Here is a 229,468-nt window from a genome sequence, read left to right on the forward strand (position 1 = left end):
TGAAGATTGCAAGAGGGCGCTATAACCTATTTTATTGGTGTACTGTGAGTGAGCACTTGCACTGTGCACCCACACAGATTTATTTAGTTTTCAAAAGTCCCTCGCCCCCTCTTCAAAACAAGTTAATGTTTTGTACAACATTTTTTGGACATCTGAACTAAGATTATTTTGATTATTTTTTTTTTTTTTTGGGGGGGGGGGAGTTTATTCTTTTTGGAATGTTTTTTCGTCAACAAATCGTTTTAAATCTGTTATAATGTTTGAATGTTTTAAATGTTATGTTTGAATGTAATTGCACCGCCTTATCTGTCAAAGTTCTTTTTCGCCAAACCCACCGTCACGGACTCCGTTCTTCTTCCGATAAATAATAAGCTTAACACTCATGAATCTAGATTAACTTTTGCAATCACGCCTTCTCACACTCTGCTACTGAACTTTGGAACTTATCTGTTTCCTATAGTAATCATAATATAGATTAAAGTGTTTCTTGCAATAATATTATCCCTTTTTTTGCAGTGCGCTTTCATTATGTTTTGGGAGAGCGTAAAATAATTCCGTTTATAATTATTATTTATTACCCCGGAACAAGAAGAAACTATAAATAATAGTGAGCTTGCGGGTACAACATGTGTAAATCTCTTAAAGGAACACGTTGCCCTGGATCGGACGAGTTGGTCTATAAAAAAAGCGTTTGAAACCGTTTGTTATGAAATGTATATGGTTGGAAAGATGTTTTAAAAGTAGAATATAATGATCCACACAAGTATCACTCAAAACTGCACGGTTTTCATTTTACGTCGCGAACTATCACGGTCGGCCATTTATGGGAGTCAACTTTCTGACTCCCATAATGGCCGACCGTGATAGTTCGCGACGTAAAATGAAAACCGATACTTGTGTGGATCATTATATTCTACTTTTAAAATATCTTTCTAATCATATGCATTTTATAAAAACTGGTTACAAACGCTTTTCAAAAACCAACTCGACCGATCCAAGGCAACGTGTTCCTTTGAAGGCAGGGTGTTCGTTTGGCAATTACTCCATCCACAAGTTGATGCAAAACCGACTTGGCAAAGAGCACTGGAGAGAGAGCTGTTACAAAGTATTGTTATGAAGTAGTGTAGTTTTAGAGAAAGATGTTACATTTCAACCAAACAAACATTTGAACTTGAGAAAGGCTGCATGCTTGCAGCTTTTCTCAGTCATCTGAAGTCACATAATTCTATGCAACAATGGTGTTTTTCTTTCAGTATTTTCTAGTAACTTCGATGACCAATTTAGCCCAAATTATATTCTACTTTTAAAACATCTTTCCAACCATATACGTTTCATAACAAACGGTTACAAACGCTTTTCAAAGACCAACTCGACCGATCCAAGGCAACGTGTTCCTTTAATTTAGGGTGAGTGTTGGCTGCTGACCGATGTTTCCCATAGAGTGATTTGTTGCCGAGGCACTCCTCAAAATCTAGACCAAAATTATAACAGGACTAACTTTTTTTGCCTAAACAAACGTTTAAGCAGGTATAGACCCCCCCCCCAAGGCTTGGATAGTTTGGATAGTTTGTTATATTGTCCGAAACGGCGACTTCGGCTAGAGCTACGGCTAGATCGCGCGCGTCTGCCTATTCTTCAACACTGGCATGGTAGACGCGCTGATCTAGACGTAGCTGTAGCCGAAGTCGTCGTTTCGGACACGGCCTTATATTCTTCAGTTTTATCCTAAAGAGAGGGGGAGGCCGGAACAAAATGGGACTGGCTGTAGGGGGGGGGGGGGTTGAATAAAATTGAATGACGACGGGGAACTTAAAAATGAGCGGCTGGGGAATTACGGGAGAGGAAACTCGTAATGATACGCACCGTAGCGCGTATAATAATATAAGCGAAATAATAATATAAGCGAAATAATAATATAAGCGAAATAATCATATATAAGGGAAATAATAATATAAGCGAAACGCAATAAACGGGATGCGTAGCGGAAAAGAGCCACGGGCATGCGGCAGAAGACCCGCGCGAAACTGGAAAACATGGATGGGCCCGATAAAGGAATACAGCAACAGATTGAACATGAGGACGGGAAGAACTAGCCCACCTTGTTGAGCTGTGGCTCTGCTTTTAACATCGGTCTCATCACAGTGATGAGACCGATGATGTTAAAAGCGGAGCCATTTACAGCTCAACAAGGTGGGCTAGGGAAGAACTTGAACCGGCGGCTGGGGGAAATATTATATTACAGGGAGGGCCAATGGGAGAAGGAACTCAAGGACACGGGACACAGGGCAACTAAATGGAAACAAAAACGGAAACAAAACTGAACGGAAACAAAATAAACGAACGGACGGGGGCGGCCGCCCAGTTTGCGAACTGAAAAACATGGATGTGACCATTCCGCAAAAAGCAAAGGAAAAACGGACCGGTCAGGGACGACAAAGCCTGGGTTGGTTGCCACATGTTTTTGTATCACACCGTTGCCTAGAACAAAAAAGAGACTGATAATACAAGGTCAATCTTAGTGCTTTGTGAAATCTGCAGAGTGGAACCTCTTGTTTATTTCCCGCTCCCCCACAATCTGACACGGTTACGTCCTCAATTCAATTTTGGAAAAGATCTCGGCTTACATACAAGTTAGACCTGTTTTTGACACCGTGGAGGTGTCTTGGCCGAACGGTTAAGAGCACCACATGTTAAACTCTGGTGCCGTTTGATCAGCAGAGTGTGGGTTCGAATTCTGGTCACAAGTGGGTGGTAGACCCTTGTAATTGCTTCGGATGGGACCTAAAGACCGAGTGTAAAAGAACCCCGGTGCACTTATCGTCCATCGAGGAAAAGAGAAGTGGGTTCGCCCGGTGTTTCCGGCTGTGGCTGCTAAATGCGCCTTAAAACCCTACCTCACACTAATTATACGGTATACTACCTCAGAACTTCATCAACTGCAAAAAATCTACTCTGAAAACTTGTATACTCTATGCACCTTGAGTAGACTTACCTTGGTCGGTTATGCGCTACTATAAGACTTCGATATTATAAAGGCTTCGATTATTATTTGCGTCGGAGTGTGCCGCATGAGACGGGCAGCAATTAGTCACGATAATAATTATTGGAAAAAGTGCCGGGTTTTTGTTTTTATCCTGCGGTAGTTAGCAAAAAAAATACACAACCATTTTATTATAAATCTAATGAATTATTATAATAAATCTAATAACAGTTTAGTAGTCTGAAGATATTTGATAGGTTTTCAAAGAGGCTGAGAGACCGTAAAATAATATTTGTTTGTGAGTGACTATTAATTTTTTCTTCTTCTGGTGCACCCGCAAAAAAAGAAACAATAAGAGGTTAAACAGCGCCCTCTTTCGATCTTCAGAGTGCTTGGCCCAATAGAAAAGCTATAAAGCAAAATTAATGCTAACTAGAATAAGGTTACCTGCCAAAAACATCATGTCATGTGTACAATTTGTGACTGGTATCCTGCTAGTTATTGCTAAGCAGGGATTTGTATGCAGTATTTTCTGTTGGGCCCAATATACAGTCCTCCATGCGGAAGTGCCTATAAAAGTTTGTTGACCCGCAACACGCACGTCCGTCTGAAAAAGTTTGTTGATCCCTTCACGCGCTGGCCTGAGATCCAGTCTGGCACACCGACTCGAATATTCACTCAAAAAGACATTATAGTCTGGATACCAGCCCCTCACATCACACAAACGTGACGTACACACGGATTGCACGGTTCATGTAATGTTTTGTGAATGTTTTTTTGTGACCGTAAAATTGATACAGTTATTTCCAAAGAGCGTAAAGGCTGGAGATGTTAGAGTTCTAGGCCAAAATAAATGAGATATAAACAGCAATGTTGACGTTAAAGGTAAGGATAAAATGTGGTTCTTGAGTTAAGAAGTGAAACTATGTGTTCATGTTAATGGGGAAGAGGCATAAATATGCCAAACTAGAGTGAAAATAAATGCAGTGTGTCGGGGAAACAACATAATGACATTTTTGACAATGGAATGGAATGGCACGAAGATAAATGGAAGTGTGGCAGCAGTGTGTTGCGTCTGACGAAAACAGGAAAATCCCGTTGCGCCATTCCTTCGTGTTTACAGCAATGACGGTATTAATTATATTGTTCAAACGGAAGTATTACACATGTTTGGACTGATTAATAATTATTAATTAATCAAGTAAATGAGATAAAATTCTGCATCACCATCAAGGCATCATCAGTAGGCAGTTTCAGTCAAATTGAATGCAGGTGATTTTTTCTCTGACAAGATGTGGTCTGTTAAGGTGTATTCTTAGAAGTAAAAATCAATTTAAAATTTTGAAATCGGATGTTTGGTTGCAGAGATATACCGTTTTTAATGAGCGTGGATCGTGAAAAAAACGTACCCGTGTTCAAGTTCAATTCTTATGTTTTTCTTCATATCAGCCACGGCCAAGTTTAATGCACAGCCTATGGCAATAGAGGGCGCACACTAGGCGAGCGCCCTCTATCTGTTACAAACTGCTTTGAGGCGCTAGTATGATTTTTTATGAACGGCAAAAAGTGATATTTTGTGAATCAAACTGAGGAGCGGCATCGTGGGGGAAATTGTTAACTATAAAAATTAAATATGTGTTAAGTTTTGCAGGTGTTTGTGTAAATATTCTTTATTAATTATGTCAACAAATAGCATTATTAAATTAACCAGAATGGAATAAAATTAAAGAGTTTATGAATGGTGTTTCCTTTAATTTAAGATCAGTTGATCCTTTGATTTAAAATTGTAGCATTAACACAGTAAAAATTTAGAACAATCTTTAAAAAACTTGAGGATGAAGGCATTGGTATACATCGATTATTTTTGTTATATTTACAAAGACAATTTCTAAAAACCAATGGCTATAATTATACAATCAATTTTTTTTGTTCAACTTTCGTTTCAATTAGTAAAGGCCTTTAAAAGTATATAACAATACGAGTTTCTTTTGACTCAAGATGAGAAGTCTGTTATTATCAATTCAGAACGTAGAAATTATCAAAGAAACAAGATCGGGCAGCTTTCCAGCTTTCTATTATTAGAGCCCCGGCCTATCAAACTTATTGTAACACACGCCCTCTTGTGGTGGCACATCACGGAAACACGAAGATGTACGAGTACGACGTACATTTACAATCGTGCGTATTTAGGACAACTTTGCAAGAAATGGTCTAACAAAACCTTTCTGCGGGAGAAGAAAACATCATCAAATTACACCAAATTTTCACAAGTTAAACGCCTTCGTTGCCTCCTTGAAGTATCAGGCCTGTGAGTTTTTTTTAATGACTTATTAATTTGTGAACCAATGAGTTGTATTAAATCAAGTGACGTCAAAGTTTGGATTAGAGGATTGTTTGTATCCTTTGAGTCCAAGCAGGCCTGTGATCTTTTGGAATTTTATCCTCAATTCAAGCCATGTGGACAAAATAAAAATAATGACCATAGCCATACCTTTTTTAACGACTTTATAGACTTATTGTAAATAATTAAAAATTTTAAATATACGGCCAGAAATATTGGAATTGAAGGCCTTCGAGCTACAGTTTTTGGGTAAACTTTTTAAAGCCCAGGCATATGTCCCTGGCTTTTGTTTTGTTTAATTTTGGATTTTGAATGTTTTTTTTATGCCAAATAAATAATATTAGTTTCAAGAATAACAATAATAATAATAATAATGGTAATAACAATAATAATAATAACTAGGCCTGGGCGAATTATTCGAATATCCGGTTAATGGCGAATAGGTTTTCCTATCCGTAATCGCGAATGCCTTTTTTTTCTTAACCGGATATCCGCATAGGGCGCGAATACCTATTTACAAACCGGATAATTCTGTAATTACAACCGAGTAACCGGATATTCTTTAATATCCGAATATCCCCGGACGTCGGGCGACAACTGATATGAATGTTTTGTCTGAATCCTTATGAAACTTCTATTAAGACAGCATAAAACAGCATAAATTAAGTATTTAACTATGCTCACCTCCGTGAAGAGTTAAAACAATGACATTTCTGACATAATTTGTTCAAAGATTACAAAAGTTTTCCTTCACGTAGAGTCAATCACGATCAAAAGAAAAAGCAAATCGCCATCTTTAAATTAGATCCGGTCATTTTTGAATGAACCGAGTGACACTGTTTAAAACTAATATCAATCCGCCCATAAAATCAAATTCACAAACGAACAGTGCCCTCTAGCGGCAAAAAAAAATAAAATAAAATTTTTTAAATTGTTTTATTTATTTTTTAAATAGCGCCCTCTAGCGGCGAAAAAACTATTCGAATATCCGGTTATTTTCGGATAGTTGGCCAGCGGTATCCGAATAACAAAATTTCACTATTCGCCCAGCATTAATAATAACCCAACCTTCTTGCTTATTTCTATTTGCTCCCAGATCAGTTGATGTCATATCACCATAGTTTTCCCAAGAGGCTGAATATAATGGGTTGTGCAATTGAACTTGCCGTGTTCTTTCCACTATTGCTAGCGGTGGTAGCTGCTACATCAAGTCAACTGTCAGGTGAGTTGCAAGTTGTGGAAGTGTCGTGGCCAAACTGTTAAGAGCATCTAATTCAAACTCTTGTGTTTCTGATCAGCAGAGTGTGGGTTCGAATCCCCCAGTCCTGACGTCAAGTCGACAATCGGGTGAATTGCAAATCTCTTTTATTTTAACCCTTTGGTGCACAGATTAATTTTTAAAAACGTAAAAAAGAACATGTGCAAATGTGTTTTTCTCAAAATTAGTCAATAGCACCCCCTGTTGAACATCACACCAAACGAAAGCTCAACAATGGCTCTTAACAATGTATCGGGGAGGTAGTTTTATAAAAGTACAATTTGACATGTTTTTGGTGGTCGCTAGTGACCGCCTTGTGCACCATAGGGTTAAGGGAAGGAAGTGCATCTTTGAAGCACCAAGGCCATTTTCAGGCCTGATATTTCACGGAGGCAAAGGAGGCGATTGCCTACATGCCCCCTGGTCATTGCCTTGTTGCCCTTGAAATGCTCAAGTAGAAACTGATACTTCATGGAGGCAAAGGAGGCGATTGGCTATATGCCCCCTAGTCATTGCCTTGTTGCCCTTGAAATACTAAGTAGAAACTTACAAGTTCCACATAGAGTGCTCTTTACCAAAGAGAAAATGCCTTGGTGCCCTTGCCCTTTCAAAAATGAAGCATTCATGCCTGGTATTATAGGGGATCGCTTCCGGCCCCGTTGATCTTTTCAAAATGGAAAATGAACAATCTAAAATTTCAAGTTGATTGTGAACTGGTCTGCATTGGTTGCATTTGGCAACCAATAAATGTTTATAAATGTTTAAACTGGACACAAAATGTACTGACGTTCACCAAACCCTTCCTAACTTATCATTAATCTATAAGTTCAATAATCATAGACTTTAGGAAGCATTGAACCATCCTAAATTAGGACGAGTTACTCTTCCTACAGTATATTAAGAGGCATTTGTAGAGCGCCACTACGTCAAGAACACAGCGCATTAGATAGGGTATAGATAATGTTTGATATACTTCTTGAATGTTCAAAGAGAGTCAGATTCCCTGATTGAGGTGGTGAGTATATTCCAGGTGTGTGGAGCAAAATGAGAGAATGTGCGGCTTGAAGCAGACTTAAGAAGCTTGATTGAGTTTGGTTCCATTAGGCGAGTAGTGTCGGATGCTGAGCGTAGATTTGAGCGGCCAGGCCGATGGAGAGACAGGCAAGAGGATAAATAGCAAGGATGTTGAGGCATTATTATTATTATTAGCATTCTTTATTTGGCCAATAAACAATTACAAATACAAGCAGACAGTATGTCAAATAGATAATTATAAGTACATGTACAAAAGTAAATACAAAGCAAGAAAAACAATAAGGGCACAGGAAATTATAAAACAACCCTAATGTGATGGCCAGGATCAACAAAAGTATAATTAAACACTGTAGCTCGAAAGCCTGTTAATCCAGTCACATAGGGAAGCAAACACACTATATTAAATACTCTCTTTGGAAAATAATAATAATTTGAAATAAATATTAATATAAATAATCTGTTTACACAAAGCACAAATTAAAATAACAAAACCAAAAACAGAAATTGTTCTGTATAAACCATACAATATGATGATAATGGAGCAGTCAACTCATACATGTCCATTCTCTATGATGTACAGACTAAGCTTGGGCGATATCGATTTATTTTATTCACGATATATCCCTGACAATATATCGCGATATTCGATTTAATCGCGATTAATGAAATTTGACATCATCAGTCTTAAAACTCCAAGTGAAAGTTGTAGAAGAGACAGTCCTAGCATAAGAGAGGTGTTCTAATGACCTATTCTTCTGGTTTTACTCCAAACCTTTGGGGTGAAAGATGTATCAGCTAGCAAATACATCGCGATATTTAATCGATATATCGATATATCGCGATATATCGCGATATATCGATATTTCGATTAAAACCAAATCCATCCGATATCGAAATCGTGTCCAAATTAATACCGCGATATTCGATAATATCGTGATATCGCCCAAGCTTAGTACAGACTAGAGTGCAATGTACTATGTACCTTCACTATGGTTGAATAGAAGTCAGTAGAGCATGTCACATCCTGTTTCCCTCAGACCATAGAGGAAGGACGCTCAGACTTTGAACACAATGTCATTGTGGAGTAACTCTGTCTTTACAAATCCCATTATGAAGTACTTTTTGTATCCATTTTTTATTTTTGTTATGGTCTGTTCTTGACACCCATCATCAGCAACAAGGGTGGTTTTTCATTATTCTCTCGCAACTTCTTTTAAAATAGGATTTTCCTCATGTACAAGCTAGCGTATCTAGCCAATAATGCATGATTTGTGTGTTGATATTAATTTCCCTATTCTCCCTTAAAAATTGTAACTAATTTTTTGTACAGGCCTACATTGTACTCAACGTAGAATACTTATCAGAAATTAAATGTAGGCTCACAGTTTATGTTGATATGGATCGATCAAACAGATTTGAAGATTAAAGATTGAACTGACAACGTCTTCAGTTTGTTTTCTAGTTCTACATGTACTAGTAGCCCTTTTGTGTATTGAACATAATAATAATAATAACAAGTTCTTATATAGCGCATTTCACAATAAACTGTATCAATGCGCTTTACATTAGTCCCCTGGTCATTGGGCCAATAAACATCCCTTTAATCTTTCTCAGCTCCCATTAGGGAGTATACAGCCCCGAGCTGCCGTGGCGCTCCGAAAGCTTTTCATTCACAATATCAACCTCTACCCTCGAAGGTACCCATTTATACCCCTGGGTGAAGAGAAGCAATTATAGTAAAGTATCTTGCTCAAGGACACAAGTGTCACGACCGGGATTCGAACCCACACTCCGGTGAAAACGCACCAGAACTTAAATTCGATGCTCTTAACCACTCGGCCATGACACTCTACATACATGGTGGTTCTCTGTTGATATTAAATTTTTGTTAATTTTTTGTGTGAAATTATAAAGCAAATGCATTACAAAATATAAATAAATCTTTTGAAGGATAAATCTGTGAAGGCCCAATGGCCAAATACAGGCTTGATAAATCACGGAGGCAACATTAAACGCCTCATATTTTTAAAACTTCTTATTGCGCATTTATCACAGGCCTGATACTTCACGGAGGCAACGAAGGCGATTGCCTCCATGTCCCCTGGCCTTGGTGCTAAGCTTGGGCGATATCGATTTATTTTATTCACGATATATCGCCGACAATATATCGCGATATTCGATATAATCGCGATTAATTAAATTTGACATCATCAGTCTTCAAACTCCCAGTGAAAGTTGTAGAAGAGACAGTCATAGCATAAGAGAGGTGTTCTAATGACCTACTCTTCTGGTTTTACTCCCAACCTATGGGGTGCAAGATGTCTCAGCTAATAAATAATAATAAATAATAATAATAACAAGACTTGTAATGCGCACATATCCACCCTGCTGGGTGTTCAAGGCGCAGGAAATACATCGCGAGCAAATACATCGCGATATTTAATCGATATCGCGATATATTGCGATTATCGCGATTATCGCGATATATCGCGATATATCTATATTTTGATTAAAACCAAATCCATCCGATATCGAAATCGTTTCCAAATTAATATCGCGATATTCGATAATATCGTAATATCGCCCAAGCTTACTTGGTGCCCTTGAAATGCCACGCAGCAATTTAAAAATGGGGTGCCCTGTACCAAGGAGAAAATGCCTCGGTGCCCTTGTCCTTTCAAAAACGAAGCATACAAGCCTGGTTTTTGTGAAGTAAATTCATAATCACACACGCGCTCGCAGAACACAGTAAATTATAGTGAGTGTGGGCCTCCCCCTCATTCCCCCACTCACTCACTCGGTCGTCCACCCTTTTTTTCATGAAGACTCTACTTTTTTTTGGAAAATGAGTTCATCATGACTGAATCGACCATGGATTCATTCATTAATGACCGTTCTAACCTGAGTACTAGGAGCTGTTCAGTGAAATAACATTTCTGCTTAACGGTTTATGATTGACTCCAAACCGGATGTCCGCTACCAGCACATCTTGATTATATTGAGACTTGATAGTACTCGGGTTTTGTACCTGGCATTGAGCCGACTGACTACCCTTATAATAATAATAACAATAATAATAATAATAATAATAGTTGTAATAATATTGAATCTTTTATAGCGCACGTTTCCACCAAACAAGGTACTCAAGGCGCTGAGTATTTATACTAACTTTCAGAAAGATAGGTTATTGCAGTGATGAATTCTGAGACTTAATTATGTAGCACCTTATAAGGTTCTACATGGTGCTCGGCGCATACAGCAGCCGTAGCCAGGAACACCGGGGCAAACCCCATCTTTTGTGGATAAGTGCTGGGTTCTTTTACATGCGTTACACAACACATGGGACCAACGGCTTAACGTTCCATCCGAAGGGGTGGGCAGACAGGGAGGTTTAGATTGCGAGCACCAGTTAAGAGCACCGAATTCAAACTCTGGTGTTTCTGATCAGCAGAGTGTGGGTTTGAATCCCCAGTCCTGACACTTGTGTCCTTAAGCCAGACACTTAAAGGATCTATGTAACTTTTGTAGGACAAAAAACACAATGTCCACAGATTTACACTAAACTTACACAGTTTGAAGACAATGATAATAGAAAGCTTCCCTGAAAATATTATGTGCTGAGGTGCTGTAGTTTTGGGGAAATGAGTAAAACAATGTCATGAAAATAATTTTCGTCTCATGAGACGAAAATTATTTTAATATTTTACAAACGTATTTTCATGGCATTGTTTCACTCATTTCTCAAAAACTACAGCACCTCAGTAAGTAATATTTGAAGGGAAGCTTTCCACTATCATTATCTTCAAACCCTGTAAGTTTGATGTAAATCTATGGACATTTTGAAAAAGTATCCAAATCCTTTAACCATTGCTTCGTCCTTCGGATGGGACGTACAGTGTGTAAAGCCGTTGGTCCCATGTGTTGTGTTAACGCATGTAAAAGAACCCAGTGCACTTATCGTAAAGAGAAGGGGTTCCCCCCGGTGTTCCTTGTAAACCATTACATGCTGCTAAGGACTAGGCCTTACTCAAACTTCGTCCCACTCCTTGCAGTAATAATACCTGGCGCTTTGTATCCTTTGGCAAAAGGCGCGTTATAAATACGGTTATTATTATTATAACACCTCTTGCAAGTATTCTGCCTGCTCATTGGTTTAGAGCGCGTCACATGACATGTCTTAGTTTTGCTAGACGATGGCCGTGTGATAGTGCGTCGGTTTGCCATGCGCTAGTCCGAAGACTAGCACACGGCGCCGTGCGCTAGTCCGACAGACTAGCACATGGCGTGCAGTACCCAGACGTCCGTTGCGTGTACGAGGATGATAAATTAATAGTGTGTAACCATTTCGGATTGCACGACACTACATGCAACACAGTAAGTAAAAGTGTTTGCAATCTGTATTCGCGTCGTCCGTGGATTGTAGCATTCAGGTCTGTAACTTAATAATAATAGTAAAGTATTTAGAAATATTTGGGGTGTTATAAAACAAATATTGACTGCTTTTACTCGTGCAATGGTTAAAAACTATGACTCCCTCGGTGATCCCCGGAGCGTTCTATTTTCCCTCGGCTTTGCCTCAGGAAAATAGAACGCTCCTCGGGAGTCATAGTTTTAACCATAGCACTCGAAGCAGTCAATATTTGTATATTATTACTACTACTATAATACAAGCATGGAATTTGGCGCTTACACAGTCAGAGTTTGTCATGAGAAAAATTTTTGCTGGACTGTATGCTTCATTTTTGAAAGAATAAGAAGTTTAAAAGCAAACTACGATTAATAATTTTGGGGGGCTAATCATCCTTACTCGCAGCTAAGAGCGGAATTGCAAAGGACGCGGCTACAACGTGTTCGAGAAGCTGATATTCAAGGGCGCCTTTGGCTGCCAGCCACATCAACCCATTATGACCACGGAGCACAGCCAGCCAGAGACAGAAAATGTTTGCTTAGTTGGAATGGGCTGATCAAGGATTTGTCATTAACTTTTATGGTGGTTGTTTTTTAGGCAGAAATACAACATACTGGTATGTTGGCGTAGTAGTTTTTGTAACACAGCCTTCTTCGTTCAGAATGACTAATCTGTTACAAAATATTTAACTTGTTTTTATTAAAACTTGTTGTAGTACTAACATGCCAGCTTCCCCGCCCCCGGTTTATATTTGATAAGTTTTTAAAAATACATATTGGACTTGAATAAGAAGATACGTGCTGGTAGTGGCAGAGCTCAAATTTGGCGTAAAATTACAAAATTCTAAAATCTTTACTGGACCAGAATTTCCTGTCACAAACAGTGTGAACAAAAATCAGAATTTTTTATGAATAAGGAAATAAAAGGGTAGTGACGAGTTCTTAATGGGCCGTTTAAAACCGGCAGGGCCTTTGCCATGTGATACACACAGCGCGGCCAACTCACTGACAGCGCCCGCATTGCCCATAACAAGAAACGTCTTGCACCAAGACTAGCGAATCGTATCCGAAAAAACAACCGGTTATAAACGGAGCCCTAGCTGGTCATAACCGTTTAAACACCCCCACATGACGCGTTCGGCCTCGATTTTGGCGGCCGCACTGATTTTTTTGTGTTATTTGTTATTTAAAAAATTGCTATTTCAATTGTACCCTTCATTTTTATTGAGCAATTTCATCATCTTTCTTACATTCTCTACAAAAAATGCTATCACAACGCATAATGAGAAACTTGTTACTTTGAAACGTTTTGTCCTTCACGTTTGCATGCCACAGTTCTATGCACCAGGGCGTGATGCCACACACACATAATAACATTGGAGCAAAAGCAAGAATAACTCTTTGGAAAGAATAAAATTGTATCAAAATAGACACAGAAACACACACATAATTTGAGGACATACAGAACATACTCATAAAACCATAAAACCATCTTCAAATACGATATGGTGGCCATCTTAAACATGGTGGCCATCTTGAAAAAAATAACAAAAAATTCGAAAATAACAAATAACAAGGACCTCCCTCACCAACTTTTTCAAAAAGTCCGGACGAGCAACATGTTATTTATTTTACTTTGCCTAAAGGGAATGTATTATTCTTGGTATACAAATGAAATAAAACTTTTCGTAAGAAGCCAACATTGTACGTAGTACAACCGCTTTCGATCTAGTTGTTATTGTTATGAATGTTATATTCTTGTTTTATTTCTGCAGTTCGTCTTGCCGGCAGTCCCCCCAACGTCACAGGTATTAATGAGGGACGTATTGAAGTATTAGATAATGGAGAATGGAAAGATGTATGCCACAGGAACTGGGATCAGAGGGATACAGGAGTGGTCTGTAGGCAACTAGGTAGGTATGGTTAATAGTTTGGGTGATGGGTGCTGGGATAAATGGGTACTGGGTGCTGGGTGGGTTTAGAATGGAAGGTTGTATGCCACAGGAACTGGGATCAGATAGATACAGGAGTAGCAACTAGGTAGGTATGGTTAATAGTTTGGGTGATGGGTGCTGGGATAAATGGGTACTGGGTGCTGGGTGGGTTTAAAATGGAAGGATGTATGCCACAGGAACTGGGATCAGAGGGATACAGGAGTAGCAACTAGGTAGGTATGGTTAATAGTTTGGGTGATGGGTGCTGGGATAAATGGGTACTGGGTGTTGGGTGGGTTTAGAATGGAAGGATGTATGCCACAGGAACTGGGATCAGAGGGATACAGGAGTAGCAACTAGGTAGGTATGGTTAATAGTTTGGGTGATGGGTGCTGGGATAAATGGGTTCTGGGTGTTGGGTGGGTTTAGAACGGAAGGATGTATGCCACATAGATTGGGATCACTGGGATTAGTGGTTTGTAGACAATTAGATGGTTAATAGTTTGGGTACTGGGTGCTTGGGAAAGTGGGTGCTAGGTGGGTTTAGAATGGAAGGATGTCATGCCAGTAGAAGTTTTGTTGACTTGCCAAATATGAAATTAAGAATAAAGAAATCATCACAATCACTATAAAACAGAGGGTTTGTGTGTTTTTGATGTTTTCAATAGTTTTGTCAAACAAATTTAACTTCTAGATGACATTTTCTGTAACCTTTTTTAAACAACTAAGCACAGTGTAGCCCAAGTAAATATTTGAAGAATTGTTCTTGCTTTGCCAACATGAGTAAAAACCTTCTTTAAACATCTTTTCAAACCTGTACATTTTGAAAAAAATATCGGCTGAAAAGGTTGTTTTTTATGAAAAAAAAAAAAAAGGGGGTCGGGGGGTGTTTTGAACGGTCGGGTAGGGACGATCAACAATTATTTTTATGTGGCCTTATGACTGAACGATGGGCAGTGTTCTGATTCACCAGTCAATGTTTCCAATATCTTTATACTACAGGACTCCCTGGTGCAGCGTTTGCGATGGTAGAAGCTTACTACGGTAGCGGAACTAACAACAAATCAATACAGAAGTTTGACTGTAATGGAGGTATGTGTTGCTGTTTGTTTTCCCCTTGTAGCAGTTGATCGAGTTCCTTGTCAGGAAGATCATCCTATAAAAAAATTTAAAAAAATAAAAAAGACATCGAAATTGCACTTCAGGCAGTATGAAGGCCTACTCGCGTGAAGAAAACGTCCCCTGTACAAATACTATTCCTAGAGTATCACTGGCAAGGTATTCACAGCGTTCCCCTTAAAGGCAGTTGACACTATTGGTAATTGTCAAAGACTAGCCTTCACACTTGGTGTATCCCAACGTATGCATAAAATAACAACCCAGTGAAAATTTGAGCTCAATTAGTCATCGAAGTTGCGAGACAATAATGAAAGAAAAACACCCATGTCACGCGAAGTAGTGTGCTTTCTGATGCTTGATTTCGGGACCTCAAATTCTAAACTTGAGGTCTCGAAATCAAATTTGTTGAAAATTACTTCTTTCTCAAAAACTATGTCACTTCAGAGGGAGCTGTTTCTCACAATGTTTTATACCATCAACCTCTCACCAAGTAAGGTTTTATGCTAATAGTTATTTTGAGTAATTACCAATAGTGTCCACTGCCTTTAACAGTGTTCCGCTTGCCAAATGGCAATTAAACAGCCGAGGACCAGTCAAAATTCTATCCAACTTGTCCGGCTGGCTAGTGGATTGCTTGCCATGACTGCTCTACACGTAAACCGTTAACCACTGATTGTTCAAATCACATAGTCCCTTTTTGACTGGGAATTCCAAAGTAGGAACCAGTGAACAAGCTGGCAGAAACAAGGAAAATGATAACAACTGGGGTCGATTTCACAAGGCGCTAAGATTGATCTACATATTTACTTGAAATCGACACTGGATCGCAAGGCCCAACGCTGCGTTTTTAGCATCGGGCCAGTATGACTGGACAAGTCCAGCAGCCGATTTCATGAAACGCTAGGATTGAGTTAGGAATGAGTAACTCGTCCTAACTTAATATGGGTCCAATACGTCCTAACGTCCATGAACACGGAACTTAACTCGTCCTAAGTCCTAAGATTAACCCTAAGTTAGGAATAGCTTGGTGAAATTGATGGAAACAGTCTTGTGGGATTTAATAGTAACACCTCACTTCATCTTTACATGTATTTAAAAGAAATGCGAAAGCTTTCCTTAATTATAACTAGGCCTGGGCGAATTATTCAAATATCCGGTTAATGGCAAATAGGTTTTCCTATCCGTAACCGCGAATGCCTTTTTTTTTTAACCGGATATCCGCATAGGGCGCGAATACCTATTTACAAACCAAATAATTCTGTAATTACAACCGAGTAACCGGATATTCTTTAATATCTGGATATCCGCGAAAGTCGGGCGACAACTGATATGAATGTTTTGTCTGAATCCTTATGAAACTTCTATTAAGACAGCATAAAACAGTATAAATTAAGTATTAAACTATGCTCACCTCCGTGAAGAATTAAAACAATGACATTTCTGACGTAAATTGTTCAAAGATAACAAAAGTTTTCCTTCACGTAGAGTCAATCACGATCAAAAGAAAAAGTAAATCGCCATCTTTAAATTAGATCCGGTCATTTTTATGAATGAACCGAGTGACACTGTCTAAAACTAATATCAATCGATCTAATTCACAAACGAACAGCGCCCTCTAGCGGCAAAATATTTTAAATTTTTAAATTTTCTTTTTTTTAAATAGCGCCCTCTAGCGGCGAAAAAACTATTCGAATATCCGGTTAATTTTGGATAGTTGGCCAGCGGTATCCGAATAACAAAATTTCACTATTCGCCCAGCACTAATTATAACCATTGTTGTACTTGTTTCTTTTCTCATAGATGAAGCCACTCTACAAGAATGCAAATTTAAGGTAGCTGATAAAACTTGTAGAGAGGGAGAAACGGCTGGAGCGAGCTGCTTCCGTAAGTCATCTTAAGATTATTAATATTTTTTAGTTATTTTAAAACCTTATCACCAATCCTGTATGCTTCGATTTTGAAAGAGCAAGGGCACCAAGGCATTTTGTTTTTGGTAAATCGGGGGCATCGAGGCAATATGTGCGTAGTAGTATGCATCTCAACATGTCCAAAAACAATCGGTTATAAACAGCTCCAGCTGGTCTTTATCAACTGTTTAGACATTGTCACCCGGGCCCAATTTCATGGCTCTGCTTACCGCCGTATTTTGCACTTACGTGCAAGCGCCGAATTTCTGTGCTAGCCTTGTAAGCCTAGAATGCCTAGTATAAACTGTTGCCCAGGTTGTATACTCCCAAGGGAGCTGAGAAACATTAAAAAGGGATGTTATTGGCCCTATGACCAGGGCACTAATGTAAAGCGCTTAGAGAATTAAGTGTTAGTTATTAGGCGCTATATAAAACGAAAGTTATTATTATTATTATTATTATTATAGTAACGGGGAGTACGCATGCACCGAAGCAAAAATTTGCCGCTGAAATACCCATGAAATACGCTTGCCGTAAGCACAGAATTCCCTGCTTCCGTAAGCGCCAATTCTGTGCTTACGGTATAAAGCAAAGCCATGAAATTGGGCCCTGGCGCACTGTCCACCAATCGAAATAGCGAACTGTCTGAGATATTTATGAATAGAGGTTATTTAAACTAACCTAGTTCATAGGTACCAGTGTCCTGTCGGTCTTCGGCCCGAGTGTGAGTTAACGTGACTTCCAATCTTTTTTTTCTTCTTTCTTGCCGTTAGAGTACCAGGTTATGTAGGGGTCAAGACCTTTGGTGTTATGGAATCGTTAGATTGTTTTAATCCATATAATAAAGGTTTTCAATAAAACTAATCAAGCCATTGTCATAGGTTCTGTCGGTCCTCGGCCCGAGTGTGAGTTAACTTGACTTCCAATCTTGTTTTTCTTCTTTCTTGCCGTTAGAGTACCAGGTTATCTAGGGGTCAAGACCTTTGGTGTTATGGAATCGTTAGATTGTTTTAATCCATATAATAAAGGTTTTCAATAAAACTAATCAGGCCATTGTCATAGGTTCTGTCGGTCCTCGGCCCGAGTGGGAGTTAACTTGACTTCCAATCTTTTTTTTCCGTTCTTGCCGTTACAGTGCCAGGTTATCTAGGGTGCTACCTTGATAGGACAGTAGGGAGTGTCCTCACTGATGCATCATTGACTAGCGATGACATGACCATTCGCAAATGTCTTCAATTCTGCTACGATAAAGGCATGAGGTGAGTTGAATGAAGCGGTCTTGTATGTCGGACATCGGGGCCCGATTTTCGTGGTTCTGGTTACCGCCTAAGTCTGGGCTTACTATCACCATTCTCTGCTTACTGTGCAAGCGCTGAATATCTTGGCTAGCTGTGTAAGCGAAAACTGTTTGTTTGTTTGTTTGTTTGTTTTATTTCCATTTGTACAACAAAAAAATACAACAATGATGATTTCAAGTATATAAATACTGTTATAAATTTAAATTAAGTACAAATGGGGGTTGCAGCCAGAGGAGGTAAGACCCTCCTGTAGTGGAGCACCCGAACTGCTATAAAAAATAAAAAATGAAATGCTGCACTGGTTTCACAAATGACAAGTGTAATATGAAAGTAAATTATAGTAACCCTTAAATAAAATAAAGCACATCTTTGAAGAACATATGTAAAGCAAAATAAAGATATTAGGCCTAAAAGATATGAACTTGTACACATATTTAAATATAAATATTTATTTTTCTTTCAATGTCCTGCTCTAATGACATGTGTGACAACTCAAATTAGTACATAGAAAATCTTTATGCTTAATTAAATAAAAGTTTTTCAGTTGTTTAATCAAGCGCTTTTTCGGAACATTAATAAAACATTCCCTAAGTTCATTAGGAAAAGAATTATAAATTTGTGGAAGGGTAAAGCGATAATTGGATGAAGCAACGTCAACTCTACAAATACAAAAGGCGTGAAGTAGACTGTCTTGTCTTGTGGAGAAAGCATGAAAATCTCGATTCAATGAAAAGAAAATGGGATTACTTAGATTTTCTGGAAGTGAATTATTCCGATAATCAAAATAATGAGTAGCTATTTGCACATTATAAATATCTTCCAATTTGAGAATATTGTGTTTATAACAGAGAGGTGTAGTGTGTGCATTATACTTGACATAACATGCATTGCGAATACATTTCTTTTGTAAAGTAATAAGCCTTCTATAAAATGAGGGGTAAACTTTAATCAAGCCACCCCATGCCAAGATACCATAATTTAAATGAGAGTTAACCAATGTATTATAAATTGCCGAACTATCTCTCAGCCTCAAATTATTTTTAGTCCTATTGATAATATAGTTAGCTTTAGAAATTTTATTACAGACCCTGTTAACTTGATCCTTCCAGAGCATATTTTTATCGGTTTCAAGTCCAAGAAACACAATGGAAGGGACTTTTCTAAGAACGACATTTTCTAAACTAAGAGAAACATCAGGTAAAAAGCGTTCTTTTTGTTTCAAGGAGTAACAAATATAAAATGTCTTATCCGGATGAACTTTTAATTTATTTGCTCTATACCAGTCTTGCAGAGTCAAAAGTTCAGAATTAACAGTGCCAGCTAAGATCTTTAAATCCTGCCCAGAGGCGATCAAAGTAGTATCGTCGGCATAAAGGATAGGTTTAAGCAAGGTACAACACATAGGCATGTCGTTAACATACAACAAAAATAACAATGGCCCCAGATTTGACCCTTGCGGTACGCCACAATTGATTTCTTGACAGCTGGATTTAGCTCCATCAAAAACTACATACTGTTTACAGTCTGTTAAATAACTAGCAAACCAATCATGTGCCAAACCTCGAATACCATAGTACTTCAATTTACTCAATAAAATAGGATGATTGACAGTGTCAAAAGCTTTCTTAATGTCTAAAAAGACACTTAAAGAAATTTCCGAGGGATCTTTATTAACAGAGTCAGAGAGATTGTTATAAAAATCTAACATAGCATGCACAGTTGATCTACCAGAACGAAATCCATACTGATTGGGAGTAAGAATTTTTTTGGAATCAAGAAAATTATAAATTCTGCAATGCATTAACTATTCTAAGATCTTGGAAAAGGTATTTAATAACGAAATAGGACGTTGCCTAGTAACCTTGGCCCAATTTCATAGAGCTGCTTAAGCACTAAATTTTGCTTTAAGAGCAAAATCATCCTTCAGAGGGAGCTGTTTCTCACAATGTTTTACACCATCAACCTCTCCCCATTACTCGTCACCAAGTAATTTTTATGCTAACAATTATTTTGAGTAATTACCAATCGTGTCCAGTTCCTAAATAAAAGCATCAAATGTGTCCACTCTTTTTGTCTCAGATACGCCGGGTTAAGGGAAAACACCGGCTGCTACTGCGGGAGAAATGGAACGGATTACTCTTCCTGGGGTAAAGTAAGCGACACCAACTGTATGTTGCACTGCGGTGGCAACCAGGCTGAAGTTTGTGGTGGCAAGACAACATGGTTCTGGACATCCTCTATTTACGACAGTGAGTACAGTGTAGTTGATGTTATTCATAGAGCTGACGATTTTACCAGAGAAGTTTTGTGGTTTTCCTTTTACTTCTTGAACTAAACATGGGCAGGTTTTATACAGAGCTGAGATTGATTTTAACTGCAAATCAATCGAGTTGCTAAGTTAAGTGTGATGTCACAATACAAATTACTATATAACGCATCTCTTGCTTGTTCTGTATTCTGGTTGGCTGAAACACGGTCACGTGGGATTAACTAATATAGTCTAGTGATCGTGCGCGCGTGCTTTGCGGGAACTAGTGTAGTACCCGAGCGGGCACTAGTCTTTGAAAATAGTGCCCGGTTACAGCGCCCTCTCTTGACTTGAACCGTGAACAGCAACTACAAAACTTCCTTTCTTTTCCAGATTTCCGTTCTTATTTGACAATTAAGACCGAGCTGTGTTATAAAACACATACTGACTGGCATAATTCGGTAACTAGTGTATGTCTATTCCCCCTCGGGCCTATGAGTGACCAGAAGAGGGGCCTATTTCTTCCCTCTTCTGGTCACTCAAAGTCCCTCAGGGGAATAGACGTACACTAGTTACCTCATTGCCAGTCAATATGTGTATAATGGTAATTGACAATTTGTCTTGCGATGGATTTATTGCTTTTTGGAATTGGCCCCAGGTCCACTATTTTGTGCAACTGAATGGTTGACCAGGGCTGTATGCTTCGTTTTTGAAAGGGGAAGGGCACCAAGGCATTTTCTTCTTGGTAAAGGGCACCCTATGATGAAATTGCAAATTTGTACTGGAGCATTTCAAGGGCACCAAGGCAATGACCAGGGGACACGGAGGCAATCGCCTTCGTTGCCTCCGTGAAGTATCTGGCCTGGTTGACTCTACCAAATGAAGGACCGTGATAGTTGACAAAGTAAAACCGCATACTTTTGAGAAGTGTTTGTGTGAACCATTATTTCCTACTTTGAAAAATATCTTCTGAACCATATTATATCATGACAATAAGACACTTGTTGTGGTCCAAATCACCTAATCAAAAGGCACTGTTCACCATTTGCGAAGGGCAAAGGTCACCATGGTCCAGTGATTAGACTGCAGGACTTGCAGTTACAAGGTTGTGGGTTCAAATCCTACACGCTAAACACTGATTAAAAAAAAATAAAATGAGAATAATAATAAATAATTAAATAAACAATGTTAAATATTTCGCATGAAAATGATCAGGACTACCTTAAGAATTAAATTAATTTCAAATCAATGCATTTCAATATTTGATTAATCATGCTAAAAAGAACATAAAAATAATTTTCCTGGTGTGACAAGTATTTATAAAAATTTATAAAAAATACGTAAAACCTTGTACATCTCATTCAGTTCATTTTTTTCTCCCCCCGGCTTTCCTCAGTTGATCTTGCCCGCTGTGCCAAACCTAAAGATCCGTCTTATGGGTTTGTGAAGGATCGAGGAGCTCTGTGGTACGGTATCGAGACGACGTTTGGATGCTTAGATGGTTACAGGCTGGACAGGGAAGAAACGCTGACGTGTGTCTTGGGAAAGGAAAACAGCGAGTTGGTTCTGGAGGGTGAACACCCAACATGCTTGGGTAAGTGTCAATAATAATAATAGATCGTTTTTATATAGTGCTTTTCACGCCCAAGGGGTGTCTCAAAGAGCTTCCGACATTACGCCTGGTTACTGGGCCTTTAATCATTCCTTAAACCATCTCAGCTCCCTGGGGAATATACAGCCTGTGCGCAATATATGCACTATTCGGCTAAACCAATCACAAGAACCATCTCTGCCCTCACAGGTACCCATTTACCCCTGGGTGGAGAGAAGCAATTATAGTTAAGTGTCTTGCTCAGGGACACAAGTGTTCTGACTGAGATCAAACCCACACTCTGCTGAACAGAAGCATCAGAGCTTGAGTCGGGTGCTCTTATCCACTCGGCCACAATACCCCACAGAAATAAAACACAGCATTTGTAAGGCACCCACTTTCTCTGTGTAAACATTCAAAGGCGCCGGTCCAGGTCAATTAAAGAAATCTCAGATGTGTTCAAAGGCCAGTATGGAAAGATGTGTTTTAAGGGAGTTGTGGAAGTGAGAAATGTCATGTGTATCTCTTAGACTTTGAGGCAGAGAGTTCCAGAGGCTGGGGGGGGGGGGGGGTGGGGCAAGATTAGAGAAGGCCCTATCACCATAAGAGTCAAGGCGTGTCTAGGGAACAATAAGCATGCTGCCTGATGACCTCACCTGGCCTGGCAAGTGTTTGTGGAAGTGTCGTGGCCGAGCGGTTAAGAGCACCGAATTCACACTCTGGTGTTTCTGATATATGACTGTCTGTACAAATATAAGACTTTAATATCATTATATTATCATTATGAAGCAATGGCGGAGTGCGGAGTGAAAAAAAAAGAAAAAGAAAGAAGTGCCGACACATTTCTAACCATTTCATTGACTAATGTGGTTGTGAAGACATGGACTATCATTACCAAAAAGTGAACTTGTTGACCTCTGCTGTTGTGTACAATACAATACAATACAATACAATACAATAACCTTTATTAGATCCCAAACATGGTAATTTGTTGCTCCATTTAGGCAAGAATCACACTTACATTCCTTGACAATGAATGATTTTGTTTCTTGCAGAAATTCCCGATCCATCGAGTCGGAATAAGTTGGATGAATCCGACCGAATCGAAGCTCATGCTGTTTTCCTTAAAGGTGCAAAAGGAACTTCAAAAGCTGAAGAAGCTTCCTTTATGAGTAAGTCTAGTCAAAGAAACCAAAGATACAATGAAACAAATAGCTAACATTAAACAAATAGTGAATTTTTATGAGTGCAATGGTGCGAACATGTTCATAAGTTGAAAGATGGAATGTTCTATTCAACGAGGCGGAGCCGAGTTGAATGGATCATTTCATCTTTCAACGAATGACGCTATTTGCACTATTGCACGAATGAAAAACATTCATTATTTGTTTTATATAACATCCAAGTAGATATATATTTGGTTTGCGGTAACACCATGTGTGTATCTACTTGCCAGGTAGAGTTGTTCTGAACTGTCTTGCTTGAACTGCTTGCTTTATTTTACTGTCTTGCTTTATCTACTCCGCTGCAGTAGATTAAAGCAAGACAGTTCTCTAAGAACAACTCTACCTGGCAAGTAGATACACACATGGTGTTACTGCAAACCAAACATATATTGATACCTCACCATGCAATGCCTCAAATCCTATATCCAAGTAGATCTTTGTCATTTTGATTGGAGGATACAACTTTCAAAATAAACAAAGCGTAGGCCTACAATTTCTAATTGTGAAATAACACCCGTTTCTTTTGGGTCTGCCTGTTTGACAATGATTGTCTGTACAGCTATTTTGAGTTACGCAGTTGATGAATGCTATTTGCCTTGTAGTAACACTGCTGCTGCTGCTCAGCGTGCAATAGTACTTTTCGGATGGAACAAAAAATGCACGCTGAGTGACGTAGCGTGCAATAGTACTTTTATTTACTAACACACTTTCTCCAAAACTATGTTACTTCAGAGGGAGTCGTTTCCCACAATGTTTTATACTATCAACAGCTCTCCAATGCCTGTTACCAAGTCAGTTTTTAAGTTATTTGAGTAATTACCAAACGTGTACCTTCCCATTAAGCACTGTTTACTCAGTACTTTCCATGAGTAGGCGCGTTAAAGGCAGTGGACACTATTGGTAATTACTCAAAATAATTATTAGCATAAAACCTTTCTTGGTGACAAGTAATGGGGAGAGGTTGGTAGTATAAAACATTGTGAGAAACAGCTCCCTCTGAAGTGCCATAGTTTTGGAGAAAGAAGTAATTGTCCACGAATTTGATTTCGAGACCTCAAGTTTAGAACTTGAGGTCTCTAAATCAACCATCTAAATGCACACAACTTCGTGTGACAAGGGTGTTTTTTCTTTCATTATTATTTCGCAACTTTGATGACCGATTGAGCTCAAATTTTCACAGGTTTGTTATTTTATGCATATGTTGAGATACACTAACTGTGAAGGCTAGTCTTTGACAATTACCAATAGTGTCCACTGCCTTTAAGCCGAGTTCTGTTGAAATAGCTTACAGGCAAATACTTCAGTAAACAGTGCTGAATACACATCGGTAAAAGGGAAGAAAAAAAAACAATTCTTAATCACCGATGCAAAACTTACATAATATTAAAACTATTGTCCCGCTGTTTTTTTAATTGTACAAAAAATTTACTTGAATTGAATTGAATTGAATTGGAATTATTACTGGTCGTGTTTTTTAACAACGTTTTCGCTGTTGTTTTTTTGTTCACTATAGGAATAATCATGGGAACTGTGGTTGGATTATGCGTCTGTCTTGTGATTTTTATCACCATTGTCGTCATCTATAAAAAAGAAAGGTAACATACTGTAACTCAAACTTTGCCTGTCGCTGCTTCTTAAAATAAAAACTAATGACAATGCATTGCCAAGTCGTGTGTGTGCAAAAAAACGCAATCTACAATGTTTGCACTCAATCTTCAGATTGCCCGCATTTTTTTCAGAATTATCAACTTGAGCTGCCGAACAAACAGAGTGCAAATTTGTAGATTGCGCACGTGTTTGCTCTTCCAGCAGGTTCAGCTAAAATTCGGGAGGGAGGGGGGGGGGTGGTTGAGCTTTGAAAAATCTAACGCATAGCTGGCCTCTGGACTTGGCATCTCTGTTAACACTATGGTTTTTTAATTTTTTTTTTATTTCTTTGTGTTTTTGCAGCCTATGTTTTAAATTTGTATTGTCCTAAAGGAAATTTTGGGAACAAGACAACTTCTATAGCTGCTCAGTGTTTGTTGATTTGTTTTACCACTGCGGAAACGTCTATTTCTTTAAGCATTTAGACATCTCCCCTGAAAATGCATTTAATGTACTCTAGCTTTTTCTCGCTCATTGTAATTGCATTTTTATTTTCCATGTATGTATTTGTAACGGAATTTTTTATTATATTCTTGATGAGCATCCATGTATATATGTTTTTCCTTTTACCATGTTGAATTGAACATGTATATCTTGATGCACATGTAATTTTTCTTTTCAGCTTTGTTATGGTGCAAAATTATTGCAACTCATTTCTTTGTGCTGTGATGACTATTGTTTTAATGATCACCTTTTGTGGATTTTTGTTGTTGTTGACCTTTTCATGGTTTTATCTTTTGTGGTTAAATGTTTTAGTTTTTCTTAGGATAAAGGGATATTTGGCATTTTTTCTAATAGCATATAGGCCTACCTTAACTTGTTAAATGTTCTGTTGCACTCTCATAGGGATACATTGTATTTAGGCATTTTGTCTAGTAGCATACATTAAGCTTGGGCGATACCGATTTATTTTACTCACGATATATCGCTGACAATATATCACGATATTCGATATAATCACGATTAATTAAATTTGACATCATCAGTCTTCTAACTCCCATTGAAAGTTGTAGAAGAGACAGTCCTAGCATAAGAGAGGTGTTCTAATGACCTATTCTTCTGGTTATACTCAAAACCTATGGGGTGCAAGATCTCTCAGCTAGGAAATACATCGCGATATTACGATACTTGATCGATATTGCGATATATCGCAATATATCGCGATATATCGCGATATATCGATATTTCGATTAAAACCAAATCGAGCCGATATCGAAATCGTTTCCAAATTAATATCGCGATATTCGATAATATCGTGGTATCGCCCAAGCTTAGCATACATATATAGGCCTATACCTTAAATTGTAAAATTTTCCGTTACCACTTTTTTAGGGGTATTTTAGATTTGTTATAATATATAGGCCCATACCTTAAATTCTCCACCTGAGCTTTTCAATTACTAATTTAATTTCTCCTGGGGTGGATTTCATCTCGAGAACTTATGACTAGCCATTCGTTTATATCTCCTAGGACTAGTCCTAACTCTTCGTGAAATCGGCCCCTGCTCTTTTTTCCCCATCTCACCTCTCTTTGTTTTTTTTTCTAACGACTTCAGGAAAATGAAGGGTTCTCCCAAGATCAAGCAGCAGGAGGAAGGAAACGGCAATGCGACTGGGTACCAGTTAGCCAATGGTACACCGTCAGCAGCTGATACTAAGCTTTAAAGGGTTGTGGGGTGTCAAGGGTTTGGTGAGAAATAAACAGAGGCTTTCATCTCACTGAGGTATTTTTAAAACCCCTCTAATGTCCATATTACATGAAAGCTACATTAAAGGCAGTGGACACTATTTGTAATTACTCAGAATAATTATTAGCAGAAAACCTTTCTTGATCACGAGTAATGGGGAGAGGTTGGTAGTATAAAACAATGTGAGAAATGGCTCCCTCTGAAGTGACATAGTTTTCAAGAAAGAAGTAATTTTCCATAAATTTGATTTTGAGACCTCAGAATTAGATTTTCTCGAAATCAAGCATCTGAAAGCACACAACTTCGTGTGACAAGGGTGTTTTTTCTTTCATTATTATCTCGCAACTTTGACGACCAATTGAGTTCAAATTTTCACAGGTTTGTTATTTAATGGATATGTTGAGATACAACCAAGTAAGAAGATTGGTCTTTGACAATTACCAATAGTGTCCGGTGTCTTTAATGGAAGCAGTGAATCTGCCGCCTTGGGTAGTTAGTATACAAATATTGAGTGGCTTTAATTCGTGGAATGGGAGGAATATTATCGCAAGGTAAAATTTGGACTGTTCCATTTCACGAGGTGAAGCAGCGGCGCGGCGGCGCTGTTCTGCTCAAAAACATTGGGAACAAGGATGATCCTAACTGTTGAATGGGAAATGCTATTCCCCATGGGCGAATAGGTCTTTTTGATCGCCGGTGCGGATGGGAGTAATAGTGAATGTCACGTGAAGTAAGTTCCACCAATCAAATGACAAGGATCTGTATGTCAGTTATAAAAAAACAAAAACCTAATAATGTATACCCACTATGAGTCTCTTGAAATCAATTGCCGATTATTTATGAATATTTAAGTAGATTGATTGCAATGGGAGACTGTTGGGCTGCTTGGTGGCAGCAGACTTACCAGGTAAAAACCATTGTTCTCAGTAATGTGCGCACGCTGAGAACTACGTAAACAATGGAAATTTACCTGGTAAGTCTGCTGCCACCTAGTGTCCCAAAGTCTCCCATTGTAGTAATTTATGCCTCTTGAGTTCTTCTTTTGAAGAACTACTTTTTAGTGTGAAGTAGTTTTAGAGATTTGTTGATTTTAAATGTGAACCTTGCCATAGAATGGTTGAATCTAGCAATCCACTATGCTATAGATATTTTATTGTGGATTTAGTTGATAATTTCTTGAAGATTTAAGAAAATTTAAAACTACATCTTGCAGTTTTAATACCTCAAAGAATGACTTGTTAATGATCAACCAATTTAAAGCGTCAAAAGTTAACAAACTACATCTTGCAGTTTGATCTCAAAGAATGACCAGAAAATGTCAACAAGTTCAAGCATTGATAACTTTTAGTGGAATTTGTTGATAACTTGTTGAAGTTGTCAAAAGTTAACAAACTACATCTTGCAGTTTGATCTCAAAGATTGACTTGAAAATGTCAACAAATTCAAGCATTGATAACTTTTAGTGGAGTTTGTTGATAACTTGTTGAATGTCAAAAGTTAACAAACTACATCTTGCAGTTTGATCTCAAAGAATGGCTAGAAAAACAACAACAAATCCAGGCATTGTTTGTGGATTCTGTTGATAAATTGTTGAAGTTGTCAAAAGTTAACAAACTACATCTTGCAGTTTGATGTCAAAGAATGACTAAAAAAACAAACAATCCAGGCATTGTTTGTGGATTCTGTGGATAACTGGTTGAAGTGTCAAAAGATGTCTAACTACAAATTGCTGGTTTTGTGCATTTAGTTGATAACTTGTTGACATGTCAGAAATGTCCAAACTGTGCCATTTTTTACTTTGAGAATAACTTTTAGACATTCAATATCAAAATACATGGACAACTAGAATTTTCTTGTGGATGTAGTTGTTGACACGTTTTGTGCGTGGTTCAGCAGTTGACTAACTTGTGGCTTAAATTAAGAAAATCACGTGGGAATCTTATACAGACGCAGATTGGGTTAATACTTTTATTGGTACGTTGCTACTTCTTAAGTAGAAGAAGTAAATCTTGCAGCTTTGTCAATTTCTTTTTTTTTCACGTGATGTAGGCCCTGTCGGCTGATCACACATGTGCAGATACATGCTAACATTGAAGTTAATTTTAGTAGTTTGCACGGCAAATTTATAAATATATTTAACAGGAGCAAGGCTATGCAGGAATAGTTTATGATTATAACATTTTTATATAATAAATACATTTGTATTATTGATAGACATATAAATATATTTCCTTAAACTGACTTTGTGATATTTGAATGATTAGCAATTTCCGAGGGGTAGCAGGTTTCGTTTTAAATGTTGCACTAGTACTACAGACCATGGACCAGTTTCACAAGGCTAGTAAGCAGAACATACTGGATACTGCTTAGCAAATTTGTATGCTATGCAAAATATGTATGGGGCATTAGTCAGTGTTAACTTCATGGATTTTTTTGCTGATTGAGTTTCTGCTAAGCAAATGGTCAATAATAATAATAATAAATAATATTATCTTCAAGTACGCGCTAATCCTTCAATCAGATTGGCAGAATGGAGTGGTGATAAAAACCTATATTGCACGGCTAATATCACTACCATACGTCTTGTGTGTTCTATGTCACGCGCCAAGTTTGCTTGAAGATAAATACGTTATCACGTGCGCTCGTGGAAATACGGAAAATATAGCGCGTCTGCGTCCCATATCAAACTCGGCCTTCGGCCTCGTTGGATATGGGACGCAGAAGCGCTATATTTTTCCGTATTCCACTCGCGCTTGTGTGATAACTTATAATAGTGGCTTCTTACATACATGTAGTGCGCATATCCGTCACTCAGTGACGCTCAAGGCGCTTTAATATACAGTATTTCCTGCAAGGTTTGGGACTATGTTTGAATTATGAAACGTAATCCTTAAAGATACTGGACACTATTGGTAATTGTCAAAGACTAGCCTTCACAGTTGGTGTATCTCAACATATGCATAAAATGACAAACCTGTGAAAATTTGAGCTCAATCGATCTTCGAAGTTGCGAGATATTAATGAAAAGAAAAAACACCCTTGTCACACGAAGTTGTGTGCTTTCAGATGGTTGATTTCGAGACCTCAAATTCTCAATCTGAGGTCTCGAAATCAAATTCGTGGAAAATTACTTCTTTCTCGAAAACTATGGCACTTCAGAGGGAGCCGTTTCTCACAATGTTTTATACTATCAACCTCTCCCCATTACTCGTAATCAAGAAAGGTTTTATGCTAATAATTACATTGAGTAATTACCAATAGTGTCCACAGCCTTTAAGCACCATGTAATGGTTTATAAGGTGCTGTGGCGCAATATGCTGCCAATCCAGCCAGGAACACCTTTTTTGGCTAGGAAACAGAACAACACACTTTAAGAACGGGTCAATTTTTTCTTTAAATTTGCGCTGTCTGTTAAATAAGTCTTCAATGACTTTCTTGTCCCACTGCTTACATACATACTGGGTTACATAATGCCTTATGTTGCCTTTAATAGTAATAATAATGATAACTACATACATGTATAACAGATGTTTAATTTGCATAGGGGATACAGAATATTAATTATGGTTTTTACCCATACACCGATGTGTGTTAGCATTGTGTAATGTACATTATGTAGACTACATATACATTACATAAATTACTTACGTGTAGTTCTAAATATGCACATTTTACAATAACGTACATCAATGCACTTTACATTAGTTCCCTGCAGCCGATTTCACCAAACGCTAGGATTAATCCTAACTCAGGTTAGGACGAGTAACTCGTCCTAACTTAGGATGGGTCCTAAGATTAATCCTAAGTTAGGAAGAGTTTGGTGAAATGGACGGCTGGTCATTTGACAAATAACATCCCTGTAATCTTTCTCAGCTCCCTGGGGAGTATACAGCCCTGAGCTGCCATAGCGATGAAAAGGCTTTTCCATACATAACATCAACCTCTATCCTCAAAGGTATCCATTTTTACCCCTGGGTGAAGAGAAGCAATTATACATGTGTCATGACTGCCATAACATCCTTTTTATTTAAGGTAATTTTTTTTCCCAATTAGTACCCATTGGTAGGGGTAATTTGAAACAAAACAATATAACAAGAAGAAAAATAGATAAACCGAGTAGATTTTCATTTTTTTTTTAAACCACTCGGCCAGGACATAAGAGATAAAGAATAATTATGCATCGGGGATAAAGAATATCAAGTTTGGTTTTTACCCATACACGTTATAGCATTGTGGTAGCAACTGCCAAAGCATAGGATTTGAACTGCCTCTAGCTACCGGGCAACCTTGGTAGTCTAGTTGGTAAGACACTGCTCTAGAATTGCAAGGGTCGTGGGTTCGAATCCCACCCGAGTAACATGCCTGTGATATTTTTTCACAGGACTCTGGAAAGTACTGAGTATACAGTGCTAACACACATCGGTGTATGGGTAAAAACCAAAATTAATATTCTTTATCCCCGATGCAAATTTAACATCTCTTATAAGTAAACTTTATTTCCCGTTAGTATCAACTGGTTAGGGTAATTTGGCACAAAACAGTAATAGCAAAAGCCCTGTTCGCATTGGACTTAACTTGGGTAAACTAACCGAGCCAATGGGTAACTTACCCATTTTAAGTCCAATGCGAACAGCCCAGGAAGTTTTCCTCCCAGGTAACTTACCAGACCCGAGTGGGTAGTCTAATAACAGAGCCAAAGGTGCCCAGGAAGATTGACCAGGTCAGTTTAACCGAGCCAGAAAGTCCAATGCGGACCCGAGGACTCGTTTAAATCTCCCATCCGCCCGAGACCGAAGAAGCTGACATGTTTTGTCATTGAAGAATAAGATTTTTGTGATTATCGAACTTCTCAATGTTACGCAGGGGGCCAGCTCGGTTACTTAACCCACGGTCTCGGTAAGTTTAGCCGAGTCAAATGAATCCAAGTGCGGACGGTGGGAAAGTTAACCCTTCGGAATGTTACCCAGCGTCATGGTTAAGTTACCCAAAATATTAGTCCAGTGCGAACACGGCTAAAGAGAAAAAGTAGAAAGACCGAGAAGGTCTTCAATTTTTTTCTCCATTTACAGACCAATTTTAGGAGTCTTTCAATTTGTCTTTATTTGATGAAATAATAGTGTACATTAGAAATTTTTATAACTTTAGTATTCAGTTTTCAAATAGACTGTTATTACTGTGATTTTATGTTGTTAAGTGTTTTTTGTTTATGTACATATTGTCTGACTATTCAGAATCATCCACTGTGATTTTAAATGATAGATAGTCAACCCTCCTACTGTTAGACCACTCAATATCATCCACTTTGGTTTTGGCTTGATAGATAATCAACCCTCCTCGTCTGTATAAAGACCATTCAATATAATTCACTTTGGTTAATGGTTGATTAATAGACCATGACATAAGTATCGTTTGAAGCTTTGTATGGCGTTGATAAATAGTTGCGGGTACAACCATGTGTAAATCTATTTTGTGGGAGTGTCGGTTCTGAATGGATTTGGTTTGGTTTCGACGTTTCAACCAGGATACTGTCTTGAAGACGAGCAGAGTCGTCGAGACCACACTGACTCTTTTCTGAGCCAATACTCCCTTAAAGCCATTGGACACTATAAGCTATTTTTCACTCTATGTAAGTAGTTTATAAATGAGTAAGGGATTGGGGGGGGGGGGTGATATTATTTCATTATTAAAAGTCGATAAAGGGTATATGTACTTTTTCCTAACAAAAAACACAATGTCCAAAGATTTACATTAAACTTACACATTTGAAGATTATGATAGTAGAAAGCTTCCCTTGAAATTTTACTTACTGAGGTGCTGTAGTTTTTGAGAAATGAGTAAAAGTAATAATTTTCGTCTCAGTTTTAGCATGTAAAAACATATTCACCAGTTATTCTATGGTTTTGGTATAAAATCTGGTTAAGGGGATTTTACATGCTCAAATAGTTTTGGCCTCATGAGACCAAAATTATTTTGTGACTTGTTTTACTCATTTCTCAAAAACTACACAACCTTTGTAATATTTGAAGGGAAGCTTTCCACTATCATTATCTTCAAACCCTGTAAGTTTAATGTAACTCTATGGACATTTTGAAAAAGTATCTAAATCCTTTAATATGAGCCATATTATTCATTCGTTGATAGTATGGTTGTAAAGGCCCCTTTAATAGGTTTTCAATCGAGATAAAAATGTATATTCCAAATAATTGGAATAAAACTTCCCAGTTGGGATAGTATAGGTAGGAAGGACCTTTGAAGTGGTTTTCAATTGGAACAAAATCTACATTCCCAATTGGGTGGACTTATCACATTATTGGTGAGAAGCACCCCTTAGAACTGGTTCTCAATTGGGATAAAGTTTACATTCCCAATTGGGATAGTATAGCATCACTCTTGAACTGGGTTTAAAAATAAAGGACAGGGTATAAGTCGGGGTAGAAAATATACATTCCAAGTTTGATTAAGAAATGTACCCCAGTTTGGGTTGGTCAGGAAGACCAAGATATCTGGGTATTTAAAACAGAAATATACCACAGTTTGGGGTAGTATCATTTGAAAAACCCCCGATATGGGTTTTTGTGATAGAAAAATACCCTGTTTGGGTCTTGAGGTAAATATGGCCCCAATGAAGTTTCTATTTGGTTATCAATATATTTATGAATATAATTAGCATAATCAATGCATTTATGTACTCATATGAGGCTTTTTGAAGTGTGTCATTGTATGTGTATTTACGGTTTCACTTTATTCACATTTTAAATATTTATAAGAGATTTATGAACTTTATACGATAACTATAACGAATTTCACATATTTAAACCATTTTGAAATGTTGAGGGTACAATTGTAGGATTTGACTAATTTGTTTAGCGCCATGTACGGGAAATCTCTTTTTGATTGTAATTCTGAAAAATACTTGTAGTTTCCTGAAGACAGTCGGAGCATACTGATTGAAATGTTGGGTTGTTACTGCCAGGGTTTGCAGAAAACTGGTGCATATTGGCAATTGGGCTACTGAACATGGTGCCAAGGGCCTATGGTACTTGGTGCCAAGGGCCTATGGTACACTGGTACACGTACAATGGTGCCTAGGGCAAATGGTACATCTGGTACCTTGGGCATACCGTACATTGGTGCATGCCTATGGCCTATGGTACACTGGTACCTAGGGCCTATGGTACACTGGTACCTAGGGCCTATGGTACACTGGTACCTAGGGCCAATGGTACACTGGTACCTAGGGCCTATGGTACACTGGTACCTAGGGCCTATGGTACACTGGTACCTAGGGCCTATCCTAAGAAACACAGTGCCTATGGCCTACATATGAAACACTGGTACCTAACCTATGGCCTATGGTACACTGGTACCTAGGGCCTATGGTACACTGGTACCTAGGGCTTATGGTACACTGGTACCTAGGGCTTATGGTACACTGGCACCTAGGGCCTATGGTACACTGGTACCTAGGGCCTATGGTACACTGGTACCTAGGGCCTATCCTAAGAAACACAGTGCCTATGGCTTACATATGAAACACTGGTACCTAACCTATGGCCTATGGTACACTGGTACCTAGGGCCTATGGTACACATTACCTAGGGCCTATGAAACACTGGTACCTAGGGCCTATGAAACACTGATGCCTAGGGCCTACGGTACACAGTACCTATGAAACACATTGCCTATGGCCTATGTAACACTGGTACCTAGAGCCTATAAAACACTGGTACCTAGGGCCTATGGTACACTGGTACCTACACTGGTAAAACCTGAGCCATTCATACACACTGGTATAAAGAGAAAGATATTTAATTGAAATAAAAACCAATGCATTTGTGATCTTAACTTGCCATTATATTGGTTATGCGGTTGGTGTTGGCTAATAAAAATAATGTTAAAATTATTCACTGTAATATATAACACAGTAATATTTGTGTTAAATTGAAATTTAATTGTATTTTTCTTTAACGTTGATTAAAATCATGAAATAGTCTGAATATTCAAGATTGTTTATGGGTTTTTCATCATAAACCCCCCCCCCCCCCCCTGCCCCCACCTCTTAAAAAATTTTTATTTTATTTTTGTGACAATAGTTCTAGTCCTTGTTAGTGGATATTAGACTTGATTTCAATTGGTTTTGAAATCGGGGGTTATGTCAGGCTGGTAGCCTGGTTTCGTGTAGTCTTGAAGTCAAGACAGTAATTGTTAAGCGCCGTGTGTAGTTACAGCGCGGTGTAGCTACGGGAACGATACACACAGCCTAGATCCCAGTATGTGTGTGTGAGCATGGAGGACCTCCATGGTGTGAGTCGGTCACAATACTCGTGCTACCTACGACTGTTGCATGTGTAACATCGCACTGTGACTGTTGCATGAAAGGCAAACAAATAGGCAGTGCCTAAGGGCTTGTCATCAAGTCTAGGTTTCATTTCGAAAGCCCCACAGGAGCAGTCTGGAGCATCGTTTTTCTCAGTTTCTTATTTGTAAATATCGTCCAAACTTTGTGCATATCAGAACACTAGCTTTGCATGCTATTTAAAGGCAGAGGTCTCGAATTTATGCATCTGAAAGCACACATAAAACAACTTTGTGTAACGAGGGTGTTTTTTTTCTTCCCTTATTATCTCGCAACTTCGATGTCCAATCGAGTTCAAACTTTCACAAGTTTGTTATTTTGTGCATGTAAAAAAGAAACGTTGAGATCAAGTGATAAGACTGGTCTTTGACAATAACCAAAGGTGTCCAGTGTCTTTAAAGCCATTGGACACTTTCGGTAAACAGTATTGTCCAAGGCTCACAACTTCTATATAAAATAACAAACTTGTGAAAATGTAGGCTCAATAACGGGGAAACCCACCCTTGTTTCCGCACATTTCGCCGTGTCATGACATGTGTTTAAAATAAATCTGTAATTCGTGATTGTTTGAATGTTTTCTCAACAAGTAAAGCATTTCATGGAATAATATTTAAAGAGAAGTCTTTCACCGTTACCTTCTGTAAACCCTGCAAGTTATTTGTAAACCTGTGAACTTTTAATTTTTGTTCTGTACCGAAAGTCGAATGGCTTTAATACACTAAAAAGACGTGTGTCCTAGTGACAAGGTAGCTGGTCCCTCTGGCCAGTGGCCAGAAGCTTTTTCATTGACTGGCCGGCCACTGGTCAGTCATAGAAAAAGTTAAATGCAAAAACCTGACATACATGTATTGTACACGAGCATTGATTGATTTACAGCCTGTCATTTATTAATGCCAATATCTTGTTAATTCTCTTTAATTAAATATTAACTAAATTCAAATAATATTTCATTGCTGAAAGACAATCATTCTTGACGTCATCAATTTAATATTTAGGCCTATTACAGAAATATTTTGTACTAGTTTACAACAAAAACAAGTTTGTCAAAGATAACAATTATATTACTCTCTAGAGACTAATCTTGACAAACAATTTTGAATTGCAATGAGTTATTATCTCATTTTCTAATATAAGCAAATTTATAGTCCGTGTTGGACTCGACAATGTGTTAATTGCAGTGGACACTATGAGTAATTTTTTTCAAAAATATTGTAGCATAAAACCTTACTTTATTGGTAACGAGTATAGGGGAGCTGTTGATATAGTTTAATACATTTTGAGAAAGAAGACTTAATTTTTTACAAATTTAATTTTGAGGTCCCGAAATGAAGCATCTGAAAGGACACTTCATTTGACAAGGTTTTTTTAATTATTTTTTATTAACTTTGACAACCAACGTGTGTTATTTTATGCATAAGTTGAGATACAGAGTTTAGAGTCAAAGTAAGCGGAGTTTAAACTGTGCAAACAAACCTCAATCTGATTTCTTCTAAGACTGTGTACTCCATTACTTAAAGCATTGCCAATATAATACTTTCGGCCTTAAAGGAACACGTTGCCTTGGATCGGTCGAGTTGGTCTTTGAAAAGCGTTTGTAACCGTTTTTTATAAAATGCATATGGGTAGAAAGATATGGGTAGTAGAATACAATGATCCACACAAACATGCCTCGAAATTGCGTGGTTTTCCATTTACCTCGTCGACTAGCACGTCGGCCATTTATGGGGGTCAAAATTTTGACTCCCATAAATGGCCGACCGTGTTAGTTCGCACAGTAGAAGGAAAACCACGCAATTTCGAAGCAAACTTGTGTGGATCATTGTATTCTACTTTTAAAACATCTTTCCAACCATATGCATTATATAAAAAACGGTTACAAACGCTTTTGTTTTGACCAACTCGTCCGATCCAAGGCAACGTGTTCCTTTAAACAGCTTAGTGCCGTGGAATTAGTGCAAAAAATAAGCAAAAGGGAAAAACTATGCATACAAAACAAATTATTTTTTTTCAGTTTGATTCTATTTTCTTCGATGAACTCCATTATCTGTGTTCGTGTTAACTTGTTGATTTTTACCTCCATTACTTAAAACAGTACCATTACTAATATCCGACTTAACCGGTTTAGCGCCAGCGGTTTTAGCGCCAAAATAAGCCTTGTGGAAAAACTGAGCGAACAGAATGAGATAGCTGAAGTACAGGCTGACGGATAAGACCAAGACACCACTGTCGATTTCGCACGGCACCCCAACGTAGTGCATGACGGCTGCGTAGAGCACGACAACAGTCCCCATAATCATCTGGACAATCTGCAACGATGTTATCGACATTGCAGCAACGCGGGGTAGCTTGAAGCCAGCTGCTCGCAGACCGAAATATGGGTACATCAAGCCATGCACGACGTAATTCATGGCGGTGAACCACATCCCGGGGGCGGCACGGTCGCTGTAGACAGCGAAGACGAAGAGAGGGACGGTTGCGTGATGGTACCAGTGAAGCAACATCAACTTCTGCTTGCGGACGACGATAAAGAAGGTATCGCCAAGCTCAGGGACTTTGGACAAGGTGAACAAGAGACCCCAAATACCCACAAAATCTTTGTGGTAGTAATATCCATTACACACCGATGACCGCCAGCCGTTTTCCATCACGCCCTTCGTCAGGACAGGAACGGTCCGCCACGCCCCGAAGATGCTAAACCCACCCAGGAGCACATTCCATAGGATAAGGAGCCCCTTAAGACGATAGGCGGGGCGGTTCTCCATCCATCGACGACCAGAGAAGACTAGCAAGATGTAGAGGGCCGAGATTGGGATGCTCCAGAGCTTATACTGGGTTGTCCACGCCAGCCACCATTCAATGTCAAAGTTCTCTTCAAATGTGAAGCGGTCTTCTGGCTTGGTGCCCTTGTATACCATCGTTTCAGCCATCGTTTTAGGTATGTCTGCCTGAGTGATAAGGAAAGGAAAAAGAAAAAGTACATTATTAATCTATCAAACAGGCAGTAGTGATAGTATAGCCCCACTTGTGGCAAACTGAGTTGATGAATAAAAAAGCAGGGCGGACTAAACACACTGCTGACACCGACATCTGTAAATATTCAATGCATTTAGGTTTATCGCGAATAGCAAATTATCAAGAATGGGCGCTGTTCCGCCGAGCATGCTGAGTAATGAAAGGGGGCATCCAGGAAAGGGGGCATCGGTAGCCCGGGTGCATCGCATGACATGCCCACGTCGTGAAAGACAACCTTACAACCCACCGCGGACGACGAATGCCCCCTCTGCCTAACCGTGACGCATTGGGGTTCTGAATCACGATAAACCTAACGGAGGAAACAAACATTATCTATAGGGCCCTATGATTTAATAATATTATGAGCAAGAGTTACCTCTGTATCTCTTTTCTGATACATGTAGTTGAGTCGGCAAATGTCTAATCTAAAGACACATCACACCAACGCCTTTGCGCAATGGCCGCGGATTCAATGTGTTAGCAAATGGTTAGTGTTACTTATAAAATTATCATTAACTCGAGTACCTAATACTTTTTAATAGTAATGTTTTTTATTTATAAAGCACTGAGCAGTAACCCCCAAAAATCGAGTTATCTCCCATTATAGGTACCAAGCTCATCGATCAACCAAAGTCATTTTGGTCATATGTTAAATTAATGAGAACAGACAACCTAGGAATTCCAACATTGAGGACCAAAACCAAACTTTGTACAACTAATGTGGACAAAGCCGAAGCACTCAACTCGCACTTCAAATCTGTCTTCACAGAAGAACCATGCTCCAACATCCCTAACAAAGGACAATCACCATAACCATCCATACCACAGCTCACCATAGGCATTGCAGGAGTGGAGAAACAACTAGCATTTCTTAATCCAGCTAAAGCTTGTGGTCCTGATGAGTTGCCACCCAAGCTCCTGAAGACAGTCGCACATGAACTGGCACCTGCACTTGCATTTCCTTTACATCAATCCTACACATCGGGAACTGTACCAACCCAGTGGAAGCAAGCTCTTGTAACCAGCATTTATAAAAAAAGGTCCTAAATCTGACCCAGCAAACTATCGTCCAATTTCCCTCACCTGCGTCTGCTGTAAAGTGATGGAACATCTGAGTGCACACAACATACTTCTAGACTCACAACATGGGTTCAGGGAAAAGCTCTCAACTGTAACTCAACTAATATCATCATGCCAAGGCTGGGCGCATACTCTCCAAACTCGTGGACAAGTTGGCGTAGTACTTCTAGACTTCAGCAAGGCGTTCGACAAAGTGCCCCACCAACGACTATCAGCCAAGCTAGGTTACTACGGCATTCAAGGTCCAACCCTGGATTGGATTAACTCTTTCTTGCATAGCAGAGTACAGGCAGTTCACACTCCTCGTGGGAAAATGTCTCATCGGGTGTTCCTCAGGGCTCGGTCCTTGGCCCCGCCTTATTCCTACTATACATAACTGACATCCAAGATAACATCCAGTCATGCATGCTGTTGTTCGCCGACGATAGTATTGTTTACAGGGAGATAGAGAACCAAAATGATCACCTTATCCTTCAGAGAGATCTTGAAGCCCTCGCAGATTGGTCCTCAACCTGGTTGATGCACTTCAACGTTAAAAAGTGTGCCATCCTTTCTATATAACGAAGTAGCGCAACCCAAGTACCTTCCATTACAACATCTTTGGACAGACGCTCGAGCGAGTTGACCAACACGAGTATCTCGGAGTCACCATACTCTGTATCCCTGTACCAAGGAAGTCAAGGCAAGAGCATACCAGGCCCTAGTACGCCCCCAATTAGAATATGCTTCGGAAGCCTGGAACCCGTACACAATCAACACAGTAAACCGCCTTGAACAAGTCCAGCGGGCTTCTGCACGGTTTGTCTTCAGCGACTTTCGGAGAACAACATCTGTGACTAGCTTGATTAATACTCTTGGCTGGGAGCAACTCCACACTAGACGACTTGTCTCCCAACTAACCATGTTCTACAAGATTCATCACGGACTAGTAAACATACAGTTCCCATCCATCGTCCAAACAGCACCATTTCTTGGAAGACATGACCATCAGTTTAAGTTTACCATACCAGTCACATCCATAGATCCGTACAAATACTCCTTCTACCCTCGATCCATCCGACTATGGAACCAACTCCCATCAGCCACTGTAATGTCTCCTTCAATAGCAGCCTTCAAGGAAACTGCCCTACCAGCTATTAGAGGGATGAGGCTACCAGTGGGCTCACATCTCCTCTAAATCATCCGTCAGTTTTTACGCACCCTAAGTTATCGTCTTTTGTTATCAGTCTTTTTGTCTTCTCGACACTTTAACTTCACCTTATTTCTTATGCACTTTGCCTGTGACGTCACTTCTGCACCATCCTAGTATAGCTATAGATAGCTGAATAAGGATTCCACCATTGAAGATTGAAGATTAGGCATTACAAATGCAAATTCCTACACCATGCACCCACCCGGTTAAATCGCTAAGTGCTAGAGCGGGGAGCTCCGAAAGTGATAAACAGTAACTACGAGCCCCATAAATCGGTCCAATCCACTCTCTATATCCTTAGAGTGGATTGGACCGATTTATGGGGCTCCTCTCCATGCCATGCATGACCAGGTGTAACATTGATTACTAGTTACCGTACACAAAACATAATACATCCGGCATTTGTGAAAATTGTTAAACATTATAACTTTATCATATCGTAGCGTCATACGATATCGACCCTCATATGTTTTCGAACCCCAACTTTGATTACCGTTTACCGCGAGATTGTGCAAGCTGCACCGGTTGCAGAAGCTATGCAGTTTACTCACGGTCTGTATTTTTATCAGGCTTAATCATGCTGAGAATAAAGTTTCCTGACGTTGGTTATGCTCAAATATTTAATAAAATGATTGATTTTTGGTACAAATCACTAGTGCATTATTATGACAACATTCAAATGAGTCAAAGAAACATCATCCAACCTCGAAAGTATTGAGTTTCATTCTGTTTTAGTCACTAGATGGATCACGTGAGGTGGTTACTATTTGGGATTCTGTGGTGTGCCAACTGCCAATATGAGGACAAAATTTAAAAAAATTAAGTGAAAAAGACAAAACAATTTTTTTTTGAATAACTGCATACTGTATATTTTGATTAAGCGTAACAAATATTCTGTCTATATTACATTAAAGAGAATCATAGATTGGTTTCTTATCTCCTGAAACAAAACATTACTGGTCTAAAATGGGGGAAAACGGATTGTTATGAAGTGTGTGTGTTTTAAAGGGGGTCGGGGGTGTTACTACCATGCCTTATGTCTGATATCTATCAATTCTAATATAGTAGCCATTATGCCGTGGGACAAAAATGTAACTATATTTGTTAAGTAGTAATTGAATAATATTTTTTATTTATTTTGCAAGCCATACTAGCTTCGGAATATTCAATAAAATACCAACCAATGAAAGGTGTGAAAACGTATATATGACGTTGCTCCAACCAATGTCGTGCATGCATTTAAGCACTGTTAATTGCGGACTGTCTCCAGGGCTGTATGCTTCGTTTTTGAAAGGGCAAGGGCACGAAGGCATTTTCTTCTTGGTAAAGGGCACCCTATGATAAAATTGCAAATTACAGGAGCATTTCAAGGGCACCAAGGCAATGACCAGGGGACACGAAGGCAATCGCCCTTGTTGCTTCCGTGAAGTATCGGCCCTGTGTCTCTCTCGCAACGTAAAACCAAAACTTTAAAAATTTCAACACACCATGAAGTGTAAGTGTTATTGTTAAAAAAATGGATAGATGATTTGAAAAAAAAAACACATTCAATTTTTGATTGTGAACAATGTTCCTGGTACCTACTAAAAACACATGACCACCAGGATAAATTCATTAAAGTCACCTGGAAATAGAATTTTTTTCCTTTCAAACATAAGAGTATATTGCTTACGAACAATAAAACAATTTTTTTAGTAAGTGTTTGTCACGATTTATATGTTTAAAAAATATATAAAGTTGTTTGGGGGGCTGACTCCGCCTACCCCTTTTGTGACGTCAATCGAGGCAGACTTTGCCTGCAATGCGTATAGTAAACACACGTGCAAAGTACATGTACGTCCAAGTCGTGAGTTGGTACGTTTCAAAAAGTGTTTTTCTGCATTCAGCAGCAATACACCTGGTCGGCATTGCCGGAAAAAACCCAAAAAAATCTTTTTTTGAAACGTACAAACTCACGACTTGGTCCGTACATGTACTTTGCAATTGTGTTTACTCTACGCATTACAGGCAAAGTCTGCCTCGATTGACGTCACGAACAGTGCCCTCTCGGGTCGGGGTCTACTCTTAAATTTGTAAATAACATGAGAACTGATTTTTTAAAACCTTAGTTAACTGTTTATTCACATTCCACTCATCAAAACACATATATTAGTGACAAAAGCTTTATTTGAAAAAATACCACTTCCAGGTGACTTTAATAATTAATACCATAGACTAGAGAATATCCTGGTGTCATGTGTTTTCAGTAGGATAACAGAAGTAATCAAAAACTATTTTTTTTTTTTTTTCAAATCATCTGTGTAATTTTCAAGTTTTGGTTTTACGTTGCGAGAGACAGTCCGCCATTAAGTGCTTGTGCTTGCACGACGTTGGAGCAACGTCACATGTTTTCACACCTTTAATTACATTTTTGTCCTAAGGCATTTTGGCTACTATATTAGAATCCAGAGATATCATAAGGCATGAAAGTAAAACACCCCAACCCCCTTGAAACACACACACTAGCTTCTTTCAGGAGATAAGAAACCAATCTATAAGATTTTCTCTTTAATGTAGACTTAATATTTATTACGCTTATCGGAATTTATTACAGTATTCAGTAAAGCAAAACAAGATTTTTTTGGTCATTTTCACTTAAAATAATTTAATATTTTCCCCATATTGACACACCATAGAATCCCAAATAGTATCCTGGTGTCATGTGTTTTCAGTAGGATAACAGGAAAATTGTTCACAATCAAAAACTAAATATTTTTTTTTCAAATCATCTATCCAATTTTTGAACAATAACACTTTCACTTCATGGTGTGTTGAAATTTTTAAAGTTTTGGTTTTACCTTGCGAGAGACAGTCCGCCATTAACAGTGCTTGTGCATGCACGACATTGGAGCAACGTCATATGTTTTCACACCTTTCATTGGTTGGTATTTTATTGAATATTCAGAAGCTAGTATGGCGGGCAAAGTAAATCAAAAATATTATTCAATTAGTACTTAACAAATTTAATTACATTTTTGTCCTAAGGCATTATGGCTACTATATTAGAATCCAGAGATATCATAAGGCATGAAAGTAAAACACCAACCCCCTTGATGCACTCACACTTCATAACAATCCGTTTTCCACCATTTCAGACCAGTAATGTTTGGTTTCAGGAGATAAGAAACCAATCTATGATATTTTCTCTTAAATGTAGACTTAATATTTATTACGCTTATCGGAATTTATAACAGTTATGCAGTAAATAAATAAAAAAAATTGTTGTAATTTTCACTTAAAATATTTTAATATTTTCCCACATTTGCGCACCATCCCCATAGAATCCCAAATAGTAACCACCTCACGTGATCCATCTAGTGACTAAAGCAGAATGAAACTCAATCTAGCAGATAGTAATTTTGTTTTGAACTTTTGAGGTTGGATGATATTTCTTCGACTCATTTGAATGTTGGCATAATCATATTAATAATGCACTGGTGATTAGTACCAAAAATCAATCATTTTATAAATGTTTGAGCATAACCAACGACAGGAAACTTTATTCTCAGCATGATTAAGCCTGATGAAAATACAGACTGTGAGTAAACTGCATAGCTTCTGTCACCGGTGCAGCTTGCACAATCTCGCGGTAAACGGGAATCAAAGTTGGGGACCGAAAACATATGAGGGTCGATAACGTATGACGCTACGATACCATAGACTAGAGAATACACTTACCTTCTCTGCTAATTTTATAGACCTACGGCAAGAGTTTGTGCTACTACCAATGCACGGAGCTTTCCAGATGTACTTTGAGGCAAATTTTTAGAGTAAACATGTAAAGAAAACCTGAGAAAACGCAGCCCTAAATTGCACGATCTTGGAGCGTGGAAACTCCTTGAGGTTTTAAAAGATCGTCATCAGCCGATAATAAAAACATCATACGATCCGACGACCGCACACACGCGCTTCTACAGTCTCAATTTCAAGTCTTACGTCACGATATTTGTCCAGAAGGGGCGCTATTTCACGCAATTGGCTATCTCACGTAGACAAAACTCACATTTGAAGACTTGAAACTAAGTCTAACACGCGCATGGAATGGATGGCGTCTCTCGAACAAGCCGGCACAAATAAAAACTTGTTACTCAACTCTTTTTGACATACATTTTCTATTTTATAAATATAATGTTTTCTTTAATAGGACTTCATGGTTCTAAAATGCCAGTTCATTCTCTAACTCATTTAATCTTACAATGCACTATGTATAATAACTAATGTTTTGAAATGGGGCGAACCATGACAAAAAAAATCTAAAAAGAGCACTGGATAAAGTCATCAAGTCGAAGTAGTAACAAAACATTTTTTAAGGTCGACTTTTGAAATCTGAACATGTCATTTGACATTGATATAAAGATTAGTGTAATAATGTAATTCTGATAAGACAAGTGTTTACCCTTGTCTATATTCATGGAGGGCTATTGTTCTTTCTGATTATTACAACATCATCCGATCATTCCAACTGCACTGGAATATGTTGTGTTTGTTCCCCAATGACATGACATAATGTACCATTTTTTATTTATTTATTTATTTATTTATTTTTTTGTGGGGGGGGGGGGGGGGGGGGAGTTAGTGGAGCCATGAGCTCTTTTAGTGGGCAAAAATTAAAATCAACACTTTTGGGGCAGGTCAAAATGCCAGTTGAACCCAGCTGGTTTCAGGGTGAATTTAAGCAGGTGCTTGCACAAAGAGCCTTGTGAGTGTTTAGGGCCGAGTGGTTAAGAGCACAATTCAAACTCTGGCGCTTCCGATCAGCAGTGGACGTGGGTTCGAATCCCCAGCCGTGGCATTTGTATCCTTAAGCAAGGCACTTACTTCGGATGGGACGTTAAGCCGTTGGTCCCATCCCATGCGTTGTGTAACACATGTTATCGAAAAGAGAAGCGTGGGTTCACCCCCGTGTTCCTGGCTGTGGCTGCTAAATACGCCACAGCACCTTTGTAACCTTGTGAGTTGCTACATAATTGGGTCTCAGAATTCATAACTTTCAATAACCTATCTTTCGGTATAAATGTATATTAGGGGTGGCACGGTTGGCTTGTGCGTAAAGCGCTCGCCTCTCACCAAGGTGACCTTGGTTCGATTCCCGGTCGGGGCCATATGTGAGCTGAGTTGTTCGTTGGTTCTCTGCTGTGCCACAAGGGTTTTCCAGACTATCCGGTTTTCCTCCCTCAGGAAAAAATCAAACACTTTCGATCTTGGCTGCGCTCCGTGGTCATAATGGGTTGATGTGGCTGGCAGCTGAATGCGCCCTTTCATGCCTGCTTCTCGAACACGTTGTAGCCGCGTCCTTCGCAATTCAGCTCTTAGCTGCGAGTAAGGATGATTAGCCCCCAAATTATTATTATTATTATTATATACTCAGCGCCTTGAGTTTCTTGTTAGTAGATATATAAGACTTTGATATTAATATCATATATTTATAGCTATCGGACAATGTCAGAGGTTTTGTGGTTTTAAGACATCTGCTCTAGAGTGGCAAAAGTTTTGGTCGGGTTCAAATCCCATCTATGCCTTTTTGCGCGGTTTTCCTTTAACTTTGCAAACTAACACGGTTGGCCATTTATGAGAGTCAAAAACAAAACCAGAAAGAAATCCTCAAAATTTACATTTTTATATTGACATAAATACAATAACTCTTTTTTATTATCACTAATTGTTTAGTAAGTACCATATACACTTTCAATTCACATTACATAAAACATCTATACATATATTTAGGCTCGGTGAAAAAAATAACAAACACTCCCCCCCTCCCGCAAATTTTGGATCACCGACACTCATATAGGTCCAAGCATGGTATCTTCCTTCCACCAAAAACTATCCCAAACGAAGGAACATCAAGTACGCCGCAAAAACATAATTTGGAAATGCCCATAATAAAAACATGAACCATTATCCCACTTTGGGTAAATACAAAAATGAATACCCAAGTTAAAAAAAACACACCTAGTTTCACCCGCTCACTCAGCTCGACGCCCAAATTTTGTTGTTACTTTTAATCTAAAAGTGCAGCACAACTCATTTGTACCCAGATTATCCCATATTTTAAGATACTTTACATGATCACGTATTAATCAAATGGGATGCCTCTTGCTGCTACACCATTTGGTTCTTCTGAGAAAATTGACACTTTCTACCGTGATTTGATCAAGTTTAAAAGGCAGTGGACACTATTGGTAATTACTCAAAATAATAATCATCATAAAACCTTTCTTGATTACAAGTAATGGGGAGAGGTTGATGGTGTAAAACATTGTGAGAAACAGCTCCCTCTGAAGTGATGTACTTTTCGAGAAGTAATTTTCCACGAATTTGATTTCGTGACCTCAAGTTTGGAATTTGAGGTCTCGAAGTCAAGCATCACTATGCACACAACTTCGTGTGACAAGGGTGTTTTTTCTTTCATTATTATCTTGCAAATTTGATGACTGATTGAGCTCAAATTTTCACAGGTTTGTTATTTTATGCATATGTTGAGATACACCAAGTGAGAAGACTGATCTTTGACAATTACCAATAGTGTCCACTGTCTTTAAAAATCTTACAAGTTTTAAAATTTGAATTTCTTCAGCATGGTTTGTTGTTTGGTTGTTTGTGATCCATCTGCCCGTCAATGGAAGCTCCCACAAGGGGTTATAAACACCAAGCTGGCCAAAGCCAATCTCTCTCATATAAACTTTGGTTTACATCTATGGTTATGAACTGATATGGAAAGGTTTGCGGTAACACCATGAAATGACTAATGAGTTCGAATGGTTCTGAAAATGCAACATTCGTAAAAGTACGGTACAAAGTTTTTATACTAACACAACGAGATGTGTGTAAGGTGGTGCAACATTTGTGTCTGGAGTTGAAACTCGAGCCTTCTGTAACAAGTGCTATTAATGGGATCTTAAATTTTGGCACACATGTAGAAGCGAGATAATTTATGATGTTTTGACAATTGAAACTCAAGCCCTCTGTAAAAAAGTGCTTAATGCGATCCGATGTTTTGGAATAGTAACTACATGTAGGTATAATAAATGTAGAAAGAAACACAAGCAAGAAGATGTTGTACATGTTACTTGTTTTAGAAACAAAAGTACAGAGTCAGACCGGTTGAACTTTGAACCCATTATCAGTGGTGTGATTTATGAGTTAATAATTTTTAGTCCAGGTAAACAAGTCTGACCTTATCGCCCTTCAACCTAGTTGCCCATTTCCATTCTACTTTGTTGTGCTTTGTGCAAGGCATCCCAGCCTACAAGCTCTTGCTTTTAAAGGAACACGTTGCCTTGGATCGGTCGAGTTGGTCTTTGAAAAGCATTTGTAACCGTTTGTTATAAAATGCATATGGTTAGAAAGATATTGTAAAAGTAGAATACAATGATCTACACAAATTATGCCTCGAAATTGCACGGTTTTCCTTTTACCTCGTTGACTAACACGGTCGGCCATTTATGGGAGTCAAATTTTTGACTCCCATAAATGGCCGACCGTGTTAGTTCGCACAGTAAAAGAAAAACCACGCAATTTCGAGGCAAACTTGTGTGGAACATTGTATTCTACTTTAAAAACACCTTTCCAACCACATGCATTTAAAAAACAAAAAAAACGGTTACAAACGCTTTTTATAGACCAACTCGTCCGACCCAAGGCAACGTGTTCCTTTAACAGGTCATGCTTCGTACAGTTAAAGTTTTGTAAAATCATATTGTTTATGTAAAATTTGTTTGTATGGAAATAATTGTTGATTGATTGAATGATTGATTGAGGAGAGACAATAACAATAATGGTAATAATATAGAGCGCACAGTATCTGACAAGGAAAAATGCCATTCAAGGGCGCAAGTATGAGTGCTGAAACTGCACAGCTTGTCTGCTACAAAACTGCAATTTTTGAATTTTTGCAATTCAAAAACACCTACTACTGGAAGTAAAAAGCGTGTATTGGAGCATAGGGAAATGGAATCAATACACAGAGGGCTTTAGTGCCCAAACAAAAGTTGCCCACAGACTTTTCAGCTTTTCCCAATTGAAATTGCCCTTTACAAAGTGTAAATGGCCTTGCCCTCTCAAAGATGAAATTCCATGGCATGCCTTGGTGACCATTTAAACACAGTTTCTATAAATAAAAATATTAAAGGCAGTGGACTGTTTTGGTAATTACTCAAAATAATTATTTGCATAAAACCTTTCTTGGTGACGAGTAATGGGGAGAGGTTGATGGTAACAAACATTGTGAGAAACGGCTCCCTCTCAAGTGCCGTAGTTTTCGAGAAAGAAGTAATTTTCCACGAATTTTATTTCGAGACCTCAGGTTTAGAACTTGAGGTCTCAAAATCAACAATCTAAATGCACACAACTTCGTGTGACAATGGTGTTTTCTTCTTTCATTATTATCTCGCAACTTTGATGACTGATTGAGCTCAAACTTTCACAGGTATGTTATTTTATGCATATGTTGAGATACACCAACTGTGAAGGCTAGTCTTACAATTACCAATAGTGTCCACTGCCTTTAATATTATTATAAAGTCTGCTAAGTGCACAAAGCATTAGTTTGTAAAAACTGGAATCATAATTATTCATAATTATGATTGTAAGTAAGCACAAAACCTGGATGAAGTCCCAACCATACACTTCCACTAAACCACTTAAGTAAAACAATTTATGTGATGGTCACTTTTTGAAAGAGACACTCTAGCGATAACGGAAACGATCACAACGCAAAGAGCACGCAATCTATTGGTTGAATGAGCGTGTGCATATTCTGCGTGGAGCAACTCAACCAATACAATGCGTTCTCTTTGCGTCGTGATTGATATCATTTTTGATATCGCTGCAGTGTGACTCGACTTTGACTCTACATGGAAGAAGATTCAGCAGAACGGAGAAGCGGTTGGGTCTTTAATTTTAAACATATCCTTCAGAGATAAATCATCAGGAGGTAAAACAGCTAGATTAGGAGGCTCCCCAATTTCAGAGTCTACTTTTTGCGGATTTCCAGTCGGAGGTGGAGCCGGACCACCTTCGTTTGGAATTGTTCTTGTGTTTGCAGGAGTCTGGTTAGTAATGCCCGGCGGCCGTGCAATGGTTTGGTTGAATGAACTGGTAACCTGTGGCATGCGATGGTGCGCACTCGGAACTTGTCGATGCTCCATCTTAACGCCAGACACAGCTGGCTTACTGCTGTCGTCCGACGACGTATCCACGTCCGTTTTATCCGTTCTCTTGGGAATCTTTGGTATTGAGAACCCAGCGAGGGCGCTTTTAGGGGGTCGCTTGCGAGATTCCGGTAGACCCACTGAGTGATCGGAATCACTACCACTGGCTTTGGTCCTCTTCGATCGTCTGATCATTAATTCTGAATCTGAGCCGGAGTCTGAGATGGGTCGAGTGATTTCCGGTTTATCGTTCTCACCTCTTAGTTTGATTCTCAAGATCAGAGGGGGCTCTTTTGGGTTGCTGGTTGGTTTGGGCGTGGTAGGGCTTGCTGGTGTCAGCTCTTCTTTAGGGAAAGGCTTCATGTCTTTTTCATCTGGACTAGGGGATGCAGCAGGGGCAGAGTTCTGACGGAGCAGAGACCCCGGCTCCGTTTTGATTTCAATTTTGGGTTGACTCAGCTGCCTGATGAGCCTTGAGTCCGACGCCTTACCAGTCGGTGGCTTCACGTCTTCAGATTCAGGCATTGTCTGTGGTAAGCGTTGCCCGGTAGTATTCAGACCTTGGGACGGCAAACTCAACAACGGTCTAATAAGCGGCTGCGACGATTCTGAGGTATCGCTGCCCACGATATTTGAATCCTGATGCGGACTTTGGTTTCCTTGTTTCTGAGTTTGCCTCGCTACTCGAGGATCTTTCAGAGCGGTAGAGTTCATAGGTCCCCTTGGGGGAGAATCAGAGTTCCTAGGATCAGTTGATGGCATTCTTTGTCCGATATTTGGAGCACCTCTAAGTGAAGCTGGTCCTCTTATTTGCAGGGAACCTCTGACTGGTGGCCCTCTGGGGCGTGGGGGTCCGTGCATCATTGGATGCCCCATGTTCTGTGGCGGACCACGGTTAGGTCCGAACATTCTGTTGTTCGGCGGCAGGGGTATGCGATTTGGGTTCTCGTTAAACATTGATCCTCCTCGATGCGAGAATCGAGGTCTCATATTCCTCATGGGAGGGCCTGGTGGGCCACGCGGTGGAAACCTCGGTCCCTGGTTCATGTTGCCCTGCGGGCCACCTGGAGGGAACCTTGGGAACCTTCCATTGGGAAATGGGGGGAAATTTGCATTGGGAGGACACATGCCTTGCATGCGTGGACCAGGCGGCCCGGGTCCAGGAGGACCAAATGGACCCCCTTGAGGAAATGGATGAATCCCAGGTGGTGGTGGAATCCCAACTTGAGGTGTCGGGAGAAGTCCTCCTTGCTTCCCTGGAATTTCAGGACCCTCTTGTCCTTGAGGTTGGTTTGTGGACGCCGCCGCATTCAACCTCGGATCCCGGTTGGCCAATCTGGGATCTCTCTGCTGAGGAGGAGGAGCTAGTTCGTTCGTCGGGGCTGAATTATTTTCAACACTTTGAGTTCTTGGATCACGAGGTCTCTGAATCCTTGGATCTGCTGGTCTAGCAGGTCTAGGGTCAGTCTGGGGGGCAGTGGGGGCAGCAGCTGTAGTGGTCGGGACACCCACAAAATCCGGATGCGATTTCAGTTCAGTTGGCGTGAGAAGCTCAATTGGCGCAAGAGTTGGTCTGCTGTCGGTGTCATTGATCGTGTACTCGTTGTCCTTCCAAAGGAGCTTCCGCAGCCTCAGATCAGACTTATCTTTCTTTTCACGGTCCGCACGAGGATCTTTGAGTTTATCACTGTGCGTCACCTCCAGCAAGATGAACTCAGTCACCAATTTAGAGTTCGGTCCGCTGTCTCCACCTGCGCCGGGAAGCACCTGCTGGTTCGCGAGAGCTGGCGGTTTCTGTCCGATCAAAAGTTTTGGAATCGGTTGTTGAGTCGGCGAACCACCCTTACCGACAAGTCCCAGAATGCTGCTCAGGGCATTCTGCTGTGCGAGTACCCTCGGATCGGACCCCTGTCCGACCGTTGGAGGTTTTGCTGAAAACAAGCTGGCGAGGGCGTTCGGGAGGAGGGTCTGTGACCCCGGTTGGAACAGCAGGGAGTCGGGTAACACTTGCTGCTGCTGCTTTGTGCCTGGTTGTTCGCTTTCGAGGGCGTCAGGATGGGATTTGTTTTTCTTGATGACGTTTGTCAGTGTGTCGTTGCCTGCCTCATCTTCGTCACTGGAGTACCAGTTGTCGTCATCCCGAGCTGATAGTTGCAAAAAAAAAAAGAAATGGACACAGTTATTAATTATAAACCACAAGGGAAACTGACTGGGTAAGTTTCAAATAGTTTGCCATTCATTCTAGAGCAGAATTCTTATCAACTAGACCACTGAGATTTCCCGGTAGCTAAAGGCAGGCAGTTTGAATCTGATATTGTAGCAACGGGTACGATTTAATGAAAAATGGTTGGTCAGGTGCCTTTGGTTATAGCGGCCTCACTTATGGAACTAACTCCATCCAGAAATTAATTTGTTTATTGTTGATTCTTTATTTGTTCAGCGCATTGATCTAGTGTCTAGGATATGTTTGTTTAAAAGAACTTTGTATCATTACTATTATTATTTTCATGTCGTGAATTTTGCTCTTAAAGGGGCACAGCATTTTTTTATGTGGCCTTATAGAACGGGTATCGCATCAATTAAATAGATCTTGGTGGTCGGCCTTGAGCTAACCTATGCCACCCACGACAATTGCTGTGGCACCCTGTGCTTTTGCTGTAGCAAATGTCCAATACAAATAAATATGTAGAATAGATGTTAACTTTGCACCTTCAAAAATAACTCTAGATTGAAAGAAGCATTGAAACTTACCAGCATCTTTCTCCTTGCCATCACTGCTCGGTTTCTTCTCCTCTTCCTTCTTATCGACCTCTGGCAGTTTCTCTCCATCCTCCCCCTCCTCAGACGACTCCGCCTGCTTTTGTTGTATCCGCATAAACAGCGCCCTCTGTTTGGCCGGCATGTTTTTTGTCACACTCGCAAGGCCCGTCTTCCGGCCGTCTGCGTCTTGTTGTAGAGCCGACGGTTTGCCTTGGCCTTGGTCTGAAGAAAAATTCTCCGAGTCATCACCTGAAAAAAGACAAACAAATACTTCATGAAAAAAATTGAACTGGCTGTTTACCAACCCCCAAAAATCGCTCTGAATATTAAATGTGGTCGAATGAATGTACTATAAAAGTATAGCATCCTGACTATTGCCGCTTCTGAATGATTTGGGGTTGAAAAAATAAAAGTTGACGAGAGCGGGATTTTAATGAACGACCTCTGTGTTGGAGCTCAACCAACTATGTCTTTTCTGTATGACATACCTTCAGACAACTTTCCGATTTCTGTTTCCATGAGTAACTTGAGCCTCGCATCATCCTCAGAGAACCTATCGTCCTTGTCAAGTTTCCCAATAACTTCATGGAATCTCTCCGTAGGTGTTTCGGGCGTATCAATAACCAGTCCATCCGTCTCGGAGTTGTGCTTCACTCTAGGTCGTCTCATGTCAATATCGCCGTGGTCGTAATCCTCAGATGAGTCTTCAACCGGTCGGAGATGAAGCGGGGCTGGGTCTGTCGACCGTTGTTGAGTGTAGAGCTTGAGTTTGGGTCGACCTGGGGGCTCTTGAGTCGATTCTTGAGGGTAGGATGGTGATTTCTGAAGCTGCTGAGGCGGGGACTGCTGCGGATGTTGGGGCGACACCTGTTGGTGCTGAGGCGACACCTGCGGGTTCAACCTCTGTAACTGCGGCGGCAGGGTGGGCTGCTGTTGCTGTTGGCGCACCGGGGATTCCATACTGTCTGCGGAATCTTGTAATTGTTCTTGCGGACGGTGAGCCGGATGCGGCATGGACTCCGTCTGAGGAGGCCCTCTTGGGAAGGGGGGGTTATTATTGTCTCTATGAAATGGTTGCTGGTTGGGATGTTGCTGTTGCTGCTGCTGATGTTGCTGCTGCTGCTGTTGCTGTTGCTGATGTTGCTGCTGCTGCTGTTGATGTTGCTGATGTTGCGGATGCTGCTGTTGATGTTGGTGTTGCTGTTGGGCGTAGAGGTGCTCCTCACCCTTGTCTTGAGAGCCTTGGAAGTCCTCATCTTCTTCTTGTTCATTTTGGGGGTCAAAGGGACCGGGATGGGGCATGGACTGTGGATCCTCGTCATAGGGCCTCTGCATCCCTCTTGGAATACCTGACCCATAGAAACTCATTCTGAAATATAGAAAGAAAAAGAATGGCTTACTGGTCAAAATTGGCATTAAAGGCAGTGGACACTATTAGTGATTAGTCAAAATAATTATTAGCATAAAACCTCACTTGGTAACAAGTAATGGGGAGAGGTTGATAGTATAAAACATTGTGTCGAAAGTCAGGATATAACGCCAAGGAAACAAACTAAATGTGCATGCTTGAATCAGACATTATCACATGCAAACTTGATGGGTAAAAACATTGTTTCCTTTCCATAACTTGTTAAGTTTCTGAGGGTACATACTTCTGCATCATGAGCTCTTTCTCCCTTTCCTTCTCCAGTTCTGCAATCCTCCGCCCCTCCTCCCCGACGAGTTGCGTCTTGATCTCAAAGAGTGATGGTATTTTCTTGTTGGGATTAACGGCTGGTCCAACGGGATGAGGAAGCAAGCCTCTAGTCTGGTGGGGTTGGCGCTGAATCTCGGGTCCATAGACGTCTTGAAGACCACCTTTTAAGACCTACCAAATTGAAAAAAATCTTGTGATTTCTGCTGTTGATTTCACAAAGAGTTAGGACTCGTCTTATCTCGAGTTAGGACAAGCAACTCTTCCTAACTTGGGATTAATCTTAAGGTCTGCATGCTACAGTGAAGGGTTGGGACTTGTCCTTAGTCCTAAGATTAATCTTAAGGTTAGGAAGAGTTTTGTGAAATCGACGGCAGACTTTCTATAAAAACTTATACTTAAAGGGACGCGTTCAGTAGAGTTGGTTCATGAAAAGCGTTTGAAAACCTTTGGTTAAAACATGCATATTATATAGAAAGATGTTTTGAAATCAGAATATTATGTAGTTATGTATACTATGTGTATTATGAAGTTGCATGGTTTTCCTTATATGACGTGAGCTAACACGGCACGCCATTTTGTGGAGTTAAGCTTTTGAAAACAAAAGAACCAAATAATACGTTATTGCGAAGACAAGGGGATTGCTCTGGCGTTTCTGGCAGTGGCTGCTGAATTGCTGCAGCATTTTGTATATCTTAACAGTGAAACAGTCTGACCCCTCTCATGTTATAAGAAATTGCAGTCATTCTGTGGGTGCAAGGGAATTTATAGTTTTCTAGTCATTGTGTAATCAGCGCTTAGCTTGGGGATTCATCCCACAACCTTGTAACTGTAAGTCCAGGGCCCAATTTCATAGAGCTGCTAAGCACAAAAATTTGCTTAGCATGAAACTTCTTCCTTGATAAAAACATGATTACGAACCAAATTTCCATTTATTGCATACTGCTTGTTTACTGGTACTCAGCTGTTGTTTGCTTATACTGAAAATCATGTGGACATTTGGTTGGTAATCCTGTATTTATCAAGGAAGAAATTTCATGCTAAGCAAATGTTTGTGCTTAGCAGCTCTATGAAATTGGGCCCTGAAGGCTAACCGCTTCACCAAGGTGACTTCTCCACAAAGTTAAATTTCTGCCAGCCCCCAACCTCCGCCCTCTGCAAACCCCGCCCTCAGCAAGCCCTGCCCTCTCCAATCCCAGAGGTGGCAACTCTTACCTTGCCAAGAAGTAACCTCGTGTGTTCTGTGAGAGGCTTATGTGAGAATTTACAGCCCTCGCCCTGGTAGCAAACAGCACCAGTGTGGAAATACTTGCACGGCATATCACCTAGAAATTGGGTCAAAGAGATACAGATACTAAATTCAGACATAGAACATAGTATTTTCGAAATAGAGTAGACGGTTTGTTGTCATCTTCTAATAGCCTATGGTGCGTTCGTTTAGCTTCCCTGGGTCTACCCCGCGGTGCTCACTCGGGTAAGCCCCTGACAAGAGCTAACCAAACGATCACACTCGCCCTCTCGTAGTGACAGCATGCAATTCAGGTCACCCCCAAGTGACTCACTCCACAAGCAGGGCAGCGGGGGCTGACGCGAATGAGCCCCGTCAAAGCTATTCGAAGGTACCGGGGCAGACCGAGGTGACCCAGGGAAGCTAAACGAATGCACACATAGTTGATAGAGTGCTGGCACGTTCAATCAGTAGCTGTCATGACGTAATCAACAACATTAACACAAAGGTCATTGGTTCCAGTCTCACTCTAGTCAATTTACCTTTGCAGATACCATTTTAAAATATTAAGATGTGTGATTTTTACTTTATGGACGGATATCATTTTATACTACGAACTACAATTCCTTAAACAAAGGGATAAACCATAACAAAAATTATTCAAAAAAACAATTCTTCATGTTCATGTAAACAAAAATATGAAATTATCTCAGAATAAAAATTGGACCCGATGTCTGGGTCTTAAACCATTGTGGAATGTTGCACATACCATGAATAAAGAGGCAGTCATCTCCTTTTTGACATTGTCCCTGGATGTAGAATTTACACTGCTCCATCTTCTTGTTCTGCGACACGGCGTGGCTGAACGTACAATTTGCTCCCTGAAAAAAAAAAAAAAAAAAACTAAATAAATAAATATATAACAGATTCATCCAATCGAGTGAACTCGAGACAACGACTCTCCACAGGGATGCAGGGCCAAATTTCATAAAGTCTGTGAGCACAAAAACTTGCTTGGCCACATGGCACAAAAGAAATTCAAATGTTTTTTGTAGTGAGAAATTACTTCTTTCTCAAAAATTACATTACCTCAGAGGGAGCTGTTTCTCACATCGTTTTATACTATCAAATCAGCTCTCCAATGCTCGTAATACCAAGTAAGGTTTTTTGCTAAAAATTATTTCGAGTAATCACCAATAGTGTGCAATGCCTATTAAAATGCACTAAAATGCTATATTTAGGAGCCTTGTGTTCACACATTTATAAGACCACAAACCTTGGTATTCCAGCACACTATCTCTCTTTCAGAAATTTTCAGAAATTTTCAAAGTTTCCAAAATCCAATCTGTCTCACCTTGTTGCATTTGCCTTCCAAATAGAATTTGCAGATCGGCCGTTGCATAGCCTGACTATCCATCCCCTTGCCACGCCCTTTCCCTCCTCTAGCTTTTCCACCACGCCCTCTGGCCCCACCCTTTCCTCGGCCCACAGGGGCGTTGATCTCTTCCATGTTCTCGTCTCCCTCATGGTTTTGGTTGCCAGGTCCTTTCATCGAAGGCACACCCCCATGACCCTGCCCGCCTCTTCCTTTGCCTCTTCCCCTGCCCCTGCCACGCCCTGGCATATTGAACCGCCCTGGGCCGCCACGCCCACGGGTGTGGCCTTCTGAGTGATTCAGCATGTCTTGCCCACGGGTGTGGCCTTCTGAGTGACTCAGCATGTCTTGGTATTTCTCTTCCTCTTCGGAGTCATAACTGAAGAGGAAATTATAACAAATAATGCAAATAAATATTAGTATGTTTATTGTGTTTTTTTAGGAATTGAATTGTGAGGTAGTGTGCATTTGGTTTACCACAGCACCATTTTCTACTGTCCTGTGTAGATTATGTTCATTTGAGAACTTTTTTCTACTAATTTGCGGAGTAGATTTTTTGGAATTTGAGAGTCTTTCCAGTTCTGAAAAGAATTATCATACTTAAAAGTTGGAGGAACAAAATCCTCCAACAACTGGCATCTAACAATCTCTTTAAAGATGGATTTGAGATGTTTCGTTCAGTATGCACTGTTCATAACTTCAATAACCTATCTTTTTGAAAGTTTTCTCAGCGTCTTGAGTTTCTTGTTGGTAGATATGTGCGCTTTGAAAAGAAAAAAAACCTCACTAATTCGGATCCTACTCTTAACAAAACCCCCCAAAAAACCTCACTAATTCCGCTCTTACTCTTGAAAAAATAAACCTCACCAGTTCCGCTCGTCCTCCTCTTGTTGTTGGTCATTCCGTCTCCGCATCCGAGCCGCATTTTCCTCTTCGTCTTCTTCTTCCCAGTAGTCCTCGGGAACGAAGTATCCTTGGTTTCTGTCTCTGGACTTCTGGGGCATGCCGAACTCTTCCTCACCGGGCGTATCGTAGTCCGGCGGGGAATCGTACCGGGACACCTTCCGACGTGGCGGGTAACTCCGGTCCAGGAAATTCTCATCTTGTGTTGGGCTGCCAGGTGGAGTGACATCCTTTGGTAAAAAATAAAAATAAATGGGTTAAAGACCCTGGACACTATTGGTAATTGTCAATTAGACAAGTTTTCTCAACATGTGCATAAAATAACAAACCTGTGAAAATTCGAGCTCAATTGGTCGTCGAAGAAACAAAAGCTTTCTGCCAAGAAGTTGTGTGCTTTCAGATGCTTGATTTCGAGACCTCAGGCATTTTTAGGCCTTGACTTTTGTAATTTTGGGGCTGGGAGTTGGGACTAGGGTCTAAATCAGTCTCGTACTTCCTCAACGCTGCCTGAACGAAAATGGTCAAACAAAGCTGCCTTTGCCAACAGCAATAGACCAATCCAGTAGGCTTCGCCTGAACGCATGTGCGAGCAAGAACACGTGGGTCTCTCCAATGCCTTTCTGCACAACTCTGCTGTGCACGCCAAGTTACCCGCACGCATGTCGGACCTTAGTGTCAGACCTTCGTTGCGTTGTGATTGGTCAATATGCAATGGGGCGGAGTTTAATGGATCGGTCTATTGTAAATTGGTATGTAAATGTTATTGAGATAACTGCTATCAGTGGTCTTCAAACTGTTGTTCACAAAGAGGGTCAGGATTGTTGGGGTCAGGGTTAGGGTTTAGGGCCAGGGTCAAGAGTTGGGGTAAGGGTCTTAATCAGTCTCTTACTTCCTCAACGCTCCCTGAACGATGTCTCCGTCTCCTCTTGGCCTTCTCCCTCCGGTGTTTCCTCTTCCGTTTCTTCCGATGTGACGATCTGTGATGATGCTCCGAGGTCTCTACCATCGTCTCGTTCTCTTCACCTTGCGGGGCTTCCTCGTTCCCGTATGACCCCTGACCTCCAGCCTGCTGGTAGTCTCCATCTTCAGACTGAACATTTTCTTCCGCAGGGAGCTCTTCTGAACCCTCCGCGGGAGGAGTGTCCTCCTCTCCGTTCAAGCTGTTCTGACCCTCTCCGTCAGACTCTGGTAATTCTCCGTCTTCCAGAATTTCACCCTCTTCGGCATCATCTTCCTCCCTATAATTAGAGTGGTTTGGTCCAGTTAAAAATCGATACTTAAATACAAAACAAACATTGTGATGTTTACATTCATGTGATGACGTGTTTAAAATAAACCCTTAATTCTCGCTAACGAAAATTTATATTGTTTTACTGTTTTCTCAAAAAGTAAAGCATTTCATGGAATAATATTTCAAGAGAAGTCTTTCACCACTACCTTCTGTAAACCCTGTAAGTTATTTGTAAATCTGTGAACTTTCATTTTTTTTTCTGTACCGAAAGTGTACAATGGCTTTAATTACAAAGAGGGCGTGGTTGCTTTATATTAAAAAGTGTTACATATTAGAAATTTACGATGTGCTTACTTTGCATAGAGTAGGGCATTTTGAATAAAAAAATATTAATGAGGTTTTTGAAGTATTTTGATTTTATTTTAGACCCTGTTTTAGTAAACATTTGAAAGATTAAAATGTGATGTGGTTTCAATAATTTGTATAAATGCACACTTCCTTCAAAGAAACCCCCCCAGTGATTGTGTTGCTTCTGTGAATAATGTTAATTTTGTTGTAATTAATGTGTTGAGGCTATAAAGATCTACATATTGGCAGCAGGTTTAAAAATAGCAAAAAAAATAATAATGTCTTTCCATACTTAACAAGACAACAAAATTGGGTTCCTGCTAATCAGAAGTGAGTAGGATACCACTCACAGATGATACACGGTGATATGGTATTTTAGCCGGTAACCCTATTCTGGTAAGCATACTTTTGATGTGCTTAGCTACTTGAAATGGGCCCTTAAAGCCATTATACACTTTCGGAACAGAAAAAGAAAAAAAATTAACAGATTTACAAATAACTTACAGGGTTTACAGAAGGTAATGGTTGAAGACTTCTCTTGAAATATTATTCAATGAAATGCTTTATATTTTGAGAAAACATTAATACAATTATCAATTCTCAATAGCGAGAATAACGGATTTATTTTAAACACATCTCATGACACGGCGAAACGTGCGGGAACAAGGGTGGGTTTTCACGTTATTTTCTCCCGACCCTGATGACTGATTGAGCCTAAATTTGCACAGGTTTGTTATTTTATGTAAGTTGTGATACACGAAGTGTGGGCCTTTTGGACAATAGTTTTACCTTAAGTGTCCAATGGCTTTTAACTGCTCGAGGGTTCATACTCGGTCACATATTTGCCTCAACATTGCTAAAAATGATTATCCCCCTGAATGTCACCAGACTATTTTTTTTCTCAGCCTCCATTTAGTTATTATCAATATTTTTTTAGTTTCAAAACGATGAGAAAAACAGCATATTGTAGAAAGCTTGCTTTTTTTTCTTTTGCCTTGTAATTGCAACTTTTTCCATATTGAATCAGATTTATATCTAGTTAGGGTCTAATATGTTAAATTAATCATAATACATTTTGTTTGAAAAGAGTTGGCTAGAATGAATTTGTATAAAATTGGAAAATTTTAAGATATAGGAAAGGAGAAAGGACAGTCAAAGTATTTAGAGAGATTATTGGAATTTGATTGCAACTTCACTGAATAGCTATATTGAATTAAATTAATTAATTTATAACTTATTAAACAAGAGACAATTCTGACATTGAGCTCTGTAAATTTCAATTAAAAGAAAAAAAAAGTAGAGGCGTTACATACAAATCTTGAAACAATGGTCGAGGACAAGACGCAAACAAGTTCAGAATTGATAACCCCCAACTTTGGGTCATATGTCATACGTGATTACACAGGTCATTTCTAAGGTCGTGTGGTGTGTCAGCCAATAGGAAAGCATTATCAACTGGGCCAGTATAACCAGCACTGCCAAACACAGTCCCTATATTGGGCTGATAGGGCGTGGATGTTTTCTAGAATTAGGAAGCGAGGATTTCTGGAGCAGTACTTTAGTCGAGATTCTTTCCTTTTTTGTTCCTGTTTGCATTTTCGCAAAGGAACCCTTTTTTAACTCCTTGGTTTTGTTGTTGTTTTTTTTTTTTTTTGGGGGGGGGGTTTATGTTTTATGAACCTGTTTTTTGTGTACTTTGTTTTCCTCTTGGGACCTTTCTGTACTTAAAAAATAATAAAAACAAAATGGAGAGGGGGGGGGGGGTGATGTCAATTGTTGGTTTTGGTTTCTCTGATAGGAACATGTTTTGCTTTTCCTTTTATCTTTAGGTCTTAAAGTAGCATTTACTTTTACTACTTCAAATTGGTCTCGTATTAAAGGTACTTTTTGTAGGACACAAACCACAATGTCTACAGATTTACACTAACTTAAGGCCCGGTCACACAGGCCCCGATAAAGAGAATGAAAACGAGAGCGTGGGCGTAATCTGCGTGGAGCAATTCAACCAATCGAGGCATGCATTTTTATCGTTCTCATTTTCCTTCTCGGGGCCTTTACAAAGTTTGAAGATAATGATAGTAGAAAGCTTCCCTGAAAATATTACTTGCTGAAGTGCATAACACAATGTCATGGTAATAATTTTTGTCTCAGTGATTACAAGGCAAAAATTATTTTAAAGCATGTAAAAACATACTTTCATGACATCGTTTTACTCATTTCTCAAAAACTACAGCACCTCAGCAACGTCTTAAGATACGCTTTCTACTATCATTATCTTTGAACAAAAGTTTCATGTAAATCTGTTGACAATGTGTTTTGTGTTAGAAAAAGTACCAAAATCCTCTGGCACAGTATTGTTCAATGGATTCTATTCTTTATTTTCTCTTTTGCTTTTTTGTAATTGGGATGCAGGGCTATATAGGTCAGTTTCTCTTGTTAGGTTTTGTATTGTTTTTTTTCGGGGCTTGCAGATCAGGGTTATAGTAAGCATATTCCAGAATGAAACAGCAGTTTGTTTGAAAAGAGGAAAGCGCCAGGCAAGGCAAAAAAGGGCACAAGGACATCATGGGATCTTGTTGCCCCTGGACTTAGCCTTGGTGCCCTTAAAAATGTCCCATAATACAGTCAATAAAAAAAAAATCAGAACAAAATAATAAATTTATGTTAAAAAAACAATAAAAAATACTTTTTTTAAATAATTGTCTGCGCCTAGGTCATGTTAATTAAAAAATAAATGAATAAACACAAACAAAAACCCCAAAGCATAAAGATTAGATGACCTTTGACCTCAACGCCCCCCCCCCCTTCCAAACAAAACCAGCTCAAACTATTGACCACAAGATTAATTTCAATGCCATATCAAAAGCACACACTATCTGGTCACAAACAGTTTGTCAATTATGCTGTCACTTAGTTCATGTTTGTTAGTCTTCAGTTTCCGTTAGAAATGAAAGTGAATTAAAGGTACACACAGTGGCATGGCTGATTGAAAATAGCCGAAGTGTAGAAGTGTTTTATGTGATCAGCAACCATATTATAGACCACAATAGTGTGAGCCAGAGGGGGGTGTCTGGGCATCTTTTATTCACCCAGTTTTAAAGGGAGGGTACACGTTTGGTAATTGTCAAAGACCAGTCTTCTCACTTGGTGTATCCCATCATAACCATAAAAACAACAAGCCTGTGAACATTTGGGCTCAATTGATCATCGAAGTTGCGAGAAAATCGTGAAAGAAAAAACACCCTTGTTGGACGAATTTGTGTGCTATCAGATAAGAATAAAAGTCTTTTATTTTTTTAGTGAATAATTACATCTCAAAAACTACGTTACCTCAGAGAGAGTCGTTTCTCACAATGTTTTATATTATCAAAAGCTCTCCAATGCTCGTTACCAAGTCAGTTTTCAAGTTAATATTTGTTTTGAGTAATTACCAAACGTGTACCTTCCCTTTAAATTTTGACACACTGATCTTTCATTTTACATGTAATGTATTTCAAGTGGACAATTTTGACCCCAGTTTTTAAAATTCACAGCAAATTTGGGCACCCTTTTACCAAATCCTGGCTTAATAAACCCTCGTCTACAACAAACCTGTATAAATTTGGGATTAATCCATTGTGTGAGTCAGTCAGGAGAAATCAGTGGGAAGAAATATGCACAATTTTCAGCATGTTAAACACATTGTACGCGTGTGTGCCTTCTGTATGGTTGTGCCAACCCATAACAGCTGTTGCTTTTGTTGTGGTGTTAAGATATGGTATGCTTTGAATATAACTTCATTTAAAGCAGAAAGTAATCCCCAGAAAAAATTATTTAACTGTATAATCAGTAAGAACTCACTTAATTAAAACTATGATTTTGTATTTACCATTACCAATCATGTATAACAAATTAAGGCTTTTTTATAGTCATTCGCCCCCCCCCAAAAAAAAAAATAATAATAATAATGGGGGGGGGGGGGAATACTCTTTTTTCTCCTTTTTTTTCTACATAATAAACACAACATACATTATGAGTTATTCCTTGTTCATTTGCCCCCTTGATAGATTGTAATGACACAGTGGGAAAAAACCTGGTATAATATTTGAGTCACCCTATTGTATAGTGAAGTTGCATTTTAAATTCAGTCCCGTCCCAATCTTGCTTACTCAAGCCATGTATGAATAGAAAATTTGTATGAATGTTTTAATCTGCCATCTTACATACATGTACATAAACCCCTGCAAACATAGGCAGTTTTGTAAAAAAAAAATTCAAAGTTTTTCTTCTTCTATGAATTCCGATTGTTAAAAAAAGAAATATATAAAATTTGTGTTCTGTTTTATTTGAAGAAAAACCGTGACTAGAAAGGAGTGCTGCTTTGGTGACTTGTGGAAGTTTCTTGAAAAAATAATATCACCAAGGGTTGAAAATGTGATGGGATCAGAAAACAGTTGTCACTGGCATTAGGTTTCCACTACAGTACATCCATCACACAGAGAAAAAAAGAGGCTCTATGCTGGGTAAAAGTCTAATTCTACCTTCATGGTAATAATCTACCATGGAGGTTGTTAAGTAATACATAAATGTGGTGTACTTTCGTGAACAGTGTATTTTTCTACTTATGAATTACACTGAACGGTAAACGTGTGTACACCACGGTTGTATGTACATAATGCACATAAAGTATACATGTCGTACAAAACCTATTGCTCATTCATGATGATGTGTTCACACACACTAAACAGACAATATGGACACACTGATTAGTCATGTACACGTGTACTTATCCCTGATTGGCTGCTTGGATATGAATAATAATATCACTATGCATATTCAGTAGCTGGAGCTGGAGGAGATTAACATAAGGGCTAGACTGGCGTAAGTCTTCTCCTTTGTAAACCCACATAAAACAACCATTGTTAAATTCATTAAAACCTACCAAAGAGCAATTTTGAGAATGAAAAGCTTTGAAAAGGTCTTTATATTTTATGGATTTGGATTAACATGTAGACAGGCACTTAACAAAAGACACAACAGAACACTTGGTTTACCAAACAAGAGACGACTTCTTTACAAATGAAAACAAAGAAGAATAAAAAGAAGTGAAAAATAATGTCAATTGGTGGTTGAGATAAACAAATAAATTACTGTGCATTGTTTAAAGCTAATTTCTAGTTAATTAAATATTAATATAATAGAATAATTTTGTTTTTTGCTTGTCTTGCAATAAACAGGCTAGGAATGTAGGGGTATTTATCGCGAGGTCATTTGATGTTTAAATGAGACAGGACAAAATCCCCAAACAAATTGTGTAGCCTAATGGACCCAATTTTGCATGATTTCTCTTCAGTGACAAAACAAATCAATAAAGTTGGTTATTACTTTGTTTGAGGTTGTGTGTGGAAACCCCAAGGCCCAATTTCATAGAGCTGCTTAAGCAAAAAATATTGCTTACCAACCAATATGAGCAGGGTACCAGCCACAAATTGTGAATGTCATGGTAGTTTGGCACAATTTCGCTGTGCTTGCCTAGTTCTTGTGTAAAGCAGCTATATGAAATTGGCCCAGGACTAATAAAGCAGAACATTTTTCTGCTTCGCAAAATTTGCAGGATACCAGTCAAAACAATGTGGTTTGACATGGCAAGCAAAAATTTAGTGGGGTAGTCCACCCAGTACCTATCGCAGCATTGTAGACTGTATTGCATTTTGACTGGTAACCTATTTCTGCAATGTTTTTTGTGCTCAGCAAGTCTTTATGTTTGCATGCATGCTTGAATGTGGGTCTAGATCTTTTTTAGCGAGAACATTTTTGTTGATTTATAAACCCAAGAATTTGCAGTTAATACTTTGGCTCTCCAAACTTTAAAAAAATATGTCTCAGGTTAAAAAAAAAAAAAAAATAAAAACCATTCAATTATCTTTTTATTTCACTATTAGGGATTTGGTGCGACCATTAATAGTTACCAAAAATAGTTTATCAGCTTCGAAAATTTCAGAAAAAAATTGTAACTTAAATTCAGATGATTTTTTTTTTATCTTAACATTTCTTACAAACAACACCCATATACCAGCTGTACTGAAAAATGAAAAAAAAAATCATAATAGAAAACTTAACTGACCAACCAGTTTTCATTCATTGTAACTACATGAACAGTTTTTCTTTAAAAACTTACTATTTCCTGTGTGTTTTCAAGAATGCAGAATTTTTTTTGCTCTAACAAATAAAAAGTGCATGCTTCACACGACTCCAAAAAAATTATCATCAACACATAATTACTCAATTCACATAGTTACCCATGCAATAATGGTACGGTCCACAGGATACAAGTCACGTGGCAGGGAAACATCAATTATGCAAAGTAGGCTATGAATAATGCATTGCTGCCGCGCCCGACCTTTTCGTCATTTTTCTTTTTTCATTTTCTTACCTGATTTTGAGAAAATTCCCCACATAAGAAACGATGAATTACCCCGTGTTATCGCATTTATTAATATAGAGAAGGCAAAACTGTAAATTACGGGAAGACAGTGAAACTAGGAACAATTACTTGACCTTTCATCATACTCAGACTTGCCACCCTTCGAAAGTGTTTCATTGGAACAGTTCACGAGAGGTGGGGGTGAAACAAACAGACTTTCGAGAGCCATTTTCGGTCATTTAACGACCAGTTCTCCGGGTAAAGATGTTTCACGGGTGTTCTCTACACCGTAACGGTTATGCTTGTTGGTTATTCCTTCGTACTTCTCAGCATTTTGAGCAAATATCGGCGATTTTTGTTGGGGCCGACAATCTACATCTCGCAATTTTCGACGTCATGGCGGACTGAATTGCTCGTTAATGCGCATGCTCTATTAGCGTCACCACGCGACGGAGGCCTCGACATGACATCGAACACGTGATTTGAGCTCTAGCTTAATTTTAATAAGACTCTAGTTACATGTTTTGAAAATGCTTTACTTGCATAAAACTAACTAAATGTTCTTCCAGATACTCTTTTATTAACTACCTACAAAACATAATTAAAAGTAGAGCTTGTATAATTTATAGCAAATTGCTTGTTTGAAAAACACAAGCCACTGTAGATTTGTGCATGCTAGTTTATTTGCATAAAGAGCGGCGAGGTTTTCCCCCCAATCCTAACGTAGAGGGCGCTACAATTTGTGTTCTTTTGACAAAATCTACATGCACATTGGGTGTACGTACACATGGACAATGAGTGTACACACACTTTTCATTCATGTACACATAAAAACGCTGCACTGCATTTATATGCTGAAAACATCATCAGCAGAGTGACCGAGAAGTGAAATAATAACTACACGTTGTGCGTGTGGTGGACTTAATTAAGAAGTAAGCAGGTAAATTGACCTTTATAGTAATCATTTAGAAATCGTATCGAGCTAGTTTATAATTAATGATTGTAGTAGTCGACCAATAACTAAGCACAACTCGCCCCCTCTCTAATAAAAAATGTGCATTTATTTATTTATTAAATAAATAAATAAAATAAACAGGCTAGGCTGCCAGGCGAGAACAACCAGCTCAGCCTCAGGACAGGGCCCAATTTCATGGCTCTGCTTACCGTAAAGGGTAAGCACAGAATTGGCGCTTACTAACTTACGGAAGCAGGGAATTCTGTGCTATCGGCAAGCGTATTTCACGGGTTGGCGTCGAATTTGGGCTTCTGCGCATGGGTATTCTCAGTTACACTAGGGGAGGGCTAGGCATTCTTCGCTTACATTTTTTTACAAGGCTAGCGTAGAAATTCGGCGCTTGCACGTAAGCGGGGAATCGCGATCGTAAGCCGGGCCCAATTTCATGGCTCTGCTTACCGTAAGCACAGAATCGACGCTTACGGAAGCACTGCAGGGAATTCTGTGCTTACTGCAAGGGTATTTAACGTGTTAGCTGCGAATTTGGGCTTCTGCGCGTGCGTACTTCACGTTACTAGGCATTCTACGCCTACGGATACACAAGGCTGGCGCAGAAATTTGGCTTAGAACTTCAATTTCATCTTTACAAATGACAAAGGGCATGGCCATTTTCATTGTGTAAATGGCACTTCCATTGGAAAATGTATAATCAGTCAATGGTAACTGTTTTTTCCTTGCAGTTTAAGAGTAACAACCTTGATTCCGTTAGTCCTGAAGGAGTGCCAGATCACAGTACCACTCATGTCTGACAGTGATGCCAGTGCGTTCTCGGACGGCGATAGCGATGGGAGCTACCAAGCCAAGAGTGATGGAGAGGTGAGATATATTATAACACCCCTTACCAATATTTCTGCCTCTTCATTGGTTGAGAGCGTGTCACATGAGCGTGTCACTAAGCGTCCAAAAAGTCTCCCATTGAAGCCGCCTTTCTTAGTAAACTAAATCACAGCGCTTACAATAATGATCGGGTTGGTGACTGGCCGTTGTTAATGGATCTGGCTTTCAGTCCATTAACAGCAGCCAGCCACCAACCTGGTCAAAACCACTCAGTGAAGACTAGCTCCTCACACTGTTACTCTAGTTTACAATGTTTTTTTTTTTTTCAATATCCCATCTGTTGACCCCTTGCACGCACGTTACAGGCGGCAACTTCGTACGCTCACCATATTGGTGGGCAATTAGGTTTACTTGTAAACGCCGCCTCGCCTAAAGTACGCACTTCACTGAATAGCGCACAGAGACATTGCCCACCGATATGGTGCATCCAAGATTATTCTGATGGTAACGTCAGGAGAATTGGGTCAATTGTTCTGTAACTTTACGTTTTCTTGAAACCCAAAAACCTCCCCCAGGATGAAAGCCCAGTAGCGAGTGAAGCGGAAGAAGCTCTGAGTGATGAGGGCAGCGAGGCGGGTAGCGTCGTCGAGGGCAATGAAGAAGAAGAAGTGTTTTTTAAATATCCAAAACAATGGTTTCGTAACTTTACGTTTTCTTGAAACCCCAAAAACTCCCCCAGGATGAAAGCCCAGTAGCGAGTGAAGCGGAAGAAGCTCCCAGTGATGAGGGCAGCGAGGCGGGTAGCGTCGTCGGGGGCAATGAAGAAGAAGAAGAAGAAGGAGAGGACTTAATGCCCGAAGAGGACGAAGAATACGATTCTGAAGAGGATGATCCCGTGGCCAATCGGAAGAAGGCGAGATTCAGGGAGTTCATCCTGGACGAAGCTGGTCAGTGAAAAATAGTTTTTGCTTTTCTAGTTTCATTTTATTTTCGTGTACTTTTGGCGTGTTTCGAGCCTGAGTGGTTAAGAGCACTGGACTCAAGCTCTGGACTCAAGCTGGGGTCTTTCTGATCAACAGAGTGTGGGTTTGAGTCCTAGTTGTTGTCACTTGTTTCAAGAGCAAGATACTTTCCCAATTTTGCTTTGTCCTGTAGCAGCCCTTACAGTTATATAAGTTCTTTTGTCCCGTAAAACACGCCCAGGCGGTCCGCGATCATTATTTTCTTTACGTCACGCCATGTGCGGTTCATTGTATATAGCACTTCCACTCCCTCTCGCACTCCGCATTTTAACCTGTGAGCAAGCAACAGCAACCAACCTACACATTGTACATGTGTATGTAATATTATTTCTTAAAGGAACACGTTGCCTTGGATCGGACGAGTTGGTCAAAACAAAAGCGTTTGTAACCGTTTTTTATATAATGCATATGGTGGAAAGATGTTTTAAAAGTAGAATACAATGATCCACACAAGTTTGCCTCGAAATTGTGTGGTTTTTCTTCTACTGTGCGAACTAACACGGTCGGCCATTTATGGGAGTCAAAATTTTGACTTCCTTAAATGGCCGACGTGTTAGTCGACGAGGTAAAAGGAAAACCACGCAATTTTGAGGCATGTTTGTGTGGATCATTGTATTCTACTTTTACAACATCTTTCTACCCATATGCATTTTATAAAAAACGGTTACAAACGCTTTTCAAAGACCAACTCGACCGATCCAAGGCAATGTGTTCCTTTAAACCGTTATCGCCTTTTTATTATCAACCATCAGTTTCCATTTGACTCTTATTTCTCATTACTAACCCTAAGACGCTTGTTGCTGCGGTGTGCTATCTTGGCAGTAGTACACAGCTAATAGGCACACTGCAGCTGCAAGCCTGGTAGTTTATTACTACGAGTTACCTTATTATTTTCGGCACAAGTGTTGCCCCATTTTTGTTTATAATATAAGCAGGCGAAGCAGCCAACTCATAATACTTTCCTTAATTTCATTTACTATAAAAACTTACCAGCGAAGAACACGCTACCAAAGTCCTACATAGTATGTCTTTGAAACTTGGAAATGGTGAAGTGCCCTCTTTTTCCCCCAGAAGTGATCTCATATAATAACAAAACTTTGTCCTTTTATGTTTTAAAGGCCTGGAACTATTTCATCTTTGAAAAGGCACTTCCATTGTAAAATCTCAAAGTCTATTGGAAGCCTTTGAAAGTGCACCAAGGCCAAGACCAGGCCCCAAGTCCATTGAGCTGCTAAGCACAAAAATTTGCTTAGCATGGATTTTGTGCCGTGATAAAAACAGGACTACCAACCAAATTTCCATGTGATTTTCAGGATATAAGCAAACAACAGCTGAATACCTGTAACAAGCAATATGCAACAAATGGAAATTTGGTTGGTAATCCTGTTTTTGTCAAGGAAGAAATTTCATGCTAAGCAAATTTTTGTGCTAAGCAGCGCTATGAAATTGGGCCCAGGTGCACCGAAGGCCATGGCTTCCGTGTAATTTCAGGCCGTTTTTTTAAGAGTTAATGTGATCTTCTTACAGATGTTGACAATGACTACGAGGATGATGAAGAAGGTGATTGGGAGGAAGGGGCTAAGGATCTGATCGATATGAAGAGTAATCGAGTAGAGCAGGATGAGACAGAGAGACACGGAGCTAGAAGGCTGCAACAGCTACTCAGGTACTTTGCTACTTCACGTCATATTGAAACAAAAATAACAAGAATAATATTCATAAATACCCCAGACAGTTTCTCTACTCCTATTGGTGGAGAGTGCGTCACTTGGGGGTGTTTAAACGGTTCATAATGACCAGCTGGAACTGTTTATAACCGGCTGGCTTCCGTGTGTCGGGGGGGGGGCGCAATATAAGCACGCGGAATGCAATTCATAGCTATTAGTAAGAGTGCGTTATCAATTTCTAAGGGCGCACGTGCGCATACACACAACCCACGTGCATCAAACAGATTCTTCACATAGTTTAAAACAAATATATTTCAAACCTTGAATTTTCAATTGTCAAAGTATCTATACTTTTTTAACAAAAGGGCATTTATGAATGGAAATAAAAGAGTAGTGAATAGTTCTTAAACGTCCGTTTTAAACCTTGCAGGGTTGTTGCCCTGCGATAAAGGCCTTTGGCTCGAGCCTTTATCACATGGCAGCGACCATACCGTTATTAAACGGCCGTTTAAGAACTCATCGCTACCCTTTTATTTTCTTAATACTAACCAGTTTTTATATAGCACTTTTCACACCCGGAGGACGTCTCAAATCGCTTCCAACATTCTTACCCGTGGTCACTGGGCCGCATTCATTCCTTAAACCATCTCAGCTCCCTGGTGGGGAGTATGCAGCCTGTGCAACATTAATATGCGCTACTCGGCTAAATCAATCACAAGAACTATCTCTGCCCTCACAGGTACCCATTTACCCCTGGTTGGAGAGAAACAATTTTAGTTGAGTGTTTTGCTCAGGGACACAAGTGTCATGACCTGGATTTGAACAAAATCTGTGCAGGAAATGTTTTGGTATTATTTGTCCATACTCTTTGGAGCTTCTTGAGTGACGTTTTTCTTGTGAAAATATTGTTGCCACAATTAAACCCAGGGGTGCGTTCCACTCGCGCAAACGACTCACAACTGTTCGTGCAAACGTTTTTTGTCTTTGGAACGATTAGTACGTATTACGTGATGTCAATATGGCGACGCCCGGAAATGAAGATGGCGCGCACCATACATAGTTATTTTTTAAACTTTGTGTTTGCTGTAATAGTCCTCTTTTTGACATCATTACATCAACTAATTAACTTTGTTATATCAAATCTGCATTATCATCCACCGAAAATACAATGTTATTATGTTTGTGACAATGAAATAATACTGTATGCCTGCCGCCATTTTAAAAACCACTCCCCAACACCTCAGAAGTATGTTCGCGTTAAGTTGCCAATGTTCCCCAATGGTGGCGGCACACAACTCGTTCCACTTGAAATTGTTGGCGAATGTGCGCAACTGTTGGCAACATTTGGCGAGTGGAATGCACCCCAGGATTCGATGTTGTGATGTGCAGAACTTTGCTGTGAGCCATGGCCCAAAATATGCCATTGAGCTTACTATCAGGACAAACAACAAAACAAAGGTCTGGAATTTGTGGGGGGGGGGGGTTCACAATAATCCGTTCAGCTTGAGTTGGTCTACCAAAATAAGTTGGCAGAAGGGCGTCAGACATATCACAAATTTGTTTGTGGAATACCATCCAAACATTTATTTATTAATTTTTTTTCAAAAGTACATTTTAATGGAGTTCAAAATTTTATTTCTCTTACCGACATTTTCCCTTTTGTTCTTTCTCGCAGTCACCAAAAGGAAGACGAAATTGCTGAGTACTACAAACGCAAATATGCCGAAACATCAGCAAGGAGCTATGCTGATGAAGACGAGGTACCAGACCAGATCACACAACAGGGACTTCTACCCGGAGTGAAGTAAGCTATAGACGGGCACCCTGTCTCAGTAAACATCTCAGAAAACTTTAATAGACTTTGCAAGTTTACCCTTAAACCCTACCCTGGCTGTGGCTGCTGTATGCGCCGTACCACCTTGTAAACCCTTAGAAGGTGCTGATTAATTGGGTCTCAGAATTCATCACTGCAATTACCTATCTTCCTGAAAGTTTGTATAACACTCAGCGCCTAGAGTACCTTGTTTGGTTGATACGTGCGCTATACAAGACTTTGATATTATTATTAGACTGTGTGCTTTTGTTTCATTAACAAGCTTTATGGCATCTAACTGGCACAGAGAACAAAGATATTGACAAATAGGGAGACTTCCAACATAGGGCTAGATACATGTAGCTCGGTTGGTAGAGTGCCAGAACGTTAATTATTCCTGTCATTGGTTCAAAGCTCACCCTTTGGTAAATTTTTCTTCAATCAACCCCAAAACCATTAAAGGGTCTATGTAACTTTTGTAGGACAAAAAAACACAATGTCCACAGATTTACACTAAACTCACACAGTTTGAAGATAATGATAGTAGAAAGCTTCCCTGAAAGTATTACATGCTGAGGTGCTGTAGTTTTTTGGAAATGAGTAGAACAATGTCACAAAAATAAGTTTCGTCTCATGAGACGAAAATTATTTTAATCATTTACAAACGTATTTTCTCAAAAACTACAGCACCTCAGTAAGTAATATTTGAAGGGAAGCTTTCCACTATCATTATCTTCAAACCCTGTAAGTTTAATGTAAATCTATGGACATTTTGAAAAGGTACCCAAATCCATTAAGAAAATTCTGATATTTGTTTCCGATTCTAGGGATCCCAATCTATGGATGGTGAAGTGTAAGATCGGAGAGGAGAAGGCAACTGCCTTCCAGATGATGAGGAAATTTATTGCCTACCAGTATCAGGATGAGGTAGGTCCAGAACCCTGCTCACAATCTTGAATTTGGGATAAAATTTACACAAAGCTGCTTGGCTTCTGACTAATAAAAAAATTCTGAGCCAGAATTGATTTCACAAGAGCCGAACAAAAATAAAGAATAAAAAACTGTCCAAAAAGTTTCTATCATGTAAATTGTTTAAAGTTTAACAATCACTAATAAGAGAAGATGCATCTCCAGTACTCTTTCATTTTCTTTAGTTTTGATGGTTGTTAAGTTTTGGAGTAAATAATCAAAGATATGCCATTCCTTTAAAGGCACTGTACACATTTGGTAATTGTCAAAGACCAGTGTTCTCACTTGGTGTATCCCATCATAAGCATAAAATAACAACCCTGTGAAAGTTTGGGCTCAATTGGTCATCGAAGTTGCACAAAAATTATGAAAGAAAAAACACCCTTGTTGGACGACTTTGTGTGCTTTCAGATAGGACAGACTTCTAGCTAGAAGTATTTTAATGTTTTAGCTGGAAGTAACCTCTTTTTTAAAGACTAGGTTACTTCAGAGGGAGTCGTTTTTCACAATGTTTTATACTATCAACAGCTCTCCAATGCTCGTTACCAAGTCAGTTTTGAATTTAATATTTGTTTTGAGTAACTACCAAAATTTTACCTTTCCTTTTAAATACAAAATCCTCCTGTATGTTCACAAAATAATGTCTTCATGGTCAAGCACCAAAATACCTCACAGAAAACTTCATCCTCTACAATACTGGTCATTCTGAAGACCGTAGAAGGCTCCGCTCTGCTCTCGCTCCTATAAAAAGGCTGGAGACAATCTATTTTTCAATGCAGCTCCTAAGCTTTGGAACCAACTGCCCTGTGACGTCAGAGACGCAGAGTCTACTTCGATCTTCAAGCGGTCTCTCAAAACGTTTTTGTTTCCCCACTGAGAGCCTCTAGTATTTTTTTTTTTTTTTTTTTTTTTCTACTTTGTTTTTTTCTGTGAGGCGCTGTGTTAATTGTATAGCGCCATAGAAGTGTTTATTATTATTATTATTCAGTCTCCTGACGATGACTAGAGCAAGCTAGTCGAAACGTTGAGACCAATTTCAGAACTGACTCCGCGGCAGTACAGTTAATTATGATCCTATAAGCTAAAGTAGTAGTCCAGTCTAATTTCCTATACCATCCGCCCTGGTAATAGTTAAAAAGCAGGACAGTTCTTTTCAGAACTGAGAAGTCTCCCGAACCTCCGATTATCTACTCTGCGGCAGTAGAATAAAGCAAGACAGTTCCCTAAGAACAAACTCTACCTGGCAAGTAGATACACACATGGTGTTACCGCAAACCAAATATACATTACATGTATTATCATTATTATTATTATTATTAACCTTCCCCCTTACAGCCGTTGCAGATCAAGTCTGTCGTGGCAGTAGAAGGCCTGAAGGGCTACCTGTACATAGAGTCATTCAAACAGACTCACGTTAAGCATGCCATCCAGGGTGTTGGGAACCTCCGCATCGGGCTCTGGAACCAACTCATGGTCCCCATCAAGGAGATGACCGATGTCCTGAAGGTCGTCAAGGAGATTGTTGCGCTCAAACCTAAATCATGGGTGCGACTCAAGTAAGGACATTTCAGTGACTATTGATAATATTTGCGTGTCGTGTTTTGAGTGATTTATATTATCGGACTTGGACACATTAGTATACAAATAATGAATGTTTATGAGTGCAATGGTGCGAATATGTTCATGAGTTGAAAGATGGAATGTTCTTTTCAACGAGGCGGAGCCGAGTCGAATGGAACATTTCATCTTTCAACGAATGAATATATTTGCACTATTGCACAAATGAAAAACATTCGTTATTTGTTTTATATAACATCCAAGTAGATCTTTGTCATTTTGATTGGAGGATACAACTTTCAAAATAAACAAAGCGTACCTACAATTTTTAATTGTGAAACTACACCCGTTTCTTTTGGGCTGGCCTGTTTGACAATGTGCAGCTATTTTGAGACACGCAGTTGCAGAATGCTAGTATGTGCATTGTAGTAACACTGCTGCGTTACCAAAGACATGTGCACGCAGTGATGTTTTTTGCTCAGCGTGCAATAGTACTTTTCGGATGGAACGAAAATGCACGCTGAGTGACTTAGCGTGCAATAGTACTTTTATTTGCTAGCATGTAACGGACAATCCTCCAATCAAATGGGAAGGATCTGCTTGGGTGTTGAAACGCTTTGCAATAATCATTTGGCAGACACTTATTAAGGGTGAAGGGTCAACATGACATGACTTCTCTTATAAAAAGATGATTGGTAATTACTCAAAATAATTGTTAGCATAAAAACTTACTTGTTAACGAGCAATGGAGAGTTGTTGATAGTATAAAACATTGTGAGAAACGGCTCCCCTGAAGTAACGTAGTTTTTGAGAAAGAGGTAATTTCAGCTGAAGCCTTCTGTTATGCATCTGAAGGCACTCAAAGTATTGCAACTTTCCTGATTCACATGCAACTTTGATGACCAATAGGGTCCAGGTTTGTTACTTTATGCAATGTTGGGATATACATGTACCAAGTGAGGATACTGGTTTTTGACAATTACCAAAGTAGTCCAGGGGTCGATTTCACAAAGAGTTAGGACTAGTCCTAACTTAGGACTAGTCCTAGGAGATATACAAATTGCATGGATAGTCCTGTTAGGACGAGTAACTGGTCCTAAATCGAGATAAGACTAGTCCTAACTCTTTGTGAAATCCATACCTGTGCCTTTAAATGATCAATGTCCATTGATAAAAGCAATCAACCTACAGGCGGGCAAAATAAGCTGAAACTATGCTAAATATTTGACATATCATACTCCTGTTACTTTGACATCTGACCTATAACACTTTAACCTTTGACCCACAGGAGAGGGGTCTTCAAAGATGACCTCGCCCAGGTTGACTACGTGGAGACGTCTCAGAACCAGGTCACCCTCAAGCTCCTCCCACGTATAGACTACACGAGGATACGTGGTGCCATGCGCACGGGGAACACAGAGAAGCGCAAGAAGAAACGACGACCTGTTCAAAAGCTCTTTGACGAGGAGGGGGTCAGGTTAGGGCACTTTGAATGTGAAAAATTAAATAACGCAATACTCCGATAAATGAATCTATTGTATTTTATTGCATTGTGTTGTCTGCCTTTTTGTGGACCTGGGCCTGGTTTTATTTAGCTGTTAAGCAGAAAACACTGTAAGCAGAAAACACTGCTTAGTTAGTTTCTTGCCTGAGCAAAAATGAGTTGGGGGGGGGGGGGTGGGGTTGGTTGGGGTTTGGCACCAGTTGCAGCTATGTAAATTTGACCGAATTTTGGCTGGTAACCAGTTTCGGTTAAGCAAGATTTCTCTGTTCTTAGCAGTTTTGTTTGCTTACAGGCGTTGTGAAATTGGGCCCTCTGCACAAAAAGAAATTTTGCTAAGCAAAAGTAGTTTACCAGCCAGAATAGCATACAGTTACTATGCATGCGAATGAACTACTTTATTGGTAGTACATGTACAAACGCTGATAAGAGTAGCAGTGAAACCAGTGAGTTTTGTAAGAGATGTTAAATTTGCATCGGGGATAAAGAATATTAATTGGTTTTTACCCATACACCGATGTGTGTTAGCGCTGTATACTCGGTACTTTCCCGAGTCCTGTGACAAAAATATCACAGGCATGTTACTTGGGTGGGATTCGAACCCACGACCCTTGCAATTCTAGAGCAGTGTCTTACCAACTAGACTACCGAGGTTGCCGGTAGCTAGAGGCAGTACAAATCCTATGTGAGTTTTGATTAATAGGGAAATTCATGTAATGATTTTGACTCCTTTTCGGAGTTAAGAGAATATTTTCTTATTTTTTTTCTTTTTCTGTCCGCAGAGCGATCGGTGGAGACGTTTCCAAAGACGGTGACTTTCTAATCTTCGAGGGCAATCGTTTCAGTCACAAAGGATTTCTGTACAAGACGTTTGCCATGAGTGCCATAGTAAGTTGTTTACATATAGACGATGTGACCTATGTTTACATTCAAACCGCCCTCTGTTGACAAAACACTGTATCCGTCATGTTTCGCCGGGCACTGAGTTGCGTAGTCATAGTAAGATTGCGTACACTTTCTAGCTGGCTGCCAAAACACAAAGGTTTTGCCCGGCGGTATGCGCGCGAATCATGTTATTGTTTTTTTCGTGTGACGTCAGAGGTCACATTGTCTTTACTAGACAATGTGACCTATGACCTGTGACCTTTGACGTCAAAAATTTGCACAGAAGCGTAGGCTTCCTGCAGGCACAATTTGTACAAAGCATGTGCCAAGCTTTATGTCTTTATTGTTTGGTTCGATGCTTACAAAAATATGTGCTAGCACTGTACTTTCCCGAGTTCTGTGAACAAATTCACTAGGCATATTACTTGGGTGGGATTCGAACCAACGACCCTTGCATTTCTAGAGCAGTGTCATACTGGCTTGACCACCAAGATTGCCCGGTAGCTAGAGGCAGTTTGAATCCTATCTTTTAGCAGCGGATATCGCAACAACTTTTTAGATGAAAATTTGCATCTATCTGTCTTTGGTCAAACATTCATTTGACCAAAAACTATTCAACGGTTTTAAACTTGAGTGGATAACATATTCAAATTTATTTGTTTGTTTACCAGGTTGCTGAAGGAATCAAACCAACTTTAACGGAGCTGGAAAGATTTGAAGATAGACCGGAAGGAATTGACGTTCAGTGTATCCTTAAATTCATCACAAAAATTTATCAGGACACCTATGCCTTAAACAAGACACTTAAAGGCAGTGGACACTATTGGTAATTACTCAAAATAATTATCATCATAAAACCTTTCTTGATTACGAGTAATGGGGAGAGGTTGATAGTATAAAACATTGTGAGAAACAGCTCATTGAAGTGACGTAGTTTTCGAGAAAGAAGTAATTTTCCATGAATTTGATTTCGAGACCTCAAGTTTAGAATTTGAGGTCTCGAAATCAAGCATCACAAAGCACACAACTTCGTGTGACAAGGGCGTTATTTTCTTTCATTATTATCTCGCAACTTCGACGACCGATTGAGCTTAAATTTTCACAGGTTTGTTATTTTATGCATATGTTGAGATACACCAACTGTGCAGACTAGTCTTTGACAATTACCAATAGTGTCCACTGTCTTTAACCATGATGCTTCATCCTTTGGATTGGACATAAAGCCATTGGTCCTGTGTGTTGTGTAACGCATGTAAAAAAAATACCAATGCACTTACAGTTCACCCCAGTGTTCCTAGTTAGATCGGCAGCACATTGTGTCGCAACATATTGTAAACTACTACATGGTGCTATGTAAAAGAAGTAGGTCTCGTAAGTCAAAAACATAGTCCAACATACCTTGGAAGAAAATACTGTACGTTGAAGCACCTTGGGATATGCACGCTATATAAGAAGCCACTATTATTATGATTATTATTATTATTTCATCTTATCACAGCATGCAAAAGAAAGATCATATTTTCATTTGTGCCGGTAACTCCTCGAGTCAGGCTACGTCCTGTAGCCTTAATCTCGAGAGTCTTTCTTAGGATCCTCTCTGTTCCAAATTCAAAAAAATCACCTGAAAACATATCTATTTCGGAAACAATACCCTCCAAACTTTTGGTTGTCTTGTGTCATTGTGTATTAGCAGAGTTCTTGTTTTTTTGCGCCAGGAGTGTCATCATTGACAGACATGGCGCACTAGAAATGTTTAACATTATTATTATTATTCCCAAAAGCGCTTCCTTCTGCAACAGATATATTCTCACATTGGTCCCTATTTCGATATTATTATATTATAATCAGTTTTCTACGAACAAACTCTACCTGGCAAGTAGATACACATGGTGTTACCGCAAACCAAATATGCGTTATTATAATCAGGTTATTCCTTGAATGTTGAAGCGCGTTGTGCGTCACTGAGTGATGGATATGAATCACTCACTCACTCAGTCGACCCAAGTTGCCGCGTTGCCGCATGTTTGAGTCGGGCTCTATGTCTGACACGCCACACAACTCTATCCTGCATACAGCTGATTAGCTCCTCCTTGTTGACTACTCCTGCATCCTCGATCAGGGTCTTGAGCATGGTGTTGGTGGTTCTTCCGGGGCCACACCTGCCGTGAGTTGGCTCCCACACGATGGCTTTATGGGCTTGGTAGCTCTGGGTGCCGTAGACAGTGACCAGCAAGGCGCAACTGGCGCTACTTGATCCTTTCACTCAGTGGGGGGATGTTGGCATAGAGCTCCAGGATATGAAAGCTTTGAAGCTACCGTTACTATTTTTATTCCTTGACTGAGAGAATCAGTGGTGGCCGACAGCAAGAACAGTCAGGAGCAGGTTCATAACTTCGCTGCCGGTGACAACGTGGAGGTCATCGAGGGTGATCTCATTCACCTCCAGGGGAGGGTTATATCAGCAGAGGGGAACACTATATCTGTACTGCCTAAACATGAAGATCTAAAGGTAAATAAGTAATCACGCCTTGTAGAAAAATAGAATGACCCTCAGCTTTCAACTGTGCTCAATTATATGAAGCTGTTTAGCAGGCAATACTTTCCTCCATCCCTGTGGAAAAATAGAACGACCCTTCAGCTCTCAACTAGCTCAAATACCTTCACCCATCCCTGTTGAAAAATAGAATGACCCTTCAGCTGTCAACTGGGCCCAATTTTATGAAGCTGTTCAGCAGCCAATACATACAGGGCTTTAAGTGTTACGTTGTGTGAAATATGCTTGACATAAGCGCAGAATTTACTGCTTCTGTAAGCGCTAGTTTTATGCGAACTGGGGCCAATTTCATAGAGGTGCTTAAGCAAAAAAACTTGCTTAAGCACGAAAATAGCCTGCTTATTTTACACATGTTACTGGCCAAAATTTCATGCCATAAACATTGCTTGTGACTGGTTTTTAGCTGTTGTTTAATTAGCATAACAATTGAGTGGAGTCTTGGCCAGTACTCTGATTTTACTAAGCAAGGATTATTTTGCTTAAGCAAAATTTTGTGCTTAAGCAGCTCTTTGAAATTTGGCCCAGAAGGCAGAGCCATGAAAACAAGGCTCAGGACCCAATATCATAAAACGCGAAGCATTCAAACTTGGTATTCACACAGACTACGTATTATAAGTTATCACACAAGCGCGTGTTATAACGAATTTATCTTCCAGTTTCACGTACGTCAATGCTCAAGTTTCAAATTTCAGAACGTTATTTTGCGACAAAGCGCACAATATTTAGAATGTAATTTTTTGAGTGTGACGCATTGACATTCACGATACGCACTGTGTAATAAAAACAGAGGAAGTAGTATATAAAACAGAGGAAGTAGTATATATGTTTTTATCCCCCTAGTAGTTCGAGCGTCTGATTGGTGGATTAGCGCGTACTGGAAGATAATACTTTATGTATTACATGTACATTGCGAATATGTGTAGGTGACCCAAGAATTTGGGCATGGATTGAAGTTAAGTGTTAACTAAAAATGTTTTTGAGGTTGAACAAAGAATTGACTAGTGGTTTATATTGATAACTAAAAATGTTGTTATACAAATTTTTTCCGCAGGATATATTGGAATTCCCAGCTCATGAACTAAGGAAACATTTCAAGATTGGTGATCACGTCAAGGTTATCGCTGGTCGATATGAAGGGGACACTGGACTAGTGGTTAGAGTGGAGGAGAATCTGGCCGTACTCTTCTCAGATCTCACCATGCATGAGGTAAATTATTTAAGGCTCCAGACACTATTGGTAAATACTCAACGTGTTTCAGAAGCAGGCATACAAGGGTGCCTCTTGCTGCCAGCCACATCAACCCATAATGACCACGGAGCACAGCCAAGATCAAAAGGGTTTGATTTATCCAGAGGGAAGAAAACTGGATAGTCTGGAAAACCCTTGTGGCACAGCAGAAAACCAACGCATAACTCAACTCACATATTATGGCCCCGACCGGGAATCGAACCGGGGTCACCTTGGTGAGAGGCGAGCGTTGTACGCACAAGCCAACCGTGCCCGTGATGTGTACAATGTATACATAGAGGCTTGGCAGCGCAGTCTGGCTTGTCACACATAACTCTGTGATTTTCACAAAGTTAACTTGGAATATTACTTGCTGAGGTGCTGTAGCTTTTGAGAAACGAGTAAAACAATGTCATGAAAATACGTTTTTACATGCGAAAATAATTTTTGTATGTACAGTGGATTTTACCAGTACTGGAAGCGTCACGCTCCTGAAGACATCGCTGTGTGGTTTTTACGAAGTTAACTTGATTTTATCTTTGTTGTTCTTGTTATAGATGAAAGTATTACCTAAGGATATGCAGCTCTGTCAAGAGATGAGTTCTGGAGTGGATACAATGGGACAGTTCCAGCTCGGAGATCTTGTGCAGCTTGAGTAAGTTTAAATTCTGACTTTTGTTGGGATTGGCACCATCAACCTTCATGTTAACGTTCGGGGGGGGGGGGGGTCCAATTCCACAAAGAGTTAGGACTCGTCTTACCTCGATTTAGGACAAGTAACTTGTCCTAACTAAGAATTAATCTTAAGGTCTGCATGCTACAGTGCAGGGCTGGGACTTGTCCTACAGTGTGTAAAGTTCTAAGATTAGTCTTAGTCATTAATTGCCTATATTTGATCACTCAGTCCACAGACTGTCGGCGTGATTGTACGACTGGAGAAAGAAACATTCCAAGTACTCAATATGAACAATAAGGTAAGAATGATTACAACAAAAAGATATTTTGTTTACTCTTTACAGGGAGCACTTTATCTATTGGTGTCTCAAATTACCCTGTCCGACTAGTTCCATACGCATTTGATAAAAAGTTGTTTTAAACGCTTTTCAAAGACCAACTCGACCAAGGCAGAGTGTTCCTTTAATGTTTAACTTTGGCCCCTGGCCCTGGCAAAGTCTCAACTCTGAAAATGCTTTTCATCATTGTAATGTTTTTAATCTGTTTCGTTCTCTGCAGTTGGTGCACGTCAAATCAGCGGCCATTACAAGGAAGAAGGATTCTCGTAACGCCATAGCCCTGGATGCCGAACAGAATAATATACAAGTCAAAGACATCGTTAAGGTCATCGATGGCCCTCACTCTGTAAGTTATCTAACTTGGATTAATAATAATAATAATAATAATAAGACTTGTAATGCGCACATATCCACCCTGCTGGGTGTTCAAGGCGCAGTAAAACCAAAAACAAAACAAAAACAAAACACAACACAAAGAAAAACAGACACAACAAAATTAGTCATTGAAAACCTGTGACATAAGATAAGTTTTGAGAAGAGACTTGAATTTTGCAGTACAAAGACAAGATCGAAGATTTAGTGGTAGAGAGTTCCAGATGCGTGGCGCGGCTGAAGAAAAAGACCTGTCACCCCATGAGTGTCGAGACTTGGGTTCAATGAGGAGAAGCATAGAACTTGATCGAAGATTCCTTGATGGAGTGTAAACTTGAAGCAGTTCAGTAATATAGTGGGGAGCCTTGCCATTAAGAGCTTTGTGGACAATGAGCATCAGCTTGAAAGATGATTCGTTGAGAGATAGGGAGCCAGTGTAGTTGTTTCAGAATGGGGGTGATAGAACAGGATTTTCTAGACAGTGTCAACCAAACTAATAACTCAACCATTTTCTCAACCAAACTAATAACTTGTGCAATAAAAAATAAGCCTTACTTACATGTAGTCTGTGCCATGCATCAGGGCAGAATTTCATAAAACTGGTAAGCACATAAAAGTATTGCTTAACAGAAAACAAGGCTACATGTCGTTGTGACTAGTGCCCCACTCAATTGTTGCTTAGCAAAAAAATTGTCAAGCAGTATTTTCTGCTTATGTAAAAGCTTAATGAAACCGGGCCCTGGGTCCTAAAACATGAATACAATTGGGGAGGTAGTGTTTTCTGCTCTACTGGCCAGGCTTCAAATTGTTGATACCCAGGCCTACATTCGAATGGACTGTAAAAGGAGTAACCCTGTTTCAGCCCTAGGAGTAGGTGGCAACGGCCTGTGGAAAACATAAATAAAATTGTAGCCCACATCTTGAAGTGGCCTTCAGCCTTTGTGTTGTGTGTCTGGTGACTTGCATAAAAAAAATTAAAAGTGGGTAAGCTTAGCGCGGATTACATCGCTTAAACATCGCCTTGGCCCAATTTCATAGCGCTGCTTAGCGGTAAGCTAGTAATTTTTTCTTCTTTTTTTCTGATTTTATTTAAAAAAAAGTTTTGTTGACATGCCAAATATGAAATCAATAATAAAGAAATCATCACAATCACTATTAAACAGAGGGTTTGTGTGTTTTTGATGTTTTCGATAGTTTTGTCAAACAAATTTAACTCCTTGGTGACATTTTCTGTAAACTTTTTCAAGCAACTAAGCACAGTGTAGCCCAAGTTAATATTTAAAGAATTGTTCTTGCTTTGCCTAAATGAATAAAAACCCTCTTTAAACATCTTTTCAAACCTGTACATTTTGGAAAAAAATATCAGCTGAAAAATCAGTATTACATGTATAAGATATAAACAAAAATAAAAAAATAAATAAATGGGGTCAGGTTTTTTTGAATGGTCGGGCTAGGATGTTCAACATTTTTGTTTTTTATGTGGCCTAACCACAAAGAGACTGATTGTCCGAGTGGGGAGAAACTGTGGATTAGGCGCCTTCAGACCATTCAACCTCGTGGTCTGAACATCAAAGCAGGAAATAACTAATAACCCTTTTTCTTTGCCATATCATTTTTCTAACAGATACCCCCTTTTTAAAACTATTGAAAACTTCAAAAACACACAAACCTTCTGTTTTATAGTGATTGTGATAATTTCTTTATTCTTGATTTCATATTTGGCATGTCAACAAAACTATAAAAAAACCTCCCTCTCCCATTGGCAAAAAAAAGAGGATGATCAACAATTTTTTTTTTGTGGCCTTAGTGTCTCAATGCCCTGTAAAATCATGTCAGAAATGGAGTGAAAGGAAGATCAATTAAAGGTCATTATTCTCATCAATGTTTTTCATTTGCTACAGGGTCGTCAGGGCGAGGTGCGTCACATCTACCGCAGCTTCGCGTTCCTTCACTCTCGTCTGATGACGGATAACGGAGGTATCTTCGTCTGTCGAACGAGACACATCGTGCTGGCTGGAGGGTCGAGGGTAGGTCAAGGGTCATTTGTTATCTGTCAAAGGTCACATCTGTTTGAAAAATTTACAAATAAAGTAATCTTAAACTTTTGCCTTTTTGATTTAGTCTCGACCTGTAGAAATAGAAATGAAGAATGCCGGGCTCGATTGTCATCTGTGTATTGGTACCAGCCATTTGTGGCTGCTGTAAGCATTTAGCACAAGTCATTCGCGGCTTCTGGAGGCATTTTATAACCAGCCATTCGCAGCCATTTGCAGTTGCTTTGGGCATTTTGGTATAAGTGTCATGGCCAAGCGGTTAAGAGCACCGGATTCAAGCTCTGCTGTTTTGATCAGCAGAGTGTGGGTTCGAATCTCTGTCATGACACTTGCTTCATAAAATTGGGAAGGTAGTGCTTTCTGCTCTACCGGCCAGGCTTCGGACTGATGATACCCAAGCCTACATCTGTATGGACTGTAAAAGGGGCAACCCTGTTTCAGCCCTAGGAGTAGGTCGCAACGGCCTCTGGACAAAAATAATTGTAAAAAAAAAAAAATAAAGAAAGAAAAATAAAAAAAAATCATCTTGATTTGCTGTTATTTTTTCTTTCTTTTTGCAGCAATTGGACGCTGGTTTAGGTACTGGATACAGTCCCATGTCACCAAGGATCTCTAGTCCAGCTCATCCTAGCAGTGGAGGTAAGAGAACAAGCCGTCCTGATGATGAACACAACTTAATAATAATAATAATAACCGTATTTATATCGCGCCTTTTGCCAAAGGATACAAAGCGCCAGGTATTATTGCTGCAAGGAGTGGGGCGAATTTATAGATATAAGACCTAATCATTAAGCACCAATGGTTTACAAGGTGCTGTGGCGCAATAGGCTGCCAATCAAGCCAGGAACACCGGGGCGAACCCCTTCTCTTTCGATAAGTGCACTGGGTTCTTTTACATGCGTTTACAAAACACATGGGACCAACGGCTTTCTGTCCCATCCGAAGGACGAAGCAATGGTTGTGTGTCTTGCTTAAGGACACAAGTGTCATGGCTATGGATTCGAACCCACACTCTGCTGATCAGAAACACCAGAGTTTGAATTCGGTGCTCTTAACCGCTCGGCCACGACACTCCCAAACTTCTATTTACCCGATCTTCTCAAAACACCACGTACAGTTCTGAAATAGTGTGTATAAGAAGCAACAAATGTTAGCAATTTCTTGGCATATGGTTGTGATTACACAGATAATAATAATAATAACATGCATTTATATAGCGCTTATTACACTTTTCTCTTGAAGACAGTGAAGGCATACTGATCGAACCATCAAGATGTCATTATTTTTTTAGTTTTTTTAATCGTCACAACTCACAGAGAGATCTATGTACTTGTCATCACCAACCCCTTAAAGGAACACGTTGCCTTGGATCGGACGAGTTGGTCTATAAAAAAGCGTTTGTAACCGTTTGTTATAAAATGCATATGGTTGGAGAGATAATTTAAAAGTAGAATACACTGATCCACACAAGTTTGCCTCGAAATTGCGTGGTTTTCCTTTAACTGTGCGAACTAACACGGTCGGCCATTTATGGGAGTCAAAAATTTGACTCCAATAATAGGCCGACCGTGTTAGCCGACAAGGTAAAAGGAAAACCACGCAATTTCGAGGCATGTTTGTGTGGATCATTGTATTCTACTTTTACAGCATCTTTCTATATATGCATATTATAACAAACGCTTTTCAAAGACCAACTCGACCGATCCAAGGCAACGTGTTCCTTTAAGATTAATCCAACTTTGTAATGTAAACTCTCGTTACGTTTTAATAGCACAAGCTGGAGGAGGCTCGATGGGTCGCGGCAGGGGACGAATGAGCAGGGATATGGAGCTGATTGGTCAGACTGTTAGAATATCACAAGGACCATACAAAGGTGAGGCACCAGACTAGAACACTTCGGTTTAATAAATAAACATAGGCACTCTTCTGGTATTGACCCCTGACCCCTCTCACAGGGTTACTTTCCCCCTGGCTTGGTTATCATTTTGGAGTCGAATTGCATGTAAAAAATTACATTTGTGATATTGACGTCATTTGATCAGAAATACTTGGATCATTCCATATCAAATCAACCCAGAATTTCCCTTGACCTCTCAGATTTCTTCTGAATTTTAAGGATTGACTGGGACCAATGAGAAGGGCAAACAACAATTGAATATTTTTTTCTCCAGGCGTCTTAAAGCCATTATACACTTTCAGAACAGAAACAAAAGTTCACAGATTTACAAATAACTTACAGGGTTTACAGAAGGTAATGGTGAAAGACTTCTCTTGAAATATTATTCCATGAAATGCTTCACTTTTTGAGAGAACTCTTACGAAATTATCTATTCTCGATAGCTAATATCACGTGACCAATTCTTATGTGTGTTATAAGAAACATTTTAAGTTTTTGTCATGGTTCCTGACTCTTTGACTTACCATTCACTCAAAAAAATCTATTTTTTAATGTTTGGGGCAAAAAATTTGCCATAGCATCTGTAAGAACTTGGTCGTACAGTTAATCGTGATCCTGTATTAAGCTAAAGTAGTAGGCCCAGTCTATTTTCTATACCATCCGCCCAGGTACATGTAATAGTTAAAAAGCAGGACAGTTCTTTTCAGAACTGAGAAGTCTCTCGAACCCCCAAACTTCTACTCCGCGGTAGTAGAATAAAGCAAGACAGTTCTCTAAGAACACACTCTACCCACCAAGTAGCTACATACATGGTGTTTCCGCAAACCAAATATATTGATACCTCACCATGCAATGCCTCAAATCCTATATAAAATATAGAATCTTGTTTGATTAAATCTTCTGTCATTTGTTTCTAGGTCACATTGGAATTGTGAAGGACGCCACTGAATCAACGGCTAGGGTAGAGCTCCATGCTATGTTTAGGACCATCAGTGTCGACAAAAATAGACTCAACAAAGTAGGGTAAGTCGCTGAAATAAAAACCACAGAGAATGCTGACGTTGATAATTCAGGCATGCAACTCTTCTGCGTTTCCGCGGAAATCCGCATTAAAAAAAAAAAAAAAAAAAAATGTTTTTTTTTTTTTTTTTTTTTAATTCAATTCAATTCAAAATTTGTTTATTTTCGTATGAAAATACAAGACCAAATAAAAAGTCACAGGCTAATGGCATTTGGGTAACAACAAAATTACATCCAAAATATATGTACAAGTTTACATAATAAACCAGTAATATTAAAAATATTACTAGAGCCTTACATGTATATATGCCTGGCAATAACAATGTGCTACTACAATCATGTAAAATAAGCTTAGTACATGCTAAAAATGCACCTTAGAGCATAATGAACCTCAACATTTCCTAGGGTACCATTGTGGGTATCATGTCCCGTGGCGTTTTGGCTGCCTCGCTCCGCACTTGCATTGTGCCTTTGAAGATTTTCCTCTTTTTTTGTCAACGGGCAGTTGCATGCCTGACTATTTTGCATCAAACTTGTTGTTCTGTGCTTTTTCTCTAAGACCTGATAGACCATTTTTTTTTAAAACAGTGACCATTCCGTGCTTTTTTGGCAGCAGCACACTGCTCGGGTCAAAAAAATGGGAAATTTTGCATTGTGTGTCATTACTTTCTTATAGATACAAGAGTTATGAAAGTCACATCTTTAGAGATTTGCCACCTTTTTTCATTTCAAAAGTTTATTCATTTTTGTTTTTACCCATACATGCTCTGTGCCTGTTTTGTAAACATGGTCTTGCCTCGATTTCATTTCATTTTTTGTTGTGTATTTCGTTTCAGAGGACAAATCAGGACTGGTGCTACCACAGCGTATGGCCGAACCCCAATGTATGGTTCCCAGACTCCCATGTATGGCAGCTCAGGTTCCAAGACTCCGGTGTATGGGTCACAGACTCCTCTGCATGATGGTAAGTCAAGGTACAATGCAGCTTGGAGCAAGTCCAAGTGGGCACAAATAGCGACGGTTTAGTCGACCCGTTGTTGACTAGCAACGTACATTCGCAGTGACACACTCACTCGAACGACTTATTTGGAAGTCTTGTTAATCTTCCGTTTTTTCGCTACAGTGTCACTGGTTCCCCTCTGGGCTTAACACATGTTAGAATGGAACATGCTGTTGGGACCAGTGAAGAAACCATGGGCTCAAGGCTGGTTCCAAATGGTCGACTACAGTAGTCAACCAATGGTCGACCAGCTTGGGTACGAGTCAATCTTTAGACCTTTGCTTGTACCCATAGGCAGACAGTCTATAGTTGTGTGGTGTAGACCTACCTGTCTCATCACATGAGCGCACCACTTCACTTTCCGCTCTGTAAAAGGCGACCTCAGGTCGACCTACGATTTTCTTGCGCCCGCAACAAACCGTCGGCAACGCGCTGACAAAATATGCTCAGGTCACATTAACTGAGATTCGTGCGCCTGCGGTTGGTTCCTACCATCAGGATCATTTTTTCAAGCGGCGACTGTTTCAGATTGTCTCAAAATCATCGTAGTTACACTCAGGTCGTAATAATCACATACTTAAAAGTTCCAGATGGTCTTACATGTAGCTCAGGCGCAGTGTGATCCTGAAAAGTCAGTCGCAAGGTCGACCAGAGGCCGGTTTAAGAGATCAGCCGTCGATTTCACAAAACCCTTCTTAACTTAAGACTAATCTTAAGACTTAGGACGAGTCCCAACCGTGCACTTTAGCATGCATACCTTAAGATTAATCCTAAGTTAGGACGAGTTACTCGTCTTTACTCGAGATAAGACGAGTCCTAACTCTTAGTGAAATCGACCCCAGCGTCTGATAATCAGCCTTTCATTTGTGATGAAGTCTGACTACTCAATGCTCAGCAGGGGTCGACTTTACAAATGATAGGTTAGGACTAGTCCTAGGAGATATTACAAACGTAAAGGATTTAGGTACATGTACTACAAAATGTCCACATCGTTGAAGTCAGCTGCTTAGAAAATTAATCATAGTTTGTTTAATTTGTGTTAATTACAGGTAGTAGGACTCCACATTACGGCTCGCAGACCCCGTTGCATGATGGGAGTCAGACACCGGGACGGTCTGGAGCGTGGGATCCAACAGTTACCAACACACCTAGCAGGTAATGATTTGTCCAATTAGTTGGTGCCCTGCGTTATGACCCTGGCAGAGTCATTCTCGAAGTGCCTTTCTTGTTTGACATTCGAGAACTACTCTGCTTGGGTCGCAGGGCAATTTTTTTTTGCATTTAATACCATAGACCCTTTTGGTTGGTAAGCAGTTTGCAACAGCTAACTCTTATTTTCTCAGCAACTAATTTAACCAGAACCAGAACGTCATGAGACTGATCTAATTTATATTCAGTTCTTTTACGTGAGTTACACAAATTGAGTAGATCCGCATCATCAATACTTAAGCAGCTTGCAGCATCAGAGTCCAGCTTTCTCCAGAAGACGATCAGAGCATACTGATCGAAATGTCGAGTTGAAACCTACTAATTTATTCAGAACCACCCCACTCATAACGGATCATCATTACATGGTGTTACCTCCACCTTAAAATTGATTTGAGTTGAACTAATTGGTCTCCCTTGTTAATAATAATAACAATATTAATAAGAAGTATTTGTATTGCGCTAAATCAATCTACATGTAAACAGATGTTCAGGCGCAGCAGAGACAATTGTTGTGGTTTTCAGATCCAGTGATTATGACTTCAGCTATGATGAAGCGTCCCCATCCCCCCAGCCCTACGGTACGACCCCCAACCCCGCTACCCCAGGCTATGGGTCTGAGACACCCCCTAGTAACGGTCCTTTAAGTGCAGTTAACCTTTATTCCTTGTTGTGGTTTTCAGATCCAGTGATTATGACTTCAGCTATGATGAAGCGTTCCCATCCCCCAAGCCCTACGGTACGACCCCCAACCCCGCTACCCCAGGCTATGGGTCTGAGACACCCCCTAGTAACGGTCCTTTAAGTGCAGTTAACCTTTATTCCTTGTTGTGGTTTTCAGATCCAGTGATTATGACTTCAGCTATGATGAAGCGTCCCCATCCCCCCAGCCCTACGGTACTACCCCCAACCCGGCTACCCCAGGCTATGGGTCTGAGACACCCCCTAGTAACGGTCCTTAAGAGCAGTTAACCTTTATTCCTTGTTGTGGTTTTCAGATCCAGTGATTATGACTTCAGCTATGATGAAGCGTCCCCATCCCCCCAGCCCTACGGTACTACCCCCAACCCGGCTACCTCAGGCTATGGGTCTGAGACGCCCCCTAGTAACCATCCTTTAAGTGCAGTTAACCTTTATTCCTTGTTGTGGTTTTCAGATCCAGTGATTATGACTTCAGCTATGATGAAGCGTCCCCATCCCCCCAGCCCTACGGTACTACCCCCAACCCGGCTACCTCAGGCTATGGGTCTGAGACGCCCCCTAGTAACCATCCTTTAAGTGCAGTTAACCTTTATTCCTTGTTGTGGTTTTCAGATCCAGTGATTATGACTTCAGCTATGATGAAGCGTCCTCATCCCCCCAGCCTTACGGTACTACCCCCAACCCGGCTACCCCAGGCTATGGGTCTGAGACACCCCCTAGTAACGGTCCTTAAGAGCAGTTAACCTTTATTCCTTGTTGTGGTTTTCAGATCCAGTGATTATGACTTCAGCTATGATGAAGCGTCCCCATCCCCCCAGCCCTACGGTACTACCCCAAACCCGGCTACCCCAGGCTATGGGTCTGAGACACCCCCTAGTAACGGTCCTTACACCCCTGCTACTCCAGGCAGCTCCTCAGGGATGTACGGAAGTGAATCTACGTACTCTCCTTATCAACCTACTCCATCACCGGGGAACTATCAACGTAAGTTTATCAATTTTTGAATAGTTACTCTGCGGTTTTTGTTTTTTTCATGAAATAATAATGAGAACAAAGCAGGCTAAAATACATTTAAAAGAGAAAATTCCACCAGGCTTGTACTCCTGGAAGCCAAAGTGGTAGTGTTTGTAAAATGCAATAACTACATGTTTAGTTGTTTAAATTTTGTAGTTTTAGCTTAAATTAGTTCTCATATTTCATACTGTAAGCTAGGCTTGAGTGAATATGTCGAATATTTGTTTAATGACGAATAGTTTTTCCTAACCGTAACCGCGGATACAGTTTTTGACCTAACCAGTATCCGCAAGGGGCGCAGATACCTTTTAATAAACCGGATATTCCTCTAATTACAACCAAGAAACCGGATTCCTATTATCCGCAATCGTCAGGGCGACGACCGATAGGAATAATTTGTCTGAATCCTTATGAAACTTCTATTAAGACAGCTTAAAAAGGCATAAAATAAGTATTTAACTATGCTTGTAAAATGCGCCATATAAGAACTAGTTATTATTATCATGAGACTCTACCTTCGAATTACAATATTTGGGTAGAGGTTGATATTGTGAATGAGAAGCTTTCGGAGCGCCACGGCAGCCCGGGCTGTATACTCCCTAATAGGAGCTGAGAAAGATTAAAGGGATGTTTATTGACCCAATGACCAGGGGACTAATGTAAAGCGCATTGATACGGTTTATTGTGAAATGCGCCATATAAGAACTAGTTATTATTATCATTAAGGCCAGGTGACACTGCAGTGATAACGACAACGATAACGATCACGACGCACAGAGAACGCATTGAATTGGTTGAATTGCTGTCACAGAATACGCACACGCTCATTCAACCAATAGAATGCGTTCTCTTTGCGCAGTTACCGTTATCGTTATTGTTATCGCTGCAGTGGGACCGGGCCTTTAGACTCTACCTTGGAATTACAATATTTGATTTCTGTTCCCCCTCCGTAGCGACACCCAGTCCATCCTCGAGCTCTTTCCAGCAGGCCCCCAGTCCAGGCAGTTACCAACCCACCCCATCCCCAGGTAGCTACCAACCCACTCCGTCCCCCTCTAGCTACCAAGCCACCCCTAGCCCTGTGGGGTTCCCCATGACGCCCGGTGCCCCCTCCCCGCTTGGTTTCAACCCCCAGACTCCTGGGGGTATCGGAGGTACGGACTCCGGCCTGACTGAGTGGCAGTCCACAGACATCGAAGTGAAAATCATGTCTCATGAGGATAAAGCTCTGGTGCAGAAGACGGCCGTAATTCGGAGTATCACGGTGAGTTTTTATTTATTTTTATTTGAATAATTTGTTTGTTGGAAACTTTGCCCAACAAACAGGTCCAAATGGCCATTAATGTTTTAAGTGACGGGGCAGTTAGTTTGTCATTTCAATATAACCTTATTTCAATAGTCTGTCAGCTCTTTCACTTGCCCCTATTTTTAATGAAATAGGGATATAATAGATGTTAAATTTGAATCAGGGATAAAGAATATTAATTTTGGTTTTTAACCAATACACCGATGTGTGTTAGCACTGTATACTCGGTACTTTCCCGAGTCCTGTGAAAAAATATCACAGGCATGTTACTCGGGTGGGATTTGAACCCACGACCCTTGCAATTCTATAGCAGTGTCTTATCAACTAGACTACCGGGGTTGCCCGGTAGCTAGAGGCAGTTTGAATCCTATGTTTTGGCAGCGGGTACCGCAACGATATAATAGATGTTAAATTTGAATCAGGGATAAAGAATATTAGTTTTGGTTTTTACCAATACACCAATGTGTGTTAGCACTGTATACTCAGTACTTTCCCGAGTCCTGTGAAAAAATATCACAGGCATGTTACTCGGGTGGGATTCGAACCCAGGACCCTTGCAATTCTAGAGCAGTGTCTTACCAACTAGACCACCGAGGTTGCCCGGTAGCTAGAGGCAGTTTGAATCCTATGTTTTGGCAGCGGGTACCGCAACGATATAATAGATGTTAAATTTGAATCAGGGATAAAGAATATTAATTTTGGTTTTTAACCAATACACCGATGTGTGTTAGCACTGTATACTCAGTACTTTCCCGAGTCCTGTGAAAAAATATCACAGGCATGTTACTCGGGTAGGATTCGAACCCAGGACCCTTGCAATTCTAGAGCAGTGTCTTACCAACTAGACCACCGAGGTTGCCCAGTAGCTAGAGGCAGTTTGAATCCTATGTTTTGGCAGCGGGTACCGCAACGATATAATAGATGTTAAATTTGAATCAGGGATAAAGAATATTAATTTTGGTTTTTAACCAATACACCGATGTGTGTTAGCACTGTATACTCAGTACTTTCCCGAGTCCTGTGAAAAAAAATCACAGGCATGTTACTCGGGTGGGATTCGAACCCAGGACCCTTGCAATTCTAGAGCAGTGTCTTACCAACTAGACCACCGGGGTTGCCCGGTAGCTAGAGGCAGTTTGAATCCTATGTTTTGGCAGCGGGTACCGCAACGATATAATAGATGTTAAATTTGAATCAGGGATAAAGAATATTAATTTTGGTTTTTAATCAATACACCGATGTGTGTTAGCACTGTATACTCAGTACTTTCCCGAGTCCTGTGAAAAAATATCACAGGCATGTTACTCGGGTGGGATTCGAACCCAGGACCCTTGCAATTCTAGAGCAGTGTCTTACCAACTAGACCACCGAGGTTGCCCGGTAGCTAGAGGCAGTTTGAATCCTATGTTTTGGCAGCGGGTACCGCAACGATATAATAGATGTTAAATTTGAATCAGGGATAAAGAATATTAATTTTGGTTTTTAACCAATACACCGATGTGTGTTAGCACTGTATACTCGGTACTTTCCCGAGTCCTGTGAAAAAATATCACAGGCATGTTACTCGGGTGGGATTTGAACCCAGGACCCTTGCAATTCTAGAGCAGTGTCTTATCACCTAGACTAACGAGATTGCCCGCTAGCTAGAGGCAGTTCGAATCCTATGTTTTGGCAGCTGTTAGATGCTGAGCAAAGGTTTGAGCGACCAGGCCGATGGGGAGACATCTCATCTTTTAACTTCTTTTTCGTCATTTTCTTTCAGGGGAGAATGTGTTCCGTTTTTCTCCCGGATGAGGAACGTGTCGTCAATGTTCCCAGTCAAGACCTCAAGGCCATCACACCATCTAAGATGGACAGAGTAAGTACTGTTTGACCATTTAATATAATCCTTTGTGGTGTTGAACATTGTCTAAGATGGACGGAGTCAGTTCCTTAGGAATATGCTGCTATTTGGCTAAGTGGGTTAAAGATGCTGTGTCAGATTTTTGGCCCCAAATATTAAAAAAACATTTTTTTGAGTAAATGGTATTTCAAAGAGTATCACCTGCTCTAACGATTTTTTTTTTTAACTTTTACTTTTAATGGTCAGGAACCATGAAAAAAATTTAAAACCTTTCTTTTAAAACACATAAGAATTGGTCACGTGTATACTGTCAGGATCCCGACAAAAATTATTTTTTAGTACTTTATTTCACTGCTACTAATAATTGACGGACTTTTTCGAGCAATGGCTCAAATGAAAGCTTGTAACTTTCTCGACCCCATCAAAATACCTATTGAATTTCAAATCAAAATTTTTTGGTCAAATCGGCCAAAAATCTGACATAGCGTCTTTAACCTTCCTCCTGTCTGACCATTGAATATCACCTACTGGTTTTGAGGAATTGATAGTAAACCCTTCTACTGTTTGACCAATCAATATCTTCCACTGGTTTTGATTGGTTCATAGTCAACCCTCTTACTGTCTGACCATTCAGCATCACCCACAGTGTTTTTGACTGAAAGATATAGTTAACCCTTCTACTCTCTGACCATTCAATATCACTCACTGTTGTTTTGAGCGATAGTCAACCCTCCTACTGTCTGACCATCAAAGATGGACAAGTAAAAGTTCCTTGCCCAAATGGTTTCTCGTTGGCGTATAGTGCTTTAACCCTCCTACTGTCTGACCATTTGATATCATCCACTAGTTTTAAACATAAAGTAAACCCTCCTATTGTCTGACCATTTAATATCACCTACTGTGGTTTTGACTAAAGAATAGTTAACTCCCCTACTGTCTGACCATCCAATATTTGAATGCTAGTCAATCTTCCTACTGTCTGAGCATCCAATATCACCCAATGGTATTGAACGATTGATAGTCAGCCCTCTTACTGACTGAACATTCAAAATCATTTACTGACTCTCATCCTTGCAGACAGATTGTTTGAAATCATCATTAGACACTTCCTAATAACTTTTTTTTCTTTCCGCAGGTGAAAGTGATCGATGGTGAGAACCGAGACCATACAGGAGTTTTGATCAGTATCGACGGAGACGACGGAATAGTCAAGATGGATGCAGGGGTGGGACAACATGCAGACTTCAAGATTCTAAATCTACCGTTACTTGCTAAGCTACATAAAGAATAAAAGGTTAACTGCAAAAGTCGGTGCAAAAGCATAGTGACAACAAAAGGTATTTCAAGGAAAAAAAGTACGCACCGAGATATGATGTTTTTGTCAGTGAGCATTTTTGTACGATATACAATTTTTTTTTCAAATTGCAAAATACAATGTTTTTGCACTGAGCACTGTCATGGCGGGACGGCCCAACAACCTGACTTCAAGATTCATCATTTACAGTCGCTCGCTGAACTGCATAAATAAACACTTAGCTTCATCAGTGCAAAAGCGTTGTTTCCCCCAAAATAGCACTTGTAAATACAGAACACAAGTATGCGTCGAGGTATGATGTTTTTGCAATGAGCATTTTTTTGCGAGATACAACATATTTTCTGAAATCAAAATAAAATGTTTCTAAACTGAGAAATGTTTTGGGAGAAAAACAACAAATATGCACAATGTGCTTGTATTGAGAATTGAGAATTTTGTTTGTGAGTTTCACAATTTTTATGAAATAGCAAAACACCAGAGTAACATGCCTGTGATATTTTTTCACAGGACTCGGGGGGAAAAGTACTGAGTATACAGTGCTAGCACACATCGGTGTATGGGTAAAAACCAAAACTAAAATAGCAAAGCATTGTTTTGATCTGAGCAAGCATAATTGTGAAATCAAATTGCAACATTTTTGCAGTTTCTTTTCAGGCAAGATACAAAAAAAATAATTGAATTTTGTTTATAGAAAAAACAAGTTGTTGTACAAACACAACGAGATGTGCGTGTAAGATTAACTTTCTTATCACACTGAGACGACAACATGGATTTCCAGCTTTGGTATTTTTTTTGTTTGGAATGTTTAAGATCATCTCGATTTCAAGGTTGCATTGATGTAACAAAATTTCTGACTTTTTGTCGTCAAACTTTCTTGTAATTAAGCTTGGGCGATATCGATTTATTTTATTCACGATATATCGCCGACAATATATCGCAATATTCGATATAATCGCGATTAACGAAATTTGACATCATCAGTCTTAAAACTCCAAGTGAAAGTTGTAGAAGAGACAGTCCTAGTATAAGAGAGGTGTTCTAATGACCTATTCTTCTGGTTTTACTCCAAACCTATGGGGTATCAGCTAGCAAATACATCGCGATATTTAATCGATATATCGATATATCGCGATTATCGCGATTATTGCGATATATCGCGATATATCGCGATATATCGATATTTTGATTAAAACCAAATCCATCCGATATCGAAATCGTGTCCAAATTAATATCGTGATATTCGATAATATCGTGATATCGCCCAAGCTTACTTGTAATGTTAAAAAAATTCTTGGTTTCTATAAAGTTTAGAAAACAACAAAATGCAGCTTGAATTTGTTTGTTTTCGTTTTCTCAAGATAATGTTATCAATTGGCGTTTTAACATTATCATAGAGCCATCTCTAAAACTTCACTTAGAACTTTTTTTGAGAGGTTATTTTACGGTGCTATGAGCGATGAGCGTTGGATTGGCACTTTATAAATTTGACAGGTGGATTATTGTTTAATTGATTGGTGGTTGTCATTGGCAGGCACTTATCCTTCTCATTGTTTGCTGCAGGCTTAAAGGGTCTATGTACTTTTTGTAGCAGAAAAAAACACAGTGTCCACAGATTTACACTAAACTTACACAGTTCAAAGATAATGATGGTAGAAAGCTTCCCTGAAAATATTACTTACTGAGGTGCTGTAGTTTTTGAGAAATAAGTAAAGCAATGTCATGAAAACAATTTTCGTCTCACAGATCATGAGACAAAAATTATTTTAAGCATGTAAAAACGTATTTTTGTGACATTTTTTTACTCATTTCTCAAAAGTTACAGCACCTCAGCAACTAATGTTTTAAGATACGGTTTCTACTATCATTATCTTCAAACAGTGTAAGCTTAATGTAAATCTGTGGACATGATATTTTGTGTTACAAAAAGTACCCAAATCCTTTAATACGCTTTGTGAGTCTGCATAATTATAAGGAACTTGGAACCTTTTTGCATTTTTAAATGATTTTGTTTATTTTTTAGGTTTCAGAAAATGTTTTCGTTTTAGAAGGAAACTTTTCTCTGAAAAAATGGGTCTAGTACGCTCTTCATAATCAGTAAGCTTTCAGGCCAAGATTAAAGGCACTGTACACGTTTGGTAATTGTCAAAGACCAGTCTTCTCACTTGGTGTATCTCAACATACATGTATGCATAAAATAACAAACCTGTGAAAATTTGAACTCAATTTGTCATCAAAGTTGCGAGATAATAATGGAATAAAAAAACACCCTTGTAGCACAAGTTGTGTGATTTCAGATCCCTTGAAGTCAAGAGGTCTCGAATTCAATTCTTAAAGACACTGGTCACTATTGGTATTGTCAAAGACCAGTCTTCTCACTTGGTGTATCTCAACATTTGAGCTTGATTGGTCATCTGAGTTGCGAGATAACTATGAAAGCAAAAAGACACCCTTGTCACAGGAAGTTGTGTGCTTTCAGATGCTTGATTTCGAGACCTCAAATTCTAAATCTGAGGTCTCAAAATAAAGTTCTTGGAAAAATACTTCTTTCACGAAAACTATGTCCCTTCAGAGGGAGCTGTTTCTCACAGTGTTTTATACTATCAAACTCTCCCCATTACTCGTTACCAAGTGTTAAGGTTTTATGATAATAATTATTTTGAGTAATTATCAATAGTGTCTATAGTGAGAAATTATTTCTTTCTTTCTCAAAAACTACGTTATCTCAGAGGGAATCATTTTCACAATGTTTTATACTATTCACAGCTATCCATAACAGGTTACCAAGTAAGTTTTTATGCTGATAATTATTTTGAGTAATTACCAACAGTGTCCACTGCCTTTAAACAAAGACGTTTTTTATTCTTACCAATACAAGTGTGTCAATCGATATAATAGCCCAACACCTATGTATTGTACAAGTTAACTTTACAAGTAGATATCAATTTGTTAATTATGTAGTTGTGAAACTTTTAATGGTTTTTGTCGATTAAAATCAACCTTAACTAGTGCACTTACACTCATCTACTGATTCCATGTTGAATTCTTTAAATTCCATTTTGTTAAGAGGAATCACCTAAAATCCTTTTAAAACAGCCAATAAAGGATGATCTCAAATATATTGATATTACAGGTTTCTAATAGCTGGAGTCCATAGGAAACATAAAAAAATATAACAAGTCTCTTACCTCACGTTAAAATATGGTAAAAATGGTTTTTCTACAGAACGCTTCTGAAAAACGTGAGGTCAAACATACCTGTGCGACAAAGGAATTGTGATGTCAGTGGCGGCTATTTGGTGTGGAAAATAGCGCCCTCAGTTTGCCAAAGCTGGAGAACTGTGTTCAAACTTGATTAGGGGAATACCGTCATTGGCGTCAAGAGGTCATTATTAGCCGTTTTTGACTCTCGGCTGAAAAAGACGCGCAGCTGGGTGGATTTTTTACTCGAGTTATTTGTTACTAAATGCAAATTTTGAGAGTATAATGGTTATTAACCGGTATCTGCGATATCTATTTGGCCATAAAAAGGTAATAGTTGAAATATTGAGATCATCCTTTATTGGCTCTTTAACGGTATTTCTTTTGCAGATATAGGCCTAATGGAACTAAAAAAGAAACGAGCGACAAGGAATTTGTTTCTTCTCGTTTTATTAATAACAGTTTGTTTCCACTGCATTCAGCCACTGCAATCAGCCAGTAAAAAATACATGGACATCCATTTATTTAACAAAATACAAATAGTATCAAAAGTTATTAACTGCAACTTAATTTTATAAAAATGGAATAGTTTGACCATCATCTTCAAACCTTAGCAGAAACACATTATTATTAAACACAGCTGTCAAAATATTATAAAGTACCTCAATGTCAACACAAATGCAAGACTTACCCCTTGTGATTATCTGCTTTAACCCCAATTTCCACATAAAAGCAAGGCTTTTACCCCTTGTGATTTTACCAATTCCAACGAAAGTTAAAACCCATTTTGATTTTATCATTTTTAAGCACTATTTAAACAGCAAATGTGATTTTATCAATTTCAAGCCCATATTCAACAAAAATTCAAGGCTTAAAGTTACCTTTGTGATTTTATCATTGTTTTGCAAAATTCAATAAAAATGCAAGGCTAATCCCTTGTGATTTAATCAATTTTTAGCCCAATTTCAACAAAAATGCAACGCTTACCCCTTGTGATTTAATCAATTTTTAGCCAAATTTCAACAAAAATGCAAGGCTTACCCCTTGTGATTTTATTTATTTTTAGCCAAATTCCAACGAAAAATCAAGGCTTACCCCTTGTGGTTGTATCAATTTTTAGCCCAATTTCAACAAAAATGGAAAGCTTACCCCTTCTGATTTTTATTAATTTTAAGCCCAATTCCAACAAAAAAGCACAGCTTACCCCTTGTGATTTGATCAATTTTTAGCCAAATTTCAACAAAAATGCAAGGCTAACCCCTTGTGATTTAATCAATTTTTAGCCAAATTTCAACAAAAGTGCAAGGCCTACCCCTTCTGATTTTTATTAATTTTTAGCCCAATTTCAACAAAAATGCAAAGCTTACCCCTTGTGATTTTATTTATTTTTAGCCAAATTCCAACGAAAAATGCAAGGCTTGCCCCTTGTGATTTTTATCAATTTTGTAGCCCAATTTCAACAAAAAAGCAAGGCTAACCCCTTGTGATTTTATCAATTTTTAGCCCAATTTCAACCAAAATGCAAGGCTTACCCCTTGTGATTTTTATCAATTTTGTAGCCCAATTTCAACAAAAAAGCAAGGCTAACCCCTTGTGATTTAATCAATTTTTAGCCCAATTCCAACAAAAATGCAAAGATTACCCCTTGTGATTTGATCAATTTTTAGCCCAATTTCAATAAAAATGCAAGGCTTGCCCCTTGTGTTTTTTATCAATTTTGTAGCCCAATTTCAACAAAAAAGCAAGGCTAACCCCTTGTGATTTTATCAATTTTTAGCCCAATTCCAACAAAAATGCAAGGCTAACCCCTTGTGATTTTATCAATTTTTAGCCCAATTTCAACCAAAATGCAAGGCTTACCCCTTGTGATTTTATAATTTTTTAGCCAAATTTCAACAAAAATGCAAGGCTAACCCCTTGTGATTTAATCAATTTTTAGCCCAATTCCAACAAAAATGCAAAGATTACCCCTTGTGATTTGATCAATTTTACGCCCAATTTCAATAAAAATGCAAGGCTTGCCCCTTGTGATTTTTATCAATTTTGTAGCCCAATTTCAACAAAAAAGCAAGGCTAACCCCTTGTGATTTAATCAATTTTTAGCCCAATTCCAACAAAAATGCAAAGATTACCCCTTGTGATTTGATCAATTTTTAGCCCAATTTCAATAAAAATGCAAGGCTTGCCCCTTGTGTTTTTTATCAATTTTGTAGCCCAATTTCAACAAAAAAGCAAGGCTAACCCCTTGTGATTTTATCAATTTTTAGCCCAATTCCAACAAAAATGCAAGGCTTACCCCTTGTGATTTAATCAATTTTTAGCCCAATTCCAACAAAAATGCAAGGCTTACCCCTTGTGATTTTATAATTTTTTAGCCAAATTTCAACAAAAATGCAAGGCTAACCCCTTGTGATTTAATCAATTTTTAGCCCAATTCCAACAAAAATGCAAAGATTACCCCTTGTGATTTGATCAATTTTTAGCCCAATTTCAATAAAAATGCAAGGCTAACCCCTTGTGATTTAATCAATTTTTAGCCAAATTTCAACAAAAATGCAAGGCTTACCCCTTGTGATTTTATCAATTTTTAGCCCAATTCCAACAAAAATGCAAGGCTAACCCCTTGTGATTTTATCAATTTTTTGCCCAATTCCAACAAAAATGCAACAACAAATGTTATTATAAGCCCAACTTTAACGGAAATGCAAGGATTACATGTACACATGTACCCCTTGTAATTTTATCAATTAATTGATTCAATGAAAATGCAAGACTGACCCCTTGTGATGTTTTAAATTTTTTTGCAAAAAATCCTTAAAAAATGCAATGTGATTTTTATCAATTTTTTTACAAATTCAACGAAAATGCAAGGCTTACCCCTTGTGGTTTTATCAATTTTTTGACAAAATTCCATCAAAAATGCAAGGCTAACCCCTTGTGATTTTATCAATTTTAAGCCAATGTTCAACAAAAATGCAAGGCTTACCCCTTGTGGTTTTATCAATTTTTTTACAAAATTCCATCAAAAATGCAAGGCTAACCCCTTGTGATTTTATCAATTTTAGGCAATGTTCAACGAAAATGCAAGGCTTACCCCTTGTGATTTTATCAATTTTTGGCCCAATTAAAAAAAATGTGAGGCTAACCCCCGTGTGATTTTATCAATTTTTAGCAAAATTTCAATAAAAATTGGCTTACCCTCGTCAATTTCTTTTAGTCGCCACTGATTAATTTTGATACCATTGAAAAGTAACTAAATCTTGAAAAACCAAAATGAGAGAAAGTTCCCATTTAAGAGTTCCCTTAAGTGATAAAAATTGGCAAGATTTTTGTTTTCATCAGATTATATATAAACACAGTATTTAAGCGCATTATTTAGAAACTAAGTATAAAGATTGAGGTTAAGAGTTGTACAAAGGAAACTTAATGAATAAACAATAAACAAAAATATTAGTATAACTACAACTTTTTCAGAGGGGATTAGGATGGATGGATAAGTAGGGACAAAGAAAGTATATTTTGAACCTTTCTAGAAATGTAAATAACTATACCAAATATCACAGCACTGAATGCACAGGCCTCGTTCACTCTATCTCAAATTCAAAATCCATAAATCCATTGGGTGTGTGTGATAAGCTTCCTTGGGTTGACCCCGCAGTGCTCACTCGTGAGCCCCTGACAATAGCAAATCGAACGATCACACTTGCCCTCTCGTGGTGGCGGCATGCACCAGGTCACCCCCAAGTGACACACTCCAAAAGCAGGGCACTGGGGGCTGACCCGGGTGAGCCCCGTCAAAGCTTTACTACAGTAACGTACCGGGGTAGACTGGGGTCAACCCAGAGAAGCTAAACGACCACACCCATCACAAACTCAAAATAAATAGGCTACATGTATAAAGAAAATACAAAGTGTCCAAACTGAAGAGGAAAACAAAATAAATAACTTTTTGGCAAATATACCCTGATGACCAGTAACTCTGAAGCCATGTCCGCTTTAGCGGCTACAGTTACAACTTTGCTAAGGTGTCGCTAAGAATGGCAATTACACAGGTCAGTGTTGTTGGCTATGTAGGTCACTGAGTTTGACTCCAGTTAGTCTCCAACTAAAGAAGCACATTTCATTGACCAGAAAGTTGGAAATTACGTTGATTAAATTACATCTTTCAAGACCTCAAATTCTTAATCTGAGGCCTCTAAATCAAATTCGTGGAAAATTACCTCTTTCTTGATAACTGTGGCACTTCAAAGGGAGCCTTTTCTCACAATGTTTTATACCATCAACCGATTAAGCCCAAATTTTCACAGGCTTGTTGGTTTATGCTTATGTTGGGATACACCAGGTGAGAACACTGGTCTTTTGACAGTTATCAAATGTGGTTAAAATAACTGGATCAATCCGTAGCCCTAGCCGTAGCCGCTAATTCTGACATGGCTTAAAGTATAGTCTCACTCCGAAACTATACATGAAACTTGGAATAGCTCGCAACGAACTAGTTCAAGTTTTCGATAATATAAAAAGCTATACATTTTATTACGCTAAGTATAATCCGCAGATTAAGTTATAAAAAAGAAACAGTTATACAAAAATATAAATAATGTATTAAAGTATCCAATACAGGTGATTAGGTTTTGGTGTTTGGTCATAATTAATACGGATTTGGTATTGTTAAGATCAATCAATATACATTTATAAAAACATAATTCTATATTGTTCTGTGGATAAACTAGAGACTTTCTTAAATAAAAAAAGTATATCAAGCCACCAGGGGCCAATTAAATAGAGCTGCTAAGCACAAACAAAATTTGCTAAGCAAAAAAAAAATTGCTTAGCATGGAATTTTTCCCTTGATAAAGACAGGATTACATGTACCAACAAACTTTCCATGTGATTTTTAGGATTATAAGCAAACAACAGCTGAAAACCAGTAACGGGCAATATGCATCAAAAGAAAACTTGGTTGGTAATCCTGTTTTTATCAAAGGAAGAAATTTCATGCTAAGCAAATTTTTGTGCTTAGCAGCTCTGTGAAATTGGGCCCAGAAGGGAAACTGGGGTAAATTTGATGAAAGTGTGGGGTTTTGGTTGAACCAATGACCATCTCATTAACATGCCTGTACTCTACGTGGAGGTCAGTGGTCCAAACCTCGCTCTAGTAAATTATTCTTCGCTCAGCCCCACAATAAAAAATAATATATACAAATAAATTCATTGACTGAGTTGAGAAGGTACAAAAAAAAAAGAGGATGATAAAAGCACTGGGATATTCCAATCACGGGAAAGCTGCATTAAAGAAAATGGCCAGCACAAAGCACCCTTTTCCCTCTAGCAACTCACACCTGTTATCTCTATGTAATTCCTTTTCAAACCAGTTGACTGAATTGGATCATGTACAAAGCATTGGTGCTGCTGACTGCCACAGGCAGATTAACAGCTCATCCATAAAGGGTGCGTTCGATTAGGTTCCCCGCGTTCACCCCAGTCTGCCCCCGGTATGTTCGAATAGCTTTGACGTCATTCAAGGGGGCACACCCGGGTCAGCCCCCAGTGCCCTGCTTGTGGAGTGGGTCACTTGGGCCTTGCCCCAGGTACATGACGTAACTATGAGAGCGGTGAGTGATCGCTCGATTAGCTCATGTCAGGGGCTCACCCAAGTGAGCACTGCAGGGTCTACCCTTAATGATCAAAGAAAGTCAAAGTAAATACTCCCACTCACTGAAAAGTATGTATATACTGATCAAGTTTTTGTGGCCAAACTCAGACCTTCTAAAAACGGGGCTTTCCTTGAATGTTATCCCGATGCAATATGACAACTGAAGGTGCATGATCTATACTTCTGACCTTTGACCTTGAACTCCGCCAGTTGGGCTACTGACTGCCTCGGGCGTATGTAATTTTAACATGTTTAATGGCACAATTCATTGTAAACACACCAACTCAGTGAAAAGGATGTATACGATCCAAGTGTGGCCAAACTCAGAAATTCTAAATGGGGCTTTCCTGGACTGTTATCCCAGATGCACCAGACCCTTATAATGAAATAAGCTAAGTACATTCACCATAGAGTTATATATAAGAACTAGAGGGCGCACTGGCCTTTATACGCGCTCCGGCATGCGCCAGGCGGCCATTTTCTAAGTTGACAAAACTGGCATCTCACAGCGTGTGTTTGTGCGGCCATTTTGTAAGTTGAACAAACAGCATCGCGTGAGCGTTCAATAAAAAACAACTCAAACGTGTATTTCATATTCAACGCGCGTGCAGAATGATGCGCTTGTCATCTTGCGGTCCCGTGGCGTTTGTGCACGAAGCATCACTCGTGCGCCCTCTAGTTCTTATATATAACTCTATGACATTCACGCATGTGGACAGACCCTATTAGTTGGAAAACCCCTTAGAGATGTGCACTAAGCAGACATGCAATCCTCTTTGCGTCACACAGCCATTAGCCGCCTACAAAACAGTGCGAACGTTGTTCCTTCATTTTGACAACCAAAATATTAGTGCACATGCACTGTGTGCAAATACATATTTCATAGGAAGGGTTTAATAAGACATCAACACGGAACACGTTGCCTTGGATCGGTCGAGTTGGTCTTTAAAAAGCGTTTGTAACAGTTTGTTATAAAATGCATATGGTTAGGAAGTTGATTTAAAAGTAGAATACAATGATCCACACAAACTTGCCTCGAAATTGCACGGTTTTCCTTTTACTTAACGAACTACATGTACATGTAACGGTCGGCCATGGCCGACCGTGTTAGTCGATGATGTAAAAGGAAAACCACGCAATTTCGAGTGATACTTGTGTGGATCATTATATTCTACTTTTAAAATATCTTTCTAATCATATGCATTTCATAACAAACGGTTTCAAACACTTTTCAAAGACCAACCCGTCCGATCCAAGGCAACGTGTTCCTTTAAGGTGTTTGATCTACCTCTGACCTTTGACCTCAAGGCCGAGGTTCAGCTCCTGCAGCATCAGCATTTAGTCACTACATCCTTCACCATCTTGCTAAGAGGAAAGTCAGAATCACTGATGGTTGGGATTGGGTTGAAGCCCACTTCGCCTGCTCGACGTCTCCTGATGTAGAAGATACTGATGATGATGACAACGAGGAGGGCTATAACGACCGCACTGGCTACTACAACCCATTTCCATATATCTGAGAGAGAAAACAAACGAAATGGAAGATGAAATGGAAGTGTCCTGGCCGTAAGGTAAGAGCATTGAATTCAAACTCGGGTCTTTCCATAATACTGCAATAACGACCCCACTGGCTACGTACAACCCATTTCCATAAATCTGAGAATAACAAACGCAACGGAAGATGAAATGGATGTACTCCCTAAACAGGCAGCCATTAATAATAATAGTAATAATAACCGTATTTTTAATGCGCTGTTTCCAAAGGATCCAAAGGATACAAAGCGCAAAGTATTTTTTAATGCAAGGTGCATGGGATGAAGTTTGACTTAAGAATGAATGAGACCTATTCCTTCAGACCATTTAATGGTTTACAAGGTGCTGTGGGGCAATATGCTACCGATCCAGCCAGGAACACCGAAGCGAACCACTAATTGCATTAGAGCCAAACAGCAAGACATTAACATAGTGAAACCTGGGGCAATATGCTGCCGATCAAGCCAGGAACACCGACGCGAACCCCTAATTGTGTTAGAGTCAAACAGCAAGAAATTATCATAGTGAAACCTGGGGCAATATGCTGCCGATCAAGCCAGGAACACCGACGCGAACCCCTAATTGCATTAGAGTCAAACAGCAAGACATTATCATAGTGAAACCTGGGGCAATATGCTGCCGATCAAGCCAGGAACACCGACGCGAACCCCTAATTGCATTAGAGCCAAACAGCAAGACACTAACATAGTGAAACCTGGGGCAATATGCTGCCGATCAAGCCAGGAACACCGACGCGAACCCCTAATTGCATTAGAGCCAAACAGCAAGACACTAACATAGTGAAACCTGGGGCAATATGCTGCCGATCAAGCCAGGAACACCGAAGCGAACCCCTAATTGCGTTAGAGTCAAACAGCAAGACACTAACATAGTGAAACCTGGGCACAACTTCATGGCTCTGTTTACTAGCGAATTCTGCCATTCTCCGCTTACAGTGGAAGCTCTGTATTTCTGCACTACATTGTAGCTTAGGATGCCTAAGCCTAACGCAGATTACGCATGCATTTTCCTGCTTACCAAGATAGAAGCAATGTTTTTAAATGTATTTTGTTAATCTAGAGAGCTCGAGGTACACTACTATTTCCGATGTTTTAGGTTTTTAACTTTTTAACGTTGGCTGAATAAATAATTCTAATCTAAGCAGGACGATTCCTGCCTTCGTAAGTGGCGATTCATTGCGTAGGTAGAGCCATGAAATTGGGCCCTGCTGAGAATCGGAGCACAGACAACAAGATGACACTTATCCCTGTCAAGAGATTTTAAATTGATTTTTGGGGTTGAACAAAGAATTGACTTGAGTGGGATTCGAACCAACGACCTCCGGATTAACGTGCCGGCGCTCTATCAACTGAGCTAGCCCTACATGTATATTGGCGGTGTCCCTATTTTGTCAATATCTTTGTTCATGGTGCCAGTCAGAAGCCTTATAACCATGAACTGCCGTGTAGCCAGGGATCACAACCAAATTACGATACAACCTGGGAAGCGGCAGACAGGGGATCACCTTAAGGGGATGCGACTTTTTGTTTCAGATATCAATACAACAAGGGGTTTCCCTTGTGGTTTATGTTGAGTTTTTAAATTGATATTACGTGGACAAAAAATAAAAACTTGATTTTTATTTCTAGTTGTATTGTACTTTTATAGAGAAAGAAACAAGAAAACTGCAGACTCACCAGACTGCCCCTCAAACTGTTCCACATCATTGCTGTTGTTCGGAACCAGACTCGTTGGACTGGCACCAGCCTCTCCATTTCCGTCAGGAATGAGGTTAGACTCGATGCAGACATTTGTAGCTTGGTCCAACATGAAACCAGACTTGCAACTACACTGACTGTAGAGGTTGCAGAAGGTGTTTGGAAGTGGGCAGTGGTCATCTGTATCACATCCAGAGACTGGGAAGCAAACTTGACCATCACCTGGTGGTTTTTAAAGGTACATGTAGTATTAATTGGTATAAGTAATTTGAGACTAGCTTGGTCCAACATAAAACCTAGATGCGCAGCCGCACTGACTGTAGTGGTTGCAGAAGGTGTTTGGAAGTGGGCAGTGGTCATCTGTATCACATCCAGAGACTGGGAAGCAAGCTTGACCATCACCTGGTGGTTTTTAAAGGTAGTATTAATTGGTATAAGTAATTTGAGACTAGCTTGGTCCAACATAAAACCTAGATGCACAGCCGCACTGACTGTAGCAGTTGCAGAAGGTGTTTGGAAGTGGGCAGTGGTTGCCTGTATCACAGCCGGAGACTGGGAAGCAAACTTGACCACTACCTGGTGGTTTGAATTATTAAAGGTAGTGGACACTATTGTTAATTGTCAAAGACTAGCCTTCACAGTGGGTATATCTCAACATAAATATGCATAAAATAACAAACCTGTGAAAATTTGAGCTCAATGGGTCATCGAACTTGCGAGATAATAATGAAAGAAGAAAACGCCCTTGTCACACGAAGTTGTGTGCGTTTAGACGGTTGATTTCAAGACCTCAAGTTCTAAATCTGTGGTCTCTAAATCAAATTCGTGGAAAATTACCTTTTTCTCGAAAACAATGGCACTTCAGAGGGAGCCGTTTCTCACAATGTTTTATACCATCAACCTCTTCCCATTACTCGTCACCAAGAAAGGTTTTATGCTAATAATTATTTTGAGTAATTGCCAATAGTTTCCACTGCCTTTAAAGTGATTTATAATTCTGAAAATGAAAAAACTGGTGTAACAGACATCATAAGGACAATAAAACAAGTTATTTGTTTTGTTTCAGTGTTTACTAATTATTCTTTGTAAACATGCATATATGCATTGAGACCTGCTGTTATATTTTGTTCATTGGTGGCTCGACTTGACCACTGACCTCTACGGTTCACTTGACATTATTTTATAATCTCAATGCATATGCATGTCATAAGGGACCATTGTCTACAAGCTTTGCTTCTTAAATGGATCCCTCCGCAGTGTCAACATTGTTATTGCATCCTCTATTTCTTCAAACCTACAATGTATGTTGTGAAACGATTATTTTTCATTGTTGTAATGATTTCTTGTGACTGCTGTTTGATATTGTTTTTTTTGTCTTTTGATACTGTGGAAATAAAATGAACCTTGAACCTTGAACCTTGAACCTTGAACAAGCTAAATGGAGATGGCCTGGACACACAGCCCAAAGAAATGACCATAGATGAACGACAAGAATAATGGATTGGCAACCAAAGACAGGGAAAAGGAAAGGAGGTAGACGGAGAAGAAGATGGAGAGATGACATCAGGGTATAAGCAGGAACAACATGGACCAGAACTGCAAGAAATAGAAATGAATGGCATTTACATGAGGAGGGCATACATCTTACACTGGAAAAGGAAAAAAGGTAGACAGAGAAGAAGATGGAGAGATGACATCAGGGTATTATGGAGGAACAACATGGACCAGAACTACAAGAAATAGAAATGAATGGCATTTACATGAGGAGGGCTACATCTTACACTGGAAAGGGAAAAGAGGTAGACGGAGAAGAAGATGGAGAGATAACATCAGGGTTTATGCAGGAACAACACGGACCAGAAATGCAAGAAATAGAAATGAATGGCGTCTATATTCTTGACTCAATGCGATTAGCCTAAAATGATGTTGACGATGAAATAAAAATCTGGAAATCAAAAGTACTAAACACCCGTTTCAGACAGGCCCACCAGAGCCATGCCGAACCAAATAGATTAGGAGCAACTCTATAGGTCAACCCAAAAAACTTTTTGTTTCAGACAGACGAACTTAAAGCCATTGGACACTTCGGTACAGTGTGGGCCTTGGACAACACTGTTTACCGAAAGTGTCCAATGGCTTTAACCAAATATATATTGGTTTGGCTCATGATAAGATCCACGTCTGAAACCAAGATACCCCAGAGGTGTTCCGAACAACTGCAACAGTTGACCTTTTCGACTTCTAGCACGCCCAGTCACTCCTAACTGTTTCAGACGTCAAACTTTTCATGAACTTGATTCAGAATTCGGTTCGGTGCGCCTCTCCAAACGGGTGTCAGAAACAAGAAAGTAAGAGTCAATCATAGAGTTATATATAAGAACTAGAGGGCACACTAGTGATGCTTCTTGCACAAACGCGCAGGACCGCAAAGAGACACACGCGCATATGCATGTACGCGCGTTGAATATGAAGTATACACGTTGGAGTTTGTGTTTATTGAACGCTTACGCGATGCTGTTGTGTCAGCTAACAAAATGGCCGCACAAACACACGCTGTGTGATGCCTGTTTTTGTCAACTAAGAAAGTGGCCGCCTGCGCGTATGCCGGGGCGCGTATATAGGCCAGTGCGCTCTTGTTCTTATATATAACTCTATGGAGTTAATAGAGCATTGGTGTCACGACATCTGGCTGGGTGGTCTAGTATCTCACCTTCATAACCGTCTTTGCAGTGACATTTCCCCTCCTGACAGATGGCTCCTGATGCTGTACATTGTGGCTCACAATCCAGGGACGAAGCTGGTCTTAAAGACTCGATGCATCCACCAGTTACATTCAGAATGCTTCCTTGATCTACAACAAATGAACATAAAATTATTTAATAGTAATACTAAACCACAAGGGAAACTGACTGGGTAAATTATTTATTTTTATTAATTTCTTCTTGACCCTAGGGAAACCTCTCAGTGAAACACTGTTACATTAAAGACAATGAACACTATTGGTAATTGTCAAAGACCAGTTTTCTAACTTGGTGTATCTGAACATATGCATAAAATAGCAAACCTGTGAAAATTTGAGCTTGATTGGTCGTCGGAATTCTAGCCTGGGGAAATACTCATGCTTCTTACCTGAACAAGCTATTAATCGTACAGAAGAAATCCTTGAGAGTTATAGCCAATTCTAGCTTTAGAGAGCACACTGCACCCCTTTTCAAGCAATTTAAAACACTCGATATTTTTAAACTGTATAAATATCATCTTGGGTCCTTATGTTTAAGTTTGAATCTAACTTGTTACCAGGTAACATAAGACTTCTCTTTACACGAAATATGGACATCCATTCACATAACACTAGATCAGCTACTAAAATTCATATTGGTAAGGCTCGGACCACTTTATTTATGAATACAGTCAGACATCAAGGCCCCCTACTCTGGAATCAGCTCACCCCAATACCTTCATTTAGAACTGTGCACAGCTTCAAAAAATACATGAAAAACCTACTTATAACCAGTATCGTCTAAAATGACACCACCTGTAACTACACGCGTACCATGATTATCCATTCCAAATTATCAAGTTTTGTAATTTCCTAAATAATGTTCTGTTAATTTTCCTTTTTGTTATCAACTCTCAATATGTATTTATGGCTGCATAGCAAACAAATTTTTTCAAAACAGTTTAATTACAAACAATCATTGTTTTGTGTTATTTTTGCTGTTTGCACTATACCTTTCACCATACCTTAATTTCAATAATCAAATTGTTATAAACTAAAACCTATTAATTTACATTATAAAGGGTCCAGGCTCTGTATAAGCCCAGGCTTTTTCCTGGTGCCCTCCTCTTATCACTCGTTGTTCTTATTTCTTGTATGTTTCATGATTATTTATTGTGATATTTGGAAATAAAAAAAACAAACAAACAAAAAACAGATAACTATGAAAGAAAAAACACCCTTGTCACACAAAGCTGTGTGCATTCAGATGCTTGATTTCGAGACCTCAAATTCTAAACTTGAGGTCTTGAAATCAAATTAGTGGAAAATTACTTCTTTCTCGAAAACTATGCCAACTTTTTATACTATCACCCTCTCCCTATTACTGGTTACCAAGTAAGGTTTAATGCTAATAATTATTTTAAGTAATTACCAATAATGTCCACTGCCTTTAAGAGGCATGCACAGCAACTACATACACATTAGAATTTTAAAATTGTATTAATATAAAAATATATTTATAATAACATATTGATTCAGAGCAATATTTTAAAGTTGAAATACTTTTTCTAAATGGCTACACATTAAATGGTTGGAAATTTAACATTGATTAATTTGTTGCTGCCTCTAGCTACAGGGCAATCTCAGTGGTCTAGTTGGTATGACACTGCTCTTGTGTCACCCTTTGTATGGTCTCCTTTACACAGAGAAGACAAATTTCATGTTTTTTGTCATGACAATAAATATTTGTAATCTTTTAATCTTAATCTGACGAAGGTCGTGGGTTTGAATCAGTTTATCTTTCACAACTTAAACGGCTAACCCCTTAAAGGGTATACTTTTTCCTAACAAAAAACACAATGTCCACAGGTTTTCATTAAACTTACACAGTATGAAGATTATGATAGTAGAAAGCTTCCCTTGAAATTTTACTTACTGAGGTGCTGTAGTTTTTGAGAAATGAGTAAAAGTAATAATTTTCGTCTCAGTTTAAGCATGTAAAAAGTGTATTAACCAGTTATGCTATGGTTTGGGTATAATATCATAACTGGTTAAGGGGATTTTACATGCTCAAATAGTTTTGGTCTTATGAGACCAAAACTATTTTGTGACTTGTTTTACTCATTTCTCAAAAACTACACAACCTTAGTTAGTAATATTTGAAGGGAAGCTTTCCACTATCATTATCTTCAAACCCTGTAGGTTTAATGTAAATCTGTGGACATTTTGAAAAAGTACTTGAATCCTTTAAACGGCTAACCCCTTAAACCTGTACAAGTACTAACCCTAACAGGAAAGAAATTATATAGGATTTGAGGCATTGCATGGTGGGGGATCAATGTATATTTGGTTTGCGGTAACACCATGTGTGTATCTACTTGCCAGGTAGAGTTGTTCTTAGGGAACTGTCTTGCTTTATTCTACTGCCGCAGAGTAGATAATCGGAGGTTTTTAACTATTACCAGGGCGGATGGTATAGAAAATAGACTGGACTACTACTTTGGCTTATAGGATCATAATTAACTGTACTGCCGCGGAGTCAGTTCTGAATTGGTCTCAATGTTTTTTTTCTCCAAGCCTACTTACCTTGTATTTCACACCATATCTCCCTTGTTCTTGTATTTCCATTGATGGTTCCTGTTCTCCATGTGTAGTTAGGGCATACAGCTTGCTCTTTCAGACACAATCTTAAAGGAACGTTACAGAATTGGTAAGAAACAAAAATCGTGAAGATCACAGATTTACATAAAACTTACTCGGTCTAATGATGATGATAGTTGAAAACATCCCTTGAAATATTTCAGTCTGAAATGTCATATTTGATGAGAAATAAATAATCTAACTTCGCGTTTGGAGTTTATTGCTCATTGAGCGTTTTATTCCTTTTTTATTTTGGCTCCGCTGCAATGCAAAATTTGTAAGCGGTTTTCAACTATTCTCTCGTGAGCAAGATGGCCAATTGATCTCAAACTTCTACAGGTTTGTCAGTTTATGTGTATGGTGGATTACATAAAGTGCTTACACTGCTAAGTAGCAACTGTTTTGTTAGCAAAAACCAATTCTGTAATGTTCCTTTTGCATTAAAAAGAAAGCAAGAGAATACATGCATTTGAGAATTTGTTTAACCACTATCTCCATTTAGCAAAAGCTCCCAAAAATTTGCAAAAGCAATCTTATGAAGTTATCGCAAATAAGGCTGTGTCCAAATTGACAACTACACCTGTAGCTGGAATGTCACTTAATTTTGTGTTAAAGTAGAATTGTCTGGAGGAACACCCTTCTAGCAAATTACTCTTCTATGATAAGTGTTCCCGGCCCAATTTCATAAAACTAGTTCTAATTGGCAATTACTTGGCTAAGCAAGAAATGACCTGAGTACCAGTCGCAGTCCTGGTCGCAGTCCTGGTAACTATACGGTGTTCTGGCTGTTACCAAGTTTTTGCTAAGCAAAATTTGTATGTGCTAAGCACCTTTTTCTGTTTACATGCTTAGTACCTTTCTTGGATGAGATTGACTGGGCAGGGTTTTCCTCCGGGCATGGCTGGACTCGTTACAGATCTTGAGCTTATACTAAATGCAGCATCATCGAGTGAATAACAAGACTTGAAGCAAGACGTCTCAGGACTCCAAGATGTGACCTGTAGTTTAGGATATACAAAAAAAAGACATGCACGTACTTAAACCTCCTACATATATTTAACAGTAACAGTCTACCCTTCTAACAGGGAGGTTTAGCGGCACGTTCCATGAGCAACGTTAACTTGAGTCATAAATCGTGTCGTTAAAAGTTCAAGATTTTAGCATACGTGAAGTTACCAGTCTTCACCTTATGTTTGTACGTGCGTGCAGACGTCATACGTTAGCATGCAACAAGCCCAAAGTACATGTAGTGCCGTCACTTGGTGCTTGCCAAATTGCTTGCCGAATTGCATATAGCTGGTTAAGCAGAAAAAACTTCTTACTAAATTTGTTAAAAAACTTCTTACATAAGTAGTTATGTATGACCATTGAAAATCATCCATTACAACTCAGTACACAATTAACCCTCCTACTATCTGACCAAAGATCACTTAATTGTTGCAATTTTTTGTTAAAGCTAAGCCAAATTTCATATAGCTTGTTGAGCAGAAAATACTGCTTACAAATATGGGGCTTGATTGGACATGTAGTTCTACTGTCTGAACTGTCTGACCATTATCATCCCCATGTCTATATTCATCAGTACACAGTCAATCCTTCTACTGCCTGACCAAAGATAACTTGTTGCCATTTCCACTCAAGCTAAGCCTAATTTCATAATAGATGTTAAATTTGCATCGGGGATAAAGAATATTAATTTTGGGTTTTTTTTTACCCATACACCGATGTGTGTTAGCACTGTATACTCAGTACTTTCCCCGAGTCCTGTGAAAAAAATATCACAGGCGTGTTACTCGGGTGGGATTCGAACCCACGACCCTTGCAATTCTAGAGCAGTGTCTTACCAACTAGACTACCGAGGTTGCCCGGCAGCTAGAGGCAGTTCGAATCCTATGTTTTGGCAGCGGGTACCGCAACGATATAATAGATGTTAAATTTGCATCGGGGATAAAGAATATTAATTTTGGTTTTTTTTTTTACCCATACACCGATGTGTGTTAGCACTGTATACTCAGCCTAATTTCATTAAGCTGTTGAGCAGAAAATACTTCACACAAAATTTGGGCTTGACTGGACAGAAGTAGTTTAGCCTCCTACTAATATCCACTATGGCTTTGGCTATGCCAGCCATCAGTATGATATCCAGTGGTGAATGTGTCAATCTACAAAGCACACGGTCAACCCTCCTACTGTCTGACCCTTCAACATTATCCAATGCGGAATTGAATAACAAATGAAATAATGCAAGCCTTTCAATGAGTGAGAAATTACCTCTTTCTTAAAAACTACGTTACTTCGGAGAGAGCCTTTTCTCACGATGTTTTATACTATCAATAGCTCTCCATTGATCGTTACCACGCAAGTTTAACTCTGCATTAAGCGGGTGAGCTATAGTTAATACTAGGGAGGTTCCGCATGCGAACAGATATGGTTAGTGCGACGGATACGTCATCATTCTTCCGTCATGCGCTACTCTCTATCCGCTATACGTGCAGACGACACTGACATCCTGCTTGCTATGTCCACGCAAGTACAATGTAGGATACGGATAGCTCAACGTATCCGTATGTATTTTCCGTTCGCATGCCATACCTCCCTAATGATTAGGAAGACAAAGGGGGTGGGGTGAGAGGGTTCTTACCAAACAGTCTCCTGGGCAGGGTTTATCACATCGATGAGATGTGTAGATATCTAGTAGTGTCTCATTAACACTAGATAGGATCTGATTCAATACATCTTGTCTGTTTGCATCAGGATAATCTATAAACGCAAACAATGATAACATTTAATATGAGAAAGAGAAGCCCCATGACTAGAATTTAAGGGGGGGGGGAGGTTGCAAGACTGCTGGGTTTGCAGGTCAAAAGGTTTTCAGGACAATTTTGTTGTTGGACAAGCACAAAGATCTCAGACGAAAACAAATAATTTTAAAAACTAGCCTAGCCGGTGGTCTTCAAATATTTGTCGGCTAGCCATTTTTGTAAAAGTGTACCCTGCAATAAAAAAAAACCTCTTCCTTTTTACAAAGAGGCCTAAAGGTCCGGTCACACTGGCCTCGATAACGAGAACAAAAAACAAGAACGAAAACGAGAGCGTGAACAATGCTTGCCCTCGATTAATGGAATAAGCATGCGCGTACTCTGCCTGGAGCAATTCAATAGAATGCGTTCTCTTTGCGTCGAGATCGTTTTTGTCATCGCTGCAGTGTGACTGACCTCTAATGCATGCTCTGAAGACCTTCTATAAGGTCATAGTTGAAAGTTGTCGGCTGGCCATTTTGTAAAAATGTACCCTGCAATAAAAAAAAAAATCCTTCTTTTTCCAATGAGGCCTAAAGGCTCTGTCACACTGGCCTCTATAACGAGAACGTAAATGAGAATGTGAGCAATGCATGCCCTCGCTGCTGGAATAAGCCTGCGCGTATTCTGCGTGGAGCAGCTCAACCAATACATAGCGTTCTCTTTGCGTCGTGATGGTTTTCGTTATCGCTGCGGTGTGACTGGCCCTTGATGCCTGCTAAAGTAGACCTACTATGAGGTCAAAGTTTATACATAAATAAGGGAATCAAAGTATGGTGAACAGGTTTTCAACTAGTGGTTTAATCCTTACGAGGCCTGGTTCTTGACAATTTTACCTCGACTTCGTCTCGGTAAAAAAAAAACTTTCAAGAACCAGGCCTCGATGGGTTTAAATCACTAGTTGAAAACCGATTCAACACACTTTGATTCCCATTCGTAAATACTTTTTTGGTTAAAAGGCGTAATTAAGTAGGAAACTCTGTATAACTTATCCGTTTCTGAGTGCTTAAGCTCTGTATGTTTCCACCTCCATGGTGTTCAGTACATATACGACGTACACGTGTGTTTTCCGGTTCCGTTTGTGCCAGCGCATGCGCGTATAGTCTTGGTGCATATTTGCGCGTAACAAGAAACGTCTTGCATCAAGCCTAGCATGGAGTCTCCGCTCACAACCGGTTATAAACAAAGGTTTAAACACCCCCACGTGACGCGCTCTCCACCAATAGGAATAGCGAAACTGTCTGAGGTATTTATGAAAGGTCATTACCTTGTAGGATGCAGTATTCATGGTCAACAGTGAGTCCATCATTTCGCTCGCACTCAACGAGGCGTGTCTGTTCTCCGATCCCACACCCTCGCTCCGTCTCAAACCGACACTCACTCCAGAAGCTTCGGCTCCAGGTGTAGGTGTGGCAAGGGACTGCATTGCATGGCTTGGTCTGGCGGTGAAGAAAAAATATTATTTTTGTTATATAATTTTGGACATGAATCAAAGGATGCCTCATAAGTGAACTTAAAGCCATTATACACTTTCGGAACAGAAAAAAAATAAATAAAAGTTCACAGATTTACAAATAACTTACAGGGTTTACAGAAGGTAATGGTGAAAGACTTCTCTTGAAATAGTATTCCATGAAATGCTTTACTTTTTGAGAAAACATCAAAACAATATAAATTCTCTATAGCGAGAATTTTGGATTTATTTTAAACACATGTCTTGACACAGCGAGACGTGCGGAAACAAGAGTGGGTTTTCCCGTTATTTTCTCCCGACTCCGATGGCCGATTGAGCCCAAATTTTCACAGGTTGTTTATTGTATATATAAGTTGTGATACACGAAGTTTGGGCCCTTGGACAATACTGTTTTACCCAGTGTTTGGCTTTAATTACTGTAAAAATAATGATAATATTGATGATCATCATCATGGCATTCCTTCGTGTCATGGCCACGCAGTTAAGAGCACTGGATTCAAGCTGTGGTGTTTGATCAGCAGAGTGTGTGTGCGGATCCCGGTCATGAAACTTGCTACATAAAATTGGGGAGGTAGTGCTTTCTGCTCTACCGGCCAGGCTTCGGATTGATGATACCCAAGCATACATACGTATTGACCCTTTGTACGCGTGTCACATGCGGCGGCTGATGCCACGCTCACCATGTTGGTGGTCAACAGGCTTACGTGTAAACGCCGTGTCACCTAAAATTGCGCACTTCACGCGTTGCCATTGACCACCAAAATGGCGCATCCAAGATTATTCTGATGATGACGTCAGGTGAAATGGGTCAATAGACTGTAAAAGGGGGGTTATCCTGTTTCAGCTCTAGTAATAGGTGGCAATGGCCTCTGGAAAAAACTAATTATAGCCCACACCTTGAAGTGGCCTTAAGGCCTTGTGTCTGGCGACTTGCTTGAAAAAAAAACAAAAAGCATTCTCTGTCGTTCAAAGCATTTTGTGGATCTGCGAACCTGTATCCCGTATCCTCCATCAATTGGTCAATAAACATGTAGGTCTCTTCTTTAGGCGTCCTTCGTGTTTGTCTGCCTCTTTCTCATAAATTACAATACTTCAGAGGGAGTCAGCATTTCCCACAATGTTTTATACCAAGTCAGTTTTTAAGTTTATATTTGTTTTGAGTAATTACCAAACGTGTACATTCCCTTAAAGGCCATTGGACCCTTTCGGTAAACAGTATTGTCCAAGTCCCACACTTCGTGTATCACAACTTATATATAAAATAAAAAAACTGTGAAAATTTAGGCTCAATCGGTCATCGGAGTCGGAATAAAATAATGGGAAAACCCACCCTTGTTTCCACTCGTTTTGCCGTGTCATGACATGTGTTTAAAATAAATCCGTAATTCTCGCTATCGAGAATTGATATTGTTTTAATGATTTCTCAAAAAGTAAAGCATTTCATGGAATAATATTTCAAGAGAAGTCTTTCACCATTACCTTCTGTAAACCAATAAATTATTTGTAAATCTGTGAACTTTTTTTTTTTTCTGTACCGAAAGTGTCCAATTGCTTTTACTGTTTACTCAAGGACTTGAACTCGATGCTGTAGTCGGCTTGACCATGACATTGGTGCACGGTAATCAATGCTCTATTTGGCCACAAACTCGAACAAACACAAAAATATCACAAATAAATCTTCATTCCTACCTGCCTCTGGGTCCACTTCTCTGTGCACTCCACCGACTGACCCTCATTGACCCTCGACCTCTCCATGACCCCATTCAAACCACATGTCGCATTGCAGGCTGACCAATCAGAGTATCTCGTTGGTTCACAGTTTGGTGGGCAGGGAATATTGCATATATCTGTTGTTGTAACATTCTGATTGGGGCAATGATGGGTGGCGACCGGGAAGCCGTTGTTGTTGATGCAGCTGGTTACGCGATATTTCGTCCCTGCAAATTAATTCACATACCTAGATATAAAATGTTTTATTTAAAAAGCGAAATTTCTATTAGCCAAAACATTACGCGAACTTTACCTTACCCAAATTCTACTTACATGTTCCGGTTTTAATGTTACACCAGTTTTGTTATTAAAAAGTATTTACTAAATCGTTTGCAGTACCCGCTGCTAAAACATAGGATTCGAACTGCCTCTAGCTACCGGGCAATCTCGGTGGTCTAGTTGGTATGACACTGCTCTAGAATTGCAAAGGTCGTGGGTTCGAATCCCACCCGAGGAAAATGCCTGTGATTTTTTTCACAGGACTCGGGGAAGTACCGAGTATACAGTGCTTCATACATCGGTGTATATGGGTAAAAACCAAAAATTAATATTAAAAAGTAGTTGTCATATAACATTCACCCTGGAACCCACTTCCTAAAATGCCAGTGATCCTGAGGCCACAAAGCTACTGCTTGAGTCAAACAACTGAAATGCTGAAGAGCCTACTGTTCTGGTCGATTAATGTCATTCAAAGTTGCTTTTACACAATTTCCCCCATTACTTCAATTATAAACGAGAACCTTTGAAATCTTGTTTGTATTTGTGTTAGAGAGGTTCACATAGTCACAGCCAGCCATAGTCATACCCGTTTCAGCCAATACTGTAACCGCAGCTGGTCACAGCTATAGCTGAAGCCAATAACAGCTTCAACCGTATGACCGCAATAGACCTTATGCATTGACGTCATCCAGCGGCCATCTTAGTGGAAAAACGGTGACGAAACAATCGAAACGCACAGATTTGTACGCGCGGCGCACAGGATTGGCCAATGAACAACCTCCTTTTGACCTCTAGGTGAGGGCGCCCTACTGAAATGACGTCATGTGCATAAGGTCTATTAGTCACAAGCTTAGGCCCTTTCGAGACCACGGCTTCGGCTTTGGATTCGGCTTCAAGCTCCGTTCTCTCGTCTGAAGCCCTGAATTTCACAATTTTGCGCATGCTGTTGTGCATACGCGATGCACAACAGCATGCGCAAAATAGTGAAAATAATTGCGGGGCCAAACTAGCCTGAGCCGAATCCAAATCCGAAGCCGTGGTTTCACAAAGGGCCTTAATCTCCTACTACTGTTTACCTGATCCACATTCCCCACTAACAGCCTTGCATCGACTCCACTCCCCAGTCACCAGCCGGTAACCAGACCCTACACAATCGGAATCAGTACAGGGTGTGGTTTGAGTCAGATCCCCGCACTGTTCACCGATAGGCGTCGGGTGGCGGATTACTGAGCGCACTTGGGATTTTGTGCTGTTCCGTTGACAGGGGGTGGGGCAGGGGGAGCTGTTCTGCCAATTGCTCATCACGCAATCACCTGGTGGAAAAACAAAGTATTTTGTTGGATTTAATGACTTACATTTGCTCAAAATTTAAACAAGTTAAACCCCAAAACTTAAACAACAAAAATCAAAACCAAAACCCAAACAACAAACTCCAAACCACAAACCCAAGCCCCAAAATCTAAAACCCAAACCCGCTAACAGAAAACCCAAAAACAATCTATGACTCAACCCAAACCAAAAATGAAACCCCAAATCCAACCCCAAACTCAAGACACAAGCCCAAAACAAAAACCCCAAAAGACAAAACCAAAACCAAAACCCTGAACCTCAAACCTACCTGGGCATGGTAAGACACAGTGTTTGCTTGGGTCAGGATGTGAAAATCTCTTAGTGCAATTCATTCGCAAAACCAATCTATGACTCTAACCAAACCCAAAACCCAAACCCAAAACCCAAACACAAAACCCAAACCTAAACCCAAACCCAAAGCCCCAAACCTACCTGGACACGGTAAGACACAATGTATGATTGGGTCAGGATGTGGAAACCTCTTAGTCCATTTCATTAGCAAAACCAATCTGACTCTTACCAAAAAACCAAAAACTCCAAACCCAAACCTGAACCCCCAACCCAAACCCCAAAACCCAAACTCCAAAACCCTAAAAGCCCCAAACCTACCTGGGCATGGTAAGACACAATGTCTGCTTGTGTCAGGATGTGGAAACCGCTTAGCACATTCCAACTCATAGCCCTCCCCTGCCTTACAAGAGACCGTCCGAACTCCAAACCCAAACTCCCAAACCTACCTGGAAACGGCAAGACACAATGTCTGCTTGGGTCAGGATGTGGAAACCTCTCAGTCCATTTCATTAGCAAAACCAATCAATGACTCTAACGAAACCAAAACTCCAAACCCAAACCCAAAACCCTAAACCCAAACCTGAACCCCCAACCCAAACCCCCAAACCCAAACTCCAAAACCCCAAACCCTAAAAGCCCCAAACCTAACTGGGCATGGTAAGACACAATGTCTGCTTGTGTCAGGATGTGGAAACCGCTTAGCGCATTCCAACTCATAGCCCTCCCCAGACTTACAAGAGACTGTTCTAACCCCCAACCCAAACCCCAAAACCCAAACTCCAAAAGCCCCAAACCTACCTGGGCAAGGTAAGACACAATGCCTGCTGGTGTCAGGATGTGGAAACCGCTTAGCACATTTCAACTCATAGCTCTCCCCTGCCTTACAAGAGACCGTCCAAACCCCAAACCCACAACCCTAACTCCAAAACCCCAAACCCAAACCCCCAAACCTACCTGGAAACGGCAAGACACAATGTCTGCTTGTGTCAGGATGTGGAAACCTCTTAGTCCATTTCATTGACTCTAACCAAACCAAAAACTCCAAACCCAACCCAAACCCAAAACCCTAAACCCTAAACCCAAACCCAAAGCCCAAAACTCAAAACCCAAAACCCAAAACTCAAAGTCCAAAAACCCTTAACCCGAACCCAGACCCTAAACCCCAAACCTACCTGGGCAAGGTAAGACACAATGTCTGCTTGTGTCAGGATGTGGAAACCGCTTAGCGCATTCAAACTTATAGCTCTCCCCTGCCTTACAAGAGACCGTCCGGACTTGTGCACCGTGACCGCAGTTTCTTCGTGGGTCAATGACCTCACAGGGGCCCCACTAAAGATCAAAGAACAAAAATACAGACAGTCAGAATCCACAGGAAAGCTCCATTTAGTAAAGAAAATAAAACAAAAAAACAGGGGCTATAATAAAAACATCCTTTTTGTCTTGCAACTCACACCTGCTATCTCTATGTAATTCCTGTCCAACCAGGGGCCGGTTTCACAAAGCAATAATATTCATCGCAAGACAATTTTTCAGTATCACCAAAGTAATTTGTATTGTGACATCACCATTTTCATAGCAACTACGATTGATTTGCCGTTACGATCAATCTTAGATCTTTGTGAAATCGGCCCCAGGGCACTTAATTGAATCGCATTATCCAGTGGTGCAGCTGACTGCTCCACGCTTCAAGCCTAAAGCTTTTCAGAAGGCATTTGAAAGCACACAAATTTGTGCAACACGGGTTTTTCTTTTTTCATTATTTTCTTGCAACTGCAATGACCAACAAAGTTCAAATGTTCACAGATTTATTGTGGTATGCATATGTTGGTACAACAAAAAGTGAGAATACTGATATCTGACAATTAAAGATGCTATGTCAGATTTTTGGCAAATTTGTCCCCAAAAATTTGATTTAAAATTCAATGGTATTTTGATGGGGGTCGAGAAAGTTACAAGCTTTCCATTGAGCTATTGCTCAAAAAGAAAAAGTCCACCAATTATTAGTAGCAGAGAAATAAAGTGCTCAAAATTAGTTTTTGTCGGGATCCCGACAATATATCACGTGACCAATTCATATGTGTTTTATAAGAAACATTTTAAATTTTTCTCATGGTTCCTGACCATCAAAAGTAAAATTTTTGTTTTTTTCGTTAGAGCGGGTGACACTTTTTGAAATATCATTCACTAAAAAAAAATCTATTTTTTAATGTTTGGGGCCAAAAATCTGACATCTTTAACAGCGGCGACCAGTTCCTTTACTGGTCTAGGGTAACAGAATCAATATAATATTCAAAATTACCTCTGAAACCTCCCACTCTAGTTTGTCACACATCATCTCTATGCAAATCATGCTGTCAATCAAAGGTGGGCAGCTCCGCCCACCATTGACACTCTGCTGTAGAATACCCCTCATCCTGGTCTTCAATCCTGTCATGAATATTCATTAAGTAAAATTAGTGATCACATACATGTAAGCATATGGATATTCATCAAGTACATATACACACAAGTGGCAGTGCAATTCAAAATGGACACAGGACTTGAATGAGCAGATTTCAAGTCAGCAATGCCATGAATGGGGGACAGAAAGGCTTGGGAACCATCGTGATTCGAGGACATCACTCGACTTAAGCATGTAAGCAAGGTAGTGCAATATTTTACCAATATTTAAAGCAGAGTGCTTTGTCGCAGAATCAAATATGGATAACTATTTGATAATAATAATAATAATAATACGAAGCATTTATAAAGCGCTCTACGGCGAACAGAGCGCTTTACACGAGACTATGACAAAAAGAAAAACAAACTAGGATGGTTTTGGAAATATAAACCAGGAGGGAAACTGACTGGGTAAATTTTGAAATGTTTTTGGGGGTTTAACAAAGAAGTGACTAGAGTGGGATTCGAACCAACGAACTCCGGATTAACGAACTGTGGCGCTCTACCAACTGAGCTATCTAGCCCTATGTTGGCAGTGTCCCTATTTTGTCAATATCTTTGTTCGAGGTGTCAGTCAGAAGCCATACAACCAATAACTGCCATGTAGCCAGGGATCACACCCAAATTACGATATCATTAACCTGGGAAGCGGCAGCCAGGGGATCACCTTAAGCGGATGCGACTTTTTTTTCTGTACAATTTTTGAGCATTCCGCAGGCTTGTGTACATTGCATTGAAAAACGCATTAGAACGGGGTTTGATAAACATTAGGCTGTGCAATACTAAACAATATCGAATGAATATCGAATGAATGCTCAAAAATTAATTATTTGACAGGTACTGTCCAATATGGATAATTATTGGATGCTACAAGCATACCTCTTCCGCAGGCTTGTGTACACGGTGACCATGCCATCCACTCTGACACAACGCAGTCTACGACACAAGGAACATCACATGCTGCTTGGGTGCTGGGTGCAGTAGCGGCAGATGACTCACAGAAGTGTAGAGGGACGAAGGTTGAATCACTCCGCTGGCACAGGATGCTCCGATACTTAATACCTTCTCCACATTCATCACCTGAAGTATCAGTTATAAGGATTGAATAGTTAAAGGAACATTACAAAATTGGTTTTTACTGACAAAACAGTTGCTGGCAGTGTAAGCACTTAATGTAACCCACCATATCCCAGGTCGAAATTCCAGTTGAACCTAGTTAAACTGGGTTTAACTGGAACTAGTTGAAACCAGTTGATAAACTAGTTCAACACAGTTAAAACCAGTTGGTTTAATATGGAAAATGGACAGAGACCAACTGGTTTATAATTTCAACCTAGTTGAACACAGTTAAACCTAGTCGAAAGCATGGAAAATGGATGAGTTTAATCACTATCCAGTTGAACCAGTTGACCCCAGTTAACTAGGTTCAACTGGAATTTTGACCTGGGATACCTAATTCAAAATAATCATTCTCCCTTTCAAGGCACTCCAAGGTTCAGCCCCACTCTATATTCAAAACCTGTTGACTCCCCGTACTACAAGCCCGGGTCTTAGATTCACCAGCAACATGCTCTTTGTTCCCCGGTCTCGTCTAGCCAGCTACGGGGACGGGTTTTTTTCCATTACAGCACCCAGGCTCTGGAATTCACTCCCTGAAAACCTCAGGGAAATCCATGACATTTCCATCTTTCAGCAGCAACTCAAGACACACCTGTTCACACTTGCTTTCCCCAACACTTGAGAATTTGAAATGGTCTTTCACCAGATTTAGTGCGCCTTATAAATGCTGTGTTATTATTATTATTATTATAAACTGACAAACTTTTAGAAGTTCAAGATCGATCGGCCATCTGGGTCACCAGAGAATAGTGAAAAACCTATTACAAATTTTGCATTGCATCGATGCCAAAATAAAAATGAATAAAACGCTCACCGAGCGATAAACTCCAAACGCAAAGTTAGATTATTTATTTCACATCAAATATGACATTTCAGACAAAAATAATTCAAGGGATGTTTTCTACTATCATCATCATCATAAGACCATGTAAGTTTTATGTAAATCTGTGATCTTCACGATTTTTGTAAGGATTGAAAAGTTAACTATATTTTTGTTTAACCTCCTCTCACTGTGACAGTTTATAAAATTTACTCTCATGATATATTTTTTGACACTTATTTTTGTTTATATTGCTTTTAATATTCCGTAACATTCTTAAATATTTATGTAATTTTTATATCGTAATTTTATCACGTGATTTGATGTTTATTTCTAATATGTTCGTTTGTTTGAAGGGGCCAAATGCAAACCAGGTATTTTTTACTGATTTGGCTTATCCTGGGTAAATCAAGGAAATAAATAAATAAATAAATAAACTTAAAATAAGAGTCATCATTTGATGATTCTTATTTTCAGTTTATTTTGTAAAAAAAAAATATAGTTAACTTTTTCATTTTCATTTCTCCTGAAGACCAGCAGAGTATACTGTGCGAAACGTCGAGCCACACCGGCTCTTTTCAGAGCCAACACTCCCACTCAAGAGATTTACACACGGTTGTACCCGCAAGAACAGCACCTACCACTAAGTTTAAATGAGTAATCAATGGTATTACATAACTGAGTGACTTAAACCCACCTTCATAATAATAATAATAATAATAATAATAATTAAAACTTATAAAGCACCATCTATCTAAGACTAAACTTATTCCGAGGCGCATAAAACAAACAAAGAGAGTAACAAAACAAAAACAAAAATACAAATTAAGAAGCTTGGAAAGAAATAAGGGTACATTGCATAAAAATGTTGAATTACATAAACGTGTTGGCAAAAATAAATGGTTAAAAACAGACAGGAAGTCAATCATAAAAATTTTTTGAATAGGTGGGTTTTAAGCAGAGTTTTGAAAATGTCCAGAGACGTTGTAGCTCGAATATGTAAAGGAAGAGAGTTCCAGAGTGTGGGTGCGGATACAGAAAAAGTAAGAACGCCATTGGAAGTGTTTGTTTTAGGGACAGTTAAATAAAGTTGGTTTGTAGAGCGAAGATTGCGAGTAGGTGTATATGGTGAGAGAATTTCTTTGAGATATGGAGGAGCCCTTCCATTCATAGCTTAAGCAGACAGCTCTGCCATGCTCCTTCTTGCCAGTCATACATGAAGCTTGGGTCATCACAAGGCTCGTAGTTCATCAAGCAGTGTGAGTATTATGAGTTTCAATGAGTAACCGTTGGTATTACATAACTGAGTGACTTAAACCCACCTTCATTAAGCAGACAGCTCTGCCATGCTCCTGCTTGCCAGTCATACATGAAGCTTGGGTCATCACAAGGCTCGTAGTTCATCAAGCAGTGTGAGTATTGTTGTGATATGGGACTACTTTATTCTGCCCATGTATATTGTGCCCAACTGTGTTATCATTCTTCTTATAAAGTGGTATGAAAGAATAAAGACCTTGGTCAGGAGCTAGGAAAGCAACCATCGTATATCGCCTCAATTACTTCCTAGACTCATATCACTTCAAGTATAATGAGTTTCAATGAGTAATCGATGGTAATACATAACTGAGTGACTTAAACCCACCTTCATTAAGCAGACAGCTCTGCCATGCTCCTTCTTGCCAGTCATACATGAAGCTTGGATCATCACAAGGCTCGTAGTTCATCAAGCAGTGTGAGTATTATGAGTTTCAATGAGTGACTTAAACCCACCTTCATTAAGCAGACAGCTCTGCCATGCTCCTTCTTGCCAGTCATACATGAAGCTTGGATCATCACAAGGTTCATAGTTCATCAAGCAGTGTCAGTATTATGAGTTTCAATGAGTAACCGTTGGTAATACATAACTGAGTGACTTAAGCCCACCTTCATTAAGCAGACAGCTCTGCCATGCTCCTTCTTGCCAGTCATACATGAAGCTTGGGTCATCACAAGGCTCGTAGTTCATCAAGCAGTGTGAGTATTATGAGTTTCAATGAGTGACTTAAACCCACCTTCATTAAGCAGACAGCTCTGCCATGCTCCTTCTTGCCAGTAATACATGAAGCTGGGATCATCACAAGGCTCGTAGTTCATCAAGCAGTGTGAGTATAATGAGTTTCAATGAGTAATTGTTGGTAATACATAACTGAGTGACTTAAGCCCACCTTCATTAAGCAGACAGCTCTGCCATGCTCCTTCTTGCCAGTCATACATGAAGCTGGGATCATCACAAGGCTCGTAGTTCATCAAGCAGTGTGAGTATTATGAGTTTCAATGAGTAATCGTTGGTAATACATAACTGAGTGACTTAAACCCACCTTCATTAAGCAGACAGCTCTGCCATGCTCCTTCTTGCCAGTCATACATGAAGCTTGGATCATCACAAGGCTCATAGATCATCAAGCAGTGTGAGTATTATGAGTTTCAATGAGTAATCGTTGGTAATACATAACTGAGTGACTTAAGCCCACCTTCATTAAGCAGACAGCTCTGCCATGCTCCTGCTTGCCAGTCATACATGAAGCTGGGATCATCACAAGGCTCGTAGTTCATCAAGCAGTGTGAGTATTATGAGTTTCAATGAGTAATCGTTGGTAATACATAACTGAGTGACTTAAGCCCACCTTCATTAAGCAGACAGCTCTGCCATGCTCCTGCTTGCCAGTCATACATGAAGCTGGGATCATCACAAGGCTCGTAGTTCATCAAGCAGTGTGAGTATTATGAGTTTCAATGAGTAACCGTTGGTATTACATAACTGAGTGACTTAAACCCACCTTCATTAAGCAGACAGCTCTGCCATGCTCCTTCTTGCCAGTCATACATGAAGCTTGGGTCATCACAAGGCTCGTAGTTCATCAAGCAGTGTGAGTATTGTGAGTTTCAATGAGTAATCGTTGGTAATACATAACTGAGTGACTTAAACCCACCTTCATTAAGCAGACAGCTCTGCCATGCTCCTTCTTGCCAGTCATACATGAAGCTTGGGTCATCACAAGGCTCGTAGTTCATCAAGCAGTGTGAGTATTGTGAGTTTCAATGAGTAATCGTTGGTATTACATAACTGAGTGACTTAAACCCACCTTCATTAAGCAGACAGCTCTGCCATGCTCCTACTTGCCAGTCATACATGAAGCTGGGATCATCACAAGGCTCATAGTTCATCAAGTCACTGCTGGTGATGTGAGGGCACAACTCCTCTGCATTATCCGTGTCTGGATCTGCAATCAATGAAGCTCATTTCAAATTTGGATTGAAAAACAAAATTATAAGAGAGGGATTCGACCTGTGTCCTCAGGTAGAATCTGGCATTAAAGACACTGAACCCCTTTGATAATTGTCAAAGACCACTATTTTCACTTGGTGTCAACATATACATAAAAACATAAAATAACAAACCTGTGAAAATTTGAACTCAATTGGTCGTTGAAGTTGCAAAATAATAATGAAAGAAAAAAATGACCCTGTGACACGAACATGCCTGTGATATTTTTTCACAGGAGTCGGGAAAGTACTGAGTATACAGTGCTAACACACATCGGTGTATGGGTAAAAACCAAAAAAATTAATATTCTTTATCCCAGATGCAAATTTAACATCTATTATACTGTCACAAGAAATTGTGTGCTTTCAGATGCTTGATTTCATGACCCCAAATTCTAATTCTGAGGTCTCGAAATCAAATTCGTGGAAAATTACTTCTTTCTCGAAAACTATGGCACTTCAGAGGGAGCCGCTTCTCACAATGTTTTATACCATCAACCTCTCCCCATTACTCTTCACCAAGAAAGGTTTTAAACTAATAATTATTTTGAGTAATTACCAATAATGTCCACTGCCTTTAAAGCCATTGGACCCTTTCGGTAAACAGTATTGTCCAAGGCCCACACTTTGTGTATCACAATTTCAATATCAAATAACAAACCTGTGAAAATTTGGGCTCAATCGGTCATCGGAGTCGGGAGAAAATAACGGGAAAACCCACCCTTGTATCCGCGCGTTTCGCCGTGTCATGACATGTGTTTAAAATAAATCCACAATTCTCGTTAACGAGAATTGATATTGTTTTACTGTTTTCTCAAAAAGTAAAGCATTTCATGGAATAATATTTCAAGAGAAGTATTTCACCACTACCTTCTGTAAACCCTGTAAGTTATTTGTAAATCTGTGAACTTTTTTTTTTTTCTGTACCGAAAAGCCATTGGACCCTTTCGGTACAGAAAAAAAAAAAAAAGTTCACAGATTTACAAATAATTTACAGGGTTTACAGAAGGTAATGGTGAAAGACTTCCCTTGAAATATTAGTCGGTAAAACAATATAAATTCTCGTTAACGAGAATTACGGAGTTGTTATAAACACATGTCATGACACGGCGAAACGCGCGAAAACAGGAGTGGGTTTTCCCGTTATTTTCTCCCGACTCCGATGTCCGATTGAGCCTAAATTTCCACAGGATTGTTATTTTATATATAAGTTGTGATACACGAAGTGTGGGACTTGGACAATACTGTTTACCGAAAGTGTATAATGGCTTTAACCTAGAGTGGCTTTTAGCCTTGTTTTGGGCGACTTGCTTATAAAAAAACAAATAAAATAAAAATAAAAATACCAGCGTTTCGTGAAATTGGCTGCTGTGCCTTTAAAACTTACCAATACTAATAATAGCCCTTGATTGCATCCTACAGTAACCAGTATGAGCCGTTAGTCCACAGCTGCGTATACATGGACCAAAGACAGACCAGTCAGAGAGTAAGCAGTCACCAGCACAGGGTAAGATACACTGCTGATGGGATGGGGGTGGGGTAGACAGAACCTCACGGACACACACACCTGTGTGGAATAAAGCAAAACAAAAATTTAGCTGCCAAAATTTTTGAATAAAGGAAGGTTTTTTTTTTTTTAATTGGCAGCCCCTCAAATTTGTGTAGGCTATTTTAACAAATGTGGTTTTCAAAACATTTTTTTTTTTTAATTGTTTTTTTTAAATTTAGTTTTCAAAATTTACTTGCACAAATTTATTTTCCAATTATTTTTTTTCCAATTTTATTTTTCCCGTCTGAGATGGTTTAAAAAAAAAAGGATGCAACTTCCAAAAAAGGAAGTGAGCGGGGACCTTACACATGTTTTTATTGCATGATTTACTCAAATAAATGTAACAAAATTTTTTTTTTTTACAATTTTTCAAATGAGTGCAAAACATTGAGGGCAGCATAATCAGCAAGAAATATTGCAGAGGGAAGCAGTCAATTATTGCCACAAAGAACGGGGTATACCAATAGAGTTATATATAAGAACTAGAGGGCACACTGGCCTAGATACGCACCCCGGCAATATTTCTTGCTGATTATGCTGCCCTCAACGTTTTGTACACATTTGAAAAATTGTAAATTGTAAGTTGTAAGTTGAACAAACAGGCATTGCTTAGCGTGTGTTTGTGCAGCCATTTTGTAAGTTGACAAAAAAGCATCGCTTCAGCGTTCAATAAACACAAACTCCAACGTATTCTTCATATTCAACGCGCGTGCAGAATGGCGCACGTATCTCCTTGCGGTCCCGTCGCGTTTGTGCAAGCAGCATCACCAGTGCGCCCTCTAGTTCTTATACATTACTCTATGGGTAAACCCCTTCTCTTAATGTTAAGTTAACTAGAGCAGGATTTGAACCACTGACCTCTGGTTTAAAGTGTCGGCTTTCCAGTTTTTAGCCTGATGTTGGCGGTCTCCCCTTTTCTAAACAGAGTACCTTTTTAGCTTTCGAGAAAGACTCAGGGTCGAAACTTGAGGCATAAACTATTTTGTTGCATTTATACAATCGGTCCATTTGGTCGGTAAGTTGTTTGCAACAGCTAAACTCTATTTTCTCACCATTTAAAATAAATCAAAACTCTTCTCTTGAAGAATAGCATTGCAAGTAAATCTTCACATTACCTGGTTCAACAGTTGTTCCGTCACTCTTCCCACAATGCACCTCCCTAGTCTGTAGTCCTTTACCGCAATCTATACCCACTACCTCGCACTCACTCCAGTTCCCAGCATTCCATTGGTAGCTGTAGCAGGGGGGCAGATTGTCACACGACTCCATTTTGAAAAGTACACCTGTGGGTAACAAAATAGAGTTGTGATAGATTTCAAAAATTGCATCTGGGATAATATAAGTTATCACACAAGTGCAAGTGGAATAGGTAAAAATACAGCGCTTCTGCGTCCCATATCCAACAAGGCCGAAGGCCAATTAGTTGGTTATGGTATGCAGACGGGTAACGAATTAGAGGTGAAAAGTGTCAGCAAAAACAAGCTGTGACAAAATGACAACAATATTGCTCTGGGGGAACTCAGCCACTCATTTGCAAGACCAATCCTTATTGGTAAACTTTGTTCCCTTAAACAAAATTTAGCCTTGGTTGTTCTGAATCCTTCCCTTCAATAAATATACATGTAACTTCACAGGTCACAAACTGTACTCTAGAATCTATACATGTATAAGGATACTTGAGATCCTAAATCGTACAAATCTGTTAACAATTTTGTCCATAATGGTTTAATTAATGAGTAATTACTCAATAAACAAAATTGTTCCATCGTGAAAAATGAACAAAATGTGGTCTGTAAGCTGAATAATGTTTTTTGCTGTTTGTGAAATCGCAAAGACCAGAACAACCAGTTTGCCAGGGAATAAAATCCACGCTCTTTAGCTCTTCGTGATAATGAAATTCCAGGTTTTTGAGGTTTTTGTCTTTCCCCAACCTAGTATAATCAAGACAATATACGACCCTTAGGTCTATAACTTAGATATCGTTCAACTGAATCAAAACCACCCTAAATTTGTTCATTTTTTAACCTTGTGAAATAGCTGATTATAATGGTGTACTCCAACTGACAATAACCTTCAGCAAAACATTCCTTTACCGGGAAAGTACACGTTTGGTAATTACTCAAAACAAATATTAACTTAAAAACTGACTTGGTAACGAGCATTGGAGAGCTGTTAATAGTTTAAAACATTGTGGGAAACGACTCCCTCTGAAGTAACTTAGTTTTTGAGAAAAAGGTAATTTCTCACTAAAATAATAAAAGACTTCTAGCTAGAAGTCTTATATTCTTATCTGAAAGCACACAAATTCGTCCAACAAGGGTGTTTATGAATGTGTATGATAAAGCCTTTTGATTGTCACGGCAGTCAGGGTTATTAACTCCCCAAAGGGCTAGAAAGATTACAGGAATGTTACTTACCGTCTTCATTTGCTTCACTCGGGCACGAAGCGCCACCGTTTGCCGCGAGTTGAACGATTCTCTGAGAGCGTATCCTGTGACCGTTGTCACCACACGTCTGGCTACAGTCTGAGAGGGCGCTCCAGGGAGATAGCTTGCAGTCTGCTGGGCAAGGGACCTCACAAGGACGGGATCCAGACGGCTTGGAAGAAGGATCGCAGAACGTTTCGTCTTGGGCTACGCCTTCAAAAAAATTATCAATTTAGGGTTGAAAAAAGAAAAATTTATTTGAGCTAGAATTTAAGCTGCCACCTCCGTATTAACAGGCCGGTGTCATAGGAAAATCTGGGATTGAATAAAGAAAATTCATAATAATAATAATAATCATAATAGTAAATTTTTATATTATAAGTTATCACACAAGCGCTAGTGGAATACGGAAAAATATATCGCTTCTTTGCCCATATCCAACGTCTCACTTGTACCCCGCAAAATAAAAAATAAAAAATTTCAGAGCATTATGTCATGCGCACAAAGTTTAGAATGTAATTTTTGCACTCTCCGTATACGGAACGTGACAAAATGACATTTCACAATACACACTGTGTAATAAAAACAGAGGAAGTAGGATATAAAACAGAGGTCGTAGCATATATGTTTTTATCCCCCTAGTAGTTCGAGCTTCTGATTGGTGGATAAGCACGTACTGGAAGATAAAGCGCTTTATCGCAGCCTAAAGGGCATATAAAAGAGCTGGCGACAATATTACCCCAGGGGTGGATTTCACAAAGAGTTAGGACTAGTCTTATCTCGAGTTAGGACCGGTTACTCGTCCTAACTTAGGACTATCCATGCAATTTGTATATCTCCTAGGACTAGTCCTAAGTTAGGACTAGTCCTAACTCTTTGTGAAATCGACCCCTGGTCACTGGGCCTCATATTTTATTCTTTAAACTATCTAAGCTCCCTGGCTGGGGAGTATACAGCCAGTGCTGCGAGTTACCGCACTCCAAGCTAATCATTCACATAAACCATCTCTGCCCTCACAGGTAACCATTTTACCCCTGGGTGGAGAGAAGCATGATAATATGTTTGTTACCATTACACAGATGTGTTTTAGGCACTCTATACTTAGAATTTTCTTTGGTATTGTAAAGAAAATCCACTGGCAATTCACTCAGGTGGGACTTGAACCCACAACCTTTGAAATAACGTGACGGCGCTGCTTTACGAGCTGAGCTATCTAGCCCATAAATCGATGGTCTCTCTATTTTGTCAATATCTTTGTTTGGGGTGCCTTGCTCAAAAGGCACAAGCGTCATGACTAGTATTTGACCCCGCATTCTGCTTCGGCCAAAACCAGAGTTTGGGCGGGTAAAAAAGGGCCAGTCACACTGCAGTGATTAAGAAAATGATCACAACGCACAGAGAACGTATTCTATTGGTTGAACTGCTCAGCGCAGAATACGTGCACGCTTATTCAACCAATCGAGGGCGTGCATTGTTAACATGATCATCATCATTTTTGTTATCTCTGCAGCGTGACTGGCCCTTTATACCGCTCGGCCACAACACCTCACATCAATTTAGACATACCTGAATCTTTCTCGCATGAAATCTCTCTGTATTGGACACCAGAGTCTCTGTCACAATTTGCAGCAGCCGTTCCGTTCACTGAGCATTCCCCCCATGCTCCTACCTGCCAGGTATAGGTCTGGCATGAAAGGTGAAGATTACAGGGTCTGTATTGGGTTAGCTCCGTCTCAGGGAGGCATGAGTCCTCTTCAAGATCGGAATAGGCTGAAAGGGGGAATGTTGAAGAAGAACTTTCCATCAGTAACATATAATAATAGTTACAATAATATAGGATTTGAGGCATTGCATGGTGAGGTATCAATGTATATTTGGTTTGCGGTAACACCATGTGTGTATCTACTTGCCAGGTAGAGTTGTTCTTAGAGTCTTGCTTTATTCTACTGTCCCAGAGTAGATAATCGGAGGTTCGATGACTAGAGCAAGCTAGTCGAAACGTTGAGACCAATTCAGAACTGACTCCGCGGCAGTACAGTTAATTATGATCCTATAAGCTAAAGTACACACATGTAGTAGTCCAGTCTATTTTCTATATCATCAGCCCTGGTGCCTGGTAATAGTTAAAAAGCAGGACAGTTCTTTTCAGAACTGAGAAGTCTCCCGAACCTCCGATTATCTACTCCGCGGCAGTAGAATAAAGCAAGACAGTTCTCTAAGAACAACTCTACCTGGCAAGTAGATACACACTTGGTGTTACCGCAAACCAAACAGTTACAATAATAGTGCCCATTTATAATGTGCAATGTCTGTCTGCAAGACACTCCTGACGCAGGAGAGGTGAAGGTTATACGATCTGTATTGGGTTAGCTCGGTCTCAGGGAGGCACGAGTCCTCTTCAAGATCGCAATAGGCTGAATGGGAGGGAGGTTGAAGGAGAACTTCAATAATAATGCTAATATTCAAGACCTGCTTGAATGGAAATGTCAAGTTGTGTGCTTGCATGTTTATCAACAAGCAGACATTGTGTTCTAATACGCTCTGCCACGTCAAGCCACTAAATTATTTTTATTACCAAGAATCTGTCTGCTCCTCATCTGCATGCCTCCTTTCTTGCCGCATGTCTTGGAACATGAACCCCAATCTGACCACTCTGAGATGACGCAATCCGTCGGGCAGGGAATCTTACAGGTCTCCTGCCATGGTGGCTCTTCACCCGGACAAAACTCGTCATCTAGCAGCTCATCGAGGGCGCTCATACAGTAGAGGACACGCGCATGGACACCAGAACCGCAGTCTGTCATGCCGTGGTTTAAACTACAGCTGGTCCATCTGGCTGTGGAATTAAAGGTATATGTTTGGTAAGAATAATAATAATAACAACAACAACTAGTAAAGCGCCTTTTCTAATGGTTGCAAAGCGCTACACCTGGACACAACTCGTCATCTAGGAGCTCATCGAGGGCGCTCATACAGTAGAGGACACGCGCATGGACACCAGAACCGCAGTCTGTCATGCCGTGGTTTAAACTACAGCTGGATCATCTGGCTGTGGAGTTAAAGGTATATGTTTGGAAATCAATCTTAAAACAAATGGCGATAAAAATTTAATTGGTTAAGAAGCCTACACCAACATTCGATAGTTTAAAGATGCTATCAGATTTTTTACCCCAAACATTAAAAAATATATTTTTTTTTGTATTTTAAAGAGTACCACCCGCTCTAACGAAAAAAAGTTTAACTTTTTACTTTTAATGGTCAGGAACCATGAAACTTTATTTCACTGCTACTAATAATTGGCAAACTTTTTCGAGCAATGGCTCAAATGAAAGCTTGTAACTTTCTCGACCCCAATCAAAATACCTATTGAATTTGAAATCAAAATTTTTTGGTCAAATCGGCCAAAAATAATAATAATAATAATAATAATAATAATATTGAAGTCTTATATAGCGCACGTATCCACCAAACAAGGTGCTCAAGGCGCTGAGTATATATACAAACTTTCAGAAAGATAGGTTATTGCAGTGATGAATTCTGAGACCCAATTATTTAGCACCTTATAAGGGTTTACAAGGCGCTACGGCGCATTAAGCAGCCACAACCAGGAACACCGGGGCGAACCCCTTCTCTTTTCGATAAGTGCGCTGGGTTCTTTTACATGCGTTACACAACACATGGGACCAACGGCTTTACGTCCCTTCCGAAGGACGAAGCAATGGTTAAGTGTCTTGCTCAAGGACACAGTGTCACGGCTGGGGATTCGAACCCACACTCTGCTGATCAGAAACACCAGAGTTTGAATTCGGTGTTCTTAACCGCTCGGCCACGACACTTCCACACTTCTGACATAGCATCTTTAAGGCATTTTAAAAACTATTTTGAGATGGGATTAATCCTAGTTTTTGTGAAGTTGGCTGCAGGCAGTTTATGTAAAATAAATTTATTCTTACATGTATGCCACCAAGAACACTCCACAAACTCGCACTCTTTAGCTTCAGCCAACGGTCCACAATCCCCCCCTCCGAACGCCGGAGCCACGAGGACGTCTCTAGTACGAATCTGGACACCCTCTTCACAGCTCTTAGAACAGGGAGACCAGTTTTGCCATTGACCCAGCTGGCAGTCAACAGGGCAGTCGACCCAGCAGGCTCGCTTCATCGGGGGCTGGTGGAGGGAGGAGTTGACGGCTGAGGAATGAAAGGAATTTTTTTTATCTGTGAGATGCAGATTATGTTTATTTGTATCCGCAAACTATTTTGTGGGCAGACTTAAGGCCCGATCCCACTGCAGCGATAACGAAAACGATACAATTACGACGCAAAGAAAACGCATTCTATTGGTCAAATTATTGCTCCACGCTCATTCAACCAATGGAATGCGTTCTCTTTGTGTCGTTATCGTCACAGTGGGACTGGGCCTTTACAATGGACATTCCAGATCATTGAATTTCCCTCAATTTTTTTTGCCAACGACCAGATAGCTAAGCTGAAAATCTTATACACCCAGACTTTAGTTTCAAATTTTAGTTTCAAATCCTACTTAAATAAATTTTCGAATCTTATAAAAGAAATGAAAAAAATAGGCAGAAATTAACACAATGAAACCTCCTTGCAAAAGCTCTGCTCTTGTTTTCTTTAAGGGAGGTACTTACGTGAAGTGATGCAAGACTCCTCACTGACCGGGATATAACTTTCATCACCTTCCTCAATACAATACACTTGACGTCTTTGTCTTCCAGCTCCACAAAGACCCTCGCTGTCATGTGTTAACTGACATCGCTGCCAATCCTGGAGGATAAGGGAAAAAAAATAGTAGAAAATAATAGTGGCTGCTTACATAGCGCTCAGGTCCGTCACGCAGTGACGCTCATGGCGCTTCAACATTATTACCCCTGGTCACTGGGCCTTAAATCATTCCTTAAACCATCTCAGCTCCCTGGGGAGTATACCGCCTGTGCCGCCAAATATGTAGAGCAATCAAGGCTAACTAATCACAAGAACCAACTCTGCCCTCACACTTGGTACCCATAATTTTACCCCTGGGTGGAGAGAAGCCATGATAGTGAAGTGTCTTGCTCAGAAGGATTGGAAAACTAGAAACGGGCAATCAATAGAGTCCAGGGTCCAATTTCATAACGCTGCTTAGCGTCCAATTTTGTGCTTACTGTGCGATTTCCATTTCATAGCGCTGCTAAAACGTAAGCACACAAAAAGTCTTGCTAACCTTCTGTTGCTTACTGCACAAAAATAAATGACGTCACAATGCAAATTCATGGTGAACGCGCGATATGGCCGCCTAAATTTTCTGCTAACCTGCATAATACACTTGCACCTTAGCAATTTTTTTTGCTACACACGGCAGACTGTGAGAGTACAAACAAAAATGGGAATTCCTTAACATTGGGAGCTGCATTATTTCATGAAAATGACGAATTTGTAAAGAATATATGGCGATCAAAACCCACCGCAGAAAAAACATATGCTGCCATGGAATGTGAATCTGTTGAAATTAGTGGTTTCTTGCAGGTAAGATTTGAGTAATGAAGCTTTGAAAATTTTCCGCCCCAGAAATGTACCCTGATGTCCGGGACGTCACTGTAGTACAATACGAAAGTGTACGGCCGCCAGGGCTCCCCAAGCACCAACAACAAGTTGATCTGAGGCATTGTGTGGAGATGGATTGATACAGAATTTATCTTTAATGGTTTGCAAAGAACAAACCTCTTACCTCAGCAACCCACTCGAATCTTGGGCACTCCGGCAAAACCTCTCCCTCGCACTCCTGCTGTTCCATCAGGCTCGGACACGGTAACCCACCGTTCTCTGGCAGTCTCTGAATCTCTCTAGTGCGGGTCTGCAGACCGGTTCTAACCGGTCCAGACCGGTGCTGACAGGTTTCTGAGCAGAGTCCCCATGCTGACCATGAAGAAGTCCTACAATCACATGGTAAGGAGCACCCAGCAACAGCTTGAGGTTGCGATTCTTTCTTCCGAGGATCTGTGTTTAGGAAAAGTTGATAATGATATTAAAGGGACACGTTGCCTTTTATGGTGTTTGTCACACCAAAGCTGCCAGCATTTGCATCCTGCAAACAGGAAGATTGTACAACAATCAGGAAGATTTTACTTTCAACAGGAAATGGAGTTTCTATTTATTCAGAGAGATATTTTAATTAATTTCATAAGAAAATGGAAAGATTTGTTTAATAACAGGGAACTTTCTGCAGAATCATGGAGTAGAATCATGGAGATTTTCTACATCAGAACACGAAAAATTGATTTATTTTCAGGAAACTTTCCGCTGAATCAGAAAGATTTTGAAACTAAATTTTGTTCATTTAAGAACATGGAAAGATTGATTTATTTTCAGGGAACTTACTGCTGAATCAGGGAGATTTTCAAATTTGTTCTTAAAAACATGGAAATATTGATTTATTTTATTTGGGGAACTTTCTGCAGAATCAGGGAGGTTTTCAAATTTGTTCACTTTTAAAAGAACATGGAAAGAATTATTTATTTTCAGTGAACTTTCCATTGAATCAGGAAGTTTTTTTAAATATATTGTTCATAAAAACATGGAAAAATTGATTAACTTTCAGGAAACTTTCCGCTGAATCAGGAAGATTTTGGAATTATTTTTTTTTTCATTTAAAAACACAGAAAGATTGATTTAATTTCAGGGCACTCGCAGAATCAGGAAGATTTTAAAATTAAATTTTGTTCATTTTTAAAAGAACGTGGAAAGAATTTTTTATTTTCAGTGAATTTTCCGCTGATCAAGAATTTTTTTACATTTGTTCATAAAAACATGGAAAGAATTATTTATTTTCAGGGAACTTTCTGCAGAATCAGGGAGATTTTCAAATGTGTTCACTTAAAAACATTGAAAGAATTATTTATTTTCAGCGAATTTTCCGCTGAATCAGGAAGTTTTCCAAAGTTGTTCTAAAAAACATGGAAAGATTGATTTATTTTCAGGGAACTTTCTGTAGAATCAGGGAGAGTTTGGAGCTGACTGCAGATGTGGTACACATGGCTGTCTTGAAATGAAAGGATTCAGCGCTTTTTTTATTGACAGTTTCTGGACATCTCATTGATGACAGATTTAAAAAAAATCATCAGGACTCCAAGAAACCTTGAAGGATTACTTTTAGTCTAATTTACAAGAAATTGTTTATTTCTATAGGAACCCAATGGTGCTTGAAATCGATGACACGCTGGGCTGGAGTGATTTTAAAAGACACTTTTCTGGTAGGTCACAAGGGGACATAAATAGAGGGATTACAGGTGGTGTCGGGGTGAATGATTGGTCAACTACCCATTCTTACGCCTAGGCTGGGAATAAAACACCTTGAAGTGTGTTGGTTAGTGGTAGCTAAGAAGTTTTCCTTTGCAATCTTGAGACTAGCGTTGGTGAAGAAAAAAACCCAGATTGAAAGGGGCCCCTAAGTGTTTATTGTTCTGGAGTAGATGGTGGAAGTAGTTTTAGCATTTCTTTTGCAAGTGATTCATTTATTGGGCAAAGTAGGGGGTTGCCTGATTCAGTGACATGGAGTCTGGCATTACCTAGTCTTGAAGTCAAGACAGTAATTGTTAAGCGCAGTGTAGCTACGGGGACGGTACACTCACCCTCGATTTCAGTATGTGTGTGTGAGTCAGTCACAATTAAATAGCTGCCACGCGCTACCTACGACCATTGCATGTGTATGAACGGCAGACTAGCAAGTCTAGGCACCCCCCCCCAAGACCCAAGTTATCAGGAATAACTTAATTTGTGGAATAAAACACCTTGTACTGAAGTGGGTTGGTTAGTGGTAACTAAGATGTTTTTCGTTTTCTTTTGCAATCTTTAGACTAGCATATGATGTAGACAAATCTAGAAAAGTCCAGATTGAAATGTACCTCTAAGTGTTTATTGTTAACTGGAGTAGATGGTGGAAGTAGTAGCATTTCTTAATTGCAAGTCACTCATTTGATGGGTAAAGTAGGGGTTGTCTTATTCAATGCTGGAGTCTATCACTAGCCCCCCCCCCCCAAAGACCCATGTAGTTAGGAATAACTTTTTCTCGCTCCAGAGTATAAAATCTGTGAATTTGACTAAGTATCAAAGCGTACACACTACCCATTCTAAATCTCAATATTCAAATGGAAAGATTTTCATGTTGATCTTTCTTTGACAAAGTTCTTTCTTGTTTTGACTCTGGTCTTACAAAATAAGTTCTGTAATGTTTTGATTTCAATCAATCACTGCAGTCTAGTGGAATTGTACACACAATGTGAGCCCTGTGGTTTACATTACTTCTGATCTGTCATCGTCATTATAAGGAAAACAAAAATCCATCGTAGTCGTAGACGGAAACTCAACACAAAAATTTATTGGGCTCATTATGGTGGTTGTATGCCTGATGATCCCATGTAACTTTGGTGAGTCATACATTGGCATTGGATTTCTGTAAGGATCTTAAAGGAACATTACAGAATTGGTTTTTGCAAAGATAATAATGAAAGAAAAAACAACAACCGTGTCACACGAAGTTACATGTATGTGCTTTCAGATGCTTGATTTCGAGACCTCAAATTCTAATTCTGAGGTCTCGAAATCAAATTCGTGGAGAATTACTTCTTTCTCGAAAACTACTCATTTCAGAGGGAGCCGTTTCTCACAATGTTTTATTCTATCAACCTCTCCCCATTACTCGTTACCAGGTAAGATTTTATGGCAATAATTATTTTGAGTAAAATTACCAATAGTGTCCACTGCCTTTAAAAAAGGTCAATAAAAAGTTCAAAGCTGATTGTTTCACCTTGATTATCCAGACACTGATTGCTATCCACTATTTCCCCCTGGCTGCTCACACAGGATATGGAGCGTAACCTTCGTCCAATACCACAACCTCTACTACCAGTCTGCTGGGAAACCTACACAGGAAATAAAATAGAGTTTGTTAAAGCATGGAGGTAAAAAACAAAGCATGGAGGTCTCCCCAAAGGCAGGGTATACAAGAACCAAGCAAATCCCCAAGGATTCCTCATTAGTTTAAAGGAAGGGTTTACTTTTGGGGATATGGAGCGTAACCATCGTCCAATACCACAACCTCTCTACTGCTTGCCTGCTGGGAAACCTACATCAGGAAATAAAATAGAGTTTGTTAAAGCAAAGCGTGGAGGTCTCCATGGTTAAATGCAGGGTATACAAAACAAAGCAAATCCCCAAGGATTTCTCGTTAGTTTAAAGGAAGGGTTTCGTTTTGGGGATATGGAGCGTAACCATCTTCCAATACCACAACCTCTCTACCGCTTGCCTGCTGGGAAACCTACAGAGGAAAAAATACAGTTCAACTTGAGTTACATGTATAATCATTGTTAAAGGCAGTGGACACTAAATGTAATTACTCAAAATAATTATTAGCACAACACCTTACTTGGTAATGAGCAATAGGGAGCTGTTCATAGTATTAATAATTAGTATTATAGGTTATCACACAAGCACGAGTAGAATAATGCATTTATCTTCAAGCAAACCTAGCGCGTGACATAGAACACAAAAGACGCATGGTAGTGATATTAGCCGTGCAATAGGTTTTTATCGCCACTCCATTCTGCGAATCTGATTGGAGGATTAGCGCGTACTTGAAAATAAAAAACATTGTGAGCAATGTGACCTTCTGTCATGTATCTGTTTAGGAATGAATTACTAATAAAAACAGTTGCAAGAAAGAAAAACACATTGACAAATAAAATTTGAACAGATAGAATAGTCAGCTTCATTGTGTCCAGGAGTGTTTGGTTGATTCACTCTTAAAATGAACCCCAATCAATCCTCAGATAGAAGTACAGTACAGTCAGATTTTGATAGCATAAAACATTTTATGCAAGTGTGTTTTGGAAAAAAGATATCAGGTTTCGATCTTTCCACCAAACCTTTTGAGAAGAAAATCTGAGAAGCATGAATGACAAATAAAGTCATCTCATTATAGCCTATGGAGTTAAACCAACGGTTCTTTTCAGAACCACCCCAACTCATTTATTTTTCACAGGACTCGGGAAAGTACTGAGTATACAGTGCTAACACACATCGGTGTATGGTAAAAACCAAAATTAATATTCTTTATCCCCGATGCTAATTCAACATCCAATACATTTAGAGATAGTCATTACATGGTGTTACTGCAAACTCTTCTATATCTTATTTCCACCATGCAAAGTTTCAAATCCTACTTAGCCTTTAGATTGTTCCAGATACAGATTACTCTTCCTCAGTGCGTGGACATATATTGCTCTAGATTATCGGCGATCCCAAAAGCATGCCCCACTTTTGAAATGAAATTTGCACAGATCTGCATAATTTATGATTTTTGGGGTTGAACAAAGAATTGACTAGAGTGGGATTCAAACCAACGACCTCCGGATTAACGTGCCGGCGCTCTACCAACTGAGCTATCTAGCCCTATATTGGCGGTGTCTCTATTTTGTCAATATCTTTGTTCGGGGTGCCAGTCAGAAGCCATACAACCGTTAACTGCCGTGTAGCCAGGGATCACACCCAAATTACGATACAACCTGGGAAACGGCAGCCAGGGGATCACCTTAAGGGGATGCAACTTTTTGTTTCAGATATCAATATAAACCACAAGGGAAACTGACTGGGTAAATTTTGAAATGATTTTTGGGGTTGAACAAAGAATTGACTAATTTATGTATGATAAAAACAATCATGGGTTCTCCATCAGCAAAAACTCTTCTAGGGTTGAAAGGTCGTGCCATTTTTTTTTTTTGCATTTATACCATCGGTCCATTTGGTTGGTAAGTTGTTTGCAACAGCTAATTCTATTTTCTCATAAAATAAAAAAACGGTTCTAAAAAACCAAAGGCATTTTTACTGTGCTTTTAAACATCCTTCAAGGCTATCTGTCCAATTATTGGCTGGCATTGAAAATGAAACAATGTGGTTCGGGCCAAGTCCAGTTATTTTTAGAAATTCATTGTTGTACACTTGGGATGTAATTAACCACAACAGAGGCTTTGCAAATCAGAAAAAAAATGTTTGAAGAGCTCACTGATTGAATGTGTAATACAAGTTGGGCTAATGTCCAATAAAAACAAATAGTTTCTCGGGTTTTTATTGCTTGTTTTGTCAGTTTTCTTTTTGTTTTGCTGAATGATTAGATGGCTTATATCAACCCTAATTTAATTTCATTTTGTAGGCCTAATGTTTATCAATGTCAGCCTTGTGTAAATCAGCCTTGTGCTGCGAGGACAGCCTTTTAATTATTGTATTGTTTCAAATTTTATTCCCCAAAACGGGAAAAAAACTTACCCTGGGGAAGGGTTAAAACAATAACAAAGTTTAAATTCTAATAGATCCTATCTATTTCATGACATATCATTAATTTTTATTTGCCAGCAATCATTAAAAAAATAAAATAAAGGATCTACAAGATCCAACATAAAAAAGTTTTAAGGACTTTTTTTTGTATTTTAAAGACAGTGGACACCTTTGGTAATTGTCGAAGACCAGTTTTCTCACTTGGTGTATCTCAACTTATTAATAAAATAACAAACCTGTGAAAATTTGAGCTTGTTCGGTCGTCGGAGTTGCGAAATGAAAGAATGAACTATGAAAGAAAAAACATCCTTGTCACACAAAGTTGTGTGCTTTCTGATGCTTGATTTTGTGACCTCAAATTCTAAATCTGAAGTCTCAAAAACTACAATGTACGTCATTTCAGAGGGAGCCATTTCTTACAATGTTTTATACATGTACTATCAACCTCTCCTCATTACTCGTAACCAAGTAAGGTTTTATGCTGATAACTATTTTGACTAATTACCAACTGTGTCCACTGCCTTTAAGTGGCATAAACAGTGCCTCAGCAATGCCCTATAGAATCAAGTCAGAAAAACCAAATTTTAAATCCAACTTTAAATCTAAAGAAATTTGACTTCAACAAGGGACTTTAAATCTCTGTTCCTTCCCCTGATTTGGACAAAAGTCGTTTTTAAAACAAATTACCCGCAATGAGTAAATCCAATCTGATGTAAACTATCCAACCATTGAATAACCAGTTTGAGTCAGAAAAAAAACGCTTACATCCAACTTTCAATCTAATTTGTAGGTGACTTATCCACAGTTTCTCCTTATTCAGACGCACAGTCTCTCTTTAGTTAAAGGCAGTGGATACTATTGGTAATTACTCAAAATAATGATTAGCATAAAACCTTACTTGATTATGAGTTATGGGGAGAGGTTGATAGTATAAAACATTGTGAGAAATGGCTCCCTCCGAAGTAATGTAGTTTTCGAGAAAGAAGTAATTTTCCACAAATTTGATTTCGAGACCTCAGATTTAGAATTTGAGGTCTCGAAATCAAGCATCTGAAAGCACACAACTTCGTGTGACAAGGGTGTTTTTTTCTTTCATTATTATCTCGCAACTTCGACGACCGATTGAGCTCAAATTTTCACAGGTTTGTTATTTTATGCATATGTTGAGATACACCAACTGTGAAGAGTAGTCTTTGACAATTACCAATAGTGTCCACTGTCTTTAAAGTGCCTTATCAATGCCCGGTAAAACCATGTCAGCAAAAAAGCTGACACCCAACTTTCAATCTCATCTGTAGGTGCCTTGCTCACAGTTTCTCCCTAATCAGACAAACAGTATTGTGGTTATAAAATGCCCTCCAAAAAAATGTCAGAAAAAACTTTAGACCCAACTCAGGTTATAGTGCCTCATCAATGCCCTATAAAATCATGTCAGAAAAAACAAACTTTAAATCCAACTTTAATTCTCAAGATGTTTGACTTCAATAAATCTCTGTTCCTTCCCCTGATTGGGTTTGGACAAAAGTCGTCTTAAAAACAAAATTACCCGCAATAAGCAAATCCAATCTGATGTGATCTATCCAACCATTGAATAACCAGTTTTGAGTTTCCATCTAGCGCTGGTCTCCAATTGTTCACCCTCGTTTGTCCTGTTTTGGGCTTGAGACATTCCGGACGGGATTACAGAGGGGATTTGGGTTGGGGATTAAAGCCTTCCTTAATGCATGGATTGACACAACATTGCATTAAAGGGAAGGTATATGTTTGGTAATTGTTAAAGACCAGTGTTCTTACTTGGTGTATCCAAACATTTATAAAAGCATAAAATAACCAAAAAAAACATAAAATAACACGCCTGTGAAAATTTGGGCGCATCAATTGGTCATCGAAGTTACGAGAAAATGATGGAAGAAAAAACACCCTTGTTGGACGAATTTGTGTGCTTTCAGATAGGAATACAAGACTTCTAGCTAGAAGTATTATTTTAGTGAGAAATTACCACTTTCTCAAAAAATACATTACTTCAGAGGGAGTTGTTTTCCACAACATTTTACACTATCACCAGCTCTCCAATGCTCGTTACCTCGTCAGTTTTTAAGTTAATATTTGTTTTGAGTAATTACCAAACGTGTACTTTCCCTTTAAAGACAGTGGACACTATTGGTAATTGTCAAAGACCAGTCTTCTCACTTGGTGTATCTCAACATATATGCATAATATAGCAAACCTGTGAAAATTTGAGCTCAATCAGTTGTCAAAGTTGCGAGATAATAATGAAAGAAAAAAACACCCTTGTCATACGAAGTTGTGTGCGTTTAGATGGTAGATTTCACGACCTCACATTCTAACCTTGAGGTCTCAAAATCAAATTCGTGGAAAATTACTTCTTTCTCAAAAACTACGTCACTTCAGAGGGAGCTGTTTCTCACAATGTTTTAAACTATCAACCACTCCCCATTACTCACAATCAAGAAAGGTTTTATGCTAATAATTATTTTGAGTAATTACCCAATGTGTACCTTCCCTTTAAGGCCTGCCTTGATGCATGGATTGACACAACATTGGATTGCTGTGATTGCAGCTTGATTGTGTTGGATGTTCAGTGAGTGAGGAGCTGGTGTTGTAGGCTAGAGAGCTTAAAAGCAAAGATAACAACGCAATGTTGTTCTTTTCTCATCCATACATAATGGTGTTTCCAAGGTTGTTGGGGCAGCTTAGCTCCCCGTGGTTACACAACAAGTTCTTACGGGGAAGAATGTCATGAAGGGGATGCTTAGTCAATCCATCTTAATGCAAGCTAAGGGCTCGAAATTGAGGGGAAGAACCCTTAAGACTGCAGCAGTCGATTTCACAAAACTCTTCCTAACTTAAGCCTTATGTTAAGACTTGGGACGAGTCCCAACACTGCACTGAAGCATGCAGACCTTAAAGGAACACGTTGCCTTGGATCGGACGAGTTGGTCTATAAAAAAGCGTTTGAAACCGTTTGTTATGAAATGTATATGGTTGGAAAGATGTTTTAGAAGTAGAATATAATAATCCACACAAGTATCACTCAAAACTGCACGGTTTTCATTTTACGTCGTGAATTAACATGGTCGGCCATTTATGGGAGTCAATTTTTTGACTTCCATAATTGGCCGACCTTGTTAGTCGACGAGGTAAAACGAAAACCACGCAATTTTGAGGCATTTTTGTGTAGATCATTGTATTCTACTTTTACGACATCTTTCTAACCATATAAATTTTTTAGCAAACGGTTACAAACGCTTTTCAAAGACCAACTCGACCGATCCAAGGCAACGTGTTCCTTTAAGATTAATCCTAAGTTAGGAAGAGGTACTGAGATAAGATGAGTCCTACCCCTTTGTGAAATTGCTGGCAGGACTTGTAACTCCAGGATCTTAAAGGAACAAGTTGCCTTGCTTATAATACAGTTGGTCTATATAAAGCGTTTGGAACCATTTAAAAAAAAATGCATTGGTTGGAAATATGTTTTAAAAGTAAAATACCATGATCCACACAAATTTGTCTCAAAATTATGTGGTTTTCTTTTACTGTGTGAACTAACACGGTCGGCCATTTATTTTATGGGAGTCAAAAATTTGACTCTAATAAATGGCTGACCGTGAATAGTCGACGAGGTAAAAGGAAAACCGTGCAATTTCGAGGCATGTCATGTTTGTGAGGATCATTATATGCTACTTTTACAACATCTTTCTACCCATTTATACATTTTATAGCCTAACAAACGGTTACAAAGACCAACTCGACAAATCCAAGGCAACGTGTTCCTTTAACTGGACAAGAGTAGCTCAGAATCTTGACTAGACCAAGTTGTCGTACAAAAATACATCGCCTCACAGCTCTTGCCAAAATACAGTCAATCATCTTTACTTTTTAAATTTTGAATTGAACAAACACTTAGACTAGATTTTTGTTTGTTTATAACCTTTGACTGTTTAAACGATATTTGGGTTGAAAGGCATTGTGAGACTGGAGATTGTGACTTGTAACTCACAAATTTTACTAGACCCAAATTCTATACAAGACCAGAATAAAAATTCATAGTTTATCATCTAAACTTTTTTATTTGGGTGGCACGGTTGGCTTGAGCGTAAAGCGCTCGCCTCTCACCAAGGTGACCCCGGTTCGATTCCCGGTTGGGGCCATGCTATGCCATGAGGGTTTTCCAGACTATCCGGTTTTCCTCCCTCAGAAAAAAAATCGAACACTTTCGATCTTGGCTGTGCTCCGTGGTCATAATGGGTTGATGTGGCTGGCAGCTGAATGCACCCTTGCATGCCTGCTTCTCGAACACGTTGTAGCCGCGTCCTTCGCAATTCAGCTCTTAGCTGCGAGTAAGGATGATTAGCCCCCCAAATTATTATTATTATTATTATTATTATTATTTGAACAACATACACTTAGACCATGGAGGTGCAAAGACTAAAGAAAATCATTCTGTTTTGTAAGTGATCGAATTTGAGGGGAAGAACCCACAAGACTCACTTGAGGACTTACTTACTTATAGCTCAGAATCTTATACTGGACTCACGAGTAGCTCAGAGTCTTGACTAGACCGAGATTTTATACAAGACCAGAAAATGAGAACACAGTTTAGAATCTAAACTGCTCACCAAAAAGTTAGGAAACTTTTTTTAATCAAGTATGCAGAGAGTTGAAGTTTTCCTATTTTAAATGATACCAAATTTGCACTGATTGAGGAACACTTCAGCTTTGCATTGATTTGATAATATAATACAAAGATCTCGAGTAATAAATAATAACGATATACTTGGTTAAAAAAAGTTCCCAAACTTTGTGTGAGCAAGGGGCCGATTTCACAAAGAGTTAGGACTAGTCCTAACTTAGGACTGGTCCTAGGAGATATCAGAAGCGTATAGCTAGTCCTAACTTTGCGTGAGCAGGGGCTAATTTCACAAAGAGTTAGGACTAGTCCTAACTTAGGACTGGTCCTATAGGAGATATCAAAAGCGTATGGTAGTCCTAAGAATAGGACGAGTAACTTGTGCTAAGTCGAGATAAGACTAGTCTTAACTCTTTGTGAAATCCAACCCTGTTTATACTTGACCAAAATTTTATGTAAAGACAAGAATCAAAATTTAGAATCTTGCCGACACTAAAAACCACTGGCCTCGAGCCAGCGGTCCAGTACATAATTTGAACCCTGATCATGGTTTCCATGGTTGATTTAATGGTGATGCCATAATTTAGAACTGAATGTCACAATAGTACAATGCGTGACTCCTAACCTTGTTTCACCATTAGGCCTACAGACATGACAGAGTCAATTGTTTTCAAACTCATTGTTTTTATGATTGCTTGGTGGTGAATGTGGTTAGCTTAAAGGGTCTATGTAACTTTTGTAGGACAAAAAATACACTGTCCACAGATTTACACTAAACTTACACAGTTTGAAGATAATGATAGTAGAAAGCTTCCCTGAAAATATTACGTGCTGAGGTGCTGTAGTTTTTGGGAAATGAGTAAAACAATGTCATGAAAATAATTTTCGTCTCATGAGACGAAAATTATTTTTTAATCATTTACAAACGTACTTTCATGACATTGTTTTACTCATTTCTCAAAAACTACAGCATCGAGCAGTAAGTAATATTTGAAGAGAAGCTTTCCACTATCATTTTCTTCAAACCCTGTAAGTTTAATGTATGGACATTTTGAAAAAGTACCCAGAGCCTTTAAATGACAGCCTGGCTAATGAAGGTATTGCCTCTTCTACTGTAACAGGATGAGAGATTGAGAGATAATCGTCCTATCATATTTGGATGTCCTGTAGCTAAGCAATCTATTGTTTTAAAAAGTATGAGTCACTTTTGGTCAAAGACCTGGGCCCAATTTCATAAAGCCTGTAAGCACAAAAATTTGCTTCTACAGCATGAAATTTCTTCCTTGATAAAAACAGGATTACCAACTAAATTTCCATTTGTTGCATTATTGAGTTGTCATTATTCAGCTGTTGTTTGCTTGAAATCACATGGTAATCATATTTTTATCAACGAAGAATATTCATGCTCAGCAAATTTTTGTGCCGGTGTCCCTGGCTGTGGCTGCTGTACACGCCAAAGCACCTTGTAAACCCTTAAAAGGTGCTACATAATTGGGTCTCATAATTCATCACTACTTTTAATAACCTATCTTTCTAAAAGTATTACTCAGCGCCTTGAGTACCTTGTTTGGTAGATACGTGCACAAAAGACTTAGATATTATTTGTTATTAATAAGTTTTTATGGTCATTATTTTTTGGAGAAAAATTACCAGTATGTACCCTCCTTTACAACAAGGTGATTTGAAGCAGCATTATGTTGACGAAAAACAAATCCATGACACTACTGTACCTACGCCTAATGCAAGGTGCAAATTTAAGACAGTGGACACTATTGGTAATTAGTCATTAGTCAAAATAATTACAGCATAAAACCTTACTTGGTGACGAGTAATGGGGAGAGGTTGGTAGTATAAAACATCGTGAGAAATGGCTCCCTCTGAAGTGGAGTATTTGTGGAGAAAGAGGTAATTTTCCACGAATTTGATTTTGAGACCTCAGATTTGTAGAATTTGAGGTCTTGAAATCAAGCATCTGACATGTCTGAAAGCACACAACTTTGTGTGACAAGGGTGTTTTTTCTTTCATAGTTATCTTTCAAAAACGATGACCAATTGATCTCAAATTTAAACAGGTTTGTTATTTTATGCATATTTTTAAGATACACCCTATTTTTAAAGGGACACACCGGCTCACCGTTTACGCAATTTAGGGGTGTAGAATCATAAATAATGTTTTTATAGATGGTTGCTGTAAAAAAAATCATCAAAATGTCACGTATTTAGCTAAAAATGATTTTAAAAAACCAAAGCGGCCATATAACAAGCTTCAGTTACACGGACTCTTGGAATGTGAATCTTGCGTTAAAGGAACACGTTGCCTTTGATCGGACGAGTTGGTCAAAACAAAAGCGTTTGTAACCGTTTTTTATAAAATGCATATGGTTGGAAAGATGTTTTAAAAGTAGAATACAATGATCCTCACAAGTTTGCCTCGAAATTGCGTGGTTTTCCTTCTACTGTGCGAACTAACATGGTCGGCCATTTATGGGAGTCAAAATTTTGACCCCCATAAATGGCCGACGTGTTAGTCAACAAGGTAAAAGGAAAACCGTGCAATTTCGAGGCATGTTTGTGTGGATCATTGTATTCTACTTTTACAACATCTTTCTACCCATATGCATTTTATAAAAAACGGTTACAAACGCTTTTCAAAGACCAACTCGACCGATCCAAGGCAACGTGTTCCTTTAAATTTTTCACCATTATTTACATTTTGTAGCGATAATTTGAAGTATGATCTTTTTCGTCAATTATTCGTAAATAATTTTGTAAAAAAAAGATTTAAATTTGGTTAAGTAAGTTACTTTTAGACGGCTGAAAGTAAAACTAGCCCGGAAGGTCACGTGATTGTTTGTACCACTTTTTGGTTAGAACAATCACGCGACCTGCGTTTGTGTCTTAAAATGCTCAAAAACGGCTAAATTTGATGATTTTTTTTAAGGACTGTTCTTCTTCATTCCTGGAAGACCGTTGAAGTCATATCTCAGTCTATTTTGTAGCCCAAATAGCCCAATTCGGCCGGTGTGTCCCTTTAAGATACACCAAGCGACTGAAAGACACTAGGTGATGGCAGCAACTCCAGGAGTGCGCCACCATTACAACCTGAGGACGAGGCGGCCACGGATGCAAGTCTATGCCGAATGATGATGAAGTGAGAAGACTGGTCTTTTACAATTACCAATAGTGTCCAGTTTCTTTAAAGTAGAAATCCCCCCTAGTGTATAAAGTTGTATGCATCACAGTGATGAGTCATGGATGCAACACAGCTTGAGTCATCTGCAATGTGCTGTTCGAAATGTGACATTTGGATGACCAACCTCATTACTCAAACCAAACGAGGACGCAACATTGTTTTTTAATACCTGGGAGCCCCTCTCCACTTTTCATGACTCATTATAGGGCACTATTCATTTCATTTAAATTATTTTATTTTATTAATTCTGGCTGGGAAGCAAGCGATTTGCAGAAAAGCAAACTTTTAAACCACTGTACGAAACAAACTACTTTTTGCTCACTTTTCTAGGGCCTACTTGCTATTGTTTGTTTTATTCAAGACCGTTAATTTGTTTATTTGTTTTTCTTTCGGAATTTGGATTCCTTCGTTACAGTACTTGTTCTTGAACTTTGTTAACTTCCTTAAGGAAGTTAAATTATACTGTTTTTATAATGTTTAATATTTTGATTCGCCCTTTAGACGGCGCTTGCGCTGTTGGATGTTAAAATAAAATAAAAATAAAATAAAATAAATACATTTTCTTGTACTTGCTCCTTAATATTGTTGTTTTGTTTTGTTTTACTTGGTCGAATGAATAAAGTATTATAAGAACCAAATGAAGAGAAGACAGCTAGGGAAGGATGTTTCAGTTTTAAATGTGGGATGAAAACCCTATGGCATGACAAGGGTGTTTTTTCTTTCATATAAGTTATCTTGCAACTTCGATGACCAATTGATCTCAAACTTACACAGGTTTGTTATTTTATGCATTTTTTAAGATACACATAAGTGAGAAGACTGGTCTTATACAACTACCAATAATGTCCAATTTCTTTAAAGTTGAAATCCCCCTAGTGTATATAGTTGTATGCATCACAGTGATGAGTCATGGATGCAACATAACTTGAGTCATCTGCAATGTGCTGTTCGAAGTGTGACATTTGGATGACCAACCTCATTACTCAAACCAAACGAGGACGCAACATTACAATTTTTTTTTTAAATACCTGGGAGCCCCTCTCCACTTTTCATGACTCATCATTATAGGGCACTATTCATTTCATTTAAATTATTTAGTTTTTAAAAATTCTGGCTGGGAAGCAAGGGATTTGCAGAAAAGCAAACTTTTGAACCACTGTACGAAACAAACTACTTTTTGTTCACTTTTCTAGGGCGCACTTGCTTTTGTTTGTTTTATTCAAGACTGTTAATTTGTTTATTTGTTTTTCTTTCGGAATTTGGATTCCTTCGTTACAGTATTTTAACAATTTTTTTAACTTCCTTATAGAAGTTAAATTAATACTGTTTAAAAAAAAAAAAAAAAAAAATACAATTAACATTTAAGTTGACGACAATTTACAAAATAACAGTTAAATACAATTGGCATCGTGGCTGCTCATGTATTTTTAGATCATGCCTCTAACTTTCTTAATTCTCCAGGGGAGCGTACCCGTGTACAACCCCAAACTGCTTAAAATAGCGCTTAAAAGGGGATTAGTAATTATGAACTTAAAGCTTTTTTAATTTTTGTCTTGCAGCAATCCCCAATCAGGGTCCCGGTTAAGAGAAGCAATTTTGTGAAAGCTTTTAATCTAAACACTGAAACTTGTCAGTGTCTGCAAATACTCCACTCCCCAATAATCAGGGCTCCAATAGGCCTATACACCTAGGTGAAGAGAAGCATTTATGTAATCTTTAAAAACAAAACATTACAACTTGTACCTGTCTGCAGCTACTCCATTCCCCGATCTTCCATGTGTAAGTCCTCAGGTGAACCTCAAACTCACACCCGTCGAGCTCTGTGCACGATTCGCTCTCCGACAGCTCCCCACACTCCTGCCCACCGTTCCTCGCAGTCGTCAACACCCGTCTCGTTCTGTACCTTGTCGCTGGGGAACATGTTGAGCTGCATTGCGTCCACGCTGACCAAGTGGTCATCACACAATCCTCCGGACAGTGGTCGCACTGTTGGAAAGTCGACCCCAGAGAGGGTAAAGAGTCACAGAAATACGTTGGAACTTGTTTATTATCAGGGATATAGACACAGGTAATGTTTTGTAGAAATGATCCGCACGATGTTGAAGTTCTTCGCTCGCAAGCGCTCCAGCCATCATGTATTCTCATGAATAGATCTCGTTGGGGTGTGGCTTGAGGCGTGGCTTTGGTTCCACCCCCACTCTTTCCATCATCTGTCTTGCTGATCGGTGGTTTCTTGTCTTCATTCTTGTTTGTGTTTGTCCCAGATTTGTTTGGGAATTTGGGGAGGGTGTCTTTTGAACCACCCCTCACTACTTCAGTCAGCAGTAAAAGTAGGAGGGCAAATTGTAAATAATGCATCATGTTGAACTTAGTTTTTATAAATATTGTCCAGCAAAAAGTGCAGAACAAGTCTTTGGCAGCAATGGTAGGAATACCCTGTTTGTTGATGTCACCAGACTAGTGCAGCACACTTATACTGCAGACCGACTCTACACACGGCCATTGCGACGAGCATTTTCATGCACTTTCCTTCGTTTTAAAGCTGCAGAGATTAAAAAGAAAGAGCTTCATTAAATATTATTAATGAAATAACCACAAATAATTATAGCACATAATGCAGTAGCTTCTTTCCATTTTATGCGCAACACAAACACAGAAATGAAAAATAAAAATAGAGGAATTAATCAAAATTTATAAAGATAAAAAAAAAAAAAAAACGGGCCTATAATTTACATGGAGGCAATAGCCTCTGTGCCCTTGTATTGTTGGTACATGTATGTGTCCATATAAAATGATAGACTTTAAAGTTTTTCAGAATGAAAATGGCCTTGCCCTCCTCCCAAAGATGAAATTCCACGCTTTTTAAAAAGGTTTAAAAGTAGGCCCTAACCTCAAAACTCAAGTCAAAGCTCAAGTCAAAGCTCACATTGCAAGAATTATTATGTGAAATTATACTCCTAGAATAGACCCAGTGACTGGGGCGCTGTACTCCTTTTAAACAATTTTTGACTTCATCTGTCGTACTAGCTACGACAGATGAAGTCAAAAATTGTTTAAAAGGAGTACAGCGCCCCAGTCACTGGGTCTACTCCTAGAACTATTTCGGTTTCGTCTGGCTATCGTCACTGGAGACGATAGTCGGACGAAACTGAATATAGTTCTAGGAGTAGTGAACTTAAGTTTAACCTAGCTAGCCCTGGTAGGGTAGGATGTCAGTCAGTGCCACTGTATGCAACCTGGGCTATGTGTTAACTGAGGGTTTTGACTAGGGTTTTGACTTGAAGTTTTGAAATTGTAATGCCTGTGGCCCAGCTATAGCCCCCCAGCTAGAGATCATACATAAGTCATAACATAGCTTAGAAAAACAACCCCACAACGTTCCGCAATTCAATTGAGCCACAGCCAGTTCTTCGTTTTCTAATATGCAAAAATCTGTCAATGATGGAGCAAAAACAGTAGACCCATCATAACTGGGGCACTGTACACTTTTTGAACATCTTCGGTCCTTCGACAAAAGCTGTCAAAATCATCCCAGACTGGCACTCCTGAACGATATTCAACCCTCTGGTCTGCTCTGGGGAGAAAAGTTCAACACAGCAGCAGTACCAGTAGGCTGAATTCACCACTCACTCTGTAGTCTGTTTCAACGAGGTTTTTAAGAATAACTTTCCTTATTTTGTGACTCACACCCGAAGAAACACGAAGCTAAACAAACAAAAACACAGAGTTGAGGAACCGACTTACCTCTTTAGAACAGAGACAGAGGTTAATACACTGCCATACTTGTTTAGTTGCACTCACTCGTCAAATGTCATGAAAATGTCGTCTGCAAGAAAGTGGCATTGTGTGTGTCAGAGAGAATGAATGACCAGCCACTTGTAAACAAAGCACTGGTACTCGGAAAATCATATCAAATTCATATTCAATGAAGAGAACCAGCTAGACACAGACCCTTGCGGGTTGCTCCACTTTTAATTAAGGTGTCATCAATTGAGGGACTTTAGGAAATTATAATGTAAAAACTTTGAACTATGAAAAAATTCATGTTAAAGATCAAATTTTAGAAGACATTGGATGGTTTAAGGAATATATGTGCCACACATATCTGTTTTTTTCCTCAGTTGAATTTGGCGGAAGTATCTAGTTAAAATTAAATTAGAGTTTCCCCTTTTGGTGTAATGTAGTTGTCTGACTGGGAAAAACACCACGTCGTCAGCACAGTCAACTAAAAATGGATTTGGGTGGAAGGACACGAAACGGTAATTTTTACTCATTTTTAGCGATATTGTGTTTGTAAAGATTTGTTTGTATTTGGTTAGAACTGCAGTTCATTTTTGATAATACAGCACTTAGTTAGGTGAAATCTTTCACATCTTAAAACTTGTCCTCTTTGACTTAGTCTTTAGTTAAACTTTTTAGGTTTAAAAAAAATAAATACAGCGTACAAAATGATATTGACCAGTTGCGCTATTACTTTTTTATAAAATAAACAGTGTGCTTTTGTGTCACATTACAGTAATCATACACAGTCATCTGTCTGTAAATAAAAAACATAACTTTTTAAACCTATAATATATTAAAACTTTTAATGGAAAAGTTTCCGTATGGCGCCACCACTTTTTCATTCGAAATAAAATAATATAGTATCTAATTTACCTGATTGATATATCCCTTTTTGTAAAAATGAGTGAAAAAGTGGTGGCGCCATACGGAAAGTTATCCCTTTTAATAAAAGGAACGTTACACTTACACTTACAGAATTGGTAATAAACAAAAATCGTGAAGATCACACTCACAGATTTAGGCCTACCTACATTTAAACAGTCTAAAGGCCCGGGCTACATTTAGGTACATGTTTGGGGCTACATTTAGGTCCGGGCTACATTTAGGGCATATTCATAAACTGACAAACCTGTAGAAGTTTGAGGTCAATTGGCCATCTTGGTCTTGAAAAAGATTACACATTTTGCATAGTTGCGATAGTTGCGATAACGTAACCCTCCTCCCAATGGCGGAACAAACCTCATACATGTAGTTCTAGGAGGTGTAGACCATTATATGTATAAAACAAAAAAAAGGAGGAAGTCTCATATAACTCAGACTTCGAGTTCCACATACCTTGCAGCAAAATACTGAATGTTGAAAGCGTTTCGATCGCCACTGAGTGACGGATATGCGCGCTATAAGAAGCCACGTTATGGGTTCGTTCGTTTAGCTTCCCTGGGTCGACCCCGTTCTGCACCAGTATGTTCGAATAGCTTTGACGGGCTCACCTGGGTCAGCCCCCAGTGCCCTGCTTGTGGAGTGGGTTGCTTGGGGTTGACCTGAGGTGCATGCCGTCACCACGAGAGGGCGAGTGTGATCGTTTGGTTAGCTCTTGTCAGGGGCTCACCTGGGTGGGCACCGCGGGGTAGACCAAGTGAAGCTGATCGAACACACCCATAGTATTATTATTATTCCTTTGTTGTTTGTTGTTGCAGGGCGAGGCGGGGCCTCTGGAACCGAGGATATATTAGAAGCAGAAAACAACAGACTCCAAGATGGACTCTCTTCAAAAGTCTCAACTCTGAAATCGGTAAAAAATATAACATACCTACTGCTAGGACTATGTGGAGATTCAGTCTTCTCACTTGGTGTATCTCATCATATGCATTTTTAACATAACAAACCTGTGATAAACTTGAGCTCGATTAGTCGTCGAAGTTGCGAGATAACAATTAAAGAAAAAACATCCTGTTCACACAGTTCTAAATCTGAGGTCTCGAAATCGAATTCGTGGAAAATTACTTCTTTCTCAAAAACTACATCACTTCAGAGGGAGCCGTTTCTCACAATGTTTTATGCCTTCAATCTCTCCCCATAATTCGTCACCAAGAAAGGCTTTATGTTAATAATTATTTTGAGTAATTACCAATAGTGTCCACTGCCTTTAAGTGGCCGTCCAGCCAGCCGCCGCATTGTGATATTGGGTGATCTATCATAACAAAAATGTTTACAAAGCTGATACATCTTTTCTCGTATTTTTTTTATGTGCAGCTAGCATTAGACATAGAGGGAGAAACGAGGGACCAGAACAGATACCTAGAGGGGATGGTAAGTGCATAGGAAACTATTTACTTTTAAATTACTAATTTTATGGTCGGGTACTTTTCCAAAATGTTTCCTTTTTAATACGCCAATGCAAGATTATAGTCGGGGTATATTGGCAATGTTGAAGGCTAGTGTCCTCACTCCGTCTTTAAGTGCAAATCATACATACATACATACGTATAAGCATTTATATGAGGCCCCCTTTTCCTAAGGTTACAAAGCGCCTACAGAAGATGTCGCAGAAGTTGTGTGCTTTCAGACGCCTTAAATTCAAGACCTCAGTTGAAGTCTCAAATTCAATTCAGATATTTTAGTGAGGAACTATTTCTTTCTCAAAAACTACGTTCAGAGGGAGCCGTTTCTCACAATGTTTTATACTATCAACAGCTCTCCATTGCTTGTTACCAAAGAAGAATTTATGCGAACAGTTATTTTGAGTAATTACCAATAGTGACCAGTGCCTTTAATAAGAGTAAATCCAAAAAAAATTTGTTGTTGTTTTTCCAGGATGGAGATTTTGACAGCTCGGCTGGTCTTCTAGGAGGGACAATCAAACGCTTCGATGGAATGCTCTCCTCTGGTCGTCATAATCGTCGGCTTATGTGTTACCTGATCGCAATCATCGTCGGAATATTCATCCTTGCCTATTTCCTAATGACGAGAGTCACTAGATAATGAATAATTCTTGATGAATAATGAATGTTTTCATGAATAATTCATTATGACTTGTACATGTAGGACTTGAACAGGAGTCACTAGATCATGACTAATTCATGATGAACAATGAATAATTCATTATGACTTGTAGAAGCCTTGAACAAGAGTCACTAGATAATGAATAATTCATGATGAACGATGAATGTTTTAATGAATTATTCATAAAGACCTTGAACAAGAGTCACTAGAGATGCTAGATAATGAATATATCATGATGAATAATGAATAATTCATGATGAATAATGAATAATTCATGATGAATAATGAATACATCATTATGACTTGTAGGCCTTGAACTTTGCTAAAGGGCACCTCGGCAAAAGTATAGGGCACCACGGCAAATGCTGTGGGTGCCCTGGGTTATTTGAGGCCTGGACTTAACTTCGCTCTTGAAGGGGCAAGGCATATTCTGTCTGTTGAGGGGCAAGGACAACCTATGCAGCAGGCACCACTTTGGGTGCTGTGGTTATTCCGAGGCCTGGACTTAACTTCGCTCTTGAAGGGGCACAGCATATTCTGTCTGTTAAAGGAACACGTTGCCTTGGATCGGTCGAGTTGGTATTTGAAAAGCGTTTTGTGACCGTTTGTTATAAAATGCATATGGTTAGAAAGAGGATGTAAAAGTAGAATACAATGATCTACACAAATATGCCTCGAAATTGCATGGTTTTCTTTTTACCTCGTCACATAACACGGTCGGCCATTTATGGGAGTCCAAATTTTGACTCCCATAAGTTGCCGACCGTGATAGTTCGCAACGTAAAAAGAAAACCGTGCAATTTTGAGTGATACTTGTGTGGATCATTATATTCTACTTTTACAACATCTTTCTAACCATATGCATTTTATAACAAACGGTTACAAACGCTTTTTATAGACCAACTCGTCCGATCCAAGGCAACATGTTCCTTTAAGGGGCAAGGACAACCTTTGCAGCAGGCACCACTTTGGGTGCTGTGGTTATTCCGAGGCCTGAATTTGTATGATTGTACTTGGTTCAATGTATATTTGGTTTGTGGTAAAACCATGTGTGTATCTACTTGCCAGGTAGAGTTCTTAGAGAACTGTCTTGCTTTATTCTACTGCCGCTGAGTAGATAATCGGAGGTTCGGGAGACTTCTCAGTTCTGAAAAGAACTGTCCTGCTTTTTAACTATTACCAGGGCAGATGGTATAGAAAATAGACTGGACTGCTACTTTAGCTTATAGGATCGTAATTAACTGTACTGCCGCGGAGTCAGTTCTGAATTGGTCTCAATGTTTCGACTAGCTTGCTCTAGTCATCGTCAGGAGACTTGGTTCATTGTACTTGGTTCATTGGTTAAATCTGACAAGTTCACAAGGCCTGTATGGTTAATAATAATAACAAATTCTTACATAGCGCATTTCACAATAAACCGTATCAATGCGCTTTACATTAGTGCCCTGGTCATTGGGCCAATAAACATCCCTTTAATCTTTCTCAGCTCCCATTAGGGAGTATACAGCCCTGAGCTGCCGTGGCGCTCCGAAAGCTTTTCATTCACAATATCAACCTCTACCCTCGCAGGTACCCATTTATACCCCTGGGTGAAGAGAAGCAATTATAGTAAAGTATCTTGCTCAAGGACACAAGTGTCACGACCGGGATTCGAACCCACACTCCGGTTCATTTTTGAAAAGTCACTGTCACCAATGCATCATCTCCTTGATAAAGGGCACCCGATAAGGAAATTGTAAATTTCTACTGGATCATTTCAAGGGCACCAAGGCAATGACCAGGGGGCATGGAGGCAATCGCCTTCATTGCCTCCTTGAAGTATTGGGCCTGAATTCACTACCGGAACAGTAGCAATTCAATTAGTTGACACAAGACACGACTACTCTATCTCAGTGCACCCCAGAGCAAAGATATTGAAAAAAAAGGGAAACCCCAACATAGGGCTAGATAGCTCAGTTTGTGGAGTGCTGGCCTGTTAACCTGGATATAGATCGTCGGTTCAAATCCCTCTCTGGCCAAACCATTAAAAATTTAGCCAGTCAGTTTCCCTTGTGGTTTATTAATTGAGAAATGAAGAAGTAGAATACAATAATCAGCACAAATAATGTGAAGACATTGTAAAATAGAGGGTGTAGTTGCTGAAAAAAAAAAATTGAAAAAAAGGGCGTTGGCATGTTTATCTAATGTTTTTGGTTCAAATCACGCTTTGGTAAACTTGGTTAATAATTTAAAACTCATCACGTCAGTCTCCCTTGTTATTTATTACTTGATATTTGATGTAAAAGCCGTTTCCCAGGTTCTATCACAAATTTGGGTGTAATCCCTGGCTTCAGGGAACACAGGTTGCATGGCTTCTGACCGGCACCCCCGAATAAAGATGTTAACATTACAGGGGGAAAGCCAACAAAGGGCTAGATATAGCTCAGTTGGGAGAGCGCCCGTATAAACCCAAGGTCATTGGTTCCAATCCTGATCTAGTAAATGTTCCTTTGTTTAAACCAAAATTTGTTGTGATTATTATGTGACAATTTCCCGTACAAACTTTATGTTCCATTAATTGTACAAAGTATTGTAGTTATGTGTAATATCAACCATGTATGTAGAAACAAATGTATATTTTATTCCAAACTTTTATAAAAAGCAACGCATTAAATGTGGACAAGTAAGAAACATTTCTGACTATTGCTGTGTGTTATTACTAGACTGGTTCTATGTCTTTATTCGCAAGCCTGGACCAATATCAGTTGATCACTGGCCCAAATTGGAGCTAAAAAAGCTACCAAGGCACGTAAAAGACCCAACCGCTTATTACGTCCCATTCAAAGGACGAAGCTATGATTAAGTGTCTTGCGAAAGGACACAAGTGTCGTGGCTGATGACTGCTGATTCAACAAAGCATTCGTTTTAAAAAGTTCTTTGTTCTTTCTTGTCTTGCTGTATGGTCTACAGTTCAAAAAAAAAAATGCCCTGCTTTGAAACTATATTGTACTACAACTGGGCGGAAGGTTTAAAAACCGGCTTCTAGCTTTAAAGGAACACGTTGCCTTGGATCGGACGAGTTGGTCAAAACAAAAGCGTTTGTAACCGTTTTTTATAAAATGCATATGGTTGGAAAGATGTTTTAAAAGTAGAATACAATGATCCACACAAGTTTGCCTCGAAATTGCGTGGTTTTCCTTCTACTGTGCGAACTAACATGGTCGGCCATTTATGGGAGTCAAAATTTTTACCCCCATAAATGGCCGACGTGTTAGTCGACGAGGTAAAAGGAAAACCACGCAATTTCGAGGCATGTTTGTGTGGATCATTGTATTCTACTTTTACAACATCTTTCTACCATATGCATTTTATAAAAAACGGTTACAAACGCTTTCAAAGACCAACTCGACCGATCCAAGGCAACGTTTCCTTTAAGAGGATTGTTATTTACTTCACTACCGCGGAAGGAGTTCTTTTTAAATTGATCTCAATCTTCCGACTAGCTTGCTCTAGTCATCGTCAAGAGACTAATAATGAAAGTCACATGTTTCGGCTGATTGAGTCTAGAATGCCATAATGACACAAATCTTCACTCAAACATCATGTACAATTATTCTGAAATTTATTTATCATCATGCCATAAAAATCATACACATCTTCGCTCAAACATTCTGTTAATAAAGATAATTTTTCGAAAATAAAAATTATTTCCAACAGATCAGGAACTACCAAAGAGCAATTTACAGTTGAACAATATTAATATTCTAGTTTAATTTCAAATATGTACGTACCTTTATTGCTATATAAATAAAAAACAACCACTCTTCCATGCCACCAAGTATAAATTACTGTTTGTTTTATAATTTAAAAAAAATTAAATTGTTGGGATACAGATGTAAAATGATAATTGGTGGATAATATCGAATTTGCATAACAAAAGAAATAGGGAAGGGGTGTGGCTTTATAGTTAAAGGGAAGGTACATGTTAGGTAATTCTCAAAGACCAGTCTTCTCACTAGGTGTATCCCAACATAAGCATAAAATACCAAGCCTGTGAAAATATGGGCTCAATTGGTCATCGAAGTTGCGAGAAAATGAGAGAAAAAACACCCTTGTTGGACGAATTTGTATGCTTTCAGATAGGAATAAAAGACTTTTGGCTAGAAATCTTTTATTATTTTAGTGTGAAATTACCTCTTTCTCAAAATCTATGCTACTTCAGAGGGAGCCGTTTCCCAAAATGTTTTATACTACATGTATCAACAGCTCTCCAATGCTCATAACCAAGTCAGTTTTTAAGTTAATATTTGTTTTGAGTAATTACCAAACGTGTACCTTTCCTTAAAGGTTAATTTCTTTTTCGGGCATTTGACATTTTGAGCTGGCATAGTGCATCTTCCAAAACTTGAACGGTCAGCCAGTAGGAGGGTTGATTGTGTACCGTGCAGATACATTCACCAAAAGATATGGGGTGGCATAGTAATCTATCTTTCAAAACCATAGTGGATGATAACAAATGATCAAGCAGTAGGAGGGTTGACTGTGTACTGTGCAGATGCATGCACATAATTATAACATACATGTACATGTATGGTATGCTGGTATAGTGCATCTATCATTCATTACCATAGTGAAAATATTGAATGGCCAGACAGTAGGAGGGTTGACTGTGTACCGTACAGATGCATGCTCATTTGTTGAATGGCATGGTGCATTTATCATTCGAAAACCAGTGGATAATAATGAATGGTCAGACAGTAGGAAGGTTAACTGTATACCATACAAATATTTTCACCAAATGTAACTGCTCTTAACCAAACTAATTGATTACCAAACCGTGTTTGTCATAGGCAAACTAAGGTCCGATTTTAATGAAAGATTCACATAGTGAAGACGCTGGTTCATGATGGGACTTCAATTTCGCCTAAAATCCTTTGCCGCCAATCATGCGCATGGATGCCAATGCGCATGGGTGCCAATGCGCATGGATGCCAATGGGCATATTTGATTATTGAACCTAATATTATACACCACTCATGTACAAGTTTTTAAATTGTTAACAATAACATAAATGGTAACAAACACCGAAAAGCTACATGATCTTGACAAACCACCTTAAAAAATAAAATAATTGGTGTCTTCTGGGCAGTTTCTTTCATTTTTTTATATATAAAATTTGAGTTTTATACATTTTGTGAGCGTTTGAATCATTAAACGAAGAAAAACTAGTAAACTTTATCATGAAGACACTTTGAAAAAACAAAAAGTTCCGGTTTATTCCATGGTCATTACGGAAAAGCTCAAAAAAAGATTTTCTGAGTTTCGCCATGGAAATATTTACATTTTGTTATACTACTCAAAAAATGATATATTCACATTGTGTAACCGCAAACCTCTATAAGTGGTCTAATGAGTTGAGCGGAAGTGGAATAGTTTGTTATTACGATACTACCATCACAGGGAAACAGCTTCAGATGTTGCAAAATTTAGCGACGAGAATCACAAAAAAAATCTGAAACTGTGATCCAGGGGTGTATTCCACAAAGAGTAAAGACTAGTCTTACATATATCTCGAGTTAGGACGTGTTATTTGTCCTAACTTTGGACTTGCATATGTTTAATATCTCCTAAGACAAGTCCTAAGTTAGGACTAGTTGTATTTCTTAATCGACCCCTGGGTGGATTTCACAAAGAGTTAAGACTAGTGTTATCTCTAGTAAGGACGAGTTACTCGTTAAGGCCTAGCCTTAAAAGCAGTGGACACTATCGGTAATTACTAAAAAATAATTATTATAATAAAACCTTTCTTGATTATGAGTAATGGAGAGAGGTTGACAATATAAAACATTGTGAAGTGCCTCTGAAGTGACGTAGTTTTCAAGAAAAAAGTAATTTTCAACGTTTTTGATTTTGAGACCTCAGATTTAGAGTACGAGTTCTCGAAATCCCGCATCTGAAAGCACACAACTCAGTGCGAAAAGGATGTTTTTTTCTTTCACTATTAATATCTCTCAACTTCGATGACCGATTGTGCTCAAATTTTCACAGGTTAGTCATTTTATGCATATGTTGAGATACACCAACTGTGAATACTAGTCTTTGACAATTACCAAGAGTGTCCAATGTCTTTAAGTCTTTAATATCTACTAGGAAATCTTTGTGAAAGCGACCCCAGGTCTTATTGAAATGATGGCATTTTCACCTTTTGGTAACCCCTAGAGTAAAAGATATCAAGGAGCTCTTGTGAACAGGAGTCTCAATGGTAGATCAAAGAGCTTGACTTTTCATTTGGAGAAAAATACACGGCGCATTTGATTACCAGGTGGACAAAAAAAACCAATGGCCACAGATTTACATTAAACTTACACAGTTTAAAGATTATGATAGTAGAAAGCTTCCCATGAAATTTTACTTAATACCGAGGTGCTGTAGTCTTTGAGAAATGAGTAAAAGTAATAATTTTCGTCTCAGTTTCAGTATGTAAAAAAGTATTAACCAATTATGCTGCGGTTTTGGTATAATATCATAACTGGTTAAGGGGATTTTACATGCTAAAATCATTTTGGTCTCATGAGACCAAAATTATTTTGTGACTTGTTTTACTCATTTCTCAAAAACTACACAACCTTAGTTAGTAATATTTGTAGGGAAGCTTTCCACTATCGTTATCTTCAAACCCTGTAAGTTTAATGTCAATCTGTGGACATTTGGAAAAAGTACCCGAATCCTTGAAAGCACTGGATGGACGCCTTTGAAAATTGTCAAAGAGCTCACTTGGTGTATCTCAACATATGCACAAAATATCAAACCTGTGAGAATTTGAACTCAATTGGGCATCAAAGTTGCAAGAGCAAAATAAACGAAAGAAAAAAAACTTCTTGTAAAAGTTTGTGTAGTTTCAGATGCCTAAAAATGTTATAAAAGACTTCAGGCCTGAAGCCTTTTAATGTGAAAGTACACCTTTCCCCATAACTGTGTTACCTCAGAGAGCCGTTTCTCACAACGTTTTAAACTATCAACAGCTCTTCATTACTCGTTACCAAGTAAGTTTTTATGCTAATAATTATTCTGAGTAATTACAAATATTAGTGTCATGAACAACTGTTGAAAAGGACACGATAAGGAGCAATGCCAAACAGCAACTTTTTGAAAGATTTTTACCGGCCTGTGATCTGACTTTAAAGGAACCTGTTATATCGGTCGAGTTGGTCTTTGAAAAGCGTTTGAACCATTTGTAATGGTAAGATAGGTAATTTAAAAGTAGAATTTAACGATCCACACAAATATTTTCCTTTTACGTTGTGAAGAAACCATAGAAATAGAACCCGGAGAACGCTGAGTGTCTCATAGTGCTTGCGGTTTCGTTGTGAGACCATTTTTGTGGACGCGCACACGCCATTTTCGTAACGCGTGTATGGCAAAATATTTTGCCATACAATGACATCATCAATGACCAATGAAAACACTAGAAATGGTCTATGTGCGCTGACATCTTGCCATTTTGCCATACGCGCGTGTCACACGATGATAATTTTGCCATACGCGCGTATTGCGTGGTATTGATACGCCGCGTCACATACGACACAGAGGGTGGTCGAGCTCAGCGTTCTCCGGGTTCTATTTCTATTGCAGAAACCCAGTCGGCCATTTTGTGGAGTCAATCTTGTTAGTTAGCGCCGAAACAAAGAAAACTGCAATTTCTAGTGACACTTTTGTGGATCATTATATTCTACTTTAAAAATTTCTTTCTAACCAAATGGATTTCATAACAAACGGGTTTAAACGCTTTTAAAAGACCAACAGGTCCCATCCAAGGCAAATGGTTCCTTTAATAAAACCCACTAGACTAGCACCTGATGAACTATTAATAATTTTAGAATTAAAATTTATAAACATAAATACACGATTTTGTACATACATGTAATAACCATCAATAACCCCTTTTATAAGCAACTGAATTAAAAAAACAGGCTTTCACAAAAAAAATGATTTTTTTTTTTTACATGCACAAGAAACAAAACTTTATTTCCAACCGGTAGTACGAACTGGAGTAATGAAGCCACATGCAAAATACAACTCTTGATGCATAATGTAAAGTTTCACTTAAAGATTCCAACCTTTTTAAAAAAGCACAAACAAATTGTACTTTCAAGTCTAAAGGGCCTTAACATGAGGCGACTTGGAGGCAAAATGAACGATTTCTGATGAAGGATTTTATGGTTTGAATAATTAAAGCCGTGTGACCTACGATCCTCAGCTCAAATGCCAAGGATCTACTGTACATGTACATGTACATGTACTTGGGTGTTATACATGTACAACAATGAATATAAAAATACCTTATCAAAGTTTCCAAAATGTTACAACTTACATTTGATTTTCCCATTACCAGTACCAATGTTCCTGAGAAATATTTCAGAATGAAATATTGAAAAAAATTGTTCCCATCACATATTATATTTCTTATTTTGTTTTGGCAAATTGAGAAAAATTTAAAGCCTTTCAAAGTGATTGAATTCAACTTGTATGAACTGCTTCAATCATGAAGCAGGGTCCCGCCTGTGAATAATAAGCTGGATGTATGATCCCACTTCTGCAACCAATAAAATGACAGAAGCATCCCACCTCTGCAACCAATAAATGACAATAGCATCCCACTTCTGCAACCAATAAAATGCCAAGACGACCCGACTCTGCAACCAATAAGTAACAGTAGGATCCCAACTCTGCAACTGTTAAAACGACAATAGGATCACACCTCTGAGACCGATAAAATTACAGTAGCATCTAGCTTCTACAACCAATAAAATGAAAGAAGCATCCCAACTCTGCAACCAATTAAATGACAGTAGAATCCCAACTCTGCAACCTAAAATCTGACAGAAGGATCCAAACTCTGCAATTGATAAGCTGACAGTAGGATCCAAACTCTGCAACCAATAAAATTACTCTAGGATCCCAACTCTGCAACCAATAAACTGACAATAGGATCCCACTTCTCCAACTGATAAAGACAGTAAGATCCCACCTCTGTGACCGATAAAATGACAGTAGGATCCCACCTCTGCAACCAATAAAATTACTGTAGGATCCCACCTCTGCAACCAACAAACTGACAGTAGGATCCCACTTCTGCAACTGATAAACTGACAGCACAATTCCCTGCTTCTGCAAGCACCGACTCTTTGCTTGTGGTAAGCAGAGTAATTAAATTGAGCCCGGGTCAAAAACAGCTCCAGTTATGTCTTTATCAGACGTTTAATACAAGGTAAACAAAGTCATGTGACCCCCTTTCAACCAATCCGACGGCCTGAGCTGTCTGGGGTATTTATGAATAATTATATATTCTACAACTGTCTAAATATGACTTTGGATTAATATGTATTAATATTAACACTGTACACCTGGGTACGACTGTCGTCACTGCCAGTAAAGTTTTTTTAATCATTATTTTCAATATTTAAATAAAAAAATTACTATATTAAAAAATATCAATTTTTCTCATATTAACATATAGAAATTAAAGTGAACCAATGAATAGCGAGACAATTGTAATGTTTTTCTCACAAAAAAAAATGATTGACATAATAAATTTGTCTATTAAAACATTGAAGAATACCAGCATTACATAATGCGCACAAACGACAAAAACGGACAAAATGTAAGCAAACGCTCAAACCCAACCAACTTCCACTAAACCCATGTCTGGAATTTTATCATTCGAGAGGGCAAGGCCATTTAATTTTGCAAAGGGCACTTCCATTACAAAATCTTAAAGTCTGTGGGGCACCAAGGCAATTCTGAAGGGGCACCAAGGCTTCTGAAGGGGCAACAACAAGGCCAAGCCCAGGGGGGCAGCAGGCGTCATAGCCTCCATGGAATTTCAGGTGTCGGCCTAATTTCAGAGGGTTGCCGCCGGACACTATTGGTATTTGTCAAAGACTAGTCTTCACAGTTTGTGTATCTCAACATATACATGTATGCATAAAATAATAAACCTGTGAAAATTTGAGCTCAATTGGTTGTTCAAGTTGCGAGACAATAATGAAAAGAAAAAAAAAGCCTTTACACGCAAAGTTGTGTGCTTTCAGATGTTTGTTTTCGCGACCTCAAAATCTAATTCTGAGGTTTGCGAAATCAAATTTGTGGAAATTACTTCTTTCTCGATAACTACATTACTTCAAAGGGAGCCGATTCTCACAATGTTTTATACTATCAACCTCTCCACATTACTCATTACCAAGAAAGGTTTTATGCTAATAATTATTTTGAGTAATTACCAATAGTGTCCACTGCCTTTAACCACTAAATGTTACTAATCAAAAATGAGCAAGATACCAGTCAAAGATTGTACATGTGAAATGGTACATGTATTATGGCTGGAATCCTTACTCTGGTAAGCATGTTTTTGATGTGCGTAGCTATTTTTTCAATACAGCCCTACCAGGCTTTAGTAACAAGACTTTATCTACATGATGGGCTACCCCTAGCAGCGACGTTGCTTATGGCAACAAATTACTTTGGCTTTAACTAAGGCTCTGGCTTACATGTATGCTATGGCAGTTACATGTTTCTTTAAAATGTGCTCTTATGATATGGCTTCGAAAGAAGTGTTAGCCATAAGCCAAAGACGCAGTTTCAAAAACAAGCTTGTAATGATGGCTATAGACATCTTGCAATTGCCACAATCTTTGAGAATAATAAATAATAACGACACAGTTGATTCGCCAAGCAGCAAGTCGCAAGTTTTTTTTTATAGTATCCATGGTGTATTCATATGGTTAATGTTAACCAAAAACGGTAGTCAGGACTTGACTAAACGATCAATAGTTGTGACTACGACACTAGCGATACAAGTCGCCCGGGCTTACTGTGCAACACTTTCAGCCAGGGGACTGTCTTGAGTTTGAGACCCCGTACACAGAGTTGTCACACCGACACTGAAAACCAAAATAGTCAGGCCCTTTTTCAAAAATCACTATATCCAGCATTACCACCTACAGGAAGGCATACAAAGATTCGTTTACACAAAATATTTCCCCAACAGTCAACATATATAGAGTGTTTTTAAAACAAAGGAAGAAACTTAAGGCCCATGTCACACAAGGCAAGTTACCGGCAACCAGTTACAGGCAACCTCTAAAAAGTAAAGGCTATCACATTTCAATTTTCACACAATTTTCTTGGGTTGGTTTAAGGCAGTGAACACTGTTGGTAATTACTCAAAGTAATGATTAGCACAAAACCTTTCTTGTTGATAAGTAATGGGGAGAGGTTGATGTTATAAAACATTGTGAGAAACGGCCCCTCTGAAGTGCCATAGTTTTCGAGAAAGAATTAATTTCCCACAAATTTGATTTCGGGACCTCAGACTTAGAACTTGAGGTCTCGAAATCAACCATCTAAACGCACACAACTTCGTGTGACCAGGGTGTTTTTTCTTCCATTATTATCTCGCAACTTCGATGACCGATTGAACTCAAATTTTCACAGGTTTGTTATTGTATGCATTTGTTGAGATACACCCACTGTGAAGGCTAGTCTTTGACAATTACCAATAGTGTCCACTGCCTTTAAAAAGTTGTTATTCATGTGCTGTCGAAGTAGTCCGGCAGCATACACTTCAGTTGGTTGCCACCAAGTTGCTTGTAAAAGTTGCTTCGTGTGACATGGCCCTTTACATTTTGGGATAAAACATGGTTGGCTATATTTCATCGTACTTCTCCTTTGCCTGTTGTAGTTTCTCGGTGATTGTTTGATAGAAGGTGATTTGTGCACCGAGGTAAGCCTGCATCATGGCTTTGAAGTCTTGTACCCGCTCTGTGTGAAAGTGGTTTATTTCCGCTGAAAGACACAACCAAAAGTACTCAATCAATTTTTAACTAAACTCAAACAGCTAAGTTTATCCCATTTTTACTGACTTTCTTAATCCCAATTTTACTGGCTTTTGTTATTACTCCATTGAGGTTCATCTGTTTTTTTTTTTTTGTATTTGGTTGCTTGTTTTTAATGGATGTGTATTTTTCCCCCTTTAAATTTCTTTGTCCTATTTAAAAACGTTTTTTTTGTAGTTTTCAAAATGTATGTGTGCTTGGATCTAGTGCTTTTTTAAATGAATGTGCAATGTTTTTCTGTGTAAATTTGTAATATTTTTATCTTAAGTTCACTTCTGTAATTTGTTATTAGCTGGGATCCATGGGAGGTCAGTGAGTTTTTCTTACTGAATGGATTTCCCAGGATAAACAAGAAATAAATAAACCATGAAAGACCAAACTAAAAATCAAACCTCATAGTTCAAATCTTACTGTTTAAACTAGCTAGCTCAGAAATTGCATCATAAACCTATCATTATAAAAACTCACAGCTCAACCACAATTGCTAAGTCGCACAGCTCAAACACAATTACTAAATCTCACAGCGCAAACACAGTTGCTACATCTCACAGCTCAAACACAATTACTAAATCTCACAGCGCAAACACATTTGCTACATCTCACAGCTCAAACACAATTACTAACCCTTACAGCGTTTTACATAGCATGTGCGTGGGAAAGGACCAGAGTTGAATTCTAGGTGGGCGGTAGATGATCGGAGAACACAAGTTGTAGGTTGCTTTTTGAGACCAAGTAATTCTGAGATATATTTAGGGGCTAGACCATGTTTAACTTTGTAGGCAAGAGTGAGAACTTTAAATTGGATCCTTTGAGACACAGGGAGCCAGTGTAAGGAGCGCAGAACAGGAGTGATGTGATCTGATTTCTTTGTGCGAGAAACTAGACGAGCTGCCTGAGATCTGTATTCATTGGAGGGGTGCATTGTAAAATTCGCTTTAGAAATATTACTTATGGATAATATTTCTCAAGACTTACACATCATTGCGTAAGACACAACATCCGCCCTCCTCTTGACAGTGTCCGCCTCCTCAAAGTCCATCTTCTGGTCTTCTCTCTGCTTCTGACAATCTTTCACTGTTGAGATGGTGTGCTATGAAGAAGAGTAAGAACAATAACTAGACTTAGGTGTTTGTCATATGGATGAACACAAAAATGTTCTGTTTATTATGATACCTGCTGACAGGTAACTACTAATAAAAGTAATAAAATAATAATAAACCTTTATAAAAGCTTCCAAGTCTAAGTGGTAAGGTGCCGCCGACCTTACAGACTCTACATGTAAGAAAAACCAATACAGCGGTGCCCAAAGTAATACAAAGATACAAAACTACAAAAAGTTCAAAAATATTACATTATATTTATTGGTTTATTTCATAAAAACATTACAAAGAAATGAACAGTAAGGACAACCGATATGGTTGAATTGCACTAGAACATGTACAGTATAAAAATTTCCTTAAAAAAAGCTGAAGGTTAAACAACTAAAACACACAGTAGATAATGAGCAAGTATTACAAACAATCAACCATCACTTTACATTAACAGAAGCACATGGTAAACCAACAAGATAAAAAAGTTAACTGAATTTAAAAAGCTGCAGGTTGGAGTTTGCAACAGGAATGCTTTAGAAAGAGGCTAAAAAGACACATGCATTTTGACTAATAACAGATACCCGTTATCTACATGTCATGAATGTATACTATTCAATTTTTGTTTTGCCAAACTCAGATATTCTTAAGAGAAGCTTTTTAGTAACGAGTCTCCATTTCAGCCAAAATAATTTGCTTCAATATGGTTGATCTCTCATGGTTAATATCTCAAATGTGTCTCAATGAATGGAAAGAATCCTTGAAACAAGACTATCCTCTGGCTGGATTACCTTATGGAAGTTGATCATGTCAGGAAATGTGGTGAGAAGCCCGGAGTATTCTCGAAGAAAGTCTTCAAGAGGATGGCCGTCGTATTTCGGCTGCTCTGAAAATAGGTTACCAATCTCGTCGTACGTCTTCCCTGTGTGCATCATGGCGTCTGTAAGCTTCATGGAGACTGAAGAACAAACGGAAATGATTGGGATAAAAAAGAAAAAAAAAAAGAGTTTGATGTAAAGGGAAGGTATGGTTTGGTAATCACTATTGAAGACAGTAGACACTATTGGTAATTGTCAAAGACCAGTCTTCTCACTGGGTGTATCTCAACATATACATAAAACAAGAAACCTGTGAAAATTTGAGCGCAATCGGTTGTGGAAGTTGCGAGATAATGAGAAGAAAAAATATCTTTGTCACACAAAGTTGTGTGCGTTTAGATGGTTGATTTCTAGACCTCAAGTTATAAATCCGAGGTCTCGAAATCAAATTAGATGAAAATTACTGATTTCTCAAAAACTACGTCACTTCAGAGGGAGCCGTTTCTCACATGCAACCAACCTCTCCCAATTACTCGTCACCAAGTAAGGTTTTATGCTAATAATTATGTTGAGTAATTACCAATAGTGTCCACTGCCTTTAAAACGCTACCACATTTTGTAATGAAATTTGAAGTTTCAAGGTTACATTAGAGGTCAGGTTTATTGTACATTTCTACATAATGATTAAAACGGATCAGATGGTTCAGAAAACCAAAGGTATGAGTTAAAATAAGCAAAGACAGAACAAAACAGCTAAACACATGTTGGATTGTTGAAACCAAACAAATAACTTGTGTAATAAAAAATAAGCCTTGGTCAGTGCCATGCAATCAGGGCAGAATTTCATAAAACCGGTAAGCACAGAAAAGTATTGCTTAACAGAAACAAGGCTACATACCGTTGTGACTGGTGCCCCACTCAATTGTTGCTTAGCAAAAAAAATTGTCAAGCAGTATTTTCTGCTCATGTAACAGCTTAATGAAACCGGGCCCTGGGTACTGAAACATCAATACAATTGGGGAGGTAGTGTTTTCTGCTCTACCGGCCAGGCTTCGAATTGATGATACCCAAGCCTACATTTGTATGGACTGTGAAAGGGGACACTCTGTTTCAGCCCTAGGAGTAGGTGGCAACGGCCTCTGGAAAATATAACTGTAGCCCAAACCTTGAAGAGGCCTTCAGGCCTTGTGTGTCAGGCGACTTGCATAAAATTGTGTAAGTTTAATGTAAGTCTGTGGACATTGTTAGGAAAAAAGTACCCTTTAAATAACATTTTCCAGAGTGCAAAGAGGATGGAAATTACGCCCGCCCACCATAGCAACTTACTGCTTAGTAACAGAGACACATATGTGACCAAACCACACACAAAACTAACAATACAGCAAATTCAAATACCTGCAACTTGTTGGCATTGATGTAAAATAGTGCTTATGTTAACTATAGTTTGTTAATTAACAAAGAAAAGTGTGTTTTGTTTTGAGGTGAGCAAAGAAAAGGTATCTGGAAGTGGATTTGAACCTGCGACCATCAGATTAAAGACAAAATAGTGCTATGTTAACTATAATTTGTTAATTAACAAAGAAAAGTGTGTTTTGTTTTGAGGTGAGCAAAGAAAAAGTATCTGGAAGTGGATTTGAACCTGCGACCATCAGATTAAAGACTAAGATTACCGTGCTGAAAGAGCCGATAAAGGATGATCTCAATATTTTCTTTATTACCTTTTTATGGCCAAATAGACATTGTAGATACAGTTAACAACCATTTTACTCTCAAAATTTGCATTTAGAAACGAATCACTCCAGTAACGAATAACTTTTTCAGCCGAGAGTCAAAAACGGGTTATCTATTTAACAATGACTTCTTGACGCCAGTGACAATATTCCCCCAATTGGGTGTGAACACAGTTCTCCAGCTTTGGCAAACTGAGGGCGCTATTTTCCACACCAAATAGCCGCCACTGACGTCACGATTCCTTTGTCGTGCAGGTCTGTTTGACCCAACGTTTTTCAGAAGTTTGGATAGAAGCGTTCTGTAGAAAAACCATTTTTACCATGTACACGTATTAACGTGAGGTAAGAGACTCGTTAATTTTTTTTATGTTTCCTATGGACTCCAGCTATTAGAAAACGGTAATATCTATATATTTGAGATCATCCTTTATTGGCTGTTTAACATTGCCAGTCTCCCTATAAAAATTAACACATTTTAAAAAGTTATTATTCAGATCTGAAAAGAAAGAAACATGAGTTTTTTAAACAGCTTGGTTAAAAAGTTTTTAGTAGACCACAGAGCAAGTTGGAAAGTGGTGTTTGCATGTAGATTAAGTCGCACCTTATGGTTTGGCAGTGTTAACTAGACACCTTTGGTAATTGTCAAAGACCAGTATTCTCACTTGGTGTATCTCAACATTATGCATAAAATAACAAATCTGTGAATGTTAAAGGCAATGGACACTATTGGTAATTGTCAAAGACTAGCCTTCACAGTTGGTGTATCTCAACATATGCATAAAATAACAAACCTGTGAAAATTTGAGCTCAATCGGTCATCGAAGTTGCGAGATAATAATGAAAGAAAATAACCCTTGTCACACGAAGTTGTGTGCGTTTAGATGGTTGATTTCGAGACCTCAAGTTCTAAATCCGAGGTCTCGAAATCAAATTCGTGGAAAACTACTTCTTTCTCGAAAACTATGGCACTTCAGAGGGAGCCGTTTCTCATAATGTTTTGTACCATCAACCACTCCCCATTACTCGTCACCAAGTAAGGTTTTATGCTAATAATTATTTTGAGTAGTTACCAATTGTGTCCACTACCTTTAAGACTGAATGTCAAAGAAGTTGCAAGAGAATAAATAACCCCAAAAACCTTGCTGCACAAATGTTTGTGATTTCAGATGCCTAATAAAAGGCTTCATGCCTTTTGAGTGAGAAATTATCTCTTTCTCAACAATAACTATGAGGAGAATTTGAAACTTTGCATGGTGAAAATACGATATGGAAAGTTTTGCGGTAACACCATGTAATGACTATCTCTAATGAGTTGGGGGTGGTTCTGAAAAGAACCGTTCCAGAACCGTTGGTTTCAACTCGACGTTTCGATCAGTATGCTCTGATCATCGCAAGGTAAAATTTGGACTGTTCCATTTCACGAGGCGAAGCCGAGTGAAATGAACAGTCCAAATTTTACCAAAGAATGATCAGAACATACTGGTTAAAACGTCAAATTGAAACCAACGGTTCTTTTCAGAACCACCCCAACTCATGGTGTTACCGCAAACCTTTCCATAACAATAACTCTGTTACTTCAGAGGGAGCCGTTTCTCACAATGTTTAATACTATCAACATCTCTCCTTTGCTTTTTACCAAGTAAGTTTTTATGCTAACACCTATTTTGAGTAATTACCAATAGTGTCCACTGCCTTTAAAGCAAGTCATACGCCTCTCTTAATACTCATGCATGGCGTCATATCTCTTACCCAAAATGAGGCTATATGTATAGGCGCACGTCTGCCAACACTTGCAGTGGCTGCACCTTCATGTATGGCCTCGTTTTGGGTTAAAATTGTGACCTACATGTACATACCCATGAATAAATATTAACAGAGGCATATTGTATCTGATTAGATTAAAATATTTTGGTTAAAAATGCCATGTCAGATTTTTGGCCCCAAACATTAAAAACAATTTTTTTTTTTAGTATTTCAAAGATTATCACCCGCTCTAACAAAAGAAAGTTTAACTTTTACTTTTAATGGTCAGGATCCATGACAAAACATTTCAAACGTTTCTTATAAAACACATAAGAATTTGTCACGTGATATATTGTCGGAATCCCGACAAAAACTTATTTTGAGCACTTTATTTCACTGCTACTAATAATTTTTGGGGTTGAACAAAGAATTGACTAGAGTGGGATTCGAACGAACGACCTCCGGATTAGCGTGCCGGCGGACTTTTTCGAGCAATGGCTCGAATGAAAGCTTGTAACTTTCTCGACCCCCATCAAAATACCTACTGAATTTTAAATCAAAATTTTAAGGTCAAATCGGCAAAGAATCTGACATAGCATCTTTAAAATATTTTGGTTAAGTTGGTCAGCCCTGAAATGTCCGCAAGAATCCATGAAAGGTCCACAAATAGCTTGATAACAAAGTACAACGAAGGAAGAAAACAAGGACAGTGAGCGGAGATTGTGAAATGTGCGTGTGTGTTTATTACGGTACCTGGTGGAGGCCTGTCATCGTCCAGCAATCCTGTATGTTCATGCATTGAGGTGAAGAATGAAATGATACATGGCCAAGATCAGTAATCACATGGAAAGGATTTAACCCTCATACTCTTGGTACCATTAATCCATGATTCATGGCCAAGATCAGTTATCACATGAACATGAGTTAACCCTCCTACTCTTGGTACCATTAATCCATGATACATGACCAAGATCAGTAATCACATGGAAAGGATTTAACCCTCATACTCTTTGTACCATTAATCCATGAAACATGGCCAAAATCAGTTGTCACATGGAAAGGATTTAACCCTCATACTCTTGGTACCATTAATCCATGATACATGGCCAAGATCAGTAATCACATGGAAAGGATTTAACCCTCCTACTCTTGGTACCATTAATCCATGATACATGGCCAAGATCAGTAATCACATGGAAAGGATTTAACCCTCCTACATGGCCAAGATCAGTTATGACATGGAAAGGATTTAACCATTAATCCATGATACATGACCAAGATCAGTAATTACATGGAAAGGATTTAACCCTCATACTCTTGGTACCATTAATCCATGAAACATGGCCAAGATCAGTTATGACATGGAAAGGATTTAACCCTCCTACTCTTGGTACCATTAATCCATGATACATGGCCAAGATCAGTTATCACATGAACATGAGTTAACCCTCCTACTCTTGGTACCATTAATCCATGATACATGGCCAAGATCAGTAATCACATGGAAAGGACTTAACCCTCATACTCTTTGTACCATTAATCCATGAAACATGGCCAAAATCAGTTGTCACATGGAAAGGATTTAACCCTCATACTCTTGGTACCATTAATCCATGATACATGGCCAAGATCAGTAATCACATGGAAAGGATTTAACCCTCCTACTCTTGGTACCATTAATCCATGATACATGGCCAAGATCAGTAATCACATGGAAAGGATTTAACCCTCCTACATGGCCAAGATCAGTTATGACATGGAAAGGATTTAACCCTCCTACTCTTGGTACCATTAATCCATGATACATGGCCAAGATCAGTAATCACATGGAAAGGATTTAACCCTCCTACATGGCCAAGATCAGTTATGACATGGAAAGGATTTAACCCTCATACTCTTGGTACCATTAATCCATGTTACATGGCCAAGATCAGTAATCACATGGAAAGGATTTAACCCTCCTACTCTTGGTACCATTAATCCATGATACATGGCCAAGATCAGTTATCACATGAACATGAGTTAACCCTCCTACTCTTGGTACCATTAATCGGCCAAGATCAGTTATGACATGGAAAGGATTTAACCCTCCTAATCTTGGTACCATTAATCCATTGACCAATATTTAAAAAACAATCAACTGCGTAAGTTGCGTTTGGTGTCACAACTGTGCTTGTTACAACATTATAACAACTCACAGGGCACAGTGGTTTAAGACCCAGACATCAGGTCCGATTTTTTTTTCTGAGATAACTACATATCTTTGGTGACTTGAACAAGAAGAACTAATTTGTTGAAGAATTTTTATTTTTTTGAAATTTATTACATTGAGACATGCTTGAGATATTATAAAGGTATTTTGACCGATTATTGTACAGAAACTTGTCGATGTTGTCCACACAAGTTTGCCTCGAAATTGCGTGGTTTTCCTTCTACTGTGCGAACTAACATGGTCGGCCATTTATGGGAGTCAAAATTTTGACCCCCATAAATGGCCGACGTGTTAGTCGACGAGGTAAAAGGAAAACCACACAATTTTGAGGCATGTTTGTGTGGATCATTGTATTCTACTTTTACAACATCTTTCTACCCATATGCATTTTATAAAAAACGGTTACAAACCCTTTTCAAACCCTTTTCATGTTACATGGCCAAGATCAGTAATCACATGGAAAGGATTTAACCCTCCTACTCTTGGTACCATTAATCCATGATACATGGCCAAGATCAGTTATCACATGAACATGAGTTAACCCTCCTACTCTTGGTACCATTAATCGGCCAAGATCAGTTATGACATGGAAAGGATTTAACCCTCCTAATCTTAGTACCATTAATCCATTGACCAATATTTAAAAAACAATCAACTGCGTAAGTTGCGTTTGGTGTCACAACTGTGCTTGTTACAACATTATAACAACTCACAGGGCACAGTGGTTTAAGACCCAGACATCAGGTCCGATTTTTTTTTCTGAGATAACTACATATCTTTGGTGACTTGAACAAGAAGAACTAATTTGTTGAAGAATTTTTATTTTTTTGAAATTTATTACATTGAGACATGCTTGAGATATTATAAAGGTATTTTGACCGATTATTGTACAGAAACTTGTCGATGTCGGGGTCACATAGGGTTTTAAACCACTGTGCAGGGGAACATCTAGGGCATATTCTCTTTCTTTTAAATTTCCAGTTTGCGCCATGAGTATTTTGTGTGATGGATACCGGCGCATAATAAATATTTATATTATTATATTATTATTATAAGCTGTTTCGTAGCGAAGCGCAGCGAAACAGCTCTTGTTTTTGTTAAAGTTTTTTTTATTATTATTATTATTATTATTATTATTTTTTTTTTTATTTGTCATCTTCAGAAAAATTTCATATAAGTGCTGATTTGCAATGTTCCCAAAGAGCAATTGCAATGAAATTTTCAGGGATGAAAGGTATTGGTGCAATGATCATTGCGAAACAAGGATGTCATTATGACATAATCAGAAGTCACGTGACGTCATCTTAAAGGTGTTGTATTTTAAATGTTTGAAAATTTATAACAAATCAGCCACAAGAGACCGTAGGTTTCTGTTTGCGGGATTGGGGAGGGATAAATAAGGTCTTCATTTTGTTTCGTGTGCGTGACCTCACATGACCTCTACTTCCGGTCGAAACCGGAAGTGGCCCTCTAATTCAAAATTGGAAAAAGGTATGAAGTTGCTTTTAACGATGTTAGTGCGTGGCAAGGGTGGGCAGTTCAAAAAAAATACCAATGACGTCACAAAATGCAACGGCGCCCTCTAGCGGCAGGTTGAAAACTCGTCAAAATGGACTTTTTGAAGATGTGTGTGGTGAAGTTTTTTGTAATCACTTCAAATTTTACACACATGTTAACTGTCAGGCAGCCATCATATGTGTGAAGTTTCAGATCAATGACGTCATTGGGGGTCACGTGACGCGGCCTTAAAGGTGCACTTTTTGAACTAATATAACTCTCTAAGTAATTATGCGATTATGTTGAAACTTGGTAGGTTGTTAGATATTGGCAAGCTCTCGTGAATTGTGAAATGACGTCATAGTGACGTCATCACACGATATTTTATGATTTTTTCAATTTTTGCACCTTTAACGAATAAATTGCTATCCGAACATGGTATAATCCAAATTTTTTTTTTTTAATAGCCTGGATTAGTCATAACTGCTTTAAAAAAAGAATAAATTTTAAATTCAGATGACAAAAGTTAAATTGTTATTAACGAAACAGCTCTGCATTTGTGCACAAATGCAATCATGTCTAGTTATTATTATTATTATTATTATTATTATTATTACCCTCATTGTGTACATTGTTGCTTTACTATACCTCATACATGTACATGTTCAGCAACTAGGGGGTTGGGGGATTCGAGCTCATGACCTTTGCAATTCTAGAGCAGTGTCTAACCAACTAGATTGCCTGTTTAGCAGTTTGAATCCTATATTTAAGCAGCGTGGACTGCAACGATTTCATGGATGGAAATTTGCATCGGGATACAGAATGAGGTTCATGTATATTACTCAATGAAAGACAGAAGAGACAACATACGCAAGGGCTCTAATTTCAGAAACTTTCTTGAGGTTCATTTTGAGTTGACTTTGGAAAGAGACGAGGGAGGGCTGAACTTACGTGGTCTGGTATCCAACTCGAATGATTGCGCTAAGCCTGTAAAGCCCTGACCGACCTTTTGATATTCCCTCTTAAAGGCTGTTGGAGAAAAGAACAAAGAAAAGAACATCAGTTATAAAATAAAGAAGTATATCTTTAGGCAAAAACAGTGTGAGGGGTTCTGGAAAGAAAATTGTATTTCGTTTTGGTTGAACCGGGAAAATTAGAATGATATGTGAAGCCAGGCTTTCTGCTTCTTCTCACCCATACACTCTTGATTTGCTGTGATGTAGAACAAAGAAACATTCGGACAGTCTTATCCCATCTGCAATCTAGACTGTTTTAAGAGGAATACCAAATTCCTACCTCCAGCTTCCCTGAGTTACCTTCATCTTTAAAGGCAGTGGACACTATTGGTAATTACTCAAAATAGTTAATAGCATAAAACCTCACTTGGTAACGAGTAATGGGGAGAGGTTGATGGTGTTAAACATTGTGAGAAACTGCTCCCTCTTAAATGATGTAGTTTTCGAGAAAGAAGTAATTTTTCACGAAATTTGATTTCGAGACCTCAGATTTAGAATTTGATGTCTCGAAATCAAGCATCAGAAAGCACACAACTTCGTGTGACAAGGGTGTTTTTTCTTTTATCATTATCTCGCAACTCCGACAACAAAATTAAGCTCAAATTTTCACAGGTTTGTTATTTTATGCATATGATGAGATACACCAAGTGAGATGACTGGTCTTTGACAATTACCAATAGTGTCCACTGTCTTTAAGGCAGGATGAAACTTTTAATTTCAGAAATTAATAGATACTTACGTCCCAGGTGTTTCTTTGAGAAGTCGTGGTAGATCTGGACTGCATTCGCTGTACTCGTCTCCATACTCTTCTGAAACTTGTGAAAATTATCATGCTGCTTCTCGCTGCGTGTGGCAAAAACAAAAAATTAACACTTTAAAACAAAATCTCAAGGCTTGACAATGAATTCTTGAATCCCTGGTCACTGAGTCAGAGCATACTGATCAAAACTTCTCCAGAAGGCGATCAGAGCATACTGATTGAAACGTCGTGTTGAAACCAACGGTTCTTTTCAGAACCACCCCAACTCATTACAAGTAGTCATTACATGATGTTACTGCAAAAACTTTTCTATAACGTATTTCCACCATGCAAAGTTTCAAATCCTACTTACATGTATAACACAATACTTTGAAGTTATGGATTAAGTAATGTGTACTTACACCACAGTTATTTCAAGTGGTTTTTCTGGGGGTAGTATGGCCTGAAGGAAAGCGGCTCCACATTGCTCGTCTTTTTCTGCTTTCCTCTTTCCTTGTTTCCATCTCTGAACCAACAAAGCAAAGGTAAACTGGTTACTGAAGGCATAAACTAGTTACTGAAGACACTAAACCAGTTACTAAATGTACTTAACCATTTACTTAACCTATCTTATTTCTTTACAATTCCATGTTCTGCTTTTCTTTTCCATTGTTTTCATCTCTCAACAAACAAAGCAAAGATAAACTGGTTACTGAGGGCATGTAACTAGTTTCTGAGTGTGGGTTCGAATCACGGTCGTGACACTTGTGTCCTTGAGCAACATACTTTACTATAAATGCTTCTGTTCACCCAGGGGTATAAATGGGTACCTGCGAGGGTAGAGGTTGATATTGTGAATGAAAAGCTTTCGGAGCGCCACTGCAGCTTGGGGCTGTATACTCCCTAATGGGAGCTGAGAAAGATTAAAGGGATGTTTATTGGCCCAATGACCAGGGGACTAATGTAAAGCACATTGATACGGTTTATTGTGAAATGCGCTATATAAGAACTCGTTATTATTATAAACTAGTTACTGAAGATACTAAAGCAGTTACTGATGGTACTTAATTACAGCTCATCAGAAAATAGAAAGATTGGTTAATTTTCGAGAACTTTCTGCAGAATCAGGAGTTAACAGCTCAGGGCCCAACTTCATAGAGCTGCTTAAGCACAAAATTTTCCTTAAAGGAACACGTTGCCTTGGATCGGACGAGTTGGTCAAAACAAAAGCGTTTGTAACCGTTTTTTATAAAATGCATATGGTTGGAAAGATGTTTTAAAAGTAGAATACAATGATCCACACAAGTTTGCCTCGAAATTGCGTGGTTTTCCTTCTACTGTGCGAACTAACATGGTCGGCCATTTATGGGAGTCAAAATTTTGACCCCCATAAATGGCCGACGTGTTAGTCGACGAGGTAAAAGGAAAACCACGCAATTTTGAGGCATGTTTGTGTGGATCATTGTTTTCTACTTTTACAACATCTTTCTACCCATATGCATTTTATAAAAAACGGTTACAAACCCTTTTCAAACTTGACCGATCCAAGGCAACGTGTTCCTTTAAGCAAAAAAATCCTTGCTTAGTAAAATCAGATAACCGGCCAAGACTCCACTCAATTGTTATGCTAAGTAAACAAAAGCATACCAGTAACAAGCAGTGTATATGGCATAATAATAATAATAATAATAATATCGAAGTCTTATATAGCGCACGTATCTACCAAACAAGGTACTCAAGGCGCTGAGTATATACAAACTTTCAGAAAGATAGGTTATTGCAGTGATGAATTCTGAGACCCAATTATTGGCATGAAATTTGGGCCAGTAACAAGTGTAAAATAAGCGAGCTATTTTCGTGCTTTTGGAAGCATCTGACCTTGTCATCTGTGCATGAGAGGAAATGTCTGAAGACGTCTGCCTGCCTGATAACGGGATGAGAACACATCCTGTTCATCCATCTTTGTAGTTGCTCCATCCTCTTCTCAATGAAGGACTCCTCGTATCGACCTAAGGTAATAATAACAATAATATCCGGTTTTATATGCCACTTTTTACACCATGTCTCAAAGCCCTTCCAAAATTATTACCCTGATCACTGGATCATTTCATTCCTTAAACCATCTCAGCTCCCTTGTGAGTATTCAGCCCATGCCACTAAATATGTACATGTAGCGCAACCAAAATGTAGTTTAAACCAACCAAAAGAACCATCTCTGCTCTCACAGGTACCCATTTACCCCTGGGTGGAGAGAAGCAATTATAGTTAAGTGTCTTGCTCAGGGACACAAGTGTCACGACCGGGATTCAAACCCACACTCTGCTGAACAGAAACACAGAGCTTGAGTTCGGTGCTCTTATCAATTCAGCAACGACAACTCCCCCCCCCCCACCAGGTAAAGGTAAAGGTCACAGGTCAAATGTCAGAACTTTACATGCACATGTCAGGGGGCTGCTGTGCATTGTTAAATCAAGGTTGTAAACACGCAGTAAATACAGAATGCGCCCGTTCAAAAAAGTAGCACCCAGACAAATTCTTGAAAAGTACTTACGATGAACACAAAGCGTTCGTTTTAAAATGCATGTTATGGTTAGAAGGATGTTTTAAAAGTAGAACATAATGATCCACACAAATATGCCTCCAAATTGCATAGTTTTCCTATTTACATCAAAAACTAACACTGCACGCCAAATTGTGGAGTCAAATTTTGGACTCCACAAAATGGCCGACCTGATAGTTTGACAAGTCAAAGAATAAACACAACGTTTCCAGGCATATTTGTGTGGTTCACTACATTCTACTTTTAAAACAACTTTATAACCATACCGTACATGCATTATAGAACAAATGGTTACAAACGCTTTTCAAACACCAACTAAACCTGATCCGAAGCAACGTATCCCTTTAACAGTCTCATCACAAAGAGCCCCGAAAACGAGAACGGTAAAAATGCACCCCCTAGATTGGTTGAATTGCTCCACGCAGATAATGCCCACGCTTATTCAACCAATCGAGGGCGTGTATCTTTAACACTATCTATAGCGTTCTCGTTATCGGGGCCAGTGTGACCGGGCCTTTAAAGGGACACGTTGCCTTGGATCGGACGAGTTGGTCTATAAAAAGCGCTTGTAACCGTTTTTTTATAAAATGCATATTACGGTTGGAAAGATGTTTTAAAAGTAGAATACAATGATCCACACAAGTTTGCTTCGAAATTGCATGTTTTTTTTTACTGTGCGAACTAACACGGTCGGCCGTTTATGGGAATCAAAAATTTGACTCCCATAAATGGCGACAGTGTTCGTCGACGAGGTAATAGGAAAACCAAGCAATTTCGAGGCATGTTTGTGTGGATCATTGTATTCTACTTTTACAACATCTTTCCAACCATATGCATTTTATAAAAAACGGTTTCAAACGCCTTTAAAAGACCAACTCGACCGATCCGAGGCAACGTGTTCCTTTAAGCGGTTGGGAGGGGAGGAGTGAAGGGGGCACGGGGAGGGGAGGAGTGAAGGGGGCACGGGGAGGGGAGGAGTGAAGGGGGAACGGGGAGGGGAGGAGTGAAGGGGGCACGGGGAGGGGAGGAGTGAAGGGGGCACGGGGAGGGGAGGAGTGAAGGGCGCACGGGGAGGGGTGCACCTACCTGTGACCTGTTTATCTGGGAGTGGGGGTATGCACACGAATGTGAATTTATCTGCTAGTCTTTCATACAGCCAGTCGAAGTGTTTATACCGTCGACTGACTTGGATGCCTGTGTCCTGTAAGGAAAACAAGCAGAATAAAAAAGGTTCAGACCTAAAAAAAAACAACCATGGCATCCACTTTAAATACCAGGCTGCACTGTACTTGCCCTGTGGTTCCCTTTGCAAAGTTCCAATACAAATTTACATTTTTATGTACCCCTTACCAAAGAGGAATTGCTGTGCCCCTTCAAGAGTGAACTTCAATGCACTAGTTATTACACCTTAAGAACAAACTTGATTCATATAAAGTTAAATATCTATTCATAATACCTCAGACAGTTTCGCTATTCCTATTGGTGGAGAGCGCGTCACGTGGGTGTGTATAAACCTTTGTTCATGACCAGTAAAAAGTGTTGAAACATGGGCGTGACACGCAAGCTTGCACCTGTGCTTATAAGCTGTTTCTTCATTTCTGTTGGTCGAGACCAACGGCCGGGACAGTTTTGCCACATCACGCGATCCGCGTGACGCGCACAGCATTCCCTGATAAGGAGTTGTTTACCCTCTATGAGAGGTGCTTAAGCAGTAAGTAATGCTTAACAATTTTCTGCTAAGCAGAAATAAGCAGGATACCAGTCACAAGTTGTACATGTGACATAGCAGTTTGGCTGGTCCCCTTATTCTGATAAGCAACTTACGGATGGTGTTATCTGGTAAGCAATGAAGCTTTTAATTCCCTTCATCTTGCTCTCTTTCTTTGCAGTAAATAACGCTTAACAATTTCCTGCTAAGCAGAAATGAGCAGGATACCAGCCACAAAACATGCATGTGACATAGCAGTTTTGCTGGTAAGCAACTTACGGATGGTGTTATCTGGTAAGCAATGAAGCTTTTAATTCCCTTCATCTTGCTCTCTTTCTTTGGGTTCTTGATTTCGACTGACACTGGCATTCCTGGATCCTCCCACACTGGGCCGTCACTGTTCTCCTATTGGTCAACAAGATAGTACATTTATAAGTAGGATTTGTAAACTTAGCATGGTGGAAATACGATATGGAAAAGTTTGCGGTAACACCATGCATATATATATAGTTCGGGCCGAACTCGGCTCGAGACGTCGTGACTGAGGTTTGTCTTATGTTAGGATTCCGTCTCTGCCATCCAGGCCGATCCAGGGCAGCTTGAACAGCTTGATCGTGTTGTCAGGGTTGTAGGCCAATGGCGTTGAGGTCGTCTACATATGTACATGTAGTTGACGGAACCACTCGGGCCTAACTCGTCTTAAGACGTTGTGACCACAGGTTTGTCCAATGTTAGAAATTTGTCTCTGCCATCCAGACCGATCCAGGGCAGCTTGAACAGCTTGATTGTGGTGAAGGCCCATGGTGTTGAGGTCGTCTATAGTCTGTGATATGTAGGTGCAGCGGAGGCTTCCACCCTGTCGAAAGGGTTCAGATGGCTGGTTTTGTGGATTTACAAAATGGCTGGTTTTGTGGATTAGGTAGCGAGACCATGCAATGACTATCTCTAAATGAGTTTGGGTGGTTCTGAATAGAAACTTTGGTTTAAACCCTTTTCAGACTTGGGCCAAAAGACCAAAACATGTTTAGCCTTCTTAAAAAAATAAATAAAAAAAAAACAGGAGGAGGAAATACTATTTGGAAAAGTTTCAGTTCAACACCAATTAATGACTTTCTCTAATTGAGTTGGATTGGTTCTGAAAATAACCGTTGGTTTCAACTCAATGTTTCTATCAGTACGCGTTGACCATCTTCTGGAAAAAAAAGGAAACAGTTACTCGTCCTAACTCGAGATAAGACGAGTCCTAACTCTTTGTGAGATCCACCCCTGACTCCTTCTACAGTACTTACCACTATTCTGACTTCTACACTTGGAGAGACGCCTTTCTTTGTTGATGTTCCCATAAGATATGCTTCACCCCCTGACTTGGCAAAAATGGAAAACCGACTGCAGAGAAAAAGAAACAAAAAAGTGCAACATGACTGCCACCATTTCAAGATGGCATTATAATAAAAAACTGAAATAAAGAAAAGGTTTGTAAAAAACATTTCACCACAAGTACAGTTTATTTTAACAAAGGGAAGATATACGTTTGGTAATTACTTAAAACAAATATTGACTTAAAATCTGACTTGGTAATGAGCATTGGAGAGCTGTTGATGGTATAAAACATTGTTAGAAACGGCTCTCTTTGAAGTAGCATAGATTTTGAGAAAGAGGTAAGTTCTCACTAAAAAAATAAAGGACTTCTAGATCTAGTTGTTTTTTATTCCTAACTGAAATTCAACTAACAAGGGTGTTCTTTCTGTCATCATTTTCTCGCAACTCCGATGACCAATTGAGCAATTTTATGCTTATGTTGGGATACACCAAGAGAGAAGACTAGTCTTTGACAACTACCAAAAAATAGCTTGTTGACATCCCAAGACCGCTTGGCCACGAAATGCCATATGTAAGGGTGTCGTGGCCGAGCGGATAAGAGCACCGAACTCAAGCTCTGATGTTTCTGATCAGCAGAGTGTGGGTTCGAATCCCAGTCGTGACACTTGTGTCCCTGAGCAAGACGCTTAACTATAATTGCTTCTCTCCACCCAGGGGTAAATGGGTACCTGTGATGGCAGAGATGGTTCTTGTGATTGATTTAGCCGAGTAGCGCATATTAATGTTGCACAGGCTGCATACTCCCCACCAGGGAGCTGAGATGGTTTAAGGAGTGAATTAAGGCCCAGTGACCAGGGGTAATAATGTGAAGCGCTTTGGGACGCCCTCCGGGTGTGAAAAGCGCTATATAAAAACAGGTTATTATTATTATTATTATTATTATTATTATTATTATTATTATTATTATTATTATTATTATTATTATTATTATTATTATTAAAAGAGAGTGTCTTTACCTGGCAAAATTCTTCTTAACTGTTCCTGTTGACTTCAAGGAGGCTTCGCTGTTTCTTTTGTACTGCCGGTTGGGTGCAGATAGACCATAGTTTCCCGAGCCATTAACGCCTTGGTCCTAGTTTAACAACAAAATAACATCAGGAATTGTTCAAAAGGGAATTCTTTAGGGGGAGGGGGAGATAATAGAGGGAGGGAGGGGGCAATGCAGCGAGTGGTTAAAGGAACACGTTGCCTTGGATCGGACGAGTTGGTCTATAAAAAGCGCTTGTACACCCTTTGATATAAAATGTATGTTTAGGAAGATGTTGTAAAAGTAGAACACAATGATCCACACCAACATGCCTCGAAATTGCATGGTTTTCCTTTTACCTCGTCGACTAACACAGTCGGCCATTTATGGGAGTCAAACTTTAAAGGAAAACCACGCAGTTTGTATTCTACTTTTAAAACATCTTTCCAATCATATGCATTTTATAACAAACGGTTACGAAGGCTTTTTATAGACCAACTTGTCCGATCCGAGGCACCGTGTTCCTTCAACAGTTCAAAGGCAGTGGACACTATTGGTAATTACTCAAAATAATTATCAGCATAAAACCTCACTTGGTAACGAGTAATGGGCAGAGGTTGATAGTATAAAACATTGTGAGAAACGGCTCCCTCTAAAGTGACGTAGTTTTCAAGTAATTTTCCATGAATTTGATTTAGAGACCTCAAGTTTAGAATTTGAGGTCCAACATCAAGCGCCTGAAAGCACACAACTTTGTGTGACAAGGATGTTTTTAACTTCATTCATATCTCGCAACTTCAACGAAAAATGGGAGACTTTGGAACGCTAGGTGGCAGTAGACTTACCAGGTAAATTTCCTTTGTTTACGTAGTTCTGAGCATGCGCACATTACCGAGAACAATGTATTCTACCCGGTAAGTCTGCTGCCATTAAGCGTCCTAAAAGTCTCCCATTGAGCTCAAATTTTCACAGGTTTGTTATTTTATGCATATGTTTAGATACACCAAGTGAGAAGACTGGTCTTCGACAATTACCAATAGTGTCCACTGTCTTTAAAGGAGAAGAGGTGGCAGTCCTGTGAGATATTATCATGCATGATTGGCAGGCTTCATACTTAATAGACCTCATGCACCTGACGTCGTTTCAGTAGGGTGCCCTCACCGAGAGGTCAAAAGGAGGCTTTTGATTGGCCAATACTGTCATCACAAGCCAATCTGTGCATTTTCATTACTTCATCACCGTTTTCCTCTAACGTGGCGGCTGGATAATGTCAATGCATTGGTCAATAGACCCATTGCATGCAACCTCACACCCACAAAAGACGCCCTCACTGGGGCCAAAAAGCTTCACACTTGGGGTCAACATGGTCAAGGCACAAACGTAGCAAATGATTGGACGATAGCTGTCCTTTGTGCGTGAAAACGTGCGCGTCAGTGTAGCGTTTTGCGTTACGCTAGATTAAAATTTACAAACTAGAATGTCTAACAATATGTCACATTAAAACCAATCAGTATTGATAATGCATGAAAATTTCCCTGGCAGTTTTATTAATAATAATAATAATAATAATAATAATAATAAGACTTGTAATGCGCACATATCCACCCTGCTGGGTGTTCAAGGCGCAAATTTCACTGGAGAAATTCACTGACATTTTAAGTTTCTATGCACTCAGCCAATATGTGTCCAGGACAAAGAGTTTAAAACCACTGATGGTACAGTTACACGTATGTTCATATATGCCATTGCCAACAATTATTACCATCAACTATTCTGGTGATGTGTCAAAGATAGTCTTAGTTCAGATAGAGGAACTATTAATTTTTTTGAGTTTTCCGAGGGCAAGCAAATCGGCAATCAGCCTTAAGTAGGAAGATAAATATTAAAGAACCACTGCCTTACAGTGAAAAACAAAACAAAACAAAAACCCAGGAAATATCATATGACAAACATGACAAAGAAACACTAAAAGTTCATGGTGCAATGTTAATATCTATCCCATGCATGACAGCTAATTCAAACTTCATAAAAACAGGGTCCAAGGATGGATTTCACAAAGGTAGTCCTAACTTAGGACTAGTCCTAGGCAATGCTAAGAGATAGAACCAGTCCTAAGTTAGGATGAGTTACTGGTCCTAACTTAGGACCAGTCTTAGGACCAGTCCTATCTCTTAGCATTGCCTAGGACTAGTTCTAAGTTAGGAATACCTTTGTGAAATCCACCCCAGGGTGTGGAGCCCCTCCTTGCCCATTGCCACCAAAGTGAGGTTGTTCAACACCATGTGCTTCACAGTTCTCCTCTAAGGATGTGAGTCCTGGGTCGTCTCCGAAGACATGGAAAGTAAAATAAATGCTCTTGCTACCTCTTGCTATCGCATTATGCTCAACATCAAGTGTACCGACCATTTCACCGACGCCCCCATCTACTCTATGACAAGCTCAAACCCTCTTGTGAAGCATGAAAGAGAAGTCGACTGCTCAAGTTCCTTGGTAGCGTATTTGCAATGCGGGATGACGAACCCGTCGAGAAAAACGCTCTATAAACACCAACCTACGGGTAACGAATGGGAACAAAGCGTGTCCCTAGGCAACTCTATAACTGAATACCAACCCAAAGGAACATACAGACCAGACTGCCCTATGAACATGGAAAATTGTAATCAAGAGGGACCTCTCCAGACTGGGCACTGGGTGGTCCGTGGAGGAGGCCTGAAGTGGCAGCTCAAGATCGGTCTATTTGGAAGCTTCTCACAAGTCAGGCAGCCGGTGCAACACTACAACTAGTCACCAACCCATGGGAAACGCAGACCAGACTGCCGTATGAACATGGAAAATTGTAATCAAAAGGGACCTCTCCAGACTGGGCACTCGGTGGTCCGTGGAGGAGGCAGAAGTGGCAGCTCAAGATCGGTCTATTTGGAAGCTTCTCACAAGTCAGGCAGCCGGTGCAACTCTACAACTGGCCACCAACCCATGGGAAACGCAGACGAGGGCGCCCCAGGACATCATGGAAAAATGTAATCCAGAGGGACCTCCAGACTGGGCACTGGGTGGTCCGTGGAGGAGGCAGAAGTGGCCGCTCAAGATCGGTCTATTTGGAAGCCTCTCACCCGTCAGGCAGCCGGTGTTCAAGGCCTGCTTGGAGATGGTGACACGACCAAATCTCAACTTTTGCCTAAGATTGCGGTAATTGGAAGAACAGGTCGTCACCTACACCACAGCCGAAGGCAGGCCTCGAAAAAAACCTCAGCACCCGCAGCAATTGCGTGGTGTCCTGCGCCTTTGCTGTGGTGCCCTCTGCAAGGTTCCAATACAAACTTACACTTTCCTCATAGATAAAGGGGGCCCTTACCGAAGGAAACATTGCTGTGCGGTGCCCCTACAAGAGCGAAGTTCAAGGCCAGCGAAGGATGATGATAAAAACGATTCTGATCTTTATAACTTTTTACTCACGCTCCGAGAACAACCACTTGTATCACGATGCTAAAACTTTTAAGTTTCCACACGCCATGCAGTCCTCAGATTTCGCTGTCATACATGTCATAATGCAATACCCAGACACCAAGGCAACATGCAGTCTAAGCAACTCCTGTTACTCACAGAGTCATCCGAGTCTTCGAATGTGCTCGAGCTGTCGGCGCGTGTCATCTGCCGTCCAGCTCCCCCGTACTTGGCCTCTTGAGGCGGGGCCGTCGGGGGGGTCAACTCCAGGGGTCGGGTGGCGTCCCGGCGCCTCATGCTACCCGTCTCCCGATTCTGGAAGGTTGACAGTTTGGTGGAGCGGGCGTGGCTGTTATGAAAGGATTTACTCTTGCCTATAGTCGCAGTCTGGTGGGTGTTAGAGTAGATGGGGTCAGCAGGGGCCTCTGGAGATGACCCGTTCCACGCGGATTTAGTCAGCCAAGGTTTGCGCAAATCCTTAGGCGGCATGCGCCTAGGGCTTGGTTCTTGCTGCTGAGTAGGGGGAAGGTCATGCAGAGAGGTCAAAGGTGAAAGGTGAAGCTATAGCGGTTAGAGGTTAGAAGGTGGTGCAAAGGAAAAAGTGCAAAACAACTATAGGATGGTCAAGTTTCAAATGAAATAAAAAATTACCTTTGGGAAAAAAGTCAAAATGTAGGAAAGGAAAAACATAAACAAACTACGAAATCACTTCAACTACGTTACTCAACTAGAAGGTCAAAGGTTACAATACAAAACCCAAGGCAATGACTCGGGGCAGATGAAAGTGATTGCCTCCATGAAGAATCAAGCCTGTGTTACGATATACCATGCAGTACCCACAACATTAAGACACAGTGGTGTTAAAAATAGAGAGTGGTGTTTTGTTGTTGTTGTTGTTTGTGTTTACCTCCGGTGATCCTTGCTCGTCATAATAACCATCCTGATGAATTGGCGTACACAGACAAATATAAACAATATTTTCAAAATATTAACTGTGATTATCTATTAACTCGTGATGTGGCACTCTTGGCACTGCTTTCATTCAAGTAGAAACAGCACATTGAAAAAAAACACGCTTTCTTCAAATCAATATTTTGATAATGAGTGAGTGGTCGATTATGAAAACAACCATAGACTTTATTATTACAGAATTGTTCAGTCAATTTCCACCAAAGTTTATTACTTCACATAATTTTTCATGAGGAATATATTAGTTTGAGCTTGCCCATTCATTGATATATGCAGTCAAGCAAAAGAATACCCTTTTTGAGATCATTATGGCTGGTAGACGTGGCTTGCAGCCAAATGCCCATAGCAGCCGTAAGCGGCTTGCATCCAAATGCCCGTAGCAGCCATAAGCGGGTTGTAGCCAAATGCCCATTGCAGCCAGAAGCGACTTGTATTCAAATGCCCATAGCAGCCGTAAGCGGCTTGCAGCCAAATGCCCACAGCAGCCGTAAGCGGCTTGTAGCCAAATGCCCGCAGCAGCCGTAAGCGGCTTGTAGCCAAATGCCCGCAGCAGCCGTAAGCGGGTTGTAGCCAAATGCCCATTGCAGCCAGAAGCGACTTGTATTCAAATGCCCATAGCAGCCGTAAGCGGCTTGCAGCCAAATGCCTGCAGCAGCCATAAGCGGCTTGTAGCCAAATGCCCGTAGCAGCCATAAGCGGGTTGTAGCCAAATGCCCATTGCAGCCAGAAGCGACTTGTATTCAAATGCCCATAGCAGCCGTAAGCGGCTTGCAGCCAAATGCCCGCAGCAGCCGTAAGCGGCTTGCAGCCAAATGCCTGCAGCAGCCATAAGCGGCTTGTAGCCAAATGCCCGCAGCAGCCGTAAGCGGCTTGTAGCCAAATGCCCGCAGCAGCCGTAAGCGGCTTGTAGCCAAATGCCCGCAGCAGCCGTCAGCGGCTTGTAGCCAAATGCCCATTGCAGCCAGAAGCGACTTGTATTCAAATGCCCATAGCAGCCGTAAGCGGCTTGCAGCCAAATGCCTGCAGCAGCCATAAGCGGCTTGTAGCCAAATGCCCATTGCAGCTGTAAGCGAGAGTAAGGCTAGTGTAACATCAAGGGGGCTTGTAGAAAAATGGCAATAGTGGCTGCTAGCGGCTTGTACCAAAATAAATGTTCAAGTTCAGAAACAAAAGCAATACGCTCTACTAATAAAGCATCAAAGCTTTCTATGAATAGAAAATAAAATCGAAAGTTAAAGCAGAAGGAAAGTTTGTGGGACAAAGCTTGATGATTTGAAGCCTATGATTTTCCGCGATCGCGGAAAACGGACAGAATTCGCGGAATCCGCCCTTTGAAACGGAGAAAAGGATTTCAATTTGAGAAAAAAAAAAAAAACGAATTTGCACTTTTCTGAAACGGAAAATCATTGGCCCCAAGTTCTGGTCCTCTCTATAATAATAAAAAAAATAAAAAAAAATGAATTTATTAGGAAGGTTTTTGCTTCAAGCCAGCCGGTAAAAATAAAATTAGCCAAAAATAATATTCATATCATCAATATAATTATGTTAATGAAGCACTGTATACTCAGTAATTTCGTGAGTTCTGTGAAAACAAAATCCACAGGCAAATCACTTGGGTGGGATTCGAACCCATGACCTTGGGCCTGACCACCGCTCAAGTGTTTTGCCTGTGTTTTTCTTAAAGGATTTGGGTACTTTTTCAAACACGTCCACAGATTTACATTAAACTTACACGGTTTGGAGATACATAATAATAGCAGAAAGCTTCCCTTCAAATACATGTATTACTTACTGAGGTGCTGTAGTTTTTGAAAAAAGATTTAAACAAGTTAAAGAATTTTGTTTCAACTTTTTAGAATTTAAAAATGTATTATCCAGTTAAGATAATGTTATGGTATACCACAACTGGTTAACACGTTTTTACATGCTAGAACTGTGATGAAAACTATTTTTGTGACATTGTTTTATTAATTTCTCAAAAACTACCTGACTACAGCACCTCAGTAAGTACTATTTCAGGGAAGTTTCTACTTTCAATATCCTCAATCTGTGACGAACCGACGGACGAATGAATGGGCGAATGAATGAACAAAAAATCAAACAAACAAACAAACAAACAAACAAATGAAAGTATTTTGATTGTCCTTACAGGTGTCGAATGTTCATCCCAGTCGTCATCGTCCCAATCTTCATCGTTTCCAACGCTGTCTTGATGTGAAAGACCCGATGAGCTGACAACCTGGGAAGGAGAATAACAGACAAATACCATTCAGTTAAAACTGTTATTACAACCTTGTACACAAGTAATATTGACACCTTGCACCCTGGAACACACTGGTGATGGATGGTCGCATGGCTGATGAAAAGCGGAGAGAAATCAATGGAAACACTTTATGGAATTTTTTTAATATGGAGAAAATGTTATCAAATCTGTGGTAAATAATTATAACATGCCTGGAGTTTCATCTTTAAGAGGGCAAGGCCATTAGGTTTTTCAAAGGGCACCTCCATTAAACGTTTTCAAAATAAGGCGGACATAATGCTGCAACACCGTAAGGTTTGGGTAAACTTGTGAGTATACACCCAAACCAAACAGTGCACTCCAATCACGTCCACCATACCTCAAAAAGACTTATTGGAAAACCTTCAAGTCTATGGAAAAGTATCAAAGGGGCTAAGCTTGGGCGATATCACGATATTATCGAATATCGCGATATTAATTTGGAAACGATTTCGATATCGGATGGATTTGGTTTTAATCGAAATATCGATATATCGCAATATCGATTAAATATCGCAATATCGATTAAATATCGCGATGTATTTGCTAGCTGAGACATCTTGCACCCCATAGGTTTGGAGTAAATCCAGAAGCATAGGTCATTAGAACACCTCTCTTAAGCTATGACTGTCTCTTCTACAACTTTCACTTGGAGTTTGAAGACTGATGATGTCAAATTTCATTAATCGCGATTATATCGAATATTGCGATATATTGTCGGCGATATATCGTGAATAAAATAAATCGATATCGCCCAAGCTTAAAAGGGGCAACAGGGCCAAGACAAGGGCAATGGAGACCATGGTCTCTGTGAAATTCCAGCAATGCTTAAAAGACACATACATAGCTCTACAAGACCACAATCAAAATGAGTTGACACAAGTGTCATGACAAGGATTTAAAAACCACAATCTGAAGACTTAGAAAACAAAATTTTCGCCTGTCAAGCATAAAAACTTGCTTAAACAGAAACCATGATTACCAACCAAAATTCCAAATAGTTTACATTCATCCAACTGGTGCCCACTTATGTTTATGCTTAGCAAAGAAATTTGCATTTTCTGCTTTAAAGGCAGTGGACACAATTGGTAATTACTCAAAATATTTGTGGCATAAAACTTTACTTGGTGGCGAGTAATGGGGAGAGCTTGATTGTAAAAACATTGTGAGAAACAGCTCCCTCTGAAGTGACATAGTTTTCGAGAAAGAAGTGATTTTCCACGAATTTGATTTCGAGACCTCAGATTTAGAATTTTGAGGTCTCGAAATCAAGCATCTGAAAGCACACAACATCGTGTGACAAGGGTGTTTTTTTCTTTTATTATTATATCTGAACTTTGATGACCAATCGAGCTCAAATTTTCACAGGTATATTATTTTAGGCATACTGTATGTTGAGATACACCAAGTGAGAAGACTGATCTTTTGACATTACCAATAGTGTACCTTCCCTTTAAATAACAGCTTTATGAAATTGGACCTACATGTACATGTACAACTTGAGTCTAACATGTCTAATGCATTGCATGTAAACCACTTGGCCTCGTCATGTTATCCACAAGAATTATCCATGTATGAAAATTGGAGTGTGACAAACTCCATTCTTGTGTTTTACCTTTGAACGACTGCCTGTAATTTGACTCATGTGGCATTGCCCTAATGGGTTGTGTTACAGTGTGCAACCAGGCAAGGTTACACATTATATAGGCACTACAATACTGCATTCGGGTCAGTGTGTGGTTTAACGATACACATGTCTTTGCTATAAATAATTCAATTCAATTCAATAATAAATTTATTTCCAAACTCTCATAAAAGAATAACAACAGTTACATGTATTATGGAGTAATGCAAAACATTTCTTTAAGTAAGAGTAAACATGAATAAATAAACAGAGTACGGGGCCGTTTTGGTAAGCATAAGCTTGTATAAAACAGCCAGACAGACAATAAAACGAGACAACCAGACAGACAGACAGACAGACAGACAGACAGACAGACAGACAGACAGACAGACAGACAGACAGACAGACAGACAGACAGACAGACAAAAAGGACAGATGAACATAATACATGACACAACAAATTTGTAATAGAAGCGACAAGATGGCAGAACAGTTACAGCTGAAAATAAATAAGACAAGTATTGAAGAGATGGATGTGGTCTGATAATAATAATAATAAGACATTTGTAAAGCGCCTAATGCAAAAAGCCTCTAAGCACATGTACATAAAGAGAACAATAAAATAAACAATGAGAGAATGATACAAGATACAAAATAAGCAAATTACAAAAAAGCAGGCTACATGTATGTTGATTTTCATTATTTGGGAATTAGGTCTTGCGATTTATTCTTCGGTCAGGGAATAGATTTCAGAATTCTGGGGACAGCTTTACTGGAAGAAAAAATGTCCTGGGCAGACTGGAAATCGGTCAGGACTACGAGTTTAGCTTAGTTGAACAAAGAGGCTTCTCATTATTAACTTCATCGCATGGAGCAAGTTCTTAACCATTGGTCTCAAGATTTCAACTACGCCAGTGTGCATTTTAATATCGAAGTCTCATATAGCGCACGTATCTACCAAACAAGGTACTAAAGGCGCTGAGTATATACAAACTTTCAGAAAGATAGGTTATTACAGTGATGAATTTTAAGACCCAATTATTTCGCACTTTATAAGGGTTTACAAGGTGCTACGGCGCATTAAGCAGCCACAACCAGGAACACTGGGGCGAACCCCTTCTCTTTTTCAAAAAGTGCACTGGGTTCTTTTACATGCGATACACAACACATGGGACCAACCGCTTTACTTCCCATCCGAAGGACGAAGCAATGTCTTGCTTAAGGACACAAGTGTCACGGCTGGGGATTCAAACCCACACTCTACTGATCAGATACACCAGAGTTTGAATTCGGTGCTCTTAACCGCTCGGCCACGACACTTCCATTTTATAACAAACGGTTACAAACGTTTTTTATAGACCAACTCCGATCCAAGGCAACGTGTTCCTTTAATACATGTACATAGACACAACTGTCAATACATAGAAATCAATGGAAGTGATGAGCAGTGCACACAGCTGCGCTAACATGTTGTGATTCTTATAAGAGTTTCACACCATGCACACAGACTCAACCCTTAAAAATAAATCAATAAAAAAAATAATATGTAAGAGTAATATTATGTTAAGTGTAGATTCGTGAATGGAATGTACGAGCAGAAGGCGAGTACATTCTACTCACGAATCTACACTTTACAGTCTATTCTCTGACTTAAACTATATCCCCCATTGGTTATGAAACAGTTTCACTGAATATCATGAAAGAAGTTCATCAGGCTGGTAAAATATCAACTTATTTAATGTATTTTCTAAGAAACACAGCCAAATACTCACGTAATTTTGTTTACGTTTCGACTAGTTGCACTAGTCATCCTCAGAACGAGGCACCACCAGTCGGTTGGTGGGGCTGTGTTCCGAGGATGACTAGTCGAAACGTAAACAAAATTACGTGAGTATTTGCCTGTGTTTCTTAGAAAATACATTTAATAAGTTTCACTGAATTGGATTGCTTAATAGTAACAACACTAGTTAGTCTACCTAATTTTGTATAAGTTACAAATATACAGGCATACTTTGAGTGCTTGCAACCTTGTCGAGTACAACGCCAGGTTGCTCGGCTTTCAATAACATGTGTTTACTAAAGTGATTTTTCTCAAATGGAAAATAATTTTAAAAAGAAAAACATATTATCAGCTATGTTTTGTTGCACTTCAGTGCTATCTTTCAGTTTGAAAAGAAAACTATTTACTAAAGTTTGTAATTCATATACACTCAACTGTAGATTATTTTACGAGAAGTGTAGATTCATAACAAAGTGTAGATTCGTAAAAATAATCTACACTTTCAACAACACAGAAATAGTTTAAGTTTAGGAGAATTTACGAGAAAGTGTAGATTCGTGGATAGAATGTACGAGTCGATGGTCGAAGGCGGGTAACCTGATGCTGATGTATTGATAATAAAGGTTGAGCCAATGTTACCGGTGATGAAGGCTGTGGCTTTTTTTTTTTTTTTTTTTTTACAGCTTTGTTGAGGTGCTGGTCACCTGTTCCTCCTTGCCACTCACTGGCTTGATATTTTTAAGCTATTTTGATTTATTGTTTCTTTATGTATTGTCTTGTATATTTATATTTTTATGCCAGTGTTAAATCTAATAAAACTAAAACTAGATGGTCCCAAGGAAGGAGCGACGTTCTAAAGACAGAACATCCATCAAATGTTACATACACTTTCTAGATATTGGACATGCTTAAAATCTACCAACCATCTCGCAACCTTCGTTCTGTAAACAAATATCTTCTTCAAGAAATCAAGTCTCATTGAACCTGGGGGTGCTGCAGCACCACATCTCTGGAATCGACCACTCTTCACATCAAAACATCCACTTCTATTCACTCTCTCAAAACATCTCTCAAAACACACCTCATGTTAATAGAATCGTTTTGTAAATTTAACCTTTTTTAATTTGTTTTTAACTTTTTTTTTTAAAGTTTTCTTTGTTACAGTGCCCTGAGCACTTTTTGTGGATATTTGTGCTTTATAAATTTTTTTTTATTGTTATTGCTCAGTCTATTTGAAGCTTTCACTGAATCGAACTGAGTTATTATCATGTAAACATGGTAAATGAAAGAAGCTGTGCTTGTTTTTTGAAAACATGAAGTACAACAAACTGAATGTTATGTTAAGGCCGGTTTATAGTCGGTCGTGCGATGGTCGCGCGATGGAATGTTTGACGCGCGACACAGTTTATAGTTATTGCTGCGGCCTAAAAACTAGTCTTTTTTTGATCGCGCGTCAACATTTCCATTGCCCGACCATCGCGCCACCGACTATAAAACGGCCTTTAGTGATGTTTGAAGCTTCGCATGGTGTGGAGTGTCATGGCCGAGTGGTTAAGAGCATCGAATTCAAGTTCTGATGCCAAGTCACTGGAGTGTGGGTTCGAACCCCGGTCGTGACACTTGTGTCCTTGAGCAAGATACTTTACTATAATTGCTTCTCTTCACCCAGGGGTATAAATGGGTACCTGCGAGGGTAGAGGTTGATATTGTGAATGATAAAGTTTTCGGAGCGCTACGGCAGCTCTTTGGCTGTATACTCCCCAGGGAGCTGAGAAAGAATAAAGGGATGTTATTGGCCCAATGACCAGGGGACTAAATGTAAAGTGCATTAATACGGTTTATTGTGAAATACGCTATATACGAATTTGTTATTATTAAAATGATGTAACAACTAGTAAACTCGTGGGTACGACCCATGCCTGAAATTACACCCTGGCAACGGAGACTGTGGCCCCTTGGCTATGCCTTGGTGCCCCTTCAAAAGGTTCCCAGTGATGGATTTTACAATTGAAGTGCCCTTTGCAAAATGAAAATGGCTTTGCCCTTTCAAAGATGAAATTACAGGCCAGACAACCATGTCTTAATCTCTTTTTAGGAAGGCGTTGGTTCTAAAAAGAGCCGGTGTGATCCTGAACTTCATGAATGGATCGTGTAGTTGATGACGGTACATGTTTTTCAAACATGAGGTGCAATGATGAAAATGTTTTGATCCATCTACATGTACAAGTACAAAATTACATGTTTCTGTGAAATTGTTTGTGTGTCAGTCAAAGTTTTGAACCACTACAAGGTTCACAATCTTTAAAGAGGATCAATAATATCATGTAGATGATGATATCAGTCATGTTGAGCTGGTAGTCTGATGCTGATGAAGTGTGTATCAATGATTAAAGGGAAAGGTTACCGGTGATGATGACTGGTACTGCGGCTGGTCCCAAGGGTCATCAGAAGGAAGGAAGGTCTGAAGGCATAGAACAATCCATCATGTTATCATGCGTGTTATCATGCGTGTTAACACTCATGTTCCAGTTGCACCCTTTTTTGAACACTACTCTTTTGTTTTTAAATCAATTCATAAGAGCCTATCTAGAAGGATAAAAATCATCCTTTTCATCTGACAACTAACACCTGTTATCTCTATGTGATTCCTTTTAAAAAGCAACTGTCTATCAATGTTATCATAGGCTAAAACAAAACATCCAATTCATCTAACAACTAACACCTATATCTCTATGTGATTCCTGTTCCAAGCAACTGTCCATCATGTTATCATAGGCTAAAACAAAACATCCAATTCATCTAACAACTAACACCTGTTATCTCTATGTAGTTCCCGTTTCAAGCAACTGTCATGTTATCATAGGCTAGAACAAAACATCCAATTCATCTAACAACTAACACCTATTATCTCTATGTAGTTCCTTTTTCAAGCAACATTCCATAATGTTATCATAGACTAGAACAAAACATCACTTCGAAGCTAAAACATCGGCCTTGGGCAGAGCCGTGGTTTGAAAGAGTTTCAACATTTTGCAACTACATGTATATAAGTCTTTTTGTGTCAACAAATGATGAAGATGAGGAGATAAGATGCGTGGGGATTTACCGACATGGCTGGAGGGGGAGGTGGAGGAGCATCATCAGGCCTGTTCCATGCATCCGAAGCCGGCAAATCCTGAACATTATACAATATTATAGAATGGAAACATTACACCATGGACTTTAACTTCATTTACAGTTGTCAGAATTAACTTACAATTGGATAGTGTTGCAATCCGGGTTAGGGAATCTGGTGCAAGTGGAGACAGAGCCAGAAACCGTTATTGAACCAAAAAGGAAATGGTTGTAACACTTTTTTTTTTTTTCGTGCATAAACTAGTTCTACATGTACATTGTTAATTTTTGGTTTTTTTACCCATACACCGATGTGTGTTAGCACTGTATACTCAGTACTTTCCCCGAGTCCTGTGAAAAAATATCACAGGCATGTTACTTGGGTGGGATTCGAACCCACGACCCTTGCAATTCTAGAGCAGTGTCTTACCAACTAGACTACCGAGGTTGCCCGGCAGCTAGAGGCAGTTCGAATCCTATGTTTTGGCAGCGGGTACCGCAACGATATAATGTTAAATTTGCAAGATTTTGATATAGTAGAAAGATTCCCTTGAAATTTTACTTACTGAGGTGCTGTAGTTTGTGAGAAATGAGTAAGTATAATGTAAATCTGTGGATATTTTGAAAAAGTACCAAAATCCTTTAATACACATGTTCAATGTAGTACACTAAAGCACAATTTTGTTGTTTTAACTACATTTTGTTCAGCCTTATGTAGTAATAATAATAATAATAATCTTACTTATAAAGAGCTTTTTACAAAAGCGATACAAAGCGCTTACGAAATAAAATAGCAACCAAACAAAAAGATAAACTACATGTTTTACAGACAAAACAATGCAATTAACAATGATTCAATCTAGAGTAACTTAGGATAGAGGTGGGTTTTTAATGGGATTTGAAGGAACTCATGGAATTGGTTAAACGAACAGATTCAGGAAGACGATTCAAGCATGGCCCAGTTGCAGCAAAAGCTTATTATACAAAGACTGGCGGGTGTGGCAAAGGTAAGTTGGAGCTTGGTTAGAGAGTGATTTATATGCAAGTACTGCGTTCTTATATTCAATCCGTTGCAAAACTGGTAGCCAATGCAGGGTCTGGATGAGAGGTGATGTATGCGTGTATTTTGTTTTTTTGTAGATAAGATGGGCAGCTTGACTTTGAAGGAGCTGTAGCGAGTGCAAGTAGTACTGCTTAAAACATTGTCTGCTCAGCCAAGAAAAGAAGGAGACCTGTCACAGATTGAATAATGTGACATAGCCTTGACTCAAGGCTGTTGGCGTACATGTAGTGTGCCCCGGCCCGGCCCGGCGCGGCACAATTCGGCAGTCTGCACGCTGTACATACACGAACAACGTACATGTATACAGTACATTGTACAGTAAATTGTACAGCGAGAACAGTATAGCGAAGTCGTGAGTACGGTCGTGTCTTTCTACTTTCAACCTCGCACACGTGGCTCAAACAACAGCCTTGATGGGTCTGTAACAGCTTTATCGGAATTCCGATAAAAGGGCGTGCATGATCTGGGCATATCATTCTAAACATTGGCCAATCACAGGCGCGATTGAGAATGACGTATTACTGCTAGCAATCATGCCACGTCCGTGTGCATGGTTGTGTAGTTTCCCATTGACTTGTGTATGGTTGTGTAGTTTCCCATTGACTTGTGTATGGTTGTGTAGTTTCCCATTGACTTGTGTATGGTTGTGTAGTTTCCCATTGACTTGTGTATGGTTGTGTAGTTTTCCATTGACTTGTGTATGGTTGTGTAGTTTCCCATTGACTTGTGTATATGGTTGTATAGTTTCCCATTGACTGGCATATGGTTGTGTCAATTCCCATTGACTTGTGTATGGTTGTGTAGTTTCCCATTGACTTGTGTATGGTTGTGTGGTTTCCCATTGACTTGTGTATGGTTGTGTAGTTTCCCATTGACTTGTGTATGGTTGTGTAGTTTCCCATTGACTTGTGTATGGTTGTGTAGTTTCCCATTGACTGGTGTATTGTTGTGTAGTTTCCCATTGACTTGTGTATGGTTGTGTAGTTTCCCATTGACTTGTGTATGGTTGTGTAGTATCCCATTGACTTGTGTATGGTTGTGTAGTTTCCCATTGACTTGTGTATGGTTTTGTAGTTTCCCATTGACTTGTGTATGGTTGTGTAGTTTCCCATTGACTTGTGTATGGTTGTGTAGTTTCCCATTGACTTGTGTATGGTTGTGTAGTTTCCCATTGACTTGTGTATGGTTGTGTATTTTTCCATTGACTTGTGTATGGTTGTGTAGTTTCCCATTGACATGTGTATGGTTGTGTAGTTTCCCATTGACTGGCGCCTGGTTGTGTCAGTTCCCATTGACTTGTGTATGGTTGTGTATTTTCCCATTGACTTGTGTATGGTTGTGTAGTTTCCCATTGACTTGTGTATGGTTGTGTAGTTTCCCATTGACTTGTGTATGGTTGTGTAGTTTCCCATTGACTTGTGTATGGTTGTGTATTTTTCCATTGACTTGTGTATGGTTGTGTAGTTTCCCATTGACATGTGTATGGTTGTGTAGTTTCCCATTGACTGGCGCCTGGTTGTGTCAACTCCCATTGACTTGTGTATGGTTGTGTATTTTCCCATTGACTTGTGTATGGTTGTGTAGTTTCCCATTGACTTGTGTATGGTTGTGTAGTTTCCCATTGACTTGTGTATGGTTGTGTAGTTTCCCATTGACTGGTGTATTGTTGTGTAGTTTCCCATTGACATGTGTATGCTTGTGTAGTTTCCCATTGACTTGTGTATTGTTGCGTAGTTTCCCATTGACTTGTGTATGGTTGTGTAGTTTCCCATTGACTTGTGTATGGTTGTGTAGTTTCCCATTGACTTGTGTATGGTTGTGTAGTTTCCCATTGACTGGTGTATGGTTGTGTAGTTTCCCATTGACTTGTGTATGGTTGTGTAGTTTCCCATTGACTTGTGTATGGTTGTGTAGTTTCCCATTGACTTGTGTATGGTTGTGTAGTTTCCCATTGACTTGTGTATGGTTGTGTAGTGTTCCATTGACTTGTGTATGGTTGTGTAGTTTCCCATTGACATGTGTATGGTTGTGTAGTTTCCCATTGACTGGCGCCTGGTTGTGTCAATTCCCATTGACTTGTGTATGGTTGTGTGTTTTCCCATTGACTTGTGTATGGTTGTGTTGTTTCCCATTGACATGTGTATGGTTGTGTAGTTTCCCATTGACTGGCGCCTGGTTGTGTCAATTCCCATTGACTTGTGTATGGTTGTGTAGTTTCCCATTGACTTGTGTATGGTTGTGTAGTTTCCCATTGACTTGTGTATGGTTGTGTAGTTTCCCATTGACTTGTGTATGGTTGTGTAGTTTCCCATTGACTGGTGTATTGTTGTGTAGTTTCCCATTGACATGTGTATGCTTGTGTAGTTTCCCATTGACTTGTGTATTGTTGCGTAGTTTCCCATTGACTTGTGTATGGTTGTGTAGTTTCCCATTGACTTGTGTATGGTTGTGTAGTTTCCCATTGACTTGTGTATGGTTGTGTAGTTTCCCATTGACTGGTGTATGGTTGTGTAGTTTCCCATTGACTTGTGTATGGTTGTGTAGTTTCCCATTGACTTGTGTATGGTTGTGTAGTTTCCCATTGACTTGTGTATGGTTGTGTAGTTTCCCATTGACTTGTGTATGGTTGTGTGTTTTCCCATTGACTTGTGTATGGTTGTGTTGTTTCCCATTGACATGTGTATGGTTGTGTAGTTTCCCATTGACTGGCGCCTGGTTGTGTCAATTCCCATTGACTTGTGTATGGTTGTGTAGTTTCCCATTGACTTGTGTATGGTTGTGTAGTTTCCCATTGACTTGTGTATGGTTGTGTAGTTTCCCATTGACTTGTGTATGGTTGTGTAGTTTCCCATTGACTGGTGTATTGTTGTGTAGTTTCCCATTGATTTGTGTGTGCGTGTGTGTACGCTGTACGCTAGCTGTATGGACATGAGTGGGAATCACTATGATGCATAATGGGTCTGAATGCGCTGCCCGAGGGTATACGGGCCAGCCAACGGTGTGAGCTGGACAAGCCTCGTTTGGTCGGTACGGTGTCGAACAACTTCGAAGAAAGGAGGGGTTCCTTGGCCCTGTTGTCTTGTGTTTCATTATAACATGAGGACTAGCATCATAAGTACAATGTAGCTGGTAGATTTGTCCCTGAATGGGGAGCTGCTTTACTATAAGTGTAACGTTAGTAGTATGGCAAGAGTTAGTTTATGAAATTGATCTTTACTTGTAGTTGTTGTTAAGCCACACGCCATCTTCTACCGTCTGGTATGTTTTCGACCAACACATAATTTATTTTCGATCCCCAACTTTGATTTACCGCAAGAAACGTAACGAATAATATGTCTAGACAAAATAAACAGTTCGGTTTCTTATCTCATCTGGTCTGAAATGGGAAAACAGTAATGTTATTAAGTGTTTGTGCTTCAAGGGGATGGGTATGCCCAACATCTAAGAATTCTAACCAAGTAGCCATTGCCGGAAACCCATGACACCTTGATACTTTTTTAACCTTTCTCAAACATATTTCACACAATGTATGGTCTAATTTTCTTCCTTCTTATTTCTAAATCCATGATTGGTGCATTAAACCTGGTTGTTTTATTTTGTTGAAAGCTTCTGCAGCTGTGCCACGATGAACTGTTGCAAATTATACACCGTACCATTGATATACAGTACACAACTTTGTTTTAGGGTAGGGATTTCTCCCTCGCGCCCGCCGCCATTGCAATTTTTTTGCACAGCAGCCACAAGGCTTGTTGTTTACGTCGGAGAGCACGTGCGCGTGCTTGCAGAACGTTGTGATTGACATCGCAGCGAGAGTTTATAGGTCAACCAACAGCCAATGAGACCGGGTTGTTAGTAAACATTAGCATAATGAGCTCCGCCCTAAATTTTGGCAGTTACAGAACCATCAAGGCGCTACTTTAGAAATACTCACGTACCGTACGTGTACCATATAGATGGTAATGTGTATGTACAGTAGGTATAGGTGTGTACATACGCTGTACACGTATTATATGCACTGTGTTATGTATGGGGGTGCGCTGGTGGAATTCAGTGATTGGGACTTGGATTTTGCGGGTCGCGGCTGGCTGTAGCGCCTTGATCAAGGCTAAATGTGACATGGTAGTTTGGCTGGTATTAAACTGTTAGTTTACCTCGGCCAATACAAATGGTGAAATGATCAATGAGTTGGCCATTTTGCCATATTTACACGCAAGTCACATGATACAATTCTGCCATACGCGCTTGTTACAAGTTTATGTACGTATGTACATAATGTACGCACTTTTGATTTTGTTACTTTTCTATGTACTGAGTAACTTCCATAATTGTTATATTTTCCAATATGAGTATGGAATAAACATGTTATTGAACTGTATCATTACAACAAGACAGTCAAATCTCAGAGTTCTTGAATTTCTACGAAGGAACTTGATAGAAATTAAACATGGCTGCTTTGTGTCAAAGGTCACAACTGGTTCCCCTTGCAAAATGATGGTGAAATGAGTATAAATTATTGGGAATGGGGGTTACCGGTTGCGTCTGAATCTCTGGGGGTTCAGGAAGATCCAACATTGTGGCTGGCTGACCGATCTAAGAAAAAGAAAGTTGCTTTAATTTGAAAACTTAATCAGGGTTGGTCGATTAACCATGATGGTCAGATCACGCTAGATAAAAGTCTGGAAAAGGAACTGGTAGGGGCCTTGTCAAAATTAAATCAGGGAGTCAAATAATTTGTCTCTTATGTTGTTGCAAGTGGGCTCAACTGTGAACTTGTTTAGGATAGTTCGCTAGCCCTTTAAAATAAAAAAGGTACCAATAACAGCAGTAAATACAAATCACACTGTAAAGTGTCACTATTCAGATCCGAATTACATCGAATGGTCTGACAGTAAGAGGGTTGACTGTGTACTTTTTAAATGCATGGTATACTTTATCCACCATCAAACTACAAATAGTGTATTAGATTGAATAATCAGACAGTGGGCAGGTCAACTGTGTACTGCGTAGACCATTGACCACATCTGTACAACACTGCAAGCAGGCAAGGTTTCATTCAAAACCATAGTGGATGGTATTAAACGGTCAGACAGTAGGAGGGTTAAGGTTTAAAATCCCCACAGCAAATGGCAAACGATCTCCAAAACTGAGAAGTAGAAAACAGTTAATAGAGAGAAATACGTAAGCACACAAGAATAAAAAAAACTGCAATAATATTAGTAGGTCCTATGTGTAATAGGGTCTTCGTAAATCACTCAAATCCATGGCTCAGTGACCCTCATGACACTTCAGCATTAACGTGTAGTACTTTTCCTGTGAGGTATTGTGGAGAAACGTTTTGAAGTAAGAGACCTAAGTACTAACTGTGTACACATACATGTACGTATTCCTTAACATAGCACCATGTAATGGTTTAAAGGTGAGAAATTGAGCAAATAGGCGCTCTGCTCTGCTAGCAGAAAATATCTACTTATATATTATACATGTTTTATGCATGAAATTGGTCCAAATTCATAAAGCTAAGGAAATGATGCTCAGCAAGTTTGTTTGCTCGGCAGCAAATCAGAAGGGCACCAGTCAATAGCAATGTCAACTATGTGACATGGTGGCTGGTAACCCTGTTTCTGTTAAGCAGGATTCCTATGTGCTTAGCAAACTTTTGTTTCTATCAGCTTTATGAAATTGGGCGCAGGGAATTTTGAGGGCGTCCTCAGCCAGGGCAGGTATGATTATGGGGATGGTATTTGCGCTGAGCGATGGCTGCATGATCAATTATCAATGATTGAAACATCGTCTATTGACATGAAGTTGATTGATTATTGAAATGAATGCGAGCATGCCTTAGGTTCAAGGGCAACAAGCTGGTCGGGGAAATGCTGTTGACAGCAAAAATCATAATAAATGTACTTATATTGTGTATTTTTTTTTTTCGTTAGTGTCTTTAAATGTAATTCTGTGATTGTAAAATCTAGAGAGCTCGAGGTGCACTACAATTTCTGATGTTTTTGGTTTTTAACTTTTTCACGTTGGCTGAACAAATAATTCTAATTCTAAATTCATTCTCATGGCTCAATGGATAATTAATATAGGAATCAATGTGTGGTGAAGAGGTTTTCAACTAGTGGTTTAATCCAAACGAGGCCTGGTTCTTGATAATTTACCACGACAAAGTCCCTTAAGTATGATTTCAGATCAGTTCTTAAGTATTATTGTAGATCAAATGATCTAAAATAATACTGTACTTAAGGGATATAATGAAAAAAAAGTGTCAGTAAATATTAAAAAACACAATTTTGATGTTGGTTTGTACAAATATTGGATGCATAAATGAGTACAATATTCAAATAGAGTATGAAAATTGGAATAAGGATTACTGAACTAGTCAGGATGAAGCCGGGGTGAGGGGATACCCGTGATATCGATTATTAAGGATTATTGAAATACTTGTAGAAGGATGAAGCTGAAGTGGGAAGGATACGAGTGATATAGATTATTGATATTGATTATTAAGGATTACTGAATTACATATAAGGATGAAGCTGGGGGTGGGAAGGATACGAGTGATATCGATTATTTATATCGATTATAAGGATTACTAAACTACATATAGAAGGATGAAGCTGGGGATGGAGAGGATACTGATACAAGTAATATCGGTTATTGATATCGATTATTAATATTGATTACTAAGGATTATTGAAGTACATGTACATGTAGAAGGATGAAGCTGGGATGGGAGGGTAAGAGTAATATCGATTATTGATATCCATTATTAAGGATTAACTGAACTACATGTAGAAGGATGAAGCTGGGATGGGAGGATAAGAGTAATATCGATTATTGATATCGATTATTAAGGATTACCAAACTATCTTGAGGTGGAGGTGGCGGGGGTGGTGGTGGGTCTCCAACTGAGTCCCACGGATCATCTTCGATCACCTTGGCAGACAAAAATAAAAACGCTCATCAGTTGAAATCAAAACGGATGTAATTGATGTAACGATGAGAAATCAATACATGACATCAAACTGTTACATAATCGATATGTTAACGATAAGAAATTGATATCTGTCCACAATCAACGGATCATCTTCGACCACCTTGGACAAAAATAAAAATACTCCATCAGTTGAAATCAAAACGGCTGTAAGTGATGTAACGATGAGAAATCAATACATAGGCCTATTGTCAACAAACTGTTACATAATCGATAGGTTGTCGATGAGAAATCGATATCTGTCCACAATCAACGGATCATCTTCGATCACCTTGGACAAAAATAAAAACACTCATAAGTTGAAATCAAAACGGCTGTAAGTGATGTAACGATGAGAAATCAATACATGTAAACAAACTGTTACATAATCGATAGGTTATCGATGAGAAATTGAAAACTTTCCACAAACTGCTGATCTAAATTACTGTCCACAGACTTGATACGACACTGGCATACATGTAGGGTATAATAAGAGATTCTTTAGTTGAGAATTGAACTTTCCAAGGAACAATAAATTGCCTGGTCATGTACATGTACACGTACATGTAAGTCATTAGGCTCCCTGGTCTGCTCTTAGCAAAAATAAGTTAACCAGCCAGAACACCATACAATTACCAGTGCTGCTACTATACATGTACACGACTACCACAGCCATTTATTACTTGGCCAAGCCATTTGCTAAGCAGAATTGTCTGCTTAACAGCTATGAAATTGGGCCCAGGGCACCACGGCCCAATTTTATAGAGCTGCTTAAGCACAACAAGTAGCTAAGCACAACAAAATTATGCTTACGTTACCAGAATAAGGTTACCAGCCAAAATACCATGTCACATGTACAATTTGTGACTGGTACCCTGCTCATTTCTGCTTAGCAGACAATTCCTGCTTAGCAGGCAGTATTTTCTGTATATGCAGCTCTATGAAATTGGCCCCTGGATGCACACAATGATACAAAAAGTATTTTGGGGAGTCCCCCCTTGAAGATAACAAGTTTGAATGATGACCCCTCTTCCCCTTCCTGTGACGTATGTCGCATGAACATTTTATGTTACTAATTTTTCCAGAACAGAATAGAGACTTCTGAGTCACACCCCAATCAGGAAATGCTCTGCATCCTGGCTTACGTGCAGAGACGCTCTTGGCACTGTGGGGAGAATTCATGAATTCCCTCTTGCTAAAAAAAGGGGGCTGCACATCACGGAGAGGGTCGGGCCAGGCCGAAAATAGGAGAGGAAAAAGAAAGGCTTGGTTTGTTTTGTTTTGAGGAGGGATGCTGATAATTTTATCCCTCCCCCCAAAAAACCTGTATTATGAAAGGGGCTGGGCAAAAAAAAAAGAAAAAAAAAAAAAAAGGTTTGTTTCGATTTGAGGGAAAGGCTTCCAATGTATGATTGTTTTGCATAGTCACAATTATGGATACAAATTTTGTTTATAAATGTCCATTTTGTGAACAAAAGTATTAAAAACCACTACAATGGAAGTTATCTCAATGTTATTAAATTAACAATCGTTGTGTGAATTGTGAATTAAAAGTACATGGGTCAATATCACAAAGAGTTAGGACTTGTCTTATCTCGAGTTAGGACGAGTAACTCGACGAGTAACTCGACCTAACTTAGGATTAATCTTAAGGTCCGCATGCTACAGAGCAGGGTTGGGACTCGTCCTAAGTCCTGAGATTAGTCTTAAGTTAGGAAGAGTTTTGTGAAATCGACATCATGTTTGTCGAATCCAAGATCTGCAAAGAGTTACTCAATACTTATCCGTTGTTCGGGAGGGTTTGTGTTGCATGTTTTATAACAATTTCTTAATTTTAGTGAGTTGTATACGTGTGAACTAAAATGTCTACAATGACGGTTACCTGGGTAAATAAAGCTGTTCATTTGTGCCTTGAGCACCCAGCAGGGTGGATATAATGTGCATAGGAACAGACCGTTTCGCACAAACCATTGCACAAGCGCAGACTGTTGAATGCGGTGCATTGTGGTGGGATAGATATGGATCAAATTTGGACACCAGCTAGACCACAATGCACCTAATTCCAAGCTTTACGCGCGTGCAAGTGTATTTGCGAAAGGTCTATGTACATGTACATAGGAATTTTCAAAAATAGGGACTGTCCCTATAAAATAGGGACAGTTGGAAGGTAAGGAAATATTAATATTTACAGACAATGTGCCGACATTGTGTCTTGATGTAGGGTTTTAAAGACACTGGACACTGCAGACCTTCCTACCGCGCTCCTGGGGCTGTTTTCAGGTGCGCGATCGACAACGCTCCCCCTCAATCATTATGGTGTATTTTATTTATAACACAAAAGCAGATTTCACGCCAGGCGTTGTTACTTTGCGTGCGACAATAAATAAAAGAAACATTGAACGCTAGAGGTCGCTTTGGACAATGCACTAGCCTCATATTAAACGCCCTCTATTGGTAAAATCTACGCGAACCAGCAATAAACGCATTGAGACAAGACTCGACATGTCACGTGGGAGTTTTAGCACATTTCCAGGCGGGGGCGAAGGGCGAAGCGCATACCGTCGGCGTACGTAGCTCAATCAACATCTGTTGTGCAATCTCGAGATTGAGCAGCGCAATTAACAGATTGCTAGCTTTACGAACTCGCAGCAGGGTACATTACTACACGTCCGTACACACACACGCTACTGTATACGTCGTTTGTGCATTACTAGTACTACTACTAGATCAACCATGGATCAACGACGTATTTTCTCTTCAGAAAATGTGTATTTTCTAATGCTTTATATCAAATGTGAAAACATTTTAGAAAAAAGGAAACATTAAACATAAAACCTTAAAATGGGCAGTATTTTGTCACACGGGAGTGGGATCGGGGTTGTTTTATTTTATTTTGTCTGTAAATTTTATTTGTGCACGTCCGAGTCCGATCCAACCTGACTATTTTAGTAATCATAAACTGATGCTAGTCAAACAAATTGTATTCTCAGGAGAGCGATTAAAAGAGCTCCTTCTATTTCTATAAACGAAGGTCTGGGCCACTATTGGTAATTGTCAAAGACCAGTCTTCCCACTTGATGTATCTCAACATATGCATAAAATAGTAAAGCTCTGAAAATTTGAGCTTGATTGGTCGTCGGAGTTGAGAGAGCCTTCACAGTTGGTGTATCTCAACTTCTGCACAAAATAACAAACCTGTGAAAATTTGAGCTCATTCGGTCATTGAACTTGCGAGATCATAATGAAAGAAAAAAAACACCCTTGTCACATGAAGTTGTGTGCTTTCAGATGCTTGATTTCAAGACCTCAAATTCTAAACTTGAGGTCTCGAAATCAAATTTGTGGAAAGTTACTTCTTTCTCGAAAACTACGTCACTTTACAATCAACCTCTCCCCATTACTCATAACCAAGAAAGGTTTTATGATACTAATTATCTTGAGTCATTACCAATAGCGTCCACTGCCTTTAAACTGCAATGATCTGAACAGTGTTATGTTGTGTCATCTTTCAAAACACATACATGTACCGGTACCAGGAAGTGAAACAAGCCATACAATAGACCCTTCCCATGACATGTAAATTGCACATAGCGCGTGCGCACTAACGTTTCGGTTGACAAAATGAGGGAAAATCGCGCTGTTTTGTACACGGGTAATGGGTGCGTGACGCACACGCGATTGCGCGTCTGCTTAGTGCACAACTCTATGGTGTGTGCCAACCAACAGGGTCTGTACGCATGCGTGAATGTAATTAGCATATTTCATGGGAAGGGTCCATTATTTAAACTCCATTTAAAATATTGTCCAAGTGGTCTGTGCTTCAACTTTGTAATGTACTACATGTAAGACATGTAAGAAGGGAAAGAACATTGTCTCTAGTTTTAAAGGCAGTGTATACAAAGAAGAAAGAACATTGTCTCTAGTTTTAAAGGTGCAGTGTATACCTTCGGTACTCCAAAAATGAACAGACAAAAATGACCATAAACACTTTTTTACTTTGCCTTTAACTAGCTTCAAGTACGCGCTAATCCTCTTATTCAGATGCTCGAACTAGAGTATGATACATCAGACGATAACCTACTCCCATTTTTTATATTGAACTCTGTGTATTGTGAGTGTTAATGAGTCACGCTTCGGCATACGGTCAGTGCAAAAATAACAATCTAAACTTTGGGCGTTTAAAACCAATTTAGCAAAAACATAGCCTAATAATGACCTCATTGACTTAATGAGGCTGGCAGATAAATTCGTTATCACACTCGCGCTCTTGGAATCAAGGAATGCAACTGCCCGTTGAAAAAAAAAGAGGCACAAGGCAAGTGCGGAGCGAGGCAGCCGAAACGCCACGGGACATGATACCCACAATGGTACCCTAGAAAATGTTGAGGTTTATTATGCTCTAAGGTGCATTGTTAGCATGTACTAGGCTTATTTTACATGATTGTAGTTGTAAAAATCCGGGAAAAAAAGAAGGAAAAAAAAAACACCACTTTTTTTTTCAGTTTTTTTTTTTTTTTTTTTTTTCACGTTTAAAAAGACAACAAAAAATGCGAAATTCCGCGGAAACGCGGAAGAGTTGCATGCCTGTGGAATAAGGAAAAATATAGCGTTGGATATTGGACGCAGCTCTACATGTATAGTTTTTTTGAGATTCCAATCGCACTTGTGTGATAACTTACACCATAGAGTCTTACTCTATGCTTACATGCACTGTAGGTGTATTGTTGGAGTTATGCAAACTCTATCTGACCCTTTGTGGTATGGCACAATACCAACTATGAACAATGAAAAAAAAAAGTGTAAAGTTGTCAACGACTTTGTATTGTCATTAATGCGGATGGCATGGTGCTATGAGGTACTAGGAAATCAAGTTGCATTTTAAAAATAGAAACCACTTCCCCTTGTGCAGTGTACAATGGTGTACAAGTTGCATTCTAAAAATAGACATTTCCAACGAAACCACTTCCCCTTGTGCAGTGTACAATGGTGTCCAAAAGAGTACAGACAATTACCTCATCCAACTCGACCAATACCATAAAGGGACCTACATGTAGGTACTTTTTGTACATAGGACACAAAACACAAAAAACAAACAGTTTTAAAGGCACCTGGAAATAGGATTTTTTTTCTTTTAAACATAAGAGTATATGTTTATTAACAATAAAACAATTTTTTGAGTAATTATTTGTCACGATTTATATGGTTTTTTTTTAACGCTTTGTACACCATGTCTCAAAGCGCTTACAACATTATTATCCGTGATCACTGGACCTTTTCATTCCTTAAAGGATCTATGTAACTTTTCAGCCATTCCATGGTATTTGCGCTTCATAGTAAAAAAATTAAAATGGTTATCAGTGAAGTTTTTACATTTATTTTGAAACAAGAACACCTAGTGCTTCTATTTCTAAAAAGACTTTATAAAAATATTCTTTATTGTTTTTGTGACAGCCTTGGGAGTAAAGGGTAAAAAGTGTACACTGAAGTCTGAAAAATCCTTGAAATTCAGGTTTTGAAAAAAAAATCATGAAACAATAGGTGTTCAGATTTAATCATTATGTATAAACAACAAAGAGTCATTAGTAAGGACAGCCAAAATTAAATATACCTTTTTGAACTATTGACTTTTGAAAAATGGGAGTTAATTTTTACCCTCGTTTTACTGTCACGCGAGTCACAAAAAAATTGATTATAGGATTTTTTCTGTTATAGACCCTCAACATTTTTTTTCTTCTCTCTCATAATAGTGGTCTTTTCAAAGGGTCTTTCAAGAATTTATTAGTTTTTTTTTACCTAGGCATTCTACTTTTAAAAAAAAACACCCTCGAGTTTGTCACGCGAGTCACAGCAAATGCACTTAATGCACATGGTTGGCAAAAGCTACCAAAGTATTCTGGGGATGATGTCTACATGGAATGTTAAAAAAGCACCCCAGCCCAATGGAACATACTACTATGCCCCTGAATTTATAAATTTATGTTAGAAAAAGGAATTATTACAGTGTACAATTATGACTTGGCACATTGTCAGCAGATCATGTTGAACTACATGTACCATGTGTACACTGCATACTGCACTGTACAATGTATTCACATCCTGCATAATTTAAATAATACAAGGAATGATAAACTTAAAACAAGAACGAACAAAAATATTTGATGAAACTGGGTATTTTAAGACAGTATTCTTAAGTTAGATTTGGAGAGGGGCATCAATAAAGAAATTACTTAACAGATGTACATGTACTCAGCCTAACACAGTCTAATGCCATTAGAACTTGACACCAAAATTGGTTGTTTCTTATCAACAGATCAACCTACTCTGCCAAGCGTAGTGAGAAAAAAGTCTTCCCCCAATCACAAAACAATATAATAATTTCTAGTAAGGGTTCTTTCTATGAGTTTGAGTGGTTCTGAAAAGAACTGGTGGTTTCATAACTCTACGTTTCGCCCAGACAGTGTTGTTGAACCACCAATTCTTTTCAGAACCGTCCCAACATTACCATGTTTAAGTCAAAGCCTCTTCAGATTCTTAATTTTCCTTTAAATGTTGCTTCAGGTGTTTCTTCCTTTGATGAAAAGATTCAATTTCAAGTTCTAAGTGTTCTGAATGAAATAAATTAATCTTGTTATGCAGTATCCTGTTTAGCTATTGTATATTTTCTCACTTGTCACGCGAGTCACAAACTTCTGTCACGCGAGTCACGTTGCATTTAACAAATTTTCAATTTTTTAAAAACTTTTTATTTTGTACTTTTTATTGTAAAGTATAGTGCTTCTCTTGTACTTAAAAAAAAAGTGATCCGGGACTAAAAAGTTTCTCTGAGTTCTCACGAATGGGCAACGGCATACAGGGATACAAGACCTTTCATTTTTTGGCAGTCACGCGAGTCACATTTTTGGAACACCTATAAAAACATGATACCTACACAATTTGTGTTCGTTTTTTATTTTTTATTATAGGGCTCTTTACTAAGTTTATATAAATTGAGTTACATGAGAGCCACGTTTTATATTTTGGAGTATAGATCTTTCAAAAGTTGAAAAACCAGTGAGATTGTCACGCGAGTCACAATGGAATGGCTGTTTTGTACGACAAGAAACACAATGTCCACAGATTTACACTCAACTTACACAGTTTGAAGATAATGATAGTAGAAAGCTTCCCTGAAAACACTGTGTGCTGAGGTGCTGTAGTTTGGAGGTAATGAGTAAAACAACGTCATGAAAATAATTTTCGTCTCATGAGACGAAAATTATTTTAATAATTTACAAATGTATTTTCATGACATTGTTTTACTCATTTCTCAAAAACTACAGCACCTCAGTAAGTAATATTTGAAGGGAAGCTTTCCACTATCATTATCTTCAAACCCTGTAAGTTTAATGTAAATCTATGGACATTTTGAAAAAGTACCCACATCCTTTAAACCATCCTGTGCTGCCAAATATGTACATGTAGCGCACTAAGCTAAATCAATCACAAGAACCACCTCTGCCCTCACAGGTACACATTAACCCCGGGGTGGAGAGAAGCTTTCAACTATCATTATCTTTAAAGGCAGTGGACACTATTGGTAATTGTCAAAATCCAGTCTTCTCACTTGGTGTTTCTCAACATGAACATAAAATAACAAACCTGTGAGCTCGATTGGTCGTCGGAGTTGCAAAATAACTATGAAAGAAAAAAACACCCTTGTCACACAAAGTTGTGTACTTTCAGATGCTTGATTTCGAGACCTCAAGTTCTAAACTTGAGGTCTCGAAATCAAATTCGTGGAAAATTACTTCTTTATCGAAAACTACATCACTTCATACCATCAACCTCTCCCTATTACTAGTTACCAATTAAGGTTTTATGCTAATAATTATTTTGAGTAATTACCAATAGTGTCCACTGCCTTTAATGTACATATTTGTAAATCTGCGGACATTGTGTAAAAACTACCCAGACCCTTAAACTAGATCCAAACCAAGAAGTCTCACCTCTACATAGGCTTCAGGGATCAAGCCTTTCTGTTTGTTGGACGTCTCCGCCTCCCACCATCCATCTCCAACGTCCTGTCTGATGATTGTCAAGACTTGATTCTCTCTGATGCTAAGCTCACCATTATCCGCTTCCCCGTCAAAGTCATACAAAACTTTCACCTGGGAAATCAAAAGTAAACAAAGTTAAGACAACAAAAACAAACTAGTTGCAGGCCTGCTGGCGATTTCACAAACAGTTAAGGCCCAGTCACATGGACCTCGCTAACGAGGATGTAAGCAAGAACATTAAAAAAGCACGCCTTCAGTTGGATGAAAATGGGCATATTCACTGGCCAGTTTGTCCTTTTAATGTACAAAAACAAATTGTAATTCTATATGTTTTTTTTGTAATTTATAAACATTTCTTTTTTTTATGAAGCTCTGTATTTTAAACTCAATTCAGCTTGTAGCTGCGATGTTTGAATGTGTTTTAATAATAATAATAATATTCTGCATGGAGCAATTCAACCAATAGAACCAATGCGTTCTCTTTGCGTCATTGTCGTTATATCGATATCGCTACACGGCCTTTAGGACTAGTATAAGAGAAGCTCCTTCAATAGAATCATTCAAGAAGAATAGGCTAGATCAAATCAAAATTACCACTATTATAATGACAGCACATCACTGCGTCATTTCTATCCACTTGCCACATGACACCTGCAACTCATGTGTTGAGTTTGTTGCAGAATTCAACAGATACTTGTACAGATAGTCCTAACTTTATTAAAAACAAAGTCCTAAGTTAGGACAAGTAACTAACTCGATACTGTGTAATATTTGCTTTGTATAAGTTTTGTCTGGTCCAGACTTTTATTGTTGTTCTTTTCCAGCGCCATGAGGCGGTGTCTTTCTGCTATTGTTTTTGCGGTTTCTAAATTTCTCTCTATTATTATTCTATTAATATTATTCTTACATTGTAAGTTGCCAAGTGTGGACCAAAACCAATGTGGGGGAGATGTGTATGAGAGTAAAGCCTGGATACAAATTCGCGACAAATAATTTGCAGCGGTTGAGCTGTGCTCAACTCTCTTGTGAATTTGCAGCGAAAACAGAGTTTTGACGCCAATCTCACGTCATATTCGCTTTGCATTGGCATGGACGTGACGTCAATCTCACGTCATATTCGCTTTCATTGGCATGACGTAAGAACCAGGCTTTAATTGGAAAGACACGTATAACATGTGTACATGTATCAGAAGTTGTTTTGTTCACGCATTATTTAGCCTACAATAGGCAAAAAGAACTTTTTAAAAACATTACAAAATTAATTGGTTCGCTAATTGGAAGCCAGGTTCCTGAGTGAGTGGGTGGGTGCTAGGCAGTAACAACAAGCATCAGTTCATTTTTTCATTGACCAAAATGTATGAATGATTTAAATTTCTGATGTATGCACACAGTGCGTATAATCCGTAGACTTTATTTGTTTACAGCGTGATCAAGGATTGATGAACAAGCTGATTGATGATTTAACCAAATACATTGTACAAATTAACAAATTTTAATCTGTAGTTAATGACAATAGGTGGGTCCTCTTAAATCCGATTTATAGAAGATCCTCGAAATGGCAGAGAGATAAAATCTGCCAACCTTTATGCATGTACTATCAATCAATCAGAAAACATTTATGCACAGCGCCAAAATAAAAACAAATTCTTAATTTACTTAAAGGAACACGTTGCCTTGGATCGGACGAGTTGGTCAAAACAAAAGCGTTTGTAACCGTTTTTTATAAAATGCATATGGTTAGAAAGATGTTTTAAAAGTAGAATACAATGATCCACACAAGTTTGCCTCGAAATTGCGTGGTTTCCCTTCTACTGTGCGAACTAACATGGTCGGTCATTTATGGGAGTCAAAATTTTGACCCCCATAAATGGCCGACGTGTTAGTCGACGAGGTAAAAGGAAAACCACGCAATTTCGAGGTATGTTTGTGTGGATCATTGTATTCTACTTTTACAACATCTTTCTACCCATATGCATTTTATAAAAAACGGTTACAAACGCTTTTCAAAGACCAACTCGACCGATCCAAGGCAACGTGTTCCTTTAAGACACACTAAGTTACCACGCACAATACATTCTTGGGCAGCTCTAAATAAAGATTGCTAGTGATACCTACAAAAAAGATATTTTGGTAAGTATGTGACATTAGGATGGGTATCATCTGCTACGAGCCATAATGCCCTACATGTACCTTCCCAACTTTTTACAAGCAATCATTGTTTTTAAAGGATTCAAAATGTCCACAGATTTACATTTAACTGACAGGGTTTGAAGATAATGATAGTGGAAAGCTTCCCTTCAAATAGTACTAACTAATGTTGTGTAGTTTTTGAGAAATGTGTAAAACAACTCACAAAATGATTTTGGTATGAGACCAAAACTGGTTAATATGCTTTTACATGCTAAAACTGAGACGGAAATTATTACTTTTACTCATTTCTCAAAAACTACAGCACCTCAGTAGGTCAAATTTCAAGGGAAGCTTTCTACTATCATAATCTTCAAACTGTGTAAGTTTAATGTAAATCTGTGGACATTGTGTTTTTTGTTATGAAAAAGTACATTATACATGTTATAAAACCCTTTAAGCTAGAGCGCTTGGCCATGACACGCAAAAAATTCATTGTTATTACTTAGACGAAATTCTAAGGTCAGGCCTGTATGCTTCGTTTTTGAAAGGGCAAGGGCACCAAGGCATTTTCTCCATGGTAAAGGGCACCATGAGGAAATTATAAATTTGTACTGTAGCATTTCAAGGGCACCAAAACAATGACCAGGGGCAACGGAGCCAATAATGGACCCTTCCCATGAAATATGCTAATCACATTCACTCATGCGTACAGACCCTGTTGGTTGGCAAACGCCGTAGAGTTGTGCACTAAGCAGACGCACAATCGCATCTGCAACACACACCCATTAGCCGTGTACAAAACAGTGCGATGTCCCCTCATTTTGCCAACCAAAACGTTAGTGCGCACGTGCTATATGTGCAATTTACATATTTCATGGGAAGGGTCTATTGCCTTCGTTGCCTCCGTATCGGGCCTGTAAGGTAATAATATACACAAATGACATGATCCGAACAATGTAGGTTAAGTGCCTGGTTACATAAATTAAAAATTAACCATGAACAGGATGTGTACTTGTTGTAACTCACTCACAGTCCACCACCATAATATGTGTGGCCAAACAAAACAATAATTGTGTTTCCTATCAACTGGTCCTACCAAAACAAAAAAAACAATCAAAAACCTACACTTTTTTTACTTAAAAAAAATAAAATAAAAAATTCGTTACAAAAAAAATTGAAATCATGCCAATGAGAGCCTCAAGTCTGAATTAAAGGCAGTGGACACCTTATTGGTAATTACTCAAAATAATTATCAGCATAAAACCTTTCTTGATTGTAAGTATTGGGAGAGGTTGATGGTATAAAACATTGTGGGAAACGACAAAGTAACAAAGTTTTTGAGAAAGAAGTTAATTTACCACAAATTTGATTTTGAGACCTCAAGTTTAGAATTTGAGGTTTCGAAATCAAGCATCTGAAAGCACACGTTTTCATGTGACAAGGGTGTTTTTTTCTTTCATAGTTATCTCGCAACTCCGTCGACCAATCGAGCTCACATTTTCACAGGTTTGTTGAGATACACAAAGTGAGAAGACTGGTCTTTGAAATTACCAATAGTGTCCAGTGTCTTTAAACCACACCACCAGCTTTGACCAGTGTTGCCCTTGTTCTGGCCGTAGTCACAACCACATCTGCTGTGCCATTTTCCCCCTGCAAAGGGCACCACAATGCTAACAGCACCAGAGCTACATTTGTACATGTGATCATAATAATAGTAAAATAAAAAATTTAAAAAGGCCAGGGCATCAAACTAGAAAAAGGCACCACAGCAACAAATGGCTCCAAAACTAATAGCAAGGGCACCACACTTACATGTAAGAGCAAAAAGCAAAGGGCACCCCACATAAAAGCAATGGGTACCACAAAAAAACACCAAAGGTCGCCCCAGCAATCGCTGGAGGTACAATCAGTTATGTTTAACTCATACACGAAGACACGCAGGCATTAAAGCCATTGGACACTTTCGGTAAACAGTATTGTCCAAGTCCCACACTTCGTGTATCACAACTTATATATAAAACAACAAACCTGTGGAAATTTAGGCTCAATCGGTCATCAGAGTCGGGAGAAAATAATGGGAAAACCCACTCTTGTTTCCACGCGTTTCGCCGTGTCATGACATGTGTATAAAAAAGATCCATAATTCTCGCTAACGAGAATTTTTATTGTTGTAATGTTTCCTCAAAAAGTAAAGCATTTCATGGACTAATATTTCAAAAAAAGTTTTTCACCATTACCTTCTGTAAACCCTGTAAATTATTTGTAAATCTGTGAACTTTTTTTGTTTTTTCTATACCGAAAGGGTCCAACGGCTTTAAGTACGTATTACCTTCTTGGTGCCAAGCATCGTGAGGAAGCCTTCCTGATGATTAACCAAATTTATTTCCGCCTAAAGAACTGTCTGCAACCACCGTCACCTCAACAAAAACTTCAAACACTTTTACAGAGTAACCAGTGCTCATAAACACAATGACTCGGTTCAAAGTGTCACAAAAAAACAACAAGACTTTGAAGAGCTGCGATGTAAAAACGGTGTCTGATCTTCAAAAAGCCAAGGCAACTGGGAAAGACAAGTAATCAGCTGGATAGAATCTGACTCATAGACTTAACCTAGACAAAGTGTTCTTGGTGATTCCAAACGATATAATCTCTTCTGTAGTGCTGTTGAAGGATCCAAGTCATAGACAGTGACCGTGAAACCGCATAATTATTGTCGAAACCACAACCCAGGCAGGCAGAGTTTAGGTCCTATTTCCTTGAACAGTGGGTGGTCTGCTGATGCAGGAATTGCTGATATTATCAAAATATTCCACTGGCTTTTCAAACTCCCTGTTTAGATTGGGAACTTTTCACAAATGGTGAAGCCAAAACTTAAACTGTATTATGTACAGCAATACAGTCAACGAAACTTGTCACATCCCTCCTTGGGACAATGGGTTGTATGATGCTGGCAAGAATTGCTGTTCGAACCAAAATACTCCCTTGGCTACTCAAACTCCTGGTAACCATGGTAGAGACTAGGAAATTAGAAAAATGTCACAAAATTCTGACAACAAAAACCAATTTTCAGCACCGAAACTTGCCAATTTCCCCAGGCACCTAGGCAGCCAGTGACAGAAAAAGAATGTCTGAGCACAGAGCCAGAGAATTTAAATGAAGGATGAAATGCGGATGCTGTGGTTGATTGTCCAGGTCGTAAGGTCGTGACCTTTACAAGGTGTATGGAAACAACAAGGTCAATGCATGTGGTTGGCAGACAGTATGGTACAGTCAGGATCAATTTCTGTTTAAAGGGAAGGTACACTACTGGTTATTGTCAAAAACCAGTCAAATAACAAACCTGTGAAAATTTGAGCTTAATTGGTCATCAGAGTTGAGAGAAAATGATGAAAGAAAAAATACCCTTGTCGGATGAATTTATGTGCTTTCCAATAAGAATAAAAGACTTCTGAGGTAGAAGTCTTTTACTATTTTAGTGAGAAATTACCTTTTTCTCAAAAACTACATTACTTCAGAGGGTGTTGTTTCCCACAATGTTTTATACTATTAACAGCTCTTAAATGCTCAGTGCCAAGTCAGTTTTTAAGTTAATATTTGTTTTGTGTAATTACCAAGTGTGTACCTTCCCTTTAAAGTGTTTTAATTACATACTTTGATCTGAGTACAGTTGTATTGTATGTTTTTTTTATTTTGTTAAAAAAGTTTACTTTTTCAGCATCTTGCAACATGTATGGTCATGGATACACATACGGAAGTCTCGTGGCCGAGCGGTTAAGATCACCCAATTCAAACTCTGGAATTTCTAATGTGCCATAGATTTCGAGAAAGAAGTAATTTTCCACGAATTTGATTTAGAGACCTCAGATTTAGAACTTGAGGTCTTGAAATCAACCATCTAAAAACGCTCACAACTTAGTGTGACAAGGGTGTTTTTTTCTTTCATTATAATCTCACAAGTTCGATGACCGATTGAGCTCAGATTTTCACAGGTTTGTTATTTTGTGCAGAAGTTGAGTTACACCAAGTGTGAAGGCTGTGACAATTACCAATAGTAAGGGCAGTGGACACTGTTGGTAATTGTCAAAGACTAGCCTTCACAGTTGGTAATATCTCAACATGCATAAAATAACAAACCTGTGAAAATTTAAGCTCAATCGGTCATCGAAGTTGAGAGATAATACATGTAATGACAGAAAAAATAACCATTGTCACAAAAAGTTGTGCGCGTTTAGATGGTTGATTTTGAGACCTCAAGTTCTAAATGTGAGGTCCCGAAATCAAATTCGTGGAAAATTACTTCTGTCTCGAAAACTATGGCACTTCAGAGGGAGCCTTTTCTCACAATGTTTTATACCATCAACCTCTCCCCATTACTCGTCACCAAGAAAGGTTTTATGCCAATAATTATTTTGAGTAATTACCAATGGTGTCCACTGCCTCTATCTGTGTGCAAGAAGTCAATGTAAAAATGACAGTGTTCACCCTGTTGCTTCCTGTACAACATCACAATAGCTAATAATTGGTGAGGCCAATCTATTGTCAACCCCTAACAATTGAAAATGACCTTACAGCTATCGTAAATGACCTTCCTATGCTATACCATTGTTTCCTACACTAGGTTATCCAGCTTCCTAAACCACATCCAGATCTGAACTGTTCTAAGATAATTGTCACTTACATGACTTACAGCAGAAGAGTTTTTTCCCATTATCATATTATTTATTTTCAAAATCTGAGGACTCTAAATCGAATTCGTGGAAAATGACTTCTTTCTCGAAAACTATGGCACTTCAGAGAGAGCCGTTTCTCACAATGTTTTATACGATCACATCCAGATCCGAACTGTTTTAAGATAATTGTCACTTAGCAGAAGAGTTTTTCTGCGTAGTATAAAAATATCATGATAATGGGAAAAAAAACAAAAAAATTCACACAAACGGTTAGCCTAGAACATTTTTAATTAGCCTCCATGAAAGAGTCACATGGTAGTTTCAAAACATCAGGGCAAAATTTCATAGACTGCTTTTTTTTAAAGACATTGGACACTACAGTAATACAAGGTATTTATAAAGCGCTCTAACTAACAGGGGAAAGTACCACAGAGCTGTACACACAAAATAAACAAAGAGCAAAGAATAAATAAAAGCAAGCAAATCAGTTGAACAGGTGGGTTTTGAGAGATTTCTTGAAGGCTGCTAGTGAGTAGTGCTGGGCGAATAGTGAAATTTTGTTATTCGGATACCGCTGGCCAACTATCCGAAATTAACCGGATATTCGAATAGTTTTTTTCGCCGCTAGAGGGCGCTATAAAAAAAATAAAAATAAAAAAATATTTAGAAAAATATTTTTTTTTGTCGCTAGAGGGCGCTGTTCGTTCGTGAATGAGATCTTATGGGCGGATTGATATTAGTTTTAGACAGTGTCACTCGGTTCATTCATAAAAATGACCGGATCTAATTTAAAGATGGCGATTTGCTTTTTCTTTTGATCGTGGATGACTCTACGTGAAGGAAAACTTTTGTAATCTTTGAACAAATTACGTCAGAAATGTCATTGTTTTGACTCTTCACGGAGGTGAGCATAGTTAAATACTTAATTTATGCTGTTTTATGCTGTCTTAATAGAAGTTTCATTAGGATTCAGACAAAACATTCATGTCAGTTGTCGCCCGACGTCCGCGGATATTCGGATATTAAAGAATATCCGGTTACTTGGTTGTAATTACAGAACTATCCGGTTTATAAATAGCTATTCGCGCCCTATGCGGATATCCGGTTAAGAAAAAAAAGGCATTCGCGGTTACGGATAGGAAAACCTATTCGCCATTAACCGGATATTCGAATTATTCGCCCAGGCCTACTAGTGAGCTAGAGTGGCGCATGCTGTGAGGTAAATCATTTCAGAGTTTGGGGGCAGCAGCGTTGAAGCTTTTTTCCCCAGTAGTGGTGCGTGTTTTGGGGATGGCAAGTAGTCTGGTGTCAGTAGATGACCGAAGGTATCTGTTAGGTTTGTACAACTGAATGAGATCCGTTAGGTATGAAGGCGCAGAGGCGGTATTGAGACATTTGAAGACCAGGGTAAGTATTTTAAAGTTGATACGGTTGGAGACTGTCAGCCAGTGAAGATCCTGAAGAATGGGAGTGACATGGTAGTTGTCAAAGACCAGTCTTCTCAACATGCATTAAATAACAAACCTGTGAAAATTTGAGCTCAATCGTTCATCGAAGTTGCGAGATAATAACGAAAGAAAAAACACTCTTGGCACTCGAAGTTGTGTTTTCAGATGCTTGATTTCTAGACCTCAAATTCTCTGGTCTCGATATCAAATTCAAATGTTTTATCGGTGAGAATTGTAACATCTTTCTCAAAACGATGTTACTTCAGAGGGAGCTGTTTCTCACAATGTTTTATCCTATCAAAATCTCTAACAAGTAAGTTTTTTTGCTAACAATTATTCTGAGCAACTACAAATAGTAGCCATACCTTTAAAGCCATTGGACACTTTCGGTAAACAGAATTGTCCAAAGGCCCGCACTTCGTATAAATCACAACTTATATATAAAATAAAAAACCTGTGAAAATTTAGGCTCAATCGGTCATTGGAGTCGGGAGAAAATAATGGGAAAACCCACCCTTGTTTCCGCACGTTTCGCCGTGTCATGACATGTGTTTAAAATAAACCCGTAATTCTCGCTATCGAGATTGTTTTAATGTTTTCTCAAAAAGTAAAGCATTTCATGGAATAATATTTCAAGAGAAGTATTTCACCACTACCTTCTGTAAACCCTGTTAAGTTATTTGTAAATCTGTGTACTTTTTTTTATTATTTTCTGTTCCGAAAGTGTATAACATGGCTTTAAAGATCCTGTAAACACCACTTGTACAATGCACCAGATTGGAGCTGTGTGGGATAGGAATGTCAACACAATAAACGACGCCTACTTTTTTGATCTTTGATACTGCTGAGAGTCGTTGAACCATGACAAACAAATATTAAAAAACACAAATAGAAAACAAAATAGTGTGATGTAATATAAATGTACATTGTACATTTTAGGGACACTCTGTTGGTATGCACAAAATAATGGCATCAAATTTTATGATAGTACAGGCGTACAAGTATAAATTGAGATAAATATGCAAATTGTGCTTTGGCAGAAAGGCATTACATTAATTAGGTTTTACAGCTGTACACATTGCTTCGAGCCTTTTTTATGCTTACCAGACAAAACACCATGGCGCCATGGTACTATAATTGGTCTCAATTTCATAGCGCTGCTAAGCACTAAGCCTGGACGATATGACGATAATATCATCACGCTACGATATTGAAAACAATATCGCCAATATCGATGTTGGTTTTGAATTTATCGAAATATCGTCTCAAAACGATATTTTTTTTCATAGACGATATCTTTCAAAATATCGAGTATTTCCCACGGATTTCTTACAATCTCACAGGTAAATAAGATTTGAGCCTTTTTTTATGCTTACCAGAATATGGTAACCAGACAAAACACCATGGCGCCATGGTACTATAACTGGGCCCAATTTCATAGCGCTGCTAAGCACACAAATTTGCTAAGCATGAAATTTCTACCTTGAAAAAAAGAAAAAATTACCAGCCATATTTCCACTTGTTGCATACAAATGTTGCTTTTTGCTTGTATTCAACTGTTGTTTGATTATCCTGAAAGTCACGTGGAAATTCGGTTGGTAATCCTGTTTTTATCAAGGGAGAAATTTCATGCTAAGCAAATTTGTGTGCTTAGCAGCTCCATGAAATTGGGCCCTGGTGTGCTGCTCTATGATCCTATACTACCATAATTTTTTTCTAGCCCAAGAAATTGTCTGAAAAGCAGTTTTTTCTGCTTTAAAGCAGCTTATGAAATTGGGCCCAGAACACATTCACCAGAAACAATTACAAATCATGAAGCTGAAACCACTTCCTTGTTAGAGCCTGTGCACATTTACAATGTAACACACCTGTTGTGTACTGAAGATTTCATTCAATTCAAGGCGATTGAACCTCTCTTAAAGGCACTGTACACTATTGGTAATTACTCAAAATAAATCATGGCATAAAAATTTACTCAGTAATGAGCTATGGATAGTTGTTGATTACTTCTAGAAACTATAAGGCTCCCCTGTGAGCCTTATAGGGATCTAGTATTTTGGGCCTCTTTAACGCTATACGTTTTCAAATCAGCGTTGACAGGTGAAAGTTTTCTGACCGTTAGCCAGCAATAACTGAAGTTTCTTTTGTACTACACTACCAAATCTTTCCACATACTCAATATACATTCATAATGCTTGTATTTCCTTTTTGTTGAGTGAAATTAAAAAAACATCGTCAAAAAATACAATATTCTGCTCGGTACTCACTGTTGCTTTTCTGCCGCATCGCACAATTTTTGACTTCTCAATATGCTCAACGCTTTATCTTTCGGTCACTCGACCACCAAGCGCTGTACTCCAGCCTACTCGCCGAACTGCCAAGCCACGACTGAGTTGGACTAAACCATTCTGTAAAAGGGGTGTTACAAACCTGTGTGGCAGTGCGTGCGCTGTTTGTTTACAATAATACCCGCCGTTCACGCATTAAGCGCCCACGCACTGCCACACGGGTTTGTAACACCCCTCTCACAGAATGGTTTAGTCCGGCTCGGCCGTGGCTCGGCAGTTCGGCGATCTACACACGTACATGTAGTAGGCTGCATATGAGGCAAAAAACGAGCAATGCGGCAGAAAAACAACAGTGAGTACCGAGCAGAAATTTTTTTTACAATGTTTTTTAATTTCACTCAACAAAAAGGAAATACAAGCATTAGCCCCCTATGAATGTATATTGAGTATGTGGGGAAAGTTTTGGTGGTGTAGTACAAAAGAAACTTCAGTTATTGCTGGCGAACGGTCAGAAAAGTTTCACCTATCAACGCCGATTTGAAAAACGTATAGCGTTAAAGAGGCCCAAAATACTAGATCCCTATAAGGCTCACAGGGGAGCCTTATAGTTTCTAGAAGTAGTTGTTGATAGTATAAAACATTGTGGGAAACGGCTCCCTCTGAGGTAACGTAGTTTTTGAGAAAGAAGTAATTGTCCACTAAAAATATTTGAATTTGATTTCGAGACCTCAGAATAAGTGTTTGGGGAGAGGAGGGAACCAGACCATGAAGATGTAAGATGTATCGTGAACGGTTCTGTGTTCCTGTGCGGTTGCGGATGTGGTCAATGCTTTCTACGCCACACGAGATTCTCTCGAGCAGCAAACGACAATCTGGTCCAACACATTTAATTTGTCACCAGATTTGCCCCATTTTTACCACTATCAAAAATCATGAAACAAATTCTACGGGCATGACGTAACCCTCCTCCCGACGGCTGCCAGGCCAGAGGGTTACGAGCTTCTCTCGAGCGGCAAATGACAATCTGGTCCAACAAATATTGACAGCTAGTCACCAGGTTTGCCCCATTTTTACCCCTTTCAAACATCATGACACAGATTCTAAGGGCAAAAACTTACCAGATCTCAGAGCGAATTCACAGGTTTATACTTTGAACCTGTCGCATCGCTTTGCAAACGCTGTATTTTTGGGTCACCAAGCGCTGAAGCGCAGGTACCAGCCAGTTAGATTAACAAACTGCCGAGCCGCAGCCAAGTTGAACTAAACCATTCTGTAAAAGGGGTGTTAAGGCAGTGCGTGTGCGCTGTCCGTTTCACTCATAATATGGCGCGCACACACTGCAGCACTGCCTTGATAAACACCCCTTTCACAGAATGGTTTAGTCCAACTCGGCCGCGGCTCAGCCCGGCAGTTTGTCAATCCAATAGGCTGGTACCTGCGGTGACCAAACAATAAAGCGTTTGCAAAGCGATGCGACAGGTTCAAAATAACAACCTGGGAATTCGCTCCAGGATCTGGTAAGTTTTTGTCCTTTCATTTCTCAAAATAGTTTCTGAATGGCGTTTGGAAATTTGGATGTTATTCATTACACATTGAGGATTAGGTTCATGTTTATAATCATAGAATTTGTGCATGCCATGATTTTCGAAAGTGGTAAAAATAGAGCAAATCTGTTGACTAGCTGTTGAACTTGTACATGTTTGACCATTTTGCCCTTACATTACAATTCGAGCATGCTTCCTAACAACCCTCTTGGGCTCTGCCGTCGGGATGTGGATAAATTCCTAAAGAACGTCGGGGGGCTCTACATAAGCTTATCTAAGCTGTCTGCCCCAGTAACCAGAACCACCGTCTCCTCCCCAGTTGTGTGATGGCGTCGGTGGGTTCAAGTAAGTTCAAGTAAGTTTTAGTTCAAGTAAGATGAAGGTTACATAACTATCGCAACTAATACATAATATAGACTTTCGCGGAAAAGTTTCCGTATGGCGCCACCACTTTTTAATTCGATATGAAATAATATAGTATCTAATTTACCTCAATGAGATATCCCTTTTTGTAAAAAATGAGTGAAAAAGTGGTGGCGCCATACGGAAAGTTATCCACTTCGCCTCCAAACAGACCAAATGCTTTATTTATCTGTTGGCTGTACTCAATAAATTTGGGTC

At 39.2% G+C, this 229,468-nt stretch overlaps 6 protein-coding genes, 1 non-coding gene and 1 pseudogene across 13 annotated transcripts; 4 read left to right on the forward strand and 4 right to left on the reverse strand.

Moving 5' to 3' along the window:
• The first annotated feature begins 3,719 nt into the window (after positions 1-3,719).
• Positions 3,720-33,370, forward strand: LOC139942823 (scavenger receptor cysteine-rich type 1 protein M130-like). 2 transcript variants are annotated; one of them, XM_071939603.1, is made up of 11 exons: positions 3,720-3,865; positions 6,418-6,543; positions 13,797-13,934; positions 14,958-15,047; positions 16,875-16,958; positions 18,117-18,240; positions 20,359-20,528; positions 21,924-22,121; positions 23,174-23,290; positions 24,858-24,939; positions 26,547-33,370. In XM_071939603.1, exons 2-11 carry the CDS (start codon positions 6,426-6,428, stop codon positions 26,653-26,655), a joined length of 1,230 nt encoding a protein of 409 aa, XP_071795704.1. In that variant the 5' UTR covers positions 3,720-3,865; positions 6,418-6,425; the 3' UTR covers positions 26,656-33,370. The 2 variants fall into 2 exon arrangements, with proteins under 2 accessions (XP_071795704.1, XP_071795703.1); XM_071939602.1 differs by having other exon boundaries at positions 6,423-6,543.
• A 2,529-nt stretch (positions 33,371-35,899) lies between these two features.
• LOC139943321 (very long chain fatty acid elongase 6 pseudogene) lies at positions 35,900-44,239 on the reverse strand (annotated as a pseudogene).
• A 3,681-nt stretch (positions 44,240-47,920) lies between these two features.
• Positions 47,921-65,838, reverse strand: LOC139943038 (uncharacterized). Its single transcript, XM_071939854.1, has 10 exons — positions 65,585-65,838; positions 58,358-58,706; positions 57,433-57,698; positions 56,545-56,944; positions 55,960-56,071; positions 55,178-55,287; positions 53,922-54,136; positions 52,758-53,638; positions 52,261-52,518; positions 47,921-51,653 (listed from the first exon to the last, which is right to left on the reverse strand). The coding sequence occupies exons 1-10, from the start codon at positions 65,677-65,679 to the stop codon at positions 49,225-49,227; spliced, it is 5,115 nt and encodes a 1,704-aa protein (XP_071795955.1). The 5' UTR covers positions 65,680-65,838; the 3' UTR covers positions 47,921-49,224.
• A 420-nt stretch (positions 65,839-66,258) lies between these two features.
• On the forward strand, positions 66,259-105,170 carry LOC139942518 (transcription elongation factor SPT5-like). Of its 2 annotated transcripts, none has more exons than XM_071939334.1 (25): positions 66,259-66,390; positions 67,146-67,281; positions 67,982-68,189; positions 69,792-69,930; positions 71,607-71,735; positions 72,572-72,671; positions 74,049-74,269; positions 75,559-75,747; positions 76,554-76,659; positions 77,328-77,403; positions 79,008-79,165; positions 80,262-80,417; positions 80,996-81,093; positions 81,343-81,412; positions 81,672-81,797; positions 83,725-83,850; positions 84,438-84,516; positions 85,649-85,750; positions 86,692-86,797; positions 87,631-87,758; positions 88,844-88,949; positions 90,472-90,686; positions 91,670-91,980; positions 93,785-93,880; positions 95,001-105,170. In XM_071939334.1, exons 2-25 carry the CDS (start codon positions 67,207-67,209, stop codon positions 95,154-95,156), a joined length of 3,276 nt encoding a protein of 1,091 aa, XP_071795435.1. In that variant the 5' UTR covers positions 66,259-66,390; positions 67,146-67,206; the 3' UTR covers positions 95,157-105,170. The 2 variants fall into 2 exon arrangements, with proteins under 2 accessions (XP_071795435.1, XP_071795436.1); XM_071939335.1 differs by having other exon boundaries at positions 66,274-66,382.
• Positions 105,171-105,236: 66 nt separating this feature from the next.
• Positions 105,237-155,217, reverse strand: LOC139942885 (thrombospondin type-1 domain-containing protein 7B-like). Its single transcript, XM_071939692.1, has 24 exons — positions 155,114-155,217; positions 153,113-153,911; positions 141,004-141,118; positions 137,929-138,197; positions 136,853-136,988; positions 136,152-136,388; positions 134,774-135,034; positions 133,765-133,968; positions 132,190-132,411; positions 130,888-131,055; positions 129,611-129,790; positions 128,043-128,180; positions 123,861-124,061; positions 122,842-122,969; positions 121,715-121,871; positions 119,978-120,214; positions 118,602-118,849; positions 116,706-116,877; positions 115,282-115,400; positions 113,496-113,638; positions 112,587-112,687; positions 109,992-110,132; positions 107,261-107,503; positions 105,237-105,546 (listed from the first exon to the last, which is right to left on the reverse strand). The coding sequence occupies exons 2-24, from the start codon at positions 153,728-153,730 to the stop codon at positions 105,362-105,364; spliced, it is 4,623 nt and encodes a 1,540-aa protein (XP_071795793.1). The 5' UTR covers positions 153,731-153,911; positions 155,114-155,217; the 3' UTR covers positions 105,237-105,361.
• On the forward strand, positions 119,067-119,139 carry Trnas-aga (transfer RNA serine (anticodon AGA)). Its single transcript has one exon. It is a non-coding gene; the product is annotated as a tRNA-Ser (tRNA).
• A 252-nt stretch (positions 155,218-155,469) lies between the features above and the next one.
• On the forward strand, positions 155,470-160,812 carry LOC139942886 (BET1-like protein). Its single transcript, XM_071939693.1, has 4 exons — positions 155,470-155,628; positions 156,850-156,944; positions 157,406-157,462; positions 157,967-160,812. Exons 1-4 carry the CDS (start codon positions 155,601-155,603, stop codon positions 158,132-158,134), a joined length of 348 nt encoding a protein of 115 aa, XP_071795794.1. The 5' UTR covers positions 155,470-155,600; the 3' UTR covers positions 158,135-160,812.
• A 932-nt stretch (positions 160,813-161,744) lies between these two features.
• Positions 161,745-221,503, reverse strand: LOC139942496 (sorting nexin-33-like). Of its 5 annotated transcripts, XM_071939307.1 has the most exons (20): positions 221,227-221,503; positions 216,717-216,878; positions 208,620-208,694; positions 206,289-206,348; positions 200,688-200,756; positions 199,986-200,042; positions 194,046-194,135; positions 191,835-191,867; positions 187,476-187,591; positions 186,429-186,525; positions 185,419-185,544; positions 184,518-184,632; positions 182,750-182,880; positions 181,294-181,397; positions 180,872-180,975; positions 180,068-180,145; positions 176,161-176,190; positions 171,908-172,074; positions 171,004-171,118; positions 161,745-169,978 (listed from the first exon to the last, which is right to left on the reverse strand). In XM_071939307.1, the coding sequence occupies exons 1-20, from the start codon at positions 221,242-221,244 to the stop codon at positions 169,839-169,841; spliced, it is 1,887 nt and encodes a 628-aa protein (XP_071795408.1). In that variant the 5' UTR covers positions 221,245-221,503; the 3' UTR covers positions 161,745-169,838. The 5 variants fall into 5 exon arrangements, with proteins under 5 accessions (XP_071795408.1, XP_071795409.1, XP_071795410.1 ...); XM_071939308.1 differs by lacking the exons at positions 199,986-200,042; positions 200,688-200,756; positions 206,289-206,348 and having other exon boundaries at positions 221,227-221,500; XM_071939309.1 differs by lacking the exons at positions 191,835-191,867; positions 199,986-200,042; positions 200,688-200,756; positions 206,289-206,348 and having other exon boundaries at positions 221,227-221,499.
• Between the last annotated feature and the right edge of the window lie 7,965 nt (positions 221,504-229,468).

The sequence above is a fragment of the Asterias amurensis genome, chromosome 10 (genome assembly GCF_032118995.1).
Source record: "Asterias amurensis chromosome 10, ASM3211899v1".
Classification (NCBI taxonomy): domain Eukaryota; kingdom Metazoa; phylum Echinodermata; class Asteroidea; order Forcipulatida; family Asteriidae; genus Asterias; species Asterias amurensis.

Bases quoted from the DNA above. Each gene is read 5' to 3' on its own strand.
- LOC139942823 (XM_071939602.1), top strand. The intron at 6,544-13,796 runs GTGAGTTGCAAG...TTATTTCTGCAG, and splicing joins TACATCAAGTCAACTGTCAG to TTCGTCTTGCCGGCAGTCCC. The intron at 20,529-21,923 runs GTGAGTACAGTG...GGCTTTCCTCAG, and splicing joins GACATCCTCTATTTACGACA to TTGATCTTGCCCGCTGTGCC.
- LOC139943038 (XM_071939854.1), bottom strand. From the start codon at position 65,679: ATGGCTCTCGAAAGTCTGTTTGTTTCACCCCCACCTCTCGTGAACTGT. The intron at 57,699-58,357 runs GTAAGAGACTGA...TTTTTACCAAAG, and splicing joins GTTCAGGGAGCGTTGAGGAA to GATGTCACTCCACCTGGCAG. The intron at 51,654-52,260 runs GTAAGTTTCAAT...TGCAACTATCAG, and splicing joins TGGCAAGGAGAAAGATGCTG to CTCGGGATGACGACAACTGG.
- LOC139942518 (XM_071939334.1), top strand. From the start codon at position 67,207: ATGTCTGACAGTGATGCCAGTGCGTTCTCGGACGGCGATAGCGATGGG. The intron at 68,190-69,791 runs GTCAGTGAAAAA...ATCTTCTTACAG, and splicing joins GTTCATCCTGGACGAAGCTG to ATGTTGACAATGACTACGAG. The intron at 76,660-77,327 runs GTAAGTTGTTTA...TTTGTTTACCAG, and splicing joins CGTTTGCCATGAGTGCCATA to GTTGCTGAAGGAATCAAACC.
- LOC139942885 (XM_071939692.1), bottom strand. From the start codon at position 153,730: ATGATGCATTATTTACAATTTGCCCTCCTACTTTTACTGCTGACTGAA. The intron at 118,850-119,977 runs GTAAACAGTAGT...ATTAATTTGCAG, and splicing joins TAGTGGGGAATGTGGATCAG to GGACGAAATATCGCGTAACC. The intron at 107,504-109,991 runs GTGAGATACTAG...AAAAACCACCAG, and splicing joins CTGCAAAGACGGTTATGAAG to GTGATGGTCAAGTTTGCTTC.
- LOC139942886 (XM_071939693.1), top strand. From the start codon at position 155,601: ATGGATTTGGGTGGAAGGACACGAAACG. The intron at 156,945-157,405 runs GTAAAAAATATA...TTTTATGTGCAG, and splicing joins AAGTCTCAACTCTGAAATCG to CTAGCATTAGACATAGAGGG. The intron at 157,463-157,966 runs GTAAGTGCATAG...TTGTTTTTCCAG, and splicing joins ACAGATACCTAGAGGGGATG to GATGGAGATTTTGACAGCTC.
- LOC139942496 (XM_071939307.1), bottom strand. The intron at 186,526-187,475 runs GTAAAGACACTC...TTTTCTCTGCAG, and splicing joins GTTAAGAAGAATTTTGCCAG to TCGGTTTTCCATTTTTGCCA. The intron at 171,119-171,907 runs GTAATCCAGCCA...TCTTCTTCATAG, and splicing joins ACATGATCAACTTCCATAAG to CACACCATCTCAACAGTGAA.